At 40.6% G+C, this 288,358-nt stretch overlaps 9 protein-coding genes across 18 annotated transcripts in view; 5 read left to right on the top strand and 4 right to left on the bottom strand.

Moving 5' to 3' along the window:
• tcf4 (transcription factor 4) overlaps positions 1 to 37,105 on the top strand; it is a 234,850-nt gene extending 197,745 nt beyond the window's left edge. For 5 of the 7 annotated variants that reach the window (XM_084383942.1, XM_084383941.1, XM_084383944.1 and 2 more), the window contains 10 exons: positions 761 to 908; positions 5,413 to 5,483; positions 5,685 to 5,763; positions 8,325 to 8,404; positions 9,230 to 9,439; positions 21,885 to 22,023; positions 25,129 to 25,282; positions 27,977 to 28,206; positions 28,848 to 28,995; positions 32,537 to 37,105. In XM_084383942.1, the coding sequence (XP_084240068.1) occupies positions 761 to 908; positions 5,413 to 5,483; positions 5,685 to 5,763; positions 8,325 to 8,404; positions 9,230 to 9,439; positions 21,885 to 22,023; positions 25,129 to 25,282; positions 27,977 to 28,206; positions 28,848 to 28,995; positions 32,537 to 32,585 (1,308 nt within the window). In that variant the 3' untranslated portion in view covers positions 32,586 to 37,105. Of the gene's footprint in view, positions 1 to 760; positions 909 to 5,412; positions 5,484 to 5,684; positions 5,764 to 8,324; positions 8,405 to 9,229; positions 9,440 to 21,884; positions 22,024 to 25,128; positions 25,283 to 27,976; positions 28,207 to 28,847; positions 29,031 to 32,536 lie in introns of all 7 variants that reach the window. The other 2 variants (XM_084383943.1, XM_084383947.1) reach the window with 1 other exon arrangement.
• A 31,933-nt stretch (positions 37,106 to 69,038) lies between these two features.
• On the top strand, positions 69,039 to 107,084 carry LOC311274872 (uncharacterized protein; the record flags this gene model as incomplete). Its single annotated transcript, XM_084382870.1, has 23 exons — positions 69,039 to 69,068; positions 72,684 to 72,797; positions 75,645 to 75,775; positions 85,580 to 85,697; positions 85,979 to 86,169; positions 86,362 to 86,431; positions 94,548 to 95,012; positions 96,060 to 96,338; positions 97,500 to 97,598; positions 97,878 to 98,036; positions 98,139 to 98,240; positions 98,473 to 98,531; positions 99,264 to 99,411; positions 99,551 to 99,655; positions 99,839 to 99,991; positions 100,124 to 100,291; positions 100,528 to 100,701; positions 101,902 to 101,991; positions 102,368 to 102,451; positions 103,121 to 103,239; positions 103,664 to 103,772; positions 103,876 to 104,039; positions 104,485 to 107,084. The coding sequence occupies 23 exons, from the start codon at positions 69,039 to 69,041 to the stop codon at positions 104,603 to 104,605; spliced, it is 3,252 nt and encodes a 1,083-aa protein (XP_084238996.1). The 3' UTR covers positions 104,606 to 107,084.
• A 553-nt stretch (positions 107,085 to 107,637) lies between these two features.
• Positions 107,638 to 169,850, bottom strand: rab27b (RAB27B, member RAS oncogene family). Of its 2 annotated transcripts, none has more exons than XM_084339712.1 (6): positions 169,537 to 169,850; positions 121,605 to 121,776; positions 117,741 to 117,829; positions 115,250 to 115,353; positions 114,930 to 115,053; positions 107,638 to 113,667 (listed from the first exon to the last, which is right to left on the bottom strand). In XM_084339712.1, exons 2-6 carry the CDS (start codon positions 121,755 to 121,757, stop codon positions 113,481 to 113,483), a joined length of 657 nt encoding a protein of 218 aa, XP_084195838.1. In that variant the 5' UTR covers positions 121,758 to 121,776; positions 169,537 to 169,850; the 3' UTR covers positions 107,638 to 113,480. The 2 variants fall into 2 exon arrangements, with proteins under 2 accessions (XP_084195838.1, XP_084195839.1); XM_084339713.1 differs by lacking the exon at positions 169,537 to 169,850 and adding an exon at positions 139,160 to 139,317.
• Positions 169,851 to 175,597: 5,747 nt separating this feature from the next.
• On the top strand, positions 175,598 to 177,783 carry LOC311274996 (E3 ubiquitin/ISG15 ligase TRIM25-like; the record flags this gene model as incomplete). Its single annotated transcript, XM_084383131.1, has 1 exon — positions 175,598 to 177,783. One exon carries the CDS (start codon positions 175,598 to 175,600, stop codon positions 177,272 to 177,274), a length of 1,677 nt encoding a protein of 558 aa, XP_084239257.1. The 3' UTR covers positions 177,275 to 177,783.
• Positions 177,784 to 178,248: 465 nt separating this feature from the next.
• Positions 178,249 to 180,151, top strand: brcc3 (BRCA1/BRCA2-containing complex, subunit 3). Its single transcript, XM_084382689.1, has one exon. The coding sequence runs from the start codon at positions 178,550 to 178,552 to the stop codon at positions 179,330 to 179,332; it is 783 nt and encodes a 260-aa protein (XP_084238815.1). The 5' UTR covers positions 178,249 to 178,549; the 3' UTR covers positions 179,333 to 180,151.
• Positions 180,152 to 181,072: 921 nt separating this feature from the next.
• On the bottom strand, positions 181,073 to 200,107 carry cfap44 (cilia and flagella associated protein 44). The gene is made up of 35 exons (XM_084383880.1): positions 199,790 to 200,107; positions 199,513 to 199,628; positions 197,944 to 198,097; positions 197,497 to 197,659; positions 196,239 to 196,341; positions 195,927 to 196,143; positions 195,545 to 195,659; positions 194,372 to 194,536; positions 193,423 to 193,578; positions 193,269 to 193,316; positions 192,878 to 192,977; positions 192,693 to 192,787; positions 192,409 to 192,618; positions 191,948 to 192,058; positions 191,709 to 191,861; positions 191,268 to 191,480; positions 190,951 to 191,093; positions 190,221 to 190,500; positions 189,465 to 189,520; positions 189,061 to 189,223; positions 188,096 to 188,226; positions 187,575 to 187,774; positions 187,357 to 187,501; positions 187,034 to 187,211; positions 186,588 to 186,829; positions 186,179 to 186,425; positions 185,836 to 186,039; positions 184,433 to 184,628; positions 184,231 to 184,338; positions 183,928 to 184,058; positions 183,691 to 183,798; positions 183,127 to 183,328; positions 182,686 to 182,846; positions 182,304 to 182,438; positions 181,073 to 181,474 (listed from the first exon to the last, which is right to left on the bottom strand). Exons 2-35 carry the CDS (start codon positions 199,586 to 199,588, stop codon positions 181,190 to 181,192), a joined length of 5,394 nt encoding a protein of 1,797 aa, XP_084240006.1. The 5' UTR covers positions 199,589 to 199,628; positions 199,790 to 200,107; the 3' UTR covers positions 181,073 to 181,189.
• A 57-nt stretch (positions 200,108 to 200,164) lies between these two features.
• Positions 200,165 to 210,451, top strand: pum3 (pumilio RNA-binding family member 3). Of its 2 annotated transcripts, XM_084383882.1 has the most exons (18): positions 200,169 to 200,481; positions 201,120 to 201,187; positions 201,275 to 201,493; positions 202,625 to 202,811; positions 203,051 to 203,126; positions 203,438 to 203,531; positions 203,831 to 203,897; positions 204,488 to 204,662; positions 204,792 to 204,895; positions 205,398 to 205,476; positions 205,715 to 205,813; positions 206,128 to 206,181; positions 206,496 to 206,576; positions 206,752 to 206,894; positions 207,075 to 207,297; positions 208,088 to 208,175; positions 208,703 to 208,793; positions 209,187 to 210,451. In XM_084383882.1, exons 2-18 carry the CDS (start codon positions 201,121 to 201,123, stop codon positions 209,314 to 209,316), a joined length of 1,977 nt encoding a protein of 658 aa, XP_084240008.1. In that variant the 5' UTR covers positions 200,169 to 200,481; position 201,120; the 3' UTR covers positions 209,317 to 210,451. The 2 variants fall into 2 exon arrangements, with proteins under 2 accessions (XP_084240007.1, XP_084240008.1); XM_084383881.1 differs by having other exon boundaries at positions 200,165 to 200,481; positions 201,120 to 201,493.
• Positions 210,452 to 210,678: 227 nt separating this feature from the next.
• On the bottom strand, positions 210,679 to 219,478 carry kcnv2a (potassium channel, subfamily V, member 2a). The gene is made up of 9 exons (XM_084383482.1): positions 219,333 to 219,478; positions 218,154 to 218,285; positions 216,900 to 217,078; positions 216,664 to 216,835; positions 215,179 to 215,370; positions 214,511 to 214,765; positions 214,293 to 214,409; positions 213,995 to 214,120; positions 210,679 to 211,477 (listed from the first exon to the last, which is right to left on the bottom strand). Exons 1-9 carry the CDS (start codon positions 219,468 to 219,470, stop codon positions 211,199 to 211,201), a joined length of 1,590 nt encoding a protein of 529 aa, XP_084239608.1. The 5' UTR covers positions 219,471 to 219,478; the 3' UTR covers positions 210,679 to 211,198.
• A 4,202-nt stretch (positions 219,479 to 223,680) lies between these two features.
• Positions 223,681 to 284,055, bottom strand: vldlr (very low density lipoprotein receptor). 2 transcript variants are annotated; one of them, XM_084383222.1, is made up of 20 exons: positions 283,547 to 284,055; positions 272,163 to 272,282; positions 267,131 to 267,253; positions 258,781 to 258,903; positions 256,410 to 256,618; positions 252,113 to 252,275; positions 251,208 to 251,330; positions 250,332 to 250,454; positions 248,519 to 248,638; positions 246,688 to 246,813; positions 244,921 to 245,092; positions 244,204 to 244,428; positions 243,964 to 244,082; positions 242,223 to 242,362; positions 239,623 to 239,764; positions 238,770 to 238,919; positions 232,522 to 232,581; positions 227,374 to 227,451; positions 226,621 to 226,790; positions 223,681 to 224,908 (listed from the first exon to the last, which is right to left on the bottom strand). In XM_084383222.1, exons 1-20 carry the CDS (start codon positions 283,617 to 283,619, stop codon positions 224,873 to 224,875), a joined length of 2,595 nt encoding a protein of 864 aa, XP_084239348.1. In that variant the 5' UTR covers positions 283,620 to 284,055; the 3' UTR covers positions 223,681 to 224,872. The 2 variants fall into 2 exon arrangements, with proteins under 2 accessions (XP_084239348.1, XP_084239349.1); XM_084383223.1 differs by lacking the exon at positions 232,522 to 232,581 and having other exon boundaries at positions 283,547 to 284,054.
• Between the last annotated feature and the right edge of the window lie 4,303 nt (positions 284,056 to 288,358).

Below are 288,358 nucleotides of genomic sequence, written 5' to 3'. Positions count from 1 at the left end.
TCAGCCTGATCCACAATCCTCATTCACCAGAGCTCCCCTCATCTCAGGCTTAACAAACTCAGAGTTTTCATTAAACCCACACTCTGGGTTTATGTTCCATGACTTTGATAATCCGTACTGTCCTTTCACTAACAGCACAAAAGTTAATGAAAGTGTAAATAGATAAGATAGATTATCATATCCAGTGTGAATCATAAACACTCAAGGTGGACTGAGGCTTAGGGGCCATAGGAGCATTTTTCTAGATATTTTTGTAAGTATTATTCAAATGAATTCTCCTATTTCCATGCACTGTATTATGTTGGTGCTTTAAATTGTGCATATGCTGTCTCCTCCTAGAATCTATAATATTGTGCTGTTAACAAGGTGTTTCAGAACTGAGTGATGGTTTGACACCAGGAAATGTTTTTTTGGTTTTTCAGCCCAATGAGATTGGAAACCAAACTATTTAAATACCCAAGTAGCTGAAGCTTTGGTAATTAGTTAATGAAAAGTGTAGGATTTTAAATCACAACCCTGGTAAAGTCACAGATTTATAAGCAGCAAACGTGTTAAATCTGTCAGTGTTCAATCATACATGACACATGGCATTTATTAATTTGCCTCAGTCGTGAGGCTGTAAATCTGTCAAAGGTCATGAGATTGTAATTCTTTCACTAGTAAGAGCTCTGTGTAGAATTTTATTTCTCCCTGTTTTGCAGTAGTTTGTCCTCTTCTCGTTAAAGTTTCACTCTTTTTGGTTCTGTCCGTCTCTCTGCAGAGCTACCCCTCGCACTCGTCTGCAGATATCAGCTCCAGCCTTCCTCCCATGTCCAGCTTCCATCGAGGGGGAGGGAGCGGGAGTGGGGCCAATCACTACAGCACCGCCTCTTGCACAGCCTCCACCAACGGCACAGACAGCATCATGGGTAAGAAGACACCTGCATGTTCCTCGTGTTTCTTGAAGCAATGCATGTCAACAAACGTTGCTTTTTGAAGGCGCACAGCTCTACAGAGCCGATGATGACGTCCTTCATTGCAGAGTCATCTGCTGTCAATTAGTCGGTGGTGTAACGACATTAGCTGATGATGTTAATTAACTGGAGAAGAAGAGCATCCATTTCACTTGCAACACATCCAAAATTTACGATTTTCACACAGACTTAGACTGGAGGAGTCTCGTCTGTTTGAATCGGAATCGGACAGAAAATAAATAAAAGAATCTTCACTCAAGAATTGAATATTTTTTAACTCAGATGCTCAGTTTGTTTCTGTAATGAGCCTGAGATGCATCGGGGGGAAATTCTCATCCTGTAGAATGGCAAAGCAGAAGAGTTTGTTCAATCAAACTGTTTTGACGATCGGTTTATTGCGCTTCACAAAATGTGTTGGGTTTTTCTTTTCTTAAATTGTTAGCCATGCTAGCGGCAAAATGACAATGTCAGTCTGTCAGTTAGGCTGTCTACCAATGTGGTCCAAACTCAAACATCTCAACAACTAATGGTTGGATTGCCGTTAGGGCTGGACAGTATAGATATTATACAGTATAATTGTTGTGATATGGCAGAAGATGGATCCTACTCACTTTGGTGATCCTCTGATTTTTCTTCTAGCTTTCTTAGCATCTTAGCATGCTGACATTAGCATTGAGCTGAAAGCACGGCTGTGTCTGAGTACAGACTCAAAGATCTGCTACTATGTGATCGGTCACACGTTCATGTCAAGGTGTATTTTCCTTGTTTGAATGCCGATGAACATTTTTTTGTCTCAGAGCTGTAGACTTAAGACCTCAGACTGATACTTGAGTCAGACTTAAGTCACAACAATGAGGACTTGAGACTCGACTTGGACTTGACTGCTGACTTGGACTTGACTTTGAGACTGCATGTACTTGACCCTTGACTCTCTAAAGACTTGACTTTCAACTTGAAAGCAAAAACAGTCACGTCTCATATGCTGACCTGGTAGAATCAGAGACCTTAAAGACCTGCAGCTTGGGGATTTGCCCTCAGGGACTTGACTTTTGACTTGAGACTTTCCCAACAACTCCAATGAGCTCTGCTGTGTGCAAGTTTTAACAATAAAAAGTAACCATCTGCAGCGACTTCTACCCATTGCGCCATATTTTACAGTAAAAGTAAACGGATCATTTTGATGTTTTCCTTGTGGATTAACGACTTGGGTGTGCCAACAGTGTTTTGATTTTGGAAAAATCCACGGATGATTCTACTCAGTTACTACTTGAAAGACAACATTATTAGTCCTTTCCAGGCACAGGACGTTAGCTAAACCACCGTTTTATTTACCGCCTCATCACCAGTTCTAACTGTCACTGCTGTGATTGGACTCAGATGATTCAAACCACTTAAAAAGTAAACTTCAGTGTCAGGGGGGAAAGCAGGCAGTCAGAGCTTGACCTTGACATCATTGATGCACACACACACACACCCACACACACACACACACACACATACACAGCATGCCATATGGACCTCTTGCTTTGAGTCCCATAGAACAAATAGGAGAGCAATAAGAAACAGATTGAAAGTTTGTTTTCATGGGAAGACATCTCCAACATTCCACAAAGAACACACACACACACACACACACACACACACACAGACACACATGCACACACAAGCCAAAGCAGATGAGTGTAAACACAACATGAACCTAATAAAAAACATGATGCCTTTGTTTAAAGAAAAACATATGACACACGTGTGTGCGCACATGAACGCCAAAGCATGGACGCACAGTGTTTACAGCCGTTTCTCTGCCTCGGTCGGATTTTCTTCTAGTAATCAAGCGAGTGAGTTCTTTACAAAGAGCGGTGGCTGTGCTCACTTTGGACTCATGTCAGCTACAGTGGATTTTAATAACAAGCAGTGTTCACAAAAGAAGGAAACAACGTCTACAAAAACTTCGTCGAACCTCCCGAGGCAAGATAGTTCACTTCACCTCTGCCCGTCTGTGAGATCAGTATGTTCCACACTCACTAGTGTTTACTTATATCCTCTTTGACACGTCAACAAAACAGTCATTTTCTGGATCAAAAAAACAGCTGACTCACGCAGTCAGCAGGTGACACAGTGTTCATGTGATCAAACCTGCTAGCAAGCTCAACAGTTGGCCGTGTCCGTACTGTGATAAAAAAGTGACTGTTGACTGGAACATCCTGAAGTGGATTACTACCAGAGAATCAGTAGGCACCGCTGTAGTGTCGGGCTGAAATAATCAGTAAGTTGATCGATTAGTAGGTTTTGGTCATTGATAATTCAATTCTCAAGAAGAAATTCCAAACGTATAGTTTCTCAAATGTGAGGCTGTTTTTTCTTGTCTGTATAGTTGTGACATCACAACCTCACAGAAGTCCTGACGGCTCATTTAAAGGCACAGTTTGGGTAAAGGCGCTGTGTGCATGTTATGAAGACTAAATGATTATTTGTAATCAATAATCAGTAGATGAATGGACACTCCATTGTTATTAACATGAATCCAAACTGACCACAGCTGCTGCTCTCGGTGAAGGAACAAACTGCCTGTTTCATTCTCAGAAGAGGGTGCAGATCATTCGTTGCCCGGTAGAATAAGGATAATTGTTGGATTTAGAAATAAAATGACCCGGATATGGAGACCCCAGATTTAATCTACAGCGCTCCAATCAACAAAATTGGTGGGAGCCTTTTGAGGGATCATGTCCTTGTCACAGCGCCAGTGACTCCTGCTTTACTAGGTTTGAGGCTGTGGTGCGTTCACACTGGAGATATGACAGTTTAAGTACACTCAGAAACTCAACAAGCCGACTTAAGAAAATGCTTGATTCATTATTGTACCGTTGATTGTCCCACAATGCAATTCTCAGAGGAAATCAAGGAGCTACTCGCAGCTGCACAAAAAACTAATTGTTGATGATGATGAAATGGCTCCATGAAGAAGACAAAAAACATTCAATCTTTTGAAAATCATTTTGGTTTTTCTGTAGTTTTGCACAGTTTGGCTGCCAGCACACATATTCCATCATTTCATGTAAGAACAAAAGGTTTTAGTGCATTGACTCTTATTTACTAACTTCACTTAGTATGCTATGAAATCTAGTATGCTGTATACAGTGTATACAACTTACATGCAATATGGAATTAGCTCACAGCAAACAAACTGCTGGGCAGAGGTAAAGGGTTAGTCTGGAGAAAGTGAGGAGTGGTTGAAGAAATGAATATGGAAAAAAAGACTCATTTCACAATTATATGATTTATGTAAAAAACATAAATATATATATAGAGAGGTGATGGACGGACAGATAAACGTAACGATCACTCTCATCTTCTGAATGCTCTCCTCCTTTGCGGCTATAAGCTCTCATTTATGAAAAAGATTTTCTCCTGCACATGTTCTAAATTATGCATCAAGTCCAGGGTACCAGTGTGTGTGTGTGTGTGTGTGTGTGTGTGTGTGTGTGTGTGTGTGTGTAACAGTAATCCCTTGGATGGTTTACTAGGCCAGTGGTATGGCGTGAGTGAGACATGAGGCTTTAACCCCAAAACATATGCTGCTTCCTGTCTCCCTCTCTCTCCCTCTCTCTCGTTCTCCGTCTCTCTCTCAAACAGCTTAAAGAAGTCCAGTCCTGCCAATTTCTGTAATGGATTCATTTGCCATGAAAGGATGTGTTTTCGCTGCGCTGTGTCTGTTTGGCGTGCGCGTGTCTAACTTGTGTGTGCGAGCGTAAACTTTCCATCTGGGATCTGCTATCAGGAGAGATGAGCTGTGAGCATGTCAGAGTGTGTGTGTGTGTGTGTGTGTGTGTGTGTGTGTGTGGGCGCTCATCTGGTCCTGTGAGGTCACTTCCTTCCTCTCTGGACTCTGTGCTCTTCAAGTGTGTGAAACAGATTTAGTTGTATTGAAGTCCAGCATTTGCACACATACAGGCACTAACACACACACACACACACATGCGCGCTGACAGTCAGTTAAAATGTGAATAACTGTCGATTGCTGAACGTCGGCTGCTGTCGAATTGCGCTTCTTATTCTTGTCATCGCCGTTTACAACAGCGAAGATTTCAAGTAGCGTCAACTCATTTCAACGCAGTCGCTGCTATCTGTGGATTCATGTGTGCGGCTGAAGTAGAACTGCACGGAGTAACTTTGATATGAGAATTTTCTCCACTTGGAAGACAAGAGCTAAACCTTTGAGGGTCGTATTAGCTGCTGTGTCACACCGATAAATCATAAATAACCACGTTATGCCAAAGTAGAAATACTGCTCCACACAAGAGATCCACTGGACTCTCTGAGTGTGGACCGGATGGACTGATGTTGTTCTTATGGACAAAATAATGAAAATATGTAACGGCATACTCATTTACAAGAATGCATCCCTCTTTTCCCCCTGTGTGTGTGTGTGTGTGTGTGTGTGTGTGTGTGTGTGTCACAGCTAACCGAGCACAGAGCTCAGCAGCCAGCAGCTCTCAGACAGGAGACGCCTTAGGGAAAGCACTCGCATCCGTAAGTGCAGCACACGCAAACCCACCCATAAACATACACACACATACAGATGTGAGGGACCTGTTTAGTGTTTTGTCACTGCAAAAGGATTTTAGAATTGACGTTACTTCATTTGTTTTTCAAGTAATTAAGAACGTTCATGGCTTGATTGTTTTCGCAAACGCCACATGCTCCTGAGTTTTAATGTGTTTATGTTTTCAGATCTACTCTCCAGACCACACGAACAACAGCTTCTCATCCAACCCCTCCACTCCAGTCGGCTCTCCACCCTCCCTCACAGGTAGCACAACACACTCACACCAGCTGCATCATCGCAGAACCAACAACCGCAGGTGGTAAAAGCAGAGCTGACTGATGTTGAAATCATGCAAATCACAAATATGACCCGAGACGATGGTTTCAACTGACTTCTGACTTGACTTCAAACGACTTGAGACTTGACTTAAACTTGTTTCAAATGATTTGAGACCTGACTTGGACTTGTTTCAAATGACTTGAAATAAGACTTGGACATGTTGTCAATGACTTGAGAGACTTGTCTTGGACTTGTGTCAAATTACTTAAGATGACTTGATCCTATCTACAATTACTTTTGACTTGACTTTTGACTTGTTTGAAATGACTTACACCTTGACTTGGACTCGATGACTTATACTGTTTCTCAAAGGACTCGATACTTGGACTTGAAACTCAGCTTGAGCTTTTCAATAATGACTTACAGCTCTGGGACAGAGAGGAAGTCATGGGAGAAATGAATACCAAAGTTATTTTTCTAGACTAAAAACTACATGCTACACTAAAACAACATATTTGTATTATTAAAGGGAACTGTGTTTTGACGTGCAGTGTGTTGGAGTACAATAAGGCCAATAACGCACATTAATAATAGCTGTGTGTCCTCAGCATACCCCTCCTCCTTCTCCTCCTCATATTTCCACCAATTACTCCTCCTCGCGGCTGATGTTGTAAACTCTCCCTGCTCCTTAAAGTGAAAAATGACTTTTCCTAATAATAGTTGTGTCAAATTTGTCTCTAATTGTCGCAGCTACACACACCGTTTGATATTTCTGTGCCGCGCCTTGTGACTGATAGCTTTAATTACGAGCACCACTTCGACAAATCGTTCACAAACCTACCGGCTCTGCAAACACGAGCCCCCTCCCCTCTTCCTTCTCCTCCTTCTCGTCATTATAGCTGCCTGGGATATTGCCTGCTAAACCGTAATTGGTGTTTATCATTGTGTCAGAGTTACTCCACTTTTTACAAATTAGAAATGAAGCCTATTAGAGCAAACTACATGCAAATTGATATCCAGGGCTAATTCTGCGAGGGTGTTTTACAGTGTTGGACTCAGAATAATTTACCCTGCCGTTTAATACATATATTTGTATTTGCACATGAATGTACCCAGGTGATTATTCATTAATTAGCATATGGTAATGAGCATGTAATATGAATAAAGGAGAGGGGAGAGAAAAGACCGGGAGACAAAACGGGAAGACAATGAAAAAAAGAGAGAAACACGAGCTAATGAGATGAGATCAGGGTTACAAGAGAGAGATCAGTCGGGAGGGCAGGGGAGAGGTGCGAGGAGAAAGGAGGAGAGGAATGGAGGGGAAGTGATGAGAATAAAGGAGGCGAGGAGACGAGGTGGAGGAATGAGAAAGGAAGAGAATAAAGGAAAGGAGAGGAAGCAAAGGGAAGAGGAGGCGAAAATGTGAGAAATATAATGAATAAATGAGAATGTATAGTTGAAAAGCTAAGAAAAGAAGAGAAGAGAAGGAAGACGTGGAGAAAGAGAAAAAAATAAGGGCTCAAATGTTAAGATTAAAACTTAACTCTCAGAAATGAACATGAACACTGATTGGATGAAAGCATCACTCACTGGGCTTGTGACTTCCAAAAAAGGAAAAACATGGCAGGAAACTTCTGGCACATGATTGCTGTATATGATTCCTGCTCTTTTTGAAAAGTACTGGCACTGATTTTGTTCAATTTATACATTTGAACAAGATGTTGCCATGAATTAGTCTTTTTGAAATATGTGTCGAAAAAATGCAAAATGCAAAATCATCTGTGAGCTTGACTCGCTTCTGAAACCCAACCGCTTTGAACCAGCCCATCGTCGCTCCGGGCCTCGTATTAATGTAAATTCACACGAGTCGCCGTCTCTCCTCTGTCTACCTGCTAATGAGACCTGTCGATTCAGACGCGACCCTTCAGAGCGACAACGACAAACAAAAGCAGAAAGGAACAGACGCACAAAGCGTGTTTATTCTGCAAAGGGCCCATGCTAATCAACCACTTGTACCTTTTCAAAAACAAAAACGGAAAATTAGCATCTCTGCTATGAGTTATGAGTTGGTTTGTTGTTGTCTTTCTCGTCTCTGTGCTTATTATGTCCGAGCGCCACGAGTGGATGCGATGAGAGACTCCTTGTGTGTAAAGGCGTTTTTTTTGTCAGCCGCTTGGCGCTGTACGTGGAGTGGTTCCTTTCTTCCACGTATAAAAGGAGAGGAGGTTTTGGCTCTGATCCACACACAGACCTCCATCCATTATCTGTAAACACTTAACCTGTGCAGGGTCACAGGGGGCTGCATCCTTTTCCAGCCTGCATTGAGTGAAAGGCGGGTTAGACCCTGGACAGGTGTGCAGTCGATCACACAACAGTCGTACAGATGAAGGAGTGTCGGTGAATTGAATTCAACTTTCTGTCCAACTCCTAGATCTCCTACTCTCATCTCCATGTTCTGTGCGTCCTGTCTCCTTAAATGTCCCGCAGACATCCTCTTGTTCCCCGTCTCCTAATCAAATGATGTCTCCTTGTCTCCTCTCTCCTAGCTGCCAGTTCAGCTGTCTGGTCGAGGAATGGCGGACAGGGACCGTCATCGCCAAACTATGAGGCTCCACTGCACTCTCTGGTATGCACACACTCGCACGCACACACACATGCTCCCACATATGTTTAAAATATATATTGTTTTAAAGGGTCAACTCACTCAAAATCACATCTCCTGGTGTTGTTCTTATGACACATGGCAGATTACATTGTTGTTGTTTTGTTTGGTGAGGTTTTTGAAAATGGATTTGAACTCAAAGGCAACTTGTTACTTTCCTGATCATATCTTTCCTTCGGTGCAGTAAACCAGCTGGGCATTGTAGTTTTTAGCTAAGATTTCTCAAACAGGAACTATTTTACATTTGTTGCGGACTATATTCAGCAGCAGATGAACGCACATCTGGCACTCTAGTGAGTTTTTCCAGCAGCAGAGCAGTGTATGTGGGATTGAGTCAAAATAAACTACAGTGTGTGTGTTCATGGTCACCCGGTGCAACAGTGTGGCTCAGTGATGTGTTTTTAATAGTTTTTGGACAACAATGAGGCTCTTTGGCACAGAGGAAGAGGATAAGATCAGGCTCTGTCTACACTCACATTACTTGTTAGGATCACTTCATTGTTGCTTTTGGTCTTTTCTTGTGATTAATTGACAAAAGAAAAATATATTCATGTTCACATGAACGTTTAGTTACTCATTAGGGAGTCTCCTGTCCTCCGTATTTTGACTGACTTAGGCTATGTAATGCAGGCAAAGACTCAGTGATATCGATCATAATCTGTATAATCTTTGTGAAACTCTTGATAAATCGCAGAGAGCCCAGAATAAATATTGACAGTGAGTGGCTTCAGTTTACAGACGGCATTAAGAAAGGCTTCTCATCTCTCTATGTGTCCCGTCATTCTGCAGCAAAGTCGTATCGAGGACCGTCTGGAGCGTCTGGACGACGCCATCCACGTACTGCGGAGCCACGCGGTGGGACCGTCGACGGGTATGGCCAGCGGGCACGGGGAGATGCACAACCTCATCGGGGCCGCACATACGCACAACGGCGCTATGGGCGCTCTGAGCAGCGGGTACGGGTCGGGACTGCTGTCGGCCAACAGACACTCCCTCATGGTAGGACCTGAGCGCATGTTTATATACTGTAGGATGATGAAGTGTTGGAGGAGCAGCACAGTAGTAAATCCATGCACATTTTATGCTGATGGAGAACCAAATAGAATCTGAAACACTGAAAATGATCTTCACTAAATGTCTAGTATCACTTCATATTAGGTTATTTGTTAAAAACAACTTGAACCTTATCGCGGGCCAACTTTGGCCTGCTGGCCTCACTTGGGGCAAGCCTGTTGAGAGATAACAGAAACACAATTATTCTTATTTTCAGGTGATTATACAGTGTAAAAAAAAAATCTAATATGATATAATATAATATAATATTACAGTTATGCTAATATATCAGCCTAAATCTTAAACACTGGACCTAAGAAATGATTTGGTATAGAGCTCCACCAGAAAGGCTGTAGCTGGACAACAGATTGGATATCTTACAAAGGGAAATTAAGGCCAGTGACACTGACACAAACATAATAATCTTGAATGTGTTGTAAGAAAAGGATATTTATCTTGGGAACCAAAAAAGATAGAGTTTTCTTTGAATTAACAAATGAGACATGACTTCATGTGGCTGGAGAACATGAGGCCCACTAAAAATAACTGGTTATACTAGTTTACACATGTCTTATAATGATAGAGGTCAAATTAAATGATGTGAAAATGGAGGAGCAGAGGACATGAAAGAGGAGAAGAGAGGAAACACATTGAATTAAAAAAAATTGAAGTGACAGCCGTAATGTTTTCCATATTTAATTTAGGCTTTTTTCTGTGAACTTGAAACAATAAACATAAAGAACCAAACAGCTGGGTGACATAAGGAGATGTAGGAGGGCGAGAGACAGAGAGAGAGAGAGGCAGAGAGAGCGGGCATTATAAAACACAAGCCAGTATAAACACATTCAGATGCCTGGACATGTTCAGTCAGACTTACTTTGTTTATATGTGCTTAACATTTGTGCATATTCACACACGCCAGATGTTCATGCAAACCAACACATAAGACCCTCTGCACACTGTGACAGCCCCTTCAACACCTCGCTCTCTCTCTCTCTCTGCACTGAAACTTGGCCGCAGCCTCCGTGACGTCATCCGTCGGGCTCTCGGGGACATTAGACTTTTGTTAACAGTTTGGGGATTTTGGGCTGTAATGAACACAGCAGCCTGTCAGGGGCGCCAGCAGCAACTTTACACACTGTCCTCAGTACAGTAGTTCAGGAGCTTTGTCCATCCCTCTCTGGTCTTTGTTAAAGTATTTACTTTGAAGTGTTGCTTTCTAAATGGAGAGCACCTGTGGTAGAGGGGTGTGTGTGTGTGCATGTGTGTGTGTGTGTGTGTGTGTGTGTGTGTGTGTGTGTGTGTGTGTGTGTGTGTGTGTGTGTTTGTGTGCTGGCCGGCTCCCACAGAGATTATCTTCTTCTCACGCATATCTGTCCAGCTGTCTCTCTCTCTCTCTCTCTCTTTGTGTGTGTGTGTGTCTCCTGGAGGTATGTCACACATTTCCCTCCCACCATTGTCCATCTCCCCTCTTACTTGTGTGTTTTTGTTTTATTTTGCTGCTATATGTATATATGTATATATATATATAACATGAATGGTGTGACTAATACTTATCAACCCACTGAAAAAAATCCTTTACTCTGCAGCAAGTTATGAGGTGTCTCTGATATATATATATAAGTTATATACAATATAAGTATATAAAAAATAATAATAAAATAAATGTGTGGTTGTATATTTGCCCCAAATAGCCACATTACTTTACTGTACATTAACAGTACATTAGCCAGCAAACAACGGCACGTAACAAGGGTGAGTGTGTTGGCGTGTTTAAATTCAGTTGAGACTCTCAATGTAATGTTACTTTCCTGAAGTAAGGTACATTTTCCCATCCAGCTCCAGTGAGCATTCAACATGAGTGTACACAAACACCAAACAATGGAGGTCACCTCTGCGGATCACTGCTGCAGTCAGGTTGATAAACAGGAGTGAAGATCCCAAAAGTTAAAAAGTAATCTCCGAGCTCTAAATCAATCAACGGCTCCGGATCAGAGCAGAATCCGATGTGACTCTGGGTGTTTACTCCTCCAGAAGGTCTGGCTCTGCACCTGTCACTAATGCCACTAACTTTGAAGCTCAAGAAAACATCTCAGATTAATGGGAACTTTATTGCGCTTACTGTGTGTGATAAAAGATCCAAAGAACACACTTCTCAAACTGGGTACATTGGTTCTATCAATAAATGATGAGGTTAATGGATATCTTAAAGTTGTGAGAAGCAGAGAAGTGTTAAGATGATTCATGAAGTTCGACAGAGACTTGCCAAGTGCTTTTCAGTTTCATTTGGAGGTGCTTTTAAAACACTTTTTTTGCTCTTTGGACGTCCCAAGAGACAAATTTGGCATTTAGTTTTATGAAGTGACGTGCGGCTTAGCCCAAGAAAACATTAAAAATTCACTTCTTGTTAAGCGTAATATTTTTACAAACTACTTTTCAGTTTAATCTTGAAATTCTTCCAAATACGTATCTGACTTGTTTTTATATGCATGCGACCAGTGGAAAAAGATGATAAAGTAAAGTGAAGGGTATTTGATGGAAAACACTGTTTACTTCTGGACTGTAAAAACACACACACACACACACACGCACACACACACACACACACACACACACACAGAAGCTCATAAATTGCTCCTTGTGTTGTCATTAGGACCCGTGTGTGTGTTTATTCAGGCTCTGGATTATTGGCTGATAGAAAAACAGGCTCATTAAGACTGAAAACACAGCAGCTCTATAATAGGGTTTTTCATGGCCCTGGGTCGGTCCACTTAAACTGTGCCGTGCCAAGCCAAACCCTGATGACATGGATTTCTACTCCAGCTTCATAGCAGGCGATAGCTGTGCTGAGCTGTGCTGCTGCGGTCCTGAGACCAGTTTCACTCCTGTGTTATCCTGTTTGTACTTTTACATATAAGCCCTTTTTTTTTTTTTTTTACTGTTTACTGATTACTTTCAGCCATATTGGAACTTTGATCAGTCACTGCTGACGCAAAGCAAACCTTTCCTGCTGTTGCTGCTTCGTATTAAAACTTTCCACTTGTGAAATGGCGGGATGTGTTTTTATAGTGAAGAAGCTCTGGAAAATGTCATATGTTTGTAACTGAGTTAGCAGAGCTTCATTTGCAGTGCCATCATTTAATAAGAACGGGTCTAATTAACTGGATATGGACACATTTGGCATTTTTCGGAAAGTGGCTCAGTTTGAAATATTGCAGGGAGGAACAGTACAAGCTGAAACGGCCACAGTGAGCTGAAAAGGAGCTGCATGTGACAGGCTCTTACTGTGCTAACACGTCATCAGGGTAGGACAAAGCAACTTTACATTTCTGTGCTTTGCAGTAAAAAAACACTTACTGTTCACGGCATAGCTCGACACACCTACCTCAACCATGAAGAATCCCTGTAACTACACACACCGACACACACTGGCTTATGAATATGACATATGTAGACATATGTGCTGGTTAACATCACATTGGGTGGACCCAGACTTGACTTCTCACTTACACTGTGGGGACTCACCTCTAGAACAGAGAAACTGTAGGAGCTGCCGCCAGAAGTCTTTCTCCTCATACTAAATTCACCTTTCAAAGTTTTATTTTTATGGTCCTTTAATATTCCTGTTTTTTTTATCATCTTAATGTGGCTTATAGCTCTACTACTAAGATACCCACAACCCTTAGCTGATATGGAGAGGAGATCATAGTCAGGAGCATCTATCAGAGTTATCAGTTTTCCTGTACGACAGCAGCTCTGATATGATTCCTCATTTTCATTATCTGTATCAAAACTATACATTTCTCACGACCCCATCACCAGACAAAAATCCATATTGGACCGTTCTGCAAAACCCTGGATTATGTTGGATTATGTTTTCATGTCCTTTGTCACCGCTTAAGGATTTTTTTCTTTCTGTGATGTGCACATGGAAACTACAGTATGGTTGACTTTAGGGACAGATTGTGGTCATGGTAAAATGCATCCAAACCTAACAACAAATGAAAGAATCTCATATTCTAACATTCAGTGCCCATTTTTATATGTTACATTTCAATTGGTGTGTAGGACACAGTATGTGTGTGTGTGTGTGTGTGTGTGTGTGTGTGTGTGTGTGTGTGTGTGTGTGTGTACAGTGTAAACAGGAAGTTTGACCCAAATGAAAAGGATTCAACGGAAATACTGGAAAAAAAAACAGGAACGAGTGGAAAATTAAAAATAATGAAATAAGAGGAAGGAATGATGTCATCTCTAAAATGAAGACATTGTGTTTGAACTGAGACTTTTCTTTCTGTTTTCTCAGGCATACATTAACTCTCTCTCTCTCCTTTAAGTTTACTATGTCACTCTACCAGTGTCTCTCTTATTCCTGTCGTTCTTTCTTCCTCTTTCTTGTCATCATCCCCACCAACTCTTTCCCATCTTTCACAACTGTTTTCTTCTTCTTCCTCTCCTTTACCTTCCTTCATCTTCCTGTCTTCCTTTTCCGTCCATCTGCGTCTTTTCTTTCATTTCTTTTTCCAGTCTCGTCTTTCTCTAACTTTCCTGTACTTCATTTACTGATCGATTTTCTCTCTTTCTTTGTGTTCTCACCTCATTTCTATATATGTTTTCCATTTACACCCTTACAGATGTAGCTCTCTCTCTCTCCTCTGGTGTATTCGTATGCTCACACACCCACACACACATTTTCTCTGTTATTGACAGGAATTTGATTCAATATTTACTTTATTACATATTTTATGTCACTTTTGTTTTTGTCTTCCTTCCTTGATCTTCTTATGTTCCGTTTCTGTCTCTCTGTCGATCTCTTTCCCTCTCTCTCTCTCTCACACACAAACACACACACACACACACACACACACACACACACAGCTGTATGTAGTTTGGCAGTGTTAGGCAGAGACGCCTGCAGGCTGAGGTCATAACTCTGGGAAAACAGGTGGTAGACTGATGCAGGAGAGAGAGAGAGAGAGGGGGGGGGGGGTGAGAGACATACACAGACATGAATGCATCATACACATATTTATATTCATAAGTAGGGAAGTAGGTAAACCCCCCATGTTCCAACATCCAAACAACTAATTTGTTAGTCATTAATTAACTTCTCTTAGTAAAATTCAAACCATTTCACCAAAGGTATGCTCAAAGCATTCCCCCAAACGAAGCATACAAAGCTAAAATGAACTGTTCTCGATGGAAAGTTGTTGTCAGTGTGTACCTAGTGATTTGACTGCATCTCAGCTCAGCTTGCCGCGTGGCTCTAAAACAAGGGGAAAGGTTAAGGGAGGGAAGAGTCTCTATCTCTCTCCATTAGGGCAGCGTTACAGGAAGTGAAATGGATCATAATCTGCATCACTCTGCTGAAAAACACACTAATGTCTTTTAATACTCTACATCTCCTCTCTGTCACTAAATTTACTCCTATAAGCTGACGGAAATCTACCGTCACTCATTTACTTCCCATGCAACATTAAAAATAATAATAATAATGACAATAATAATAATAATAATGACAATAATAATAATAATAATAATAATAGTCAATAGTCAATAAAATCTTGTGGAAAACCCTCCCCAAAAGATTGAAAGCTGTTAAAGCAGCAGATAAATGCCTGTTGAGTTATCCCGTATGGCTGTAATGCTCAGGTGTCCAAATACTTCTGACCATGTAGCATCATACCGGGTGTAAACATGTGGTAAACAGAGAGCAGGCCAGAATGACCTGTTGCTTTGCATTTCTTAAATTGATTCCATGTAGTTTATTTGTCATACAGCATGAAGTGTGGCAGGATCAGTCCTTGTTTCCACGTTTTTGTCATAACTAGACTTTTGCTGTTAATTTCTTCGAGGATGTAACGCTAAACAAAAAGATGTGTAAACTCCGACCTTCAGCTGGTGATCATCGTAAAGTTAACAACCACAAATATCAAGAAAGCGCGTCCATGCATTCATCCCAGCTCTTTTTTACCTATAAAAACCTTCACATACACAGTAGTTACCACTCATTTGATAAATGTGGGCAGTTGTGTTTCTCATCAATGTATATACTCCTGAAGAGAGAATAAATTACAGCACTGTATGTTAATATACTGTAGTATAATATGGTAATGTAGTTTCAGTGCGGTCCACCTTCACTGCTGCATTCAAAAGTTATGGATATTTATGAGGAAGAGAGGTTATTAACATTGTTTGCATTCAGCCTTGTGGTCATTTACATAATCAGGTAAATGAGATTTAATGACTGGTTCATATAACATGGTTTATGTCCATATTTGTACTGTACCATGTTTGTCTGTCTATAGGTCTATGTGGTTTAAAAATGACCAATTTGTTATAATGTAAATTTCTCACCTTGGTTAAAGCACAGAGGCCACAGGACAACATATTAAAATGAATCTTCTTTCTTTTTCATTCAGTCCAACAGCTCACAAACGTTTTACCTCATAATGACATTTTTCCAAATTACATACTTCTCAGTGCGTCCTTCTTACACTCCCTTTCAGTTTTCTCTTTCATTTGTTAATGACATTTTACTACAGCAGAGTCTGTCGTCCTTCACTCTGTTCATTACTAAAAAAATACATACGTATCACGCCACTGGAAAATGTTGCTGTACTTTTCCTCCCATGGAAGTCCAACCTCAACACTGGGCTCTGTGTGTGTGTGTGTGTGTGTGTGTGTGTGTGTGTGTGTGTGTGTGTGTGTGTGTGTGTGTGTGTGTGCACTGACACTGCTACAGCAGGTGCTTTCTATCAAGTGCTCAGTTTGCACAGAGGCGAGACTGTACAGTTTTAAGAATGTTCCACCCTGTGTGTGTGTGTGTGTGTGTGTGTGTGTGTGTGTGTGTATACCAATGTAGACTCCATTCCAGTTTGTTTACAGTATCCAATGTACAGTAAAACTCTACTGTTAGACTGTTCTTGTATTTTTAATATTCTCTACTTGGTGATTTAGCGACCTGAATAAAAAATTGTTGACTCCTCCACTGTCAGGGAAGAGAAACATACAACTTTAACTACATTAATAAAATAAAAGTAAAAAAAAAAATTGGTGTTAAATACTGTAAAATTAATCTAAACCCCCTGTAGCTCCACCTTCAGGACAAACTCTTCATTGAAAGATCTTTCCTCATTTAGCACGCAGCATTGTGCTTAATCGCCGCTCTCGAGTTATAAAATCATGCTGTGTGGTGTCTTTGTGTCTGGTAAAATTTGGAGCTGGACTTCCTGCTTCACATCACATCGCCTCCTTTTGTCTCCTTCGCATCTGCAGAGGTATTTTTTCAGACTGCGACAATAATTGAAAACGACAAACGGAAAATGCACAAATCCTTCTAATATGGGCTGAGATATTACAATTTACAGAGTTAGTCAATTTACAGAGTTTATTCTTCTCTCAGACAGACCTGTCCTTACTGTTTATAACTGCATGACAAGTCTGTGTGTGTGTGTGTGTGTGTGTGTGTGTGACTGAAAGAAAGTGTGTGTCTGTGTGTCATCTCTTGACCCAGAAATTCCCTTCTTTCTCTTCTTCTCCTTCCTGTGTAATCAGTGCACTTTCTCTCTCTCTCTCTCACACACACACATGCACACACACACACACACACACACACACACACACACACACACACACACACACACACACACACACAAACATTTTAAATGAACACACTTCCCACTGATCAACAACATTGCAGATGACAGCTACTCAGCACCTCCTCCTCTATCTCCTGCTCTGGCTCTTTCTCTCTTATTTCAATCTGCTTTATTTGAATCTGAATCTGAATGAATGAATGTTTGAATGTTTTATTTGCTTTACTCCAAAAAAACACGGCATTTTCCAAATAATCCATCCGTTTTTGCCTCAATTTCCTTCCTTCAAGACAGCCACTGGTTTCAGTTCATTTATATTAAATGTGACACCCTTCACAGCCAAAAGAGCTTACTTTCGCTCTTTTTTGTTAACGTTACATCATAGTTGCACAGTGACACAAGAACCCAACACTCCTTGGTGGTGCATTCAAAGCTCAGACATTCAAAATGTATGTATTGGTTGCCAGAAAACAAACGAGATGTTGTGAAAATAATCATGAATTTGATCATTCTGGTGTTCAGCGACTAACTGTCTTTTGGAAAACTGATTTTTGAAGGTCCATGAACACACCAACAAGGAGACTTTCCAACACACTTGTTGTTTTGTTATCCTGTTGTGACGTTATAATAAAGTTGACAGAGGTGACTGTTTTGGAAAACTTTCCTTGTTGGTGCATTCAAGGACGCTCTGGCTCGGTTATTCTGAGTTGGTTGCTGAACAGCTGCTTTTTAAAAATAAAGCAAACAATATTCACTTCATACTTCCTACAGAAACTATTTGTGCATCTTATTTGTTGTCGTGGTTTGATTTTTAAGACACATGTCAAGAATGTTTTCCGTCTGTCAAAAATGAAATCACAGATGTCCAAGTGTCCTTGAATGTAACTCTGACAAAAATTTTAACCAACCAAAACAAATGAAAAAGTATTTTCAACTCAAGATCTACTCACTAGGTTTTACGCAGCTTTCAGTCACAGTCACAGCTGACCAAACAACACATTGTACTTGCGAAATATGTCACTGATGAATCCATATTGTTATTGGCTGCATGATTTGGTTTATCCATTACCCAATCAGTCTCGAACCTGAGGGACGGGGTGTAAGTGGGCGTGGCTGTGGTTCACGGTGACTATGTGAGCTAAACCAGCAGCAGATCAGTTTACGTGTAATTTATTTATATTTTTCTCCCCCGTCTGTCTCCTCGTCTTCCCTCCTCATTGAACTAAATTAAGCAAGAGAGAAGGAAGGCTCGTTAAAATATAAAAGCCCTCCATTAAAAATGTACGCCACCCTCTCTGTCTCCCTCTCTGCTGCCATTTTACATTTGGGAATCCAGGCGCTGATGAAAGGCAGAGAACGGAAAGAAAAGACAGAAAGAAAGACGAGAGGCAAATAATAAATAAGCGAGCGAACAGACGTATAGACGGGTAGACAGAGGTCGCTCAGTTTGAAACACACAAACACATTCACGCACACACACACAGAAACACACAAGCGTGCAGACAAGCCGGTCGACATTTTGTGATATTTGCATGGAGCGAGAGGGGAGTTTGGCATGTGGTGCACAAGGCCTCGCTGTCAGCCAGCTGGATTAACAGACAGACTAGAGGGATTTGATTTTCAAAACAACTTTATTTGCACTATGGTTATAATACAATACATCAAAAAAGTCAAGGCAAACAGTAGTGACCATGTATTTTAATGACATTGAAAAAACTAGAATGGCACTCGCCAAGGCGCAACAGTCCCCTTTTGTACAAACTAATAGATACCAACCATCAAGATCCACGCACTCTTCCCTGAGAAATGAATAAACATTTGGAAAGCCGCTCTATCTCACAGTGTTAGAGAAAGCCAGAAAAAAAGAGAGAAACAAGATTTTATCTGTATCTGCACCAAAAGTTTATGGGGTGTATTCTGGGCCCAGACCCATGCTCCATCCAAGTATCATGGAAATCCATTGAGTAGTTTTTGTATAATCCTGCTGACAAACCAACCAACCAATAAACAAATGGACACAGGTGAAAACAAAACACAACAGGAGGTTGTTATCTATACATCATACGTCACACATCATTTAAAACCAACACTGATCGATTATATCAGACTGACACCTCGGCCGGATCAATAAATCATAATGTAGGGTGTCATAATAATATAAGGTTCATAAACATCAGTTTCAACATCCAAATAATGTTTATGGATGAACTGTACAGTATTTATTAACCATTTACAAAATATTATTAACATCAGTTACAACTTTACAATAAACAGTTGCTTGATGAATGGTTTATAGAGCATTTCATTGTTTGTTAACAGTGAAATAACTATTCATTAAAATGTAATTAACTATAAACTTACCATTGATTAATTAAGGTATGAAGTGTTACCAAGCTATCAAACCAGTCAGAGCTCTGTGGGTGGGACTAAACAGTTTTACTCATCACAGTCTGTTAAAAGAGTTCTACTAGCCTACATGTATGAAAAAAGTTGTAGAAAGCCTTTTGCATCGCCTACATAAAGGCTCAAGTGATGTGATGCCACTTGAGTCAGCTTCAGTTAGGCCTCAGTTTGAAAATGAAAAAAAAAACCTGAGGGTGAGGAGTTAGAAAGAAGTGAGTCTACCGATCTCTGCGGCTCGCTCCTCATCTCTGCTTGAGGCTAGCAGCTCGGGGCTACGTGCACGCATGATACACCTGAATCTCTGACCAAACTGACAGCTGTCGAGTTGCGTTATGGGTAATGTGGGCGCCAGGTTTGGACAAGAAAGAAGAATACATGGTATAAAAAAAGGGGTTATCTCTGGTTGTGCTGCATCAATTGTGATAATTGTGGACTTATCAGTGGAGCAGTCTGAAAAATGACGACGTCATCTTACCCTGCCAGAGCAGAAATAATACACAGAATAATAAATCATTAATTCATATATTTATTTACTGTCAGGCTAAATAATGAACTGAAATGAAATGGCGATTCAGTCTGATTATCACACTAATGGAGACCCTCCACACACCATTCAATGCACTATAATTCACAAATTTTGCACAATATTTATATATATATATCATAGCATTTTACAGTACACTCATCTAAATATCATATTTCATATCGAGCCACTGTCCTGCGGATATGTTCAAAGTAAAAAGCTCCGGAAAAGGAGGGTGACAGAGAGACTATGCTGAACCGCAGGACGCCACGAGGAAGCTGGCATCACACACACATACAAGCACACACACACACACACTCACACTCACACACATAAAGAGAGCCCATCTCGTGCCAAAACAGTGAGTCCCTGCTGGAAGCTGCTCGGTGCTCTGGGAATTAGAAATCCCACAATTAAACATATGGGCATTAAGATAATTGTCAGTTGTTGTCATGTGCATATGTGTGTGTGTGTGTGTGTGTGTGTGTGTGTGTGCGCGCGCGTGTGTGTGCGCGCGTGTGTGTGTGTGTGGCAGACAGATGGATAGGATTCAGCCAAGCACACATACACATACACACACACTCACTCGTGCACCCACAGTATTTCCCTGAATACACATGAAAAACAAGAAGACACACTCAAGTAAAAAAAAAAACTAAAAAAAACTCTAAATATACATGTCAGACATGCAGATATGAACCTGGACGGAGACACACACACATACACACACAGAGATACACACAAGCACAGGCAGTTTGGAAGAGCGAAGCACAGTTTGCCTCGCAGAGTTGTACTGTACTGGAAAAATGGAGAAAAAAAACATCGGGCGGGATGGTGTGTGTGTGTGTGTGTGTGTGTGGGAGTGTGTGTGTGTGTGTGTGTGTGTGTGTGTGTGTGTGTGTGTGTGTGTGTGTGTCAGAGAGAGACAGATGGAGATCTTCAGTGTCTTAGAAAGGCAGAGGATGCCCTCAGCAGGCCAATTACAGAACTACAACATCTGGAAGAGAAAAGAAAGAAAGAAAGAAAGAAAGAAAGAAACCACTTTTTATTTGTAGAATATTTGTAAACCATCACAGACTTAAATATGCCTTCTGATGTTGATTTTTATGACCATCTCATGTGTTTGATTAATTTCTAATGTTGAAGAATGACATTTTTCTTACATTCTAATATACCAATATAATTAGTTATATATATACTTCCTCCTAGTCATGTAATGCTCTGTTCTGTTCTGTCAAAAAGTGCAATAAGCAACAACACAAAGTTGTCCAAGAGCGTCAGTTATTTTTCAGTGATTAATAAATATGAAATAATGTAAACAGTTAAGGGGCTTAATTTAATACAATAATTTATACTGCACAAAATCAACATTTTGTCCCATCAGCTGAACCTTTTTAATTATTTGCACAATAACACAAAATGTAATTCTAATAGGCGTCATGACACAGTAGTCAAAACGGCTTTGTTGATGAGCTTTGATTTAGCTCACAATATGGCACATTGGTGAGCCGTTTTCACTTTTGTGTTTAGAGAGTTCAGAAGTTGAACTGTAGTTCCAGGAAACAGGTTTAAACCACTGGGGAAACATTTAAAAGAATACTAATACTATACTAGAATAATAACTATTTTCAAAATGCTTACAATAATGCAATTAAACAGATCCAAATGTAGGTTTGGGGGAGCTCAGAGAGCTCAGAGAGCCCGAACCAGGCTGTTAGCATCAGTTCAGATCTGAAACAGGTTCAGACCACATCTGGACTTTAGAAGTTAGAATCTGAGCTGCTTTCGTGTTCATGTAACTGCAGACAGAATCAAAGCAGATGTTTGTTCAACTAAAAATCTTTTTCTCTGTGTCCTCTCTGTTTTCCAGGTGGGCTCTCACAGAGAAGACGGCAGCAGCGTGGGCGGTTTGCGTGCCGGACACTCGATGGCGGGTCAGGTGCCGGTGCCGCAGCTGCCTGTTCAGTCAGCCACCTCGCCGGACCTCAACCAGCCCGACCCATACCGCGGTAAGACCCCAGATATCAGTTACATAAATCCGACAGTGTCCCCTTATCCCAACATTTGTGGGACAAAATCAAGAGGAGTTTTCCACATGATATGTTCTCACAGGAGCACTGGTATCCACTGTGCAGCTGTGCACACACAGAATAACATTTAATGATGTTTTCCATTAAAAAATATGTAAACAATAATAATACTAATAATACTACTACTAATAATAATAATAATAATAATAATAATAATAAAAATATAGAAAAAAACAATGAAGATGTCAAGAACAAAAAAGGGAGTTGAAGATTAAGGGATGAACTCAAAGTCCTGAAAAAGAAAAAAAGGGATGAAAACAAAGAAGAAACATGAGGAGGAAAAAAGTAGATAAAGATAATGTAAAAGATGAAGAAAGCGATGACACGGAGGAAAACAAAGAGGAGGAAGAAAGAAACACTGGAAAGAAGAAAAAGATAAAGACGACAGTGAAAGCTCAAAAGGACGAGCAGAACGAGGAGGAAGGATGACAAAAGAGGAAGAAAAAGATGAACAACAAAAGAATTGCATGAGCAGAAAGAAATGAAAAAAGAAGAACAGAAAATCAAAGATGATAGAAAATTACAGGACGATAAAGAGGAACAAGAGAAAGATAAAGATGAAAAAGGAAGAGATGAAGTGGAAGATGAGAAGAGTTTCAGAGGAAAATCAAGATGAGAGGAGAAAAAAGTAGGAAATACAAAGGAGATGAAATTGAATTGGCAGGAAACAGAAAACAGCAAAACAGTAAAAAGGAGAATGAAAATTGTGAGAAGGTGAAGATGAGGAAAATGTCCCTGAATGAGGCTGCAGAAAGTTGAGGAAGAGTTCAGTGGAATTTGGAGCTTCTGCAGGCACACGCGTGGATCTCAGCTGGCAAGCCTCGACTTCACCGCCCGAGCGCTAAAAAGCCTAACGAGGGGGGTAAATAAATACAGTATGTGTGATATGAATATGGAGGAGCAAAAGTGTATATGAGCGCGTTGTGGAGCAAATTAGCCCTGAGCTCATTTTTAAAGGCTGAAAATGAGTCTGCTGGCAGCAGAGTTCAGCCAGCGGCAGCCAGAGCCAAGTGTGTAATGAGGTGAGAGAGAGAGAAACACGCACACACACACTCAGGCAGAAGAAGTTCCTCGCTCTCACACACACACACACACACGCACACACACACACACACACACACACACACACACACGGTTGAGGTTGTAGAGGCTGTAAATAATGGGTATTAAAATATTTTTGGCAGCAACACTTTGAATCCAGTAGCAGGGCTGTGGTTTCCTCTTCAATTTCAAAGTAATTATGAACAGTGAAGATTTATATTATATTATATATTAAATTATGTTACGTATAATACATGTATATAGAGTAGCTCATACTCTCTTTCTCTAAGTTTTATCTATTTACAGCAGGTTGGGTGGTTTCATTTTATTTTATTACGCACACTGATCAGTGAATTTATACATTACGGACGTAATTTAGAAGGAGGGTTCACCCAAATTATACAACGCACTAAACATTGGCAAATGAGCGTAAATCGTGAGGTGTAGAATCATCCAATAGGAATGTTGTTCCTTGGACACTGGGCTGACTTGTAATTAGATACTGTACTTCTTAGTTTAAGAACTAGAATCAGTGTACTTTAATGCTCGGCACCAAAAGAAGAAACCCGACAAAAAGACTTTACCAAGAGGAAGAATAATGTTATCACATTATGGTGTCGACAGAATCTTAAACCAGAAACTAGATCAGACGAGATCATTAAAACTCAGACTATGATTCAGACTTACCACCGTCAATAAGTCTTTATTTTTCCCCAAAAATGTTGTGTTCACTTTCCTCCAGTGCCAGTTTGTGTCTGTCTGGCTTCAGTCAGACATTCAGAAGCACAAAGTCACTTTTCACAGTTTTAAGCCTTTTTAAATGCAGCTATTTATGCACAAACACACAGCGATTGTGCGGAACGAGACGCACACACAAACCAAACACAGGCCGTCACTCAAAGCTGCACACAAAATGCCTCCAGTCAGGCAGACGGAGATTCAAAATGGCCGACAGTTGGTCGTGTGTGTGTGTGTGTGTGTGTGTGTGTGTGTGTGTGGGAACAGAGCGGAGTGTTTTGTGTTGACTGAGAAGTTGGCAGCGTCCCAGTGTCGGATCCATACAGACGTGGAATAAAGACTGCACTGTTCAGCTGAGGAGGGAGGCAGATAGAGGGTTCACAGGCTTTACGTCTGCATCACAACTCTCACAGGCCGCCATCTTGGAGGTCAACTGGAGCATTATCTGTGTTCAGACACGCCTGATGCTGCGTTCACACTGTGTTGGTGGAATGGGAAGAACGCCTCACATTTTCTGACTGAGGAACATTCACTCATTATTCCACGATGGCCATTGCTACGCTACATTAGCTGTTCCTATGATATTTGTTAGAGGTTAACTAACAAGTGACACAGATATTGTATCATTGTTGCTATTCAATTTTATTGGGATGTTTACTCAGTGTATTAATATGTAGCTGACAGTGCTTTGAAGCTTTTTTATTTACTATGGTTCTGAGGCTCAGTGGGAGATGCTGCTGTTAGAAATGATTGATAATCTCAATTTTGAATATCAACTAAGCTGATGTGGACTGCTTTTACCCCGCGAATGCTCATTATAACAGTTTAAAAGATATGCCATAACATTGATCATTTGTCGAAATAAAATGTTCTGCTGAGAAACCTTGGGTCCTGGCATTCATGTGAATGCCACTTGACATCACCACCCACCCAAAGACTGTTGCAGACTAAGTACACCCCCTCATGGCAACAGCACTCCCGATGGCACCGATGGCACCACCATCAGGACCATGTTCTCTGACACTCCACAAAAACTGTTCAAGAGCTGCCCCTTGAGAACATTACAAAGAGCACAAGGCATCAACTTGGCAAAACAATGCATTGTAACGAAATAACAAAATGAACAAAGTTACTCACTTCCCCTGTCATTGGTTTTATTGTTGTGGCTGATCGGCGTACACAGTATTGTTTTTATCTATACACGCCTTCTAACCCCTTCTCCCTTTCTGCCTCGTTCTCCTGCAGCCCTGTCTGGAGGCCTCCAGGGCCAGAGCGCCTCCTCCGTCAGCTCCGAGATCAAGTCTGAGGACGAGGGCGACGAGAACCTCCTGCAGGATTCGAAGAACCTAGACCCCAAGAAGGAGGACTTGGACAACAAGGATCTCAAATCTATTGATAGGTCAAGATCTAGGTAACCCACGCCTAAGACGTTCGCTTCAGTCAAAACTCTAAGCTGGGCTGGGACATGCGCTTTCACAAAACACCCACACGCTCAGAGAACTTCCTTGTTCAGAGTAGCATTGATAAACAAAACTCTCCAAGAGACAGAAAGTGTTCAAGATGTTACAGTTGGATTGGATATTGGGCAACATGAAGTGACAATCTGTGGCACTTCTTTTCTCAGTCAAAAGACAGACATGAACATTCAGCATTTTCATGCGATAAAGCAGAAACTGTAAACCAGGAAACGTAGCAGTTTTCTGGAGAAATCTAGAGAGATTTATCAGAAAAGAATCACTTGATCATGAGACAGGACTTACAAAAGAGTATTTTACAGTGTGGCATCATTACTTTGATGCAGCAGCCACAAAACAATAATCAGCATTCAGCTCGATTCAGTTGAGATCGATTGCTCTTCTCAGACAAAGAAAAGGTAAAACCAGAGTTTTCTGGTTTTTAGAGAGAAAGGACACAAGGAAGGACTTAAGCTGTGGGTGTTTTGGGAACCAGCCTCTGGACTTTGATGAAGTGACCAAGTGTGATGAGAAGCAGCTAAATGCATCAGTTAATACAGAGACTCCCTGTACACAGAAATGCTTGTATCCGCCAGGCATCTCTCTTTTTTAAACATGGCTGCTGTTGGACTCTGTGAGCCAAGAAAAGCAGTGTAAAGACAAAGAGAGGTTCCTGGTGGACATGCAGCTCACGATTTGTCCTCCATCAGTCTCTCCATGGTCTTGGGCCTGGTTTTAGCTGTTTCTCACACAACAGAGTAGAGCCAACGGTCAATATTCGCAAAGAAGTGCCACCTCACATTGAGGGCTGGGAAATCAACACCAACAGAAACATTGGATATGGATACTCTTGCTGTTGGCAAGAAGCTATACGCTTTCAAACTAATTTTTTAAAGGGCCAAAATGTTTGAAACCCACTCATTATATAATCACTTAAGCTGGCTAAATCTGAAGTAATAAAGATCAGAGTGTTGGTTTTGGTCAAGTGTTGACTTCCCATCCTGGATGCAGCCTTCAACCCTCCAACGAGATTTTCCACACGGAGGTCGACTGAAATCAGAAACATTTGGATCCCTAACCCAAAGATTTGTTCATGATGATGGCGGTCATGATGATAATGGTGATGATGATGATGATGATGATGATGATGGTAATGATGATGATGATGATCCAGAAAGAAACAGATGAAAAATGTTGCTGATGTTGTGTGACAGGGTTTGGGAATGTATCATCATGTGATCCGGCTGACTTGTTGGCAGCTGGTTATCTGCACTCTATCGTTCTTTTGGTCACCTTATTGACCTCGTGTAGCCGCCCAGCTTTGCACTCTAAACTTCAACTCGCCGGTGTCAGTAAATACCCCTTTACTGGACAAAGAACCTATAACACCCACCAACCTCTGGCTTTTGTCTTTATTAAGAAAGGGTACAATCACCATTCATTGCCAGGTCACAGGATTCTGGAGTAGTTACAGCTGATTGATCTGCTCCAGCTCTGATTGGCTGTGATGGGAGCATGACACCCGTAACATGACATCATTTTTACCCTTTATCCTGGCACAATCCTATGGTGCACATTAAAGTTACATTTCGTGGGGTGTAAATACTTTTAAATCTGTTTTCATTCAATCAGCACTTAACTTTGATAGTTAAATAAAAGTAACCACTGTTACAAAAATGTTGCATGTGAATTTAGCCTTTTCACATGTGAATTTAATGTTTTCACATGTTAACTAAAATGTGAACACGTGAAAAGAAAATAATGTCACGTGTGAACTGCACGTTTTCTTAAGCGATTTTTTCACATATGAATGAAAATTTCCACATGTGAAATTTACATTTTTACATGTGAATTACATACATAAACAAAACATTATACAGATAGTCAAATGAAATTCCACCCCACATCTTCACATATTCTTACATGAAATTATTTTACTTTCAGATGTCAAAATTTAAGTTTGCATGTTAAAATGTCGTGTGAACTGGACTGTTGTGATTGGCTTCTTTCAAATATGAGTGAAAATTTCCACATAAGAAATTTACATTTTCGTCAGGGAATTGCTTTGCCTCAAATGTGCATTTGAATTTCCACATGTGAAAGCCCGTAACATTGTTACTGTACAAGCTAATTTTGGTATAAAATGAGAACTCCTCCAATTGTACATATCAAGGTCTGTTGACAGGCCTTAACAAAGACGAGGAAGAAGAATGAATGATTTTAGTACTTATTTTAAAACTATAAGCCTTGAGTTTGACATCATATAGGAGTGAAATGGGTGGAGTTCTAGTGTGGATCCTTCTCTACTGGTATTCACTGAATGTTTTCAGGCAGAAATCTGTAGTGAAATAACCTCACCAATATTACAATGTAAACAAACAGAACTACCCAGAATGCAGCACAACATGATGTCTGCTCCCAAGCCCTGTCCTTTGTAATTTTCTCAGTTAATGAATCATCTCCTAAAGGTCAGCAACATCCAGCATTTACTGCAGGTTTGTATTCAAATGAGCCTCGACACACTGAAACATGAACTGAGCTTTCATCCTTAAATCCTCCCCTTCCTTCCTCCTCTCCTACCCTCATCCGCGGCTTCCTCTTCCCTTTCTCCTGCTTGTCCTCATCATTGGTCACCATAGCAACAACGATGACGAGGACCTGTCTCCAGAGCAGAAGATGGAGCGGGAGAGGGAACGGAGGATGGCCAACAACGCGCGGGAGCGTCTGCGCGTCCGCGACATCAACGAGGCATTCAAGGAGCTGGGCAGGATGGTCCAGCTGCACCTGAAGAGCGACAAACCTCAGACCAAGTTACTGATCCTGCACCAGGCCGTGGCCGTCATCCTCAGTCTGGAGCAACAAGTCCGAGGTCAGTTGTGTATGAGACACTGGACCTTATATACTAACAATATAAACCACGGATTCAGGCATGAAGAAGCTCGGATCCAAACCAATATTCTGGCTCTATGTTCAAACTCAGAGAACTTTATTCAAATTGTAGTGGGAGGATTTGATGTTTCCACAGATGCCAATATATCTGAGGCTGAGTTTGGGGGAAATATGTCTTATATGATGCAAATAATATGTATTTCCATTTGATTGAATGGAGTCTTGGGTGTGGTTCCTGCTGGTTTTGGGGTTCTGAGGGTTAAATCACTGAAATCTGCATACAGCTTTAATGATGAGCTGGGACAATAAAGTATCAAAGCATGAAAAATGTTCCTTTATTCTAACTTTAGCCACATAAGGGGGGAATGAAGGTGGAAGTCAGGGTTCAATAGGTTAAATTAGATTTTTCAGCACATGTAGTGCTCAAGCAGCTCCAGGAGAGGGCAGCAGTGACACCTGTTGATTCAACCAGGCGGGAGTTTTTGGCTTCTTGACTTCAGACTCACTGCTGGTTTAGTGATCCAGCACAAAGGAAGACACCAGGAAGATAAATAGAAAGACAGACACAAAAGACAAATCACATTAATAACAGTCTCTCCTCCTCTCTCTCCCTCTGTCCAGAGCGAAACCTGAACCCCAAGGCGGCCTGTCTGAAGCGCCGCGAGGAGGAGAAGGTCACCGTGGCATCGGACGGTGCTCCCCTGTCATTGGCCGCCGCGCACCATGCTGCCGCCGCCATGGGCGACGGGTCAAACCCCTTGGGACAAATGTAAAACGCAGCAACATCTCCTCCCCCCCTGAATGGTCAGATTTCACTTATAAACTAATCTGCTGTTGTACCTTTAATTCAAACCAAAGAATCAGAATTCAGAAACTGGTCCAGAAACTTCAAGCATTCATCTTATTAATTACATCACTTGCCATAAAATGTAAAATGTATGGCAAACTACACATGTCTCCAACTAAAATTAGTTGAGGTTAACAGTGTGTGTAACTTTTCACATTTTGGCTTCCAGTGAATAAATTGGAAAAGGACATTCCTGTTTTCAGGATCAAAAGTTATTTCAAAAGAACTTATCCTTCGTCCATCAGCTGTCTGTTAATGTGGCGTCTGTGTACTTTTAACCACTAGAGTCCTAGCGAATAGAATTACAGTAACCGAAACAGAAATATTATTTAATAGGTTTATAGGTATAGGATAGGTGCATTAAGCTGGCCTGGAAATTGTTTGTAAGAAAACAAGATTTCCTGTTTGGTGTCCAACCTTCAAAAGAAAAGCACAAAAGTTTAAAACGTACTTATTCATTCAAACAGATGTGGCTGTATATATCTGTTTCACTGTCAGGAAGGTGTTTCCTCCAGCAACACTTAATAAATAAAAGTTAATCAAAAACTAAAAAGCAGATATGTATGGAAGCCAAGAATGGCTGTGCTTAAAATTATTTTGTACTCACACTTCTTATCTTATCTAAATCTTATGATCACAAGTTATGATATTTCATTATCTCGAGATAAAAAAGGTAATCAGTTCTTTCAAAAAGTGAAAACAAAAGCTTGTTTTCTTTCATTACTTGTATCAGAAATCAGCAGTGCCGTGCTAGGATGCGTAGATAGCATCTCACTCTCACTCCAAAACTCTTACCGTACAGCTAGGAATACTTCAAGGCTGAAATCAGGTGTGATCAAATGGACTAGACAGTTCTCTGCAATTGTCCCGTCATCTTTAGAAAACAAAATATATTATTTTGTGATGAATTTTCTTGTTATCTCGAGAAAATCTGCCTTTTGTTTTCTTTAAAAACTAAATAGATTAACCTGTTATCAAGATAAAACTTGTTAGCTTGTTATCTCAAGCTAACAAAATTATTAACTCATGATCTCGAGATTACTGCATTAAACAAAAAAATCAAAAGCATGGCCGTTCTTGGCTTCCATAGATAGATCCGTAGATTTAACCATGCATCCAAATGGTAATATTTCTGTAGCCCTAATACTTGGTATTATATTGGCATTGACAGTTTGAGGCAGAGTCCTGACTGCCTGCACATATTGTTAGGTCTGTTCTGTCACTTTACACCAAGCAAACAGAAAAAAGGTTAAACTTACACAGACGACATGTTGAGAAAAAAATTCCATTTAGGCCAAATTTCTTCCATCATTTGCTAAATTTGGAGAAGCGCGTCCTTCAGCTTCTGACAGTCCAAAGCCTGTCAGAGCTGATGATATTCAAGCTGGCTAAAAACTGAGGCCAGAACTTGAGTTTCTGTCTGGTCTAGGTACATTTTAACAACAGATTGGCAGTAAGTGTGATTTTAATGTGTGAATGTGTGTGTTTGTCACTGCTTTCTACCGAATATGTATTATGTCTTTACTTTGCTTTACAACTTTGTTTTCTTCTTTTTTCAAACATTGAAATTGTATTCGTGCTTGCATGTTGAATCATGGAGCAGGTTAATTGTGTGTATTAGCTTATTTTCTGATGTTAGAAGTTACCAAAGGTTGGGGTGCACATTAGCTCAGCTGGTAGAGCAGATGTCCCATGTGCAGAGGCTTTGTCCTCGCTGCAGCTGCCCAGGGTTCAAGTCCGGCCTGGGCCTTTTGCTGTGTGTCACCCCCCTCTCTCTCACCCTGTTTCCTGTCACCTCTCTGAAGCTGTCCTATCAATAAAGCCATACAAAAGGCCAAAAAAAGTTAGCAAAGTTCCTTAATAAGGAGCAGGAGCTGCCTAAGACAAAACCACACAGAAGTCCTTATCTACAAAGCTTTTCAGTGAAATAAATTCAGTAATGCCTCTTCTTCTCTATTTATACACTTGGAGGGTAACTCCACCAATTTAACACATTAAAGTGTGTTGACAGGTCTTATGAAGTACTTCTGCATATGTGGAAGAAGCTGTATAAAGTTTGTCTCTGGACAAAGCTGCAAGTAATTTGATAAATTGCCTCATGTGATGTCACTCAGTAGCTAAGTTGCATTGTGGGTAATATAGGCTCCTGGTTTTGAAAAGCAGTGCACTAGTCCAGCATTGCATTGCTGTTACACTATTGGACTCATTATGGACAGTTTAAAAACAAATGATTAAAATCGATTCAGTAGAACCAGAGATAATACATTTTCTTATTCACACATTGTTCCACCTTCTTCTTACATTACCCACAATGCCATTGAGCGACTGAGTGGCAATTTATCAGATTACACACAGTTTGTGTGACACTGTTTTCACATGTCCAGTAGAACTCCCCAAGACCTGTAAACACAATTAAACGTGTACAATTTGGTGGAGTTACCCTTTAAGGTTTGTGCAGGTTTAAGGTCATGAAAGTTCCCAACACATGACCCAGTCAACTTTCAGTGCAAGGAGAAGGACCAGCAACACCCAAATATTATGAATTCACTCGTCCATATGCTCCAAGGAAGCACCCTTCATTTTATGAAAACATCAGGCTACATTGATCATAGTTAAATCTGTGTCAAAGTTTTTAAAGGTACAATATGTAAGAGGTTTGGCTTTAAATGATCAGAAAAATAACTCTACTTCTACAACTACAGAGCGTGAAGAAATAACAGTTTTGGTTTTACGTTATGGCGTCACTCCCTGCCCGCAGTCCCCGCTGGGTCCCCCGAGTCTTTGTCCTGAAATCTCCACCTCCCGAGGTCCAAAGCTGCTGTTCTGTTCTGCAACACCAATGTTCTCTTGCTAGCTAGCTTACAGCTACAGTTTGCAGAAGTTAGCGGTTCCGCTGTTGATATGCTGCCCCCCATTTGTTTGGAATATGTATCAGTTCTTACATATTGGACCTTTAAAGCCACTTTGTTTCCTAAGACTGTTGGGTATGGTCTGTTTTATTTGTGACCCCCCCCCCAACTGCAATGTAACGTTGCACTATGGTCCAATGACGTGCAGTAGCATCTAAATTGTGTATGTTATGCACTACTGACCAGACTGTCATGATGTTAGCTGTGAATATTCATGGTCACCAGAGGTTGAATGCTAATGGTTTGGTGGGCCCAGACCTTTCCTTTGGCATCACCATCAGGACAACATGTCCACTTGTACGAAAGATTACACTTAGCCTTGATTACCATGGATTCAATTTTAGAAACTCCTTGAGCTCTTCCATACAACAGGACAAACTTCATATTTGTTAGCCGTATTACTGTAGGACTTAGCCGTTAAAATAAACTCATTTATTTTGTTTGTCCGTGTGTGTGTGTGTGTGTGTGTGTGTGTCTTTGTGCGTGCACAGTGTGATGTGTAAATTTCCTTCTTCATCCTCCCTGCCTTTGTTTTTTTCCCTTCGTCTCTCCAGGTCCAAGGTGCCAGAGTTCATCAAGATGATGAGTGACCACTTCCTCTGACGGCGTTTCCATGACAACCCGGCAATCGATCAAACCCGTTGTTGCTTCAGCCTGACCAATCAGATTCTCTGGAACTTCGGCCTGACCAATCAGATCAGCCTCTCTCTCTCCTCTCGTCTGTCGTCTCTGATCCTCCTCATCACCTTCGTCTCCTTCTTCTGTCGAGAACACGAACTGCAGAGTCACATTAGTCGCTTTCCTCACTTTGGCGTCTCCAGCTGAAGTGAACTGGATGCTACTTTGTGGAGACATTCAAACGGCCGCTGTAACATTGCTGCTACAAAGTGGCAGTCTGTGGGAGCTGTTGACACAAAGTGACAGCAATGGACAAACGTCTTTGGAATCTCATCATCCAAGAAATTCTTCTTCTTGTACTACTTGTTTTATCAGCATTCCCGGTTTTAAAGAACAAAAGGGTTCTATATATAGTATATATATATGAGAAAAGGAAAACATGACAAAAAACTTTAAAAAGTGCAACTGGACACGGGCAGTGAGGAGGGTACAAGTTGGGGAGGGTTGTTCGGAATGGAGCAAAACATATCACAAAGTGTTAAAGAGATTTTTTTTTAAAAGCAACATTGCGCAGCTGTTGTTGAACGCAGCTTCAGCGCGTCTCTGACTGAATGGCAATCTAACGCCACACTGTGGATGAAGCTGTGCCTGATCTCCTCTTGGATGCAAACCAGTCAGATAGATACAAGTGGAGAAGCAAAGCAAACATTTTTTTTTTTTTTTTTCAAAAAAAAGAACAGGAAAGTTCCAGGAAGTATCACAGAAGCAAGCTGCCCACTCACACATCCCCTTACAAACCACATATTTCCACAGATTAAATTATAAATGAAAACGAAGACAATATTAGGAATCTGTTCCGACCCTTTTGCAGGAATGATCTGAACAAAAATTTAGTTTGCAAATGCTTTTTGACTATCATAGATGCCTAGAAAGACGTGGGTTAAAACAAAACAAACAAGGGCAACTCGTTCTTCCCCTTCTAATGCATTCCTTTGCATTTACAATAGATTGTTGGTGTAAAAAAAGAAATCCGAAACATGTTTATGTGTTTTTATTAGTGTTTTATGCTAATAGCTACAGTGACTTTGTTTAACAACGGGCAAAGTTGTACGAACTGCTAACAATTTAGTGTGAAAGCTTGGGACAGTTGTACCCAAATGACCCGTGTGTATCTACTGAGAGGAAGAGAATACCTAGAGAATCAATCATTGAATCAGTTAATCAATCAATCAGTAAGTGACTTCAGAGGGAACGGGGTGTTTAAATTACTGAAGGCAGAATCATGCTGTAATTAAAAAGTGTACTTCTAAATCTAACAGGAGGGAAGACTTTTCTTGACATCGTCATTTGTAGTGCAGATGCAAAAACGATTGAGAGAAAGGAGGAGCTCCAGCAAACATCCCAAATCAAAGTCCTTTGTTAAATATTTGTTAGGATGTGCATAGCAGGCAGAAGTTGAAATGATGTCCAGGCCTTTGCTGAAATCGACTGATTACTGGGCAGATGCTTGAGAGAATGGACAGACAGTCAAAAACGATGCATAGACGGATGGAGGGTGAGAGGGAAGAGGGCTGGACTGAGCACTGAAGTGAATTCTATTCCACGTTTAGCACATTCCCCTGCACCGCGATCACTCCACTTGAATCGAGTGCTCCCGATATCCTGAAGGCCTGAACTATGAGGGTTTTGTGAGTCATAGAAGGGTACGGAGAAAAGCGAGATTGAGCTGGAAATAAGACTAAAGTGATGACGACGCTGCAGGGGAAGCAAGGGAACAATCATCGGGGTGAGGGGTGTACCATTTTCTTCTAGGGGGCCAAGCAGCAGTAGTCAAAGCATTCCCGTGTTGGGTTCATTAGATTCCCTCACTTCCTATTTTAATATCTGGCTGATCATAACTCTACAACTCTAACCCCAACCTCAGGCTTCCCTGCCCAGAGTAACAACCCTGGGGGACTTTCTGATTGACATCTGCTGCCATCATTAACTGCTTCAAATTTCATCGGCCTTCCAATCCTTGACGTTAGGATCAGGGTTAGTGGCAGCACCTGTGCCAGAGGGTTTTACACTTCGACTGATTTGGCATTAGCATTAGCTACAGTTAGCAGCACTTAGATGTTTTGGTGGTAGTGAATAGAGTCTTTTTTAGTTTTTTGGACCGTTGGTTGGACAAAAGAAGCATTAGAAGACATCACTGTGGGCTCTGGGAAATTGTGATGAGCATTTTTCACAATCTTTTGGCCTTTTATAGACTAATCAATAATGAAGATATCGGTTAGTTGCAGCCCTAGTGTCCGGTATGAGTACAGCGATCAGGCATGACTGACGTGGTGACTTATATATATGTAAATTTAAAACATTTATGAAAAATAGGCAAGTCTTTATCGGTTGAATAGAACAAGGTGGGGCTGGCAGAGACAAAAGTCTAGGAGCAAATAATCAGAGCAAGATAGGTCTGGGTGAAAACTTATTATTGGGTTGCTATGCATTAAGGTTAAAGGTAACTGGAATATGTGTAAGAACGTCCATTGTGCTCTGGTGTCAATCTGAAAGTCCCCTTTCAGTCTCGCCCCAGTTCGAGCCCTCCTTGATTCAGGCCTATGTTTAATCCCCAGTCCTGGTGTTGTCTTCTCTGCTGACCCTAGCCTTATGAGCCCTAAACCAGAGCCCTAGCCCCTCTCCCCAGCCTCTTGCCCCAACTAAGCGTTCCCACAGATGCAATTTGAACATTCACAATTCTACCAATGTGCCTTTTTAGAGTTCATATCATTCGAGTTGCCAGAGGAGGACATTTACCTGGTCTTTTAATAGGATGCAAGCTTAGGGAAACCTGTTCTTAGTCGTTAGGTTCTATGCAGTCAGGTTTTTTACCAGACCTGGGAATTTAAAAAAAGCTAAAAAGGAAAAAAAAGTATTTTTTGGATAAAACAACTAAACTGTATTTAATGTACTGTACGCTTATATGTAAGTAGACAGCGTGTTCTGGCTTCGAGCCACTGAGACAGACGCTTGATTTAGCAAGACAAGCCCCCGTCCCAAGTCCTCTCCGTCCCCCGAAGCCCTCCATAACCCCCAACCCTTCTCTTCCAAGCCCCAGCCCTGTTTCCATGGTGAACAACGCGTCTCTTCTTGTATTATAGCTTATCAGCTTTTTATCAATATTTGATCGGCTTGTCCGTAAGCCAATGTAGTCTTCAGTACAAAGTGTGTGGTCGTATGTTGTAAAACAGATTTTCTTTTGTTTTTCTCTCTCTCTCTTTTTTAAGAAGAATCTTTTCTCTTATTACTTTTTCTTTGTCTGTTCTGGTTTACATGTCTATTATAGAAAATGTAAAAAAACAAAACAAAAACAAAGACAAAAAAACAACACAATTCGCTATCTGACAGCATTGTTCTCTGTCGGTGGTCATTTTGACGCGGTTAAAATCCTACCCAATCAACAGGAAGGCACGGAAACTGGAAAAGAATCTATTTGAATAAATCAATCTATATATAAATGTACAAAAAATATATACGATATATAAGGAGGGTGCCATTTTCTGTTATTATTTTTTATTTTCTGTCGCAAAGGAGTGTTTGCTTGGGGAGGAATTATTTTCTCAAAGACTGAACTGGCAGAAGTTGGCGAGGCCCCTCAGTGTTATAAATTTTCAACTGACTTTGTTGTGTTCTCTGTTGTTGCCATGACAACACCCTCTGACAAGTATGGCGCCCTGCGCAGGACAAAATGGGACCGGAGTTCCATCAGCTCCATTCACTGCTATCTATCCAAGGCAACAACACACAGACGTTTGTAAATTGTATGCAACAAAATGGCAAACTTTACCATTATTTTGAAATTGTGTATGTAAAAGTTATATTTTTACATGTAGACTGTTGTTATTTTGTGTTTTAGAAATATGTTGTATCGGTTTTTTTGTTAAAAGATGAAAAAGTAAAAATTCAGTGTGTGTTGAAAAAATGTGTCACATTGAAAATGTAGTGAGGTCAACAGTTCAGAATCATTTTTCTTTTTTTTTTTATTTGTTTTTTCAACATTATGTTTATTATCTGTGGGGAACATTTCCGAGGGTTCGTCAGAGGAATCAGAAATCCTAAAAGATATATGATATTTCTTTTATTCTCCATGCCTCATGACATTACCATTTTTAATTGTATTTTTTGCAGAGAAATGTGTAAATAGTCATAAAACATTTTCTGTGGGGTTTCTGTGGGGTGAGGACTTGCCAGTAAGAGGTGATGATGATGAACTTGTTTTGATTTATAGTGAGGTTGTATTTGTCCAGTTAGTAGCCAGGTGCCAACTTTGAGTTTCGGTCAGTGGTGCTCAGTACTGTATGTGGTTTTGGTTGCCGACCATCTGAAGTGTAAGTCAAACTACTGTCTTTGCTTGCACCGAGAATCACATGTGTCAGAGCCGGCATAAGCCTATTTTTAAAACCGCCATGTGAAGAATCCATTTTGATTTTTCATAGAAAGATAATAACGTGGTAAAACAGTTTTTTTTTTAAAAAACAAGAAAAAGCCCCAAATCCATGTTCTGTAAAATGCTATTCGGGAAGATGAAAAAGTTCAATAAAACACAAGAAATCTTAACACAAAAAATACACCTGGTTTTGTTATGTACCTGAAAAAATGTATTTAGGTAACCCCACATTTTTATATTAAAAACTTGTAACATAATATTTGTTAGAGGATAATTTGTTGCAATAGTACCATTTCAGAAACACTCTATATTAACCATCATAATACAACAAAAATATAAGGTAAAATTGTAGTTAATTAAACTTTAGTTAATAGTTTTCAATAGTCAATGCTTTATAAACTATCTAATATACAATTGTAAAGGTTTTTAGACATCAGATGCAACCCTCAATGACCATCCAAATAATATTTATAGATGAACTACATGGTATTTATAAAGTATTACAAACATCAGTTGCAACTTTACAATAAACAATTGCTTAATAAATGGTTTGCAAAGCAAGGCAGTTATTTCACTGTTAAAAAACAGTGAAATAACAGTTAATTAAGTTTAATTATCAATTTAGCTTTTATTATTGATGGTTATTATAAGGTGACAAGAAAATGTTATGGGTGGTATAACAAAATCAGTGATTTTATTTTTAAACACATGAATTATAATTAAAACTTAACTGAGGCACCCAAAGAGAGTTCACAAATTCACTTCGATGTGGTTCTACGTAGAGGCATTAGGCCGGCTCTGACTCCAGTGCATTTATTTCCTTCAAGATGGGTTATAAATGTTGATTCAGTGAAAGACCCTCAGCACCTGATTCAAGATTAATATATGAAAATTTTGTGAGATTGGAGTGTTGCTAATATAAAAAAAAGCAAGTGGTCAGCAAACAATCTTATCAGCTATTTCCCCAAAAAGATATCAGAACATGTGCGAGGCAGTTTCAGTTGTTTTTAGTGTTTGCCATTAAAATTGAGCTTTTTATCAAAAGGAAAAGCTGCTTTGAATCGGACCTAGGTTAAACACTAGGATTGAATCTGTCAGTGTAAGTGCTAAATGTGTTTTTTAAGTAATGTTATTTTTGTGATGCTTCATTTCATATTTTCTCTTTGTTGTATAATCAAGTCATCTCCCGAATTACAGTATCTTCATTTTTATGTTACCCCTGATGTTTCTATTAGCCAAAATGTTAACTTTTTCTTTCTTTTCCCTCCTTGTTGTACATACACACCTCATTTCTCTTTTTCAGTGACTGTGCCATGAGCTTTGTAATCTGTTACTCTGTACCAGTTTTACTGCAATAATGAGTTGAATTCAAAACGGCCACTCCTGTCCTTTGTTTTCCCAGCAGTGTTAGAAACAGGAAACATTTCTCTTTTTTCTCATTTTAGCTATTTAAATGAATGAATTACATTTGGGTATACTCCAGACATGAGCACTAACAAACATCAGTAGCACAGCAAACCTGAAATTTGGTACATTTCTATAATAAAAAGTTTAATTTGTATTTTTTCCACGCAAAAGAATAATAAAAAAAAAACATTTTAAACATTTTATACAAATGACCAGAATAGATGGCAACATGGCACTTCTTTTTGCATAAAGTACTATAACTCCTGTGACAGGAAATGAACAAAGGAGCCTGTTTTCATGTCTTTAACCTAGATATAACAGAACAAATTAAATTGTGTGAATGTCCACTGCCAGAAGAAAAAAATATTTAAAACTCCTGCCAACATTTTCTTTCTTCTTGCCAAGTATTTTACTTAAGGTATTGAATATTTTTTGCCATTTCCATATTCATCAATCAGGGGAGATTATTTATACGAAAGAATATTTTAGTTTTTATTATGTCATGCTGTCAAAGGTGAAGACAGGCGAAGTTGATGACCATGTAAAGAGCTAAAGTAAAACTCACAGCAAAAAAATTATCATTTTTGAGACAATCTCTCTATGAGGGTCCAAATTAAGTCTGCTTTATGAAGTCATATAAGAAGTTCAAATTAATTAAATAAATCAAAAGCAATCAGAATGTGGTAAAGCTGAAGGCAATCAGTTTTGACATTTTACATTTAAGTTCATTCTGGATTATGTTTATTGGTGAAATGTTATACCATAAAGCCGCTGCAAGGAACTTTTATCTTTTGTCGATTCTGACGGCCACTGTGGACAAAATATGACCATGGTGAAACACAGCAAACAGGTTCAGGGTCGTGCCGTACCACCAGATATAGTTTTATGGCGTATCTAACCGAGATAAGTCAAAAACCAAATGGTGACAATAACTACTTCAGCTAAACAGAAATAGCCAATCTCCTCAATGATGGTCTTGTTTTCTTATGCGGGTCATACAGAGGCATAAATATTAAATTAGGACTGTTTCTTGACCAATTAAAAGTTCCTTGGAGTCCATTTAAGTGCCATGGTTATGAGTTGGTTATTCCTACCATTCATTTGTGTCCACTCAGTTCAGAAGATGGATCCCAGTTTCCTTCCTGAGTGCCATTACAGAAATAGGATGTGCAGGATGTGTTTAACCTAGCTTAGCACGAAGACCGCAAGCGGGAGGAAACTGCTAGCCTATAAAAATACACCTTCAGCAACTTTGAATCCAAGAGTCAGTTGTTTTTTCACAATTTGGACAGAACTCAAATCTCCCAACAGCACACTGAGCACAGGACTTTTAAAGTGATGCATGCAGTCACTGCATAAAGTGTTTTTTTGATCAACAAATATCTTCAACACAAACTGCTGCTGAAACCACAACGTCTCCTTTTAATTATTACAGCTATTCAATATTTCATAAATTTAAACCAGACACACTAGCAGTAGATGCTGAACTGACCATTGGAGATGAGCTGAGGATAGACAGCTATTGTCCAGCTTTACAGTTATAATTTCTGTAGGTCAATCAACAGCAACATCCGTCTCATCCATGCTTGTTACCATTTGTGTGGCTATTTTTCTGTCGTCACAAGAAGATTACACAACACATTCTTATACCTAAACGACTGAATAGATCGGTTGCCAAAGCAAGTCCCAAAGCAACATGACCGTCGCAGCGGACCAACGAGAGGAGTACTGTGTCTTTGTCTTATGGTCACCGTTTGGTTAGGTTCAGACAACAAAATGACTTGGTTAGGTTTAGGAAACAATCTGGTGGGTGAAATAAGTATGTTACATATGTAACTTAGCTCAAGAAGGTGTGCGTTACATCACATAAGTTAACTATGTTGTTTAGTTAAAATAACTTAACGTTGACTTTTGGTTGCAGACAGGACACGAACAGCGGGCATTTGACCTCTTCTAAATGTGGACTTCCTCGTTTGCTGCTGTAAGAACTATCACAGCCACTAGAGAAAATGTTAATGTGGGTGGTAATAAGTTTCTTTATCACTCAACCTTTATGGTTGTTTTTCTGATGAGGACGGGCTGACATAACATTCACACTGAAAAACCCACCTATGAAGCTCTGTTTGGTCAATCGTTTGTCCAAGTAGCGATCAGTGAGAACAGCAGCAGATCTGTTTTAATCACCAACCAGATGTCGGCAGTGATTCAGAGGTCAGGAACTGGGATCTGATTTAGTCATTTGAGAGTCATGAATTCTAAAAATAAAAATAATTTGAACATTCATCAGTAATAACAGGCAACAATTAATTGAAACATTAAAGAAAATATGCCAATGGCAGACAGTAGACTGGATTCAAACAGTAGTTTCCATTAACAGTATGAACGACAAGCACAAATAAAGAGTTGACTGAGTTGATGTCGACTCATCTGCTTATTCAGTTTGTCATGCTCTCTCAACAAGTTTTAGGCTGTTAGTCATTTTCAGAGACTTGCTTCACTTATAATCATTATGTGAAGGCTTAGATATATGAACTGTAGCCTTTTTCTTTCTTCTTGTTCCTTGTCATGCAATTTAGTTGAAAAGATGGAAAAGAAAAACGATACATGAAGCAGAATTTCCCTGTGATCAGTGCCTGGGCTTTTTGTCAAAGCTTACTTTGTCTCTTCTGTTATGGAGTAGACTCAGTGCACCCGATTATTGGAGCCAAAATTTAAACTAAATCAATCGTGAATTAAAACATATTTGGCTTGTTTTTCTAGGGGCAACCGTTTTACACGAAACGAAAGACAAAAATAACAATTACATAGCTGCACAAAAACACAATATAAACAATAAAATATTAACTTGTCAAGTCTTTGGAAATGTTCAAACGTGAACGACAAAAATAATTTGTTACTTTATTTTATTATACTTTAAGATGTTTCATTTGAACCGTGTGTTACTGAAGATGGGCCTGTGGTTGTGTGTGTGTGTGATGGGTCACAGATAGAGGCCACAGTTGGGGACGTCCCATACCAAACATTTGACAATACAAAATATCAGAAAAATTGACAATTAAGAACAACGTACAAAAACACAGCAGCTACACTTTTTCCTCGTATGTGGCCGAGTGCCTCAAATCTTTTTTTTCATTGTCTTTTGGTGCATGTGTTCTTTTCAACACCTCCTCAATTAGTTCTGATAAACCTTCTTTTAGGTTATATAATCATTATTGTCCTTATGGTTGCTGTTATTGTTGATGTTGTTATTATTACACTTTGTTTTTATTCCAGATCAGTGGAGATGTTGGGGAACAGGTTCTTTTAGATTTTTCTGTGCTGAGGGTTTTATTCTTCCTCGTACCAGCCCAACAACCGGCCGTTCGTTGCCTGTTGGTTCTCATCTTGTAGTGATTCAATGAGGTTCATGTTCATGACCGTTCTGTAGCAATAAATGTGCCATTTTTATAATGCATTGCTTTGAACGGCTCTTTCTTCTTGTTCTTTACAGCTTGCAGGGAAAAATGACATCCAGTGCACATTGGTGGATGTTTGAGGTAAATCTTAAATTATGCTCAGATCAACAAACACATGATGTTTTCAGACACAGTAACAGGAATAGTTCAATTTTAGAAACACACACACTAATTTTTTTTTTTTTTCTCTTGCTCTCTCTTTTCCAAGAGTTAACTTATGTAACTTATGAAAGGAGGAGGAAGGAAGTCAGGTTAATTTTTGTCATGTGACCTTTGTATTCATGGTAACCATAATAAATCATGGTTTGGGTAAAAAGCAAAAGATTACTTACTTTACGCTATGTTATTATACATAACATTTGATTTACAGGTATGTGAGATGAATGAATGAATGAATGAATTTTATTTTATTTTTGTGTTTGCTCATTTACATGAACCATCCCTCATGGAATTATTCAGACACGATGACTTACCACAAATCAGACATTCCAGCATGTTGACCCACCATCATCTAGTAGCACAATACATCAACATCTGACCAGAGACATCATCCAACTCAACAGACCTCCCCCAAATAAAAACATTCCAGGGAATAAAAAGAACAGATACACAAACACAAAAACAGCCCCTAAGCACAGGACACAATATCCACATCAGATCCAAACGAAACAAACCAGGACAAACAAATCAAAAAGAACATCACTGCATCCATTAGTGCCAAACTCTCTATATTTGATTCAGCTCATAAGTCAAAGGTCTTTAGTCCAAAAGAGAGGAATTTATCTATTACATGTTATTGTCCTCCTCCTGTCCAATGCTTTGGAGACATATCAGCGGTAGTTGAGAAAACAATGCTCACTTATGAAACCCTGTGGTCACCTGTCTGCTGGTGTAGCGTTCCTCACTGTTGTGTTACTGTGGTAAGACTCAGGTTATTTATTCTTAAACACATTTTTAATGTGGTTTGGTGTGTTTGCTTCTTATTTGTGGTGGTGCATGTGCAAGGTTAGCTAGCTACTAGCGTTGTGTCTATAATCATCCATCTTGCAACCCTCCATAAAATGCACAGGTTATGGAACAACAGCAAGAGAAGGCACTTTTGTTCCCTGAGTTTATCCTGAAGACAGCATTCCTCCCCCACCCAGGGCGGTACGGGTTCTTACCTTAAATGCTCCTATTCACAGTTAAATGCCATGGATTACACAAAAGATTGCGGTACATATTTGAGGCTATTTTCAGCTGGTTGTACAGTGATTTCCCCATCACGGAGGTGGGTATTTGTTGTACACCTGTGTATACGCACCACTGCCCCTCTGGTAACTCTTTTTAAAACCACAAATTGTCTACAGGTTAAACAAACAGCATGCGCTGTATTCATAAGTGAGCTTTGGAAGTGTTAATAGGCATATTTTTCACTTTGGAGGGGGCCTGTTTGCTCCTCATTTCAGTCTCTATGCTAAACTAGGCTATATCCTGTGCACACAAGACAACGTTTTTTGATTTCAAAGTTAAAGAAAAACTTATTTTTAGAGCTAAAGAGCACAACAATGCATGTTGTCCCCATGTCTGTGTGATTTCTATGGATGCTCCAGTTCTCTCCCACAAAGACATGCAGGTGAGTTGAAGATTCAATTCAAGATTCAATTCAAGATGTCCCATTTTGTGTGAATGTGAGTTTGAGGTTGTGAAAAGAGTTTGTCTGAATATGCATCAGTCCCGTGATAGACTGGAAACCTGTCTAGGTTGTAGCACTGCAGGCCAAGCACATTAGCAAACTGACAAATTATTTCGGCTTTAATTAAAACCTTAAATCTCTGTTTAAATGAATTCATATTAGCTATTGTGTTTCAACTGCGATGGAAATCATCTTAAATCCCCTGTGATTTGCACAATAGACAACACAAACATTTTGTTTCTATGGCTCACAGAGTAAATGAAGCCCATACTTGACACTAATCCCATATGTTTACCTGCTTTATGTTACCAGCCTGCTGTAACAAGCCTGGACCGGTTTATACATCACGTCATGAGAATAGAGCTCCTGGTTCTTCAGTAGAAGGGATTGCCTCCTGAGCTGAGCCCAGGATGACTCTTCATTTTGACTCATCAAGGTGGGTTCATCTGTTTCTGGCTACAGGCTACAGGGATGACGTCTGCTTGTGAATATTTTCATAACATATTTTTATTAGCTGTGACTGTTCAGTCACTTACAAACTCCATGTTCCACTTGCTTGGTTGCCAAAACCTCCAGCTCTACAGAATTTTTTTTTTTTAATGCTGATGTCAGTTTACTTGATGCTGGAGAGAAAGTGGTTTAGACATCAGTCTAAAAGTCAGATGAAGGTTTTAATCAAAGCCGACAGAAGATGATCAGGGACACGTCCAGACACACCTTTTGTTTTCTATGTAAACCAATACACCTCCAGTGGTTTACTACTGTCCAGTTTTCAAATGTGCTGACACATGTCTACTCTGCTGATGACCTGATCTTTTAGCAGCCGATGGTGACTGACATCTGTTTTACTGCTGTAACATCATGTGGCTTTAAATACAATTTGTTGGTTGTTGGTTAAATTTCCACAGAACTTAGATGGAGGATGGGTCTCAGCCCAGATTGGACCCCATTAACTTTTGGTGCCAATCCAGATTAATACCGTTAATTCTAGGATTTTTTTCTAGCTCGCTTTAAAGCTGGAGTTTGTAAAATATGTGAAAAACACATGAGACTGGGATGGAAACAACTGCGCTCCCCCCTCCCCTCCCTGTTTCGACTCCGTAGCTCCACCCCGTCTTTTGCCTGAATTCCTGTGGACGTGCGCGACTGTGGCGCTTGAAATATTCACGTCGGGACTTTTCTGTCATACACTAGCCATGGCCGAATTACAGGTAAGGAAGTACTTTACCTTTCTCTCGTGACAGAGACCGACAACAATTATTTATTGCTAACGTCTATGCATGACATAGCCTACATGTCTGGCACTAATAAAGCTACGATATTTGTCATACTGACGTGATACTTATATAGCATAATCTAATGACAACAGCAACACTTATACTGTATATCACGGGAAAGAGGTGTGAATGCTAAGAATAATAAAACCACATATAACGCTAAAGTAAACAATTACCCCCACATGCACGGACAATCGGAGACAACCACTTTATTCAGACACTTCTTTCTTTTCACCGCAACCTGAAAATAAATAATAACTGTCACATCCATATTTACACGACACACGTCCTCTGTATGTCGTGTATATATAACGCTACTGACAATATATTTGATGTTGACTTTGGCTCTGACTTGCTTGTAGCTATCGTGAGCCTTTGGCTACGGTTAGCATAAAGCTAATCAACTCACAACATTACTCGTGAAGTGTGACCACAAACCGCCTGCTTTATTAGATTCACGGTCATTTCAACTACACAGCCAATTACTACCACACATTTAGATTATCAGCTACGTAAAACTTACATCGGAGGCTCACCTGTCCAGGAGAAGAACAGCAAGCTCAGTATCCAGCTTCAGCCCGATGCTATCGCTCAGCTCTCTCCACCTCGGATACGCTTGTCCAATGTTTACACACGATTTATCCCGTCTACTGTCACTCTCCCTCTTAGACTCTAGTTTCTCTACATTGGTCTTCCTTTTTTTGGCTTGCTTAGCCATGTATGCTTTTGTTAGTAATGCCGGGATAGCGGCTTTTCCTGCCTGGACGTCCACCGTTGCACCTTCACCACCGATGGAAGGTGAACGTGCATCGATTTTGGTCAAGCAAGCAATAGGAACTCCCAAAACAGCTTGCTCTGTAAAATGAACTGTGATTGGCCGTCCTGGCACTGATTTTTTAAAGCCTGAATACAGAGCCAAGAGGAGACACAGAAGTCCAGTGTTCTGTCATAACACTATGAAATACAATATGCTGAAAGGTTATTATTGATCTTTGACCAAATGATGCCAGAAATAACTTACACACTCCAGCTTTAACATTGCAAGATAGGGTGTTTTTCAACATTTGTGTTAATTTCTCAGGGAATAACAAATGGGTCTTGATGAAAAAAAATCTTGTGCATTAAGGTGACTGGTATCAGGTATCACAGGGATTAGGCCTGGTCAAATTAAAGGGGACTGTTGGGCCTTGGTGGAGGTATGTGCTCTACTGAGGGCCGCTGTGAATGTGAAAAATTATTATTACAATAGGCCATAGATAATATTGAACCACATCCTGATACAAAAAATGCATTATCCATAGAGGTTCTCAAAATGTTTTTGTTTTTTATCACTGTAGTCTTTAGGGCTGTCCATCAGCTGCTTATATCACCGTGCAGTCTCATGTCCTCACAGGCATAGTACTTACGACTGAGGTCCACAGGTTAGGCATTTGGAGTCAGCCCAAGTTTCAAGGGATTACAAGTCATGGTTAGTTGAGAGCTTGAAGTTTAGATTTGCACTGAGGCATGACACCCTGCTTCTATTTTTACAGAGGAAAAAAGACCCATATAAATAAGTGACAGGTGGAGGTCTGACCTTGTCTCCCTCATAAACACTGACCAGAGCTCTGCTGCTTTTCTTCCGACAGGTTTTTTTCCAGCGCTATTGGAACACTTTTAAAAACCTGCTTAGTCTGTGCTGAATTTTTTTCACCTGATCCTGGATGAGGTAGTTTGTCACACATCATCAGGTGTGGCTGGTGGATGTTTTCCAGCATGGGGAAACTGATGTCATTGTACATCTTTCAGCATGTTTCTACGGCTGTCTCGATACTGTCCGGGCTAAATAGATGCTATCAGCCATAAAAAATATGAATGTGACAACTGCTTTTTTGTCTCATAATGTAACAATACTAATGTATTTGCCTGTGACCTTTACAAGAACAATGTCAGTGTCTGTACTGTGATACTGAGAGTTTTCTGTGAACTCACCTGCAGATAAGAATAAAACCAGAACAAACCATCTCTATGTCCCTGCTGGTTTACAGTCACAGTTCCCTCATATTTGTTTCCTGATAGTATTTTTGTCCTGGTACATTGCTGAATGAAGTAGTTTGCAATGCTCATGTTAGTCTTAGGATTATGCTTTTGTGTCTGTCATCATTCCTGAAAAATGTGTTTTCATCAGAGACACCTGGTTAAATAAAGGCTGAAGAAAATCCCTCCAGGGAGGGGTCAGTCCAGTCTGAATGTGTTTATCTCTCCATGCTACTGTGGCTTTAGGGATGACAATGTCAGCATGTTGGTAGGTCCACCGCATCAGTCTGGAATATCTTGAAAACTTTTTGATGGATCGGTGTGAATATTTGTACAGCCATTCATGGTCCCCAGAGAATGAATCCTACTGGCTTTGGTGACCTCAATTTTCCCATAGCACCACAATGACACTGACATTTGTGGGTCAGTAAAAGATCCTGACAACGTTTTACCCTGAAATTACCACAGATATAAGTAACGTCCCCAGAGGAAACACTCTATTAACTCGGGTGATCCTCTGACTTTACCACTAGCGCCACCATGAAGGTGACTTTTTGGTACTTTATTGAACTAACTCAACAACTATTGAATGGTTTGCTGTGAACTTTAGTACAAGCATTCATTGACCCCAGAGGATGAATTATAATAATTCCCTGACTTTTTATATAGCACGATGTTTTGGTCAATATTTCATTTTGTCTCATACTTCGGTTTACCTGCAAAATGAAAGACATTTCTCATCATCCTCATCTGTACTTTGTGTTGAATGCTATCAAGCAAATATTCAGACCATGCTCACATGCTAACCAACACAGTCCATCCATCTTTCCTTTATCTGTAACCGCTTATGCTTTGTGGGGTTGTGGGGGACTGGAGCCAATCCCAGCTGACATTAGGCACGACATTGAATAGGAGACATTCACAGCCACAGGCAATTACCTGCATGCCTTTGGATTGTGGGAGGAAGCTGGAGAACCTGGAGGAAACCCACGCATGGAGAGAACATCCAAACTCCACACAGACAGGCATCAGCCAACTGACAGGCTCAGACCCAGTTGCGGTGAGGTAACAGTGCTAACCACAGCACCTCAGCCAACACGACAAACTAGAGGAAGAAGCTCCTCCACTTTGAAATACATCTTTCTGGACTTAATTTGGATTACAGGTGGACCAGCCAGCCAAGTGAGAAATTACCCACATAAGCACTCCAGACAGGACTAAAATCACTGATCAGGGCAGATGATCTTAAAATCACTCCAGAAAGAAACCCATTCAAATTGGGAGTAGATTTTTGAGTTGCAGAATCTGTCTCACTGTAGAAACTTAACATCTTCTGGCACTAAGTAAGTAAGTAAGAAAGAAAGAAAGAAAGAACGAAACTTACAAAGCAACTTGAACAAGAGAAACAACTGATGACAAAAACAAGTCCAAAATAATCAAGAAATACTTTTGAAAATAATGCTGACTTACAGTTTAGCTTGAATTACTGAGAAAGTACATCGTCTCTGATATCTTACGTAAGATACTGTAGCAGTGCGAGGTATCAGTGCGTGAGTCAAGGTTGTGTCACCGGGACGCTCCCATCTGCAGCATGTTTCTCTCTGAAATAGTCACACCCTGAGCGGCCAGTGACACAACACAACAAGTGCTGTGTGATTCACATCCACGGAGGAGAGAACAGATGTGTGAGATGATGAAACTAAGTCATTAACATAGAGCTTTCCCTTTTACACCCCCCCAACACACACACATACACACACACACACACACACACACAAACACACACACACACACACACACACACACACACACACACACACACACACACACACACACACACACACACACACAACTTCTCACTGAAGCTGTACTTTTACACTGAGTGAAATATTTCTACTGAAGACTCACTTAATGGCTACCACTCCTTCATTCAGCCTACATATTTGGAAAGCCAGGAAACTACAGGATCTGAACAAGACTTTAAACGAAAGTTTGGCTGCAGAGCATGACTTCCTAATGACGCACACATCAGCAAGTTTTACAGCGTGTTTTTATCATCATGATACAACGGACAAACATCTGTCTTTTAATTTGCCAGTATCAATATATCAATATTTAATTCGAAAGATGATTTGAATCAGAGAGTATGTTTTCATATCAGCTGAGTGTAGGAATGTAGTTGAAACAGCCCAACATTATTTACAGTGTCTCTTGGAGCTCATCAACCCTGGAACATTTAAAGTCGCTGTGAAAAAAATACATTAATTCATTTGTCGTATGCCGATGAAAGAAAATAAAAGAAGACATTTCAGAGAGTAGGTTAACCACTGATTTATTTAATCAACATGTTGTTGGTTGTGTTGGAAAGGCTCCTGTTGGCAGAAATCAGGCAGACCCGCCCGTCATTAACCTGTTCTACATTAAAGTATGCACTTGCATTTCCCGGAGGCATTCCTTCATCAGAAGTCATACGACAGAGATATGTTGGGTTTTAGTGTTCTCCATGCATCTCCCATTGACTCCAGTATAGCTGTTGCCACAGTCTGGCCCCAAAGCGAGATTCAGTGACATAATGACCCGTCCTTTTTTAGGTTCCTCGTCAAAAACAAGGAAGTGAGGCAGGGAGAGAGAAGGGGGGCTGAAGGAAGGCGAGGACAGATGGCTGAAGGACGAGATCAAGGAGAAGATTTAATGTGGCTATCAATCCTTTCTCTGTGTTCACCTGATACAATCTATTAATTGGTCCACATTTTCATATGAATTATGTATTTTTATTGATTAATTATGTATATTTATTGATTTAATTGTATTAATGTATACATTTACAAAGTCAGCATCCCGATACAAAACATAGACAACTATTAAGTACCTGTAGGAATAAAATCATTATGTGTGATAAAGCAACTCAAAACACTTAATGTCACTATAAATATCATATTTGTATATTGTATTTATATTTGTGGGCTTTAAATATAAATTGAGTTTGATAAAGCCAACTAGAACTGCAACGATAAGTTGATTAATCATTTAGACAATCAAAAGAATATGAATCAATTGATCTTTAAGTCTTTCTTTTCCTATGGAGGATGAAACCCTCATCCCATGTAGACTGAAAAAAACAAACTGTATACAGTTGCATTTCAGAGAGAAGTGTTGTGCTGAGATTGGATTGATGTGGATGAGGCTGGACTTTAAAAGTGGTCAGTTTGGAAAAACAACAATGTCCATAAACCCTTCAAACACCGACTGTTCATCAAATCATTGCTGTGCTGCTTCCGTCCACACCCATCAAGCTCACGAGCAGGCGTGTGCATCGGTTTGAACATGATAAAGTTCCACGTGCTGCGATTCTATCAGCTCAGACTGAGACGAAGACTTCCTAAAGCTTCCTCAGGTGAGTCTGACCTGCCTGTAAGCTGATACTGACACTTTCAGACAACTCATCTATATTCTAATGTATTCATTAAAGTCTTTTCACAGACAGGTGTGTCTCAACAAAGTTCTTTGTACAGAACAACAATAGACATGAATGTTATATTAATCAGTGCCATTATATCAGTATGTGTGCGTGTGTATGTGTGTGAGTCCATAGTATAAGCAGCTGAATGGGTGTGTTCTGAGCTGCTGCACAGAGGAATGTGAGGCGTGGTTGTCAGTGTTGCCCAACACAAAGCACTGCTGCCTTCAGTCTGACACCTATAGCAACCAGCGCTGTTTAACCAACAGTCAGTTCTCTCAACAGGAGACGCCAGCCTCATCTGTAAGCAGTCGGTTTATGTGCAGGTGTGTTCAGACTGCTGGAAGATCTATTGTCTGATCTCCTGGAATGACTTTCCTCACTGTGTTGTGATCTGAGGTGTAGATTTACAGTATGTGTTCAGATATGACCTCCAGCCTGACTTTAATAATGATGAATGAAAGCACTGGTCGTACAAAAATGACCCCACCACTCAAACATGTGTTTCACTTGTTAGTTGTAACTGTCTCTCCACTCGGATGTTGGAGCTTCACTGTGCAGAATGATGACTGTGTGGTTTGTTTTCATGTTCATGTCCTGAAGGAAGCAGCTTTCTCTGTGTTCTCATTGGATCTTTGTTTAAGAAGAGAAAGTACACATTCGTGTGACATGACAAGACGTTTGGAAGCCAACATGATCACATATACATCTTTCAAATTTACAAAGTGTGGCACGGAAATCTCCAGTGAACAGATGCTGAGAATGGACTTCAGTATGTGCATATTTGTAGAGTCTGGATTTTCAGTAAGAGGATAGACAAAGTAGATGTGCATTTACAAAACCTTTAACCTTTGCGAAAACAACATATCAAACACAGATTGTTTTTCAAAGCTGAGTATTTCCATATTTTTTTGTTTTTGGGAAGAAATTTGAATCAGAAGAGAAAGATCTTCACTGACTGATTTTTTTATTCCTAAACAAACTGAACACATCGATCTCTCTTCATTTCCGTGGCTGAATAAACTGAATAAACAAACTGACCTAAAGGACAACACAATTTCATAATGTTTTACTATGTATATGTGGTGGACCCTGCCACCTTTCCAGCTTTAAACTGTTCTGGGACCTTATTTTCCTCTGAGAACAGCTTGCTTATTCACTTATGGAAAAGATACATATTTTTGAGTTCATATTATCATCACATACGTTACATAAATTAACGTACGTACTTAAGTTAACATAAGTCACCGTGGACCTCTGGTTTCATATGGGACATGAACAGCCATCTCCTGGGTGAAAGTCCTGAGTTTGACCCATCCATCCTGCCCAAACTCCAACCCATGCGGACATCACCTGACTTCCTCCTTTGCTCCAGTCATATTTACTTACACTCACAACCTAACAATGATTGTAAATGTGGGTCATAGTATGCTGTGTGTGTTTGTGTGTGTTATAAAGTTATAAAAGTCATAAACCAAAATACTGTTTACAATAATACAAATTAGATTACGCTCAATGAAAAGTCAGTGGGTCACCACAGTTAATCCTGAGGGGGGGGGGGATAAGACAGACGGACAGACAGACAGACAGACAGACAGACAGATAGATAGATAGATAAATAGATAGATTCAGCATTTCCAGCTCCAGTTTCTCAATAAAGATAATCAGTGACATCAGACGTGAGAACGCAAAACGCCACGTGGGAGGCGAACATTCCTGAAATAGTTCCAATAGTTGCATTTTGGTGAGAGACTGGCACACTGCATCTCCAAACATGGTGATAGAGAGACACAGAGAGAGAGAGAGCCACAGTTTCAAACTTTCTTGGACTTCCGCACTCTGAGGTAAAGTTTCCTCTCCTCTCGTCTCCTCTCCTCTCCTCTCCTGTCCTCTGCCTGTTCTCCAGCCCAGACAGGAGGCGCAGGCGGACAGGTAAAGCGATAACTATTCAGCGTACGTCAGCGGCGTCGTGCGCGCGCGCCCATTAACGCACGCAGGTGTGCGGCAGGTGTAGCTGGACCCGCCCACGAGGCGTACTCTCCTGTCAGGCAGGCAGAGCAGCCTGTCAGTCCGCAGCAGAGCACCGCAGAGGCAGGGAGCGCTGACAGGTAAGAGGCTGATGATTTACCTGGACTCTTGTTGGAGTTTAACCCCGCTGCACTTGTTGTCTCTGACTCAGAGGCTGCCGGGGATTCTTGAGATTACTTTAGTGAGTTCACGGCACGTTTCTTGGAGCCGGAGTTAATCTGATCTAAGTCAGTCAAAAATTACTGTAGTGTGGCCGAAATGTTTTTAAGAGAGGCAGCAGCTGAGCGGACACCTGCAGGGTTAAATCACAGAAACTACTACACCACAACTGTCAGTAAGAACAAAGTGTGACAGCTCAGTTCAGTGTCGCATCACAGTGTGTAGGGTGCTGAGTTTATAGAATGACTAAGAAATGTACATGATTAATGTTCAGACAGCACTGAAAGTAACTAAGGACTGCCTAACTGTGATAAAGTCATTATAAATCTAATGACTAACTAATATTAATACACTTAATATTTTATCTTAACCAGTTGAACTAAACCAGTGTTCACATTACTAGTGAGTACAACCATATACTGTCCACAGGGAATATTAATATCAGTGTTACAGGACATAACAAAGTGATGTGGCCAAACTAACAACAAGCAAACCAAGTCTGTCCACTGATGGAGGGGAACAAGAAGTTCACTCAAGTACAAATGTATGCGTTACTTGGGTATTTTCATTTTCTGCCAATTGATACTCCCACTCAACCACATTTTCGAGGCAAATATTGTTCTTTTTACTCCACTACATTTCTCTGTAGTTACTAGTTACTTTGCAGACTGCATGCAGCATCAGAGCCAGAGTAGCACATTTTTAAATTAATTTATTTTATCTGCCGATAATCTCTATAATAGGCTTGTCAAGATATCAGGTTTTCACAACTCTATTATCGCATGGGATAATTTACAATAACGATATCAGTGTCTCACTCTGGTCTGTCTGCTCTATGTTAGTCGCTGACTGGCTTGGTACTGCACCCCTAGCGTATGTAAATACTGTGTATAAATTAGTTTTACTTGTACTGTTGATACTTTTAATATCAGATACTTTAAGACTTTCACTCAAGTTATATTTGTATGGCTAACTTTTTACTTTTACCAAAGTTATATTTCACCACAATGTCTTTACTTTTACATAAGTATGATTTTTGGGTGCTTTATACAACATCTGTGTATCTGTGCTGTGTTCCTGGTTTTGCTCCCTGGGTTCCCATGTAAGGAAATATTAATGCTTCAGCATTTTGTGATATTTTAGACAAGAGGGTGTTTCCAGCTTTTAAAAAAAGGGTTTTCCCAGTGTGGGGTGGAAGAACTGGACTGGCCTGCAGAGACCTCAGCCCCATCCAACAGCTTCGGGGTGAACTGGAGTAGAAAGCCTCCCTACAGGACTGGAGACTGCCAGCCTATGGCAGCCTATACAGTATATGTGAGGGATCTTGAAATCAGTTAGACCTTGGCTGAAATGAGTGTCCACATACTTTTGGCCATTTAGAGTAGTAGAACAGATTTACTCTAAGTTATTAAATGAACCTCACAGGAATATAATGGTCTACCTCTAGGAGGAAATAACCCATAAAAACTAAATAACTTGCCATAAAGCACTATAGAAATACGACTGTATTTAGTTGTCATTGTCACCCAGTTGTTCAGTTGATGCAGATGCTTCACTCAATATTACTTAAGCTTTAAACCTCCTGACAAATCTGTGCAGGACCAAACTTGTGGCAATTAAATAACCGCTGATAATTAAACTCCTACGATGACGAAACATCTTTTTTGTGTGTGTTTGCCACTCTGAGCTCAGTCAAAGGGCGAGTCCGACTGTACTCTGCACTGTGCTCCGATAAGAGAGTCGCAGAAAGGAGACGTTATCTTTATTCCAGCTGGGCGGAGGGCCGTAATGTCATTTACACCGGCTCCACATGGAGCCACAGTGTCAGTCATTAGTAAATTATAACAATAACACTACCTGACAAGACCATGTTTGTGTGCACCTCTAACCTCGACAGGGTTACAGCCCTAATGTGTTTGGACGAAACAGCAAGTGGGGTAACTGTTCACTGATGGTGACAGTTTGCATTAATTCTCTGGCAATGATGTTTTGTAATGCAGGAAAGGTTTTCACCCGGTCGCTGTATGTCGGCTGCCAAACAGTGTCACTATTTTGATTGTTTCCTGGGAAAATCCCAAAGACTGCAGACGTCTGAGTGCTGTTCTGGGAAATACTGTTTCGCTGTTCACAGTTGTTCTTTCGTTAAATAAAAACTGATGTGGTTTCCAGTCAGTCGTGATGTAACATCGAGGAAATCTTGGAACTGTTATTGCTCCATTAATCACATTTTTAAAATATTAACAATGAATCAAATTACTTATGAGAGAGGAGTCACTTAAAGATTGCCACTTGAGCCTGACCCATACTCAGCCATTGCTGATAATAGGGAGTTATATATACCGATATACACATTTTTTGCAATGATCTCTCAAAGATACTTGTATGCATGTTGAAGTGTTAGAAAGGAAACGAGTGCCCGCCCCGTGTTTCAAATACTGCACATGAAAACAGTTCTGTGGACTCGTTGAGATGTGTACGTTAGCTGACTGTCCCTATGCTGCCTTCCTGCATCCTGCATGTAAAACAGTGTTGTGACGCTGTTGTCTCACTGACTTCTAACGCAAACACAGGAGTCAGTCATGCATGCAAGTGTTTCGGCAAAGGAATGCCAAAACCCCCGACTTCAAATCAGCTGTTAGCATCTCGGACACTTCGCCTGCGGCTCTTCTCTTTCTTTGTTCCTCCTCTTTATCTCACTGTCCCTCTTTTTCTGCTCTAGTTGTCTGTTTCTCCCTCTCACTTTCTCACTCTCTCCTTCTCTTTGTCTTCTATCGTGTCTCTTGATTGTCACTTTTTTCTCCCTTCTGCTGTGCCCCCCTTTTGTTAACTTGTCTGTTTTTTCCCCGTTATTTCCCCTGCAACTGAATATTTTGCAATTTTTATTATTTATATTTTGAGTATATTTTGATATCTAGTATTTTTTAATATAATTGATTTACCTATCACATGATGCTGATCTTCTATATCTCTAAGTCTATGTACTGCCACACCTGCTTGAAACCTGCTGCATGACCTCTATCTCCTTGGCAGTGATTTATTAGTCCTAATCATTTACACCTGACACGGGCTGTAAAAGTCATCTGGTCTGCACAGAAAAGCGTCAAAATATTTATCTCCACGTGGCGTGAGTCTGGAAGGTATGTGTTTGTGTTTGTTTTTGTGTATGTACGTGTGATCTGTCTGTTCTTACACACAACTGGCCCAATCAGCCCCTGTGTTTGCGAACATTTATGATCATATGCGGGGACTTTTGGAGGTTGCAGTGATTCACAGTTTTTGAAAAATCTTTTTAACTGACTGCTGCCATCGACTGCTGACTCCTCACTCTTCTAAAACCGACTGGTAGGGGCCACAAGTGATCAATAACTTCTTCAGTTTACCCACAAACACACCTAGCGGCGAGGAGCACATTTCCCTGCCTCTCTTCCTCATTCTTTTTTCTCTCCTCTCATACATTCCCACATTTCCTCATACCTCTCTTTCACTTTAACCCTGACCACTCACATCTCTTTTCTCTGTATTTATTCACACCTCTTGCATTTCCTTTGGTCATTGCAGTCTTTCCTCCTGTCACTCTTTTAAATTCAAATAATCTTTATTTCCAGGACATGCAGACTTCCAACAGCACATTTTATAATCTGACAGTGGACAGTGTCCAACAATGTATCTGTTTATCGTCCTCCAGCTCTCTCTCCCACACTGACACACACCCTCTTTCTCTCTTTAATGTGTTTTAATGGGGCTGCATTCTTTGCCTTGACTCCGGCCCAGTTAACCAACCAGACCGACCAGAAAACACGACTGTTCTCTCTCACAGTTTTGCCCAGCACACACCCACCTCTCTCTCTCTCTCTCTCTCTCTGTTTGTGTGTGTGTGTGTGTGTGTGTGTGTGTGTGTCTCTCTCTCTTTCACCTTCCCACTGTCTCTCACACACACTTGCCAATAGAGACATGTAAAAGGTGTGAGTGATAATGTACGCCAATGGATAGGGTATTTTCTTCTTAGCCCTGAGTAGTAGAATTTTTGATGCACTGCCTATACAAAACCCAGGTTTCAGTATTATTACTGTGCAACAAGTCAACATTTTTATAAATACAAAACTTTTAGAAGCTATGTGGTTCTAGATGTTTACTGACACTGACTTTTTTGCAGAATTGCCAAACTCGCTAACTGAAGCTAGCGAGCTAACTGCTAACTTACAATCCAGCCAGGAACATGCTGTCACTGGTCAGTCACAATAGCGCTCGGAGTCTCTCTCTATTCTATCTTTTACATAGTTTCAAAAAATAAAGAGTTATTGAAGGGGTCAACATCTCTCTCAGCTAACAAGCTTGCTAGCTGATGGCGCAGCAAGGACTGGGTTGCACCAGTTAAACATGGATCATACAAAGTTTGTGTGTTAAGTCTTTCCTTAGTTCTTAGTAAATACTAGTTTCAAACTAGTAAAAAGCTGAATCAGATTGCTGTGGTACTTAAGAATGTCCCAGCTTGTAGGCCTAACAGTCTGCCCACACAGGATGCTTTTGTAGTGCGTGGCAGTTGCGTTGCTGAGCTGCTCACTCATGTGTTTGTGGTCACATTGGCAGCGTTGCTGCTGCAGCACAGCTCCTGTCTGCCCTCTCTGTTTGATGATGATGTGATTTTCCTTTACCCCTTGTGAAAGAGCGAGAAAGAGGGAGGGGGAAAGAGAGAAAAAAGGAGGAGAGAAGGAGTGCACAGGAAAAGTTGCTGCTGCTCTTTACCTGTAGTGTGTACTCGCTTCATGTCTATGATATATATATTATGCAGATGCAGACATTAAAACTGTAGTGAAATGCTGGTATGATGTCGATATTTTAGCCGAGAACCTCATGCGTGTCGCGGTAAAGATAGGCGAGTATCCAAATCTCTAGATGAAGCGCCACTGCAGCCTCGCTTAACACCGCCTGAGAAGCCTTACTCCTCAGTCTTAATGGGTCATATATTAGCACTAATGTTAGTTCTGTCAGTTAGCTAATTCAGTTAACAGTATGCAGTAACACTTTGAAGATAATATATGTGATGCAACCCGTTCTAACTTAATTTGTAAAGCTCCACTGACTAAAGACTTGCATCATAACTCGGTTAACTTTAAACTGTGGGACATATGGTGCAGCCTGTTTCAGGCCTTAAAGCATCATATTGTTGCCAGGGTTACATGCATTATCTGTGGCCAGTATTTTCCCTTGTAAAACCATAACATGGTGTTTTAAAAGCAGAGGTTCACCCATAGATATATTATGAGAAACTGGGTACAATGTATGAGGCAGGCCCCCAGTCATCGCTATAAAAGTTGCTCATTTGATAAGTAAAACTTACATTAATATAAAAAAAATACATTCAGATACAGTTCAAAGCCAGTCAACACTCAGGTAGAATGCTGATTAAAAATCAGCCTGAGGATGATGTTTTAAAGAACGAGAATTACACAACTCATATGAAGCAACACAAGAATACTGGAAATTGGCACAGTTACTGTATATCTGCTGCTATTCAGACGGAAAGTAAGGGGTTAATTATTCCAGTTTATTATGGCTCTATAATTGACACTTTCGATAAATGATGTCATTGTTTTCTGAAAGCTTCTCTGTGTGTGTGCGTGTGCGTGTGTGTGTGTGTGCGTGTGCGTGTGTGTGTGTGTGTGTGTGTGTGTGTGTGTGACCATGGGTGTGTGTGTGTTCCCATCGCATTTAGTTATGTCATAAAAGTAGAATGATGATCTCAGGCTTGGCTTTAACAAACACGCATACTGTACACGTCTGATGTCAAAAATGTGAACGGTTGTGACTTGTTGTGCCCCGTCACCTCGTTGATAGACTATATATTCAGACAGACATGCACATACTTCGACAAATAAACACTCCTACTTCTGTGGCTTCTTGGAAACGAAGCTGATCATGTTTTTTCGATGAACACTGACGATCCTGACAAACCTCAAACATCCCTTAAATATAGAATATATATATATATATATATAATGCAGCACGTTGGATCCATGCACACTAAAGTTTTTATATATTTAGTTTCATTCCTTTAATCTTGACAGTAAACATTTTTCACATATGTTCGATATGAATACTTAAACTAAACCGTGATCCAGAGACAGGAGTAGCTTTCACTTCAAGGGATCAAAATAGTGCACAGTCACTGACATTTTCTCACTATGACACAAAGACAAGTGTGTGTTATCACGTCGCAGTGTACTTCCATTGCCGTGTGATGCGTTTTTGTTCAGGGTGTTGTCTGTCTGTGTGTCTGTCAGCTGTCCGGATGGCTTGAAAGGAGAGAAATATGTCTGTGTCTGTTTGCCTTCATTCTCTTCTCTCCGTTCCTTTCATGTTTGCAGAAGAGATCACAGACAGACAGTAGATTCCAGTACTATGAAAACCATTAGACCTGCTCTCTGTGGAGCTCGGAGATGAACAATAATAATAATAATAATGATAATTGCATGTTCTAAGTCCCTAATGTGAAATCTTAAAAGTAATGAACAGCACATTTGTTATTTTCTTGAAGAAACTGAAGTCATACATTTTCAGTTAGGTTTTAAGCACTTGTTCAAAGGGGATTTTGCTCTTATGACAGTTTCTAATAACAATGCTTAATGGACATGTAAATTATATCACCTTATCTTAATCTAATTGTGTTCCAGTGGTGGATCCAGTGGTCACAAGTGTCTGAAATGACATGAAGTGTATCATGGTAATAAATAATTCCTGTTTTCTACAGGCCAAAACCAGTAGGGTTTCAGTGGTCACTGAGGATATGGCTGTGTTGACACTGTTCACTCCCTCTGCCCGTTTGTAGGTCTCAGTTTGAAGGAATTAAAGCAGAAACATGATCTTAGCTCTATAAAGTATTAAGCCTGTGTCGCCTCAAAGTTTTACTGAACAAGCCATCTATTGTACGCCACATTCATTTCTATTATGATACAAATGTCAAGTCGTCTGGTATGAGGAACACCCCGAGGTGGCATCTGGCACCCATCAATCATTAACGCAATGGAATTCATGTATAGCAGTAGAAAGTTCCCATAAACCTCTAAAAAAAAAAAACCCATCTCTGTGTGGTTCATTAGTCACTGCGCTCCATGGTACAACCCTGACGCCAAACTGCTGTTTCTATATTCTAAAGGGACAGTTGTCAAAATCAGTTTGAGATTTATTTTCTGTTGATTATCAGCAGTAATAAAATGTTTAGCTGAATACTTTAGTACTAATGGCTGCACACACACACACACCTACTACTAATGGTTTTCTAAAAATTAACCTAATTGATTAACTAACCAATTTTAGGATCAATTTATGTAGAAAAGGTAATGAATGAAAATGGTGTAATCAAAGAAAGAGAAAAATAAAAGGTTTTGCAACACATGTTGAGTAAATTTGAGTGTAAATCTAAAGCAACACAGTTAGATAAAGTGTTAGCATGGAGCTTGCTTTCACACTATATGACAGAAAGATAGCACTTGAAGCTTTTTATTAGCTTGGATGCTGAATTGTTAGCATGACGCTTGCTACTGTATAAATCAGCATAATGAAGACTAAAGGGTTAGCGAACTTGCTATCACAATATAATGAATGAAATTTTTAGTTGGGGCTTGGTATAACTCAACACAGCGAATGCTAAAGTGTTAGCACTGAGCTTGATGTAACTGAGGCCCAGGATGGTCGTGCTTTCAATTGTTTTTTTTTAATGTCGTGATCTCGAGGTCAGAACTTAAATATTTTGATCTTGAGATCCAAACCATATGGATACGATACCATATTCTATGAGGTTGTGCCATTTGTTGTAATGATGATTTGATTTGAGTTTCGGTCTAGTAGGCTACAGCCAAAAGTATTCTCATTGGCATAGGTAAATAAAAAAACTCACATTAGTGGGTGTTTAAAAGTGTGTCCATAAACAAGTAAATGGCTAAAGTGTGATGCATTGAGAAGTAATGGGCACTCCTGGATCTAACATTATAGCTTAAATTAGATGCCACAGTTGTCAGGAGCCATCATGCCAGCATACCATGGCCTTTTTCTGACACTTTCAGTAACAAGAGGAAATGACTTTTTGTTTTCTCACGATGACGGGTTGATTTACTCATAATTTCGAGATAACAAAGCTGGTTTTAACCACACGTGATCTCGAGATAGCGGCATTAAAATAATATTTGGAGGCATGGCTTTTGTTCTCAGCTTCCTTATGAGGTCCACACAACAAATGCTACAGTTTTAGCACGTGTGAATGCTAAATTGATATGCTGAAGTGCTTGAAATACTCAAAATTGTTATGGATCTTCTAAAACCTTAGATGCTGAGTGCTAAGTTGTTAGCATGAAGCTCTGGGCTCAGTGCCCTGATAGTGTTGGTATTTATTCTTTCACCTGAGAACAGCTATTTCATTTCACAGAGAAGATGTTACTGCACACACTGTGTCTGCTATCACTCAACATCCTGAACCGTATAGTGTTAACATGAAGACTTCGATCACTCATCACAGTAGACTATACTGGTACCATGAGGCCCACTGTGACTCATCAAAAGGGTCGTGTGGGTCACATGATGTGTGGATGGTTTTCTTTTCTCAGACTGTGGATAAACTTGGTAAAGAGCATCCTGAAAACACGGTCTGTCGCAGCCAGCATTGCACATGGCGATATCATTAGGACGTGTAGCAGAAGCACACACAATTCTGACTGAGTGTGCCGGAATGTTGCAGACAATGAATCACGGGTAGGAAGGTGGCAGGTATTTTAGCAATGAGGGTGTGAGGCTGGAATGGAAGGTAACACACACGCAAAACTGTTTGGAATGGTAACATCACACACTTGAACATTTCCATTTGTCTGTCAGTCTGTCAGTCTGTCTGTCTGTCTGCGTGATGACATGGTCGACTAACCCTTCTGTATAGGACTTCTTGTTAACTGTGATGTTTGTTGTGGCCATAACATTGTGCTGTTGTGTATTTCAGTTATCAGGTTTTAATACAGGCAGGGGAAGGGAGGATGTTGGTATGTCCTTATCTTATCTGATAAACAGCTCTGGCAGAAATATACCTTTCACTGATATTCCTCCTGCAGGGATCGCATTACAATGATGTACTGTGTGTAAAGTGTTTGGACTGCCTAGAAGTAGTAGTCCTTTGTTGAGACATATTCAGCCTTTAATGAAAACTCACATAAAGGCATAGACATGACTTTGTTGACAGTTGTCGATAACAGCAGTTCACTGAATGACACACTGTGTGAGATGAGCCGTGTGAGTACAATAAGACCACAGTCTGTGAAGAGGATATTAATGTTGAGGCCTATCAGATTGTGTGGTGAATACCTGGTTAACTGTAGCGTTGATAATATAAATAGGAGAAAATACAAGTAAAGACAGGTTGTCAACTTGCATCATCCGTTTGTTCTTCTCTCATGTTGAGAAAATACAATGTCTTACTTAATTCAGATTTCATCAGAGCTGTAAATAAGCAGGCTGTGCATGTGTCTCACAGTATGTTCCAGGACCACAGGTTTCAGCGCATTTTTCATAAGAGTGTCTGCTTTTATTGATTGTACAGTGCATTGTCTTTATACTTTCGTTAAGGTGTTGTAAGACAGAAAAGCCTGGGACCACTCACCTGTGGGTCTGTGCTGAGCTGTTCTGAAGCGAAGCAGGTACATTTTGTTTGGAAGCAACCAGAAGTGGGTATAGAGGACGACCGGTGATAGCCACTACAGCTGACCCATGTGATATCTGGGCAGTCTTGACAACAAAAGTGGAGAATAATACCAGATGACTACTTTAACAAATATTGGAGGTCATGAAGGGTCTTTATCGGTCTTTAGTTCGAGGTCTTCATGGATCTCTGGTGGCTCAGCTTTGATCATTTAGTCCGTCATAATCATCACAGGAGGAAAATGTGTTCTTGAGGGAGACGCTGAGTGTGAACAAAAATTAATTTCAGTTCGGCCTCTAATTCATCAGCAAGTGAGAAATGGGTGTCTAGGGGAAGTCCCACGAGGACCCTGCTGTTACTGACATGCAGCATTATCTGCACAAATCACAGAGGAGTCAAAGTTTAAAAAAAAAACCTTTTAGATAAGATCTTTAACGGCCTGAAAGAACACGTTTTAAAACGCTGATATGAAGCTGAAGGGGGAAAAAATCCATGAAAGAACACAACCCTCACAAAGAGCTATTGTTCATGTACAACATGGCCTTTTCTAAATCAGAAGCAGGAGCATGTGTACATGAAACAACTCCTGGAATGCATTGAACTCTACAGATTTATGGTATTTTATACAGTATTTAGACCATAAGGCCATACTTCCAAGAATACCCATACCCACCAGTCTTATCCAAAAGATTCAACAAACTCAGTTCTCTTCTGAATGGTCATGAGATTTAGGGAGGTTTCCTACAAGACCAAACCCAGCATAGTCTACTTGTTTGTGGGGTTGTCCTTGGTTTTAAATGGGCTGCTGTCAATACTAAATAAGTTATTATTCTTTGGAGGTTTCAATTATCGTAACATCTGTTCCAAGATTTACAGATTTACACACAAACACAAATGTGTTTTTGTTGTCAGCTCATTCTAACAAGATTGTGGTATGCATTTTTGAGTTATATAGAAAATAAATAAGCCTTATCACCAGACTAAATGTTGTCAAAGTAAATTTTTGCAAACCACGTTTCTCTATGTTGCAACGGTTCGGTTTTATATTGTTAAACTGCTGCGCTCATGCTCTGGTTAGGTTTGGCATAAAAAACACTGTTGGGGTTAGGAAAACATCATGTTTTGTTTTTCGAAATAACTGCTTTTGCCTCAATAAACAAAGCTGAGATGCCCTGTTTTCCTGTAAAAAATATTCTTTTTTTGGTGCCACAAACTCTGGAAATTGTTCCGAGGTCACCTTAATAAAAATAACCAGTGCGAATGTGACATGTGTTGTAGAAATTTCAATATGATGAGGATCCAATGACGTGCACAAATGTGAAGGTATCGGGGGTTAGCAGAAGGTTAACTTACAACATTTTATCCTGGCGACTGGGCTGATATAAAAGTACACACAGTACTCAGAACTATCATACATGCAGTCTGATGCAGGGGAGACTTGAACACACATATATATATTTTTTTTTTATTGTGTCTTATTTTGCCATGATAGGATCAATGTTTAGTCTTATTGTACAGCCCTTAAATTCCCTTTTCCAAAACACACACACTTATTCCTGTTTTCAACTGGAAACTGACGCATTATCTCTCTGAACCCATCAGGAGGCTTCTCAATATATTTCTGCACTGAAAGCCTCGTTTTTTTCCTTTCATCCCATTTCATCAGCCTTTCAGATGTTCACATTCCCCACCTTACCATAATGTTCAGGCCAAACGGTTTAGATTTTCGGGTCATGAGTGTGTTTTGGAGCCCATTTTCTGCATCTTGTAATTTCTCCTGCTAATGGACGCCTGAGAGTCCTAATTATTCATCTCAGTCATTTAAAAACTGCCACCGAGCTACTCCTGAAATGCATCTTAGTGCGTTTTTGCATTTTATAGCTCCTTGTTTTTTTCCTCCAAGTTTTAATGAGTGTTGTTTTGCATTATGCAGTACCTCCAGGCTTCAATTTGGCATCTGGGAAAGTTGGCTTGACTCCAAGACTGTGGTCACCCAGTGCTTATTACTCATTAAGCCTCGTCGGAGGGCCGAGTGGGTGAAGGCTGGGTGGGTGCTGGGTGGGAGCTGCAGTGCTTGGAGAGTGGGTGTTGTTGTTGTTTTTGTCGATGTTCTAGTTATGGAAGTAAATGAAGAGATGAGAAAGTGAAAGACTTTGAAAGTTTTCACGATCTACACGCTTTTCTACTCCACTGTCTGTCAGTCTGCATGCACACGTCATGTTTTTGTACACATTAGAGAGGTATTGACATTTTTATACAATTTGAACGTGTTTGTTGTTTTTAGTTTCTACCTCATTTCAGAGCAGATAGATTTATTGATTTGAAGTGTCATTGTAGTTTTGTCAAATTCATGTTTTAACAACATGCAAGCGTTCACACCATTGGACAACTCATGACTTGTTTGTGGGTCACATGAAGGTTGAAAGTACTGTTCATGGTGATTACAGCACTGCACCATTTACATTTTTATTTTTATTTAAATATTAGATCTAAACATTTAGAAAAATCTGTGTTCACCAGTGTCAATTGCAACTTGGATACATGAACACCATATACAATTTGGAAACTTGTAATTACGAACACATTAGCTGTCGTAGAATCCTCCACTATAGAGCGTCATAATGGATCCGCTGTCATTGCCTTCTAAAGTGACTCAATACACATAAACTTTATTATTTAAACTTTATTTACCTGCTCCTCTTATTACAAAGTTGCAAAGAGAAAAAATCCTATTTGCCTATTACAGACGCAATTCCTAAACTCGTGTCTTATCCTATCTCAGACCTTGTGTCTGAAGAAAGCAGAACTGTTAACTTTATTCTTCAAGCAGCACTCGTCCTGTCACGCCTGCATCTGTGTTTAGAATGTACACCAGACTGCCTGTATCCTTGACAACAGCCGTCTCACTCCACTTGTCACTGGCTTGAAGGCTTCCTGTAAGAGACGAAAAAAGTTTGGTTTTCAGTGTAAGCTTCGATGAGTCAGAGGAATTCATCTCGGCGGTGGAGGAGAGGATATGCAGCCTATACATTAATATATGGTCACGGTCATCTGTGAATGTTGAACAAAAGTATAGATAATTATACATTCAGAAGCTCGGCTATGTTTTTGCCGTAGTCATGCAAGTATGTGACCTTATACCTGTCTGCTTGAATGTGTGTCTTGCGTCTGCACAATATATCTACCTGCTCCGTCTGTGTGCTAATCTACCTGTCTCTCTGACAGCTCAGAGACATTCTGTCTTTTGTTGTCGGTGAGTGTTTGGAAGGAGCTTATTGTAAACAGGTTGTAAACTCAGCCCTGCACACCTGTGTGTGTGTGTGTACGTGTGTGTTGGGATGTGGCTGGGCGGTGTTGAGAGCCATGTTGTGCCAGCCTAAAATAACCTGTGGCAATTCCTGTATGCAGTGCGAACTTGCTATTAACCAGTCTAGTATACACGGTACATCAGGGACATGCAAGTTGTCAGTGACAAATTTAAATCTTGAGAATCAGATTCCCTGTACCTTCGGCTGGTATCTGTATCTAGTGACATTCTTTTTTTTCTTTTATTTCATCTTGCCGCTCAAATCGTCCCTTCAGAAAGTAACGGAGGATAAAAGGGCATGACACGGAGAATTCAACACATTTTCTGTGTGAGTGCCTTTCACAGAGGCTGCAGAAACTGGCTGCTTTGTTCTGTTTTACGCACATAATGATAGTGGAGTCAGATATGTGATCTTGAACTGGTTCAGCTCTGCTTCAATTAACAGGGGAGGAGTACAGAGCGAGAGAGCAAACACAGGAGAGGTGATATGTTGCTTATTCACTGCGTCATTAAGGACAGACAAACTGGTTCTGCCGTTTCCATATTGTCCCTGCCACTGTACAACCTGCTGCACAGTCCAGTTTGGATTAGGATTAACAAGAACAAACCTCCCATGTTCTTATAATGTAGTGAGGAACAGTAAATGTTTTGTTCATTTGTATGTACAGTATTTTGTTTCAAACCCAAAGCAATGATACATTGATATTTTAGACAATAGTGTGGCAACAATTTTTGAGTTTTTTTGAATTTTTGAAGTACATGTTACAATAATAAACGTAGTTATTTTTTAAAGTATGATGTCCTCCTGAACCTAGCTAAGTAGTTCTGGTGCCTAAACCTAACCAAGTAGTTATGTAACCTTAAAATAACCTAGTACTTTTGGTACCTAAATCTAACCAAGTTATTTTGGCACCTAACAAAACTCTGTTGGACAACGTTAATAATAGTCCATAAGTCATAATATGTTATAATATGTTAATTTTTTATCAGTAAGCTTTATTTTGAAAGTCCAACCAGACTTTGCATTATTATGTACTATTGCTTACCTTACCACGTAGTCAGCGTCATAGTTTGAAACTTAAGGCCACTGACAAGCTGCCGTATTCATCATGTTTTCCTCATGATGATGCCAACATGTGAAAAGCCAAGCCCTTAAATGAAATGCTTGATGTAGAAGATCTTGATTGGCCAGCACAGAGTCCTGACCTCCACCCTACTGAGCACCTGTGCCATCTACGAGCCAGGCCTCATCACCCAAACTCTGCCAGCCTCACAAATGCTCTTTTGAATGAATGGGAACATTGGAATGGGTGACGCTTGTATTTACAGTGTCAGTGAAGTCGGAGATGTAGTTAAAACGTGTTTCCATCATGATGAAACATTCCTGGTCAGCAAATGAGCCTGCAGGGCGTCTCCTGCTGTTCACTCCCAATTTAAAGCTCCTGCTGGTTCAAAGTGCACCAGCACAAGAGGTGACATAGCAGAGCTGTGAGTCATGGACAGGGTATGCTGGGTTGGAACATTCAGTGTTCTTCACCGCACATACTGTATATTTGTTTGCTGAGTAATAAAGTGTTGTTATCATGACAGTGCAGGTCCAAAGTATTGACCTTCTATCGTATAGAATAATATAGCGTATACATGTATAAATGCATGTCTATAAAAAAGTGAACTCTTCATTGCAGGGTGAGCAATAAAACATCCGATCATGTAGTACAGAGTGTAAAGACAGACTATGAATATGGCAAAAATGATGTGTGAAAGTGATTCATCACTTCCTGCGGGTGGGGAAGCAGCCTTACCTGACTGCATAATAGTATTTGTTCAAAAAAGGGAGAGTCGGCAGTGTCTCATCTGAAAAGAATGGGATGCTTCTCTGAGCTGCTGCCAAGTCTTTCAGGGAGGGACAGTAACTCTCTTATCAGCATGATCAAGTAGGTCTTTGATTAGATACTATAGGAGTTTACTCAAGCTCTTCACTCATTAAGACTTAAGAGTTGCATGGTAAAGGGAACTTTTGTGAGCAGCATTGTACTGCAGATTGGTTTCTTGTATTTTTCTGATAATATTTACAGTCAGGACTCCTGATAGGCGTCTCTTTCACTCTGATTATGTCGAAATAACTATAACTAGCGTTCTATATTAAAAAGAGCTGCCGGTGCTTTTACTTAAAGTGGCACTTATCTTTACTTTCACATTAAAACACATGTAAATCTCACATGTTTGGCTCCACATACGGTGAGGCTCTAAGAATAGCTTAATCAGCAGTATGATGTCTGTCCAACACTTTTCGCATTTTGAAGAGCAATGACTATTGGCAGCTCCTGGCATGGTTTTAATCTTGTTACATAAAATCTTTGTGTGTGTGTGTGTGTGTACATGTGTGCATGCGCGCGTGAAAAAGTCAACAAAAAGCTGGAGAGCACTGCAGACATGCAAGGAGGCTTCGCCCTCCTCATACCTGCCCGCTTATCAAGGTGTGTCTGACTTGGCGTCCTGCCACAGTCATCAGACCTCACCCAGACACACCCTGGATTGGGAATGAGGACTCATCAGACTTGGGTGGGGGGGTGAGGACTGTGAGCCAACGCAGGTTCATGGTTGGTTCACGGTTTATTTTTTTTATTTTGACACTGACTTGACTGGACTTGCTGACTGAGATCCGTTGCAGTTATATTGTTATATGTTAGTTTGTTTATATTGAGTATTGGGCTTGTAATAGATCTTTTTGAAGCACTAATATTGGATAATTAGTTGTTGATGGTTTCATAAATGTGCCGTATGTTGGCTAAATAAATGTAGTTTTAGTTTATCCAATGAATTTAGAGTTTGTGCCGTGTCCATACTTCTATACAAATACGTATTACAAATGGTTGCTCACACAAACAGTAGCAACATTGTTGTTTTCCATGATTTTGTGAGATGTCAGGGCTCACCACCGTCTACAGGTCAGTTACAGAGGTAGCTGTGATGCAATGGATTGTGTGGAAGTGAGTTGAATCTGTTAACTGTTAACTGTAAATTTACACTTCATGTTATCATTTTTCCAAATAATTCAGGCTCATGACCTGCCAAGATTGTGAGTGTAATTGAGATACATTCTTTATCTGCATATTTAGTTAGCATATATGTTTTCTTTAATTTGGTGGTTAGTTTGTTTCTCTCTCTCTCTCTCTCTCTCTCTCTCTGTGTGTGTGTGTGTGTGTGTGTGTGTGTGTGTGTGTGTGTGTGTGTGTGAGAGACAGAAATGGGTGGCTGAGTAAACTGATCAATCAAGCACAGAAACCCTGACAAACTCTGGCCGGATATTAACTAACAACCTCACATTCTCTCTCTCTCTCTCCCTCTGCTTGTCCATTCTGGTCAGTGGGGAGGTTGTAGTTAGGGTCATCTCCATGTACACAGAAGTGCAGCCCACCCACCAGCACACACACACACGCGCACACACACACACACACACACACACACACACACACACACACACACACACACACACACACACCAACCCCCTGTGGTCTGAGCTCAGTCAGGAAATTAGTTTTGAGTCTGTCTTTCATCATGAACACTTCTCTCTCTCCAAATCCAACAGTGAGTATTTTAGGAACATTTTGCAGCTCAGAAGCTGTTTTTCTACCGAAACTGGGAAAGTTAAAAGGTATTTGAACTCTTAGATGAAGTTAGTCTTTAAGCAGTTCCTTTTAAAGTGTTAGTATTGAAACAGTTTGCTCAACTCGGTCCATTCAAGACTTCAGTATTGAAGAGTCAGAGCAAATTTTTGTTGTTTGAAAACCTCAGTACCGAGAGAATTGACTGTGCTAACCTACAGTCGTCTCTTAAGCTATACCCTAATGATGAAATTTAGCCAGCCTAGTTATTTTTTTAAGGTCCTGGTGCCGGGATATTTTGGTAAATGTACTTGTCTTTAGGGGTAAGGGAAAATCTAGCTATTGTTGATCTTTCCAAAACCTTTGTTAGAGAACTGGCTAAAGTCAGCCTTTTCAAAGAGTCGGTATTGGAACATTTAGGTGTGTTGCTCTAGCTATTTAAAACCTTAGACACCTATCTACAATTGGCTTTTTGATAACAAAATATTTGGGATGTGTAGAAGCCAAGTTGGTCTTTTTACAGCCTCAGTAGCCAATTGACACCTAGCTAAATTTGGTATTTGCAAAGGCCTCAGTAGCCTACTGAGAGTGTTAGCTTAAGTTGAGCATTTTTACCTTAGCTTTCTAAGTAGCTAGCTGCATTTTATTATTTAATGTCAGTGGCTAATTATTTGGAGGATTGGCAAGTGTTGGTCTTTTCCACGACTCGTGTATCAACCCATCTCTCATTAAAGGCCTTAGACATGTAGCTGCAGTTGACCTTTTTAATACAAAAGTATAGGGCGCCAAAGTCAGGACGTCTTGTCCAGGCTAGCCTCTGCTCCAGCTTTTGTAACCCAATGTAGGCTAATCTCTCATTCAGTGTTTCTTTAATTGCTCTTTCTAAGATGGATAACATGTTCCTGGGGTGTAGGTCACTTTCCATATTATAAGACATATTGGCATCCACCACAACATTTTAACAAGGTTGAGCTACGATTGCTTTGTGAGTCCAACAACAACTACAGGTCTCATGATTTGATTTGATTAATTTAGCAGCCTAGCAGGGTTAGCTTTCCTCTATATAATATTCTTACCATGGTTACTGACATTTAGATAATTAGAAAATCAGTGATGCAATTAACAGCATTTATTGTGTATACGATTGTTTTAAATTTTAATGCCATTTCAAATCTTAGACATTGTCGTGTCATGTTAGGCCATGTTATTCTGACAGTACAAACCTGTCGCCTAGAAATTAAGTTTATATCAATTTGTTGCTGGGAAATGTAATTAGGAAGACAAATTAGCCGTATATGAACATGATTTAAAGTCGACAGGGTTGGACAGTAACTAGAAGAGAATTATAACATCCCACATATATCAGGCACCATTTTACTTTATAATGAGACTTTTTGAAAAGAACTGACTTTGTTGGGTCACACTCTACTTAAATAATGTACATTGAGACTTTTTTCTTTCTCCCATCATCACTTAACAACTAGAAGTTCCTCTCTGCTCCCTCAAGCTTCTGTCGATGCATGTAATCTTTCTCCGAGGGATTAAAACACAATGGACTTGTTTTGATTGCATTTAATCAGACAACACAGTCTCACTGTGTCATGAACACCCAGCCCACTCATGTTGTGAATGCATCAACACATATGGAAAGTAAGGGAATTAATTGCCTGCTGTCCATCTGTAGTTTTGTATGAGGATTGATTTGCTCCTTTAAGATAAAAACATACATTGGAGCCACCTGCGTTAGCTACTTCACACAATGGCTCTCTGTGGTGGGTTTCAAACAATGGTGGGTGGGAAGCTTCTACCATTTGAGAGTCTGTTCAGTAGTCGGACAATTTGTAATCCTTATTGTCAATACAGTATTGAACATTTCGAGGTTTTGTAGTGTTTTTTCGTGACGTCAGCCCAGTCATTGGTGTTGTCCGTTTGTCTTACTACCTCATTTTGCTGCCGCTCATTCTGCTTCATATTTGAACAATGACACAGAGTGAGGTGATGCATCATAGTAAACAGTAGCAAGCATGATCATTTTACATGACCGCTGTCACTCACCTTCCATAGTGACAAGGAGAAACAAAAGTATCTTTTAGGACAAAACCCTTCTAACATGTCAGCTGTCAAACTGCACAGCCTGCTAGTGCGGACAGTAGCTCATTTCATGTGAGGTGTAACTGTTAAGTTGTAACACAGAACAGTCACTGCTTTTCTAAATAAACAATGGCAAACAATTAAATATGTTATCTGGTAATTGTTTCCAACACGTGCTCACTTCCAACTCATCAAATGCTACAGCCTGGTCAGTGGCCTTAAGGTTCTAAATTTTACACTCAACCTACCCCTCTAGTACACAATGTCCAATAGACTGTAATAATAAAGCTGACTGCCAAACTGCACTGCTACTGCGTTGTCAAACGGTTGTGATATGGTTAGGTTTAGGCACAAAAAAATGACTTGATCATACTTTCAGTTAAAGTAACTATGTTCAGTCTTGTAAGTGACATAACTCATGTCTCATAATCTATTAACATGTTGTTATAATTAGTACTGAAATATTTATTTGAGTTAATTGAGTATTTAAATGGCTAAATCCCTGCAAAGGGAGATGTAAAAGCTGCTAGCTTGTTCCAGTTTGCATGTGTTAGCGCAGAGGTTTCTGTTCTTTGCCGTAGAGATAGAGATTTTGAAAACGCTAACACACATAGTGTATAGTGGTAGGGAGGAAAATGCCACCTGAAATAGTCAGCCAATGGAGTTTAGTGTAGAAGCCCTTTAATCAAACAACAAACACCCTCAGATTCCAGCTCCTCAAATGTGAGGATGTGATGCCTTTCTCTGTATTTTACAATCTTTAACATTTATTTTATATTTACACCAGTTGAATTTAAATTAAAAGTTGCTGCCCCCCATTTTTACATACCTTTTTTTTAAAGAAACTAGATATGTTGTGTGAAATTATTTGGTCAAATTAAGGCAATTAATCCCAACAGAAAGCAGGAAACCTATAATACAAGAGAGTTAAACACATAGCATATTATGACAACACTGCACTCAGCCATACAGATAAACCTTATTCTAGTGGTTTAAACTTTCTTGGGCTGTCTTCGGTCCAATCAGATTTCTCTGTCTGTGAAACTTCAGTCCACTGATGTGTTTTCTATCTCATACCTGGAAACAGCAGTGTGCCGGTATTTATAGGGCATCCTCCTCTAATTTTGTCAGGAGAGCAGGATTCAGTCCACTTCAGCTTCTCCCTCCCATCATTCCTGTTTCTCTCCATTCCACACCAATGAAAACTTTTGTTAAAGAGTCAGAGGAGGATGTTCTGCCAGTTGGGTGTTGCCTTAACTCCAGCTGACGTTGGCTTCCGGACACTCACGTAGAAACAATTGGCAGAATGCGAAAAAACATTCGACATCTGCATTAGAGCAGAGATCGAGTATATTTTTGAAAAGATGTTTTGCCTAATTCAGGATCAAACTCCCACTGGCTGCTGCCAAAGCTGCTGGTTGGGAAACACAAGGCAGATATCCTGTACGAGGGTTACTGTGGTGAAAGTTGATACAATTATGATAACAGTCTCTCTCTTTCTTTATAGTGTCCAGAGTTCCAGAGAAACAGAGAGGACTTCCCTGCTTCGCTGGACAAACTACGGCAGCTGATAGAAGCCAAAGTTCACAGCCTACAGTTCCCCATCACTGAGGAGCAACAGGTAAATGACATGAAAATTGACAATATACTGTGTGTAAACTCTTAAAACCTTACCTTGTACTCCTATTGCCAAACACAATAGGAAAAATCAAGTCACTAAAAAAAGGACAATAAACATTTCTTCTCATTTAATTGTGAATTTGACCTAAAAGTAACATTTTACAGTTGGGCGGACTTGAACACTGTAATCCAATCAATCAAGCAGCTTCCCTGGAATCTCAAACATGACGCCTCCAGTAAAAACTGTAGATGTTTATCACCAGCAGAGGCATCAACGTCTTTGTGTCTTTGCTGACACTGAAACTCGCCTGCGTTTTTTTTTTTTTTACCTAATGTTTTTAAACTGTCGATCTTTGCTAGAGGGTACAGGGCTAATTGCTCAACGTTGCTTAACTGCATTCCTCACAATCTATAGAGGGATTTATTTTTGTGGCGCTCTCTTTATGCAACTCACTTAATGTTTTCTCTCCACTTTTGCCCGTGGGAATCTGTCTCTGTCTGTCTTCTCCCTTCCCTTTCCCTCTTGTTGATCACTCCTGAAGCCCTGTTTATAAAGGTCCAGTATGTAAGATTTAGTGGGATCCATTGGCAGAAATAGAACATGATATTTAAAGTTGTGTTTTTATTTGTGTATAATCATCTGAAACTAAGAATTGTTGTGTTTACTGTAGGGTAAGGTGAGACGATGGTTATTCACGTGGGTGCAATCTGCAACCTCACAGCTAGTTGCCACCAAATCCTACATGATAAATGACAAGAAATTAAAGTATAGAGGTACGTTTTTCAACAGCGTGACCAATCTTATCCTTCAGGGAGAAAATTATTTAAAAAAAATCTCTATATCCAAGTACGTGTCTCTATCATCGCTGTGTTTCTTACAGTGAAAAATGATGTCTGTAAACACAAATATTATTCAGCCACTTGTAAGTTTCAGTGTCTAAAGATCATGTTTGAAAGGCAAATCAGAATTGGCTCCTCGGTGAACATAGTGCCAGTTTGTTTCTCAGACTGAGTCACATGGCCACAGACAGACAGACAGACAGACGCAGGGGAGGATGAGGGTGATCGTCATGTTGTGCCAGAATGACTCATTCGGTCTGTTGTCTTTCAGCCCACAGCCGCTCACTGAAGGACTCTGTCACCTTGACGAGTTCAGACTCACAAGCAAATTCAAAGTCACCTACTCCAACTTTATTTTCACTCGTCTTCAAGTGTCTCTTTTGGTTTCTCCTCTCAGCTTCACCTCCTCTGTCTGTCTGTTGATCTACCTCGGATAAGTCTGTCTCCCCCAACTCTGTCCTCCTCCCTGGTGATTCATCAGTCTTTACTCAACATGCTGCTATGTCTGACAAAACGGAGACGGCAGACTTCTTGGAGCTGAAGTGTGACACGGATACATTCTCGTATCAGATACCCTCCAGACTAAATATTATACGATGACTTATAGATCATTTGTCTGTTTTGTCTTTTTACTGTCAGTACAACGTTTTTTTTTCTCTATTTATCTTTGCGTGTGTCATTCAGAGACAGAGTTATGACTTTAAATCCAGCCTGAGGATATGGCACTGTCTTATTTTACAGCAATGAAAGTGGTCAGATCTCAGCAACTTTATTAGATTGTCTCCCTGAATTGAGCCAATGCCAGTTTCTTGACTTCTTCTCTGTGTACAGCCTGTCCAGTGTGTGCTTCCAGCATCCTGCCCTGTAGCTTAGTAAAGGTAATGAAATGGTAACTCAGTGTTCAGTATATCCTCGAGTAGGGATTAGACTAGACTAGAGACTATGAGTCTACAGCTTTGTTAGTGGCTCTGTAGGGCTATACTAAATCATTTGCTAGTAGCTTTATGTAGGGCTGGGCAATATATCGATATTATATTGTTATTATGACATGAGAATGTATAACGCATTTATAACATTTTGGATATTGTTATAGTGTGATGTTGCATAAGTGTTGTCTTATCCTGGATCTAAAGGGTGCGTTTTCTGAACTTAGCAGACTGTTCTACTTGTTTTTAGATTCGCCTTCATCCACTTAGTCATTCTATCCACATTACTGATGATTAAAAAAAAAAGATATCGTGAGATTTGATTTGGTTGCAGAGTCCAGAGTCCCTTTCGTTGGAGATTTCAAAATATCCAGATTTAGTATTACCTGTACGGCAACTTGTTCAGAATGACAATATGTACTGTATACATATACATACATATTATATAGCATGCTAATGTTAGTTTAAATTACAGCTGAGGGTGATGAGGATGTCATGATAAAGTCATAATCCAAATTTTGACACGATGGCGCTAGATAAAAAGTTAAGAAATCCCTGAAGTTATTACAATAGAGTCATAGAGTCATGCCACTTGCATTGCTGAAATACATTTCCACTTGCCAAAAGGCTAATTTAGCACATAAGCTACATGAGAGAAACACCGAGGCCTGCAGTCTATGCTACTCTTAAAAAATAAATACATTTCAATTTACACATTTACAAAGTGCCTGCTCACTAACAGCAGCAGAGGTGGATGGGACGAGTGTTTGTTGCATTTCTTGCCAAAAGTGTTTCATGTATAATTAAAACAGGGTAATGTGTGCGTAGTAAGTTTGAGACATAAACATCTGTTGCAGGCTCATTTAGCAAACACACTGACACTGTTATCAAGCTAACTTACTGTATGTTAGGGGGATAAACAGGTTAACAGCAGATGAAGTTACCATGGAAGCTATTAACACAATCATGTCTCGTTGATTAAATGTTTGCTTCTCAGTCAGCCTTTATTTTGTGCCTCCTGTATGGCTGCCCGAGGGTGTTACGAAGCCTCTATAAGTCCTCTGTATTTTCCTTGTGCTCAGGGTTTGGTGTGTGAGGAGAACACAGGGAGAGGAGGACTTTGGAGGTTTGCAGTGTTGAGTGAGGAGCTGACCTTTCACCTCCAGCAGCTGCAGAGACAGACAGAGCAGGAGCTCAGCAACATACACACACAGTGAGTCAATGGCCTGTTATGTGCTCGATACAAGGAAGCCACTGTGTATGCGAAGTAACAGAAAGCTTTAATATTCGTTCTGTAGTGCATCTCTTCCTCTGAGGACGTTTGCATGGCCTTGTTAAGGGGCACTTTAGGAGGGTGGGTGTTTGCTGAGGGCTGAACCTGAGTGGTTGTGTTTGAACGATAGTTTCCTTGTTTTTAACTCCACCCTGGTGCCCATAACAAACAATGCTATTATAATTTTAGAATAATGATAATAATACTTTCTTAAAACTCCCTAATGTAAAATGTAAAAAGCTAGTAAAGTCAGTCATCCTATTATAATTTCTCCCCAAAATGTGGTCGTAGTTTTGAAATAAACTCTCAAAAGGTTGTTCGTAAAATCTGACAGTCAGCATTTGGTTAATAAGAATTAGATTATGACTCTCTGTTGATTCTCTGTGTTGATTAATATGGATTCTTAAAGCGGGAAATCCAGGCAGGGTAATACTAACAGATAAAAATTAACACCATACAAGACTCGATACACAAAATGATCCTGGCTCTTATTTTCAAAAATAATCTCGATACTCCTGAAAGAAATAGATAGATGTTTCATGTTGCCAAAGTCCTTACCTCCTCTTTGTGAAACTGGGCCCTCCTCTTTCTGAATGAGGACCATGTTACATGGTGTTTGAACATGCGAGTAGGAGGCAGCTCCGTGTTGGTTTGTGGGGTTTTGTCACAGAGCTGAAACACGAATGTGGGAGTTCCACTGTATCTCATAACAGCAGCAGGTTCTGCTTGGTTGGACAAAACAACAGGATCTTGCCTGCCTGCCTCTTTGTGTGTGTGTGTGTGTGTGTGTGTGTGTGTGTGTGTGTGTGTGTGTGTGTGTGTGTGGTTTTGTATATGTGGCTGAGAAACAGTGAGATATGGGAAAAGACAGAAAACGAAAGTGAATTCTTCTTTCATGCATTAATTGCTCTGTGTGTGTGTGTGTGTGTGTGTGTGTGTGTGTGTGTGTGTGTGTGTGTGTGTGTGTGTATTACATGCAGCCACATGTCCATGCTCAAATCCATTATCTTGATTTAGTTTTCCCATTTCCTTATTTGGTTGCATTTAACAACTGAATTGAGCACTGATCTACGGCCATGCTTGCAATAGTTTTTTTAACTAGACTGTAAAAAATGTCCACACCGATGATGACATGTTCTCCTCTTCTTCACTTCACTGTTTATTGGCAAATTGCAAACCAACTTTCAAGGTGCAAACAGCCACATACCGTGTCAGAGTTTGTAAATGCTGCTCTTTCAGTTAAAGCAATTTGGAGAATTTCCCTGATAGCAATAAGTACCCAATATTATACATTTCCCAATATTGGGCCAATAATGTGACGGTCCAGTATATCGGCCATCATTCAGTCTGAAGCATGTGCAGGAAAATCATGCATTATGATCTGTTCACCACAGCAAAAGACTGGAGCAGAACAGAAAGTGGTATTTAATGCACGCTGATGAATTTAATCTGATCTGCTTCATTATGTCAGTATTGGCACTGATACCATTTCAATGGATCAGATGATTGCATCTGTATCGACCACCATCAGACCTGCGTGTGGCATCACAGACCATCTTTGTTTTCCTGTCTGCAGTTTTGTCGTGGACGTCGTTCTACAGTTTAAGTGTCTGAAAAGCTCAACTCTGTTTGAATTTTTATTCAAACTGTGCGAAAGTGCGAGTTCCTGGTGAATTTCAGATTTTGTAACCACTTGTGCTGTGTTGACAGTAAGTGTTCAGATGGTAGTAGGTGGCTGCCGCCTCACCCTGTTCGCCCGTGCTCTCTGTATTCCTGCCATGACGAGCCGTTTGGCAGAACAACACTTCAACTGGTCTCACTTCTGTCAGACAAGACAAGCTAAAACACATCTCAGGATTCAAGGTGTGCCAGCAGACACACACCCACCAGCACGCACACATTATTCTGATGATATTCCAGGAAATCTCCTAATTTCTCAGGAACACTGGCTCTCATCGCCAAGACTGATAGGCTTCTTTCACAACTCAGATCAAAGGCTTAATGAGAGGAGGTTTCATGCTTTCTTTACAGTTTCTTAATAAAAAAGTGTTACAGGTCCCCATCACGTTGCCCTGCCCACTGCTCCTATCCGCTTACTGGAAGAAGACGTCACCCTTTCATTTTACTGGGGTTTTCCTCGGCATTATGGGAGGCTTATGTGGTAATGTCAGTGCCAAGACAGGGTTGGGTTTTGTGCAGGAAAAAGAGGATATAGCTCCCACTCTGGAGCAGAGATAAGGCGATTCTGTTTTTTCTGAGAGGACCTTAACAAGCTGCAGGAATCAAGCTGCTTTCACGCCAAGAACTTCTTGAACACTTCTTTAAAACTCTGCCTGCATTCAGTTTCTTTGTCAGGGTGATAATGATGCCTTTTAAACTCTTCAAACACAAACTAGTCGCTTCCCTCTGAGAGCTGTGCTGCTGTTTGTCAGACGTGAGGACATAATCCCAACCAAGTAGTGAAGTGGTGAAGTCTTAATGGTCTTTGGTACCAAACTTTTGTCACAGCAAGCGAGGTAGAGTGTGGGATGAAGAGATTATGTAAGCATTACAAAAGAAGCTAACTTGGACACTACAGACTACCTTAGTCTAAAGTATAAATTCTTTCTTTATTTATACACTTTGATAGTCTCTCCGAAACCATTCAAATCTGGCAACTTGGTGAATGGCCCATCACTTCAAACTATTACGCTGTAGGTACCCCTTAGTGTCCTTTCTTGACCAAAGAGCCCTGCATATCCAAAAATGATGCAGGGCTGCAACTAATGATTATTTTCATTGTCGAGATTGACAGCTGTCTCAGCCTATCAGCCTGTGGTCTTTGTTATGTGCTCTTCCTATCTTAGCCTCACCCATGTTTCACCCTCACTCCACTAATGTTTGTTTCCTGCCCCCAGTAAGATGTAAATCAGTCACTTTCAGATAAAATTACAGAAACTGCACAGCTTTATTTCCTCTTTCAGTCAACAAGCTCCTTGTGAGTCTTAAGACGTGTTTCTTTCAGCTGTGTTTCATTTCTAACTGTCAATACACAGAAATGAAACACTAAACATTTAAACTCTCCCTGTCATTATGGCTGACATTCCGGTCATGCTTGTCTTCCTGCTTTCTCAGAAACCATGTTATAAATACACATTGTGTTTTTATTACTGGAAGCATCCAGAGCAGCAGGGTGGCCCAGTCTAAAGACCAGAAGGTCAGAGTCGTTGCATGCAGAGATCCATCAGGACAGTTTGGCTGATCTGACCTGTGCATGCAGGTGTGGGAACAGTCGCAGAATACAAAACCCTAAAGTAAACCCAATTTATTATATTTCAGTTTTGATCATTACTGACAGCGCCGCTGATAGTTTCTCTTAGCAGTTTAATGGAGTGTCTCAAAACAAGCCTGAAGTCCTGACCTGCTCCAGTTGAAAACAACAAGACATCCGTCATTATCTGCAGCAGAGCATGATGGACTGAAAGCTCACACACACACACACACAGCGGCACAAACCAACACAGACTGAGCAGCACACATTGGTGGCAGTCTGATTGTGAAGGATTAGATGTGTTGTTTGCTGGTATTTTCCCATAGATAGACGGAAACAGTTGGGTTATGCAAGGAGAACTCAGCTTGTTGCCAAGACTAACAGGCAGACTGGCAACTTGGAGAACACCCAGCTGAACTCTGTCAGCTCTCATCTTTATCTTCTTCTACTTCTCCAAAGGGATAATCTGCTCATTCCCCTTCAGAGCGTCAAAATCTTCTGATATCGACCATGAAATCGATCAACAAGGTGGAAAAGCTCAGACGCCTCAGGGATTCATCCTGTTTTTAGGACTCATTTTATCCGGAGAAAGAGCTTCATTTCCAACAACACGGGGGTCAGGGATCACAGCGGGCAGGGAACAGAGGATGATCGTTAATACATATCAAACTGACATGTAGTGTATGCAGGGGAATCAGTAAGATCGCCTGAAAAAACTGCTGCATCTGAGTAATGCACTGTAATTCTGAACTACTGCAGGAACAGATCCAACAGCAAACAAAGATTTGAGATTCACAAGTAAAGTCATTCGAGCATCAAAGTTACCATGGACGCAGTAGTTTGACAGAAAAATACATAAATCTTCAACAAAGAAAATTTCTCCATGCCTTTCAACCACGTCTCATTGACTTTATCAGATCACTCGGTTGTCATCACATGACCTCAACTAGAAATACACAAGTGTCTTTGCTTTAACTTATTGTTGTGAAGTAAATGTTGATTACACTTTGCAGTTGCTATAGAATATAAACCTATAAACCTTGTTTCACTATGTAACTTTGTCTGCCGCCTGGCACCAGTCTCCCAGTCTGGCAGCATTTCCACCTGCTCTCACGTCTCCATTAGAGACTAAATGGGCAAACAAACTCACGCTTTGTCCTGTGTGGTTGGTAGTTGCAACATTGACGAAAAAGAGTGCGATCCAGTTGTCTTTGCAACAGCCACGCCAACAACAATGATGGAGGGGAAAGTTGTCTGTTTCCACTTTAAGTATGTAACTTCAGGGACATTACAGCAGGTGGTATATGTAGCTGAGACATCTGAGCAAAGTCTATCTGCTAATGGAGACAGTAAAATGTGATGAAAGGTCCAGAAAGAAGCTGTTAACAGGACCTTGAGTTGTTTTGTTTTTTTCTTTTGTCAAAATGTATAAAAAAGAATCTTGGTTTTAAGTAAGCAGCTAAATCTGGATTGTCATCTCTCTCGACTGTTCTCTTCTTTATTTTGTCGTTTTTTGTGTTTTTCCTTTTTGTGTTGCCTTCACGCTTTCACTTTCTCTGGCTTGCTTAATTTTTAATCCGTTTTTATTGTTTCTCTTTCATTTTCTCCTGTCAGTTAAATTTTTACCTTTTGTTTTTCTTCTTTATTCCCTGTCTTTCACTTTCTCTTTCTTTTTTATTTGTTCATTTCTGTTTGTGTCTTACTTTCTGAGTTAAACACACACCAGCGTTATGCAATATAACACAACTAAAACCGGATTTTACCTCACCACCTTCATCAGTAGCTGTCTCTCCTCCTCCTCAACCTGTCAAAACATTTTAGCATTCCTCTCATCAATTTATTCATTTTCTTGTTTCAAGATGTTTGTCTTATTTTCCTCCCTTTTCACTCCTCCTCTTCTTTACATTAATCATTTCCACTCTTCTTTTTTCAAACAGCACAACTAACATCTTTTCATTCTTAAATCTGCAACCAACAAGTATTATTTTATTATCGATCATTTCAGGAAACTTTAACCCTTACTTCTCTTTGCGCTTTGAAACATTCTTTTTTTTATTGCAAATGTGAATGTAGAACATTTTAACACGAGCAATATAGAGTAGAAGAAGAGACATTGGTGTTCATTTACATACAGGTCCATAGCATAACCTCTGTCAGTGATAGGAACACTTTGTGGAGCGGATTCTATTCATCAAAAATGTTTTTGTGCTATAAATAAACGCACTGTATATACATCCTGTGTAACCTCAACAGTGAAAATTACATATGTGACAGGCTGCAAGTGGTGAGATACATGTACACGTAGAAAAATAAAAATAAATAAATAAATAACACCCACACATTTCACCTGCAATTATGGAGTGAAATGTGTTTGTCACATACATTCAGGCAATTATGGAGCCCTATTCACGCTTTTCTATACGTAAGCACCTAATCAGAACACACTGACAGCTGGCAGAGAGTGCGTGTGTGCGTGTGTATGTGTGTGTGTAATTTTCAAATTGTCAACAACACACACACACACACACACACACACACACACACACACACACACACACACATATACAGATACCCATTGGTAATTACTGTCTTTTCACACCGATGGATGATGTTCCTCATCGCTCATCACACGCACAGTGTTTTAATGAAGCCATTTCATTGGTTAAGATCATTTTGATTGACAGGTGACAAAGAAGCTAATTTGCATGAAGCTTCAAAGTCTTGAAATCTCCTCGAGATATCGCTCAAGATGTTCATTTCTTCTATACATTGAACTGAAGGATGGTTGCAGAAACATTGCCGGTAGATTTCTGAGTTGATTTCCAGGGTTAAGTTTTCTTCAGGCTAGCCAGGAGTAGAGCCAGGATACTGCAGATGTAGTCAGACGCCACTTGTGTTATGTGAGTAAGCCTCATAACACAAAATTCGCAAAAAATTATATTTTTCTGAGAATTCCCCCAAGGACATTGGATGAATATGCACAGGTCTTACTTGGTTTATTTGTTATAAAACTCCTGTAAAAAACATTTATTAAGATGCTCCAGGCATCTGGACACAAGACTTTCATTTTGAACAACAATAACAAACAAAGAAGATTCATAGTGCTTTCATTACAAGGCTGAGATCAAATGATATTATACCTGTAACGGAACACTCTGCTGTGTGTATTGTGATAGTTGTTTTGAATCTGACATCCTTGTCTCATTCTTTCAAACCTTGACTGACACCAGGACTGAGAGATGATTCAATACCGTTTGGATTTCAGCCAAACCACAACACGATGATATGAGTTTATGATAAAGATCTTCATATGTATGTTATAATTAAAGTTTTAATTAAAAACATGGTTACAAATTGCATATTGTGACATTTTGATTTTGGAAATCATCCTATTTAATTTCATGGTAAAGAAGAAGAATAAGAAGAAATGTTAACATGTCAACAAAAACAAACAATCAAAAAATATCCCACCTAAAAGGCAGAAAAATAAAATAGAATAACACTGTTCAGTGTGGAACAGTTTCACTGGTTGGTTCTTATAGTGAAATACATAAATCCAGTTAGTATTGAACCTACCTCAAAAACCAGAAGCAAACCAGGCACTCCAAAATGTGTGAAATGAGGGAGGAACTATTAAAAAGCCTTTATAACTATTAAAAACACAACCTCATACCTAAACAACTGAATAGGTTGATTGTCAGCATCTCCCAAAACAACAGGACCGCCGCAGCGCAACAGCCACACACATACTGAGCCTTTGCTGTGCACAGTGTGGTTTAGGCAAGAAAATGAGTTGGTTAGGTTTAGGAAAACATCACAGTTTGGGTTCAAATCACTACGTTACTTCTGTAACGTCCGTTACAAACACGCTGTTATCTCAGTCTCTTACATTATTAATGTAACGTGATGCAGCTTCATTGTGGTAGTGAGTAAAAAGAACTCACCATGGACTTCTGGTTTCACACTCGACATGAACAGCAGCCTCCTGAACGAAAGTCCCTTCCTTGTTTCCAAGCCAGCAGGTTCCAACTAGTGTTCAAAGTATGTTGGCTTTTCTAATGATTGTCTGATAATGATTTAGCCACTATGATAAAGGATTTTTAAAAGTTCCTCGCCCTGTTTGATAGAGTTTCTGTTTTGAGTGCCTGGTTCGCCTCTGGCTTTTGAAGTGCTCTTTTTAGGTGAAACATTAGTTAAAACTTAGATATTATTTTGGAACCGATATGAAACATTGTCAAATGATACTCAGCCTAAATCTTCAGACATCAGAAAAGACCATAGTCAGTCATGATCATCAAAATATTGATTTCATATTGGAACATGTATGGGTTTGAATAGACATTTAACATAAAAGACCGCCAACACTTAAAAGACCTGATATATTTTTTTTTTTTCAGACATTTTCTTCATCAGTGTTTCAAGTGTACTGTCTGTAGGACAAAGTGAATGTAAATCAGAAATCATGATCATCTTTTAGGTTTACTCCAGAACACTTCTTCTAACGCACACAGTGGAGTCTGTCGGGCTCCTTGAAAAACCTCATTAACAGAATGTTAATATATCTCCCAGAGGGCCTTTGTGTTTCTGTGTCGTTGTTTGTGTCGTTTCCACTAATTTGTCTTTCCTCTACATGTGGATGTCACTCGATCAGTTAGTTCATCAAAGGCTTTTCCTCAGATGAGCCTCCTCTTCTTCCTCACAAACAAAACACTTGTGTGCCTCTCATCACCTGCTGTTCTGACGCTGCGTTACAGAGGGTTAGTGCCTCCCAGTGGACACAGGGCCTCCTACACTCTGATGTCTGACTGCAGCACTTTACCTTGGTCTTATTTCTGCCTCTGTAGTAATAGTGTAGTGCTACTACAATGACTACTATTACCACTAGAACTCTTACTGCTTACTACTACACTATATTTTCTAAAAACTTGTACTATTGTTAGTACAAGTATCAGGTGTACTACTTCTATGCTGCTGTTTGAAGTAAGAGCAGCATACAGCTAAACAAATACTACCACAACTATTACTACTGCTAGTCTAGCTGCTGCTGGTTTGTACTGTTTCTACTACCACCGCTACTACTACGCACTCTAGTATTATTACGCCTAATACTCTGCAGTACTAATAGTACAGGTACACTAGCATACAGTGTTTAAACACCTCAGCTATTACAAATATAATTAGTACTAGAGCTTGTACTACAAGTACTGATACTGTAGTTTTAACTACTGCTACTCCTATTGTAGTAGTACCACTACTACACACTGCTACACTGAGTAATACCACGAGTTTAATAATACCTGCAATTATTGCTACTACTACTGCACTAATAGCACTTTTACAAGTACAGTAGTAGTAGTACTACCTCTACATGTAGTACTACTCATACAAGTACTAACACTATCATTGGCCATTAGTACTTCTATTTTACTACTACTGTTACGATACTGCACTATTCCTATATCCTATTACTGCTACTTCCCCTATTTGTTCTGTTGGTACTACTCTTGGTTAGTCTGCTACACAAATGAACATAGATAATATAATTATTGCTAGTACTGCAAGTACTACAACAGCTACAGTACTACTGCTGCTGCTGCTGTAGAAGTGCAGTAGCTATCACTGCTACTACTACAATTATTACTGCTACTACACTCAAACACTTATGTACAGTACTACTGCCACTACTCTATACTACGATACTATACTCTAATTTTCAGTAGTGATGGTAGAATGATGACTCGGCTGTTGACACTCACAGCAGTCACATGACTTTCTTGAGTATTTTGCTGCTGGTGATTTCAAACAGGAAGCATTAATCTCCAGCTCTGTAACAGCTGACCGGCTCTGTGTGTATCTATGAAAACATGACCATGTTTGTTCAAGGAAGGAACGGTTTCATGTTATAGAGTGTTACAGGAGCCCGCAGGTAAGTCAGGGATGTTTGATGTGGGAAAGTACCTGCTTTCCAGACCTGCAGAGAAAAGGGTAGTGCCTTGAGGGATAGTTCAAATCCAAAGGCCACAACTAACCATTCATCCCTGAACAACTTCTACAAAAAGTATCAAAGCATATTCAGTTGTTTATGCTGTATCTAATACATCTAATATATTAAATATATAAAAATGCAGCTCCTGAAGGGTAAAAGCTTCCACTGTCGTTCCTTCACAAAAACAATCCATAATCCCTGTAGTGATTATCACAAATATGGATGGCTGTTCTGCATATTTGCCTCATTTTTTAAGTGTTGTTCATCAACATTCAATTTCTTTTCAAGCAAATAGTCCAGTCAGTAATGCAACTTATTGTTAAACTGTCAGTAATAAGGATCAACTATCAACATGAGAAAGATGAATAGGAAAATCACACCCTGATATATTAAAATGAGATATTATGACTATGACTGAAATGCAATATAGATTTTAAACTATATGAGTTCAGGTGGGAGTTCAGGTGCATTTTCTTAATTAACAGTGTTTGTATCTGTGTGTTGTCAGACTCTTGCATATTGAAGGCCGTCACCAGCTGCTGACCACTGAGCTTTTTGATCTGCAGGAGAGGAAGAAACAGACTGATCAAGAACTGAAGACAAACTCCAGCCTTCAGGCGTCCACTGTAAGTGACCACAGCAGGAAACTCATATCGTGCACACAGGCACCACAGTGGCTCGAAAAAGTATATCATATACTTCACATCATATACTATCACATACATATCGCAGATGTTACAGAGATTCACTACAATATGATGATATTATCAATGTCAAGCATCTTTCTGGTGGCTGAGCTACTACTACAATTGATAATAATAATACCAAGAAAACAACGACAAACTACAGTACATACTTCTTCACTAAGCCTATTAATAAAACCATCGTCCTTTATTTTCCTCCCCAGTTTCAACTGTGTGCTTGTCGTGAGCTGCAGACCTCTATCACCGAGCGTTTGCTCCAATCAGAGAGGCTGGTGTTCCAAGAGGAGGCACTGAGCGCGCTCCATAACCTGCTGACCCAAGACCTGCAGAGGTACCAGGCAGAGACGCAGAGACTCACCTGTTTCACTCAGAAGATACTCAAACAATCCCACAGGTACCAATCTCAACAGAACTAAGTGTTTAGTTTAACTTCGATTAACTGTACACTATTTAAGTGTCTAGTTGAGTTGAGTTTTGTTTAATTAAGATGACTCAGTTGTTAAAGACAAAAACTGCTGTTGACTTTCCCATATAAAGCTATTGATTATTGAAACATTTCACTCTGTATTTCTGTATTTTCCTTCAGGTCAGACAGAGAGGAAACAAGCAACCAGGGCATGCAGGGAAAGAACGAGACCGAACAAGGAAACAACATGGTACGGCTCAACTCTAACCTCACAGCATCCATACCTCCTCCTTTATCTGTTATCTGTCCTGGCTTCAGGTTGTTTTCAGCTTTTATTAAGCTTTCTTCTTCTTGGCATGTTACTTTGACCATTTGGTAGGTCTAACAAACAAAACTTACACGCACCTAACACTTCCTGTCATTCTGTATGGTTGGGGTGTAGATAAAGCTCCAAACACAGAATGCAACTTGGGCAAAAATACGGTTTGTGCAAGAGGAGTTTCATAATCTAAAGGAGTGTTTTTCAACAAGCAGCAATGTCTTCTGAAAGTTTGTGAAAGAGAACTTTTGGGACAAAATTCTACAGAATCAGCCGGAAGAAGATCCAATGTTGGTTTGGACTCAGCTGAACCGAATCTAAACTGTTTTTGTTCAACGAGGTGAAGTTTAATACAGAGTAGATGAGAAGTAACCAACAAAGAAACCTCTCAGTGCAGTTGTGTTGAGGTAGAACAGTGTGACTGTGTCTTTGTCTGCATATGTGTATGCGTGCGTGCCTGTGTGTTTGTGCATGTGTGTGTGTGTGTGTGTGTGTGTGTGTGTGTGTGTGTGTGTGTGTGTGTGTGTGTGTGTGTGTGTGTGCGCGCGCGTGTGTGTGTGTTTGTCTGGCATTGGTCCAGCTGTTGTCAGTCTTTCTCAGACAGTCGGAGTGGAGACAGAGGAAACATCTGCCTGCTCATCTGGCTCTGTCTGTCACACACACAGATGCAGACCCACACACACACATACATACACACACACACACACACACACACTTAGCATCTTTTCCCTAAAAACAAACAAAAAAAACCCTGGTAATAGACTGACACGGTTGTGACAGGAAACGATGAGGGAAGAAACCTGGTTTGGAGTCTTATTATAACAGGAAACCTGTCAAAGTGTCACCACAGTTTAACTCATGAAGCTTAAACACAAACAGCAGACAGGCCGGCTGCCAGCATTCTGCATCTACAGCTCAGAAATACAACATGCATCCAGCTCGTCGGTTTCAGTTTGGATGTATTTGAATTGAAAAATACCAGATTTTTTTCTTTTCTTTTGTAGAAATGTCGGTGAAACTGCACCAAAAATGTATTACGTGAACGAGTTTTGAATATATTTTAATAGTAGCAGTTGTAATTTCTGAATTTTTACAGTATCAGTAAGATTAATTCCTCTGGATTACAATAAAAAATGAAGAATCAACGCATCTGTAGAAACTTCTGGAGCTGGTTCCCTTCTGTCATGTGACTGTGTCTTCAAATGGTCACTTTTTGGGGGGCACTTAAAGTACTTGGATTGTTAAAATAAATATGTTAATTATGTTATCATCTAAGTCATTTGGTGTACATTAGTATGTAAGCAGTAGTAAAGGGTTTCAGATCACGATACAAAGAATGAGAGAATTTCTTGATTTGAAACAGCTGTTAAAGAATGACATGGTCAATGCTGAAAGAAAACAGGAAGCTATATATATATATATATATATATATATATATATATAATGTAGTCAAGGCGTCAAGGTATAGCAGCCAAGATATATATATATATATATATATATATATATTAATATATATATATATGGTAGGCGTGTAGGTAGTCTGGCTTGGCCGTCAATTGATGCAAACATATTGTTGTCGATGGTTTTCATTATGTTACATTACATCACTTCAGTCTGTGGTCTCCCGCTTCGTCCTGCTAATCTAAACAAGCCACTCTGCACTAAGAGAGGTTCATAACCTTTTTATCAGATTATTTGTGGTTAATCTGTCAGAAAATGAGACAGGATTTGTATAATCACACATCATTTTGATTAGATATAAAATTAATAGTTTTGGATTATATTTAATTAAGAGGTTTTTGTACATTCAGTGATCTGCTGAATGTCAGCTCTGTATTTGTTGTTTTTTTTTCTCATATGTTAACGCCATCAACATATTTATATAACATTTCTTACTGCATTGATTAACACCATCAGAGTTCCCAAACTAGAGGTCAAGGCCTCAATCCAGAGCTCCACCTGGAAGATTTACATTTAAACTTAAAAAGTAAAAAAGTTGCTTTTGGATCTCCCCTAAAACCATAAAGAAAAAAAGGACATCTTGGAAAAAACAAGGGTCTTGTACCACTTTAACAACTGCTTTTAAAATAAATAAACAAAAAAACTTCAGTTTTGGACTTTTACTCTAATGCCCAAATATCGATCCTCTTTCGCTCAGCTCTACTGTTTAGACTGTTAAAACCTGTCTGTGGATTTTAGAGAGGAGCAGCCCGATGAATCAAACTGTCCCCACTTCTTCCAACACTCTCAGTAATAATCAAAAACATAAAAATGTCCCTAAAACCTCGGAAAAAATCTAAAGAAATAAAATATATTGTATAAAGGTAGGACACAGGTGCAGTTATTCATCAGATGAGGACATGTGAGGTGTAAAAAAGCCTCTGCAGCACTTCATGTTCACGGGGGAAAATGTGCTTTAGATAGATCAGTGTGGGGTGAGAGGTGCTGATAATTTTTGTTTTATAATAGTTCCATTGTGTAGAGTTTAAAAAGACAAATCTGCTTCAGTGTAGGACAGATGCTGGACTAAAGTCATGTAATGTGATATCAAATTATTTGCTGCACAAAGTGTTCTAGTTTGCTTTGTGCTGAAGAATCATTATTAATTCAGTTAATCTGATTTGTAAGATTAAAATGGTAGGAGGCCCTCATGTTTTGAATCAAACAAACATATTCTTGATTTGGATCGTCAACACCTGAGTGGTTGGGATGTTTCTGTTTCGTTCTCTCACAATGGGACCCTCTCATTTCTTTCAGATTTCCTTCAAAATTTGATCCAACACCAGGTTACAAGATATTCAGGCTGCATTCAATGATTATTTTCATGAGCGGTTGATGAAACAGAGAAAATAAGTGAATCCATACAATCCAAGTGTGCTCAGTGTGATCACACCATTTTGTATTTTTAAGTGACTTAAATGATTAATTGACAGAAAATTAATTGCCAAATATTTAGATTATCAGTTAAAGTTTCCACCATTGCTATGTGCTTTATCCCTCCACTGATGACATATGGTATGTGGGAACACTTACTAAGCTTTTCATTCTCAATATTTAACATATCACTAATAGATGTTTAATATTTGATAGGCTTAACCAAATAAAATGATCCCAGTGATGATTTTTTTTGATATTCCCACATCAAATAAAGAGACATTTAGGATTAGTCTGGACAGATTTCAGCCTGATTTGTAACAAATAGTCCTGTTGAAGGGATAATTGTGGACTAAGCAAAGTGTGAAAACGGGCCGGCCTTAAGGCGAGGACAGCGCCGGTTGGTTGATTAATCTCTGTTATTTACAGCTATAGAGAGGGGAGGAGAGAGAGAGGAGTGGGGGGGCAACAACAACAACAACAACAACACAGGAACATATTGCCAAGCAGATTGCTTCAGGCCAAACTTAGCTCAAGGTTCTGCTCTCTGTGAGAGACGAACGTGTCCAACATGAGACTGCTGCCACTAATTGGTTATTTATTTTATTTATTATTGTGCCATTGTTTCGCTCTCTCTGCTGCTGCGGTGACAGTCTTGCTTTGGTGTAGATATTCAGTGCATCTGCTGGTTTACATCTGTGTCACCGACAACCTGGACAATAGTGTCTGAAGTGTTTGATGTTGAGGTAGAAACGATCAGACAGAAGACAGAAAAACAATCTGAAGAAGTCAGACAACAACAACCAACAACTATGAACAGATAGAAGAAGTGTAATCCCACCTTGACCTCACCCATTGGCTTGTCAAATACTTTGGATGCTTTGAGTTTGGCATTACAGTGGTCGCCATCTTGGCTTTTTGGAGCCACAAGTGATGGAATTTGGACAAGAGGTTGGAGCTTTGGAGGATGTTCTCATTGGATCTGACTGAGAAGCTACGGACACGCCATGGTAGCCACAGACTAGCCATGCTCTGAAGCATACCCTGCTTTATTGTCTATTTTGCATATTAAGACAACAGTCACTCCAGCCACAGTCTGTTCACCCTGCTGCCATCTGGCAAAAGATGCAAAAGTATCCACTGCCGTACCACCAGACTACAGAGCAGCTTCTTTCCTCAAGCTGTGAGACTCCTGAACTCATCCTCAACACTCAACTCTATGAAATAATTTTCTTTTTCTTTTTCTCTTATGTAGTATAAAGGGACTTAAACTCAGTCTTGTTTTACAACCCCGGTGTTGTAAAAAGACAAATAAATGAACCTTTAACCTTTTAACCTGCTAAGAACCACCACGACAAGCTAGAAAACAAGCGAGAGAAGAAGCTGGAACACAGCTCATGGAAAACAGAAAACAACTAAGAGAAGCTAGAAAACAACCTAGAGACAAAAGGACAACACCAGGAGGATCTAGAAAATAAACAGCAGCTGAAACACAACCCAAGGAAAGAAGAAAACACTTCGAGGGAGCTAAAAAAAAAACACCATGGAAACTTTGAAGGCAAACAATGAAGTCTGGAAACAACCAGTAGAGGCACAGAAGCTAGAGAGCAACATTTTTCTCAGTTTATCCCTTAAGACTACTTCTTTTACATCATTGGAAAACACCCTTCCCCACCCAACCCTTTGGAGTTTCTGCTGCCACCATGAGATGTTGATTGTGCTAAAATTGGCCAAAAGAAGATTGTCCTCGTCATCATCCTCTAAGCTGTTACTGGAGAAGCCTACAAACACAGCAGTAATGAAATGTTTGAAATTCCCTCAGCTAAAAATGGAAGAGGCAGGTTTGGTGCTGACAGTTGATTAAATTTATTGTTTCCAACTTGAAAAGTTCTTGTAATATTTCCTATTGTTCGGTGTGCAGATGGTCAGGAGCTGAATCTATGTGTGATCTCTGAACAAACCAGCCTGTCGATCAAAGAAATCCATGTAAACTCCCACAAACATCTCCAACACCATCCACACCAAATTAGATTTTTGTCAGTACGATATATAGGACATGGAGTCACGACGGTGTACAGTTAAAGGGGAACTCCACAGATTTTACACATCAAGGTTAATGTAATAGTTAAGAAAAAGTACATGTCTGAAAAGGTGACCCTAATGATGTCATAATGATGTCATCATGGTTATTAGCTTGGACTTGAAAATGTAATGGAGAGGCTGTGTTTCAAACTGGAGGTGTGGAGGATTGGATTTTGGATGGATTTTGATATTAACCTGGCAGGTGTGATCTACTAAAAACAATGTTGAGTTGCATTGTGGGAAATGTAGGAAACAGGGTCTAGGGAGCTCAACATAACCTGACTAAAATCAAACCTCAGGCCATCACAGGGTTTAATTTATCATGACAGAAAATGTGTTTCAAAAACTAGAAATGACAGTGTTCTGTCCGAACCACCTCTGCTGAACTTTTGTTCAGGAGAAAAACCCTGAACCAAACATCAGCGAAGCATTCATTGTTTTTCCCAGGATGCATTGCAGTCATATATCTGGGTCAGATGGTGTACAACTCTACGCCATATGTCTGTACTGTAGTGAGGCCACAGGGACTGGAGGACCAATGTGAGTATGTGAGTGTGTGTGTGTGTGTGTGTGTGTGTGTGTGTGTGTGTGTGTGTGTGTGTGTGTGTGTGTGTGTGTGTGTGCGTGCAGGACTTTGGGGAATATGGACCTGGCTTTCCTGAATGAATCTCTGTCTGTGTGGTTACTATGAAAATGACTTTTCACTTTCTCTAAATTCCGATATCTTGTGCCTGTTATAAAAGTTAAGGGAACAAAGGAAAATTGATTTACTTGAGGCTGTGCCGTCCAGAAAAATAACAACAGCGATGGTTTGTTCAAACAGCTTTACAGAGTGTATCACAGTGACAAATTGTCTGAAGGACAAGTTCAGTGTAGATGGATGCGTGTACGAAATGTCTGACTTCACCGAAGGGGACTGGGTTTCACGTCCTGTCTCCCTCCAAAACTCAGCTTTGGTTTCTTTAAACCATGCACCCAATCTTTCTTAGACCTTAACCGAGTCGCTTCAGTTATTTGTGTCTTAAGTCTACCAGTGAAGTGCTTGATCATTTAAGTCTAGTGTCCATTTGAATGGAATTTTTGAGAAAAATGGGTTGAAAGACGCCATGTTCTCACTCCCAACTCATCAAATACAGAAGCCTGGTCAGTGGTTTTACGCGTCAAACTATGGTGCTCTATCTACCCCTCTAGTGTCAGTCAAATTAAAACAAATCAATCTTGTCTCTCGCTCACACAAGTCACAATGGTTGGATCGAATGTCCGATCCTACCATTCCAACCACCCCTCAATTCAGACTTTTCTTGCTCTTTATAGTACTGCACTAAAAGGGCACTTCAAGAGGTGATACCAGAGGGGCAAGTACAGCCTCAAACTTACAAGGGTCGGGCCACTGACCCGGCTGCTGTATTGGACCCGTTGTGAATTAAGACAGAAATTCAAGAACACACATTTCATCACAACTGTGTCACTGTCCCCTCATTCCATGACACTCAGAGTCCAAACTGAGTTCACAGGGCAAAAATAATAACATTAAAATCATCAGCTCAGAGCTAATCCCACCACGGCCTGTAAACATTTTAATACTGTGGTGATTAGCAGTGATCCTAAACCCCAGACACCCACCCTCCCTCTCAGTCCTCCCAGGCCATGGCTCCACTCCCACCCCGGCCTCGGCTCACTGTCCCAAGGGGAAGTGGCCAGGCGAGTTCCTGGATTAAGGCCACTCGGTGCTTTGGACCCTCGAGCCCCAAAAGTTAAACCCCTGGACGCTCGCCACTTCATTTCTCTAAGTGGCATCGGCCTCCTTGTTATGATTGTTAATTAAAGTTGGATTTAATCAAGTGGCTTTTTGGCAAAAAATGCTGCCATTTTCAGAGTGTGAGCTGAGTGGGGTTTTGAACACTGGAGTCTCTCTGCCTGCCTGTTTATACTTACAGTATCTGTCCTTTTATATCTGTGTGAGAAAGTGGGATGTTGTGTTTCAGGGGTGATTTTTCAGATGAGCGAGCAGATGTTGCACTTTCTCAAGAGGGATTTATGTCAGGATAGAAACACACGCACACACGCGCACACACACTGGGCTTGTCATTATGTATGCATTTCAACAATCAACATCATCTACACTGTAAAGACTGGAGAGACGAAGACAAACACGCTATTAATGTGCTGCTTTGAAGAAATCATTTAAATTCAAATTAAAGTGATGGAATGATGTCTTTAAATCTAACTGCTCACATGAGATTTGATGAGTGTTTGTGTAAACAAACTGCTTTCTTGCAATAGCTTCATTTGCCACTACAGCCGTACTAGTAGCTGATGGTGGCTAATGTTAGCTAAATATACCAAAATGTAGGTAGACATGGCGGTGACCCTACTGAGGCAGTTTGCTGACTTAGTGACTCTTCTGTACTTGTTCTAATCACACTGTATTTTAACATGTTACAGTAAGGGGTAATGCCCGGCGAGGTGTCCAGTATCAGGAATTAATGGATGACGTGGACTCCATTAATTCCTGATTATGGACCCCTCGAAGGCCATTATCTTGCTTGTACAATGGTCACTTGCTAAAGAAAAGATATACAGACCATTAATGGATATTTCATGCAATTTGCAATACCTCAGTTTCCTGGCAACACCTGAGGGTTTGACTAATAGCTGGAGCAATCCATGCAATCCCATAAGGTTCTTATGCAATGGAAATGTCTCTCACTACCCCAGTAAATAGGACAAACCTTGGATATGACTGAGCAATGGGAGATGAACTAGTCTGCCCAGCTCATAGAACCCTTCAGCATTGCTGTTAGCCAGAAAGCTAAGGTTATGCTAGCAAGATTCAAAGTCAACAACATCGCATACGGTTGACAAACAGTAAATTTACTGTGCAGCTAGCAGCCATATCACTGTCCCCAAATCAATATCAAGATTTTCAAGAACAAATGACAGGCCGTGTGTTCTGTAAAGTCTTAGTAGTAGTGGCCCATCAAAATTGAGTATTCACTCAGACCATGGTACCACTAACCTAGTGCATCTGCTGCTCAGACTCCTCACTAACAGTGTTTTGGGGACATGTTATTGTGTTCACCTCTTTCAGCACGCGCCACAGGTCAACACCAACAAAGAAGAGGCAGAGCAGGCCTGGAGAGCCAATCCAAAGAAACTATCAGGCCTATCCTGTGGTTCAAGCCTGCGCCGAGACGGCAGCATCAAAGACCTGATCACTAAATTCTCTGGTCCAGATCACGTCTCTTCTTCCAAATCCCCACAGAGCCCTTCTTCGGGAGCAGGACGAGTCACTCTCGAGTCTCCAAAGTCCAAGTCCAGTCCTTCCTCACCGAGCAGTGCAGGACAATATGAGAGTCCAGTTCCCAGTATCACTGTGACCCCATCGTTCATGGACACCAGTCAGAACGAGGCTGATTCAACACAGACAGACACCAAAACTAGTCAGATTACCGCAAGAATCGATTGTCCAGTAGGAGGCAGTGCGGAGAAGCCTGACCAAAAGCAAACCCCAGACTCCGGCAGAGACTCAGTGGCTGATTCCGGCATGGGATCGGTAAGCAAAAGGAAAAACTCCTGAACGAGCGTTTTGATGTCCCTGCATGACGGAAAAAGCTGTGCATCTTCTCCGCATGAAGACGGCCTGACAGCATGGCACTGCAGGGCTTTTGAATGCATGATGATCAAAGCGCCGTTCTCAATCCGCATGATGACTCAAAAGCATGAAACCACCGCACATGCTCTTCAATCGCACTAATCAAAATGGCCTCAAAGTCGCTGACAGATTTAACTCTTCTCTTTGATTCTTTTCCTGTAAATGAGCTTCACATGTTGCCATTTCTATCTTTGGTTTAAGAGCTATGACTAATGATTTGTACTGCATGAAAGTGATTGGGGCAAACGGAAAACTCTCTTCGCTTGAGTTTTTGCCTGATAATAAGCTTGGTGAGATTTCAACAACTTCTTATAAGACAGTACGTGCAAAGATGGGACAAAGTCATTGTTTTGAAGGCTCTGTGTGTCAGGTGTTAGATAAGTGTGTCTGTCTCTCTGCACTACACTTCACAGCTGTCTCTCCTTGCAGAACATGGTTGGCTGCTGTTTAAATGATTCAAATTGTATTATTTGGGAAAACCAGTTGATTCTCTGCGCACTTGTAATCTTTGAGCTTGAGTCATGTGATTTGAGTCTACACCTAAATTAACTCTTCTTCCATTTACTCTGTATTTATTCCCAGATGTTTTTAGCTAAGTTCCCTTCATTAAGGTTTATACCAAAGGTTATTAGATTTGCAGTTGATGGGACTATTTTGGGAGCGCCTGGTTTCTAGAAGTAGAAGTTCTGCTTATTTATCCTGTAGGCAATTTAAGGTGACTCATAGTGACTCACAAAAACATTTTATTTTTATATAACCCTCTATAACTTTCATTTTCTCTTTTCTTTTTGTACCGTATAATCATCGTCTGTCTGCTGTCAATCACAACGCCAGCATGTGCTCTGTAAATTCATCCTTATCCTGTTTTCACCCTCCAGCAGATGTATTTTATGTTTCATCCAGGTTAATTTCTCCCCTTCTCCCCCACCTTCTGCCCCTCTCCTTCAGGAGTCTGAGTTTGATTCAAACAAGCATTCAGAGGAAGAGCCCAACACACCCCGGGTCGTGCTGACCAGCCCGAACCCGAAATATCAGCTGCTCCTGAACCACGAGATGAAGACCAACGGGGTGAGCGGCAGGGATGCAGATGGTCCGGGAGGCGGCGGGTCGATGGGGGAGAACGGCCCAAGGCTGCCCCGATGGGAGACCAGCAAGCTGGGGATGAACAACTACCGAGGGTCCCTGGAGTCCCTGGCCTCGCGGGACTGGGACACTATGTCAGACAGGGTGAGTGAGGTGGACCATGGACTCTGTGTGTGACTCAGATCACCCACAGAGCCCACAGAGATTATACAGATTTTATATTAATCAGATGCCGTTGTACTGCTGGATATCTGTGAGTCCAGAAACACAGAACCAGTTATTAAACAGTGCCACCTCCTGGATAAAACACAGCTGTAAGGTCTCTAATTGTCCACACACTGCAAAAAAATCCCAACCATTTTCTTTTTTCTGGGATAGCAGTCTTAGTCTGACTTGTATCAAAATGCTGATACTTTTACTGAAACAAGTTTATTTGAATTGGAAACAGGTTTTCTGATTTTACACCATTTCTTTAGAGATCTCAAAAGACATAGTGCATCTAGTAAAATGTATTTGTACTACTGCAAGTCACTAAATTGACTCACTGTGCCATAATGTAGCACATACAAATCTTTATAACGTACAATGATCATAATAATAATGTCAGTGTTAAAGTGAGAAATGTCTCATGCAGCATTTGTTAAATCCAAGTTTTTCCTCTCCAGTTATTGGACAGCGCCATCTCCTGGAAAAAACACAGATTCAAGGTCTTTTTATTGGCCGCTCTGGTTACCTGACTGTCGCCACGAAATTAAAATTCATTAATTAAACCAGAGTTTCTCAACTTCTTCTGTCTGTTGACCCTCTTTTATCCTGCATCAAATCAAATCTAATCTAATCAATAGACACCTTTCAAGTCTGCTACAAATGAACACACTGCCATGACTCACTCAACAGCAATATACCACATGTAATCATTTATGATCAACAGCTAATTATATCACCAACCAAGGATTAATTGTCCTGTTAGTGTAATTATTTATTGAGCATTAGCAATAAAATTTTTCTTGTTCTTGTAATAATCAGAGATGTGGACTTAAATAATCATGTGAAAGAGCTTTTTGATGTTTATTCATAGATGTTAAGTTATTAAATTTGATTTGAAGTTACTTAAATCTAACTAAATCAGTATTAAATTGATCACAATAACAGTATGTTACCTACACCTAACAAGTGTAGCAGTTTACAGTATTGCCTTTGCTTTTGTTTATTTCTGTCTTATACTGAAGTAAAGTCCATGTCTCAGTACCTTTATCACTGATAGGAGGTTTAAACATCACTGTTGTGTTGTTTGTTTGTTTACAGCTGGGTGTTGTTGACAGTCCTCCCAGGGTGTTCAACAGTCCGTACGCCACCAACACCTCCTTGGAGTACAACCCCATGCTCCGAATGTCTGAGTACAAGGTTTGTAATTTGGTGGAAAAACTCTCTTTTTTCTACATCTTATGTAGATCGTTTTGTTTCTTTTACATTTTCACTTTCTTAGTTTTAGAAAAGCTCTTTTGTAACATTAACTTAAACAACAGTACGCACGTACAACTGCAGGACTGATGTTTTAGATGCAGGTTTAGCACCAGCAAGTCTTTTAGAATCAGTGAAAAATCAGAGGAGGATTTGCATCATCTGGCAGTCCTCAGAGGCTGCCAACACAATACTGACCCTCCTCCTCATCTCCCTGTTCAGGGTGGACTGTCTCCTGCCACCTCAGAGATGAACCTGTACACCTACAACAGTCGCAGCACCAGTCCAGTGGGCATTCCCACGCCCACCCTCACCGCCAACCGCCCCCGATTCTCCGCCTACGACTCTCTGCTGAAGAGGAGGACCGAGGTTAACAACCCTGTACGTACACAGACAGTAAAATCACATCCACACTATATTATAATGTATATATACATATATGTACAGCATATATATATATTCAAAAAATTCTTGTTTCTACAGGTGTTGCCCACCCACTACAGCATGCGCTCTAACACTATTGGGGCCCCCAATAAGAAAAACTACGTAGAGGAGTTGACCAAACAGCTGGATGAATTCAGGAAGGTAGGATTCACTTTGGGATTCAAACACATTTAGTTCTGCTGTAAGAACATTGGAAGTGGAGCTAATATATGAACTGTGTGGATGTCATCTTTTTTTATTAAACTACTGCAATATTAAAAGTATTTTGGCACACCTACTGTAGCAGAGGTCTTGAGACAGACAGACTGTCCTAAGAGATTTGGGGATTTGAATCCATGAAGTCAATATTTGTTGGCATGTGTGTTCTCTCCAGCGTAACCAGTTCCTGGAGGCAGAGAGCGTGGAGATGGAGAAGGAGAGGAACCAGATCAGGTCCGACACGATCTTATTTTTCTTCCCTCTCCTTTTTTCCCCTGTTTATTTGCCTGCATTCTTTTTAGTTGCCGTCCTTCCTGCTGTTCTTCCCCACTAGTCTTATCTTCTCTTTCTTATGAAACTGTTGTTAAAGGTCCAGTGTGTAGGGTTTAAGGGGATCTATTGGCAGAAGTGGGAACACTTATTCATAATAATGGTTTCATTAGCGTATAATCATAGATGCCACTTAGTCCTAGACACCGGTCCTTTAAAGATTCACTTCACACAAGCTGAGAATCATGTTTTTTGATGACTTGCACTGGTTGAATTTGTCACCAATCACTGCAGTGATGTAAAGTGGACTGGTCGGTGCACTGGGATGTCACTGGCGGGTGTAGTTGTGTGTGACAGATTGGGAACCTTTGACCCAAACAGAGGGGTGAAATAAGTTGTGCCTCTAAGCTAAGTTACTACTTGAAGAATTTGTATGAAGTTGGTGTGACTTTTCTTTCAAGGATTATTAACTCAACACTGAGATGGAAATGATTTCTCATTGTAATTTGAAGCTCTTTTGCACATGTAATCACACCCACAAGTGATGTCACAGTGCACTGACCACACCCTCAGTAAACTTCTATTTAACTCAGCTGGTTTTAAGTTACTCTTTAACCCCTCTTGTTCTTTGGCCTCATCCCTCTCAATGTACGCCTTGAGTTTGACACAGATTGATGACTCTATCTCCCTGTGAAGGTTCGAGATGCGCAGCCTACTGGTGAACAACGAGGACCTGCTGAGGACCAACACTCAGCTGACCAACGAGATGAAGAGGATGAGGGAGCAGATGATAGAGATGGAGAGAGAGATCCAATCCGCGGGCGAGAAATACAGAGCGATGGAGGTGTGTGTGGATGGATGGATGGATGGATGGATGGGTGGATGGATGGGTGGATGGATGGATGGATGGATGGATGAGTGGATGGGTGGTACTGTAGTTATCCATGTGTTTGCATGATTAACTTTTCCCTTGTTCTGTGCAGATCGAGGTGAAAGAGGCCCGGGCCGTCATGGTGGAGGCCAACACTCAGGAGTACGCCTTCAATTTCCTCGAGCAGTCCCTCAAAAACAAGATCCAGGATGCTGAGGTAGACTGAGTCACACAGCAGCAACTCAAGTCAAGAGCTAGGATGGATAGATGAATGTGAAGAAAGACTGACTTTGATTTTGTTTTAGAGGACAGTAAGACACACACGTGTAAGATACTGTATAGACCTCTGAACTGTGTGTGTGTGTGTGTGTGTGTGTGTGTGTGTGTGTGTTGTGTTCAGGAGAACCTGGAGAAGCAGACGCAGCACGCTCAGACTCTTTCTGAGAAGTTGTGGATGACAGAGAGACAGCTGGAGGAGCTGGAGGTGAAGAAAGAAACCAGAGACAAGAAGACATCGGAACTCAGCAGCACCATCCTCAGACTGGAGACAGAGGTACAGTACTGCAACACTTTCCTTTGACCTTTGAAGTGAAACTTCTTTTAGAGTTGCCCTCTTTAAAAAAGAAAAAAAAATACATTCAAGCACAGATGCGTATGTTTACAGTGAGGTTGTGTGTGTTTCCAGCTGGGTGAGGCCCTGCAGGTTTCCACGCAGGCTTCAGCCGCGCTGCACCTGCAGCAGAAGCTGCGTGAGGACAGTCAGCTGAGGGTGGAGGAGCTGGAGGAGTCTCTGCTGGAGAAGGAGCAGGAGCTGCTGACACTGCAGACCCTCGTCAACAAACTGCAGGGAGAGGTACGACCACCTGTCCAATATTTCAGTTCATCCCATCAGCCTCAGCTGGACTGAGTCATAGTAGACTATTATGATACATTTAACTATTTCACACTCACATACCTGTTAACACCTGGATTTGATGTTGTTGGATAAATGAAACTAAAACATTATGTTGATTTTAATAATAGCTAAGGACACCTTTGGTATGAATGCAGCCTTAAGATCTGTGTGTGTTTGCTGGTGTGTGTGTGCAGGTCTCTGGTAAGCTGAGTGATAAGGAGCAGACGCTGGAGGAGGAGATCCAGCTGAGAGAGAGAATACAGCTGCAGTGTAAGCAGGCGGAGAGGATGGTGGACGACCTGCACATGGAGCTGCAGAGCACCAACCAGGCCAAAGAAGATCTGGCTAAACAAGTCAAACAGGCTCAGGTACGGCTTTAAATCATGTGATAGGCCAAGTTTCCATGACGGTCATATGCACTTTCAAAGGGCTTTACACACAAGAATAAACAGCATTGTAAAATAATTAAAAACACAGGAACTGGGATGTTTTGGTGGCAGCGTGAGGCGAAAAAATGTACAGTCAAAGTGCTTCACATTAAAATAAATTGTTAGAAAACTTTAAAGAAAATTTGAAGTTTTTAAGGTTGGTATCAGATTTCAGGGATAAGACCAAAATCAACAGTTGTATTCATCCACTTCTCAATACTTTCTTATTTCTCGACCTCATCTGTGAATCTCAGCCCATTATTTCTTCCTGAACGATTTAAAGAGGGCTCAATAATTTTCTTAAACAGCTGGGCACTGTAGTTTTCATCAAATGCCACTCAACTAGGAGGAATTTGTGCATTTGTTGGGGACTATTTTCAGCTGTGGATGAATACACATTAAGTTTTCTAGTTAGATTTGTGACAGCAGAATGGTGTATGTGGAATGCAAACTAAAATACAGTGTGTGTGTGTGTGTGTTCATGTTAATGAAGGAAATGTCAGCCAGTACAACAGTGAGACTCACTGATGTGTTTTTAATTTAATTAATAATAAAATATATTTTTAGCAATGGAGTTCTAGGGATCTTATGTGATTGTTGACTATAAGAAAATATAGAAAATCAGCGGACTCATCCTTTAAAACATGAACTATCTCAGTGTCAGTGCATGTTAGTATTAACCTGTATGGGATGGAGCACAGCTTCCTTTTATATTTGGGAAGATTGATCGAAAATAGCAAATATTATTTCCTGAATGTTTCATCCTTGAAGTGAACTTCAGCCGTGGATCAGACAGTATCCACAGTGTGTTTGCTTACGTGACCCAGTGATTCAAACAGAGATGTCCGCTTGAATTAATCAGTCATGCAAACCATCAGAGTTCGGGGTTAATGAGGCATTAATTATGCAAATCCTGTTTAGCAATCAGCGTGCTAATTCCATAATCCCAAATATTCATCATGTCGCTATTTCTGAAGATCCTTAATCTGTCCCATTTCTAAATAACCTGAATGACAACAGACAGCGTCATCATGAGGACTGACCTCAGATCAGAAACTGTCTGAGAAAAGTTTAGTTTGGTTGTTTGTTTGTTTTTTTCCCGATGACTTATTCTCTCCTGAACTCCTTTTCTTCTCTCAGGAGAAGATGATCGACCTGGAGAGCGATCTGGAGGAGCTGCACGACAGCGAGCAGAGATGGGCCACCAAACACAAGAGGGCCATCGAACAGGTAAACACACAGGAGACACATAGGAGCTAACTCACACTGTTCTTTCAATAACAGCTGTGGTTCTCACTGGAGAAATCCGGCTGGTGTGTCTCGTGTGTGTGTCCAATCAGAACTCTCCCTAAAATCTCCCTAAGACAAATGATATCACTGGTACAGGCAATGTTATGTAAGAACTATTCCTCATTCCTAAATATGTTATTTCGTTTTTTCCCCACAATAATCTGGAAACCCCTGGAAATTAACTTATCACCAGCTTGGGGGTCCCATCCCCCGGGTTGAGACCCTTGATTCACAGGCTCTTAAAAACATTGACTTTCCAATATCCATTACATCAATTAGACTGATTTCATTTGGCTGTTTCTGTGTTTGCCGTCAGACTGAGCAGCTGCAGCTGAAGCTGATTCAGGAGAAAGATCTCAACGACATGCTGGAATCTGAAAAGGCCTCCATGGAGAGACAGGTACTGTGTGTGTGTGTGCGTGTGTGTGTGTGTGTGTGTGTGTGTGTGTGTGTGTGTGTGTGTGTGTGCGTGTGAATGTTCTCTTATTCTTTTAGTCTACACTTCACACGGTGAGACTGTCTCTCTCAATACCTCTCTCCATCTTTCTAATTCAACTTCAGTAGACCTGTAGTGGATTTGTGAGGCAGGTGCTGATATTTAAGTTTTTAAGTTTTCAAATAGAATTAAAATAGATGTGTGAACTCTGATTCATTTTTTAAGCATGATATTAAGAAATATTTTTGATTCGATCTCTTGATTCAAAATGTTATTATTTTTGAAGTGTGACCAAGACACTGAAGGTACTGAGCAGGACATTAAGTGTAAAAATCAACTTGTCAGTGCCCTCTGGTGGACAAACTGTGTACTAGAGGCACATGTACACTGATATGTCTGAGAAGCCAATGTATGTATGTAACGGCCATCCCAGTCAGGTTCTGATAGTCATGTGGAGATAACCGCCAGATAACTGTGTGAATATTGATAAGAACTTAAACTGAAAGACTAAAAAACATTTTAGTGTGTAAATAATAAAAACAAAAAATAGAGGAACAAATGGAAAATGAGCTAGTTAGACATAATCTCTAAATCTCTAACCTCATGTCTGTGTGTGTGTGTTTGTGTGTGCAGCTGCGTGAGCTGCGTCTGGAGGTGGAGGAGCTTCACAGCTCCAAAGTTCAGGAGGACGTCATCTCCAGGACGGAGAACAGAGTCAAAGAGCTGGAGAACGCTCTGAGGACCGAGGAGAGGTCAGTCACCTCCGTCAGCTGTGTCTTTCTGATCAACTAAAACATGTTCCTGAGGCATTCTGTCTGTATTATACATAATGTAACGTTCACTGCTCTAGTTCTGATCATTTGGTCTGGACCAAAGTACAAACTGATGCAGGTCTGGACTAATTTAGTTCTGTTCACAGTGATGAACCAAGATCTGTGAACATGACACAGCATTATTTGAACTTAGTGACAGCTTATTATTGACTGTTATCCTGCATCGTCAGCACTATAATAAGCTCATGAAGAAATACTTGATCATGAGCATTAATATGAGACACTGTAACTGGACCTCATGTGTCATAAATAGTCATTATTATTACAGAAAAAGGCACCTTGTAAAGTAGCTGTTGTCTAATGTGTGTGTGTGTGTGTGTGTGTGTGTGTGTGTTTTGTGCAGGAACAAATCTGTTCTGTCAAACAGCGTCAACAAACTGGAGAGGAGGATCAACGAGCTGACCGACCAGATGGAGGAGGAGCACAGGATAGCTAATGAGCAGAAAGACCTGGTACATTTGAGTTTGACTTTTCATGTCTCAGTTGTTGCTGTTAATATGTTCGTCCAGTCCCGTGTGTCCAAACTAACCCGCTGCGCTGTGATTGGTCCTCCAGATGACCCAGCGGATCCGCTCCCTGAAGCGCCAGGTGAACGAGGCGGAGGAGGAGGCGAGCAGGAAGGAGGCGCAGTACCGCAGCACCCAGAGAGAGCTGGCCGAGGAGAGGGAGACGAGCAGCCGGCTGCAGAGGCAGCTGCTCGACCAGCACCTGCAGACAAAGTACATGCTCACACACACACACACACACACACACACACACACACACACACACACACACACACACACACACACACACACACACACATAAACAGAAAGGGCCAGAAGTCACACATATCAAACACTCCTACAGATGTAAAATAAGCCATGAACATTTGCTTTTTGTGGATTTTTATAGATTGTCTTTTAAGCGATGTATCAATCGTTAACATGGTGTGAAGCATCAGTATGGTTGCTATGGTTACCAGACTTTAAACTGTTGTCCAAACCTGCCTTCCGATCTGAAATAAGTGTTTTTCATAGCCACCGCGTAAAGAAAGTTGTGGACCAGTTTCCTCTACACTGAAACACAATAAAGTTAGAATCTACTTTCGTGGCAGAAAATCAAACAGCGCCTCTCTCTCTCTCCCTCTCTCTCTCTCTCTCTCTCTCTCTGTCTCTCTAACAGACGTAAGGAGACTCTGACTATCCGTCAGACTCTGGACAACCTGAGGCTGGACCTGAGTGTTGACGACGAAGATGAGGATCAGCTGCCACAAGAACAAACAAACAACGTCACCAAAGTCTGAACCCCTTACACACTAACACTGACGGTGCAGTCAGGGACATGTGTTGTTGGCCTATTGGTCTCTTGACCAGAAGAGAAAAGAAATCGACGTCTCTGGAAAAAAGAAAAAGAAAAAAAAGCTACACGTCACCAAACCCAAAAGTCTACCAGGATCTTGTCCTGCATCACTGTTGGCTCCGATTTGTTTAAATGTTTATTATCAGTTTTTGTTACAGATGTTGTAATTTCCTAATAATCTCATAGAAAGTGTCCTGGGAAGAGCTGACCTGCTATACACATGACAAAAAAAAAAAACAACTAATGGGTTAAATTGCAATTAATTGAAATTGATTTGAGGAGCACCGATTGAATTATATGCCTGCAGTATTTTCTCTATAATTAGTAGACATTCCATAATTATGGCCCCCTCCTGGTGACCAGCAGGAATTACAACAGTAATCCATCGACATAAAACATCCCAAGGAGCACAGTCAGTGTGACAGACCCAGAAAGAACGATACACTTTTCAACAATGGAGTCGAACGCCTCTTTTGACACGTTGAACATCATCTTTTCTATCACATAGAATATCAAATAGAATCACGTTCTGCTTGTTTGCCAAAGATAACACATGTACAGACAGCTGTAGACGTACAGTACACAGAGGGGAAAACTTACACAAGTAATGACATTATGAGGATTTGTTAAATTTGTTTGTTTGTTTTTTTTAGTTTTGGATCTGTTCTTGTAGTTGCTATAACAGACATCAGGAGTCTGTTCAAATAAGCTTTAACCAGCCAGAAGTGCATCTTAGAGTTGAATTTTCTGCGTCATTCAGTGGCTATCCTTAGTCCTGGGCTAAGAGTCGACCCTGGAATCACTTAGCCCCTTTTCACACACTAAAAGGGCTCCACAATTCATACTGCAGTTCTGCTGGCACTGTGTTAAATGTCTGTTGGAACATGCAGCTAATGTTTACTCTCTAGAACATTGTGTGACTACTCTGTTTACCTTTTAGCCCCATGTTGATTTTCAGGGTCTAACTTGGGGCTAACCCTGCTCTGGAGCGGGGCCAGCAAGTCCACGGCTAATGTTGGGGCTAGGAAGGATCTAAGAATGCATTTAGCCCTGAATTAAGCGCAGCATGAGAGACCCTGAGGAATCAGTGGTTCCCTGTAACTTTGACAAACTTCTCTGGTTTGGCAGCGTTTGTTTCTCGCTGGTAGGTCTTTCATTAGGAGGGATTTTTAATGTTAAAAGCTGTTTAGTGTAACGTGTGTCTCACATTCATCTGCAGTATTTGAACATATTCCACGCTTGTTGCTGACATATTACAGTGTAATGACACACAACATGGTTTAACTGTGGAGGAGGGATCTTTGGCTCGTAGCTGTTTTTGATTCACACACAGACACACAATTACAATACTATTTATATTGAAAACTTTTAAGTGTTTATGTTGTTTTTATGATTTGAAGATTATTGAATTTTCTGTATTTCCCAAACAAATTTAGATGATGACATTTTGCATGATCTTAGAAATCAGTTTTTTAAAGGGTTTGCTGCTGTATTGATGTAACACAGTATGTGTTAATGATTTGAGGTTTATGGGATAAGATCAGCAACGAAGACACAAACAAAAATCTCAGAACACACCGCATCTCTTCTTTAGCTGTATTTTTGTTCACTCACAAGTGACAAAAATAACAAATGTCCTTCCAAAATACAGATTTTTAAATGTTTATAAGTTTACCAGCTGAGATGTTTTGCTCTCAGAAGTTAAATAAATGTCCAAAAACTGTTTGGATCCAAGATGTGGGTTAACGTAAATAAAAAACTTTAATGGACTGTTGTGTTAGAAACACGGATCATATTCTATGTGGTTTTCTGCATGCTTTTATTTTGAAGGGAATTACTTTTTCAACCAATTCAGCATGCAGACACAAACCAACAGGTGTGGGTAGTTGAATTTGATGAATCTGGAGAACAATCACTGCTTTAATTGTCAAATACCACCTGCAGCCAAAATATTAGTTAATACTTTAATTTGAAAGAAAACCCAACCATGATATAATGTATGTTCTGTACCTGCTCCCCGCTTGAAGGACGCCCGTCATAAACACATAGTCTAAGGCTGATTCTCAGATACATTTGCTTTATCTGTTATGTTTACATTTGTTGGTGTATTTTGCTCTTTTTGGAAGCAGGAGCATAAAACACAAATTGTGTCAATGAAAAACTTTCATATCACTGCTGTTGGGAATGTAACTGCTGCAGTATCACTATAGAGTTTTAGGTCTATCTTTTCTAATAGCAAAAGGAAGTGATGGTGTCTCCACACATGTAAAAAGAAATAGAATACACCGACTTATTTTTGTAATTACTCTTCACTTTCTCCTGGTTCTGCTGTTCTCGGGTATTTATTTTTTGTTTTTCACGTTCTCTCTTTTGGTGAGAAGTTTCTTAGTACAAAATGCAAATAAAGTCTTGTCCACTGTGAATTCTGGGCGCCGTTGTGTGTTTGTGAGAAAAGTCTGTTTTACAATCATCAATCGATCAATCAATCAATCAATTATTCAAACAGCATGCTGCTCTTTTTCAGATTTTTCTCCAAAATGTAGATGAAAAGCCCTCACGTACAGTAAAATGGGCTTTACTGTAACAGCAAATATTTGGTACCACAAGTAAGAATTTCCAAACTTACAACTGTCATGAGCAGATGTATTTGAATGTTTTTATTGAAATCGGGCACTTCTACATATGTTAAAAACAACAGAGGTGTTAAATTCACCCTTGTGTGCCAAAGGCTCTGACTCTGGTGTCATTCTTCAGTTTTATGTAATTGCAAATACTAAAACATACCAAAGTATTTCTGGTATGTTTGATCCCATATTGAGCAGGTGCCAGATAGGCAGGGATTTGCTGCCAGGAAATCTTATTAAGTACATTTTTTATATTTAATATTTCTGAGCTTTCACATGACGACACAGCAGAGATATCTGCATCGAAACCAGAGCCGAAGCAGACTCTTCTGGAAAAGGAAAAGCCACGGGATAAAACAAACACAGAGATTTATTTGCAGCTCTGACATCAGAAACATTAAACGCATCACAGGTCATTCCATTCTCATTGTGTCAAACATGCTGACGGTGCAACAAACCCAACAAACACACACAGGCATCGATACACGCAGTGAAAACTGAAGAAACGTGTACAAACCGCAGGCATCAGAGAAAATTCACACACAGAGGATTTCCAAAAATAAAAGCTCTTAGAGGTACTTGGATTGATTCGTTGTTTTGATATATCAGGCACAAAAAACAACATGATGACTTCTGGATCTTTTTTCCTCCGCTTGTAAATCTATAATCAATAATGCATTAAAATATTCAGTAGCTCACAAACGTTACAGAGGATCAGACAGAAGAGTTAATAACAGGCACAACATGACTCTTCAAACAGTGTAAACTTTCAAAGTGAATTCAAAAACTACCAAAAGGAAAACATGATTCAACACAGCCAGAAAATAAATGTCATGTCAATAAATGTGGCAGAACTGAATACTGAATTTAAGCAAAAAGGCATCAGGACAAATGTTTTGTTACAATTTAAATCAAATCTGAGGAAATGTAATGAGCAACATAAAAAGAAAAAGCTTTTGGATAAAAGCTGACAAGTTGGTTCAGAAGATTGTCACAATTAAAAGGCATTGGGTCATGATGTTAAGGAGAACGGTCTAGACGAGGCGCGCTGGAAATTTGGACTCTCAAACACGAAGAAAACCACCAGTAGCTCGACGCCGGTGCAGTTTTAGTTTGGTTAATTTTGCCCCGTTGCTTAATTTCATCTGAGCTGTGGGTTCGATTGTACTTCATGTTTCTTTTGTTGTAATTGTAAAATAAGTACATTAAAGAAACTAAAGGAACAAAATGACTTTTTTTAATTCTGCAACTTACTTGCCGGATCATCTTGATTATATTCTACTCATTTTTTTTCAAAGTCACAACTGAACTGTTTCACCAAACTTTTACCAAAAATACGGAAACTTTTCGAAAAACTGAGAAAAGTTATACTTTCAAAAAGTTGAGCTTTTTGAAACATGTATGTACGACATGTGTGAGACATTTTAAAGTTGCACTATTTAATATTCTTATGGTAACAATGGATTGTGTAATGTGAATGGTGACACTCATAATGAACCTACAGAGAGTTATGCAGCACAATTCAGAGCTTTTTAGCCGCTTGTAGCTCATTGTTTTGGTTTTACGGCACATTTAGTTTATAGTTCGGTCTCATCAACCCTATTTCCAGCAGCGGCAGGCAAACACCAGAAAACGTTAGCCGCTGGCCAGATATTCTGCTCAGGCGTTAGCCAAAGCAGAGCTTAAAGGAAAGTAAACACTGGAATTGGATTCATCAGATGGACACAAACTCGACTCTGATGGAATGAAAATATTACTGTGTCCGCAGCTGTTTGCTAACACGTTAGCCGTAACAACTTTGTAAGGTCCAAATATGTCAGCTCTGTGTTCTCAGCCTTTCACTGCTCCAAAGTGGTCAAAACTTTCAATTGCAGAACACAACGGCACCACTGCACTCTGTAACCATAATTTCCAATGGCCTGGCCAGTTTTTCGCTACTTTAAGCCAGTGCCACCATCGCACACTGCTTAGTGAGCTAGTGCCCTGATGTTCAAACAGGTTAAACTGTGAGAATATTGAACTTCAGCAAAAATTTGGCAGGTGTGGCAGCGCTCTGGGGTTGTGTGGGGCTGGCCGGATGGAGCGGAGGGGCAGAGCGGCTGCTCAGCTGCTCAGAGCTAGCCGGCTCTGGAGGAGAGAGTCATGTGCAGAGCCAGACCTTCTGAAGAAAGAAACTCCTGGAGTCACATCAGATTCTGCTCTGATCCGGAGCCGACCTCCACTGTTGGGTGATGCTCTGTAATGTTGACTACTGGCTGAAGCTGGAGGGTAAATGCACTTTTCTTCATAAACGCAACTTTACAGAGAGGAGAGGGGAAAAGAAGAGAGTGAACCGGAGTCTCTGGTGAGTGCTGAGTTCATTGTGACGTTGACCTGATTTCAAACACGCAGACACACACACCCTCAGTGTGTGACATCGCTCGCTATAGCTTCCAGCGTATGTACAGTAAAGGAATCTGCCTGTTTGGGGTCAATAAATGCTTGAGCGAGTGTGAACGCACCATCAAAGATCCAATATGACTGAAATACCACTCGCTTAACTGAAAGACCTGCTTTGTGAATGAAAACTGAAGAAAAATAAAACATTTTAAGAGGATTTGCTTCTGTAAATATTTATGAATACGTAACCTGTATCAGGCTGAAATAAAACATTAAATCTGCAGTTCTGAACGATAAAAAGTAAGATCAGCTGAAACAGTGCAACCAAACCTATAGAGATACAGCATTTTCTGGGAACATTATCACAATGACGCTGCTAAGTAACCGGGAGAGAATGTTACAACACGAGCCATCTCCTTATGTCTTAATAATCAGCGAATTAACAGCAATGAGTGTTTAATATGGCACTGAGATCAGCTGCTGGCAGACAACTCTGCTTGGCTTCAAAACAAACACAACAAAACAAAAAACACATTTTTCTTAGTGTGAAGGCAGTTTTTCTCTGAGTGTACAGCAGAATGAGGTTTGGATTTGTTGAAAACAAATACTTCTTTGTCGCTTCTGTTTTTTATATTTGGCACAGACTAAATAAAGGTGACGACGAGCTGAAGCCAAAGCTCTATGACACTGGAACTCGTTTATGGATCCAGAGAGCACAATACTAAAAATATTACTGAAATCATTTCAAAACGTTATCATCTTTTAACATGACCACAGCAGTGTTTTGCGATTATTAAGCCACACATACAGTATACTTAATATTACTGCTGACCTATTTGGCAGCCTGAAAACCAACCTGCAATAATCCTAATGTTATGCAGCTGTGAGTTGGGACTACTGTAAGTCCTTCCCTTTGCTCACTGAAGGACAAAATAAGGATCTAACTGCCAGCAGGCGGCAAGCAAAAAGATAATTTCCCTTGTTTTTGGTGCACCTAAACTGGGCTCAAGATTTTTCATGAAGTAAGGCAGATCAAGGTGGTACTTGACGTAAGGAAAACTGTTGAGTTGCACTGAAAACAAAAGATATCATCTTGGACTCGACGCCGATTTTGGACTTTTATATTAACATGATTTTTTTTTGTGAATGAACTTCTGAGAGGCATCTAACGAGTCATGTTGTTGCTGTGCTCGTGGTAGAAAAACATGCAGCCTTTTCAAACTGAACTCAGTTGAATTTACTTTAAATCTAACGTGATTTCATTACTTTTTTTTCGCACAGGAGCTGTTAAATGGTCTGCAATGAACAAAAAAACAATACAGTGTTAAGCAACATAACACAAGTTTTGATACATACAAAAGTTGGTCCACAGTAACTTCACATGTTGAACCAAAAAAAGTCCAGTTCAGAGCAAAGAAAAATAGTCTCAAACAACTTCTACTGTACTTCAGCAGTTTATAATAGTGTATTTTCTTCATGTTAGACACACATGTTTACTGATAAATCATAAGTTTTGGGTTAATTTGATAATTGAGATTAAGAGCAATAGCAAATAAAAAAATAACATGAGAGTTTTCTCTTAACGGACATGCAAATATAAAAAGAAAGAAAGAAAGGAAATGGGAGTATGAGATATGAAGAACATAAAAAAAAACATGACAACACAAATAATAATCTATTTTTTTTTTTTACATTTCTTTTCATATAAATAATTGGTCACTTTATATTCTAACAACATTGGTCATGTATGGGGCCTTAAAGCGATATTTCACTTTGTGTGATCATCTGTAACAAACACATGAGAGGTCGGCGTCTGAAACCAGCTGCTCTGAAAGCTCAGTCACCAGGAAACAGTCAATTTTCATGATAATGTTGCTGATTAGATATAATTATCTCCACTCACAAATTAGTTTCACGTTTTCGGGTGCCTTTATACTGACTTACAGTACATGCCATGTTTGTTCTATCCGTAAAATATCCATCATCTTCTGGATCACAGTTGTGTCATTTTATGCAAATGTTAGCGAGTTAGGGTGACGTTAAATCTTCTGAGCAGCTGATATTCTAGCCGACTTATCTCGACTTTCACATATATCAAAGTCTGTTCCTCCACAGTGGAATAACGCTTTAAATGCCAAGGCAGTAGATCGATTCTGAACAACGTGTCTATCCTGGTTTAGGACACTCCAGAAATAATGAAACACAATGCAAGCCTTGTTTTCTCCATTGCACATGTGCCACGCTGTACCCATGATCGTTAATGTAATCTACAATTTGATTCATGTTTCTATCAGCAGTCTGGCATCATAGGCATCATAGTGGAGGTCTAATGGGGAGTGATCTGCTAACAGAGAGCTAGCTGAAGCATTTTTGGGTTTTTTTAGCTTACTATCCTATTTCTTAACTTGTTTTAATGTTTTGTTTCTTGATGTCTTCCTACTTGTTTTTAATGTACTTGAAATGCATTTTTTAATGTCATTTTTATGCCCCTGTAAAGCACTTTGAGTTGCCTTGTGTCTGAATTGTGCTATACAAATAAACTTGCCTTGCCGAATGCTATTGTTCTAGTATCAGAAAGAGCGACTGTCGCATGAAGACTGATAAAAAAAAGTATCCTGGTCAGTTCTTTTTCTAATTGATATGTTTCTATATGAAAGTTACTGAAACTTTCCTTACTCCAAACTCTAATCAGCTGCTTTTGTTAATATTAGTGAGCCTCTGCAGACACTGCCAAGCAATGATACACTGTTAGCTAGTTGCTAGCTACAAAATCTGTATTTGAAGAGGTTTCATTGAAAATATGAATGCATAACAACCATGTTGATCATCAGCAGGATACTGTAGGCACAATAATCTACTCTGACCAGGAGGGTTTGGAAAAATAACTTTTACTTTCTGTCGGTAGTATCTCTGTTGTCTGTTTTAATTTATTTATACTAATATAAAATTTCATGTAGGCCTCATATTTACACAGCTTATTGTTGATTCAGATATTATTAAATATTCTAAAGTTGTCTAACAGGTGGCAACGACCTCCAACACAACACTGGACCCAACTGTACAAACATTTGGTGTATTTTTAAAAAAACAGCTCGAAACGCTTAAAAATAACCAAGTGTGGATGTATGGGTACAGCAGTGAAAAATGTGCAGTGTGAAAACAGGGAAAAAAAAAAAAACTATGGTCACACAGGTGCTCAGCCCGGTCCAGGAGGAAAGGTTTCAGGAGAGGACCATGACGTCATTCACACACTCATACATACACAGCCTGATGTTAAACTCTTAATGACCCAGATTTGGCTGTCACCGGATGACAGGACGCAAAATCTTTCCCCCTGTCACAAAGTGATGAACAGATCCGACTTTAAAGAGTTCAGATTAAAAATTTAAATCTCTTTTTGCCTCTTTTGGATCCGCTTAAATCATTCAAACCACTCTGCGAGCGGAGCTTAATTCCCAGGCTGCGTGTTTAAACCGAGGTACATTTTGTATCCGACAGTGATGAAACCGTCCCCTTCTGTTTGATTTCCTCCTAAACAGCATTCAAAGGCAGACAGGCTGAGACTGTATTACCTTGAGAATCCACTAGAGGGGGACAGGGTTGTTTCATTGCCAAACTGGCAGACAGTTGTAAAAGGATAAAGGGAGGAGAGGAAAGCAAAGAGGAGCAGAAGATGGTTAATTAGAGAGACAGAGAGTGAGCGGGAGAGGATGAACAAACATGCAATCAAAGATGACAGAGGAGGTAAAAGAAGGAGGGAATGTGGCGAGTGGAAGGGACGGACGACGGAGGAGCTCTGACTGGTCGTTTCCTGATCTAGCATGCACATTTCTTCTCGTTAGGCTGCACGTCGTCAAGCTTTGTGGCCCCGTTGCCATTAGCCGGCTCGGCGGGCGGTTTGTCGACGCACTGCTCCATCCTCTTCATGACCAGGTCCAGCAGCGTTATCACTGCCTTGTCCACCTCCGCTCCTGTCGCTGCACTCGTCTCAAAGTACGGGATTCTGCAACAAACAAGAAAAGAAATATGTCTTTGAAAGCACCATGATAGTAGAAGGTTTTAGCCCACAACACGACAACCACTTTCCAAATAATCCCACTGTTATTAGATTGATTGCAATTGGTTCATTTTTATTAAAATCATCTTATAGAAATTCATTTAATGCAGATTGTCCATTAATTTTTTATATACTGTGGAAATAAGACTGAAGATGTGAATGTAAATGTGAATGTATGCAATCTGTAGATACATTTTAAATTAAATCTTTTAACTTGCAGTGTCTCAAGTTGACACTGTACCTACATTCCTGAACAATTTTAAGTTCCTCAGAAAGACAGATATTATCACTTCCTGGAACCGGCTTTTGTTGCCAGGCAACATCAGACCCATGTCTTGGCTGGCTGGAATGACACCAGGAAACGATTTTTACCTCGTCTAACAGGAAGTCATTTGTAGATGCCAGTGCGTCACGCAAGTCTGCCTGTGATGTTGTGTTTTGTCGCGCTGCATGTCTTACAGGTAGCTCTTCAGTGAAGGCGTTTGAGATGAAGCTGCTGAGGTGCCAGCTGACGAGCACGCTCTGAAAGCAGCTGAAGTCTGAGTGATGAAAGCCGCTGAAAGGCCTACTACTAGGCCTACTTATGCTGCTGTTGGGTACAAACTTGTGGCTGTTGCGATGTTGTTTAGATGTGGTTTTGATCTGCTACATAATTAACAAGCTGCCTCCACACGCGGCTCACCTGCTGTCATGACAACGGAATAAAATAATCCTAAACGGGAGGTGTGGTTTTTGGTCACCCTACAAAATGTACTGTCAAGTCAGAGAGAGAAACAAAAAGAAGGGAGAAGCACAGTAAACAGCTATTATGTGGGGAGCACTGTGGAAACAGCAAATGTACAGTCTCCCTTTATTCTAAGCCGAGCTCAGGGGACATGAATTAGACACTGGCTAACTGACCTGATGGACTTTAAATTACTTTATGGATAAAATGAAGAAAGCACTCAGAGGCTACACCACATTGTGCCGGATAGGTTATAACTACATTATAATATTTAATTCTGAATATAGGCCAACGCTGAGGGAAAAAGAGTCTCCAGTGAAAGTGAAAAGATCTCTGATAAACTGGTTTTATCCTCCTGTGAACACATCAATGCAAAGCTGAAGTACATTGTGTTCAGCCCCTCCAATGTTCTTAATATTCCAGTAATCATTATTCCAAATAAAACACATGCACCAAACACAGAACATGAAAAAACAAAACCTACCCGTATTTATCAGCCAGCTCCTTGGCCTGTTTCTCCTGAACCTCCCGCTGGTCGGCCAGGTCCGCCTTGTTTCCTACCAACACGATATCTGGATTCTCACAGTAGGCATTGGCCTGTAGCTGGCCTGGAGGGGATTACAAATGAACAACAGCAGCAAACAAATGAGATGTGCTAGTGTAAATAAAAAAACTGTATTCATGCAGAGCTGAATGTGTGAGCGGTGTATCGGTAGAACTTCAATAAAGGAGAAAAAATCTGCAAATAGTTTTTACTTTATTTTATGCTTCCTTCATTAGGCAGAAAACTGTGAAAACACATACTCATCCAGTTTCTGACGTTGAGGAAGCTCTGCTGGCTGGTGAGATCAAACATCAGCAGGAACCCCATGGCGTCCCTGAAGAACGCCGTCGTCAGGCTGCGGAACCTGGAACACACAGGAAAACAATTTCTCTATGAAATATGAAAGTAATCCATTACTTCCACTACAGCCTCAGTACTTCATTTCACTCTTTTGACGTCTGTCTTGGTGGTGATTCGGAAAATTCCCCACAGAGAGATCCAGTGTGTGGGATTTATGCAGATTCTTGGCAGGGTCTATTGGCAGATATGGAATATAATATTGGCAGAAATTAAATTCAATATTCTTAATTATATATTCATTAGTGTGTAATCACATGAGCCTTTTATATCTGCAGAGGGAGCGTGTCCTCTTGTATGGAGTCTGCCATGTTTCTGCAGAACAGACAAACCAAGCCCCAGTGTTGATGCTACAGTGTGTTGTAACAGGGTGACTGGTGTCTCTGTCTCAGCCTCTCTGCCCCCCCACCACTTGTCTCTGCACTATGTGACTTCAGTGGGAGAGTAGGATCAGTGTTACATACTGTACAGGCAAGTTTTCAAGACATAACATTGGTATGATGTGCTGAACTGCACCTACATGACATCTGACAAATTGTTACAGACCTGGGATTTGTATTGCAGAAAATGCCAATTTCTACATAATGTTGCTTTAAAATACTTGATTATCAAGTTTCTCAGCCACTTTTTCTCTGATTTTTTTATTATGTGTTTAAAGATTCCCACCAGACATGTTTTTGTAACGTTTGCTTCAAATTAACTTTGACGCTGATGTTGTTGCTCCTCAAAAAAAAAACATAAAATCCTCATTAAATTACATTTATTCCTTCTCCCTCTTTGAAAAATGCTGAATCAATGAATGTGCAAAAAAAGTTTCATTTCAAAAGTTTTACTGCCAGACACGAGATGCCTCCTACTTCTCTGTATTGTGACTATCGTGGAGCATTTGGTAGCTAAAGGAGCTGGTAGAGACCAAAACTGAGCTAAAAGACAGTGTGTAATGAACTCACATTTAACTGCTGTGCAGAAGCTCAACTCTAAAAGTGTGAAAAGGGAACTGTTTGCTAACAAGCTCACTGTCTGTGCTGTTTACAGCTTGTTTCCAAGGCCATAACTGTTAAAGCAGATTTAAATGTTTAAGACTTATATAAAATAAATCTAAACACGGACTATGGGTTTATGCAAAACACTGTCAGCTTATGACCAGTGCTTTTTGCATGACGGATAAAATTCACTCCTTCAGCCACAGAGATTTAGCTGTAATACTTACCTGTGACTGACTTGAGCAAAATACACAAAGTGGTAGATGCATGCTGCTGTTTACATCCACAACAGATAGTAATGGTACTTTGTGTGACAGCAGCGAGGAACACAACTCCGTGTAAACATTACGTGTGAAGCTTTATAAGCAAATATGTAACATGCAAACAGTCGGGACAAAGCGACAGGTGAACTGCTCACACAGGTGGAGTAATGAGTAAACGATCATGAAGATCAGTTCATGAAAACAGGAGTTGTTTTCCGTTACGCCGAGCTGAAGACATAAAGTTAAATTATGTAACTAACACTGACTCATCCTGCAGTGAGTCATCAGACCTTCATAAAAAGATTCAATAGATCGAGGCTAGTTTCAATTACAGACCACACACACACAATCACACACACACACTCACACACAAGTGATTGACACTTACTATATATACAGACAAAGAGGCACACACACCAACAAACACAATCATAGGCGCTGATCTGCTGTTCCTCTAAACACCCAGTGTGATTATACATGCTCCATTTCTGCTACAAGTTTTCTAACTTTGTCACAACTAAGTTTGCTGTTACTGAAAACTTCAAGCAAAATCCACCAAGTCACCATGTGGAACAGTAAACAGTATGGCCACCGTGCAATATGTGAAGTTTTAAAGCTAGAATGGAGAAATGTTCTAACACACTTTTTTGCACTTTTTAACCTCTGATCCTTCGTCTCAAAGTCTGTGGGTTCTTTAAACAGGTTCTCTGTTAGATGCCTCACATGAAGTCCGTGGTTAACACAAGCTAAAGAGCTTAAGAGGCAGTATGTACCCTGATAGTGAACTTCAAAGCTTCTATGTGCCCTCAAATGGCGGTTGCTAAATTGGAGACATTGAACGCCATCACGGCAAACACACAGACTCATCTACTCACTAAGGTAAACGTGACGTTAGCTTTGTTACTTCTGGTGATCACATTTGTGCAGCACTCTGTTGAGGAAACTTATTGACTTTGCATTTCTGGAGAAAACCTCAGGCTTTTTCCATTTATGACATACGCCCTGTCAGAGATTTCTTCCTGCAGCTTGGCAATTGGAGGATCGGCAGCTGAGTAAATTTCAGCTTTGTGTGCAGGGTTTTTGTTAAAGAGGACTCAGTGCAGATAAATGTGTGCAACCAGTTGTAAAACCAGTTGTCCTCAGCCCACCTCTCCTGTCCAGCTGTGTCCCAGAGCTGAAGGTGAACCTTGAAGGTTTTCCCTGCGGTCGTCCCATTGGGGCTGGATGCTGTGTACACCTGAGGAGAAAAGAAACACTTGTTAAGGTTTTTGGATTGTAAAACCCTTCCTCATTGTGTTATAAACAGCTGTGCAGTATTTTAGCATCGACTAAGTCTTCAAACTTTAAGATTTGTTAATGACACAAAACTTCCAGGATCATAGTCCATCATCTCACTGGTACCTGAAGCAACATGCCACCAACGCAGCCTCTTGTGATTTTCGAACACAGTCCTGTTGTCTGACTGAACGCCCTCTCTTCGGCTTTATTGGTATGACTATCTCAGCAGGTCTGACTAACAGACTAACAGTGATCTGGCCTCTGTAATGATGAACTCTGGTGTACTGCAGCTGGTTGTTTGCGTCCCTGCAGGAAGCCTCGAGCATCTTTCACACCTCTGACTCTCCCAGATGAGTCACTCACACTTTCTCCGACTCTCTTTTAAAGCTGCGTTCACGCCGATCATGATCAGGGCACTTAGTTTGAACGTTAATGTGTTTTGCAGGTGATGACTGACATCGAATTAGGCGGCAAATTGAGAGGGGAAGGTTTTCAGGCCTGGGACAGGGTGTGAGTAACAGATTAAGGTGTTTAAAAGCAATTTAAATGCCAAAACACTATCCTGGTGAGTGCTGGAATATTTATCTTATTTTCATTTATTACTTTTGATCCACTGTGGTTTGCCCTGTACCGGCCGCGCCAGAAGAGATACGCTCTCGTGCGGGGGTATCTTCAGTTTTTTAGTATAAAGACTGCATTTACATTACAAAGCAAACAACCAGGACTGTACATGTTCATGTTTGTGATGCAAGATGATGTTAAGCTTTATGATGGACTGCATTGTTTGCCATACAGTAGTTTGCCTGAATTGGCTCCCCGGCTGCGTCACCAGACCGGCTCCGCTGAGATTAAATGAGAGAGTTGAGCCCATTTGCTGCTTGAATCATATTCAGTAACGTCTTAAAATCAACTACAAGATCATTAAATATTTGGCTCCAATAAATGACCTGATTTGAAGTCATGTGACTTTTCTCTACAAATCCTGTTGCCATGGCTCAGACTGTAAACTACATGTCCACATTAAGGCTTCAGCTGCAGGCTCCATGAAGACCCTGAGGAGGAGCCTCTGACATCACTGAGCTACAGCTGTGATCACACGCGTGTCGGCTTCTGTTTGACTCTTGACTCTTGAAAATAGGGTGTGATCTTAACACACACACACACGCACACACACACGCACACACACACACACACACACACACACACACACACACACAGGAGGTGAGGAACAATAATCAATCCTATGAGTCATCCGGAGCAGAGGGATTAAGGCAGTTTTGTCAGTACAGTATATCAGACGTGGGAAGGCAGAATAGCACCTAGGTGACCAAACCAAGCCTCAGTCAGATAACACTGATTCAGATAACTGCATCTAACACTCTGATGTCTGGATCCATATATCCTAATGAGATTCCAGCAGTGGATGTAAATGTTTTCAGCAGGTCTTACTGACAGTTTAAGGTGGCACCCACAATCAATCCTTTGAGTGTGAAACCCCAGGTAACGATGGGTTTCATTTGGTCCTCTGTCACTACAACTTCCAGGAGAGAGCCAGAGACTGAGGAGGAAAGTCAGCAAACCTGACTAAAAATGAACACTAACATGAATATCATTTTTAAATATTACCAAATCTGGGAATGTTTGTGCCTGAGTCAGGTAGATAGATAATCATTGACAATTGCAGTTGTTTAACAATAAAGACAACACCCATGATCCCAGGCTACATGTGGCAGAAATTACAGACTGTGGATTGAAAGAAATAATCTGACAATAATTTGACATTGAGATGACAAGATCAACATTAACTCATATCTCACTAAGGAAGCTCCGGTTATGGCTTTTATTCACCTGTCTCCCTTCATCCCTCTATTCACCTGACCATGGGCATTTCATTTCATTTCCATCACACCTGATTCAAATGATCAGCTCGTCATCAAGCTCTGCTGAAGCCTGATAACGAGCCATTCATTTGAATCAGGTGTGTTGGAGCAGGGCTCTAAAAGATGCTGGGCAGGCTGCCCCAGGTACACTATCAAAACCCACTGGTGTGCATTATCAAAAGCTGCATCTTTTCAATACATTCAGTGTTCTTTGTGGTTGAGGGTGTTAGCTTCAGGTGAAAACAGCTAACGTGATAAGTAATTGCTGTGAGGCAGATTTACACTCAGCATTCGTCTCATCCAGTTCGAGCTTTCCACCAAGTTCATAAAATCCAACATGTGCTCCGAGTCGTGCGCTTTCAAACTACTCAGTGTGTTTTTTATTACTCACTGCTGATCTCTGCCTCTCTGAGCAATATAAAGCAACGTTAGCCCAGTGTTCATCCACACTTCAATGCAAGAGAGTAATGTAACTTTATACTTAATTGTCCAGCCGGTGCCAGAAATCAACAATCAACACAGGTTGCAATCTGCCAAATAATTCTCCCAAGAACTTTCCACACCTCTAGTAACTGCTGCTGTTGCCAAGATCCCACTTTCACAGTTCAACGTCAATGCACGTTGCTATTCCGAAAAACAGCAATTTCATCACATTTACTCCCTTGATGCCAGCAAAATTATTGAGGAAGAAAAATGCAAGAATATATATATTTCTCACAATATTATTTTATCATATTATCTTTTTGGACAAATTCTCTCAAATCTTTGCTTTTTTTCGTGTGTAATAATAGATGCTTTCATTTGTTCGGTAACCAGGCCAGAAAGGTTGGGAATCGATTGCTCCAACCTACAATTGTCCATGAAAGCATCACTGGTAGAGACAAAGAACTACAGGTGTTTCATGCCAGTTAGCTGGAAAAGCAAAGTTGAAACTCTGGTCAAAATGTCTGTGATCCTAAAATAACATACTGGAATATTTTCAGGCTAAATTGTGAAACACTACATGAACCTCAATATTTTGAAATATCCTCAAAAGCCCTTCATAAATTCTAGGACTGGGTGACAAAATCAAATATCATGATATTTTTTTCATGAAATACCTCGATTTCCATATTGCGCCAATACTGTAGGAATGACAGTTGGTACTTATATTAAAATATTAAATATTAAAATGACAAGACTTTTTTTTTTATCAATGATCAACAGCAATGTGAATATAAAGACTAAGTGGGTAAAGGCAAGAACAAGTAGACCTGTCTGGAAAATTACATCACTTTTACTGTAATGTAGCCAAAGACCACTTATATCACGATGAAATGATATCCAAAATCTAATACATTATATAGTCTCATATCACAATATAATATCAATATATTGTCAGGTCCTCATATGCAATATTTTAATTTCTTTGTCCATTTATTAACATCACAGCAATCATGATGCTAGAAACTCACTAGTTGACCTCGGCCATCTATTCACCGATCATATACTGTATGGCGGTTTACTGCTGGATGTGACCCAGGTTTGATCTCCCTGCACCAGTTAAAATAATGACTGTGACTCAGCTCAGCAGCTGCTGTGGGAGAAAAGCAGCAGAACGCCCAGACCTGACCTGACCCACCGTTTACTCTTTGATAAGTACAGACCAAAGAAAATGCCTGGGCAACTGACACTGTAACTATGGTAACCAAGCCTGCATCACCTCTGTGTAGGGTGAGTGTGTGGAAGTTGGCGTATCAGAAAAACTGACGTCTAGCTGAGATGGAGCTTCAGATGGATGAGATTTTAAAAGTAGAAAGATTGCAAACCTAGCAGAAACATGTCGCCAGCTTATGTGAAGGAATCAGAACTCACCACTCTCTTTTCCCTGAAGTCGATGCCGACTGTGGTGATGAACTTGGGGTTGAACTTGTTGTCTGTGTATCGGTACAGGAAGGTGGTCTTCCCCACGCCGGAGTCCCCCAGGGCAAGGAGCTTTATAAGGTAGTCATAATCCCCATCAGTCATAGTGATGACTGCAATAAACCTGTGGAAAACACAGAGAGACACGTTAGCATTTTGATACAGGGAGAAACTCCTAGCTGAAGTTCCCATAGGCATCCTCTATGTGTGTGCTAATAATAGCATGTGATATGAATAAAACACAAGGAAAGACTAAAAAAGAAAGAAGAGAAGGGAGTGTACACGCACATCCAATCCAAAAAGGGCAGGTGTTGAGCTGAAAATGTCAAAACATGAAACAAAAAACGGCTCGCACACTGCAGGGCTCCAACATCCACTACTTAATGCACCAAAGTAGTGACGTTGCAGGCAACGCTGCTCCTCACCAGACTTCAGTGTTGTTATGCTACCCACTGTTGAGTTATTGGACTGAGGTCAGAGGGTCGTCCTGACCAGAACATGACTTTCTGGGAAAATGTGTGTGGGAGCATTTACACAGCAGCACATCACAGACAGTGAAAGAACATGTGAATATGTAAAGATTGTGACACCCATAATTTTATAAAAATGTGGCCTTGAGTTGTTGACAGAGCAACATCGTCGCAGTTTATCACACCACCGAGGCACAAACGGCAATTACACAAGTCAAAGACGCTGAACTTTAACTAAAGATCTTTCAGCAAAATCAGAGAAGGTTACTTAGCAGCAGCATGCTCTTATTTTGGTAACCAGAGCACTAGTTACTGTATGTGGTATCTCTTAAGGAAAGGAATGTAGTTTTCATGGGAAATTCTTGAATCCAGTGTTCAAGTATCTAATGAGTTGTAGTCTGGGGTCTGTTTGCCTCCTGGCTAAAAGCGGTATATTTAGAGAGCGGATCATAAGACTCTAATTCACTCAGCTGAGGGGAAGCACGTACAGTATAACACTGTGCTTTATTACAGTGAGGGCAGTGATTAACAGAGAGCTCTGATCTCCTCACAATATCCTCCCTGTACCTGGTGGTGAGAATCAGAGTGAAGCCAGACTGAAGCAAAGATGACAGAATATTTAAGGAGCTCATCATATCATAATTAGATTTCTATAAACTACAGCTATTTCCTGTCATCTAGAATACAGAGAGCAGCTGTGGATGTTAGTGCAGTTACTACACACAAATGTTACATTCATTTTTACACTTTTTATTTTGATTTCTTTCTCCTACATACACTCTGAAGCAATGCCATGTTTAACTCACTGACGCTATGACATGTGGAAAGGAGGAGCCAACTGATGTCCTTTACCACCTGAGCTACGTGCAGCCAATGAGAACTGAAGTCAAATCAAAACATTCAGAATCACATCGAGAAATGACTAGCCTCGGAACACAGCCTTTAGTCAATAGCAGCCTGTGTCGTGTGTAATCACATGTGTAGATAAGGATAGTACGTGTTTGAAAAATGATTAATATCAATGCTGTATTTAATCTTACTGTTTTTAGTGGCCTTTAACAAGCACCATTTCCCATGAGCCCTACCATCACAAGTTAAACTTCGGCAGGTTTGTCTGTGGACAAGTCGTCACACTTGACAGTGAGACGACTGACAGACAGAGATAACATCAAGAGACAGAGGACTGAGACCGGACCGTGCAGACATTTTATCAGCAGATATTACAGCTTAAACGTTGGGAGGATGACATTATAATAAAGCACTATTATGATTGTGGAAGAACCCGGGTTTCAATGACACTGGTACCATGGTAAAACCTCATGGGAGCTGTAGTTATTTTGTATGCTAAAAAACTGTTGTCTGATTTAGTTCAACTTCTAACAGGATGGCTGGAGGCATGGTAGGTGTTAGAAATGTAGTATCAGCAAGTTAACGTCTAATAATTAGTTAAGTAGACGCAGTTGTTGACATCTACATCATGTTAGCATGCTAACATGCTGATGTAAAACAAAATGGCCGTACAGAGAACAACCTCTTTGATTAAAACAAAAACGCAGCCTTCTCTCCGGCACCACTGTCGGACATTTTCCCGCTAGTGGTGAAGATATAGAAACAGCAAAGTCATCCCTTCTTATTTTTATATAATCTACATATGTTGTGTAATCAGCAATGGTGAGCAACACACTTTTAATCAGCAGCTCTTTGGCAATTTCTCTAGATTTTTGCAAAATAGTGGAATCATGAAAAATAACACATGCCAGTGAACACAGTTTGTCAGCTTCGTGTCTTATTAGAACGTTAAAATGCACAGTAACACAAGGCAAACCTTTCAAATCAATGATTCTTACAAACGCAGTGCCACACAATGATAACACAACTTTGGAAACTAAAGAAAACATCTTCTCTATGTTTATGATAGATTAATAAAGTGAAACCTGTGGCTTTCTGTGTAAGAAAACACATCTAAAACAGCATGACTGGCTTTAGAAATGGTCCAGAGTAATACTCAGTAAAACAATGGTCTTTTAATAAGACCTATAAAAGAGGCTTTATAACTCAGTTATGTTTCCTTTATTTATGGGGACACTTTGGTACCACATGACAGGAAACTGATAGTTGTTATTTTTTCTCTCTCCTATTGCTCTCACACGTTCACCATCCATCAGTCGTGGCACTGATGAAGCCCCCTGGGGGTGCGAGGTTGTGGGGTGAGACAAGGGAGAGGAGCTCATTGATCTGTCGTCATTGGTGTAAAACTAGGAATGTATGTAATGGGTCAGTCGGTCATGATTCCCTGAGGCCAAAACAGTTAACGGCAGCTCGGTCAGCTGACAACAGAGAACAGCACCACTCACAGTCACCATGACAACGAACAGAACAGGACAAAATACAATAAAGCAGGGATTTATTTCAACATGTGCGTTCATTTTCTTGGTAGTGGTGGAAATGGATTTACAAATAAATAAACTGATTTTTATATGTTATTAATTTCATAATTATTGAAAAATACCAATTCCTCTATATATGATGTCCCTAAGTGATCATCTGTACTCATCATACTGCATGCACTCCAGAATTATAGTAATCAGTTCACTAAAATCAGTGATATATTCATGTAGTATCGAACCTGCTCTGGCTTTACCCCTGAACAAACATGGAAAACCGCCTATTTCGGCTGTGTTTCTACTAAGAAGTGCAGCAAAACAGTGGGAATAATATTAGATCCGGTGTTTCGGTCGACATAATGGTCGGACCGCCTTTAGCTCTGATTACAGCATAAGCTTATGCAATGTCACAACATTTATTTACATCCAGAGTTGCATTCATTTTTGGCCAAGATCTTGTATCGATGATGGGAGAGTCGGGCCGCTGCCCTCCAGCACATCCCAAAGATTCTCAGTGGGGTTCAGATCTGGACTCTGTGGTGGCCAATCCATGTGTGAAAATGATGTCTCATGCTCCCTGAACCACTCTTTCACAGTTTGAGCCTGATGAATCGTGACATTGTCATCTTGGAATATGCCCGTGCCATCAGCGAGGAAAAAAAACATTGATGGAAAAACCTGGTCATTCAGTATATTTAGGTAGTCAGCTGACCTCATTTTTGGAGCACTTAACATTGCTGAACCTGGACCTGACCAACTGAAGCACCCCCAGATCATAACACTGCCCCCACAGGCTTGTACGGTATGTACTAGTCATGACGGGTGCATCACTTCATCCGCCTCTCTTCTTACCCTGATGCGTCCATCACTCTATAACAGGGTAAATCTGGACTCATCAGACTATTCACTATCAAACATAGCCATGAGTTCTACGTGTGTTGGACAGTTGGACCCAATTTTAGTAGCTTCAGCTATCTCCTTAGTTGTTTTCTTTGCTTGATGCAGGCCAATTATTTGACCCTTCTGAAACAGAGTAACATCTTTTCCACGACCACAGGAAACGTCTTCAGACATGGTTGATTAAGAAATGAGAAGGTAATGTATTAGGGACAACTAGCTAAAACTAATGCAATCTAATTCAACAGCCCAGCAATGAATCCTTCTTTCATAATATGATAATATATATTTAATATTTATGATTATTTTGGAGGCTGTAGTTTGTGTGTGTTTCTTTTATTCAGCTCCCTCATTGATACAAATGTTTAGGATATATTCCGCTGCTGTTCCATTAGACTGCATTATATCTGGCAAGGTGTACTTAATAAAATGGCAACTGAGTGCATACCTAATAAACCATCTCAGTGTGTTGTGGAGGAAAGGTTTTCCCTGTTGTCTACTAAACCTTGCATCTCAATAACAAGCAAGAACAAAACCATAAAACACATAGAGACATTAAAAATGTATGAGCCATCAACCACAATAGGAGAGAGGGGAAACAAATAAAAAGAGAGGACAGAGGAGAGGACGGAGTCTGTAACAATCCAGTCCTGTTTCACAGAGAGAAGAGACGACTTGAGAGTTGTACAAGGACACATCATCAGTGTCACTATCAGAATGTCAATCAGGAAGTTGTGTTTTGCTCTTCCCCCTCTGCTATCCTTCACGTCTGTGAGATAAAAACATGTCACTACTTTCAGTGAGACTGTCACAGTCCGTGGCTTCATTAACTAATAAGAGATGTCCAAGATGTGACCACACTGAGACATACAGTACTGCTGCACATTCACCGTGCAAAGCAGACCTTTTTCCTTCATTTCTCTTTTTTATTGTTCATAAAACATTACACATTACTTCTGTGCCACACTCTATCACTTAAGTAAGACCTTAAAGGTACCACATGTAATTGAGTATTTGCACAGGTGGTTTTGCAACTTTTAAGTAAAGAATCTGTCAATGTATTCTATTACAGATAGATACTGTAGATGGATACAGAAGGTATTAAACTCTACTTTCATACTAAAAGTATGTTCAGGATGTTCCTCCATATCTATATCTTTATGATGTCACCCACTGACCTCGGAGATTCAGAACAGTGACACGTCAAATTAAACTTCCTGTTCTGGTAAAGCTGCTCATCTCAGCTCTCACGTGTTTTCTGAAGCAAGTACAAGCATGAAGATCAAGTTGCTATAGCCAAGCAGCTCCAACACAGTTGACATGGACACAGCAGCACTTGAGCTACATGTTAACATGTTCAAAATGACAATGCTAACATGCTGAAGTTAAGTGGGTATATGGAACGGTAAATGGACTTGCATTTCTATAGCACTATTCCAGTCTACAGACCACTCAAAGCGCTTTACAACACTTGTCACATTCATACACTGATGGCAGAGGCTGCCAACAACCGGGTGTTCTCTGCCAGAGGAACCACCAGATCTGACAAAAAAAGAACTACACAAAAAAGCTATGGTGATGTAACATGGAGACTGCAGGAGCTGGAATGGGCCAGCTTTAAAATGTCCTCTTAAGAAAACAGTGACATTAGTCGTTTGATAAAATTCTACAATGTGTCTGACTTTGACACCTGAAGTTGCTCTTCAAGTCAACCAATAGTCAACATTTGTTTTTATTGGACCGTAACAACCATCTTTCTCTTACCTTACCAAATTAGTGGGGGGTTTTGGACCAAACCTTCAAGAGTAGGTCTACCATCACCTTCACCGAGACCCTTCCTTCCATAAAGAAGGCTGCTGTTAGTGTTTTTGGGTAAAGTTCCATTTTAACCATTGAGTCAAGTCAAATTCAGGTCAATGACTCTTTTTTTAACAGTCATTTGTAACAGTAAGGGGTCACTTTGAAAAGCACAGATCCACAACATACAATATTTGGTGGAGGACATGATGGTATTTGTTGAGTGATAGTCTGACTCACCAGATGTAGACAGTGGTGATACAGTAAGCTGGCCATTGGCCGACTACTTCAGCCGGCATTCTCCCTTCAACTATTTGCGTGGTACTCTGTTTTGAATCCCCTTTACTACAGGAAACACAGTGTTTCTACACTGTGGAAAATGGCGAGTTATCTTAACAGTAACCTGGTTGCTAACGGTATGAACCTAAACAAGGTAGCAGCTGATACCTTTTCTTTTGCTGGGATTCTGCTATTTCAGTTTCCGAGGTACTAAAAAGTCACCTTTGCTGCAAGGTGATTAGTTTCAAGACATACAAACAAGCTAGAGTATCTGTCCCGATACCTGAAAGGTGATGGGTGCAGCCAAACTGTCCTCCAGTGCTGACACAGCGCTATGCAAGACTAGTCAAGTGAAGACATAACACTGTTTATGAAAGGCTCCTTAGTCTTCTCTCGTACAGAAATATAATTGTATTTTCTTTGATCTTGTAAACCATTTTGTCACTCTCCATGACAGCACTTCAGGAACATAATGGATGCACAACACAGCCTGATAATGCAGAACACATCCATATTGTGTGCTTTGTGTTGTATTGTGCTCTTACAATCAACAGGTTAAATCCTGCACTGAACTACTGCATAAATCATTTCACACTAGAGAAATCTACACCCCCATAGAGAAGCATAAATCCTCCTGTCAGACCCTGAGTGTAATTTCCACCACTCATTGCTGCGCTGCTCTAAACACACATAGATTTATTACACACCGTGAATTCAATCTGAACTGAGAAAAAAGAAGTGCATATTGTGTGGAGTCCTACAGCATGTTGGTAGCAATGATGTACAAATATGAGTCCATTATGAGATGAGAATTCAAGCATACAGACCTCAGCAAGCTGGCTTCAATGCATAGAGGTCCTGATGATTGGTGGTAAACACCTTTCAAAATCAATACAGCCATTTCTTGGCCACCTCCCTCCATACATAAACTCAGCCTGGGTGTTATCTCTGACTGAGGCTTGATCCAACATGTAAAAACCGTCACGCTTTCATCAAATGAGGAATATCTCCAAATTAATTCATTTATATCATTCAGTGACACAGAGAGCTTTGCATGCTTTCATATCTTTGCACCCTGGTATTTGATTACTCATTTCAAAGGGGAGCTCCTTGGATTTTACAGATGAAGGTCAGTTTGCTCATCATGAGTAATAGCACTGACCAGAACAAACTGTTTTTCACATATCACACAAGTTTTGGCTTCATTGCAATGGCTGCCAATCTCTTTAAGAACTCAATATAGTAGTACAGAAAATGATTCTATTGTGAATTGCAATGCCAGGCCTTGTATTGAGTACTGGAGTATTTAATCAAACTTCTAATCATTTGTGAGATCATCAATTTGGATCTTTTAACTGTCATTGATCAACACTATTTTGGGTCTACCGCTATGCTAGAAGCTAGTCACATTTTTGTAATGTAATGGCTTAACAACTCGGGCAAAAGATCGGAACAAACGCACACAGGAGAAGTGATCATTTCTAACAGATTTGACGTAGCGAAAGGGTCTATTCTAACCCAAACCATCTTTTCCTAAACCTAACGGAGTATTTCCAGTGCCTAAAGGTTACCAACTGCCACAGAAAACTGAAAAAGCTAAAATAATAAGTACAAGACCCATTCAGCATCAACAGCTTACTCTGAGTCCAGACTTTGAATCTTTCGGCTCAGTTGCAATGATGGTCCTGGGGCAACATTAACTGAATCCAGGACCAGCACAGTGATATCAGATTAACCATACTTAGGCACAGCATTACTTTGAGTTAAACACTTTCATCACAATTGCAATGCTAACATGCTGATGCTAACAAGGTATGATGTTCACCATGTTCATCAGCTTAGTTTGGAGTGCTAACATTTGCTAATTGGCACTAAATACAAAGTAAAAATTAGATTAATTGATTTTATCAAATACCTGCAAAACTCACAACCAACCAACCGATCAACCATCATTACTATCAGCCCTGGAACAGCCCTCCATATAGCATCAGGTCATCTACCACTGACCTTTTAGATCTCATCTTACTTTTCTGACTTTGCTAATTTCTGTATTTATCTGTTTTATTTATTTCATTGTGAGTTGACATCTTTACTATACAATACAATCGTTTTCTGCTGCGTTCATATTGCTTGTCCTGTCAGTCATCTTACAGTGCTTCTTGCATAAAAAGTACTTAATGAATAAGCTATTATTATAATTATTATGAATTAAAAATAGTTTGATTTGATGAGAGGTTCTCACCTCTTAATAATTCAGGCTGGAATAAAGAGCGGAAGCAGGACAGAGGAGGAATAATGTGAATGTGTTTTTTAATATACAGTAATTTTAGATATTACTGTTCTAGGGGGAGAAAGACAGAAACAACAGTCTGTACCCTGCTAGCCTTTGTTCCTATTATCGAAAAATTAAGGCTTTTATATGATGAAAGAAGAGGGTGTTGTGTCTCTGGGGTTCATTAGATCGTTATACATAATGCAACTTTGATCCTTTAATTAAATCAATAAATAATTCATGGCAGTTTAATACATTTTCACCCAAATCTAAGTAAGATTTCCAAATTTGATTTATCCTGATAGGACCAGATGGCTCTAAGCAACAAAAAAAACATTTCTGTTAGAGTTTACAGCTGCACATGTTAGTTTCCACATCTTAAATGACAGGAGACAAACATGTTGGAGGATTTTAAGGCGATTCCATCAAAAAGACATCAGTAATCTGTCTATTGGCTGAGTTCTTGAATCTAAAATCACTATTTTGGACAGAGAAACATCCCAGAAACTGCTCAGGATGGATGGAAGATTTCCATTCCACTACTGAAAGCAGCAGGGAAGTAAGGGCAGCTTGGCCTTTGCTGTGTTAATTATTGATCAACAGCTACAGGATTCATCCGTCTCTTCCCACAGAAAATTAAAGTAGTAAAATATTTTACCACTCATATCACAAAGGCTATGCATTATGTCCTTTAAGTGTAATAAATAAGAAGAAAAAGAAAGAGAAAACTGTTTTAAAGGATTATATGATGCATGATGACTAATAGTGGGCATTTGAATGCAACTCTGATGACCCGGTTTCAATCCTCATGAAGTTTACATTTAGAGAATTTTCATTTGAGAAAGTTTTTTAAACTGTGACTGCAGCTGTGACTATCTAAACCTAAGCATTAATCTACATTTTTCAAGTTCTGAACAAGTTAAAAATTGATGTTTGTGTTAAGCACATAGAATTGTATAGTTTACGTAAGCACTGTGGACGACTTTGAGCAGACACACTATCAGGAATACAACACAAGAAGAGCTAAGAAGAAAAGCTCTTGAAAAATACCATCGCAATATGACGTATCTCCTCAGTCTGAGCGATGCAAGGAAGTGACGTGAGTGAAAGTACAGAGACACCTGCGCTTCCTCGCTCTAAGCTCCTGGTGGTGCATTTAAGGGATTAGATCCCCTCCACGATGGCGGAGGGGGTAGATTTCCAGGTCACAGGAGGACGCAAGGAAGCATAATTTAGCATAATGAAAGGCGCCCACTGCCTTCTTCTGTGGCTGCTTCACGCCCACTCTGAGGTTTGCCTGTTGCCTGTGTGAAAAAGTTTAATGTGAGGCAGCAGCAGTAGGAAGCAGCTCCGATATGGACAGCACATCACGAGGATGAAGGCTTCCATCAATGAGATAAAATGAGAAAACAGTAACAAGCACATGCATGAATCATTATCCTGAGTTCCTTGTGCATGTTAAGCCAATCTGAATCACAAACTGGAGTGATGGATTCCACCACTCACACTTAGAAATACTGTATGTAGAAGTGTTTGCAATCTGTAAATAAAATGAATGTCCATTGCAGAAAAAAATGAGGTTTAAAATAATGAACATCTGAAGGTTTACAAGGGACAGTGTGCACATAGCGTCAGTAGCAAAGCACTGGCAGTGCACTTGGGAGTGCAGGTTTGAAGCGCTTGTGTGGTGAGAGAAAAAATACGCAGCACGCTGGTTCTGATTGACATTAGCTAATGCTATGGTAACAGAGGGCTGAGTGCACAGCTGACAACAAGCTTACAACAAGGTGATAAAAGCACAACACTCACCAGCAACATTCTGTGTACGGACGATCTGCTTCAAAACAAGCTTCCCCTCTATTTTCTTGGTTACCAGGGTGACACATGACAGGCATTTGAACAAAATCTTGCCAGAATAAAAAAGTATGAAATTGAAAAAAATATATAATGGCGTAAAAAAGAAACTTTTGTTTGGTGTGTGTGTGTGTGTGTGTGTGTGTGTGTGTGTGTGTGTTTGTGTGTTGTTTAGGGAATTTCAACAGAAATGTCATTACACAATTTTGTGTAGCATAATGACAACTAAATTAATCTTGAATCTTGAAGCCAGATGTCAGCGCTTGACAGATGCACAGGGATCTACTGTAGACACATTACGTTCAGTAACAAATGACCATTATTCATATTTATTTCAGATAGATCCTCCTACCAAACTGTCGTTTCCCAATAATCTGTTATATATAAAAGGTCAGCAGACGTTTGTCACAGAAATTTGTTTGACTGCTGTGGCCTCTGAATCATCTTAAACAGATCAGACGTCTGATTTGTTTTCCATCCCTTCTGCGGACTTTGCTGAGGGCCTTTGTTGTTAAACCAATCTATTCTCCAGAGACAACGGTCAATAACCGCTAACATGGATGAAGATTGACCCTTGATTATCCAATTTGTCCAGCCTTCCTCCGGGTTTTCCCCTCAGATTGGCCAAAACCTTTTAGCATTTCAGACCCACTTAGCAAAACAGTGAGGCACATCTGAGACGACACAGCTGAGCGATCAATGGAGTGAATCTAAACAGCAGCTGGTTGGCCTGCAGTGTACAGCTGCTCTCCACAACAATTGCAATTACTACCATTACTTCCTTCTATTCTTATAGCTACATGACAGTAAAGCTTCATCCACACCACACTGCATTCTGTCCTGTGAGACCCACCAGGGCTTCCTCTATCCTTTCCTAATCCCACAGCATGAGCTGGGCTAACATCTTTACAGACAGCACACACAGCTGGATCTGAAAGGTCAGCATGGATATAGGAATACTGGGTGGCAGAGGAGGAGGGATGAGGAGATCAAGGCAAAGAACAGGTCAGTGCTGCAGGTTTAGAGAAAGCACAAACGGTGGCAGGATTGGTAGCTTGAGTCAGGAGTTCTGAAGTTCATTTGGACATTGTAAAAACCACACACCAGTCAGCCATCTAATGAGAAGTGTTGAATGACTGGCCCGTCTTTCAATCCAACCAACACCTGGGTCCAAAGCACTTTCCCAAAACTACCATCCAGATTGATTTTTGATCTCCAGAAGCTGAATCCTAATGACGTGATCAAATGATCTCTCAATCCATCTCACTAGGCTTCAAGCTATGCACTTGTGGTGAAACCACAGCGGTTTGTAACAATATGCATCCTTCCTGAGGAACCACTGGCAGTTATGGGAGTGGTTTAGATATGACAACCATCAAGAGAAGCCACTGTTCGTTTGAAGACAGCAATGGTGGCTCCTAAAGAGGTTAGTGTATATTTTGAAAGTGCCTGCCTTTATCCAAACAGTTTTCCATGGACGACTTCCAAGATGGTTCATGTGTGAAGGTGGTAGTGTTTGATGATTGGTCTGTCTTTTCATCCACCCAACACTTGAGTCCAAAGCATCCCATCTCAAACTGTCCAGATTGACTTGATTTCTCGTGACTATTCTTGGTCTCCAGAGAATCCATCCTAATGATTTAAAGACCCCCTGACCTTTCCTCTAGCACCATCATCAGTCCAAGACTGCAGCCATGCTAGCGACACACTGTACTAAGGCACAGCAGTGGTTTGAGCTAAATGCCAAATAATAAAGTGTCTTATTTTTTTATCTCATCTCTAAACAGCTACACATATCAGTGACTGAACAGATTGTGTTTATAGTACTGCAGTAAAAACCTGTGACATTTCCATCCAAACCAATATGTTCTGTGTTCTCTGTCTGTGCTACTTTAACACAGAAGTGATCCATCTCACAACATATGAAAATAAATTCAATTCATGAATCCATTGCCATTTTTTCACAGTCTGGTACTTACACTACAGGAAGTGATGGTTTTCAAATTCCAAATGCAAAGCTCTTCCTGTCTCAATAGAAATGAACAAACCCTTTCAAGTGTAGGGTGTAAATTCTACTAAATCCAGCCACATGAAGTCTGTTCAAAAAGTCAGAACAGAACAGACCAGCTAACACTAACACACTGCTGATGTGGTGAGACACCACTGAGCATTGTGCTGCAACCTGAAGGTCTCATGATTCCAATAAATGTTTTTTAGTTTAACCCACTTACATTTTAAAGCTGCACACAACAAACTGCTGAAAAACAACCAAGCAAGTGTGGGATAGCTGGAATGCGGAGGTTTAGGTGGAGAGCTTCTTCCCTCAGTTGATTCTATTAGTCTTCAGCAAACGTCAAGGCGCACTATAGGTACTATACCAGTATAATATACTATACTATACTACTTACTGAACAGAGAGAGAGAGAGAGAGAGAGAGAGAGAGAGAGAGAGAGAGAGAGAGACACCAATTATAAGAACCGATATTCAACATTTTTGAGTTTTACTCCCATCAGTTCCGGGTCAGAGTAGAATCTGAAGTGACCTGACATGAGCAGCTGACCAGAAAAAAAACCAACCACTCGGGTGTTCTTGGTGTAGTTGTTGTTGTAGAAATTGAAATCCTATGTATAACTAATAACATTTTAGCCTGTTAATGATAGCACAGGTGTAATTAATGACCCCAGTGAAAGTATATCCAATACCATTAATGACAGCAGATGGAATTACAGGTGTTATTGCTAACTTATATCACAGCAGAGGTGTAACTAATAACAACGGGCTGTGCCAGTAAGTTAACAGTGAGCCAGTATGGACAATCCAACGGGCCTGAACTGACACAGCGTAGCAGAGTGCAGTCCTCATTAACATTATTAGTTACACTGACGAATGTGACAACATATAAAGACTTCTGTGAGAAACGGTGGACATCTATTCTATTCTACTTTACTCAGCTCCTTTATGCCAACCTCCACTCTTCTCAGTTCTGCTCTACACAGCACATTTCTACCCTACTTTACTCCAATTAGACTTTTCTCTCCTGTATTCTCCTAAGCTCCTCTCTGTTTTTCCTTGAATCTACTTTGTTTCATTGCTTATTGAGATGAAGGACATGTGATCAGTCAGCTGACTGAGATTGTGGTCGCCTCAGGACAGTAAAACACACAGCATCATGAGCAGCTGGAGGGCCCGCCCTGGTCCCTGGTGTATCCTGCTTCTTAAAGCTAAATTATTTGGCAATTTGTTTATCATTAAACTGGATATATTCTTACAATACTTATGGGACTAGGTGTTCTTTGACTTTCTCATTTTATTACATTGTCTTTAATTGTTGTCATGTGTTAACACTGTTTTTTGTTTTGTTTTGTCACACAAGTTAACAACTGATGTCTGTATATAAAAAAAGCAATCAGTGTGCTAATAAAACTAATAATCACTATAATTCCAGTTTGATGCTTCTCAATCTAATTGAGTCTTTCCTTGTGTGACTTTTTCTGAACCCAATTTAGGTTCCAAGGTTCTCATGATCCCTGCTGTCAGAGTTTCCACGTCAACTTTTAGTAATGTCTTTTATGTTCAAGAGATCATGGTGCTCAATGAGGGCTGTTACATGGAAACTAATTATATAATTCAAAACAATTTATTCTGCTGGTTTTGATGGAGCGTAATTTTCCACATGCAGTCCCACATCGACTCCATGTCCAGGGAAACTGATCTAATTTCTCCACAGGAGCAATAATTCTTAATTCTGTTGACAGTTTCTATTTTAAATCTCCAAACAGATTAATTCTGTTAAAAAACAAAAAAAAGAAAGAAAGAAAAGAAAGAGCTTATTTCCTTCAGATGATTTAATTTGACAAAGCACAACATTATAAAGCTATATGATATTTACATTGAGTGGAATACTCAAATCCAAGACTATGGATCGAAAATTTAAAACAAAGCTGAGTGTTCAGCATGAAATCTGGCAGAGTTTATGAGGATTAAACTACTATTCTGTTTAGTAACAGTCACTTTCTTTACTTCCAGTTACTGCCTGGGGACCCCTGTGACACCTCTCAAAGTAACTGGTTCATCAAATCACCAATTTGGCCTTGGCCCTGAAGGCAAGTCTTACAACCCTGGTTGGTTCAGAAGTGCACGACTGAGTGAGTGAGTGAGTGAGTGAGTGAGTGAGTGAGTGAGTGAGTGAGTGAGTGAGTGTGTGTGTGTGTGTGTGTGTGTGTGTGTGTGTGTGTGTATGTGAGGGAGAAAGAGAAGTAGTAAGTGAAAGATGCATCAGACAAAGTATTTCTGTGTTTGTTTTCAGTGTCTTGAACCAAAGTAGAAAATATAATTGATTATATATATATATATATATATATATATATATATATATACAGTATATATATATATATATATACACACACATACATATATGTACTGGACACTTCCAGTAGAGTTGACTTACACATTCAGTAGTATTAAGCATTCAGTGGTGACTGTATTTCACAATAAGGTATTTGGTTGCTAATCTAAGATTCTAATTATTACTGATGTTATTTGCTTCCATAAAATATAATCAGTGATGCTGACTGTCCTGCTCTGTGGTCTCATCTTACTATACGGTACTTACTACCCACAGGAAATGGTTTACACACCACATCATCCACAACATCAGTGGAAACCCAGTGTCAGGCAAACAGAACCACAAACAGACATGGTCACAGTATTGAGACTGATATCTTATTAATTTAATTTACTTCTCATTTGATGCTTCCTTCTTTATCTGTTGCATGATAGTATATATGCTTTATATACAAAGGTGATGAAATGAAAGTAAGCAGTTACACAATGTCTTTATCATGCACAAACACACACACACCTCTCTGTCCTCCACTTTGAATATACAGAAGGCAGTTTTACACGTCCAACATGTCACATGCCTGACTCGTTAAACACAGTCACAGAGAGGAGGGTGTGTGTGTGTCTGTGTGTGTGTGTGTGTATTTTAGTTGTGAATCATGTTAAGTTCCAACATAAAAACTTTAATTATAAATAAAATAGGTTTACTGATAAAAATAAGCCAAATCTGGTCTTTTCTAAGTGGCAATTCTCAGAAAACTACTGAGGTTAGTGTTTTTGGTCAGTAGGTTAATCATTTCACAGCCTAGGTACTCAGAGGATAACTACGCATGGGCTTTATAAAGCCATAACATCAAGAAAATCATTTCTCTTTTCTTTTTGTGCTTCAATGTTTGAGCAAGACAGCAATACTTACATGGCTCATTCCCACAGGGGGTTTCACATACCAGAAACAAACACGCTCATATTATTTTGTTATTTTCAAAACGGCCCCTGTGTTTTCACCCATTGCATGCATAGAAAGTCAAATATTTACCTCGGAATGTCCTCTGTTATAAGTGTGCTGAAATGCTTCTGATATGCAATCAGGAGGAAGAGATATTAACCACCACACAGGAATGTATTTAACACTTTACATCACCACTTTCAGTCACATCCAGTAAACCCTGCAGCTAATTACACTTTCTAACATCTTGAAGAGTTTAAGTGACAATATTCCCCCCCACGGCAGTCAAACCAGTTTTAAAATAAAGACGTTTAAACAAAGGAAGTGGGCTTTGTTTTTCCTTCTACGCAACACAAGAGGCTCCTGACAGAGTATTTGTACAGCTTCAGTGAAATTAAAGCGGTTGCCTTGGATGATAATCAAATACACCAAACATCACAGAAACCTGACCTACCCTGACCTTTTCAATGTATTGGATTCATACATTAACCACAGCCTGATGAGGCATCTCGAAACTCATCGAGCGAGTTTGAAAGGCAAGTTGATGTGTTATATAATACGTCTGGCGGAATTAGCTTTCAGAAAGTTGAGTGAAAGGACTGAATAAAAAATATATCAAATTAGTTTCCCAAATGGTAGCTGATGTAATTCTATATTTTTCTTATTGTCAACAAATCGAATGAAAAGATCGAAGCCGACCATTCTTTAGTCTCTCAACACTCTCACTCCCAAGCCCATCAGTTACAACTCACAATGAAAATTATTTACAACATCTCTCAAACATTTTGTCTAGGCTTAGGCTTTGGCACTGCGACAACACGCTTTAGCAGAATACATTCATTCTTGGTTTGAGTCTTTCCATGAGATTTGTGGCTGCTGTCAAATTAAAATCACTGCATTTCGATGCCTTTTGGTGTAAAGTTAGATAGCAAATTCCTCAGCAGTTCAGTATTTGGTCTTAGAAGCTTGGAAACACCCATAATGACTACTCACAGGGCTAGTTCGTGAACTATTGTAGTTTGTCTGACATGCTATCCAGCCGGGAACATGCTGGAGCTAGTAAGTCACAATAGCTTCCTGAGCTACCTAGCTTAATGACTGTCACTTAACAAGGTAGCTAGCTCTGTAACTATAGCTCACGGAGCGATAACGCAACTTCCCACATGATTTTCAAGAGATACACCATTGACTCCTCTCCTCTCACTCCCGCAAGTTCTTGTAAATGATGTTTGGAGTGGACCTAAGAAAATATCACAGATGTTGTGATCCACAGCAGCAGGAATCAATCCGGTTTTGCTGTACCATCGATTAGTGTTTTTACAGAACACACAAGTTTATGCTTATCCATCATTTGCCGTCAAAGCCTCTCACCAAATCATTTTCATCAATGAAAGTTTTCTGAAATTTTAGGTTTAAAATGAGTTTGTGTCTTTCTTAATGTTTTTGCTTGAGTTTGTGTTCTTTTTTCTTTTGTCTCTTTCACTATAGAGCTTATGTTTCTAAAAGTGCTGGACTTTTTTAGCTAAATAAGCCTCTTTCTCTTCTTATAACGTGTGCTTTGTGATAAGAGGACCTCATGTGCTGTAACCATTTTTGTATGCAAAAGACTAAAGCTATTTTTTCTGTTATTCTAACAAAGCCTGACAAAAGATCTATATTTTCTTGTTATTTATAAATCAATTATTTTACTGATGTGACTTTTAACTTAATGGATACTTTGGTCAAACCACTCCTCATTTCCGACGATGAACATTTCAAAACATTATGAGTGACAGACATATATAGAAGTCAAACTGCTGCTTTCTCATCACAACACTAAGTCGACTGAATTAATTCCTTCATGAAACAAGTTTGAGCACAAAAACAACAGCCATGAGAATCCTGCTCTCCTCCCTCAGAGCATCACCACTATCATGAGACTGAGCATGAGAGGAAATTCATGACTAGCTTACATCCCCACTGCTCGGCTGCTCTGAGCCCAGATAACACAAAGATGATGCAGCTCAGCGCAACACCACACCAACAGTTATCAACTTGTAGAAAAGGGTGTGATCACATTCCACAGCAAGAGACTCAACAATCTCATTTCCCTTAAAAAAGAAAAACTATCTTTTCTATGTGTTTGCACTCTACATCTATCAACTGTCCCCATCTCTCCCAGTTCAGCCTGCAGCCTGTCACATGTCTGCAAAAGTCAGCAAACAGCTCTGGAATGATCTCGACAATCTACACAAACCAACATCCTGCTGAGCGTGTGAGCTCCTTACCTCTCAGTGGCTCCTCAGCTGATTCAACTGTGTGAGATCCTGAGGGAGATACGAGCCGTCCAGAGCAGCTTACCAGCAGCCCCGCATCTACACCCGCCGACTGACTGACGGACTGACCGACTGACTGAGTGGGAGGCTGGATGACTGGGAGACAGACTACCATTCAGCTGGAGGCAGCAGAACCGAAAGCCACTCCCCACACCAACCAGCTGACTTGCTGCCTGGCTGCAGGGATGGATGGATGACTGGTTTAACGGCTGTCTCCGCGCTTAACTTGCTGACTGAATACCAGCCTGAAAAAAGGATTGAAAGACTGACCAACTGAATAACTGCTAAATATAACTAACAAACTGACACAATAACTAACCAACTAACTGACTGACTGCCAGAACGACTGGCCATCTTACTACCTTACTCGAAGACTGACTGACTTAATGGATGACTGACTAAATCACCAAATGATGAACTGAACAACCAACTATAATGTAAGACCTGACCAACTTACAGAGTACACAGGCTTCACCGACTGACTAACTAACAAACTGACTAATAAAGTAATTGACTGACAAACTAAAAAAAACTGACTGGAACACTTTCAGACCAACAAACCAACTGACTATCCAAACTGATAATCAAATACTGACTAAAGAATTAAGTTATAAACATATTTCTTGGCTTCTGCCTTACTAGCTGAATGGTGGTCTGACTGGTTAACTGACTGACTGGTTAGTTACCTACTGAGGTCCAGATGTAGTTTAGAGGTTTCCCTTTGTCTGCTGTTACTTCTTCTACTCCTCTATATGCTGCTTCTCTGTCTCTCTCTTTCTGTCTCTCTGTGTAATGTGAGGGTGGGGCTGAGCTACAGTAAGCGAGCACACACACACACACACACACACACACACACACACACACACACACACACACACACACACACACACACACACACACACACACACACACACACACACACACACACACCGTTTCCTCAACCAGCATGACCTAAGGCTGCCCTGCTACGCACTTACTAACTGATAAGGCTATTTGCCTGTGTGTGTGTGTGTGTGTGTGTGTGTGTGTGTGTGTGTGTGTGTGTGTGTGTGTGTAGATAGCAGTAGCAAAACAGGAAGTAGGAAATAAATGATAGCGGACAGCTCCAGGTAATTTTTTTAATTGCAGAAATGCATTCTGCATTTTATCTTTGATCCAAAGCCCAAACAAACCAAAGTCTACGTAGGACGTGTCGCAAAATTGACAGCAGCTTTACTCTTCATGAGAGAATCATGAGAGACAGGGGTCTCCTGGATGATTGAACTGTTACATCTTTTTATAAAATCAGCAACAGAAACTAAAGAAAATAGTGCTTTGGCTCCACCCACTGGTATTTACCACAGCCAATGGTAATAATTATGCTTCCAGAGGAGTTCTGCCCAGCGACGAGCTGTATTATTTGTTTCACACAGAAACAACACTTCTGTCAGTCTGCTCTGAGCGACGTCGCAGCAGCTGTGGGTCTTCTGCTGGCCGGCAGCCATCACAGCCTCATTAGAAACGTCATTCATCCAATGTGACGATAACACGAGGAGACACCAGCTAAGCAGAGCCGAGGGAGGATAATAGGACTCTGCTCCTCACTCTTTCCTCCTTCACCTCTCCTCCTTTCAAACAATAACTGAACTTCAAATTGATACTTGAAAATCGGTCACAGTCACGCCTGTAAGTTTGGTTCATTTGGTTTGGACCGAGGACTAAAATGATGCATTGTTGCCTTTGAGTTCTGGCCTGTTTTTTGCTCAACAGTGAAGTTTCTGCAGTTTGAATCTCATTCATATTCTGAATGTCATAAATATCCAATATGAACTTACCACAAGCTATGAGATGGTGAAACAGTGGTATATGAGATGTCATGTGACCACACTACCCACAATGCTAAAGTGTAATGGAGATTTCTTGGATTGGCGGAGGTCGCTGTTACCATGGAAAAAGTTTACCATACCAGTGAAAGCCATGTCGGCTAGCGAGTTACTGCCTACCACAATCGTATCATTTACATTATGTTTATCACAGTGTAACCGTGATTTCTCTTTCTGACATGCTGCATGTTTTTAGAAATGAGATAAAGTGTCTAATAGAGCCCGACCGATATATCGGTCGATATTAGGCATTTTCCAAACTATCGGTATCGGCATTTATAATGGCCGATAAATTAATATTTAAAAAATAAAATAAGAACGGACGAAACACCCTTCAACCATGTTATGAGTGTTGGCGTTGCATATTTATTCCACCAGAGGACACTCTACAACGTCCCTGTTGGTGGCACTCGTGTTTAGAACGCCACAAACCCGACAACCAGCTGATCCAGCCAGAGTTGGGCAGAGCGAAACAGTTACCCACGACTGAGATCATCGGTGGAGTGTGTTCATGGCAACTGTCACGAGAAATACATTGCTTGAATGACAATTAAAAGAACATTCTCATCAGTTCTCTTAACTCAAATAAGCATGACAAAATTTGTGACTACCATGTCCAGTTTTGCTGCTGTTACATGTAAGCCGAGAGTGAAACTGAATTAGCAAGTCATTTTGATGTTCCTCTGTTCTGTTGTGACAATAAAACAAACAAGTTTATTTTTAAACTGCATTATCATATTATTTCAGTGAGGACTCATAAATAACTACAAATAACTAATGTTACGGAAATCTGTTGTATGTTTTGTTACACGTTTCTGGATTTTTTTTATATATATATATATATATATATATCGGCTGATATATCGGAATATCGGATTTTTAAATCACCAAATATTTGTATCGGTATCGGCCTTAAAAATCCTTTATCGGTCGGGCTCTAGTGTCTAAATGCCATATTCTGCTATTTGTGAGATGAAATCATTGAAATCGGTAAGATAGTTGATTTTTGAGTCTCATACAGTTGGGAAACCCAAAGTGTCTAAAGCATTTGACTAGGTAGACTCAAAAGTCAACTATCTTACTAACGTGAGCTTTAAATGATCATTTACACAGTCCATCCCTCTGTCCATCCATCCAATCAACCAACATGTTAAGGCCTACTAACAAAAAAGACAGCCTCAGATTTTGTGTCCATTTTTTTTTAAGTCTTACCATTGATACAACTGGGAAACAGTTGTAAAACAGAGTGTTTTTGTCCCCAAAGCAGATCTAGACAACCACTGCTTAAGAAAAACAGCAAAAAATGTGTTCTGGCAAATGTGTTATAATAAAATGAATGGGTTTCTTCTCAGACACCGCTGACCGAAACAAAATCATACACGTGTGTGACCGGAGAGATACGTTTGCAAAAGCTTGAATAAATAAGGAGAGAACATCTCCTGCCCTCTCTCAGCTGGTTCAGAGTCTACATGTGTCCAGGCGGTGAAGCATCATGCAGCTCATGTTGGTGACCTTTAGGCCATGGTAAAGGCCACCTCACCACAACACAGACAGTTACCATGACAAAACAAGATCCATCACTGGCTCTGCAAGGAAACACTGACAGCGAGAGAGAGAGAGAGAGAGAGGATATTCTGTTGCATCAGAATGTAGTCATCTCTCTTCTTTTATTTTCTTCAGGATAATACCCAGCTTGTCCTGGATGTCAGGAACAGAGAATTTCTCCCATTCCCTGTGATCTTACATCCACTTTGCACTGGTTTTTAACTCAGATGGCTTGTATACTGTCCAGTGGTGGCTGTTGATTATTTACCTGGGTGTGGCAACAGGCACTGAGAGCTTCTTTTTACACACTTTGTTGTTGACTTGCTCGGTGTACTAAGCTTTGACGTCAACTATAGAATTGAATCAGAAATGCAAACACACTCTAACAGCTCAGGTCTGCTTCTTGATTCATTTACTTAACTTACTTTCGCTGACGAAGCAGACTACAGTGCAGATTCTTTTCTGAGGCTGTGTGACTCCTAAATTCATCCTCCACACCCAACTGTATAAATACATTTTATTTAAATAAAAATATAAAGGGACTACAAATAAAATGTTGTTGTAAACCCTGTGTTGTATGATGACCAAAAAAGGGAATATTGGATCTTAAAGGAGACATATGATGCTAATTTTCAGGTTCGTAATTTTTAATGTGGGTTACTAATAGATTTATATGCTTTAATGCTCACAAACTCTTCAGTTTTCTCATACTGTCCAGTGGAGCAACACTGTAATTTGCCCTGTCTGAGACTGTTTTAGTTTCCTGTCACTTTGAGGCCTCCCCTTCTGAATACCCGTCTGCTTTGATTGGTTAGCTCGCACACGCCTGAGCGAGCAGTGCTCACTGCGTCTCCGGCCCTGTCATGTTTTCAGCTTTCAGTTGGTGTGATGTCAAGAAGTCACATAGCTATAGGTGGGCCTACTGACGAGGCATTTCAGGCCCTTAAGGAGCAGCAACTTTCAAGATCTTACAACACACTGAAGGAAAGGGGAAAAAAACTAATAAAGCATACTTGGTCCCCTTTAAAATCTACAGATTAATCAATTGTGAAAGTATTTATTAGTTGCAGACACTTTTAAATATATAAATGTTGCCTCTGACACGCAGGTAGGAATTATAACATTACCATTAATGACTAATAATAATTTATTTGCAGAACATTAGATTTGAAAGCAGAGGTTTTGTTGAGTAAAAAGCATAATTTTCTAAAACACCAGCCACCTGCAGCTCAGTCCGTCACTGAATTAATATTGTTTGGGCCAACATGGGGTCGTCAGCAGGCCAGTGACATCACTACATGTCATGGATAGTTCAGCCTTTCATTCTGTTCCATCTGATTTGTTTAATAGGGAAAATGCACTGAGAGCACCCGAAGACATGGCCACAGTGGATTTACGGAGACAACACATCAACCCACATCACTGAGCTTGACTATTGCCCCCTTTTCTTTTCCCTCTCCTTATAGAGACATTATAAATGCATGTGTCTGTTTTTTAGCACAGACAGCAGCACCACACTCTGCCCTGACAGCAGCAGACATGCTTGGAAACAATTACAATCCCTCAACCCGAATTGGCTAAATGTGAAAAGGGCAACAGGGTCCAAACCAATCTGCTGAGACTTTGACATGCTCCCAGTCAGGGACAGCAATTCCCACAATTCCCACTGAACCAGAGAGAAGCACTTATGAATTGTGCTAATATACTGGATGGGTCTCTCCGGTGCCGAACAAAGATGCCCAACTGACAAGAAGATGGAAATGAGTTCACAGTGAATGCCAACGCTCAAAACAGAGACACACATACAGCTAGCGTCACTTTAACAGGGTCCTCAGGTCACACAAAAGTAATTGCTGCTATCAATTTTGACAACAGAATGTCGGCTGTGTGTCTTTGTCTGTGTGAGTGTAAACATCTTCCATAACTGCCTGACACAGGACAGACACAAATCACTGGTGTCCATTATTAATACCTGCAGTCGAGACATTTCCTCTGGTCCTTATCTTCCTGAATTTACAACACCTCACACTTTTCTTTAGGACGTACTGCAGCAAAATACAAATATTTCTCAGATTTACCGGGAGAGAGACGGAACCAGGTTCCTTCCACAGAAATTTGATTTCGCCCCATTACTGTGTAAGAAAATATCAGCTGTAATAACACTACATTTTAAACAAAACTACATGGTTTGTTAAGAAAAAAAAATGTTTGAGTCCTTTGAGTCTTGCTACATCTGAGTTCAGGAGTCTCACAGCATGGGGAGTGAAGCTGCTCTGTAGTCTGATGGTATGGCAGCAGACACTTCTGTATCTTTTGTCAGATGGCGGCAGGCTGAACAGACAGTGGTTGGGACGGGTGTTGTGTTTAAGTATCCTCTGGGCTCTGTGCAGACATCTCACTTGACCAATGTCACAGACTCTTTCATTTACATTTAACCTCGATTGCAATACATTAACATCAGTGTGTTAATGTTTCCCATTAATTACCTAGACTGTGGTGGCCTGCACAGTGTAATTTGTCCTGCATGAGTTTACTAAAAATATTTTTCACTCATAATAGCATTAAAGATCTATAACGTTGTTCTGTGCCACTGCTTCAGCAAAGCATTTTTCAGTCCCAGTAATTCAGGTTTGTAAGTGTCACTTAGCAAATAACAAACTCACCTGACTACAACAGAGTATATCTTCTCATGCTGTTTCTACAGTTATTGTCTCGCTTGGCCTGATAATCTCCACAGCACTATGTCAGTGCTAGTTACTATAACTGGCTGGCTACTCAGAGCGACACCTGTGAAAAATATAAAGTGTTATCACCTGAAAGGACACAGTGAACTCATTATCGATGGGGGAAGCACCCTGTTTTTTTCCCTGGGTTACTCAAGCTACTTAGCTGTTAGCAGCCAGAGGGCAGATTACGGTGTGTTTGGCTAAGGGAGCCATTAGCTAAAGATCTGATAGCTTACAGCTAACAGAGCTAACAGTAAATAAATGTACTAAAGACTTCATTTTGATGTATAGTTTGAAGTTAAAAGTACTCTGAATGCTCATACTTTTGACTATCAACTATAGATGATGTTAAAATAAAGAACGATAATTTGCATTTTGGGACAGTTTACATTCACGATTACAGGACAGTGATGAAAAATGTTAGCCTGGAACCTGCACTACACTTTAAAAAAGCATCATGACTCAAGAAGTTGAAGCTATGAGCAAACGTCCTCTTACAAATTGCTGCAATATCAGTGAGTCAGATCTACACCTTCATAATAAATTTAAGTCCACTGGCACCAGAGCTCCACAATCAGTAATAAGGTTTAGAGTTTCTAAAATAGGCCTTTTCGCAAATTATGCTGAAACTTGTTTTCATGCAGCACACTTTAAAGCCAAGATTTTATTTGCAGAATCTACTTTTATTCTTACTGTAAATCACAGCTTAACCTTGAGCATGCAGATTCTTATTTGCCAATAGGTGGAAGATGTTGGACTCGACCCGGGGGCAGAAAAAAAAAGTCTATTCCAAACTGTGTCTCCAGTTAAAAAAAAAATTAAGAATCTATGTTTTAATTTACAGTTAATCAGTCAAGGATAAGACAGTAAAGCCCAGAGTTCTTTGTAGTTAAGATGAAAATACAACATTAGCTAAATAAATTGTATCAGGTCTCTATTGAGGAAACAGAAACTGATTTTAAAAATGTGACAATGTCTTCTTGATTCAACTGAACTCATCTGCTGTACCAACCGTAAGGTCTGTCTGAGCAGAGCTGGAGATGGAAAACAATCGCCAGTCATGCATTTTCTATTACAGCCTTGTTCAAAACATTGAAGGAATGTCCTCTGCTATTTAAAACTGTTTACCAAGGGACAGACACTCAGCACAACACAACAACTGAGAGAAGAGAAGTTGTCAGCTTGTAAGTGAAAGGTCAGCAGTTCAAATCCCAACATGGGGACAAAGCTGCTCCTCACCAACAGAAGAAAATGTATTTGTAATTAATTTTTCATCGTTGAACATAAACCCTTTAACATTACTGAAATGTATCTTTTCATAAATGCAACACTTAAGAGCAACACACACCAGGTAATCTCGTCAGCTGTTTCCACATCTGACTGAGATAGAACACATTGATATTTTATGATATTCCTGAGATGATGGATATTTCTCCATGGATTGATAGGCTGACTGGCTGACCAACATTCTTTGACCAATACTTTGATTTATGAACTATTTCTGTAAAACTAACAATTTTCTCTGAGACTGGCCTGAGCTGTACTTTGTGCTTTGACCTAATAAGCTACTAGCTGCATGTTAACATGATAAAACATGATGATGGACATGCTGAACATTACCTGCAAAAGCTCATGTTAACATTCTCAGCATATTAGCATACTGCCATTAGCCTTTAGCTCAAATCACGGCTGTGCCTTAGTGCAGCCTCACAGAGTTGCTGGCATAACTAGATTAGAATTGCTCCTAAACCTGGAACCAGCAATAGCATCTCAGGCAGACAAAGAAAAACACAACTCGGCTGTTACGAAACATTTAGAAGATATAAGAGCTCAAATCTGGATTTCAACAAAATAGAAAATAAGTTTAGACTTTTATCTTGTATGTGAAATGTGTAATGTATAAAAAAAACAGACAGAAATTCACATTTATGTTACAAAAGCTTGGTTACATCACCTCTGAAATGAGATATCCAGCATGAGACCACCAGGCTCAGTCTGAACACAACAGCGTCTCACAATATGAGAACAGGTATTAGTTGTTTAAATTCACTGTGGCAAAACGTTACTGAGCGAGCACTCACATTGTTGTTTCCTGTTAGCACAATAAAGACCATTGTAGCTCGACTGCTGATCGTCTGGTCACAATGTCATGCTCTTCACAGGCCGCAGTGATTTCAACTCGTCAGCAGAGACTGCTCCTGCTCATATGACGATCATGTCCTGTTTTAGATTAACACAGAATCTTCAGTCAACAGCAAATCGATTAATAGAGACGAATGAAAGAATTTGTATTCGCCAGCTATTAATTCCGAAGAAAGACAACAGCTATCTGAAGAAACTAAGAACATCTTGAATTAACAAAAGAGAAATATCCATTGTATACTGTGATATGAGCCCTTCGAGAGGTGAAAGTGAAAAACTGGTGGAAGTCATTTTACAGCAAAAACTTCAGCCACGTGTCACTTTGGCGGGAAATTTCTGAACAACTGTCGTATGAAATTTGGTACACAAACGATTGTTCCCCAGAGGATGAACTGTAATAACTTTAATGACCCTGTAACTACTCATCTAGAGCCATCATACGGTAAAAATGTCAACTGTCCAATAATTTGGTTTATGACTAAGAAGCAGCCTTAGCTGTACTTTGTGTTTATTGCTAATTAGTAAATGTTAGCATGCTATCACACTAAGCTAAGATGGTGAGGACGGTAAACCTGCTGAAACAGACTTTTAGTCTTTAATCATAGTCAGGGTTTGAAATTAACTTTTTGACCTACTAGCCAAGTGGCTAGTAGGTCACAGCAGAATTTGGGTCGCAAATGGCGAGTGGCGACTGCTAATTTCAAGCCCTGATCATAGTCCTGTCAACAGTTTTACAGACGTCTCTTGTATAATGGTGCTTTATAGGGGAAATGCTTATTGCCCGCAGGGGAATCTTTTGCTGCAATACTGTGAGTGGCCCCAGGGCAAATTGAACACAGGGCTTTGTGGCCCGGCCGTATCCACTTCTAAGTGATACATTTGTGCTTCAGCCACACTAGCAGCATGATTGCAGGGATGGCATTGACACCTATTGCAATGGAATGGATTGGCAATAAAACACACATGGTTCCCAGAGGATGAATTTCTTCTTTATTCCATCCTCCCATTATTCCAATAAGTCAAGAAGAATGTTTGGAAAATTACCCATTGCAAAATATACTAGAAAATCCATGAAGCTGCGTTCATCTCAGACCACATTACGTTGCAATGTGAAGAAGGGCTGGGCTCACAGATATCAGAAATTTCTTGACAGTTACCACGTGATCAGGTTCATTCCTCATCAAAATGAGGTATATTTAAAATGGAGATGTAATCCGGGTGGTCTCTGAGGACTCAAAGATAACCACTTACCAAGATGGCCTTCTCTACACTTGTTGCTTGACAATTGATTCTCCTCGAAAACAACTTCATCTAAAACAACACGGTGTGAAGGGTGCGATGGCACACCTCAAACTCAAACAGCTGAGGCATACCACTCTCTGCTCACCCAGAATACCTAGTAATGTGTATGATTTGATGATTTTACAATGTACTTTTTCTGTCATTTTCCCTTGATATTACATATTTATGCAAGGTACATATATGTAGTTGTAGTATGTTTATATGTATGATATGTGAATATTTGATGAAGTGAAAAAACACATCCCTCGCTATTGCCTTCTGAAGCAACCAAATGACCAATGACAGTGACTTTTTTTCCCCCAATCTGACACCACTTCTGTTGAGGTTTTGGTCCCAGCATTTGGTTGAAGTTAGGGAATGATTTTGGTCTTGGTGAAAAGAAACCAACACTGACTGTTTACAGGAAATGGGAAACAAAGAGCAGTCCCTTTGTCAAACCAATCCAGCCACGCTGACCACCTCCCTACATGAACTCTGAGGCTCTACAACAATTTCATGCCTTTTCTGCTCATCAGGTAAATGTAAACATAGTTAAGTTTTAGATATTTGGACAAATCATTGTCATTGTCATTGTCAGTTTTCTTGGAAAGGCAGTCTCTTTCATTCATTAGCATCGATTCATCGACACAAAAGTCTACATGCGACCTTTTACACTGGAAGGAAATACAGAAGGAAAATTACAGAAGGTAAGGGAGGAGAGGAGACAGAGGCTGACGACAAGACTGTAGTTTAAAAATGCATGAGTCTCCAGCCTCCAGCAGATTGCCTGTATACAGTATGTGTGTGTTGAGAACTGTGGTGTTAGGATTTACCAGTCAGGATGTAGAACAGATAAAGAAGGCAGTTTAAGATGAGTTACATATAAGTGATACAATGCTTGAGGACTGTGAGTCGTCTTGTATCATGTGCTGATCTGTGTGTGTGTGTGTGTGTGTGTGTGTGTGTGTGTGTGTGACTTTATTGTTTCTCACATTACACTCACTCCACGCCGATTAAGTCTATGTATGTGAGAGAGGAAGAGACGCCACTGTTTGGCTCATAATGAAGTCACGTCAGCTGAAGCTCAGCTCAATAGTCACGAGTCCCCAAAATGAGGAGGAGGAGGAAACGACCCAGCCAAGGAGGGGAAAAGAGATCAGTTAGAGGAGGAGACCAAGGAGTAATGGGGGGAGTTAGAGGAATGAAAGACCACGGGGCAAGAGGGGGTGTGAAGAAGAGACGAGGGAGCAGGAGGAAATGAATAAAAAGAAAAGTGAAGGGGAGGAAAACAACTAGGAGAATAAAGAGATGAGGAGAGGGGATACAGGGGAGGACGGAAAAAAGAGGAAAAAAGGCAAAAAAAATGACAAAACGACGAAGTGGAGTTCACATCGACCATGTCTGTGGGACTGTGTGCGTTTGTGTTCAGCTCAGCCTCTGACTCATGTCAGAACTCACCAGACACTTCAGTCACTACTTAGGCTCCAGTCTCTTTTTCCAGGTGAAAAAGGTTGACATTTTAGGAAATATAATTTTTGCCAAAATAGAAGAGAAGATTGATACCACTCTCATGTCTGTCCATTGAATAGACAGTAAAGCTATGGAACAATACAGTAACCATAGCACTAAGACTGAAAGCAGGGGGAGACAACTAGCCTAGCTCTGAAGGTAACAAAATCCACCGACCAGTACCAGTGTTGGAAATTAAAACAATATCTACAATATTCAATATAGTAAATATATATACAACAGCTCAAATACACAACAACTTCTCCAACTGGGGTAACTTGAAGCTGGTTAATGCCTTCAATGCAGCTGTATCCTCCAGGGCTGATTTAGTTGTGGCTAAACCTTGACTGAGAAGCAAGGTAATCAAGTTACTCATTATAATGAGTTGTGAGTCGCATTGATGGTGCATTACTATCTTTAGGCAGCAGAAAGCAATTGTGCCACTGACCAACGAAAAGCTGGTTCTAAAGTCAACAGCCCTGTATTTTCCCTGTTATTTAAAGGGCACATTATTCAGATAGTAAAATGTGCTTGTACATGGAGGAAACTCTCCAGAGGGAGCAGAATTAAAGTTTTAGCTTCTGAAGAATCTCAGGATTTATCAGGAGGACAGCAGCTTCTCGGAAAACTATTCTACTGTATGAATCTGGACTGTATGCGTGACCTTTCTATGTGTAGAAGAACACAGAACAGTAATTAACATGAAATACCAGCCGATCCTGTCTGGGGGTTTTATTAATCATTATTCAAAATAATCAATGTAGTTTATCCTGAAGCGCAACTGTGCATGTTAACGGAGAGAAACACATATTGTATCTGCTGCTGGAGGATCACTGCAGGTAATGAAATGAATATTGTCCTCATTAAATGTAGCAGCGCCACAGTTTTGAATGAGTGAGACCATTTCATAATCTGAGGGGGTAAAATTCAATAGCTTACAGAACAAATCACTAAATTAAGGTAATACAATATTATTAATCCAAGGGGGACAAATTACTCATTTGAGTGAATGGCTTATATTTCTGTGCATCTTCAAGACGTGAAAGTGATAGAAATTATTTGTTCAACTTTCAAACACATTTGGAAAATCTCTACACTTTCTGCACATTTTTAAAGGTATAAAATCAAATGCTTCTAGACTTGTTTCCAACTTAGATATGTATTAAAACATTGTCCTTCCATGCTCTGGAGGGAAGAGGTAAACAGCAACCATAGTGTGGATGTATAGCTGGAAACTGCAGTGACTCCCAGTGGATTCAGCTCTTAACAACCTCGGCCATAAATAGTGAATTCCTCCTCCAGACCATTCAGAGAGGGAAATGAGTCTGACTGCATTGCTGAGGCGGCAGCCTGTGGATCAACTTATCTAAAGGCTAAAGACCTTCTTGGCTTTAATGAATTGAAGGAAGGAAAGCAAAAGACAATAAGAGGAGGAAAAAAGGGACATAATCTGCATAACGAAAGAGCTATTAAAAAAGGGATGAACAGGAAAAAAAGAAGGACAAAATCAAATGACTGTTATATACCACAATCTCAAATTACAACACAATGTATTGGTGGATTTCAACATTTCAGTCTTTTGATCAGTTAAATTCAAGCAGCTTTAATTCTTGTAAACCCTCGTCAGATGTTGCATATGTCAGTGAATGGTGAGTTGAGTGATTTTACTTTCTTAAATTTCAAGGGTATGGACATTGTGGAAACCATCTGACGTTCCACAAGAAAAAAGCAAAGATTTGGGACGATTTACGAGACAGTGTAGTTAATATAATTATCTCACCTGAGTCTGTTGTGTGTTTGTTGGTTTGTTTGTCAGGCTTACACAAAAACTACTGCATCTCAGCCCAGAATAGACCCCATTAACTTTTGCTGCCGATCCGGATAAAGGGATGGACCCAGGAATATTTTCTGACTGTCTTTAACACTGTGCGATAGGTAGTTTTTCGACATTTTCGTTTATGAAAAAAAATCAGGCATATTGAGGTGGCTGGTATCTATGAGTAAGTACAAAAGGGGACTGTTGAGCCTTGACAGAGGTATGCACTGCTTAGTTGTATGTCTTTTACACAATATACATATTTCACAGTTGAATTAGTACAACTAAAGTACAGAGGTCAAACAGAAAGCCTCAAACGAAGCAAAAGAGGCTGCACCAGCAGGGGAGGAGAAATACGCGAATACGCTTGTTGCGAATGGAGAAAGCTGCTCTGGAAGAGTTGGAGCCACCAAGCCAGGAGTTGGAAACCAGGTGGAGTCCTTGTATGTATATCATCGTAAGTCCACTCTGATTTTAGCTTCTAAAAAAAGCCAATTAGCCATCCACCAAGCTAGTACTGTGACTTCAGAGCAGCCTGCTGCTGAGTTGATGAGAAGTAATTTGATTCATTCATAACGTAGAAAATGTCCATCAGTGGATCTTTCAATCGAACTGTTTGGATAATCGTTCTTCCTTGATGTGGTGTCTTTCTTGTTGAAACAGAACATTGGGGCCTCAGAGATAAAGAAGCATTTTGATTGGATGGTGACGTCTGTGATGCTTTAGTTAGATAAAGTTGGAATCCCATTCCTGAGCCAGCCTTTGCAAAAGCTATCAGACTGCAGTCGGAAAATGCCAAGAATCTGATTTGGGCAGCCAGTTTGAAAACACCCTTTTCACAGCAATTAAAACCATAAAACATTCACTAGGACACAACATGTAGAAACTGAGAGCCAACAGTCTTCTTCATCCTCCGAGAGAGCACAGTGGGAGGGATGGCAGTAGCATCGTGACCACTAACTCTTTGCACTTGGAAAACAACTCCACACCTCTCCTCCTCCTCCTCTTCATTTTCTCTCCTTTCTTCACCTTCTCTCTCCTTCCTCTCCTTCTGCCTCCGTCACCAAGCAACTAGCCTTTCCTCCGTCTCTCTGCTTTATTTCCCGTTCTCTTTTCTCTCTCTCATCTTTGTGACTCCCCTTTTCTCCTGCATTAAACCTCCCTCCTCCCTGGCTGTGCATCATATGTAGGGCTTAAACTCAGAGCAGCTTTTTGTTTCAGCTTATGCAGACACCAATAAAAGCAAGAAAACATTGCGGTTACACCTTATTGTTTTCTGAGTCATCAACACTTCTGGTCTCGAGTGTTTGCATCTTATGTTGAGATTTCAATATGTCTGGAAAACACCAGCAATTTCATCACTTACAGTCTTTTCAGACGTGACATGGGCTCTTTTCTTCGCTTAAAAAGAAAACCTGTCCCTGGAAAATACATTCACTTATAACTAATTTGCATGACCAAATACATTTCGTAATAAACTTAATCTGCAACCCAGATTGAGTTTCCTATCACCATGCTGAGAAAACCTTTATAGTTAACATATATGTAAACTGATCACTCCCTTTATTAGCTCATCCTCATCAAAAAACATAGGTCAACCGTGAAAATGGCTAATAATGACCGATATTGACATTTCTTGTTAGACGGTGACCTCTAGTGGCCATATGAATTATCATGGCAGTAAAGGAGGAAGTCAGATTAAGCTGTATAAAGAGTGAGAAGGTTCACATGGAGAAGAGGCCGGGAACAGATGGTTAGGTCAAACAAACACAGGACTTTCAGCAAGGAGACTGCTCTTCATATCCAGTTAGAGCTGTTCCGATTTTGACACCAGTATCGGAAATGCCGCTGCTGCAGACGGAGCTAGCAACATGTCAGCTATTTGGCAATATTTTACTCTGGATCACCCCACCAGTAAAACGGCGACATGTTCAGTATGCAAGGCTGTAATTTGGAGGGGTGGCACGCACGAGTGTTACCAGTTTCAACACCAGCAACCTTCTAGAGCATTTGAAGACGCATCACGCCAAAAGAGCATGACGAAACTGCTCTCCCTAAACTTTATGCGACAGTAGGGGAACACGTCATGTAGGCTGAAAGACGTGCAGGCAATCAGCTTTACTACTGACATCTGGACCGCCGACGTGTGTCCCATGTCTTTGCTGAGTGTGCTCACTGGGTGGACACAGTATCGGCGTCAACATTTGCTCTTCGAAGTGCGGTGCTGCAAGAAAACAAGTTCCGTGAGTAAGTTCTAAGGGAATTATTTATTCCTGGATTTATTTAAGTTTCTGTTGCACGACTGTTTTAAACTGCTCTGTTGAAAAAGTGGCTGCACTTAAACAGTTTTTAAAGGAATTGTTATTTATTCCTAGATTTCTTTATTTGTTCTTTAACAATAAAAGAATCTAATGGCAATATAGGATTTGGCTTAATGTGACTGGATGTGTAAAGTGGTTGTGTTTGTTCTTCGAGACTCTTCGACTTTTGGTTTGCAAAGTGTTTCAACATCAAACTTCACATATTCCTCTCATCCTGTCTTTTTACCTTATCTCTGTCCTCATTAATTTTTTCTCCTCTCGTTCTCTTTGAATCTCATTCATCCCTGCCTCTTGTCTCCTGCTGTGTCTCTTTCTACCCCTCTCTCGCTAAACTCTCTTTGGGTTTGCTCGTAGCAGTTTCCCTTGAAGCCGTCCCGACAATGAGCCGTGCAGAGACTTCTGACGCACATCAAGCAAACTCCTCACAGCGAAACAGAGGGAGTGAGGGATCAACACGAGTAGTATAAAAAGCTTGCAGGAAGAGAAGTCTGACAGGGTTGTGCTCAAATAAAAAGTATGAAACACTTTTGAGTGAGGTTCAGGTTTGGATCCAAATTTGAAAAAAAAATCTGATTAAATTACTGGGATAGTATATTAACTGTAAATATCTACTTAACTAATCATTCATCTTTACAGCTTGGCTGGATAATAAAAGTCATCTATTATCTCATTCAGGGTTCATTTTGAGGGATATTATTCTGATTACAGGCAATCTTTACTTCATTGGAAAGTAGGCCACATTCAAACTGTCTGACAGTACTGACCGAGTTCAGTTATATGACATATACTGTAAATATATAGCACAATATGACAAATATAGGCCAAATCACTTACTCATTTACAACAAATGTTGAAAGCAGAAAACCATGTTCCACATTTGATTACATTTTTTAAAAGAATACTGGCTGATGTATTATTATCTGAATATTACCATTCTAAAATATTGATATTCATATTTGCCCCAAAAACAGTCTTATACATGTATTCTCGATCACATACACCCAAACAGAGGGAGATCCAATATTTGAGACACACACACACACACACACGTGCACACGCGTGTGGCATTTCTGTGAATACAGTACATCCAGTCCTGGTTGTTACATTCATTATTAATAAGGTGCAATTAGTGTAAAATCTGCTGCTTACTTTTACAGCACAGACATAACAAGGCAAATAAATGCGTCCTAAAAACATCCAAGTATGAATAAAATATTGTCATTATGAGAGAGTAATGTGGACAATTTTGGTCAACGTAGCGATCTATTGGGGGACGAATAAGATGACTGTCAAAAGTGTTTTCTAAAAGTGTTTTTTTACCTAACCAACTACTGCAATACCTGAAGAAGAAAAGCAAATCCTCAAATTTTGCGTTTGGTACTTTAATTTGACACACTGATTTACCTTTTGTCAGTCCACTAGTTCATTAACCAACTTATCTTTTAAGCATTGGTGGTCACGTCCTACTTGTAAGAGGAGGATTGGTCGCTCTGGCGTGAAAAGGAACTGAACCACCAGCCCTGTGAACTGAACTGAACCTTAAATCTCGGTGGTGTTCGTGGCTCTCTTTAAGGAATATCTCTTCCAACACTAGTGGTGTTAGCGATTTATTTTAGGGAGCTCTGCTCTGCTTCTATCTATGACAATGTTAGCGCCTTGATCCAGAGAAGAGAAGTCCCAAAACTAGAACTGTTGATGCCTTGCTTTGGCGAACTGTATTTCCAAATCTGGGGTTTTTTGTGCCTTGTTTTGGAGCACAAAACAACCACTTGCTGCCTTTTTCTCAGGAACTGGACTTCAAAACCCTGGCACTATTGATGCCTTGCTGCAGATAACTTGCTTCCATTGCTTGTATTCCCTGACTCAGTGGAACTGAACTTACAACCCTGGCAATTCCAGTGCCTTGCTCTATGGATTTGAACTTCTAATACAGGCAATTTTGGTGCCTTGCTTTAGGTAAGGTAAGAACTTCCACACCTTGCAGCGTTAGTGCTTGCTGTGAACATTTGAACATTGAATCCTGTCTGTCTTTGCTTTAGAGAACTATACTTCCAAACCCCACCCACATTACTGCCCTGCGCCAGGCTTTTAAAACTTCAACCCTGGAAGTGATAATATCTTCTGGTGTTGTGCTGAATCTTATGTGTTCAAATCAACCTACACGCCATGAAATTAAAAACATATCACTCTCTTAATGTCTCTAAGTTTGAGTTGTTGACTGAGGAGAAAGTTCAGTTACAAATCCAATTCTTGGATAGTGGCCATAACGACTCTGAAACTCAGAGATCACACGCGACCATAACGACTCTGTAAGGACACTCCCACACAGAGTTTAAAAGCCTGCAACTGCCCTCCAGTTAGTTAGAACTGAAGAAGCCTCTTGGATGAGAGGTGAAACGTCTTCAATAAACTAAAACAAGTCCAGTTGCCTACGATACAGCACTTAGAATTACCATGACCTGGATGACGGAGAACCTTCATCAACAATTCTTGGATAAGTGACATTTTTACATTTTGTGTCAGTTTTCTTCAGCCAGGCTCATTTAGCTCCGTGGCAAAAGGAATATGAATCCAATTCTGAATAACTGTCTTTCAGAAATACTAGAATAAACACATTGTCCTCCCTCGGTGTAGCAAAGAGAAGACGGTACCACATCACAAAATGTCAAGGCAGTTTAATACAGGATCTCTCTGCCTTCGCCCAACTCCTGCCTGTCAAAGTGGAGAGAGCGGCAGGTAAATCTAAAGCGATATATTGTGCAGAAAATCGAAATGTCAAGGTTTCCCCCACAGCCAGAGGACATTACAATTGTTGCACCAATACTCTGCTTCCACATGCCCACATCCCACATCTATTTAAAAGAAATCTGTCAAAGCCAGCAACAGAAAGAAAGGAGAGAAATTGTTTTCATCTTGCAAATACAGAAAGACAAAGCCCACGTGTCAAAGACGGAGTTGTACAGGTAGAAATGAAGACAGAACGGAGGGAAAAGGGAAGGGGGGGATCATTCATCCTGTGATTTTCTGGCAGAAAATAAAAGAAGACACATGAAAGACAGAAAGAAGCAACGAGGGAGAATGAACGAAAGATTAGAGGAAGAGACAAACAAGTACAGATTGTGTTTAGTCCCCTGGTGCATACTTGGCAGTGACATATAGAGCTCATTACTGCAGTTTATTAATTCATGGTCACTTTAGCTACAAAAAATGATTCCAGCTCTCTGGTTCCCTGGTTGATCAGATGCTTACATCTTCTCTATCAAGACTTTAATCACATTGTTAGTTGCAAGGATCAGCAACATACAACTTGTTACATACAAACAGAAGAAGGACCAGTGTGATTGGAGTATTTACCACTCACTAACTTGCATTTCTTCGTTAGTTGTATCAAAAGATTATTACAACTAATCACTGCATTCGTACTATATTTCTAACAACCACAGATTGACAGTATAAGATTGCCACTTAAACTGGAGGCTAACTGATAAAATGACCAGGATCCTGTCGTTCATTACTACAGCACAACCTCGTCAGAAAAATGGCCATATGGGTTGACTGTGAAAGCAGCACATGAGACCACTGTTTGTATCCTGTGTGAAACCAAAAGACAACAGCGAGTTATTTGAACTTACTAATGTAGTGAAGAGGCAAAAGACACATAACTGCTGTTAGGTATGTTTGTAACTCAATGTTCCTAACCCTAATCTATTATTTTAACCCTAACAAAGATGTTTTCCTCAACCTAACTAAGTACCTTTCTGTCTGTGTGGTACACCTGTCACTGGTACACTGCAGCAGCCATGTTATTTTAGAAACTGAAATATGTTGTTTTAGGAGTAACTCAAAATCTATCTATTAAGTCTGGGAGTGAGTATTACCTCTGTCAGCAATTAACGATGAAGGTCAACTTCAGGGTTTCCATTGTCCCGTAATTACAATGCTTGAGTCCAACATATTTATATTCTTCCTGTCATGATGTCAGCAGAAAATAATTACCTCTAAGCACAATTTGAGTTGTATCAAAGTTGTAGGAAGCAATTCTGGAGAAAGATAGTTGGTTGTTAAATCTAATTCACTGGTCGTCAAATACCAACACTTAAGCTTGGTGTTCAGTGGTCTTAGTGAGCTGTTTTTAAGCTCAATAAATCTTCCCCTTCTTCTTCTGCACCAATTTTTTTTCAACAGAAACCCTGGGCAATGTTTGTTTGATTTCTGTGCATTCTTTGAATTCTATTTTATCAGTAAAAACATTTTTAAGTGGTTCCCTGATCAGTCTGGACTGAGACAAGTTTGCAAGCAGCAGGAGGGATTTGTCTGTCTTCGACAATTGCATTACTGTCTGTTTCTTATAAATAAAAAGTTCTTGTCAATAAGGAAGAGAGCAGGTATTAAATCCCTCTTGTGTAAAATATGTCTGACTTGAGCTGGAGTAACTGACAGTAAAAAGCCCCAGAGAATTAGATATTGAAACATTATTCCACTTGGCTCATGTGTGAAAAAGCAGTCATCACAAACCAATGAAACAATCAAACAAAGTGTTAATTATTCATTTAAGAAACCCTCAATTTGTTCACAATGAGACAGTTTCATGTTGTTCAGTTAACCAGGGTTCCTGCTGCCTGATCTGATATTTGAGACCACAGCATAAGGATGGAGAAACAGCATCCATCTATCTTACAGACCCTCAGAGAACAGTGTGCCTCTGCTGTTTATAAATCAACATAAGCCTCCATCATTAAAAACAGCACTACACAGCGAGAAGTTCTCTGTCATGAGAAGAAGTAAGAAGTAATCCGGGTATTTACGAGTGAGGATGAAAGTGGCAGCTGAGGGGCGAGAATGTACTGCCGAGCTGATTTACTGTCCAGAAGAACAGTCTTTATTATTGATCCCACAGTCCTACCCACATTTCTGTTCTCATTCTGACAAGCAGTCCACTTCCAGTCACAGGCTCTGTCTCTCTCTGTGGCGTAACAAACTTTCAGGAACATATTTTTATCAAATAGTCTGAGAAATCTAGACTGATAAATAAATTGGCCTGGCCAACATGAATTAATTCAGCTTCTTCTAAATCTGCATCAACAGCCAATAAGTACCAATTCCAATACAAAAATGTCAAAGATATGTTTGAATGAATCCATCCCTTTCATGCATGGTGTCCAATACAATGGATAGATAGTTGGAAGACATTTTATGCCATTTAAGTTACTAAGTGGTGCACCCCCAAAACCTTGTCAACCTAGGATAGGACAAGGAGACAGACTCAATCAAATTAAAACTTATTTGATGTAAAAATGGACCCAATTGGCAATATTGTTTGCCAATCAATCAGTTAAAATCAATTTGTCATCTTCTTGACTATTCAAATGGGTGTTTTCTGATCAGCCACCTCTAAACCAAGCCAAGCCTCTGGTTAAGGTTTGGTTAAAATGATAAATGTTCTTTAGTGAATGTAAAGAAAATGTATCACCATCTATTTTGATAGTAGATCATTTCAGTCATTTTTCAAGCAAAAATGTCGAACATGTTATGCCAATGTTTTTCAATCCTTGGGGCACCCTGCCTAGCGCCGCTGCCCCACAGCAAGAAGGACCTGGGTTCTGGACCGGGCAGGGCCCTTCTGTGCAGAGTTTGCATCTTCTCCCCGTGCCTGCGTGGGTTCTCTCCGGGTACTCCGGCTTCCTCCCACAATCCAAAGACATGCAAAAAGTTAGGTTAATTGGTTACTCTAAAATTGTCTGTAGGTGTGACTGTGAGCGAAAATGGTTGTTTGTCCTATATGTCAGCCCCATGATGAACTCGCGGCTTATCTAGGGTGTACCCCGTCGTCGCCCAATGTCAGCTTGGATCGGCTCCAGCCCCCCCATGACCCTGAAAAGGATAAGCGGTTTCAGATAATGGATGGATGAATGGATGGATGGATGGATGGGGCACCCTGCCCTGCATGTTTACCTGCTCCAAAACACTTGATTCAATCGAAAGAGTCGTTATCAGGCTTCAGCCGAGCTTGATGACGAGCTGATCATTTGAATCTGGTGTGTTGGAGCAGGGAAACATCTGAAACATGCAGGGTAGGGGCTCTGAGGACCAGGATTGAAATAACACTGGACTACACAATTAAACAACTGATCAATTAATTGTGAAAATAATCTGCAGAATAATCGACGCTTAAACTAGTCATTTGTTGCAGCCCCTCGGTCAAACCGGCACTGAGTGTTGTTTGAAGACAGGATGTGAACATAAGTCTGATGAGTCACACAGACTCGTCCTTGACCCAGCCATCCCCTGTGACCTCCTAACAAACAGGTTTTGAGTTTTCTCACAATGCCACTGGCTTTCCAGACAGAAAATGAGAAAATGTTCTTATTTCATTCACACGACTATGACCGCTGGACTAATTCTTTGACCCTTGCATTTATTTACCCAGAATATGCAGGACTTTTTCACTCAGGTTGAAAGATTTTTAAGTGGCTGTGTTTTTGCATTCGTTCAAGCTGCTCGAAGTGAATTTGGGTCTGCAATTGCGCTTGCATCCAAGTTAACACTGGAGAGGGTAAAAGTCATGAGCACTGTTGTGCAACTCTTTTTCTGCTACCATGAGCTATTTATTTCAGCTCACCATATAAATGCAATTTGGATTTGTTGGATTTTATCTCTTGCAGACATTTTGCAAAAACAGCTGAATACCTGTTTGCCTGTGAGTCTGTTAATCTGTGTCTACGTGGTTGTCAGTTGTTTTCATATTAAGTCTTTTACATCCTCTCGCTCCCTCAGTCCCTCCTCTGTTTATCGGGCTGTAAATTATACATACTGACTGGCTGGACTGAGCGACACACTTGGGATCAAATCGTTAACCTGAATGTGTCACAGCATCTCCATCCTCACACCAAAAGACACTGTAAACACTACAAAGAGCTTAAAATGATACACAGCACTGGACTGGTTACAAATATGGTTGCAACTCATTTTTATTATCAGTTAGATGTGTCAGCATTTATGTTTTCAAATGAATAAATGAATGTAAGCATTATTATTACAACCAGTCTATTCAGTACGTTGATAACTGTAAAAGCATGTCAAGGATTTTTCTTTTGTAGTAAAAAAAATATGTTGCTCACCTAAGGCTTTTATAAAATAGCTTGTGATTGCTTACAAAATGATTTTCCATGAGAAGCCACCAATACGGTAATTGTAATTACAACAAATACAATAGGAATTAGTAATTGACGCTCCTAATTGTATGATTATAATAGGACTGCAAATATAGATCATTTTCATTATCTATTAATCTGTTGATATTTCTTACAATTATGGCAACAAAATGTCAAAAAATAATGAAAACTGTCCATCACATGTTCAAAATGATGGCTTGTCCAACCAACAGTCCAAAACTAAAAGATAATTAATATAATTTTAGTCAAGTTCAAGCGGAATATCTTCACATTAGAGAAGCTTGAGCCACCTCTCTATCAAAACAACACAAAAGACGTTTGCAGAGTGTTGTGTGGGGAGGGCCGGGCAGAGCGAGGCAGAGCCACTGCTCAGCTGCTAACAGCTAGCCAGCTCTGGAGGACAGTGTGGGGTGCAGAGCCAGACCTTCTGGAGGAAGAAACACCAAGAGTCACATCAGATGTTGCTCTGATCCAGAGAAGTTTACTTATGGAAGGAGAGCTCAGAGATAACTTTGTCTGTTTGGGATTAAAAATGTGGATTTATCTTTGTTCTACCATTTCTACCATTTAAAGAAGAGACAGAACCAGAGTCTCTGGTGAGTGCTGATATCAGTGACAGGTTGTCCTGAATTCAAACACAGACACACACCCTAGTTCGTGCCTTCGCTCACTAGCTGGCTAATGGCTAATGTACAGTACAGTAATCTAGCATTTGGGGGGGAATAAACACTTGCACGAGTAATGCAAATAAACAAATTATTCCATGGCAAATTTGCTTTGCTTGGGGTGACCACATCAATAAATAACAACCATTTCTAATGATTTTCTAACTTCTCTGACATGCAGAGATGTTGACGGGAGAGAAAATGTTTCAAAGTTTTATTCACGTGATGCTGAGTCTCGTTCCTTCCTCCCTCTCTGACATAGGCGACCAACTACTGAGACAAATATCAGGCTCTTAAGCCCCGACATGTTCAACTACGTTTATCAGCTCATCTGTCAATGTGTCTCTGTCTCTTGGTGCTGTGCAGGTAACGTACACTAGGCTCATCAGAGCTCTTTCACTGAAAACAGAAACAATGCTGATGAGAGCGACGAGAGGGAACCAAAACAGATATGTTGCAGCCAGACAACCAAAACAGTGAGCTGAAAGACACTATGAAGCTCCATAGAGCGGAGGGGAACTGCAGGGCTGCAGAACTCTCGGTGGGTTCGACCTCTTTCACATACATGTGATCATTTGATCCATTATTAATAAGCTAGAACAGGGATTCCCAAAGTGTGGTGCGCGCACCCCTGGGGGTACGCGAGCTGCCGCTAGGTGGTGTGCGAGATGAAAAATGTAATGGCGGTCTGATAATTACACAATTACAGTTTCCCCAATTTATCTGCTTTCTGCCTTTGATCCTGAGCCTGTCATCAATCCTCTTTGCTCTTAAAGTGGAAGCTTGCGCATAACTTTGTTGCATTATATTGAAACTGTGTTACAGTGTTTCAGATTAATTCAAATGCCAGAGCGCATTGTTGTGATCGTGATTATTTTATTATATGTGTGTTCTGGTCATTTGAGCATGATTAAACATGCCGCCTTTAATATGGCTATAAAAAAGCTTGTTGCATTTTGTTTTTTTTGAAGGTGTGGGGGATTGGGGGTGCGTCAACCCGGTTGGGACATAGAAGGGGGTGCGCGGCTAAAAAAGTTTGGGAACCGCTGAGCTAGAAAAACATTGATCGTAGCTGATTTAGTATGAGTTGAAGTATAATTTGTTGCTCTTGAGAAAAACTGTCTCCAGTGAGGTTGTAGTCTGGCTGTCAGTGTGGTAAGCGCGCAGGATCCAGCTCAACTAATATTACTCTTAATTCTGTTACCATTTTTCAGATATGCATCTTCCCTGAGCATATCTGTAGCTGTGTAGTACTTAAGATTCTAATAACAGCTTGAGAAAATGAGCGTCCAACGTATTTTATTCACACAAGATGAAACATTTTAAAAAAACACCTTTTGAGATTATGGTGGCTCTATAGATTAAGGTATAGAAGGAGGTGACAGCCAAAGGAACACAAGCAACAAAGATGTTCGCAGTGAATCAAAATGAGTCTGTCTGCTGTGATAACGCTCAGCTCCGACAGGTCACTGAGTTTGTACTGACATACATTTATTCATAGCACCTCTGGTTTGTAATTTAGTTCATTAGTTCTGTGAAAAAAGAAAAAAAAAAAGAGGGGTTGGCTCCAATCTGTTACTGAGCTTTTAAATCAACCAGATAGTTGCTGCCAAGACAGGTCTGTATCAGTAAAACTTCAATTTGCTGACAGTTTATCGGGAAAGCCCGCTTGACTTGGAGAGGAGTGTTACTGCAGCCAGGCCCCTCGCTATCAGGTGGAAATCTTATTTATGCATTAATAATCTTAGGCTGGGTGAATCCTGCTGGTCCTGGTCAATACACTGCGGGTGGGAGGCAGGAGGAGGAGACAGAGGCAGTGACAGAGACAGAGACAGAGACAGACAGAGAGCGAGAAGAAAAGGGCATAGTGGTTAGGGAGAGCCGTCCCAGAGTTAAAAGGTCAAAGAAAATCATCACAGCAGAACATCAAAACTGTATTCTCACGGGCTGTAACTCTCTCTGGATTTTCAAACATTACCATGGAAACTGCTGATATGCCTCATAAAAACTCAACGACAATGGCATGAAAGGTCTACAGGCCTGAACATGTACAAATAGTTTGTCTGTGACTCCACGTTATTGTACTCTCAGTCAGACTGCTATCATTCAGGAGCCCTGTGGAGGAGGATGAGGTGGCAGACAGAGCAGGAGGGAGAGATGTACTGGACTAACATTATCCAGGTTTAAATAGCTGTGTCTTTGATGACATTATCATAGAATATTCTGTCTAGTGTCCAATAATAATACTTGAAAGAGAAAGTCAGTGTGAATCTCCTGCAGGAAGGTCTGTATGACTCTTCAACCTCAGCATTTGCAAACCATTCTGACAAAAACACCTTTAAAGTGAGCAAAATGTCACTGAAAGAGATGCAAAATGATACCAAAGTGCCGCTTTACGATTGGCCATCAGACGCAGCACCAACTATCAGTGATTTTGGTGAAACAGGATCATATTTTATGGGAAAAAATGTCTGTGGGTTTCCCTCTGATGTGCTGAGGATGTAACACCATAATTAGTATGTGTTTTCGAACACAGCCAATGTCTCTGGTCCAGGCTATGCTCGCTTGGCATGCCATTACTGTTCTGAGTTTTATGCAACGCTCGTGCAAACTTTTGAGTGCCAGATGCCTGAGCCTGCATGTTCACTTTAAGATGTACGTTTTTGAGCCATAACATTGTTCCGAGTTTTATTTGCAGCTTGTAGCACGTGATGTTCCATTACATCTGACAAACTGTTACAGATGACAACGGTGTTGCACTCGGCGTTAATCTACATTATGTGGGGTTTAAATATCGTGTCCATGTCTGCGAAGAGAGAAGCCAAAACTCTCCAAAGAGGTCGACCAGCTCTCGTAACATCATACGCAAGCAGTAAAGATGATAGCCAACAAAATCCTCAGTGACCCATCCCACGCCCTTCATAGCCCGTTCCGAGATGACGCTGTAGAGGCAGAGGTTCAGAGTCTCCTGTGCACTGAAGTGCCACTTTAAAATATGCTCCTCTCCACAGCTATTGCACAGCTCAACAGCAATTAAGACGGCACCTCCACACTGAGTGAGCTGAGCCAACATATATCCATCTATACTTAGTAGAACTCCCACTGGTCAACTTCTTAAATTAACCATCTTGTTAGACATTTTACTGCATGTAATTTGTCGTCTTATTGTCTGCATTTGATATTTTTATATGTACTGTGTAGTATCTCTATGTTAGCCATGCACCAGCTTAAGAGTAATTTGCATTATTGCCTGCATTAATGGACACTAACATTTTGAATGCTGAGTTTTGAATTAACTGAAACTGGCCTTTTTTTTTATATTGAGTCTCTGCGGGTGACTCGCGCTCACTTCACAGTGACAACAAAGCACAGTGGGGCAGTTCTGAGAGCTGTGACTCCAGGAGGAAACGTCTGGATTTTTGCCAGTACGTATTAACACGCATCGATCCATCTCCATGCTGTGGACATCAATTACTTTCATTCTAATGTTACACTGCAGTTCATTGTTCCATCGTATCTTTTGATTAACTTAATGACGACACACCGGCACTCATAGCAAGCCGTCTTACCTTGTGTGAGGAGTCTTATCAATGTGTGGTGTTTGTTTGGAACATAAGTAACCAGGATTTTTACGCAGCGGTGTGAGCAAATGAAAATGCAAATTAGGCAGCAGCCAGTAGTTTCAATTAATATGATGGGAAGTGTCAGCACCCAGAGCGTCTCCCTGCAGGGTCTGCCTGTAGGATCCTCTAAGCCTCAGCTGCTATGAGCAGTGCAGCTCTTCACAATGTAATGCGCAAACATCCGTGTGAAAGACTTTTACAAACTCAAATCTAAAGACTTCACAGACAACCTGTGACAAAAAGTCACCAGTACACATTGCTTGGCTTTGAAAGAGTGGTTTGGGGACCACCATGTAGCATCCCCTGCAGCTACAGCTTTCTCGTTTTTACTGATTAATTCATCTTTTTATGAAATTCCAACAAATGAATAGCGATTTTGAGAAAGCCGGGGCCTTCAGTGTATAATAATAATAATACCGGCAGTGATAACAAACCCACGAGCTAAATGTAATCTGTAATTTCCATTATGAGTCCATCAGCGAGGAATCAACTTGGATTGATACTGGAGACGTGAAACAATAAAGCTGCCAGCAGCTCAGGGGACGTCGAGTGCATTACCAAACCAATAAAGGCTGCTTCCACTAATTACCTCTGCTCCTTCCGTCTTTGTTTACAAACTGATTTATGAGTCAACAAATACCCGAGTCTGCCTATGGGACAGAGAGACACTCATTACTGTCACGGTGGCAGTCGAGCTGCTTGTGTGTGTGTGTGTGTGTGTGTGTGTGTGTGTGTGTGTCTGAAATATTATCTTTCATTCATGGGAACACCTGGTGAAACAGCAGAAGGCGGATTAAAAAAAAAATACAGTCGATTTGTGATATTTGATTTGTAAGCGACACTGAAAAATCTTATACAGATGCAAAGATTTCTGTCACAGTGCATGTACACTGTTGGGGCGTCACCAAATACAGATTATTCAGACATAGGCTGATAATGCGCTCTAAACAGATACGATAAACTAGATTTTCTTTCCATACATCAATCCCTACTGCGCCCCTTCGTTTCCAGATTGGCACAATTTAACAAAAAAGCATCATACCGCTTCTTCTCCGTCAAAACTCCAACTTCAAATCCAAAACACGCTGACATCACACATGGCTACAATTGGTGGAATTCAAGATCTCCTCCCTACTTCAGCAGATCTCATCTCATAATCATCAGATTCAGACTTTTCTTCAGTATCAGAGGAGGCCAGGTGACTGATGTCTGGACATTAAGAACAAGAACTGGGAGTATCCAAAGCAGCAGGACGTCAATACTCAGACATTTAGTGAGTATGTTCAATGTCTTTCAATGCATTAGTCCTGCTGTGTGACTGATGTTCCACAGGTGTTATATCTAACTCATCATACGGGATTGAAGCACGACACTGTGCTGACTTGACTTAGACAGGAAGTGATGGACTGAAGTTAGGGACCGTCTTATAAGTGCATGCCAGTAGGCGGAAGTCACCATGGTTACAACCACAAAGTAGCAGAAAGACTACTGAATGGCAATATTGTAGATATTTATCAAGTACTGAAATCTCAACGTTCAGCTTGAATGACGAGGCAGCATAAAAAAACACATCTAAAATGTTAAAGAGCTGAGTTAATGTGCCTCACTTGACATTGCACATCCTGCGATGTGACCAATGTGCAAGTGCACATTGCAAAGTCGATGCTGAAAAGATATATTGTGCAGCCCTCATATATACCATGCGACAGTAGAAACGTGACCACTGAATGTTATTGACATTGCACGGTAGCTGTTTCCTTCTCTATTCTGCTTTCTGGGCTTTCCTTGGTATTGCGAACACGTCCAAATACATGTGGTATTGATAGCAACGCAAAAACAACGCAAAAATGGTTCATAGTTCCACCAGGTGTACCACCGCATGTTCAAAAGTGTCCCAGAAGAGGCTCTCCGCTGGGCTCTGTGGGGAATATGCACCAAGTCTATTTTTGATAGGAGCAAACAGAAGCTGCCTCAAGACAGAGCAGATTGAGAAAGGCAGGAAATCAAACAGTTCCTACTCACCAATGATAGAAGCAGCACAAGAATCAAGGGAAAATTTACGAAACACAATCTGAGGAAGTCGACATATGAGGCAGGGCATGACGCTCCGCATTTGAAACGCTCCCGGTGGGGTATGAAGCTGCGTGTACGAGACAACAAGACTGTGTCACACACACACAAGGTACATGGAGACGTGTCCAATGGGATCAAGGGGTGCCAGCCCTCGACTGACAAAGACCATTTTTTATGTTACATGTGTGAAAGGACAACTCCAGGCAATGTTTGGACCTGGTTCTCTGGACAGTTTCTGGAGTCTGACTTCTTGCGTGGTCCCCCATTTTTCATCATAGATACTGCCACTGTAATTACTCAGCTTTATTAAGACTTATTTAGCGTAACATTCAAACACAAATCATCTTTAATCATTTGATGAATTCAGGAACATGTTTAAAATATGATGCTATTTTGTTGGCAGCTAAACATATTGATATGTAGGGTATGGAGAGTGAAAATGGAAGTATTGAAAACAATTCAATGCAGAAAGTTGTTACAGATAAAAATGCAGACTTTTGAAACTTTTATCCTTACTTGGATCACGCCGGACGTGCTTTTTACATTTTAAAACAAGTCCCTATCGCCTTTAGTTGTTTAGGAGAATGCTGCAACACTGTTTTACTGTGAAGCTCCAGAAATGTTTTGTAGAATACAAAACTTCACCCAACTTTCCATCAGCATGGGGACAAGCAGACAATGACTGAAATTTTCATTCTGGGTGAACTGATCCTTTAACGTGCTGCCGTAACATCCTCCGCTCCTCTGGTTTCAGGCTGTACACCAGGTTATAGAACCTGACTGTATGGATTTGCTCTCACTCCACCACAGGAGCATTACTGGGGTCTAACACTGATGCTGGGTGATCACAGAGTTCTGGGGTTGAGGTCGGGGCTCTGTGCAGAACAGTCGAGCTGTCCCACAACAACACATTTCTTTATGGAGCAAAGTGCATGGTTGCACTGACATGTCAAAACCAAACTGGGTGAAACACAAACCGCTGACACAAAGTCGGACACACACTGCTGTCTCACATATAACACACTAAAGGACCCACAGAGGCCATCAAAACAGCTCCAGACCAACAGGATGTCCACTAAGCAGGTGGATTTCATGCACTTCAACCAGATAAAGTATATTGCCACACACACATGTGCATGTACACCCACACAGACACACACACTCCAGCTACACAAACACACACACTGTATTCCAACTCTAGAAGGCAAAAAGCATGACAGATCACGTTCTTTCTCCCTCACACACACACACACACACACACACACACACACACACACACACACACACACACTGTATTTAGTCTAGTCATTTGCCTAAACATAAGAGAGGTGCAGCAGCGCTTTGCGTGTGCAGCGGCGGATCTGATAAGCACTGTGTGTTCGGAGGCTGCAGACACTTTGCTCCTCAGCAGCTCCTCCAGCAGCCCTGCGCCGGGCTATGACTCATACCGCCAGCCTTTCCTCTGATGCTGGAGACGACACGGAAACGCACCAGTAAACAACAACCAAACAACCGTCTGCAGCAGGCACGAGCCGAGCCGAGCCTGGAGCATGTCCCGGGAACATTTCCTTTCCTTTCTCTCTCTGGCACTTACCTTTCTTTGACGTTACAGAAACAAACTCAGATCCTCCTCTCAGGTGTCTGCTGCTGCTGCTGCTGCTGCTGCTGCCTGGCCAGTTCGTCTCCTCCTCCTCCTCCGAGACGTCGCATCTCTCCCACGGTCCTGATGGAGAGGAGAATCCGCGCAGAGATGCACCAAACCTGCCCGGAGCTTCGGTGTGGCGGCCCGGCGGAGTGTTTGGAGAGGGAAGCAGGCGGAGGAGTGAAGGAGTGGACCTCCGAGAGCGCAACGAGTCTGATGGATGTCGCTCGGCTTCCTCGAGGGGTGGAGGGTTGACGCTCCTGCCGCTTTCAGGGACTCCTCGGAAAGTAGGTTTTGTCAGCTGTTAGCAAACAGGTGCTACCATGTGCCTCTGTTGATTTAACACTGTTAGCAAAAATAGTTTTTGGGGTTTTTTTTAAATTATTTTATCCTGAGTGTAAAAGCTTATAAATGTATGGAACTATCCTTTAAGGCTATACTGTACAAAATTGAGTCCATGTTTTTCATTAGCATTAATATATTTGCCCGACCTGGTAGGCTACGTCTAAAGAACACTGTAGCCTAGCTAGTTTCCTGAGCTAGCTACATTTATTTTGACGTAGCTAAGTTAAACTAATAGTTTGACAGTTTTAGAAAAAATTTGCTTATTCGTTTATTTCTCAGTTAGATGAGAAGATCAACACCGTACCACCAAAGCCACAAGCAGGGGAGGGTTAGCTCAATAGCATAAAGACTGGAGGCAGGGGAAGAACAAAATCCCTTCGCCCAGGCCTGCCAAAGACAACAGGTCAGGAGGCTATTTCAAAATGAACCCAAACATAAACTATTTAGTATATTTGCTGGAAAAAAGTAGTCTACAGTACCCCACAAATTTAGATTTTTTTTCAGATTAATTAACAAATGTTAGGCTACCTCTTGTCAATAAATTTCAAAATTAGTTGAGGTTTTTTGTAAAGAGAATGTCACATTTTGTAACTGCCAATGCCATATACATGTTTTAATGATCTTTCCACAATTTGTTGAGTTTAATCATTTAAATGAATGTTATTCTATATCAGCCTTATAAATGTTAATACTAGTAATAAGTATTATTCCTGCTTTGGTTACTATAATTAAGGCTACAGTCATACCACTACAAATCTTCAGTTGAGTGAGAACAGTACATTGCAGCTTTCAACAGCAAAAAAACAAAAACATAAAAACATTACACTTGCATATGAACCTACTGTGACAGGTACATTTTTAGGCCTGTGGAAAGTGTTAATGGTTATTGTAGAAAAGGCCTAAACTAAATTATTGGTTAATTAGGCCTATTTAAAATTCCCACTCACCAAAATTAGAGGAAACAACACATATAAAACGGGAAGCTTATAATTCTTGCATCACGTGAAGGCAGCACCGTGTGTGTGTATTGAGGCTACGCATTTGGCATTTAACCTGAAATGATGTGAGCCTGCAGGGTCCTAGCGCCTACATTTTACTTCCTCATTCACTTTGGCCTAAATGTTCAACAGGTGGAAACAAACAATTCATGTGCTGATATTTTTACATGACTAAATAAAGAGAAAAGAATAGAAATTAAGATAAAATAAAGTGTTAGTGTTGTTAAAGTGTTATTGGACGCTGAAAGGATAGTACTTTTTTTTCAACTCCACAGAGAAGCTGTGCTGATGTTTGCAGTAAATTACAAATTTACTGCAGTTATTTTAACAGCACATATGATGGTGTTAATAAAACATAAACATTAAAATGTTTCAAACTTTAGGCTTTTGGTAGGTAAAAAAAATCATATTGTCATGAAATATGAAGTTATTCACCGAACAGAGGTTTAAATGCAACTCAGCTGTGACAGGGATGAAGCAAGTTTTCACAGGACACCAACAGAAAAAGAGATTAATTTAAATATATATATATATTTGTGAAACATGATCCAAAGATAATATAAATGATATCTCCTTCAGTCCCTGTAACTCCATATGGCAATATTAGCTAATACTATAAAATGAAATAACCACACCAAATTTTCACAGTCCATATTTTGTAAAGCACACTGGTGAGCAAACCAGTCATGTTTTGTGGCTGACTGACAGATGCAGTATACTTCATCCACATCCACTCCCATAAAGTCCTCAAGTTTATTTTGATAGCTTGGCAAGCAGCATACAGTATTTGCAGACCAGACACATAGTAACATTAGTAGAATGTTGGGAAACCAAATCACGATAAAGCTACAAATTAGAAACTCGCCAATGTAGGCTACATGGAATATGGAGTAACAGATGTAGAGTAAATAAGAACTGCAAAAGAAGAGCTAAAGAAAATCATAATTACAACGTACCACCAAAACATTTGTGTAAACTAAATGTAGCTTTTATACATTTTGGTAAAGTCGCTCTAAGTGTATAAAGGATATGGCAGGAGATATTCTGTGGTCCATGTTATCAGGAGTGAAAAGACCAAAACAAACATTGAATATGTATTGTCTGTGCACCCAAAGCTTGATATATCTTATTCCTTTGTATACCCACTAGATATATGTTGAAACCTTCCTTTTTTATTTTCTTTTTGTTGCAACTTTACATCTCTTTAGGTTCAATTTTCTGTTTAATGTTGAGACAATGTTGTGCTTATGGTCTGATTAGGTTTTAACACAAAAGCCACTTGGATATGGTTAGGAAAAGATCATGTTTAGCTGACCTGGTTCTCTCGCCACAAACATGACCATGTCCCCGACATCTCATTAACAATATCTGTTTGTTACCACAAGCGCGGCTTGAAAATATCCTGTCTACTTATAAATATCCAGTGGTTTCACCCTTACAAATGTTGAAATGCAGCCTCTGACAGTGGTTGGCACGGAAGCCGTTTCACCTGGCTGTAACACCATTCCCTCAGCTCATATACATGTTATGTGAATGTGATGTGACACTTATTGTTGACATGTTGATATGATATGTATGACAATTTTGTATCCATTGTTTGCAGAAAAAGTAAAATGTCAGCATTTTGTTCTGGCTGGACATAGAGCTCTATTGTTGTCCAAAAACTATTAAAAATTCACCACTGAGCCAAACTGTTGCACTGGGCGACATGTTTCTTCACTACCATGAACACGCACACAGTAGTTTATAATGGGGCCTGTGATCTGTTAGCCAAAAATTAACAAATTGTTAATTTTGTCTTTCAGGACATTTGTTGATGATAAAACATAGAATAACACCAGCCTTACCTCACAAAGCATTTTGTTGTTATTTATTTTGCATTGCATGTGTTATTGACACTAATTTAAAATGGGAGAAGAACTGTTGTGTCTGTGAACAGTCCTTCAAATAGGCTGTTTTCTTTCCAATACTTTTCATTTGAAACCATACTGGGCTCTAGTTAATCTTTCAATTAAATCTTACTGGCTGCATCTTAGTCGTCATGGATACCACGCGCCTCTGCAAACATGTGAGGTGCCAAAGCAAATGCTATCAACTCCTGAACACACGTGCACACACAGTTGTAGGAAGCTCCTGACTGTAGTTGACATAAAGTGTTGGTCTGTGGTCTCTGTGTGTGTTGTGTTTGTGTTCAATCGTGTGCATGAGTGTGTGTGTGTCTGATGTAGGCATATGCTTGAGTGATTTTTACATTTGATCACGCATGTACTGATGTCGAGCCACGTTCAGGATCAAAGTTTTACCACCACAACCCGTCACCATGGAGACATGAAAGTGGATTCACATGTCATGTTTCTCCGGTCTAATGAGGAAACACAGACGTCTGTCATATCAGTTCCTCGTGTTAAATCAGAGTAAAAAGAATACTGAACAATACCGAACAGTAGACGACCTGAAAAAAAATGAAACTAAGAATAGATAACAGGAGAACAGAAAAGTAGTGAAACATAACAACTTGTAACATGTCAAGAATGCTGAATGTAACACCAAGCTTCATCTCACAAAATATTCTCAATGCAATTACGTTTACTCCTCACATCCAGTAAAATCTGCCTTTTGTATTATATCCTACATGTATTTTATATGTAGTTGAGGCGGCCCTTTAAATTGTCCACACACACTGAAAAAGTGTCAAGGACAAGTTAGTAGGCAACAGAAGGCTGATGCATTTGGAGGTTTCTCCTGAAAGCATAACCATCTCGTGCGTGAGAGCGGATGTACAGTCAAAGTAAGCATTATGGGAAACTAGTCACCAACAGCTGCCTCAGCACAGCAGCAGGAGTGCATCATGTGGGGCCACGAAAGTCAGCAAGCTAATACACTCACAGCAACAACGCTAACATGCTGCTGTTTAGCAGGTGTGGAGATGTGGAGAGTTTCTGGTGGCTACAATATCTTCCACTTAGTAATAAGAACTACAAAAGTGTTAACAAATGAGTGCATAACTGGTTACAAAGCCATCATTGTGTGTAGTGCAAATTAAATTAAAACTAGTATTACCAAAAATGCAATTAAAAAAGAGCTATAAAGCCCATAGAGGTTGTTTTGATTTAACTAGTTTCAGTTTAATGCTAATTCCTCTATACGACCTACATAAGTAAACCAGACCGTCAGGAAGAGGATTGGCCAGTTCTATAGAATAATTAGTCAGTAGTGAGTAGTATGTTAGCCAGTTAAAAGGAGGCGGAGGAGAATTGTCTTTAGAGGATTTTATTTTGAGGTTGTGGCTGATAATGGCCGAGATCAGCAAATAGATCAGCAGACCATCCTGACTTACTGTATGTGGGAATACTACAAAATCATCCCATTCCAGCCTTTTCTCTCAGGCATGAATGCAGGAAAAGACACAAGCTCAGGCTCAGCTATTGTTAGTATTTTAACGTGATCTGATTTCAGCAGAGGCACCAGCCAAAAAGAAACTAAATGAATCACCTATGCTCCGTTTAGCCATTTCAACCATGGGAATAATATAGTCTGTCAAAGTAAATGAATAAACAAACAGGGCAACAAGACACAAAAAAGAAAGGTAGAAACTGAGCTGCAAAAAAAAAAAAGAATGAAAAGAAAAGAAAAACTAACCTTACAAACTAAGGAAATTAAATGTATGAGGACAGTAATAGGTACTCAATGAAAATTATTTTATTAATTTAAGCCAAGGGGGACACCTGGTGGTGAAGTACAGACATGGCAAGGCAGTCTAACCAAACTGAGGCTCCAGGAAGGCAGACAAATAAGTGCAATAGCCCTTACATTTCGTCTTTAGCTGACACTTTCATAAAACAGAAAGAAGCGGGGTGTGATGCTCTCTGATTGGTCATCAGATCATCTAGTGTAACAATCCTTCATTCAGGCACACAGAAACACAGAGCAGCTTTGTTTTGAAGATGAGTCTGGAAGGCTTAACTCGATTTTCACATTGCATTCTGCTAAAGAGCTACAGAAAGCACAATATCTGTTTCACCAACTCAAAACATATATGTAATACCATTACTAGAACCCATGCTTTATATCAGGAATCTTGTTTCTTAACGAGCATGTTAGCACACATGTTCATGATCAATAGAAATATGAGACGGTAGAACACATTTATTGAGACTGTGTCTGCACTAAAGGCTGACACGACAAGTTTCTGACCGGGGTTATCAGGCAGTTATATGGAACTTGAACCGAGCCGTGTAACATAACTGCTCCAAACAGTACAGTAAAGACTGAGACATATCGCCCTATGGAGATTAAATTGTGCACTAGAAGCAAAAGGTGTTATTATGTTGTACTCCAGCTTCATGTCCCACGCAATTCACTTCATGTTGTAAACAGAGGCTGGAAAAACATCCTGCCTCCCTGAAACGGCTCCTCTTCCTGGAATGATCCCATGCATAATAACCCCTCCCTCTGCTTCCTGCTGTCCAACACAGCCCGTCCTATTTAGTCCAGATATTTCCTGCTTCCTGACTCTTTCGCAGATCTCCCAGTGCACACCCACATGTTGTAGAGTGAAGCCCCATTCACAGCAGAGCAGCAAAGGGAACTAGGCTTTGGTATGGATCACTTCCTAGATTTTTTAGGTTGAGAAAGTGAAACTGCTCAGATCACTGTTTCTCTGGGGTGAAATGGCGCAGCGACAAAACCTAATGGATCAGAAAAAACTCTGCTGTTCGATCTGTCTGGATCTCCTGAAGGATCCGGTGACTATTCCCTGTGGACACAGCTACTGTATGAACTGTATTAGAAGTCACTGGGATGAAGAGGATCAGAAGAAAGTCTACAGCTGTCCTCAGTGCAGACAGACCTTCCAACCGAGGCCTGCCCTGGTGAAAAACACCATGTTAGCAGATTTAGCAGAGGAGCTGAAGAAGACTGGACTCCAAGCTGCTCCAGCTGATCACTGCTATGCCGGACCTGAAGATGTGGCCTGTGATTTCTGCACTGGAAGAAAGCTGAAAGCTTTCATGTCCTGTCTGCAGTGTCTGGTCTCTTACTGTGAGCAGCACCTCCAGCCTCACTATGAATCCCCTGCCTTTGAAAAGCACAAGCTGGTGGACCCCTCCAAGAAGCTTCAGGAAAACATCTGCCCTAATCATGGTAAAGTGATGAAGATTTTCTGCCGCACTGATCAGCAGTGTATCTGTTATCTCTGCTCCATGGATGAACACAAGGATCACCAAACAGTCTTAGCCTCAGCAGAACGGACTGAGAGGCAGGGAGAGCTCGGAACAAGTCGACAAAAGATCCAGCAGAGAATCCAGGAAAGAGAGGATGATGTGAAGCTGCTGCAGGAGAAGGTGGAGGCTGTCAACCACTCTGCTGATTTAGCAGTGAAGAACAGCGACAAGATCTTCACTCAGCTGGTTCGTCTTATCAAGAATAGAAGTTCCGATGTGAAGCAGCAGATCAGATCCAAGCAGAAAAATGAAGTCAGTCCAGCCAAAGAGCTTCAGCAGAAGCTGCAGCAGGAGATCACTGAACTGAGGAGGAAAGACGCTGAGTTGGAGCAGCTTTCACACATCGAGGACCACATCCAGTTTCTAAACAACTACCCATCACTGTCACAAATCAGTAAATCTACAGACTCACCCAGCATCAATATCCACCCTCTGCAGTACTTTGAGGATGCGACAGCAGCTGTGTCAGAGGTCAGAGATAAACTACAGGACATTCTGAGTGACGTATGGACCAAGATCTCACTGACAGAGACTGGAGTTGATGTTTTCCTGCCACAAGCAGAGCCAAAGACAAGAGCTGAATTCTTACAGTATTCATGTCAAATCACACTGGACCCAAACACAGCACACACACAGCTGTTATTATCTGAAGGGAACAGAAAAGCAACAGTGGCGAGTGAAAAGCAGTCGTATTCAAGTCATCCTGACAGATTTACTGACATGTTTCAGGTCCTGAACAGAGAGAGTCTGAGTGGACGTCAGTACTGGGAGGTGGAGAGGAGCACAAATGAGGTTTCAGTAGCCGTCACGTACAAGGATGTCAGCAGAACAGGATATGAAAGTGGATTTGGAAATGATGACAAGTCTTGGACATTAGAGTGTTTCAGCAACAGTTATGCATTCAGACATAACAGTATCAGCACTTTTATCTCAGGTCCTCCGTCCTCCAAAATAGGAGTGTACCTGGATCACAGGGCAGGTATTGTGTCCTTCTACAGCGTCTCTGACACCATGACTCTCCTCCACAGAGTCCAGACCGCCTTCACTCAGCCGCTCTATCATGGACTGGGTGTTTTTGGTTCATATGGTAGTGGATCTACGGCTGAGTTCTGTATGCTTAGGTAGATCGTAGAGGCTGTGAGTCGATGGCTCCACAGAGATTTGACTTTGCCTTTTAATTCAGTGATTGGCAATTTGACTGAAGAACAAGTACAGACTTTTCCTTTTCATTTGATCTCATCCTGTAACTTGTTATTTGATCAGGAACTGTACGCCAGCATTGTATTACCATTATCTAAACAAAGCTACTGTGGTTTTGGCTCATGAGGTACTTCAGGGGAGTTTTGCGATAATTACTGCAGCTGTATGTCTTCCTTTGGAAAGACAAACAACTGCCTAGAGTGTTGTTGCTGCCATGTTTTCTTATGAAACATCGTGTTAGTGATGTTTAGTTCCACCACATCTTGATTATGAGGACGAAAACCACCAGTTAATTTGTGGTTGTATTTACACAAATGTGATTTATGCCAAGATTTGCACTATACTGCATCAATGAAGGCTCAGAGTTGTCTTTGTTCACACTAATGATTTATCTTGTTCTACATTGTAAAATTGTAAAAAAAAAAAAAAAACAATGTAAACCCCATTTAAAGTGCAATTATTCCACTATTTTTTGTATGTGTAACTTTGTTTACAATTGAACAGTGATTAATTAATAACACAACGTGTTCAACTATCCACCCTATAGTGTTCCTTTATTTTATGTGCACATTAGCACTTTCATTTCTGATCAAATTAACACGTTTGTGATTTCGTTTTTTATAATCCTGTTTCATGATCAATATGTACAATTATAATGGAAAAGACTGCAAATAAACTTGATATTGTCAATTTGGCTCTCTTGAATATGATGCTCACCTGGGGTTACACCATAAACACTGTTAACAACTGGAATTAACTGGAAATGTATACTTTATTAAAAAAAATTTTTTTAAAAATCTGTCATAGGTTATACAAAACCATGTAACAATGATGTTATAAATCCGACCTGCCCTCACACACACAACACCTATACTTTAACACACTACCACTCATGAATCATTAGTGGAGTCCTTTTTTGTCCTTGTATGATGCATTTATCTTGATTGATTGAATAATGGTGATAAATGCACATGACATGGAAGTGTAGACAGACAAACATCCGGTCACATTGATTGAAAATATGAGTATAAGTTTTTTTTACAACACCCGGGAAAAAAAGCGGAACCTTTGTTCAGAGTCCCACCACCAACACGGAATGTGTTGGCGACGTACGTCGGAACACGGAAGTGTAGCGCCGCTCCTGCTTCTGTTTATGTTTTCGTCCTCTCACCGAACAGAAAACCTGATTTCACCGAAAATATGGCCGTGAGCGCGGTGCACCTGGAGTCAGACGCCTTCCTGGTGTGTATGAATCACGCGTTGAGCACAGAGAAAGAGGAGGTGATGGGTTTGTGTATCGGAGAGGTGGAAACAACCCGAATCGTCCACATCCACTCCGTCATCATCCTCCGCCGCTCGGACAAGAGGAAGGACCGGGTGGAGATCTCCCCGGAGCAGCTGTCGGCGGCCTCCACGGAGGCGGAGAGGCTGGCCGACATCACCGGCAGACCCATGCGGGTGGTCGGCTGGTACCACTCCCACCCGCACATCACCGTGTGGCCCTCTCACGTCGACGTGAGGACCCAGGCCATGTACCAGATGCTGGACCAGTGCTTCGTGGGCCTCATTTTCTCCTGCTTCATCGAGGACAAGAACACGAAGACGGGCCGGGTGCTGTACACCTGTTTTCAGTCCGTGCAGGCGCAGAAGGGCTCCGAGTACGAGCGGGTGGAGATCCCCATCCACGTTGTGCCCCGCGAAGCCATCGGTAAGGTGTGCCTGGAGTCTGCCGTGGAGCTGCCGCGGATCCTGTGCCAGGAGGAGCAGGACACCTACCGCAAGATCCACAGCCTGGCGCACCTGGACCCCGTCACCAAGATCCACAACGGCTCGGTGTTCACCAAGAACCTGTGCAGCCAGATGTCGGCGGTGAGCGGGCCGCTGCTGCAGTGGCTGGAGGACCGGCTGGAGCAGAACAAGCAGAGCGTCGTGGAGCTGCAGCGGGAGAAGGAGAGGCTGCAGCAGGAGCTGGCTGCTCTGTGAGCCGGGGGGACACGGAGGGTGGAGGAGGACACGGAGGGTGGAGGAGGACAGTTCGGAGACCAGCTTTTTTTCTGTTGAAAAGGCTGAAGGGACCTTTTGTTTTGCTTGTTTCAGCTTCTTTACTTTTCTCTCAGCTTCCAGGAAGTTCTTGGTATCGACCCTCAACATTTTTCTGTACCTTTCTTGTTCATAATATGGAGGATCAAGAACTGTGTGTAATAACAAAGCTGGCATTAAATGTGACCATGTGACATTTCCTGTTAAATAATATTTTTTCTAAATGTGTTATTTTTAGGAAAAGTTCTCTCCAGCTGCAAACTAACATATAGCTGTCATTAACACATAGTTGGCCCATTATTAACTGTATTAGACAATCATTTGGTCTCTTAAATGTTGGACTGAAATACTAAAACAAAATACTATCACTGGTGGTTTTGCATGATGTGATGGAAGACTGTTGCAGCCACCCATGATGGAAATGAGTGGTGATCTAGCAGGAAAGCTGATGTGTTTGAAGCAGTTTATGGAAAATGGGCTGAAACAAGCAAAAACTACAGCTGGATCAATGAAGAGCCTCCCTCCTGTTATAATCACTCTGAATCAGAGCCAGCTGAGGTGTGAGTGACAAAGAGAATGTGCCTTTGGACTTATACTACTGTATATTGGGGTTATTGAATGTAAAGAATGTGTGGGCGCCTGCTGTTTAACACGTAATGTAACATTTAACGCCACTGATTGACTATGGTTCAACCTGTTTAACTGTTGTGGGTCAAAGACAAGGTTTGGAAAATGTACAATACAATAAAAATGTAAAAAATATTTAATAAAAGGTTATTATTAATTGTTTGGAGTGTTGCCTTTGCACATTTAAGGGTGGTCTTAGAGAATGTAGATCACGTTCTGACTCGTTTGTTTCAGAGAATGTTACTAAAATTGATTGATGCTAAATTTCAATAATCAAAACTAGTCAGAAATCAAACTTTGGCAGAAATACACAAGATTGAAAAATGTCTATTTACGTGTCCTTTAGTCCACCTCTGGCCTCTGACGCAGCCTTTACCACAGGAGGGACATTGGTCCTGGTTAAGAGAGCAGGTTTACTGAGACATGACATTGAGAAGTAAATCTTCAGAAACTGGGTTTGATCCTGTGTGAGGGCTGACCCTAACATCATACGGCTGTTGAATCTCTCGTTTCAGTCTCTCATAGCAGGCCGGTTGTATAATGTTCACAGTGGGAACATTATAGTATATTCGATCAACTGCATTCATATTTTCTTTAGTGATTCAACATGTTAGATTGCTTTTTTGTTGCTGTCATTTTTTGTAGAGTTAACTACTCAAAACCTGGGCTGGAAACATTGTGTCCTTGCTTAATAAATTAAAAGGGAGCATTCTACAGTGTTTCAAGTCTTTATGAAACAGTTCAACTTTATCCACCAGATGGACTGTTAAAATTCTAAGATGGTGAAGTTATAGTATTTAGGATCCTCGGTCTACAGAGAGCCGACACCAAGAATTGATCACAACACTCTACTTTTAGTATCCCTTTATTTGTTGCCTGTTTCTTTTCAAGATTGATTTTAAAAAGTTATTAATTACTTGAGGGTGACGTGAAAAGAAAGGTCATAGGGGTCAAAAATATCAAATGCTCACATTGTAAAGACCAGTAGAAAGCTTTCAGTTAAAACAAATACCCTGTCATTTGAGACCTTGAATGAATAAACAGTAGTCAAAAAACTGAAGTAAATTCAATCAATTTAATTTAATAATGAATATAACAATAATTCACAAGGAAGTGCTGTCACTGAGCAGAGTTCTCTCACAAACTGTATGTGTTTTTCTGGTGTGTCTTCAGTTAATTAGCTCCTTGTTTGCTGGGTGACTGTTGTGCTTTAAGCTGCTGGGAAGGACGACCTGGTCCTTGTCTGCCCGTGTGGGTGCGGTGTGCCGAGGTGAGCAACGGGGCGAGCCTGTGCTTCGGGGCCTGGTCGGGGGGCAGGACGTGGACCCCTTTAAGGGAGAGGTGGTAGATCTCTCTCCTGAAGTCCTCGGCCTCCTGCGATTGTGTTTTCACCAGCTCCTGAAGCCTCTGAATCGCCTCCTGGTCCACACGTCTCCTGTAATCCTGGAACTGTTGGCCCTGGATACACACAAACAGACAGCTGTGAAGGCATGCAGTGAACAGTCTGTTGCATGTACGATGGGTACGGTGCTGTGAAAAAAAATTCACCCCCGTAAATAATAAAGTCTAAGTCTAAGAACAGGAGGACAGACAGACTGACAATCACAAGCAACACACACACGTTCATACACCTCATCAGTAGAGGTGTAACCGTACATGTATTCTCGGTTCAGTATGCACCTTCCTTGTTCGGTACACCTGTGACCAGCAGCATTTCTAACATTTGTGTTATTCATGTTTTGTTTTAATCCTCTTTACTTATTGGCAATGTGAGTATTTGAGTGTTAAAGGGGCAATACGTAGGATATGACCAGAAATTCTAAAAAATGAATAACATTGTTCACAGAGTTTGAAGAAACAACAGTGCTGACTTTACGTCAAAGACGTCTATGTACTGTGTTGTAGAGACGTCTACTGAAGCAGGCTCACAAGCTGCTAAATCTCTCTACAGACGGATGAAGTTAGCCATTAGCTGGTGAGGAAAATGGATAATGGATGTTAGCAATAACCACTTAATTAGGTGATATATCAGAGCACTGTGTCATCTGTTACAGTAGCTTGTTCTTCTACCCCCTCATGTTAAAAAAAAAAATCACCTGTCGCCCCCTGCAGCTTCAGGAGGTACCTGAAATTCTGTTTTAACAGAGGCTGTGACTGGCTGCTTATATGAATCAGACCTTAAAAAGCTGATATAACCAGCGTTATATTATATAAATGACATCATGTCTTAATAACATTGTGGATCCAAGCTTTGATTAATGTTTTGTATAAAATTAAGAGAAAAAACCTTTTTCTTTTGCCTCGCGTTGAGCTTATTCTCCAGTTCTCTCTTTTGGTCGAGGAGCCTCGTCATGCTGAGGAGGCACTCTGTGTTACACCTGGTCACCTCCATCAGAGCCTGACGCGCCTCGTCTACCTTTGCCTGAATGTCACACACAAGCAGACACACACACACACACACACACATTCAGAAAAAACATCAACAAACTTAAACTTATTCCAAAATCTGAGTTGTTAAAAAAAAGAGTCTTAAAACGATCAGAGCAAAACAAGGCAGATGTACAGATGACTCACACTCGCCAAAGTGTGCGCACACTCACACACACAGAAACACACAGAAACACACACACACACACACACAGTCACACACACACACAGGGTCAGCATACATCCCACTGTTTGATTTCCTTGGCGTATGCAGCTTCGGTGAGGAGTTTCTCCTGCTTGAGCTCCTCCAGCGTCCTGCTCCCCGACAGCGTCATCAGAGCCTCCAGATCCACCAGCCTCCCAAACTTCATCATCATCTGCTGGTCGCACTGCTTCTCCAGCACTACAGCAGCACACATACAGACACACACCAACACACAGATCAATATCTAAGAATGTCACATATTGGCACTGTCAATGATCCCACAACCAATAGAAGTTTGCTTTGCAACCTTTTGGTAGAAAGACTTTCTCTAACGAAAATCTGGATTTGTTTTTTTATCTGTTGTATCTCATGAAACATCTGACTTTCACACATTGTATCTCACACATGTTTAGAGGTTTCAGGTTAAGCTGGTGCTGAGCTCGAGCTCTTCTAGGATGTTGGCTTGTACAGAGCTTACCCTGGATCTTGGCGTCCATGTCCTTGCGGTCATGAAGGAGCCTGACGTGCTGCTGGCGGGCCTGACAGTACAGATCTCTCTGGTCGCTCTTCTCCAGGCTCAACTGCTCGGTGCGCTCCTGTAGCCGGCTCAGTTCCGTCTTGTCCAGCAACAACGCTGGGCTCAGGTCAGATGGCACCGAGCCATTACTGACAAACTCAATCTGGCAGACAAGTGGAGATGTGGAAGGAGCAGAAAGGGACAGAGAGTAATTGCATGAGATTATAAAATGAGGGAATTAGACTGGCACCAATTACAGGATACCATTCCTCTGCTCTGGTTTCTGGCTAATCTGGGCTTGTTTTTTCTTGAGATCTGCTCAAAAATAAAGATAGGGTTGGCTCTTTTTCACCTGTCTATGCTTTCTTTGTTCTTGGAACACCTGAAACAGCTTGGAACACCTCCAGTGAAATATAACAGCAGAAAGGTAGTCAGCGGGAACAAATGCACAGCACTACAAAAGAGCTTTTAAACGTTCCTAATGACATCAAGAATTATCCTCAATCATCAAAATATTTGATTTACCTGGTTCAGTCTGAGAGGAACCACCACGTCCAGTTCATTCATTTTTTGCTGTTTGTCTCTGTCCATGTCGTCCTCGGCTTCCTTCCACCTGCTCTTCAAAGATTTCTCCTGCAGAGCCGAGAAAAAAAAAAAAACCCCACACACAAACATCAGGATGTGAGACAAAACGAGCACATGGTCACATAAACGTGAGTGTTAAAAAAGGGGCAGCCAGAAAGACGAAGAGCCGAGTACAACCTTCTTGACGAGGGTGTCGCACTCCGTCTTCAGAGCTTCAGCACTCTTCTTCTTCTCTGCCAGCAGGTCCTCCAGGTCCAGCCGACGCTCACGCAGCTGCAGTGTTTCCTTAAACAGGTCGGGATCACAACCTGAGACACACACACACACACACACACGTTCATACTTACAGTTGAGCGAATATAATAGTAATATAATGTGACACAATAAACACAGTAGCTACAGGCGGGGGCACATCTATCGAGTTTCCACTTCACTGTGAAAAGTGAAAGATCTGAATACTTTCTCTCCCACGATACTGACCTTGAGGGCAAACACTGTCGTCCAGAGCAGCTTCTTCCTCATCTGTATCGCTGTCATGATAGTCACCAACATCCCAGTCATCGTCTTCATCACTGTCCTCCTCTTTTTCTGCAAACACACATTTGGATCATGAAGGACAGAGGGACAAACTGACACACACAGACAGCATTGCACATTGTACAGTTATGTTCCTTCACCTCACCTGTATTTGCCGTTTGCTCCTTCTTCTTCACACGTTTGATCTTCTTCTTGAAGACTTTGGTCAGATCCTCTTCAAACTTGTTCTCCTCACCCAGCAAAGCCTGGAAGGCAGCAGTCACGGCCTTCTTTCTCTCCTCCAGCTTGGCTATCTCTCCCTGCGTCAGCTCCAGCCCTTCATTACACTCCTCCAGCTTACTCTGTCAGGAGAGAGAGGGGAGCATTGAACATAGTACATGAGGATCTATTAACAGCCATCCGAGGAAGGAAATCACCTGCATTAACATAACACACACATTGTTATCGTGCCTACACAGCAGCAGCTTCAGTTGCCCTGTCTGTCTCTATATACGGGATGTTTTCAGGCACAATATTAAGTGTAGGTCACCTGTGTTCTGGCAGCATTCAGAGCCCAGCACACAGATTTTCAGTATCGTGATATAGCCTAAAGAAATAGCAATATTTATATGCATCGGCTAGCATTTACAGATGTATTGTGTGATGGGAACGTGAGCTGATACGCAGCCGGGGCTGACACCTGAATTGATTAAAATGTCAATTACAAACACACACAACAAATAACTTGACAAAGACTGAACTAAAGATTGGACTTAAATACAAACTAAACTAACGAGGGGATGAGCTGCAGGTAGAGTGAGGTGGAGAAACACAGGCGAGGGTAATGAATGGAAAAACACTAGGAACAGGGGAGGAGCTTATAGGCTGGAAAAACAGGAATCAGGGATCATTCTGAATTGATTCTGAAGACAAGAATCCTTTGTGTTCCTCTGATGGGTTCGGTAATCCTATTTTCATGGCTTTGTTTCTGTTTGGTTTAGGTTTAGTTCCCTTATATTCGGTTAGGGTAGAGGGTTAGTCCCCAGTCCGACGGCCCCTGGTGGGTTGGTCTGGAAGGCTGCCCTTCTTTTGTTTATTTTGGCTGACAAGACGTCAGTGTGTGTCACTTGAAAACTCTTTCGCTAATAGAAACAGATTTTAATGAAAAAATGATGTTATATAGTCAGTAAACAACACAAAATGTTGAATTAAGTGGAAGTCCTGCATGCAAAATCCTTCTAAAACTATCAACAGTACAAGTATAGAGACTGATATATTATCACATAATATGGGATTGTTAAAAAACTGATGTATCAATGTAAAAGCTCATCACATGTTTTTATGCATGATCTTAATCTGAAATGCAACTAGCAACTACAGCTGTCAGACAAATGCAGTGGAATTAAAAGCTTTGCATTTAAGTACAGTATCTGATCAGATGTACTCAGTTACTTACCGCCACTAAAATTCTCACATCATGTCGAAAAGGTGATCTTCATTCTGCACAGAATTGAACTGAAACCTTTTGAAACCTATTGTAAACATCACAGGTAGATATCTGTCTCCCACCTTTATGCTGCTCTCCTCCTTAAGTTGTTCGTTGAGCTTCTCCTGCAGGCTCTCCTCCTTTCTCTCGAACTCCTTGAGGAGCACCAGCTCCTGGTAGAGTGTCAGCTGACAGAGGTCGGCCTGCTTCAGCTGCCAGTCCAGACGCAGCTTCTCATGATGCAGCAGCCGGAGCTTTGCATCAAACTCACACACCGAGGTCTCCATCTGATCATTTAAAAAAACACTACACATTAAACATCATAACTTTGAGATGTCCAGTAGATTCCAGGAGATATGTTTTAACTATTGCACATTCAAAATGTTCTGATCAAAGATTCATCATTTCATGACCAAAATAACAGACCTGCTCCAGCAGACAGTCCTGCTCGTGCAGCAGTCTGATCTCCTCCTCCATCTGGAGCTCCTCCTCCAGGTCGCTCAGCTCTGCTCCTTCCTCCACAGCCGTCTCTTCTTCTTCTCTGGTTACAGATGAAGCTGACAGGCTGGGAGTCCCTTCCTCTCCTCTCTCCTCCTCTCCTTCCATTTCTTTCTCCAGCTGCTCCAATAGAGTTGTAACTCCCTCCTGCTCGTCCTGTTCCATGGTCTGGAGGCTGTTTGAGAATAAAAAAAAAACACTGAGAACAATCTGGGGCTCTTGCTCTGTCATTAGCTTAGCTGTGTAAGATGGGTTTAAGTCACATGATCACTTAAACTCCAACTTTAGTCTGCGTCTGGACTTGGTCTTGTATCAAACTAAAACCAGGTTCCTGTACCTCTTTTCCCTCAGAACCTGGTATCGCTCCAGGGTGGCTTTGCTGTAGCGCAGCCTCTTCTCTGGGGTTTCCTCTGGTAGTATATTGGGCAGGTCGGGTGGAGGGCGGCGGAGATGGGCTGCAAGACGCTGTTGGACCCTCTGAACCTGCTGAGCCTGATCGCGCAACTGAGACACCAGGCGAACCTTGGAGTCCCGCAGCGCCATGATCCGTCCATTCATCTCCGTCTGCTTCCCACGGATCTGAAGGGGTAGATGGAGTTATTAAATGAATCTGCTATGCATGCAACTAATGTTCTTTTCATCTTCAAAGTAGTTTATATATATTTTTATTTATATGGTGACGTTATCAAATTGTCACCTAAGATAAAAATATGAACATGAGACTGAGCACAATAAGGGACCTTTAAGATCCGTATGTGTGTGTTTCTGTGTGTTTGCACGTACATTTTCCTCCAGGCCTATCAGCTGTGCTCTCTTCCTCTCAGTGTTCATCCTCAGGTGTTTGGGCACCATGAAGTCTTTGGCAGACTTCAGCTTCAAGTCCCCGATGTTCTCCTGGGCTTCACGTATGGCCTGCACGTCCTGTGGATCCTCACAGTTCTCACTTGGCTTGTCTGCGTAACTGAGACACCAACAATCCATCACAGTTTTACACCAGCATCACAATAGTTACAGAAGAACACAGGAAACACGATGAGCATGAAAGACAACAGAGAATGCCACTTAAATCTAATTTGAGCCCAGTGGACTGAGGTGATTATTCTCACAGTTGGGCCCATTCCTGCTTCCTCTTCTCTATCTTGGCTCGAGCTTGTTCAGCTTTCTCTGCAACCTTTCGGAGCCTCTCAACCTGCCGATATCCGAGCTTTATGCCTGCTGGTCGAGCCTTCGGCTGGCGCAGCACCTCCTCCTCTGGAGTATACACACAGGTGACAGGTCACACATGTCTTTGACAGATGAAACGAACATACAGACACTTTCCTACCTTCTAATTTGCTGCTGTCATTTGCAGGTTCAGCTCTGGATCTTCTGCGTTCTGGTGCAGCAGCTGCATCTCTGTCAGGTCTGCTCTGATGTCTAGGCTGGGTTGAAAGCTCGGTGAGCACCGGCAGATGGTAGGTGGAGACTCTGTGGTCGGTCCTGATTGCGACCACAGTGACCACAGCTTCCAGAGAGTCCCTGAACCTGAAAAAATGCAGGCGAGTGTTTCATTCTGGAGGCTGGCTTGCTTCATCTCTGAACCTCTACCAACTCCAGACTTCAGTCAGGTAGAGCATTTAAACTCATATATACATATTCAGTGACTTTAAAGAAGGGGTGATGGTTTATAAACATTCTTTTATATCCACTTAAGTATATAATTACCCACACAAAACCATGCAAGAACACGTGGAAATACCCAACCTGTCTGATGTCAAAAACCTTTCTGTTCCACTATAAACTCATAATTATTGTGTGTGTGTGTGTGTGTGTGTGTGTGTGTGTGTGTGTGTGTTTCATCAGTACCAGTCCTGTATTTTGCTGAGTGCTATGTTGCAGCGCTCCTCCTCCCAGCCCATGTGCTTCCTGACCTCCCTCACTCGCTGGGCCTTCACCCTCTCTACCTGCTCACTGAAACGATGGTCCAGCTGCAGCTCCTACACACACAAACACACGTACACACACACACACACACACACGCACATACACACAACTGAAGACATTGCATTGACATACATTCATTCCCTGGAGACTTAATCCCTAATCTCCCTATTGATAGTATGTCTGACAGTAAGGACAGAAACCTGGTCCATGCAAGTAGCTGAGTTAGCTGCAGTCTGAGCGTTGCAGTCTGCGGGCACTATAACAAGTAACAACAAGAGAAAGCTGAGCCCTTCTGTTTGGGTTCACTTCTGCTCAAAATGACCACTGCTAACCAGTTTGATGACGCTTTAGCTGAACATGTCCATATATATGGCCATATATGTGATATACAGTATATTTATTTTTGTTTTCCTCCTGTGCAATAGGTACAGCAGTACACATCCCTCCACAGCCAACCTGTTTGTAACTACTGGGACATGGAAAATGAATGCAGTTTTGAGGACTGACATTTGTTACCTCCACCTGTGCATAAGAGCGTATGTTTACCTAAACCTTAGCTTAAGTTAAACGTGTCCCCAGTCACTGTGTTTACAGGGACAGACACACACTTGCAAAAAAAGGTAGGATCTTCCACTTCAAATAAGTAAGCCATGCTTCCAAATAATAATATTTGTGCCAACTGAACAGAGCAATAATGGGATTTGTGATACCAGTCAGCCTGTGGTGACCGAGCTAGTTCTGTGGGCAGTGAGATCTGTAGTGGTAGTAGTTCCTGGTTTTTTAGTTTTATTCTTAAACTTCACTAGATACAGCAGCTACAATGGCAAAAAAATACATTAACACTCATACCGGAGGACGGAGAGTGGCCCAGCTTTGTGTGTCTGTACCTGAGGTTTCAGACGAACGTGCTCCGGCAGACTCTGGTTCTTGTTCAGCAGCTGTTTGAACTTCTTCTGGAGCTCAGCCAGCATCTTCTGCTTCGCCGCAATCTTCAGCTCGGCCTCCCGACGCAGACGGTCCTTCTCCAGCTTCTGCTTAGCTGTCTCTATACTGGAGGGAGTTAGGAGTGAGAAAGTTAGATTACATAAAACTTTGATGATTTTCTTGACTTACAGTGACACAATGTAGCTAAATGTCAGAAATCCCAATAAAAAATACAGAATAAAATACTGTTCTCTACTGTACAAATCATTTTCATAAATGCAAACAAAGAGACAACAGAGGACAAGAATAGACTGACAGAGACAAAGAGGAGGACCAAATGATTCCTAAACAAATTATTCACAGTCACCTGTAGGCTGCTGGGTCCTCAATGTCCTGGGCTAACGCCTCATTCTCAAGACCCACCTGTTATCAGAACAACATGTAAACAAGATATTTCTATTTCATCGTCATTCAGCTAAAACCACCCCTTTGAACAACCTGCACTATACTGTCCACAAACTGTCGTGATGACAAACATGTGACAATTGTGACAGTTTAGACCTCATTCATATGCCTGAGACCTGTAAACGGCCGCATGAGCTGTAAGATTCCTTTTAAATTCAGTTTTAATCGGGATGAAAACCTAAAAATCGGGAAAATATTCATAAAAAACAACAAATAGTCCATGAAATCAGTCAGTACAAGCTTTTAAACAACAATCACCATCTGCTCCTCTGTCTATGGCAAATGAAGTAGTTGTAAACCCACTGGCTTACAAAATGTGCAAACTGTAGTGTTGTTGTTTGTTCCTGAATGAAATACATAATTGCAGAAATATGCTGAAAAATGTTTTTCACGTTGATCAGACTTCACTTGCACTCTGCCTCGACTGGTTCATATTGGAAGAGCTCATTGGTTGCCCCAAGCAAGGAACCAGGTTTCGAAAAGGGAAGAAGAATGTGTGGAATAAACAGGTAATCAGGTTCTGCTGTATCGATTTTGATCATTAGCTTTTAAACTGTCCACAATGAGTCAGTATTACAGTATTATAGGAGTGCGATGATAAACCAGTGGACTGACCAAACACTAGGAAAAATAAAATGTTGTTAACATGTGGACTGACCCGGGGTGAAGGAACCTTGGCCCTTTTCCTCTGCAGGCCTTTCTGTAGCTCCTCTGGAGGGAGCAGGCTGAAGGAGAAGATGTTCCCGTCATCTCCCGCCGTCAGCACAAAGTGGTCGTCATGGCCACAGCAAATGTGCCACAGGTGCCCATATTGGTTGTCGTGGACGCTGAGAGCCCAGTAGGCCTGCATAGAGGTGAGGCTGTGGTCGCCAGGCTGCAGGGGGTAAACCCTGATGCAACCTGAGTGCATGCCACAGAGCAGCAGCTGTCTGTTGGAGCTACGAAACGCCAACACAACAGAACAGCAGGACAGGTAAAGTTTACACAGATAAAGTTTCAATTCTAAAGTTTACCTCTTAAAAAGTTAACAGTCTCCATGTGATGACTCTTTATAGTTTTAAAGCTGCATTAAATGATTTGTGGCCACTAGGTGGCAGAAAAAACGTGTTAATTCCCTCTCCTGTTTGCTCTGGTCGACACCAACTAAGATGAAAAATAACTGGGTTTTTAGCTGCTAAATGTTCCACTTTCTTCACCAGCTATTGGCCATCTTTGTCTGTCTGCCTGCTGTTTGGTGGTGTACGGTGGGTTATCAGAGCTTATATGCTGAAAATAGCTGCCTGCTACTGTTGAAAACAGGGTTGAAACCAAAACTATGGGCTAAAAAGAGGCAAAATTCAGTCATTTGATCCATTGCTGATATAAAGAAAACTAATTTGGTAGTTTACCTGAAGGTGATGGAGCAAATTGGGTCCTCGTCCGCGTTCTGGATAGGCAGGAAGTCAAAGGGCTCATCCTGTCTTTGTTTTGGGTTCTGGTCCTGCTCCTCAGAGAACTTACAGTGATACAAGTAACCTGAGTCGAAGCCTCCCTGCAAGGGAGAGACAATGAAGAAATACACCTTACCTAATATAGCTTCACCATCTCATGTTCTGTATCTCCCAGAATGCCTTTTGACACCGTGAGGAGGAACATCATTAAGTTATTCTTCTAAACTCTGGGGCTGGGTATCATTTGAAAATGTTGTTTCTGTGTGTGTGTGTACCATGGAGAGCCAGAACTGTCCAGGCTGGGAGTAGAAGCCACAGTAGAGAGGACTCGGAGGGTTGGGGATGTAGATAGTGGGCAACTCTTCCTCTTCCTCCTCCTCTTCTTCCTCTTCCTCTGCGTCCAGCTGCTTTGAGTCTTTCATCCTCTCTTCTTTCCTTTTCTTCTTCTTCTCCTTTACAGCTCGACGTCTTGCGATTTCCTCCTCTCTCTGAATTACACAAAAACACACAAATGGTGTGAAACTGAAATGGAGTTAGTTATCATACAGCAATCCTCCCAACACCAGGAAATGAAGGAGAGACAAATATTTGAATCACAGACGAGTGTAGAGAGGAGACCAGGAGCCATTATGATGCAAATTACAAACAAAGCCATTAAAAGGTGTGTGTGCTATTAAAACCCGACAAACTAAAGCGAAGGCAGACCAGGCTCAGACCTTAATTTGAGATTTGATGCTCCTGAACCTGAAATATCTGCCGGGCATTTCAGGCAGCTGGAAGGTTTTGGCCGGCTTCTGGGCCTCTGGATCAGGACTCTGCACCTCGACCACGTGACCATTCTGACACAGGATGAGCAGCCGGTTTTCACTCTGGGTAAAATATAGAAGGAATCAGTTGAATCAAAAATGTTTTGTCAGAGACATTTAAGTGGAAGTGGGTCAGCGACCAGACTTACATGGGAATGAGGTGACCACTCCAGTGCCTGCACCGGCCCGGGAACCTGGACGAAGCCGATGGGGTTGTATTTTTCTCCGACAGTGAAGAAAAACACAGTGCTGTCTGAGCTCTGGGCAGGAAGATGATGGTGAGAGGTCAGAAAGGTCAAATGAATGAATTTAGATATCATCAAAAGCAGGTTGTGAAATCCTGTTTTTTTTCCTGTTTTTATTACTCCTTGCAAAGTGCTGTGTGATGGAAAAAAAAGCTTTTTGAGTGCATATTTGTCAGAAATGACAGAGTTTAACCAATGAAATCAATGTGTGTTTAATGATGTTATGAGATTGAGGGCAAGGCAATAGCAAGAAAAGGCAACAGTCACAACACTGCGTCTCATGAAAGTAAAGAAGCATTTTGACAAACAGCTGTTTCCTTTGGCTTTCATAGACAAAATCACAGTTTTCCCAGAGACGGTCTTACCCCCGTGGCTAAGATCTCTCCATTTCGCTCATATGCAACAGCAGTGACTGGGGCATTATGGGGTTTGAAGGCCTGTTTGAGGCGCAGCCTGGCATCTCCTTTGGGGTTGTGCCCGGTGACCACATGCAGCCTCTGAGGGTTGTACAGCTCCAGTAACCGGACCACACCGTCCTCAAAGCCTGTCACCAGTAAACCTCCACTCTGGTCGACCTAAAGACGAACATCAGGTCAGTTTTCTGTCAGTATACATCATCTGTGGTAGCATGATACATTTTCACACTCACCAAAGGTGGAGCCCAGCGGACAGCAGTTCCACCCTGATTGAAGCGACTGGTGGTCAGTTCTCTTTTTGCCAGGTAGTCAAAAACTTTGACTGAACCTGGAGAGCAGGGGCAGACACAGACAGATAGTCTGTTATAGTGTGTTTGCTTGCAGTATGTGTGCAGCCGTGGAAATGTGTGTGACTCACGGTCGACAGCGGTGGTGGCCATCAGGTGGGATTTCCTCGACACGTCCAGGCCCTGGATCGGCCCGGCGTGGAAGGAAAACAGGCACTCCGGATCAGGAGTCTGCACAAACAGGACACACATCAATGTTGTTACACACTCATCATTTATTACAACATGTGGTGATACAATATGGTTTGCAGTATAGCTTTTTATGAGAAAATCCACGATTGTGTAAGGAACCCCTATGGATGTCTGCCAGCCTGTCTGTGTCGAAGAATCAGTTCAGTCTAATCATAAGGACTAAACCTTGACTTCTGTTGATACAACTGGAGTACTTTGCATCATTAAAACTTAGGTAAACAGAGAATAACTTACTCGCTTAATAAAATCTAAGGTGTCGGGGAAACTCACCGTGTAAGTGAATGAAAGGTCCAGTTTCCAGATGGCGCCGCTGGAATCCTACAAGAAGAAAAAGTTTAGAGATCAGGTTGGAAGGTTTGTTCAAGGTGAGATTATGTATCACAAATGGTTTGAATGGCTAATCTTTGAACTTTTGCCCTCTGACCTGAGCAAACCAAATGTAGGAGTCGGGCACGGAGCTCTTCACCACAGAGGAGAGGCACACGTTGTGTCCCACCACCATTTCATTCAGCGGCTCCATCTCAAACCTGCTGCTGTCGCTGCTACTGTCAGCAATGTCAATGCTCTCAAAGTCCCAGCCCTGCAGTGGGCAGAGGAGCGGTTACAAAGTCATACTGATTGTATTGAAACTTATTAAAGACAATATCCATCCAGATCATTACTCCTGCTCAATTAGGGTTATTAGGATACCAAGCAGGGTCAAAATCTATCTATATATTCTAGACACAACCTCTTCAGATTGCAACCTGTCAATCACATCAAATACATTACTCATAGAAAGAGGTTGATATGGCAAGTAACATATCTAAGGGATAAAAAGAGTGCTGAAGCATCTGTTCAATAAATGTGCTACAGTCCCTTTTTTCCCCTGGAAGTGTTCTGTCCTCAAACTAAGCAGCACCTGATTCAGCTGCCCTGAAGAACCCTGTTTCAACTAGACATCTTCAAGGCCTGTGAGGAAATATTGTCTAATTCGATATACAGTATATCCCACTTTGTAATCACTTTTTTAAACTAACCTAATTTTTGTCTTTTCTTTGTATTTCTGCTGTATTTTACATTCTTCGTGTTCTAAATGTTCAAATAACTGTCAAATTATTTGGGTGTTATTTATGGACCACAGACAACAATAAAGACAAAAAAAAACACAAACAATAATCCTGCCGCTGTCTTCAATCTCTGGTTGCTTTAGGTCTTGAAATTTTCAGTATTGACGCAACAAATATCTAAGAGAGTACTGTGAGACAGTTAACAATGTTGGTTTTGGTGTTTTCATGTGATTTACAACACTAAAAGTACACAATAATGCCAGACTTATTCTTTAATCCTTTAAATTTGACAGGCACAAAGTTATGTTATTGGCAGCATCTTACCCGGACCACTCCATCAGAGCCAATCGTCATAAGCTGTCCATCTTCTAGGGTAAAAGGCTGGACAATCCCAGCGTGACAGTTCCGTCCCTCCTTGCGGCAAATCTCCACCTTGATGCCGTTCGCCTCCCACAGCAGCAAGTTGCCCCAGGCTGAGCCAGACACCACCTGACAGGAGGAGACGGAGTGTGAAAAAATATTTTTGAGCTTGAAAGTCCTCCCAGTATATATATCTTACATATATTTTTTATCAATGAGTGCTCACAAAATTTGAACATCTCTGGCAACTGGACATCTCCATCTGCTGATCATGTAATGCAACTGAAAGCTCCAGAACAGCTACAGTGTGAAACTTATATATTAAATAAAAAAGTAAATAATTTGACCACAATGCTACTATTTTCCAACCCTTCAGGTCTAGATCTGACTTCGGTCTATAATTTTTTTGTCATTGTTGCCATTAACGCCGTCACCATTGCTTAGGCATATAAATTATTATTTACTGCAACATTTTAGATCTGTAAATTACCAATCTATGTTGTACCCACGGTAGTGGAATAGGGCCCAGACACAGTAGTCTGTATTTGTCATTTTAAAATAGAAACCAGAGCAGTGTTTGGTTTTTTTTACACCACTCTCGCTTATTTTGCCACTTCTGATCAAGAACATGGTAAAAAGTTGCAAATAGTACTGGTAAAGATGCAGATACTACTACAAACAGCGCTAAATTTTCCTTCTAGTGCACTGATTCGCTCAGCTTAACAGCCAATAATAGTTATTTCTCTCACTGACAGGCTCTGCTGCCAAATAAGCCACACGTCCTCCACAGGATGAATCATGATAACTTTGATGATCACATGACTTTGCAGCACTGTTATCGGGTAAAAATGTAATATAATTTGCACTCTGGTTTATGACCAAGTACCTGCAAATGTAATGACATTCCCATCAAAAGATGCTGAACATGGTACACATGATACCATCTAAAAATCAGCATGGTAACATTGTCATTGCAAATACATTAGCATGCAGACGTTAGCACAGTTGTGCCAGTGTATGGCCTCACAGAGCCACTACCGTGGCTGTACACTCAGTCTTGTCTGATACATTTCTAGACCTTCCTGATATGCGTACAAAAAAAATAGTCTAAGTGTGTAAGAATAGCAGGGCACAGACCTTTCCATCAGGAAGTCCCACGTAGCCCTCAATATCAGTCGCTGTAGTGTTCCCAAAATGTCCTATAAGACCTTGCAGTTTAATACCTGTGAACGTGCCTTCCATTTTCCAGAACCTGACAGAGAAGCGGAGAAGCAGAGAAGGTCTTTTTCACCATATTTGAAAAGGTAAACATATTGTATTTAATATCAGTGTATTCATTCATCTTCTGATATCTGAAGCCATTTCTGTGACCACTGTGGTTTTACATACAGACTATCTCTTGGCTGGGAGCAGTGATTTCCTGGAATCCCCACTAGTTGCCGGGCAATCCCACAGTGACAAGACTCCAGGAAGTCACTGCTGCCAGCGAGGTTTTAGGAGGATTCAGTGTGTCCTTTACTTGATGTGTCCAGATCCTGATGATGTGAGCAGACCCGGGTTGTATGGGGAGAAGCTGAGTCGGTAGATGTCCTGAGAAATGGCCTTGCAGCTCAGTATCACCTCCTCCTGCCTCCAATCCCACAGCGTCAGCATGTAGTCGGGTGTGCTCCCCACGCTGGCCAGCAGCCTCCCATCATGGTTAAAGTCCACACAGCTATACGCCTTCTCCGTACCGCCTACAGACACGAAGGTTAAAACATGATCGTCAGTAAAACAAAGACTTCACATTTGAAAAAAAGGGCTCAACTCAATGCGTCCTTGTCAAATTTACCTCTGAGGATGCGGTACGGCCGTAACGAGGGATATTCATAGACTACGATGTCGGGGTAGTTTCCCTTTTCGGCTACAGCAAAGTACTCCTTGCAAGGGTGTGCCTTCACACACACACACACACACACACATACACACACGGAAATAAAGTCAAAATATTTAAACAATATCATTAATGTATTTTTGCTCCAAATCATTGTGGAAAATATTCATTTATAATAAAAAAAGCATACATAGAACTCTCTACTTCAATCTTGAATATTACATTGCATAAAACGTACACTGTACAAGGGATACAATAAAGCAAAATCTCCTTCTCTCCTCTCATCTCTATACTGCCAGCTAAAAATAATAAAGGTCTAAAAGATGATACAAAAAAGAGTCACACCAGTGATTTTTCATATTTCAGCTCCTGAATCTGAAATCATATAAACAGTTCTGCTTTCAAGTGCAGGCTTGCATTCTCTGTTTTTTTCCAATAGTTACAGTAAGCAATTGATTTCCATTAATTTCCATACGGTATAAAAATCTATCATCATTCTCTTGCAACTTGTTTGAGTCATCTATAAGCAATCTATCACAGTGAAGCCTGTGCACATTTCTGTCATAGTTACATATCATTTTGTGGTAGTGCATATTGTTCAGGTCAATCTGCCTTTACAGAAGTTCTTAAGAAGAACTGCTGATGCGTGACGTACTGTGAGATATTTGATCGGCACGCCTCGTTTCAAGGTTTGACTAGAGTTTTTTCAGGCTCCGTTTTCTTTTTATGTAAACAATATAACCACTTCTGGTTCGTGATCTTTCTATATTCCAGTTAAACACTACACTAAAATATGTGTCTGAAAACATTTCAGAATTTCTTGATCCAAAAGAGAGAGAGGTAGGGGTGATAATACTCTTTGTGTCTGTAGATGCAAGCATACAAAACGTGGAATAACAATCTGTAGTTGAAACAACTGCCCTAAAATCTGACACGACACACAACACGTCATCAAACATGTCATCTGGAGACCTGCTGGCAAAGGAGTGGGGGACTCTGGGTGCAGGCAAAATGTAGAGAAGTTTAACATTGTTTGTTTGCATATACTACCAAAGTTAGATACAAAGCTGGTTGAAAATTGGCGAAGTTCCTGTTTAAACCGATAGCTGCCTAAAACAGTGAGGAAAAATAGTCCAAAAAGCTGCATACACTACAGCATGGTCGGCAATGTAGTGTATGTCTATGCTATGGTCATTAATAAAAAAAAACATCTTACCGTGATGGAGCCGATTCCTCCTCCACTGCAGGAGCGGAGGTATCTCTGCTCCTTGGTGAAAACGTCCAGCAGGATGAGCAGGTTTCCTGCTATAAAGATCAGAGTTCTGTCATCCAGCAGCTGCAGGTTCCCCCTGCGGCCACTGTCATAACCAAAGGAGTGACTGAGTGCAGGATGAGTTAAGGGTCAAGATCAGACTCACTGAGGCACAAGATATATTTAATTTTTTTTAAATGTTACAAAAGCTCTTTTTATAATCATTATTACAATTGCTTGTTGACAACAATACATCTGTTTATTTATGTTACTAACAACACTATATAATAATATTGTATTAATACTGTATTGTTATTATTATGTCTTATATCATGTATTCAGTTTCCTGGGGAGGTCATTATTATAGTCAGTCCAAATGCTGATCATAAAACACATTTTTAAGAAGGATACGAGAGGTGCAGGAGGTTCTCTGGGATTTCAGAGTCAGGTGTGATGAACGGTCTGGAGTGAAGCTCCTCATACTTGTAGTTCTTCTCTGAACAGAGCTGCTTGTCAGATTCCTCCTCAGCCTCCTGCTCCATCACTGGGTTTTCACTGTCATATCCTGTGAGAGAGAAAACATTTGACCGCAGCTTTCAGTCATCAAATATTGAGCGTTTCTAAAACTTTTTAATATTGCATCTAAAAGACAGTAAAAAAACGTTATTCTTATTCTTGTGTATGATAGATCAGGGGTGAGGTTACAAATGTCAATTTTTTTTTTTTATTTCAGATCTTTTATTTTCAGATCTGCTGGTTTAAATGTGTCATTGCCAACACATCAACTGACATTTCAACTTTTTTCATGTCTGCTTTTACTGCTACACGTCAACTCAGTTTCATTGCTTTTAATTCTTATTTGACTGAGAATTCATCTGCTTTCAGTGGATGTAATCCATCTGACATGTCTTTAAATGCTTACACTGAAACTTCATTCACTACTTCAATTTAACTGCTTTAATTGGTTGTGAATGCTGGAGGCACATTTTTCAACGTAATCACTCCATTCAAACACCAAAATGTTCGTCTCAATTAGTAATCGACCACTGAATGCTACAGTGGTTCTCTGGAGGCAATCGGACAAAACTTTAAGCTTGGTGGGCTTTTAAATGACAGGAACACCGACCAACTGCCGCATTAAGTCACATTAAACTGAGAGGAAAAATATCTGGAGGCAGGCAAACACATCCACTTTTCTGAACTACTCCACAAGACACATTTTTGACCATACACACACAATAATTTCACAAAGTGCTCGCAAGACTCTCACAGTTTCTACCATTTCATTATTTGAGTGATAGCAGTTACTGTTTTTGAGGGAGAAGCATGATAATGTGAGGCGAGCCTCGGCTAAAAGTACTAGTCCTACCAGCCTCTTCTGATGCTGGTAGGACTACAATACTGAGAAGACTTAAACTGCAAATTGTTAATGCTGATTTTATCCTCTAAATAAGACAAAACTGCACTTCATATCTGCTTTCTTGTTGCAGGTGTGGGCAGTGAATGTCTGCAACAAAATGAGGGGAGGCCGTACCTCCTTATTTCAAGTCAGTCACATTTGACACAAATTTTTTTAAGGTCCAATTTGTACATTGTCTGATTTCTGAGTCTCATTCCCAACTTTGCAAACACTTCCGCTTTGGGATTGTAGGTCGGGTTGGCCGCCATCCCAAAGTGTCAGTATTTGACCAGTTGGGAATGAAACTCAAAAATTAACTTTCTTTCAAGTGGACCTTTAAATAACAGTGGTTTTACATGTCTGTGATATTCTGATGGGTTTCTAAAATTAATATTAACATTATTCAAAGTTTTCACAGTCAGCAATGTGTATTTGGCGTCAGATTCTCAACAGGCAGCATTCACAACCACAAGTTCTTCACAACTTGCCTTCTCTGGTTTCTGTTTCAACTTCCTCAACTAGCTGGGTTAGTATTAATGAAGAACGTTATAAGTGGTGTTACATGTGCTCTGTCGTGTTACCTTCAGTGTTCTCCTGTGAGGCTGTCTGTGTGCTCTCAGCCTCTTCACCAACAGGGGCTGTGAGTTCCTCCGACATTTCGCTGTAAGCTAAATCATCTGCTGCTCAGGTTTTAAATCTGTAAAATAAACATGGGGATGTATTATTCTCAGGTATTTACAACTTCACCTAACTGACGTTGAGCTTTAATGGCAGTGAATGTACTAACAAAGCAAACTAAAGCATTAGCAATTAAATATTCAGTTATTCCGTTTCAAACTAATACTAAAGCGTATTTACCTTAACTTTGGCTCGTATTTAAAAAATAAATGGCTCTGCAATTTTCCTTCTCCCCTAGACCGTGTCAGTTTGGAGGCGTTGCCAGGCAACAGGGAACGTCTCTCCGCTGCAAAGCCTGCTGGTTAATGTGGTTTTGAAGCCTTTTTGGCTTTTATGCCATGGTGTCGTTCTTCACCATGGCATAAAAAAGACAGTCCATTTCACGTAAATTGGAGAAATGTATGATACAATAACTATAATAACACAATTAACTTATGCCTTCTTATGATCCTTCAGCAGAATAAAATAAGAAATTAACAAATCGGGCCGAAATTATCTTCTTTTTTGAAGTTTTAGGTTCTGAACTCTTATCGCTGTAACCATAGTAACGACGTCTATCCCTTTAAATGACACATGTAAACAAACATGGCCGCCCGCGACACACTCGCGCGGGGAAAGCCAGAGACTACTGACAGAATTACGTTGTTGTCAGTGCACTGTAAGACTGCTGAGCCGGATAAACATTTCAAAGCAGTGATATATAAACGGTAAACGTAATTATTCTACTACATTTCGGCGAAAAAGAGTTGTCGCAAAAAGGTACGTTTTACGGCAGCGACGGTTCCGTTTGATTGGACGCTTGGTACCGTAAACCGTGTCGGTTACAGAACGCATGGGAAGGAGCAGGGACAGCGTGTGTGAACATCTGAAATGTAAGTAACACCAGCAGAAATGTCATATATCTTGTTATTGTTCGCGTCAGCAGTACAGATAAAGCACAGAAGCGCGTGGCGTTATCGATATTATTGTAATATGAAATATATGAATGCTTTTTAACGCTATGAGCGACCGCTAACTAGCTTCTGATAAAATGTCCAATCGCTCTAATCAAGTAAAAGTAACGACAACACGATCTGAAACTATTCCAGTTGAAGTAACTGTGCTGCAGTCAAATGTGGAATTAAGTAGCTTACTACCGGTAAATGTGCTCAAGTATAAAAAGAGTAAGTAGTAATGGGAAAAAAATGGTTTATTCAGAGGGTCCTAACTTGTTTTTTCTTCCCCGTTAGCTAGTAGACGGTAGCCTTAGCTCCCTTCATACCAACCTTTCAGAATAACATGAAAGTTTCCTCCAAGTGTTACGATACTTACAGCAGTTTAATACTGGGATTCCTGTGTTTGTAAAATGTCATTCCTACAGACACTTTCAACTTAGGTAGACTTACTGCTCAGCCACTGATTCACCAGTCATAATGTATGTTTGTAAACATTTTTGAAGCCCAATTTCCTGATTATTATCTGTGTCTCTTTTTGTGTCCCTGTCTCTACCTCTCTCCGGGAACCACCTCAGAATGGAGGCTAGATCCAAAAAACCTTTTTCTCCTAAAGGTGGAAAGAAGTTTACACAGAAGGGAAAAGGTGAGCTATGGTTAACATTAACCAGCTACACTGTACAACATCACTTTCAACCAGGTTTTTCATTGGCTTGTCTCTCTCTCTGTCCAGATTCCATAGGGACCAAATTTGGAGGAAAACCAGGGGGTAAGCCGGGTGGTAAAAAGCCCTTCAAACCGTACAACAGCACAGAGAGGAAGAGCAAACCGGGGAAGGGTGGAGATGCCGGCAAGAAACCAAACAAATTTGCTTTATCCAAAGCCGGCAACGGGCAGCAGAAGAGGAAACTGCCACCTTTTAAAGGGAAAAAGGAGGGAGGAGAGGGAGAAGGTGAGTAAACATCTGCCGGATTACAATGCAATTCGTCATGTTTTAGTCTTTACGTCCCATCACTGCTGAACATTTTGACCAGTCAGTGTCTTCACTTACGCCGTCTTTAGCTACCGGATTACCAATTATTCACAAAAAGTGCTAAATGTCACATGTCATTAACCTCCAAATAACAGTACTGCATGGCTAGTAAATTCAAGTTGTCAAGAACAGTAATGATATATAAAATATAATGAATATACAGTATATAAATGTAATGCAGATGCACTGTAAAACACATTCGAACAAAAGGGATATTTTCCAGGTTGCAAACATGCACTGAATTCACACTACACAGGTATGATCTGATATCGCCGTGTTGGTGTTGTTCCTACATCACAGGTAATGTTGCTCCAGGACCATCATTGCAACTGACCAATCATGTTTTTTTGAATATCATAGCTTTGTGCCTCGGGAAAAAGACTTGACAAATAGGCATGTGGGAGAAGTTTTCCTTTGAAAACACGTGTTAATCATTGTGAAAGAGTCAATTATGACCCACACCATGTTTTCCTAAATCAAACCAAGTATTTTTGTTGCCTAAACCTAACCAAACTGCGACAGAAAATAAAAAATGAAAATTAAAGGTCAAGTGAGACTTAAAATAATAAGACAACAACATAACAGTAAGTTCCACGCTGGACACGAACCCAGGAAAGTCCTGTGTTTCACCCATTCAACCACCACGACTCGCTGTCTGTGTGGAACCTTTGACTTTTTGATGAGATGAAATGATGGCCACATACCTGTAGTATCATATTATATATATATTGATGAAGGACTCTAGATTACATAAATGAGTCTTTCTGATTGTTGTTTTTTAAATAAAATATACAAAAACACATTCTCTCAACAGCATTATGTACATTGTCCCTACTCTAAAAGCATCTTGGTTGGAATAATGCATTTTAAACAAATGAGATGGACTCACCATTCACATTAGTGTGAAAGTTACTGTCATTGTCACATTTGGGGGGACTTTTCATCTGTCTGTATAGCTGTGACCTTTTTACCATGGTCCATTCTGGCCATCGTACACAGTCTAAATCACCCTTAATCTTTTCTTGATAATTATTCTGTGTGTGTGAACAGGTCCCGCGGCTAAGAAGATGAAGAAAGGTGAGTTTAAGCCGAAGAAGAAGGAACAGACAAAGGAGGAGCTGACACAGAACAGGCAGCAGAAGAAGAAGGAGCTGAAGAACAGCAGGCAGCTGGCGGAGAGGAAGGACATGTTCCAGATCATCTGTCAGGCAAAACAAGTGTGGGGAGACCTCCGGAGGTACGCGCGCACACGCACACACACACACACACACACACACACACACACACACACAGTCAGAGAGTGAGGGATGAACACATCACCCCAGCCTTCTCTATGCCTTTTTTTTTAAGTAAAAGTTAAACTTTGTGGGACTACAGATCCAATATGTGACACAGAATAAGCCCCACATACTAAAAGCTGTGAGTGCTGCTGCCTGCTCATTGACAGATGATGGTTGTGTGTGTGTGTGTCAACAGGAAGAAGTGCGACAATGACGTGAAGAAGAAACTGATGAAGGATCTTCATGATCTGATCCGCGGGAAGGTCAAACAGGTGGGTCTCTCCTGCCTGTGAATTGCAAACATAACTCAGAATCCCAGTCCCATCTCAATGTCCACAGATCACCTGTCAATCAAACAGCTGTCTTTCATCAGTAATTATAACGTTGGTAAACTTAAGTTAATAGCTGAGATTCGGGAACACAAAATCATGGAATAAAAAGAAAGCTGATGATTCACACATTGTTGTAATGTTGGACTGAGGTGAAAGATTTCTAAGAAAAATGGAGATCCATATATATTGCCTTCTTAAAAATAAAATACAAACTCACGGACTGTCATTTTTGACTGCTCTCCTGCCTCCAGATGGCGTTTGCTCACGACTCAGTTCGAGTGCTGCAGTGTTTCATCCAGTTCGGCAGCCACGAGCAGAGACAGGAAGTGTTTGAGGAGCTCAAAGGTGAGCAGACATGTTTGGCTTCTTCATCTGCTGCCTTGTAAATGTCTGTTACCGTATCTGTCTGTGACTCCATAAATGTTCATTATCCTGAGAAGGAAACTTGCCTGTTAGGTGACGCTGCTGAATTATCTTTAAGCATCCAGAAATCCTGTTAGAGTCCAGGGTTTATATAAGGTTTTTGCTTTTAACAAGTGCTGCCTGTTGATGGTCTGTGACCAAAGTGTGTGGTAAAAATGTTGTGTTAAGTAGAGCAGCTAATTAACAGGCATTAACTGTCGGTGCTTTGCTGTCTCCCACAGATGACGTCATCGGTTTGTGTAAGTCGCAGTACGGCAAACACATCGTGAAAAAACTGCTGATGTACGGGTGAGTCAGCTGAGATCGGTTTCTTCTTAATATTTAAATGAGACTACATGTTCGACACAAGTTTATTCATATAGCATTTTAATACAAGTGAACTCAGCGTGCTTTACATTAAAATATACATGCAAACACCAACAGACATAAACCACAGACATACACAAGTACAGTAACTGACCAAAAGCCAGAGAAAATAGAAAGGTTGCTCTGTGTTTAACACAAACAAACAGTGTTTGTGTTTACAGACACATTTACACAAGTTATCGAATCGATTGCTTAAAGGAAAAAATAACACATTTTTACTCACCAGCTCTGGGTTCAATTTCTGCTAATGTTCTTAGAATTGTCACTAATTTGCAAAAAATTTAGATTTAGAAAAAATCCTGTCTTTCCATTCCTGGCTTGTTGAGCGTTATGTATTAACCAAAACCAGGAGGGAAAAGAAATCCAAATATTGCACCTAAAAAAATTTAAAAAAAAAAAATCCAGCTCTAGGTTCTTGTCGTTCTATCGTTTTGTCCAGTTAGAATATATAGATATTGGAACATTAGTGTTTGTGTACATGTGTGCATGAGTCCTGTGTTTTTCCTCCACAGGAACAAGGAGCTGTTGGCGGCTGTGATGCAAACATTTAAAGGTCATGTGCGGCCGATGCTTCGCCACGCCGCCGCCTCCTCCATCATCGAGTACGCCTACAACGACAAAGCCGTGCTCGCACAGAGACTCATGCTCACTGAGGGGCTGTACGGGAACACATTCACAGTGTGCAAGGTACACACACACACACCTGCTTGCACTTATTATACGCCTTTACTGTATTATTTCCCTTCTGGTGTTAAAATTATGGTTGTGTGTGTGAAATATTATTGGTTCTGAACACTTGTGTGCCTGTGTGTCCAGTCGACAGTGTGTAACACTATCGAGAAGGTGATCGAGGGGAACCCGGACAAGCTCGACAACATCATCGATGAGATGAAGCAGATACTCACACCCATGGCCCAGAAGTAAGAGGAGAAAACTAAAAAAAAAATTCACACGCAGATGAGAAGTGAAGTCTGAGCAGCTGAACATACAAACATAAAACACTCGACACTACGTTATTCAAACGTTATTGATCAGTGCAGAAAAATAGATGTAAACATTTTCTAGTAGACACAAAAACTGAGTGTCAGCCTGAGCTTGTGACCCTTTAATGTGATTCAGTATATTTTAGTGATGGAGAAGTCAACATTTGCTTAGAGGTCAGTACATTTTTGAAAGTTCCTTGGAGGCTTCCGTTGAATCTGGTCAGATTTTAATTAGTTGAGTTACATGGATTTTTCCAACAGCAAACCTTGGTTAAAGGAAATTGGAATCTTAAGAAACACAAATATGAAAATATATAATCAGCTTTGTTTTCTCTGTTAGTCACTTCTCCAGTTATTCCACCTTTTCCTTTTCTAATTTAATGTAATTTGAATTCATATCAGATTTCTTTTTCCACTCACTGGTGTTGTTGTGTTTCAGAGAACAAGTAATCAAACACTCTCTGGTCCACAAAGTCTTTCTGGACTTCTTCCTGCACGCACCTGACAAACCGAGAACGGTAAGCAGCTCTTTGACTCCTCACACAGAGTTGTATAAGGGCTATGTAGCAGTGCATTCCTCTAGTCGTGCTCGTAACAATGGTGCAGTGTGATGTGAAATAAAAACTAACCCTACTACAAGAAAATAATTTGACACTTTAATATTAGAGCTTCATAAGAGCAAAAAAGAACAGTTCATTTAGTGCTGACTGTAACATGTTTCTTCTCTTTGGTTTGTGTTTGTGCTGATGTGAGCAGGAGATGATCGAGTCCATCAGAGAGTCGGTCGTCTACATGGCTCACACACACGACGGCGCACGAGTGGCGATGCGCTGTCTGTGGCACGGGACGGCCAAGGTGAGTACACAAACACACACACAAAGCAAGTTGTGTTTGCTGTTGCTGTCAGCGAAATGAATGTAAACGAAAAGGGTCAATCCTAAAATTCAGCGACCACTGCCCAGAATGCAAAAAAGGCTCCTTGATGTGACTGCCTGTTCTCTCTTTGGCTCCTCTTTATCCTTCTGCTGGTAAACCTTTCCACGCCTCATGTAGACGTCTCTGTATTAAGTTCAGACATTTAGCCTTTCAATGGCAGCATGTAAAGTGTTAATGTGAAATAAATGTCAGGTGCACACTGTCTCTGTTGTGACCTTTTTTTCATGTTTCAGGACAGAAAAGTCATTATCAAAACTATGAAGACGTACATGGTGAAGTTTGCCACGGTGAGTTCTCAGTGCTGCTTCATTCATTCACTATCACAAGCCGTCCATTCTTAATTAGCTCTTTGATTTTAGAAAAGATCAGAATATGAATGGTACGAGGTGGAAAGGACTGACCCCAGGGTGAATGTTTACCAGAGATTGTTTTGAAAGAGTCAAAGTAAGACTACGTCCACACTGAGGCAGCCTGAATGGGGACTTTTTGGACTTCTTGGTGTTTAGATCAGCTCGCTCATCAGTACAGACTCAACCTGAACTCCTAATTTTATATCAAGTATTTTCTACTTTCTACTTAACTTTGTGACTGTTGTGTACAGGGGGAGTTTGGTCACCTGGTTCTTCTGGCCATATTCGACTGTGTGGACGACACCAAGCTGGTCAAACAGGCCGTGCTCTCAGTGAGTCTGATGTCATGTGGTTCGAAAATATTCATTGAGACTTAAATAGTAAAAAATGAGTATGATGTGGAATAAAAATTTAAAGATGTCAGGTGACAATCATCATTTTGAAGATGTGTGAAAAGTTGAAGTCACTGTGTAAAACTCTGGCCTGGCCTGTTTCTCACCTGTTCAGGAGATCCTGTTGTCTCTGGAGGAGGTCATCAATAATAAATATGGCAAGAAGGTTTTGCTGTACCTGCTGAGCCCCAGAGACCCTGCTCACCTGCTGCCGGAGATCATCAAGGTGCTGGAGCAAGGAGACAACAACGTACACAGGTAACATCGATATGTGTTGATAGACCTATTTCCCACTGCAATGTTTGACAAAAGGACTGTAGTCACAGTTTATGGCAGGAAAATTAAGTTCATTTTAAGTTGATTTTGTGAAAAAGTAGGTGAAAAACAAACCATCAGAAATTAACCACGGTGACATCACTTCCTTCTTCCTCTCCTCAGTAAAAAGGACATGAAGCTTCGGAGGAAGGAGTTGCTGGAAGTCGTCTCCCCCCCACTGCTGGAACATCTGCGTGACCATGCTGACACCATGGTGACAGACAAGGCGACCAGCGTCACCGTCAGTGACATCCTGGCGTCAGCCTGCGGGGACCTGCGGCCCGCCATGACGGCCGTGGCTCAGCTAGCCAATCAGGAGTTGGTGCCAGGAGGGACCAGCGGACAGGTAGGGTGAATTGTTTCATGTGTTTGTTGTGTGTGATTTGTTTCATTGCTGATTAATGCAAAGTTGCAGTAAAAATAGAACTACACAGCAGAAGTAATTGTATCAAGAGGTTTCCAACCCTGCACGGAAACAATATGTGTTTAGTGCTAATTAGCAGATTTTTAACATGCTAATAAGCTAAACTAACATGGAGAACATTACCTGCTAAACTTGTGAGCATGTTAGATTTGTCATTGTGAACATGTTAGTATGATAATGTTAGCATTGATCTTAAATTCACTGCTACCATGGCTGTAGATTTCTGTCAGTCATTTATCAAGTAAAACAATTTGCAAGTTAGAAAATATTTCTTTATTTTGTCACTGTGAAAAAGTTATTGACTGTGACTCGGTTTTTCTACCCGAGGTACTCAAAATGCTGTTTTCAAAGTCTAAAGTTCTCGAATGTTAGAGTAAAGTAAAAGTAGCATTATCAATCTGATCAGATATTCAAAACCTGGAGCCTCATTTCAAAATAAATGAGACCTTAATTTTCAACTACTGAATGCTGATCTGCAGCACTTTAGCTTTAACAAACAGTAGTAACTTATAATTATTGTTGTCTTATTGAAGAATCATTATACAGAAAACAATAAGTTTATTCCATTTAGTATTGGTGGGGGTGGTTACCAAAAGAAGCTCCAAGGACAGGTCTCAAAAACTACTGAAAAATCCAACTAAAGAGGTTTTTTCCTGAGATGGTTTGTCGTCTCTTCTGCTGTTCTTCACTCTTTACTGTACTTGTGCTGCAGCTTCACATGGCCGAGCATCCTGCAGGACACCTGGTGCTGAAATGGCTCATAGAGCAGGACATGACGCTGGCAGAGGCTGGCAAGGAAGGTAAAGAGACACACACATACAGGAGTTTGTGGAGTTCAGTTCATGGAGTTCAGTTCATGCCATGAACTTGAAGTGCCTTGCAGCCACTGAATAACTTGCCAGCTTTGTTTTTTGGAAGTTAATTTCATTTCTCTTTGCACTGAGAGTCTATTTATTCTTATCTGATGAATCTTAATGGAGTTTAACATTTCTGGAAATAAGTCACTTCATGTCCTTATGTAATATGCTAATGAGTCCCAGTTTGTGCCTCTCATCATCACTTAATTTGAGCAGCAGAGCTCAGTATGTCTTCATGAACAAACTCAGAGGATTGTTTGACAACACTAACTGATGTTTTTGATGAACCACATCCCGTCTGATCCACTATAAAGATTTTAACATGTTTCCCAAGTTGGGACTGTTTCCAAACAAAGATGGTGTCAGGAAGCTTTTCAGATGACAGAAACTTAACTTCAGCCTTTTCTCTGTAACCCTCCCTCTCTCTCCTTCCCTCTCCCTGTTGATGTCTGCCTCACTCGCCCCCTCAGAGCGCTTCAGCAGGATACTGGTGGACACAGTGGGGACGGACAATCTGAAGAGCTGGATCAGAGTCAACAGAGGAGCTATGGTGCTTTGCTGGTCAGTGTACACACACACACACACACGAGAATCTGATTTGAAGAGACGATGCAATACATTTTCTTTCTTCCCTCTAGTTTCTTTATCTGTCCAGGTTTTGTATCTGTATGAGATTTCTGCTTCCACTCCAGTGCTGTGGAGGTGAATGGAGTGATGCTCACATTATATAAAAAAAGTTATTTTAACAAACACTGTCCTGACTTTCTCTTGATAATAGTTCAATTTCAACATAAAAATGGTCCAGTAAGAGGGTGAATTGACCCTTCAGCTAGGAAAATGAAACTCCTAATCTACGGCATAAATGTTTTTCCATTAGTTGAAGACTGTAGGTAATAAACATGTTGTACATGATGTCACAGCCTCCTAAATCCGTGCCTGTGTTTGTGTGTGCAGCCTCCTGAACAGCTGTGACAAGTCCGTGGCTGCGGAGGTGAAGGCAGCGCTCGAGTCCATCAAATCAGAGCTCAGCAGCATCAGCAACAACAAAGGAGCTGAAATCCTGCTGGAGAATCTGAACAAGTAGAGACTGTTTTATTTTAAATGAACTGGTGATGTTGAACGCATCACTTCCTGTGCTGCAGACTGTGAGTTGTTTCTAGCTGCAAATGGGAACGTTTCAGGAAGCGGATACAACCTGGAACACTGACGTTTCAGTCCCTGATGGAAAATGGAAGCGTTTGGAGGACAAAGTGATGCTGCGAGCAAACTGGTTCAACACAAACAGGCCACTTGTGTGTGTTTAGACGTTCATTTGCCCGTTTGTACAACACATGAACAGAACACATAATGTAAATCTGTGTCTGTCATACCAATTGCATCAGTAAAAGAGTTTTTTTTATTTAAACACAAATTCTCTGTTCTTTCCAGTCACTTCTACTTTCATTTTTTACAGTCACTGTTGAGATTCTGTCAGTGACCCTCAGCATCTCTTTCACATTTAAAGCCTACTTGGTAAAATAAGACCGACACCCTGCGAGTTTCTGAAGGCTTTTACAGTGAAACATCTGCAGAAGTGTTTAGTTTTAATGACCATGGCTTAATGCAGAATGAAAAGTGCAAAGTAGATTTACAATTTATTATTGAGTGAACAGAGAAACTCAGAGCAGCCAACTGGTCTTACTAAAATATTAAACAAGAACGTTTGAGAAGTTCTGCTTCCTTTTGCATTTGAGGTAAATACAGTGTTTAAAACTATGAGCATTTACAGATTGAAGAGCTGTACTGGGTCTCTTGCCGTCCTCTTGTGGATCCATCCATGCAGATGGTTTTGGTTTGATTTGTCAGGTGAGATATGGGTCTTTGTGGTTTCTGTCAGAGCACTGTTACAAGTAAAATTTGTAAGTTCATCGCCCATATATATTTTACAGGAACAGTGTCCCTGTTTCTTAATACAAAACAGAAATGGACAATTTACAACCTGGACAAAACCATCTGCATGGACACACAACAAAGGTTTTTGTAATTTGAGTGAACTGGTCCACGAGGGCTGGTGAACACAAGTACAGTCCAGTTCTCCTGTTTGTTTGTATCGTCCTCCATTTTGGATTGTTTTCATCAGATTTTGTAACATGTGAGTTGTAATTGTATCAGCTAAACAGAAAATGTGTTTTCAAAATAAAGATTATAATGAGTACTTCATTGTACCTCAAACCTTTTAACCAGATAGTCTTTCAAAGTCTTTAAATAAGCTTTTAATGATTAACAAAATGCTGTATCTTAAGCGAGCTCCACTGCTAAAAGCTACTGATTCAGTCAGTTCAGCCTGAGGATTCGGTGTTAAACATGTCCTGTACTTTATATAATGATGACTCCATGTCACACACACACTTATGATGGCAAGACATAGGTTTATTATTAGAGACAGAGACACGTGTGCAGACAACTTCTCATTATTGCTGTCCTGTTGTCGTTCACTCCTGAATCCTGGATTACTTGTGAGCTTCACAGACTAATGGACAGAGTGTGGATGGAGGAAGAGTAGAGGTCAGTGCTGATGGTGGTATGGACAGCTTTAGCAGAGATGTATGTAGATTCAAAATTGAACAGATTTTGGCAAATAAATTTAAAAAATTGCATTATGTTTTAATCTACTCCGAACTTGCATCATCTATTCAGAGGGTGTTTCCCGTCCTTTGTCCAATGCGTGCTGGAATAGGCTTTAAAGGAATGAACATGAATAGAAGACTGATGGATGAAAGGAGGGGTCTCTTGTCCTGACCTTGGACTGGAACAGTGTCTGTGTGGGCGGTTCAAACCCCCATGACTCCTGCAGTCACAGGGTCTTAATGGTACAGTGGCCTGAATGTCACTGGTTCATTTCCAGTTCAGGTACTCCATAAACTGTCAGTCTGCTGTCCTTGACTGCCGTTCCAGACAAATCTTACTGTAGAAACCTACAACTTTGCTCACTGCAGGCGGGCCATCCTGTCCTGAATGGCGTCCTCGCAGCACTCGGCCAACTTCTTTGCCGCCCTCCTGGCAAATTGCACCTTCCCACGGGCCCTGGTGACGGCGGTGTACTCGTGGGTCTTGAGCTTGGTGTAATAGTCGGAGAACTTGTTGTAGAGGATGGAGATGGGCATGCCGTTGAGGATGACGCCGAAGGAGATGCAGGCGAAGGCGAAGATCCGGCCCAGGTTGGTCTCAGGGAGCATGTCGCCGTAGCCCACTGTCGATATGCTCACCTGACGGATGAAGAGGAACCAGAATATGAAAATGAGATGTTGAGAACATGATCGGTTCTGACTTTCAAACAAAAGACTAGTTCATGTTGGCCTCTGTCAAACATGGCTTATGTTAAAGACATCTACTGACATTAGCACGCTAACAAGCTAGCTAAAGCCTGTTCCGGTACAACATTCCTGTGCTGCTGGTGGTGTAAAGCTCCCAGTCTGACCACTAGATGCACAGCTAATCGAGCTAACTAGCCAACAGCAGCTACAGTTAGCGGTTACTATGGTGATATGCTGCCCCCTGTTTGAGTTTTAATTGGACAGGACCTGATTTTTACATACTGCACCTTTAACTGTATCATTGATACAATTATGCTCATTCACTAGCTTCCTAACCAGTCTCTCTTTTTGTCAGTAAATAATTCATATATACAACCATACACAGCCTGTATACACATTATTAGGGTTTTCACACACATTCACATAAACTCATAAATAACTCGCTTTTATTATCAATATATTTTCTTCTGTCTCCCCTCCTCTCTTCAGTTAACCTCTCTCACATCTTCCTTCTTTTTCTGCATGTATTATTAATACTTCCCCCCTCCCCCTGACCTTGATCTTTCCGTTATCTTTATTTATTTACCGTCCTCTCCGCCTCACTCTTTTCAATCATACATCCTGGGGTAGGGATAAGACTGCACCTCTGGCTCAGCAGCTGGCCAAAGGACACAGGACTAGGTCACCCTGATTGGGACAAATTTAATACACATAGCTTTCCCACAGAACGAGCCCCACAAGGACCAGGGGGGCAGTTTTCAAAGGGTCTGGACCTGCAACGAGTTGACACCACGGGTGGCCCGAGGCAGACTATATAATTGTAACATCATGGAACTGCACAGGGTGACCTCGGCCCAGTCCTCCGTCAGCTGCAGCGGTCGCTGTTAAGGGTGGCCATCATCAGCGCTGTCCTCAACAGCAAACCCACCCCCAACCCCTATTGTTCTCTTTCATCTGTTCTTGTATCCATTTATTTATTTAAATGTCTTTCTCATTTTATACACGTGCACTGAAACATGTGGATTGTAAAACCATATTGTTATTACCTCGGCCGAGGAGATTATGTATGAGTTTATTCCCACTTTCTATAACATTGCGAGATAAGGCTTTTTTTTTTTTTTACATTTTTGTTAATGTCTCAGGGAATAATTAAGGCGCACGTCGGCGGCCTGTATCTATGAGTGATTAGAATTTGATGCGGATCCACATAGAAATGTGGATTTAAACATTTTATTTGATATTGGATTTAGCTCGATTGAAGTAAGTAGTTGTTTTTTGTCATATAACTAAAGTCTTGGTTCAAATTGGCTCTGTTTGATAATATTAATTAGATAATAATCACAGCTGTTGCAGTGTTTCTACTGTGAAGAAAGGTTTGTGTAGAACAGGTTGATGCATTAGAGAATTAAACACTATGACATTATACAGTGATGTTGAGATGCTGCAGCCCTGTCTGGGTCTCTCTCCGGGTGGAAGAGGGACAGTCCCGGATGCATCCTGCTGAAATGTTTAAGGAAGCAGCTGTGCACTAATCAGCTTTTTATAAGCTTCTCTGTGGGAAGCATCCAGACGGTCTTCCTTACAGTGGAGGGCTCCGTCCCAAATGCAGCTACACAAGTTGTTACATAAACATGCTTTTAAAGGTGCACTATGTAGTTTGGGGGAATACATTTTAATCAGAAGAGAAACATTTTCATTGACTGATCTTTTCTGCCTAAACAAACTCTCTTTGTTTTCATGACTGAATAAACTGAATAAACTCTCTGACCTCAAAGGACAACACAATTTAAATTGTTTTACATTGTTTATATGTGGCGGACCCTGCCACCTTTCTAGCTTCAAACAGTGTTCTGGGACCTTGTTTTCCTCTGAGAACAGCACATTTCTTCTCCAAAACTACATAGTATCCCTTTAAAAGGGCTCTGTGGAACATCTGCATTGTGCTGGCTATTAGTTAGCGGACTCTATTTCTAAACTAACGTTAGCTACTGTTGCTCTCTGTTAGCGGAGTGGAGAGAGGCACTGAGACGAGGCACTCGAGAACATGTACACGTACTGATTCTGCTGTGATCTCAACACTACCTGCAGAGTGACCTCCGTGAGTGTTGCTATGTTTAGTTATTTTAATGCTGCACAAAATCCTAAATCTTGGCCCTGATCTGCCTCCTAGTGGATTCACTTTTTAACCCTCCAGGAAAACACAAGTGACAAGTACGTGACCGCTGCTGCTCACAGCAGATCGACTGGCTGCTGTATTTTGGAAAAACTCCCTGACTCAGGGGCAATACAAAGTTTTGTGCCAAAGTTTTCAGCTTGCTGTCATCGAAAGTACAACTACTCCTTATAAACACTGCCAGAAGCTGCATCAGAGGGATTTTCATACAGTATGTAGGAGAGCAGGGGGAGGACATAGATAGAAGGCAGAATGACTGAGTGTTTGTTTGAGTGTTTGTGTGTTTGTCGACTCACAGCGGCCCACCACCACGCGTGCGGCATGGAGGTGAAGTTGGTGTTGTAAACGTCGTGCTCCACAGTGTACACCATGGCTGAAAACATGAAGATGCCCATACCGATGAAGAGCAGCAGACAGCCCACCTGCACACACAAACACATTTTAGTTGGGATTTTCCATGAGGGTCATGTCCTCATCACTCCTCCTACGATCTCACCCAATTCTCACTAGATTTGAATGAACTCAAGTGTGAAAGTACAAGAAAACAAGTAGAAAGTTATTCCTCTGCTTTTTTAGAGTCAGGTACAGTCAGACCTGCTGGTAACACTGCCTCAGCGTGAAGCCAAAGGCTCTGAGGCCTGTCGAGTGACGCGCCAGCTTCAAGATCCTGAAGATTCTCATCAGACGCATGATCCTCAGAACCTGACCCACCTACAGGCAAGAAAAACCACAGAAGAAGAACCAATAAGTGAGTGCGACCAATAGATGGAATGATGTCATCATCATCATCTCTCCCATCAGCCCCCTCTCACCTTTCCCACACGTCCCACCGCCTCGATGTCCCCCGAGTGCGACTGCACGTCCTCGGCCGAGAAGCACTCCAGGAGCATCTGCAGGTAGTGCGGCAGGATGGCCACCAGGTCGACGGTGTTCAGCACGCTGCGTCCAAAACGCTTGATGTCAGGGGTGGACATCAGGCGCAGCAGGTACTCCAGGGTGAAGAAGCTGATGCAGAAAGACTCCACGGACTCGCCGTAGAATCTGCCGCTGAGCTGGCCCGACGGCGTCTGGGAGAGGAAATAATGCCGATGCCAAACCTACTGTTAGGTCTTTTTGACACACGCACACGCACACGCACACACACACACACACACACACACACACCGCTAGGGAAATTTCTTAATGGTTCTTGCAAGCAACTGCACTACCCTGCAATCAATGATGACTAAAAAGAACTGAATGTGACTGGATGTTTGTTTCCTGTACGTGATCATCTCCTACATGGTTTGAAGTCATTTTCACACGTGCAGAAGAACAAACAATAAAGTTACATTTCACGTCCTCTGCACCCGCTGTGCAGCTGCTCATCTTCATGCTGAGGAAAAGTTATATTGGTCATATTGACCAACACACCAGTGCAACAGATAGAAGAATGTCAATAATCTGCTCAGGTCACATTCGCCTTTCAGGTCACACACACCAGGTACTGCATCTCCTCCACAGTGTTGAGCGTCATGGCGACCAGCGAGATCAGCACAAACATGGAGGAGGCGATCCCCATCAGCTTCGCAGGGACGGACGAGAACGGCTTCTCCATCAGGTTCCAAATCATCCTCCGGGCCGGCCCAAAGGACATGTCGTCGAATAACTCCTCGTTCTCCTCCATCTCCACCTGGAGGGCACAGAAATACATGAAACAACAAACAAATAAAAACAGAGTGGAAGCAGGAGGAACATTATTTTCATGGTTAGAAATGAAAAAAAGATCAAATAAAGCCAAATGAGAAGTAAAGTGTAGCTTTTATCAGCATAACACATTTAGCAGAAACAGAAACAAAACAAAACATTCATTACATCTAAAAAATACAGTGCACGAGAGTATGTATACAAGTAATAAGCGAGAGTTTAAGGTTTATAAAAGCATTTTAAATAAGGACGGAGCAAAACAACCATAAAAAGAAAATGTCCACATCACAAGCTGGAATAAAACTGAATTAAAGAGTGAAAAATTAAAGGTCAAGAAAACACGTCAGGAAGAAGCTGGCACAACAGACTGTGATGGAAACATCTGTCTACATCTGTGCCAAGGAAAAGCTTATTCTGCGCTCTCCATCTGTCAAGACGGCAGAGCGCAGCAGAGATTTATAATGTAGGTCAGACAGACCCGGAGCCAGCCAGCAGATTACTGTGAGACAAAAATCTCACAGGTGAAAATATGAAAAACATAAACTGCTGAACCAATGAAGCTAGGAGGCGATGATGCACTTCTATAAACTTTTGGAGCTGAGAGGGTGAAAAACTTCTGGATTTAATGATATAAATGTTATTTTTCAGTGAGCACCACAAATTAATTTACATTCACCTCCATTTTGTTGGTGTGGATGCAAAGTTTGGTAAAATAGAATCAAAACTACACGTATATGCATGATAAATACAGGCAGAGGGAGGTGAGAAAAGGTTTTTTCTTTTTTTTATCCTTATTAACAAAACAGACTGCAACACAAACTGACTTCCTGACATCCTGGTCCAGTGTTTTCTAATGACGATGCCTCAGAGCAACAGGCCGGTTGAGAACTAAAACCTAACAGAGTCACTGTCATGGCATCGAAACAACAAGAACATTTCTGTATCACATGACATAATGAGATTACCATCCATAGTTTAATCTGTCTTTATGATGCCGGAGGGGAGGCTGACCAGTCTGCAGGTTTTCATTTCAACCAAAGAATCCCCCCGATTAATCATTTTACTATTAAACTGAGCGGAGGATGGAGGATTAACTTGTTTTTTTCAGTGATGATACGGCCATCCAGCAGAACACCACTAGAGGTTCTCCTGACAGATCTGGACGTATCAAAAGTGATTCACAGATCTGAAACCAGTCGTCAGCAAGTCTCCAGATCTAAGCTACAGTAGATGCTTCTCTACACCCATTACAAATACAAAATGCACAGCGCCAGCCTACCTCTGCTATCAGCTGTTTCTGGATTTTCAGTTGCTCATTCAGCTCATCCTGCCGCTCTTCGAAGGAGATGCGGCAGCAGCGTTGGCTGTTTTTGATCCTGACACCCCAGTAGTTTATCTCCTCCAGGAAGTTGTGGGGACACAGCTCGTGTTTAATGCACAACACTCCAGTTCTGAAGGAGAGGACAGGGTTAATGTGTGTTTACTCAATCCATGTTGATGTAAACACCATTTTACCTGTAGAAGTGGAAGATGTTGTGGAAGATTTCAGGGTCCCGGTCGAAGAAGAACTCGTTGCTGTGGACGACATAGTCGTCACACAGATCCAACCTCCTGCTGTGGTCTGAGCACGTGGCCAACCGGCCGAGCCTTGTCTTTGGATACCTGGCAGCTAACGTGTAGGGCAAGTTGTACACCTGCAGGAGAGGCAGCAGAAGAAAGTGCAACAGGTAAAATGATTTTAATGAAGCTGGGTTAGGGTTACACACTAGCAGACTTTGAAAGGTCCAGTGTGTAGGATTAAGGGAGACCTATTAGCAGAAATGGAATATGATATTCATAGTTATGTTTTCATCCATTCATCGTGTATAATCACCTGAAACTATCTTTGTGTTTGGGTAACTTAGAATGAGGGAGCGGGTCCTCTTCCACAGAGTCTGCCATGTTTCTATAGTTGCCCAGAGCGGACAAACCAAACAAACACTGGCTGTAGAGAGGGCCTCGCAAGTGTTTTCACATTTCACACAGCGACTATCATAAGGGGGGGTGAGACGAGGGGCGTTCATGCCACTAAGTCCTACACACCGGACCTTTAAAGTACTTATCAAGGGTGAAAAAATACACAACCTATGCAGATCACCACTGCCTGATCAGATACCTGTCATTAACTAGCTCAAAGGTTACAAAATGTTGACACAGAGTGAAAAAGCCTGTCACAATTTCTCAGAGCTCACGTTTCTGTCTTCACATTGCTTGTTTTGTCCAATTCAGAAAAAAAAGTTCAGTTTACAATGATATAAATTAATCTCCACATTTGAAGGCTGGATGAAGACAATGTTTAGTATATTTTATAAAGGCACCACATTATGCTCATTTCCAGGTTCGTTCCATAGCTGCGGCACCTCCTGAAAAGCACAGTTGGCTCTGATTGGTCAGCTCTCACAGGCCTGTGGAGGCCTAGCTAGTCAGCTTTATTTGTGGCACACACACAACTCCAGCTGTAACAAGCATTGCCAGCAGATGGCACAAGAGTTAAAAGCACAGTAGTTGTTTCTTTCTGTGGCTGTAAGCAACATCTGCAGGCCTAAAGTTACTTTTCTTACGACTTTGCTTTCTACGGGTGGTGCTTTTTGGCAGGTGCATGACTGATATGACAATGATTTAACAGCGCCCCCTGGTGGAGAATCTCTCATAATAAAAAGGCGATATCAGTCTGGTTTCCAGAATATCTAGCTTAGCCGCATGTTGACGGTAGGAGTTAAGCAGAGTTACCGTTCCTCCGACGTTGATGTTGAGAATGAGGTGTTTGGTTGGAGAGAGCAGCAGCTGGGATTGACACACCAGGAGTTGATCCTCCTCATCCTCATACTCAGCATAAAGATCGTAGATGTCTCTGCACAGATCCTTCACAAATAAAGCAAAATCTTTACAATGCTGAATTCAGCATGTTATGCATACGTTCAAGATGACTGAGGAAAAAGACATACATGCAAATACTGGGTATGATATGGAAAAATGATGAGAAATTGAAGGGCAGGTTTTCTTTTATGGCAGCTGATTTCTTTGTGTGTGACACTTAGATTGCAACTCTGCCAGTTTTACACATTAAAGTGTGTTTACAGGTCTTGAGGAGTACTACTGTATATGTGAAAAAAGTAGTAGACAGCCTTTTGCGGCTCCAGAAGAAGCTGCATGTAATCTGATGAACTGCCTCCAGTGAGGAGGCAGTAAACTCCTGTAGGACAATTGAACTCATTATGGACACATAAAAAAAAAAACGTAATTCTATTCCACACATTCGTCTTCCTTTTCAAAACCTGGTGCCTGCATTACCCACAATGCAACAATCAGTGGAGGAACATGCAGCTTCCTCTGAAGCCACAAAAGGCTTTGTACTACTTTTTCACATATGCAGTCGTCCTCCCCAACACCTGTAAACACTCTTTAATCTGTAAAATAGTTACCCTTTAAAACTAAATCAGATAGTTGATTAACTGATTAGTTTTGTTGCCAATTAATCTACAACATCTTTTACATGAATTAGTAGTTAATTTATGAAGCAAAATGTCAAACGTTCTCTGGTCCCGGCCTCTCACATGTGAATCTGCTGCTGCCGTCTTCATTTTATATCACTGTGACTAAAATATCTTTAAGTTCTGAGTGTTGATCCTGCAAAACTTGACATGTGAGGAACGTCAACTTGGGCTCTGGAACAATGATCAATAATGAAAATAATCGTAAGAAGCAGGTGAACAGTTAGAGTTTTGTGAAAAGCCTTCTCTGTTATTACTGATGAGTGAACGGATGAAACAGTGTTGTGTTTTGAACAATTTTATACTTATTAAAGTACACATTTATTCATTTTTTTCAGATTTGAAAACAAAATCCTGCCAAGCGAAGAGTGAAAAAAAACCAAAACCATATGAAACATGAATAAATAAAGTGTCTGACCTGCATGGAGCTCCATGGCCTGATAAAGATCTTGGTGAGGTCCAGATAGTCGGCCGGTTCTCTGACAGCTTGAGTCCGGCTGCCGGGCTTGTAGCTGTGGAACAAACTCCTGCTGCGGGCTCTGAGGTGGGTCAACATGTCGCCGCTCAATCTGTTTATAACCTAAGATTCAATCAACTTGTATGGAGAGACATCCTGACAGCTCCAACACCATCAGCCTCTCAAACTTACTGTACACACACACACACACACACACACAGCTGGCATCTTGCACATGTGCACAAACCTTGATCACACACACACATATAAAAGATGACAATACAAATGAGTAAACAAAAGGATGGCAAATGATTTCACTCAAATTCAGTAAGAAATCAGGTCATCATACACGCAGCTCACACACACAAACACACACACAGAGGATGAGGTAGGAAGTGACTCTCGTTGTCTGATGCAGCTGACTGAGATGATCTGGGTGCTTAAAGTTTTAAACTCTATTATCCTCTTTTATCCATCTCTTGATCTCTCGCTCTCCTCCCACTAACTGTATCTGATCCTGCTGGACGTTGATATTTATCTGCGTGCGGTCAGCTGACAGAGTAAAGGAGCAGGTCGAAGAGTCTAGTGACTCTGTGAGGGTGTGCTTGGGCAGAGTGCTGCTCTGCTTTTTAAAATAAAGTTGTAGCTTGTAATTTCAGTTTGTGCCAGTGGTAATGCTGGTAAATAATACTCAAGTAAAAGTACAAAGTATTCTTCAAATACTACTCAGAGCATTAGTTATTTTTAACCCATGATGTATCATGCATTTTCATTAGCAGGCATTCAATCAAAGAGGTTTCTGTTTCTCAGAATGACTCCATACTGCTCTGCTCTGCTCAGTGGCCATGGTCACCTCTCCAAACCTGAGCCTGCTGCAGGGTTTTACGTCTGTGTGTCAGTTTCCATTGGCCTGTTTGTGATTGGATAGCCTTATTGGCTAAAAAATACTAAAGAAAATATTTAGAGGGTTATCTTCGTTTGAGGTTGAAGTCAATTATTAGTGTTAGTTTCAAATTAAAAACCTTGTTGTGGTTGTATTGATGTAAAAACTGTCTTTGAGTCCACAGGTTTGTGGCTTTTTAACATTAAGAAGTAATGTAATATTCATAAATTACAAATTCTCAGATTGTGTTGAAAACATTAATATTTTCCCTATTGTGATTAAATCTGATACTGCATATTGTTTATGTAAAGCAATACTGGAAAGTCAGCATAGCACCTGCTGTGAACCGTTTGTATTTTCCATGTAACATAATTATCATTGACAGACTGTATTTGGGTTTTAGGAGAGGGGAAGTTGGGTTGATTTCATCTGGTTAAATTTCATGTAGTCAATGTGAAACCATGTTGAATCTTTTGTTGGCACTTCTGTTGTTCAATGTACCCCACAGTTATTTAAAGATGCAGATATGCAGCAGGCTGCCTCTGAGTCATTACTTCTTACAGAACGTAGCCCTTCACATCTGACATGTCTGGCTCCAAGTGTGTGTATGTGACGAGTTTGTCCCATCAAGCGTGGGTCATCATAGGTGGAGATTAATCCTTGCTGTAGTTAAACAGGGATAATGAACGGATGGAGCCGGACCCGTTCCAAAAAAACCCCAAACGACTTAGTGGCTCTCCCACCATCTCAATCCACTTCCTTCACTTCGCAAACACCTGTTCACACTCCTGTTTATCCCTCAGCTGACGTGATCCGGACATGATGAGTCGGGAGCAGTGACTTTTGGAGAGATTGAACTGTGAGCTGGAAGCACAGAGGTGGTTTCATGTTCACATCTGTCTGCCTCTTCCTTCTTTTTGGAACAGATTCTTGATGATCCAGTGCATCTTGTGACCTTTGACTTGTCCTCCTCTGATCCTCACTTCAAGATCTAAATGAAAAGATTATTATAAAAGTCGACCTTGAACTTAGCAGTAGTTTGATTAATTATTTCTGAATCAATCAAACTTCTTTGTCACACGTTATTTCAGTCTCTGGGCTTGGGAAGCACGTCGAGTCATTCCAAGTCAACAGGCTTTCCGGCTGCTGTCCCTTTTACATTTCAGTAAAATGTATTCACTAGTTACTTTACAGCTTAAGATTTTACATACCAACAGATAAGCTCATACAACACATTTTAAATGTTTAACCCTTGGTTCTCAAAGCGTTTTTTACTTTTGACCCCTCACAATGAGCAGTGTCTTGTCATGTTTCAGATGTATATGAGTTAAGAGACGTTTCCCCACTAAATTTCTATTCACATTCTCCAATATTTTACTACTGACACAATGGCTTCACTTTCAAGAAGTGTTGGCTATGGTGTAGCAGCAGACCCGGCTGCAGAAAACAATTTAAGGGGGGGGCATTACATTTTTTCAGGGGGGCAAACTTTTTCAACCTACATTTTATTTGCTTCAGGCTGAACAATGGCTCTGTGACCATTCCTACAGTGCGGAGAAATAATTTTCCTCTTACTAAAAAGGGGCAGTTCATCCCAAAATCTAAAAAACAAACAAACAAAATAGTGTAGTGCTGTGTCCATTTATTCAACTCAAGCATTTATTCAAATTCTATCAAGTTTTACTCTTTCAAATAATCAACCATCTACAGAACTTTTCAGTGCGCTATTTTTCTACTTCTTCTCATCATCATTATCATTAATTATTATTATTAATAATATTGTTTAAAGTGAGCCTCTTATCGTTTAACAGAAAAATACATCATACAAGCAGCAACTCTTGCAGCCTTGTCAGTCTGATGGCGAGTTATCACTTTCTGTCATCACTAACATGCTGTTAATAATCAAAGAAGCTCTGAGGCTTTGTTCTATATGTTATAATACAAGATTTCAGCATTGAGCTACAATCAGGCTACATTCATGACTCTGTACAGTCAAACTAACCAAAAGCTTATTATTGATCATCAGTATAAAGTTTCAGGGCTGTAACCATGGTAACTCACGGTGCCAGAGGGGAGGGAGAGACGCTGAATGAAGCCGTTTACACAGATACACTGCAGACAAAGTCCAGACTATAGTTGTTGTTTCACACATGTAGCACACAACAGGAGACTGTCCGTGTCAGACGAGTTCTCACGTGCTGACTAAACTCAGCTGATAACGTAGCAGCGCGACGAGTCCTTGCTAGCTAAGCAGCTAAACTTTAGTGCCGCTCCTGTTGAGATCCCGCCCCGTGTGGGTCTCTGCACTGTCATTGGTCAGGCGAGCACACTGTTAACGATACCATTGGCTGTAGAGTGTGACAATCTGTCAACAAACATCAGCCAACAGTTCTCCTCCGATCTACATTGATCTCACAAGTCGCCTCTGATAAGTTTGAATGACGGAAGTCCGTCGTAGCGACGGAGAACTTTAATCCATGCGAACGCCACAGCTAACTAGCGAGTCTATGAGCAACTGCGACCATGAACGTCAAGTACTAACAGCGTTACCCTCTCATGAGGATGACTCAGTGACCCGCCCCCCCAGCACCTGTAATTGGCCAGCACGTTTCCTTCGTTCGTTGGTTGAATTGTATGATCGACAAATCGAGATAGGAATAATAGAGCGTTGGCCACTCCGAGGTAATAAACAAAACCCAAATAAAATAAACAGCTTCCAGCCCAGGGCGGGCACGGCTGACTCTGTGGGCGGGCACGGCCCGCCAATGGCCGCCCATGCCGCCGGGACTCTGTAGCAGTAATAATAGTGTTCAATAAAGTTGCTAACATCTTTATTTTTTTATTTCTATCATTTCTTAATAATGATACAGCAGCTGCTCCACAAACAAGGAGTGACTGGACACACCCCTCATAATATATGCAAGGTATCATGGAGCCTCAGAAGAAGGTGGATGTAAAGTAGATCAAACAAGCTATACCAGTGAAGTACTCCACTATAATGATGCAGTATTAACGATTGGATAATGTTACATTTTTAAACACTTTTAGTACATTTTGCTGACGATATATCTGCACTTTTACAAGACTCACTTGTAACGTAAGTATTTTTAGATTGTTGCGTTAGTACTTTTACTTGAGTAAAGGATCTGATGCTTCTTCCAGCCCTGGGGGGGACTGTCATGTAAAAGTTGGAAGCACACAATAGTTCAAAATATCACTGTATCCTGTAGCATTAAGATTCCCCTTCAGTAAACTCAAAGCATTAAAAGAAACAGACTATAACTACAATGTATGTGGACTCCTCATGCTGCAAAGCCCTTTGCCTAGTTTAACCCTGGTTTAACAATTTGTGTGTGAAAAGGGGCTTAATTATCCCAGGGTCAGTGGATCCTCTCACACATACAATAGAAAAGACAGGACACCATGTTTTGACCAACGTTGTGGATTAGATTTTAATTCTCAAGTGATTTGCAAATCGGTTCCTTCACAGATACAGAGCTTTAAGTTTTAATAGTGTCCCCCCTCACTGTACAAGGCTAGAAAAAGTTCACAGCAACAGCACACAAACATACAAAATAGTTTTACCAAATTCAGTTGTGTTTTTTTTTTCAGATTTTTCTTTCTTGTTAAATACATCTGAACTCTAACCCTGGTACGATGCCCAACCATAGCAAAAAATTGATTTCAAGTCAAATGTATACAATCTTATTTACACAAGGAACATTTGATCAAAGTGCATTGAAGAGAGTCCTGATTGACCGTCATGTCTCTGAGGGATGATGGGTAAATATATACAATGTTTACAAACGCTGTAACCATGGTGATCCTTACACAGCTTTGATAATAATAATAATAATAATAATAATAATAATAATAATAGTAATAATAGTGATAATAACTGACTGAATAAACTGTTGTAATCCAGGAAGTAACGCTGGAGAGAAAACCTAAAAATAAAAATCAACAAATAAAGGAAAACTTACACCTTAGTTATAATTGCTCAAACCATGATGGCATATAAATATTCACACATCCCAGCCTGTTGGATCCAAGCAAGTAAGAAATAGTTCAGACCGAGTTGGATGCCTCACTCCTGAAAGACCCTTGACCCCTCTCCACGCTGACACTATCGTTAAAATGGAGTCTCTCGCTGTCTTCAACACGTGTGGCGTCTCATACTGACAAGCTCAGATCCAGTTTTACATCCTGTCCCACAGAGTCCATCTGCCTGGCGAGAAAACACTGTCCTTTGTCAGTTTTCAGGTTCCTTAAAACTGAGATTCACTGTGTTTCTCTCATCTGTTGTGAAAAGATGGCATCAGGAGGGACAGGAAGCCGTTTGCGGCCGAAAATAATGACAACCAAAAGGAAAAAAATATCCTGAACACTTGACTGAGTGAAAACAGTTATGACACATAATTCATTGTAATATTCACATAATAAATAACATTTGTTGCGGTCATCCTCTCCACAGATAATGACATAATGCACTTCAGAAGGCATGTGGTCGTACTGTAAGGGCTGCTGCTGTTGCTACGGACAACCTTTGGCGTAGGAACGAGGAGTCTCCGTAGAAACACTATGGGTTGCCGTAAAAAAGCAAAAAAAACCAAGACGATCATGATAAATCGTCATCTGTGCTCACTATCGAAATCTGGAGACAGAGAGGGAGGGAGGGAGGGGATGAGAGAGAGAGAGAGAGAGAGAGAAATGGCTTCATTAGACATTTGAATAGTGTATTTGTTTGACCCAACAAGTTTGCACAACGTGGTTTAGCAAAGTTGGACGTATTTCTGGATCAACATCCCACAATGCTTTCCTAAACCAATCACCCAAGCAACCAACCAATCACAGCCCTATGACATCATTAGTGTGCTGCTCCTGAGCTTCTTCTGAAGTAAGCCAACTTTTCCAAATTGAAGTACTTGCATTAAAAATAAATTAAAAAAAAAGGTTTGAAGTGGCTACACAAAATGTCAGGGTTAAAGATTATTAATGCTGACTAAAGAACATGTAGTGCTCTTATATCATGTTAGTTAACAATATGCTGTCTTAGTGGCAAGCTTGTTAGCATAGCCTAGATAGCTTGCAAGTACAGTACAGTACAGCTCGCAGTAGGTACTACAGTATAATGACTAAATATTAATAACTTCATGACATGCAGTTATTTTATCAGAGGATTGTGTTCAATTGTATGTACTTCAATTTGGAAAAGCACAAGCTAATTTTAAAAGAAGCACATGAGCAGCACACTGATGAGGGCTCAGAGGGATGTCAATCCAGGAACACGCCTGGCTTAATCATGTTGTGCGCCGACGTTCAGTGACAGAGTCAGATGTTTAAGACCATATTTAACATTTGAGTATACATATCTAGATGTTGATTTTGTCAGGAAATTGTTTAAAAATCCAACTAATAACATGTTACTTGCTGACTATATGCCATTATGTTGACAAATGATTGCCAGAAGGTTGTGGCTAGGTATTGTAGCTTGTACAAATCAATTAATACCAAACCCAGACGAGTTCAATGCTCAGCATTTGATTCACACTGGAATACTGAAACAGTGCAATATTACCAACTGTATACCTTCAACCCCTAAAGTAACAGAAGGGATGTTCATGTACAACTCACCACGAAACTAGAAAAAAGAGACCGTAGACTTTGTTTGAGTTTGCATGAAGCTTTCAGTGCGTTCAGTCACGTCATACTCCTTTGCCTTGCTTTCGATAACATCAAGATTGCCCTGGCCTGTGCTCTCTCACAGAGTGGTCTACATTATGGCTTCCTGCTCCAAACACCATGAAACACTCTTGCTCGAATCAATTTATTTTTTTAAATTCTGGATTTTATATTTTAGAAAACAGACGGTAGGAGCAACAGTTTGGATTCAAATATTTTTCCATACTTTAAAGACCAGGACATCACTAGTGTCAGATCACATACTTTTCCATGGGTAGGAATCTTTTATTTTGCTCTTTTTGCGTTCTGCCCATCTAAACGAAGAGAGAGATGTCTGCTGCAGCTGTGAGGGTGATGGCAGAAGTCCATCTTGTGACTCTGGTCGGGTTTAGGTTAATCTGTTTAATCTGTGTACAGAGTTGTGCTCTGTGGACAGCCAATAATGCACTAAGGATTACTAAAGGCCACAGGGTCAGAGTGAAAGCAGAGGTTATTAACACATAGAATCCATCCTCTGTGTCAGGAGGAAATTATTTTAAGTGCTTGGCTCCTCAGAAACTCTCCAGCAGATTATTAATTTTTTTAATCATTATTTTTCTTTTTTCTGGGATCAGTACATTAAGCCTTTGAGGTTTTCTTACCCACAATGCCATCTGCTCAGAGGTGGTTTGGCTGTTTACTTACTGCAGGGTAGGTGTGTCCCACGTTGGCGCTGTGCCGGGTGATATCGATGTTGAGGTCTTCTTCTGTGGTCTTCAGGTAGACGGGGTTGTCAAAGTTCATGCTCTTCTGGTTCTTCAGTTGCCAGTTTCTCCACATCAGGTAGCCGCCCGCTGCCGCCATCGCCAGCAGCACTGAGGAGACGGACAACAGGACACAAATACAGTCAGATAATAGTCCAGTATGAGGGCTGATGGGTCAGGGAATAAGCCACGTGTCTGTTTGCGTGTAGTTCAGTTTCCTCATATTCATGATTTGTACCCTCAAATTCCTCTGATAAATCTTATTCCTTCCTTCAATTCAAAAAATGTCTACCCTTGAGCCATCTGTTGTCGTTTATATTTGGCTCCATCTTCTAAAATATTTTGTCACATCTCGACTAATCTGCTGTTTTAGCAGGGTAATTAACTGGAGGAAACAGCTGCAGCTGAAAAGTGGATCCAGTTATATTACCATGACCACAAGTATCTGTGTTTGTAAGACACACATACTAAAAACCATAGAAAATATCTTGAGGAGCCTGAGTGAAAAGGAAGATTTTGGCAAGAATACCCGCTCCAACTTAATACAAAGGCACAAATTAGTATTTAGTGTGATAAAGACATAATCGACTAATATATTATAAGAGATCATCAAGCCATGTCTATACATCCATTAGACTCCTTATGTGTGTGTGACTAAGACTTGAGTGTGTGCATATGAATGATTTGCACTCACAGACTGGCAGTATGGCCCAGGCAGCAGCAGACCCTCTGGCTGTGGAGTTCACCTGGATCGACGTGCTCACGTTGGCTTCTGAAAGAAAACAGACCAGCACGTCAACACTCTGAACCCACACGCTTAAAACAACAAAGAACCGATGTCTTTCTCAAGACACGTCCTTGTTCAGTTTGAGAGAGGACACTTACTTCAACATGCTAAAGAGGAAGAAAGTTTGACCAGATATTAAACTAACATTTTGTGCTGTTACAGGCCTTTCAATGCACCGAAAAGGCATGAAAGCCTGGGAATGGAGCAGAGTTGTGTCGTGATCTTCTACAAGCAAACTTCTATGTAATCTGATGGGTTGAACATGAGTCACAGTGCACGTCGGCACAATGGAAACCAGATGCAGACAGCTCCCGACATTGCCACCTGTTCATGATGATGTAAAAGTTGCCACTAAACATGGGAGATGGCTTGACACTTTCTAAATGCTTCTGTGTTATGGAGTCTCCAGCAGTCAAAGAACCAGTCTGTCACCCTTAAAGCTGAAATGGATGGCTAATGTTTTATTGGAAATCAAATTGTCAAAATCTGCTGTACTGACCCTTTCTGCTATTATGCATTTGCAGAGCATCAATGCTCAGAAATGTTTTGCTACAAAAAAGACAAATTTATTGGTGAAAAGATTTGAAAAAAAAAGGAAAAGGTTGTCGGTACAAACACTGAATTGTTTCCTTCTAGGAAAAAATTTTGGTATGAAAAAGGTCACACTCAAATATAAAAGCAATTAGCACAGTGAGATTATTCTTTGTCAAATACAAATTAAATGAAATACAACATGGTGAAACATTTTCTTTGCATGTAGTGGGTAGTAACTACAGCTCCAGGCCAGTGCCGTGATCAAGGACACTGGCAGGAAACCTGCACAAATACAGGGAAGGAGACGCAAACACCACACAAAGTGGACCTTCTTGTTGTGAGGCAACATTGCTAACTGCCAAAATTATCAGCCAGCAAAGAGTCAGTCAAACTTCAGCTGCTTTCTTTAGAAGTCTTTCTAAAGATAAATGTTAACCTTTGTTTTCAGCACTTTGTAAAGAAGTGGATTTTTTCCCCTTAACATAATCCAGTCTCAGGGTGTTAATGCAGCAGGCCGTTTGTGTCAGCGGCGAGTGAGTGACATGACTGGCAAACAGCTTGGCTGAAAGCAGCGTCAGAGGCTTCAGGACAAAAAGACAAAAAAAAAAAAAAAAACAGACAGGGTTTGTTTACTCAAGCCCCGTCAGTCTGCTGTGCTGCTAAGTAATTTGGTGATGTCATCAACATGCATAAGAAAATGAAGACAAAAAGCAGTTTACCAGCCAAACTCCAACAACGTAAACAATAAAACTTATTAAAACTAAAATAGACCATGAATTCTCCTTCCACAATAATGTAGTCATCTGTCTGGTTCAATACATTTCCGTCTGAATCGGAATTGGATGGTGCCTAGAGAAACTCACCCCTAGAACTGACTGGACAAAGTGGATGCATTAAAAGTATTTGGAGTAAAGGCGCCTGCTGTGAAATGTTTGTATTTTCCATATAACATATTTATCATTGAAAGACTGTTGGGATTTGGGGGCAGTGGGAGTTGGGTTAATTTCATTTAGTTAAATTTTTTGTTGTCAGTGTGAAAACAAGCAGAATCTGTTCTTTTATTTCTGTTGTTCAATGTACCCCACAAAGTTATTTTTAAAATGCAGATATGCAGCAGGCTGCCTGCGAGTCTTTCCTTTATATAGAACTTAGCCCTTCACATCCGACAAGTCTGCCTTAATCCAAGTGTGTGTATGTGATGAGTTTGTCCCATCAAGCGTGGGTCATCATAGGTGGAGATTAATTCTTGCTGTGGTTAAACAGGGATAATGAACGGATGGAACCGGACCCGTTCCAAAAAAACGACTTAAGGGCTCTTCCACCGTCTCAATCCACTTCCTTCACTTCCAAAAAACCTGCTCACACTCCTGTTTATCCCTCAGCTGACGTGATCTGGACATGACGAGGAGCAGTGAGTTTTGGAGAGATTGAACCATGTGCTAGATGAACAGAGGGGGTAGAGGTTTCATGTTTCACATCTTTTTGCTTCCATCTGCTTCTTGGAACAGATCCTTGAGAATTGGCTTCAACTTCTCTGATATCTGACTTGTCCTACAAACATTTGAAATGTAACTCTTAACTACACGTGGGACCAATTCTGAATGGTTTTGGTGACTTGGTTGTTTTGGAACACTTCCTTGTTTCTGCCACAAGGTGCTGCTCCTGGGCTGTGCTGCAGACAAACATCTGCCAGTGCAGAGTTAGAATCCATATAATATTGGTCATCAGCTGATCTACAGTAACAGAGGAGCTGAACGTATCAAATGTTCACACTGTGTAGATGCATCCAAATAACGGCATCACATGTCTACCAGGGGAAGTGAGGGGACTGAGTGGACTGTCTTTATTACCAACATTATGGCTTCAATAAAAAAATCAAGGGTCAAACTAACTGAATAAAAGTCATGAGAAGAAGTGCTACAATTAGAGACAGACAGCAACTCATCAGCAAACTGTCAGTGCTCCTGGTGGTGTTCATTAGGTTCCCCGTTTTCTTCGTCAAACTCATTCACCAGCTGCATTTTTCAGAGGATTAGGACGTTAGTGAGCAACACTTTATTCTAGCGCAGGTTTGCAAATCTCATTTTAAACCTTGTGAGTGTGAGATGTTTACAAGACTGAGCAATGCAGCCAAAACTGAAGTCAAGCTGAAGTCGAGCCAGAAATCTGACCCAAGACGGACACAAAGTACACACACACACATAGGTTACGCCCAAACTAAAGCAAATATCAGGAACAAAATCAAGAAGAATAAAGCTTGTAAAGCTTGAAGAGTAAGCACAGACGTGATCATCCTGGGACTTGACCCTGATGGCAACGTGTACTCAACTCACCTGAAGACAACCTTCTAGGGTTCATGTTTTGTTATGCGCCTTTGCACATTATAAGGGAACAAAATGACACGTTCCCAGCAGGAGCATTTCGGCTATTTACACTTGCTGTTGATAATGTGACAGCACCACCTACACCTACTGGACCTAATGGCACCAAATAAGTTCTGGTCACTCTACACATGTCCGCCAAATGTGGTTGCAATAGCAAAAAAGTAAGTAAGTAAAGTAAGTTTTGACTGTTAATGAAAGGTTTGAGGTGACTCTGTTTTGCAGCCTAGATCAGCACAGAGAGCACTGGGGGTTTGCATCTTTATCACCTTCAGCTCTACTGAGTGCTCCCGTACGCAGGGTTGAAACACACATTCTCTGAAAAGGGCTTAGCATCCTCAGACAAGGTGACTTCCTGGCAGTCTCATTTGGTGAGAAATGGCCTTTCACATACCTTACAACACGCCATCTTATTTTGCAGTAGGCCGATGCCAGTCAACAAGGTGCATACCAGCCAATACCGATGTAAGGCTGATAACTCCTCAACCATTGTAGTGTATTAAGCTCTTCTACAGCAGTGCCCTAAATTAACATTCATACAGGCTAGATGAAACAAACAGTAATCTAGTATTAACAATAAAGAAACCATCAAGCCCCAAAAAGAGGAAATAGATCAATAAATACAATAAAACGACAAAAAAGAAGAGTAAAACCACAACAACAAAAACAATGAAATATAGTTGGTGTATCCCTACTATTGACCCGCAACAAGAAAACTTGTGGCAGACTCCCTGATTAGATTCTGGTCTGACATCGGTGGCACAACAGGTGTGAAATAGCTACAGAGAACCTAAAGCTGAAGTACCCTGGATTCATGACTCTGGATAAAGAATTTCTCAGCTATGAGAAATTCTTCAGAGCTACACTGATGATCACAGCACAAGGCCTATGTTCATTTGATCTATGAGTAGATTAGGAATTAACTGATATTAATGAGAAACGTGTAGAAAGCATAATCCGTGAATGGAAATCAAAACGGCGCACCAGTAGCAGGACACAGGTTTTCAAATGTTGAACCAAAGTCAAAATTGATGCTGAAGATATTATGTGCAGAAACATTGATTTAATCTGAGGTAATAAGAGGCAGAATGAGCAGAAGATCTGCAGGTGGGCTGCACACCTCCAACAGTGAGGTAACAAACTCCTTTACCCTAAAAACTTATAACTTATCATTAGTTTTAAATCTGAAATACTGCTAAATTATTGCTTTTGCTTTCACAACAAATCATCTGCCATCGTCTTGTTGGTCTCCTTACTCTAATCACGGTATAAATGATGTGATTCCTGCTACAGTGTGCTGAGACTCTGCAGCTGGTGCTGCTGCTGCACAGAGCAGATGAGTATGTAATTGTATCATCCGTCATCTGACGGAGTATTGATTTTTTTTTTTTTTTAAAGACAGAGGGACTGTTCTGGGGGCGTACACTCACTACCCAGAGGTAGAAGCCCAGCAACATCCAGAACACAGCAAAATAAGAAAATACAGGCAGTGCACAGGGTCTCAAAGATAGAGACACTGCCACACCTTCTTGTGGGTCATAAGTGCCAATTGAGAGGGATTACTTTTGTCTATATATTGTTTAGAAAAATCCAACTCATTCTGTCTTGAAGTTGGTGTGCAGATCAGATGACAGCTGGGATGGAGATGAGTTACCGCTTGGATACCTCAGGCTACTTGACCATGTGTTAAAAATTAGGTATAAACAGAATTAAATCAGTCACCTGAAACACATCTGAATATGTTTCTTATCTCAACAAGAAACACCAAAGCACAGACAGAAGCCAAGATTACATATACAGCTAGAAAGGAAGAGACATTCTACATAGGATGGTTAAAATGTCCATACAGCACCTAGTACGCCAGATGAGATTTCAACATTTCTTTTTTGGCAGGAGATTAACACATAGGCAGATTCAAGGGCCAAAGAAACAGTCAACTAAACTGCAAATGTGATCACAGCCAAAAACAAGAGACAAGCATTCCCCAGTTTTACAATTAAAGTGGAAACACCTCCTGAATCCATGGTATGGGAGGAGAACAATCACTGCTCTTCAATTTTTGAACAAAGCCCAGCATGCTTTAAAGCGAGCCACCATCCCAGAGACAGGCAGTAGAGCAGGCGACAGCTGATGGCTTTACCTGAGGGTGGATGTATAAGAGCTTTCCCATCATCCTTTGAGGGACCTTTGGCAGTAGGGTCTGTCACAGAGAGAGCTGAGAGTCATGTAATTGGCAACAGAAACTGAAAATAAAGAATCAGGCTGCAGAAGTTGTCCTATTTTTAAACGGCACACATGCATGTAGGCCTTTTTTGAAAATAGACCAGACCTCAGGAGACTAAACTAGTAAATAAACGCACGATAGATGAAAGCGGGATCTACTTTTTCAATGATAAAGAAGCCACGACATCAGCAAACAATCAATCATGACACCATCTACAGTGTATGGAAACTGCAGCAGCATTACATCTTTGCATGAAGACAATTGTTACAGTCTTCCTGCTTTGATAGGACAGTTTACATTCAAGCAAGATGCACACAGAAGCAGGGAAAGTGAGGGGACGACATTCAAGGAGAAATTTAATGGGTTTTAAGATACATTCTGCACAGTAGACTGCATTGATCTGGAAGTCCCTTTCAGCATCTGTGTAGTCAGGACAGACAGCTGCAGTGACAAAATCCTTACAGGCTCATCAATACAGCCTTGATTAGCAGTCAGGGGGCTGTTAGGTCGGCTGTGTAGGAGTTAGAAATGAATGCATATCATGCTGACTGAAAAACATTAAGCAGCGTCAAACAGATAATAAAGCAGTTTATCTACAGCAGACAACACGTGACTGTCCTGATTGATGAATTTGTTGGTGATTGACAGAAAATTAAGACAATTTTACTCATCAATTAATCATTTTAGTCATTTATCAAACAAAACGGCAAAAATTAACAGAACTCCACGGATCTGGCACTGCTATGGTACTGTTGGACTGATAATGGACAACAAAACCAGAGAGATCACTGCTATTCCACACATTTTTTATTCATGTCAAAACCTGGTGCCTACATTAGAGATTCAGGTGTTTGAAGATAGAAGCAGCTAATGTAGCCTCAAGCAGAGATAAGGAGCGAGCTACAGAGGTCTGGTTAGCTCAAGTGACAAGCGTTTCATCACACAGCTCGGCTCTGGAGACACTAAACTAAAGACTTCAGTCATCTTTTTTCACATATGTAGTAGTACTCTAACACATGTAAATACACTTTGATGTGTAAATCAATGGAGCTCCCCTTTAACTGAAACTGGAACATTTCCTGCTTTTTTTTTTACTGTAAACTGAATACCTTAGGGTTTGAGGGTGCATGTCTTCCAAATAAAAAAAAAAAAAATCAAATCAAATAAAAATCCTACATTTATTCAAGAGTGCTCAATGTGCTTGTCATTGTCTAGCAGCGCCTGTAACTGCCTTCGTAACAGCAGATCATTGGCTGATCTGAAAACAGATAACATATTAATCGTGCTCATTGCACATATTGTTTAGCCAGGTGTGCCCTGAGAAGGTGGGCATGGTTTGAACTTTTGAAGATCTGTTTTTTCTGTCTTCCCGCAACCTACTTCTGTCAATTCATATGTATGAGGCGTAACATCATGCATGCATGCCCATGAGGAGACGCTGTCCGATGGTGTGCGCTGTTACCAGAATTTATAACACAATTTATTGAGATTCATTGAGATTACAAAGACATTGGTGTATGAATTTCGTCCTCAAGTCTGGATTTAAAGCAATTCCCTAAAGGCGTTCCTGAGTTTTCGCAATAACAAGAATGGAGAAGTCGAAAACATAATGTGTGAGGCCACGACTATCACCTGCACGGAAACATACAAACTTCACAGGGCACATTTAAGACTGCTGAAAGTTAAATCTGAAGAAATACAAACAGGGATGGGAAAGGATTTGCATTTGATTAGCATTTACCTCAAAACTGACCTTTGAGAAAATATTGACAAAGCCCAACCCTAACTGTAAAACATAGACTCTAAAACTGACTGTTTTCTAGACAGGTCGGACTAATGATGACAGATATCTTAGGAAACAAACTGCGAAACTGTGGAGTCCCAACAGTGTCAGAAAATCCCTGAAACATCCTGTATTTCAGCCTGAGATTGTTCAGCCTGAAGGAAAACACTCCCCAGTCGCCTCTAACGGCTGTTATATGAATCCCACAGTGGTAGTTTGCAGGTTCAACCCTGAAGTACAGAGCATTGCTTATTACTTTCTTTCGCTAACAAGATTAGAGCCGGTCAAAGCTGGAACCACACAATGCTCTACAGTTCCTATTCGTTTCAGCTGCTATGGCTCTAAAATGGGATAAATATGTTAGCTGGAGGTTTAGTAAAGAGCAAGCAGGCCTTTGGCTGCAGCCCAACTAGAGGAAGGTGGAGGAGCATTCAGCAAGTGACAGCCACCTCTCTTTAACCCCTCCCACACTATTCGCACTTTTAAATAGTACCAGACACACAGACAGCCGTGTAAACACAGTTGTAGGAACACGCACACATACTCTCTCAGATACACACAGAGGACACACTTGGAGGGGGGGGGGACAGTTTGTAGGACCAGGGTGTTTTTGAGCAGAATCTATGCAAACACACACACACACACTGCAGGAATACAGACAATCACAAGCAGCATAAAATTGTGCAGAGAAGGGAAAAAAAATAAGACACCTCACACACACACACACACGCACACTTCTTGGCAGTCTGGGTGGTACATTCAGTCATCACAGCAGCTGTAAAGAGCCTGGAGGCAGCTCCCGGTTCACAAACAGCCCATGAGGTGGTGAGTCAGGCTGCAGGGACGTTCACTATATGAAGGCCATTACGCATTCTGTAGACCGGGCAGGCTGTAAAACCTGCTACTGAGCTGGCACATTTTTACTGGTGCAGAGACTGAATTTTTCCATACAGAAAATAGGTCTGGTGTGATACCGAAATCAATGCAGTTATAAGTTAAAAGGCTTCAGAATGCTTCAGTCGAGGTGCTTGTTGAACAGTGTGCCACCTCTTGTGATAATTTGATTTGGATAAATCAGGTCAAACTAGTGCAGCTTTACTTATTCAGGTCAACAAGGTGTTCTTTTTTTTTCCCAGTAAAACATTGGTTACTACAGCTTCTGCATCACAAAACTTGTCTAAAATCACATTAGGATTTAATATTTGGGAAAATGTATTTGAGTGCAGAACTGACAGTGTGACAAGATTAACTTTTTTTATACCAAATTTCTATGCTTTTCACTTTGATACCGATGCCTGGGTTTTGGGCATTTCCTGATACCAAGTAATGATCCAATGGCAGTTTTTGACAATCTGTGGCATCATTGTGTGGAAGTAGAGTAGCAGCAGAGAGACAGACAAAAATTCAACTAATGTACTATACACGGAGTCTTACTGCATAAGATGATATCACAAAAGAGTAGGCTGCAAAAACTGTCAAAAAACTCAACAGCCTCCTAGTTCTCACTTATAAACAGTGGATTGTAAGGAAGTAAAGCCCTTAAGAAAACTGAACAGGCCAACGAAGCAGACTTTCATTGAGGAGGGCAGGAGGACGGTGGTGCAGAGAGTTGTCAGGGAGATGTACCAGTACTTTGTGTACACCAGTGTCTCGGTCTACAGTTTGAGTCCAATTAGGAGTGTATGTGCACTGAATTCAGCTGTCAGGTTCCTATCTGCACTGCTTCAGTATGAAAAGGCTAATGTGTGGGAGCGCAGAAAGGAGCTGGACAGTCCGAGACAAAAACAACTGGAGCAGAGTAGTTCAGAGAGAGAGAGGAAAGCATTTACAGCAACATTCACAGCAAAGGAAAGACACTGATTGGTCAGGGGGCAGGTTTGAGTCTCATTATTAAAAAGCCTTAAATGCAAGCCTTTGAACATTTGAAGTAATATGATCAAACCAAGACTTTGTCACTTTTGACCAAAACACTACAGTCCTGTCCTTGTTTTCAACTACATACGATAAGCAAGTGGAATAAAAAACATTTCAGCAGATACAAATGAATCTTATGAATTATAACTGGCAAGCTTGAGTTCCTTTTAGGTTATAGAACAAATATGACGAGGAGTTCCCCAAGGGTCCATTCTTAAGTCTCTTCTGTTTAATGTCAACATGCTCCCACTACAGTACCTTTATTATTATTATTATTATTATTATGTAGACTTAATATATTTGACCATAATTATGCGGACGGCAAAGATTTATATAATATCAAGTGACTATGGTCCCATAGAATCACTAACCAAGTGGAAACTAACTAATTTAGCTAACTAGTTAATTAAGGATGAAATTAAAATACTTTCTTTGGCTGCCAAAGATGTCAAATTAAGTCAATGCACACTTTGTTTACCTCGGTCCTCACAGTTTGTTGTAGTTTTGGTCTTGGGCTGTTTTTCATGGTTTGGCCTCAGCCCTTTCTTTTCACTGACAGGAAATCTTGATTCCAGCATTTAATTCAATTTTAATGTGCTTCAAACTTTGTGATAATCTTGGGGAGGGCCCTTTCCTATTTCAACACAGCAATGTCACTGTAAACAAAACCAGGTGCATAAAGAAATAGTTTTCTAATTTGGTGTCGAAGCATAACCTGCACAGTCCTAACCTCAACCTCATCCAACAACATTGGGGTGAACTGGAACACGGACAGCGAGCCAAACTGCTACAGAGAGCAAATCCCTGCAGTTAGGATCCAAATTCTTGTGGAAAGCATAATTCCCAGAATAGAGGAAGCTGCAGCAGATTATTTCCTGTGATTTTTGGAAGGATATATTCAATCACATGCATTTGTTCTGCCTCATAAATTCAGCTGCCATGCCACTAATGAAGTCACATCCGACTCCAGAGGATTGAAGACTGCTCAGACCAGGACTGAACCCAAAAGGCAAAAACGAACCAGTGCTGAACAAAGCAGCAATGACAGGAAGAAGAATCAATCTCTGGAACAATTCAGCTGTCAGGATGAGATGACAAGACACTTTCAAACAGTAGAGGGAGGAGACAGAACTGCAGCTGAGATGTGAAGCAGGACGATGTTGAGACTTGCCATAGAGACACTGAAAAACTGGATCACAACACCAACTGACTCAGCTACTGTTCAGCTGTCAGACTACTAACACAAACAGACAGCCGGGTTTGTGGCTGGCATGGATACAGATAGAAGATAAGATTCGCAGGGGAACACACACCAAGGAAACATGCTTGACTGGCTGAGAAGGGAGGGAGTGACACAAATCAAAGCCAGTTAAATCCAAAGAATTAAACTGAATTAATTCTGTTTCTTACAATTGATTCTGTGTTTTGGGGGATCCATGGTGAAAGCTCAGCTCCCTTTAGCCTTTCCTTTTTAATCATTTCTTTAAAAAGAGGCACATTTGAGACAAGCAGCACAGTAAAGGGAAGATGAAGCAGAGAGGAATGCATAGTATAGCCTTTGTGTGTACAGTAATTGAAATGCACATTAGCACAATGAGCGGCTGCAGGTTTAAAATTCGTTCGGTGGTTTAACCCACCCCATTTTGTGCACCAGTGTGGTTTGAACTCTCCCAGCCATACAATTACCAACGTTTTCCCATGACGCCATCCACAGTGGCCTGAAGGCATCAGTAGGCAAATTAGCATCATTCAGTTGGATAAGTGTTAATGTTTACCCCAGGGATCCTTTAAGTTTCAACTTCAAAACTTCTCTTTTCTCTGAATATTTCCAGTTTTGCTCCTATAAACTCATAATTCTCTATAAGTTATTAATATTCGCCTGGCAATGTTTGATCAATTCTAAATATACTTTTGTCCCCGTTTCTGTAAATCTGCTGTTACTTTGCCAACTATCTTTACACATTTAATCATGCATTTAGATTCAGTCTTGTCGTTTGGTGATGTAACTTGAGAAATTAGTGCAGCTTGCTATGACGGATCTTCATACTAATGCAGCAGAATCAACATGAGACTGTATACAAAAAGGATCAATACTAAAACGATTGGCCGTACAGTCATGCAGGATTCCATTCTGTGTGACATCTCCACAAGCCCTGGGCCCATTACAATCATCACAAAAGCAATTTGCAAGCCATGCCTGCACGCAGATCAAATGGCAGCTTCCTGCTTCACAAATGATTGTACATAGCAAATTGCAGATATATTTGAGATGGAGGGTGGGGGGGGTTCTCATGCTCAAGCAGAGGTTGAAAGCATGGCATTCATATGATAATAGAAATGTGTCAAAGTTGATGCCAATTAATATCTTGTGTTCATTATTGTGCTTTAGGCTCAGTAAACATGGTCAATGAAATTCCAAAAATGAAACTAACAAAATCTGTTTCACCACTGTAGTGCTTTGACTCACCAGGTCTGCAGCGTAGGCCGTCAGCAGCCAGCTCCTGTCCCTCTGGACACACACAGGTGTACTTGGGGGAGTGTTTATTGATTTGAGGTGCAGCCAGACACATGTAGCTACAGCCTCCGTTTTCACCTTTCTCTGCGCACCAGTTAGTACCTGCACACAAGAGTAAACAGTCCTGGTTAATTTGTCAAACTTATATGGAAAATCTGCACATTGAAACAAGATCAACCAATTATTCTCATTAATGTTGGATCAACTGTGAAATTGGTGTTAGAGCTGCTGACCCCCCTATAAATTCATCAAGTCATGTGATTAAAATCAGTGCAGGAAGGGGCCAACCATGAGCTTCACCAACCTCTTCTCGTTGTTGGTTGACCCAAAAAAGAAAATCTGATCTGCGATGCTCAAACTGAGAAACTCCAAACATGGATGACTTTGGTTTGACTGGTTTGTCAGAGTAAAAAGATGGTGTAGAGGGATCGCTTATTGGCTTCTTCCATAATTCTCAACGTATTTATGTCAGAGGCTGGTAGACCTGTGTAAATCATGACTGCATGATTACAGCTAAAATTATAATTATCATTAGTACTCCTTGTACCTGAATCATGTGTAATTACAGTACTTTCTGATTAACTCTCTTCATTAACCTTTATAAACTCAACGAAGCAGCGACTTAAAAAAAGAGAAAAAAGTCTTCAACATCAGCCCAGAACTTGAGGTTGCTCTGATGTCGCTGAGCCTGCAGGACTCTGATGAATATGATTTTCCAGCTCAACAACCAATAATGTCCGTCCGGTTCCTCCTGACTCTCTGTGCTCATTCCCCCTCCTTCCATCCCCTCCCAGCTGGTACTTACCCGACAGCTGGATCAGCTCATGGTACACTATGATGTCTTGGGGGTCATTTAGATTGCTGGCCAGCGTCACCACGTCAGAGCCAGTGAACTTGTTTGCACCGTAGATCGCTTCATTTTCACCGTCTGTCCAAAAGACTCGATCCTAGAGAGATGACAGAAACATACAGCTAATTTTTCTTTCAATACTAAAAGATTTAATAACTAGAATGCTGACGCTGTCACAAGAGAGGAAAGTAACAGACGAGACAACACACTGCTGTATCAGGATAGTCAAGGTGCTTTATCATGCTTTAACCAAAGGCCACTCAACAAAGAACGGAAAACAGTAAAAAAAAAAAAAAAGAAAACTCAACGGTTGTTGACACTTTCGGCTTAAATGAGTGTCGCAGTTTGAAATCCTGATACGCAGTTTTGATAATCAACTGCCAGCTTTCAGTGGCCATGGCTTTAATATTTATATAAAATAATACAATTATTCTGCATCACTATAATCAATTGTTTTTCATCAGTTAATACATAAATGGAAATGCATCTTCTTCACTAACTTAAACAGCCTGGTCATTGCAGTTTGTTTTTCTATCTGAAAAAAGTGATTTCTACAAACAATATCTCAAGGAGATTGAGCAGACGTTCAGCACTATGCTCTTTATCTAAAAATTACACAAAGTACGAAACCCTTTCAAACATAAGAGATATTTAATTCTTTTCTACAGAGTCGGATGATTTTCCCTCACAGCCTTGTGAATATAAATGCTGTGCAAAATGAGGATGGAGAGATTCTACATCACAAATTCAACCATCTGTGTTCTAAGACCATCTGTGTAGTGGTCTTGCGCTGCACTTTGCAGGGAGCGCCTGTCAATCGAATTCATGCCGTCCTTGAATCTGGGATTTTCTGGTAGCGCTTTGTTTTGGTCTCTCCAGCACTGATGGTTTAACTGCTCATGTTAACATGTTCACCCCCCCCAAAAAACAGAACTTCCTGTACAGTAGATGATTTTCCAATGGAGGATCTACTAAGAATGTAAGTGATGAGAGCAGTGAAAAGGAAAGACTTTGTGGGCTGGCTATAAGGTGGATTACACTTCTGACAGCCTGAAAAAGGAAGAAGCAAAAAGTAAAATCATTACCAACTCTTCCTGTTACTACAAAAACAAGTGTTAGTGTATGTGTTAAAGCATGCCGTTTAGTTAACATTGTGCACCAGTGTTCAGACATGTGTTGTACCTCTAGCACAGTGCCTACATGTGAATAAATGTATCATCTGTCTGGGTGCGAGCGAGTTAGCAGTTGTATGAGTGGGTGTAGGTGAGAGAGACAGCCAGAGAGCCACATGTCCAAGATGCTATGATTCTCAAAGATGTCGAAGACACAATACTGATATACAAAGATTTCAGGTTTAGAATGGTTAGATTTTTTGGTACTTGATTTTAGGACAGACTATACACATCGTAGTTCTGTGATCCACCTGCTTTGTGAGTTAATGGCCTCACTAGAACAGTGCTGATTTAAGCTAATCATGTCAGCAGTGTGCTCACTAGAATGAATTCTGAGCTACTCTGAATGTTGTTTAACAGATGAAGGTCTGTCAAAGTCTCTTCTTGCATCCTTAATTTGCTTTCACTTTAACACAGTGCAGCCATTTGGCTCATTTTCTGGTTCAATGTGTCTACTTGAACAGGCATCACACTTTAAAAAAGGTTACTCAAACATATTTTCACCAACATACATGGATGATCTCGACAGCCAGAGAGGAGCACACATTAGACAACTGATTAGATGCTGCTGACAACAAGATGAATGACAAGTAGACTATCGTGGCTATTCCATACACATACTGGCTCAGTTTGAATTTGAGTATGAGCACAAGGTGGCAGGGATATGCAACCCCATTACAACAGAGCAAGTATCATTGAAAGCTCTGCTAATTTGGTGATAAACACATTTAATTTGTTTTACTGTGAACTACTATGAATAATATCCCATAAAAGTCCCCTGTTATTTAGTTATTTAAAAGCTTTTATTACTAAGCATCAAAATCAGGGAATGTTGTTTTTTTTTAATTTATTTTTTTATACCAGCAGCAACATGACTCCCGATACAGCTGAAAGTGAACATGAACAAAAAGTAAACTTCAAACCAAAGAGATTCAGTTAGAAGCTGCTCAGTCTCCTGCACAGACAGGAGTTTAGTCTCACAACACGCTTGTTTCAGGGGTCACATTGGTCACAAGATGTCACCGCAGCCCGCTTGGGGCCGGGCCTGGATAGGCAAGGTATGACTACACTGTTAGCTCAACCTTGATCAAGGACCGTCAAACAGGCACAACAAGATTGACTGATTTCAGTCGTTGATAATATGATTTTTTAATGACCACAACTGACTGGAGCAGAAAACCAACAATTCGACTATCCCTAAACACCACACATGTATGATCTGTCAACTGTGAGTAACCCAGACCGAAAATAATTCTGTCCAACTTGTTCCAATCAGTCAAGACCAAATCAGTCAAATGATCAACTGAACAATCATTATGCGTCTACCCACTTTATTGTCGGAGAGGAAGAGTGTGTGTGAAAGAAAAGATATGACAGCAGTACCTCAAAAACCGTGAGAGCGAAGGGATGAGCCAGGTAGTCTGAGGACTGGAGGACTTTCTTCCTGTTGTCTCCATTCAGGTCGACACTACAAAGCATGTGCAGCTTCGAGTCGACCCAGTACAACCTGCCTTTGATCAGATCTGGGGGAAGGACAAAGTGTATGAAGAAACAGAGGAGAGGTCGAGAAAATGACAGGGAGGGAGATGGAAGAAGTAACAGAAGAAGTATCACAACAAAGGGCAGTAAATGGGGAGAGGGAGAGTAGAAAAATGACAGAGCAGAAAAGAATAATTACACAAAGTGAGCAAGAAAAGAAAGGAGTGATACAAAATGATTGTTAAGCATTGAATAAAAATGTGTTGAAAGAGGAAATGAAACCAGTGAGTTTGAAAAGAGGGATGAAAGAATAAAAAAAAAAAAAAGAAGTGCAGACAGGAGATGAGGCATAGCGGGCAAAGATACGGAGAAAAGAAGAGGGAGAAAGAAAATAAAATCAATACAACATTTCATTAACCAGAACAAATCGATAGCTTTTTTATAGTGTTGAGGGTAGACACAGGAAGAGAGAGACTGGACAAAGAGAACCGAGACGAACACGATATGATGTGGTCTGTTAGAAGCTATCAATGTTTAATGTATTCAGAGAGTGGAGTTATTCTAATAACATAAGGTTTTACTGATCACCCAGGGGGATGAAGCCAAGGCTGCATTGTTTATTCCAACATCGTCATTTTAAAATGCATCTCATGACATTGACAGATAAAAATGCTACAAGATGCAAATAAAACTAGAAATGGCTACATTTTCTTATTGTTTTAACTTGAACTGAACAGGAGTAATGAAGCTGAGCACTGAAAGAAGTTGAGAAGGCAATTAAAAACCACAAGAGTGAACAGAATATGCGTGGTAGATTAAAAATAAGCACCAGGGAGTTGAAGATTGAGTTGAGGGTATAGCACTGCAAGTATAAGCACTAAAAGAGGTTAAAGTGACAGTTGAAATAGAGGCAGGAAACAACATTTAAGTGGCAGATGAAAATCAAACACTGTGTGGAGTTGAAATGTCAGTACCAGTCTAACGTTTGTGTGTAAACTGAAGGAAATGCTGAAAGTGGAGAAGGGAGATAGAACTGAACTCCACTGGAGGAAATCACATACATGCAGTAATAAACATGTCCAGGGTGCGAACAAAATGTTAGAGAATTATTCACTTCCCCAATTCTGGGTACATAATTTTCCAGAAAACGCTTGTCTGCTCCCACTCACCATAAAATTACATTTCTAAGTAAAAAACCTGCTTCATTGATTACCTCCATTTTACAGAATGCCTTCTGAATCACCCCACAGAGAACCAACAGACATGCAGAATAAATGTGGCCAATTCATTTACAGTTATTGGATGAGTCTGGCCACAAATCATTGTAGCTTCATTACATTCTGCTCATGTTTCCTCATCTGTGGGCACTTAAATGTATATATGTATGAGTAGTGAGATATTGGTTCTTCCTCTTCAGAAGGAGGGAGATTCAGAGAGACTGACACCAAAACCTGAAATATTTCATTTGGCTGATGTTCACTCTTATTTGAGAAGAATGAGAATACACCAAAGAGCTTAAAACAACACAGAAGCAGAGGACCTCAACAGCAGCTCTTCAACAGGAGATGAGGCATTTTTGGGTGGATTTCCCTTTTAATTTGATGGATCATCTGTGAAGAAAAGTGTAAATGTAAAATGTTCCTACCTAGGGTGATTCCATTAGGCCACTGGATGTCCGACGCCACCAAAACCTGTCTGTCCACTCCATTCATACCAGATTTCTCAATCTTGGCCGGCTCGCCCCAGTCAGACCAGTACAGAAACCTAAGAACACACACACACACACACACACACACACACCTCTATAAAACAGACCTCTAAATGAACATTTCAACTGGAGATAAAATGCCTTCACCTGGCATGAAAAGACAAGCTTTGCACCCACCCAGACAGTGGATCCACAGCGATGGAGGCTGGTTCTTTGAGTCCTCTGTTGAACAGAACCTTCTGCTTGGTTCCATTGAAGTTGGCTACAGAAATTGTTTTGGTGCCGAGATCAGACCAGTACAAGTTCTTATAGATCCAGTCCACAGCAATTCCCACAGGAGTCTGGACATTGTCTATCACTTTGTTGTGTGCGCCGACTTCTCCCCGTTTGTCCAGCACAGTGCTGTGAGGAACAAAACAGACAATGTCACCAGTATTTGACGATTCAAATTATCTAATAAAAGTAAACATAAGTAAAACATTAAGTAATGTAATTCTCACATAGCCTTGTTAGTTTAAATGTATACTGGTTGACCAACACTGCCATTCCTAGAGCCACTAACTGACTAAAATGAAATCATTAGGATTCATGCTGTGGGGACAATGAATGTCTTTACCACCCAACAGCTGTCAAGATATTTCACTCGCCATCTGTAGAGCCGCTGACCACAGACCATTTTAAAAAATAACACTAATCATTTTTTCAAAGTAAACAACAAGTGTCTACACTGACAATTATGTACAGTACGTTTCAGTACTTTCATGAAGCCACCATGTTTCTGTGATGTCAAAAAATAAGGAAATCTAGCTTGACTGTAAAATCAGACATATCTTTGAAAATCTGTTTTGTTGCATCTCTTTTCGTGCTTCCATGTGTCTGGTGTTTGTAAAGTACCTATAAATGGCCTTTTGGCCCAGGTCAGCCCAGAAGATCATCTGCTGGTTAAAGTCTGCATCCAGAGCCACTGTGTTCCTCTGCTGCTCCACAATCTGAGTGTACTCCTTCCTCTCTAGACCCAGACGACGGATGTCACGGCGGTTGGTGAAGATCAGGCAGGGCTCCTTACCTAAGGACAGAAAAGACTTGGTTAAATAAGAGACAGGGACACAATCTAATGAACCTCTGACTGACGCTGTTTTTGAAACACCTGAAGTGTGTGAGCTTTTTCTTTTCTATACCATCACATCAGCCAGAATGTCTGAACAGAGGAACCTAATGACCATTTTGTTGCTAATAATCACAAATTTGTGTTTCTAAGGAAAAGATCCAAATTAGTGACAATTAAGATTGTGAAGACTATCTTGATATATAAGATAACTAAAGGTTAATAGGATCTGATGATAAATCGTTTTGAGAAAAAAAAAAAAACACCATTCGGCTGAAGGACACAGTGATGGTCTTTGTCAAAAAGTAACAATAAAGTCTTTATACTGCAGAAACCCTCAAAGCATGTGATCACCAGATGAGGATGACATTTGCATCTCCAGCTGAAAGACAACTCCAGAGCCTTTCTGATGAGATTTAATGAAATGTACTTTATTTAATATTTGAGGTTTATTTTTACCACTTATTAACATGTCCACATATAGATGTTCAAAGCTTTTAAGATTAAACTCTTCAGGTTAAACACTGATTTCAGTGTGCACAAGCGCAGTGTTTCTCCAGACTGAAGAAAAAAAGGATATTTCTACCATACAAATGATTTGTACTTTTCCGCATTGCTCAATATTTTCCTCATTCTTTTACGAAATTAATTAAAAAGGATAAAACAATTTTGCCTATGCCTCCTTTAAAGAATAGTTCTTCACATTTTCTACAGGCTGAAAACACATTTTTGTGTGTTACTTGAGTGTTATTTAAAGAGTCATAAATTGGGTCACTCTGCTCACAATGAGACCAGTGGGATATCCAAGAAAAAGTGGCTCAAGAAATCCTCCACTGAATCCTGAATTTTGGCAGAAGAGCAGCATTTTTTAAAAAGCTGAGTAGTGAGCTGAAAATATGATCCACCGCAATTTAAACTTTCTTTAAACTTTGCAAAAACAGACTTTGCTAGCTTATGATCTCTATAACCGTGCACTGCCAGGCAGTACATTGAATACTACTCTATGACAGCCTATCGTTTGCATGACATTTTGGGTGATTTAGTCCTTTCCAGGACTAGAAAGCTGCATTATACTTTCAGGTGTCGTTGTACTAAGTTCACCAAACTGAAACTAAAGCGGTCTAATACACCAGGCCAGTGATACATGCTGCCATTATGAAGGTCTAAATATTCAGTTTTTTGTTGGAAAATGTTTTGTTTCTCCCTGCATTAATAAATGGGTTAACAAAAAAATGTGTCACAGTTTGCAGGGCTGCAGCGTTGTATTGCGTTATACTATGGCCTCCAAAATGACCACAAAATAAAAATCATCACCTCTTTACGTCATTCGGTCTGATGTGTTGTGATTCACTGCAAAAATGTGTGTTTTTGTACTATAATTCTATTCCATTATTAGTTTTGAGCTGAAATCAAGTGGAAAAACCCTGAGACAAAAAGACCAGAAATAACAGAAACAAAACTGGTGTCATACTTCTCCCACTGTACAAATGAAGGTTGAGAGCTGCTGCTGTTTTTTCAGGGGGTTCTACTATATTCTCACCCAGATGTCGACTCACCAACAGCCTTGCAGACTCCAGTGGTTGGATCCATCTGGTAGCCGTTGTGGCATTCGCACTTGTACCCTCCCTTCAGGTTGATGCAGATCTGACTGCAGATGCCGGGGTTCAGACACTCATTGATGTCTGCACACAGACAGCGAGAGGAGAGGAGAGGAGGGGGGTGAGGAAGAGAAAACAGAGGGGATACAGCTGGTATGTGACATGTTTAATTAATCAAGCCTGCTGAATGCTTCAATTGGGGTAATCAGACGTTGCACACGGCTTGGCTAAAAAATCTACGGATATCTAGGCTAGACCGAAGGTCTTCTGAATGAAATTATACTTAGCTCTTTTGAAAACAATCACTTTTCTGAAACATTCCCTTGATTCCGATTGTACAATGATGTGAGCTTTGGATGCACAAAATGAAAATTAAACCTGACTATAATTGCTGTTGATGTTTTGCCAGAACGCTCTTCAGCAACAAGCTGCTCATCAGAATTAAATGTAAATATACAAATGTTTTCAGGAGTTTAGTGGTTATTTTACACTCGGGAGCAGATTAAGCGCCTCTGTGCAACCAGTGGGGTTCATTCCAGATTGGATTATACACATTTCCCAATATCCATAGCGCTGTTTGAGGCCAAGATTGGCTCAATAACAAGACTGTGTCGAATCAGTGCCTCCTGAATGCAGACAAAAAATTACAACACATCCAATCACATTACACAGTGAGCCCTTCAGAGGCCAGAAGTATACAATGAGAACATGTATAAGCTGTAAGTGAAATGGCTCCAAGTCACGCCAGCATACAGGTCTGACCCAGTCTGTTGCATTAGAGATTTCCAAGGAAGACAAATATAGTAAAACATCTTTAGCCTGACAGTCTCTCCAGCCTGGATGCTTTCTTTTCAAACCATGAACATTCCAAGGACGTTCTTGATTTTGGATTAATTTGACTGCTGTGATGTGTGACAGTTCTGTCTCATCCATTGAGAACTACTAAAATTGAGATTTGTTGCTGCCAAGAAAAAAAAGCATGTCAGTGAACAAAACTTATGTCTCTGGACTCATTTTTACTTGCACTAAACTGGGTTCACTAAATCACATGGTTATAGTCAAACTGACAACCAGCAGGAAACATCACAAAAAAATACAAGCAAAGACACAACCGAGCTGAACATGAGCCTTGTTTCAACAATGCAGTCTTTCAATCAATTACCAGTTACCAGAGTCAGAGATGTGTCATATGTATCCAAGTAAACTGGGATGTATGACTGACACAAAAGACATTTTTCACTGTCTGTTGCCAAGTGAGGATTGTGGGCTCCAGTTTTCCTTCCTCACAAACTAAGTTTTTGTCAACAATAAAATAATAAACAACAAACGATAATGAGAAACTAAGTTTAATACTTCCTGAGGTTTTCATGGGTCCATTTAGTCCCTACTAACTGAGACACGACCAGACTTCCAACTACATCTCAATTACAACACATCACGCATCATTATCAGAGGAGAAAAATGATTTTTTTTGAGCAAATGGAAAGAAGCAAAGGAAAAATGACATGGTAGAGCGTCATCATTGTAGGGCATCTTATTTTCAGATATCCTTTTCAGGTCAGGTTCAAAATTTTGAGCTCCCAATATGATGTCTGAGAAAAGGCTTCATCCATTGATGCAAGTTATGAAGTAATGTTGACATGTATTTAAGATCGCTACCTTTAACAACAATGCTAACTAGAAAAATTATGCAGTGTTCTGAAAAAAACAATTACAAAATCAGTGCTAGTGCAAACATTTACAGCTGTCAACCGTCATCTAGTGTGGCTCTAATGTAAAGGTCACCTACCTCCACAGGTCTTGTGGTCGATGAGCTGAAGTCCAGGTGTGCAGTCACACTCAAAGCCAATCACCATGTCTTTGCAGATGTGAGAGCAGCCGCCGTTGTTCAGGAGACACTCGTTTAGATCTGAAGCACATAAAGAAAACAGGGCTGTGATGTAGATATAATATCTAAGAGGACAGTTATAATGTGAGCAGGACACAAAAACTTCAGGTATTATTTTAAATATTTCTGTTGTACTCATGATAAGTAAAACTGCAGCATCTGGTCAGTCAGTTAAAAGGCTGTTGGAAGGTGAAACCAATCCTGATCATAGGATTTCAAAGCCACACAGCAAAGAATGAAGCACATTGTTGCATTTGTGAGTTAAGGTGGCACAAGTAACCAAGATGGATCCAACCTGATTATCTTTATTGACATTTCACTTGATTAACTTTCACAAGGTCACAGGAGGGCTTCTTCCATTTACTGGAAAAAGTTGCATAGACACACTGTTCTTTGTACTGGACGCTAAAAACTTCAACTCACCATGTTATTTGATAAAAACAGCAAAAAGGAAGTTCCATTCTCTTAATTCGACAGCAGGCAGAGCACTAATACATGAAACAGGATTATTTAGCTCATCGCCCACTGTGCACACTCAACAATAAATAGAATAATGATCAGGTTCTTTGATCCATTAAATTGATCATATACATTTCATACCAGCTGTAGAACAATTCAGACTCAGATGTTTAGTATTCCGATTGTGAAAAGCATAATAACTTTTGGCAGAGTTCTTTGGTCCATGAAAGAGAATTATTAAGAAGCACAAGTCGTTCTCTCACTGAACTGCAGACACATTAAAGCTGCATGCGGTGTGATTTATGTAAAAATCCACATATTATCAGCCTAAATCAATGTGCAACAAAGAGGAGAGTCATTTTACCTGCTCACAGGAAAAGACATCTAAAACTTACTGAAAAGCAATTTGTCTACTGAACAGTGACAGTGACCTTTCCAGAGAATCTAAATGTTGGAGCTTCTTCTTTTTCCTTCTTCGCTTTGGTTTAGTTTGGAGTAAAGCATCACTGTACAGCATCAGCATTCTGGGAACTCAAGTTCAAGTATCTCTAATTCAAACTGTTTCATGTTGCTGCTGGGGAATGATACATGACTTTAAACAGGTGACATTTGCAGATTACAATAGACAAACAAAATGTGGGTCGATCACAGCTCAACTACAAGATCATTCATATTTGCACAGATTATAGTGCAAATACTCATACAAAATGAATATACAAAAGATAGACATGATTAATCCTCATGTTTTGCCACTCATGAGGAGTGTGTCAATATTCTATTAATCATCTGTTTAAGAAACTGATGCCGATGACATTTAAAAGTTTTCCTATGAAGGCGCACAGCTCTCCATCTCTTCAGTTATTTCCTCATTTACATCTTTATGTACGCGACAGTAAAATATCCTAATTAATTAACTGTAGTCAGAAAATCATTATCAATAGGCCTGTCAGGCGTAATGAGACCAAACCTGGTAACCTCACTGTCACTGCAAGACTCCAGGCAGCTGCACACAAACACACTGCTTCAGACTGCTATTTGCCACAAAATAGTTCCAGCATGTTTACTGTAGCATGGGAATGTCTAATATAGTACATACCCAACTCATGGCCACAGAGTTTTAATTTAAAACAATGTTGCACTTGAACTGCTGCTGCAGCTCAATGATATCGGTGAAAAGTTTAAAGGGATGAACTCCTCACTGACATACAAGTTAAGTAAAGATGAATAGAGAATCAGATGCTTTTCTTTCACTCACTGCATTCCTTGATGGGTTCGTCGCTCCAGTCAGGACAGTCTCGGGCCTTGTTGCACACTTTGCTCATCTCGATACACTCCCCGCTGCGACACTTGAACTTCTCTGGCCCATTACACTGAGTCACTGTGGAAAGATTTAAAGAATTCTACACGTCAAGAGCAGTCAATGCTACCACACAACATTCTTTAATACTGACTTGCCTTTTTTTTTTTTTTTTTTTTAAATCGAATTAAAGCTACCAATGCATCGTTTCATAGGAGAAAGGCACTTTTCTTTTACAGAGCCGGGCTCGCCGTTTCCCTCTGAAGTCACTCAAAAGAGTAGCTGAATCTTCATACCAAACATCTTTTTTCATAGTCTGAGTGAGAATCTGCCAAATTTATTACTCTTTAAAGTCTGTTTTCAAAGCCATGATTTATGCTACTGAAGCAGAAGCACATGGAAACAAGATAACTGGAGATTTCTTTTGGTTGTCTTTGGTACCTTCATCTTCTAGATGTGCACACTAAAAAAAAATGGAAATCCTAAAGTGGATTGTGACAGTATTAGATTGTTGTTTAAAAAAAAAGAAGTCCTCAAACACTCTGCTTTGGTACCTAAACACAAGCTGAACTTGATTCTGATGTTTTGTTTTTCTTTGTGAAAATGCATTAAGACCATTTACATGCCCACAGCATCTACACTGACAACACACACGCGCACTCTTGCAGCTCCTAAACCTCAGGACAGCCTGAGGTAAAGTGTAAAAATAGAAGATGCACAAAAGACAAAAAAATAAGAAAAATAATGATTCTTCATCTGATGATGCCCTCAGGATAATTGAAGAAAGTCATTTGTAAAGCTGTACACACACGCACAAACACAAAGAGCACATACTGTTTTTACAGTTGACTTCGTCTGATCCGTCCGTGCAGTCTCTGAGGCCATTACACTGTCGGCTGCCCAGGATACAGTTTCCATCATCACATTTGAACTGATCCGGTCCACAGGTGCGTACAGCTGCCGTGAACAAACACACACAAGTTAGTCATGCTGAAAGGTCATTAAACAACTTGATCATTGAAGTCATTTATCAATTTAAAAAGCCAAGTCTTCTGGAAATGTAAATGTAATCTGTTTGGGTTTCGGACCGTTGGTCGGATGTAAACAAATTGAAGTCATAACCCTTATCACCGCATAGATTAGTTGAGAAATAACTGGACAAGTGGATAGACCAAGATAGTTTGTCAAGTAACTGATGTCAAATTATGGAATGATTACAACACATAATGGATCACTGCTCAAGCTGTGTTTTTTTTATTTTATTTTTTTATATTAACTGCAGAATTTCTTCAGCTGAAATTATTCCAAAGTTAACATACAGTATCTGACAAACCCTTCAATGCAAACCCAAAACACTGATCTTTTCCTTGAGGACAAATCTGGATTTTTCCATGTTTCATCCCATTTATGACAAATTATCTACACATTATGATACTGGAAGCTCATGTGGATGATACAGAAGGTAAACTGCGTGTATTTATGTCAATTCTACATATCTTTGATTTCAGGCCCACATCACATCCCAAAACTCCTGAACTCATATCCCTCACTCACTCATTCATCCATCTATCTTGGTAATCTCATTTATTACCGCAAAATGGGATAATACACATGCTAACATAATCCTATAGAAAATGGTTTAAACTCCAAACGGTCTGCTGTGGTAACAGATAAATTGTATTTGGTAATGATTATAAAATACTTGATTTTTAATGTTTCTGACAGCTGGTTGTACATACGACAGTTGGCTTCATCGCTGCCATCCTTGCAGTCAGGGTCTCCATCACACCTCCACTTTTTGTGAATACACTCTCCTGAGCGGCACTGCATCTCACTGGATGAACACTTGGCTGGTGGCGTGGGGTGACGGCCACAACGAGTTGGAGACTCATCTGATTGGTCCTGCAGGGGACAGAGATCAGACGTGTCAGAGAGAGGGGAATCAATCACACCTCGCCAGAAAAACTACAATAAGATTTCCTGTTTTTAAAATGGAGAAATTATGCTGCTTGTAAAGATCATGTAAATAAAAATGCCGGTTTTGTTCCACTGTGTTTGAGCAAACATTCAGTTCGTGAAAGCTTTTCCATTTGCTGTTCCCTTGCTGGCATAAACACTTGCTCTCTTGAAGCCATCTCCTGGCAGGGAGCCTTCAATTTAACTTAAGACCTAAAAAGACCAGTTAGAATGAAAAACAACAATTTTAAACTCGGAAAGCGAGTCATGTTTTGATCTGGTTTAAAGTCACATTTATAAAACAAATACATAGTAATAGTAGGGCTCATTATTTTATTTATTTATATAGTTTTTCACTTTTTTCATACAAGTCTGATTAACATATCCCCTGTAAATCCACACTTCTCGTTTTTACTCTTGAGTCATTCCATGCAAACTAACCCAAAATCTTTTTCCCGCTCACATCATGGATTTTCTCAAAAAAAAAAAAAAAAATTCATGTTGAAACTTCTATCAAATTCATGGGACCTTGTAAAAATCCTACAGCCGTACTCCAAATACTTTTGAAAAGTCAGGAATTTTTTTGAGTTTGGCCCTCAGAGCTAAATTTCAGAATTGTATGATTCTTTGTATGTGTTCTAAACTTCACGATTAGTACAGCTGTAGGATTTTACATGGTGCATATGAATGTAGCAAGTTTTAACATGAATTTCAAGAAAATCCATAATGTGAACTGGGGAAAGTTACCAGCAGTATGCATCTTGTATTTTGGAAATGTATTTTGAAATGAATTCAGGGTTTCTCCCAGAAAGGTTGTCAGGCCTGGTGGCATATCGCAGGCTTGCAGCAGTCTCTTTTTTCATGGGGGCTCCTTTATACCCATGATTTGTGTGTATTCCAGCTGAGTGTGCTGACTGTAGCTGTAGTTAATTTTTTTTTACTTATCTCACAATTTAACCATCAGGACACTTGAATCTCAATTCAAAACTGATCCTGAATTGAATGAATAAAAAAGGGGTCACTATATTCAGTCTTTTGCTCCAGTACACTTTGCCAAACTGGGCCCTTAGTCCACTTAAAAACAATATGAAACATCACTGACAGATGAGATAAAAATTGTCTGCAACCTTTTTTACCATAAAACTTTGAGAGCAAAGTTAGTACTCTCTTGCCTGTTTGCCTCCGCTTATTTCTCAGAGTGCTCTGATGGGTTTTAAACTCATGTCTCCAGCAGTGAAGAGCAGCCTCTCTGCTGCACCATCAGCTCCAGGAACAGGAGCAGTGTTTTTGACATGAAAGACTAAGCACTGACTTATGTTCGCCACTTTAATATTGGTTTAAGTTGTTTAAGTTCTGCAGTATGCGTTGGTCAGCCATTCTCATCTGCTACTGCTGGAGTCCACTGCTCTACTATGTGTGATAAACACAACAAACCTCATGTTTATCTTGCAATGGTAAATGCTAATTATCGAGTCATTAAACAAGAATAAGCTTGCAACCGCAGCATTTGCAAGTGCAATTTTTTCCTGAAATGTCTGATACAAAGGCCTGGCATGTGGTCAGTTTAGGCCTGGCAGGCCACCTGACCACTTAACTGGTATAAACCCTGTTAAGTTGCAGATGCATACCACCTCCTAGCATTTGCCATCACTTCTTTAGCATACAGACAAGCTAACAAACCGGCATGTGTGCAAGGATACAACAGGTAAGTCTGCCAACAAGTTGACAAGGAAGTGGACTAAAGTATGAGAAACATCCAAGGTGACAAATATCTAAATTTCCTTCAAGAAAAAGGACTTAACTATTGAAATATCTGATATTGTGTTACAAAGGCTTTACACAGATATCAGCCATCAATAGAGGATCCAAACAAAGAAGCACCATCACCCACCCGTGTTGTTTGATTGACATGTGATCTTGGGGACGACTGGGCAGAAATGATATGGCAGAGAGCTTTAAGGACTCAGATCTCACAGATGATTAACACTTTAATTACAATTTAAACTGGGCAATCAGACAGAATGGGATCAAGAGGAGCAGCAGGAAGTGTTTCTCACACTTTCATCATTTCAGAAAGTCACTGACTCATGTGGGAGCAGATTAATGGAGTGTGAGAATGTGTGTGTGAAGCTCCATAACTGTTAACACTGACGCAGGACTAGCTGGGTGTGAGAGCGGGAATAACAATGACCTTCCCATTAAACGGAGCACTTTAAATATTTGTGGGTGTGAGTGTTTGCATCAGTTTTTTTTCCATTTTCCTGTGAGGCCGTCACAGTGATAACCACACAGCCAATTAACAGGTACGTAGCAAATCGCCGACTCAGTGGAACTTGTGCTGTCGTGTGTGAAAAACGTGTTAGGAGTGTCAAAGTCAGTGTGTGTGTGTGTGTGTGTGTGTGTGTGTGTGTGTTTGTGTGTACGTGAGATTGTGTGTATGTGTACAAGGCAGGTCAATAACCACAGGGTGTTGTGAAAATTGAACTTGCAGAACCAGTGTGTGTGCCTGTGTGTGTATGCCCTGGGGAGATCACACTCTGCAGTTTATTATAGTGAGGCGACATCTACTTAGAAATGAGAGGGAGTGTGCTTGTGGGGTTGTGTGTGCTGCCGAGTGGGAAAAATCCCAACCACAAAGGGATCATGAAACTTCCTTAGTCCTACAGAACATGTTTATAAAGACTTTAACCTCCGTTTTATCATTTGGTATTTTATGTCATAATCTATAGCTTTGACATTGTAAATCATTGCAGTAGAAGGAATATGTGTAATGTATAAGTTGCGACAAAAACTTAAGCCCTGACCTTAAACCGAACTTTCGGCAAAACTATCCATAGCCCTTTTTTCTTGGGTTCAGCTGGTTTTGGTGGGTTATTTACATCTACTTCATAAAAGTATTAGCAATGTTACAAATTTACAAATCACATAGACAAGACAAAGACACAATTATGCTGGGTAATTTCATCATATTAAGGGCACCACATAGCTAGGACTGGATCTGGTTTGAATGTGCTCTCCAAGGCTCTAATGTGGATTGAAAGATTTTATTTCAGTAATTCCCTGTTTGGGCAATTTCAAGACATGCACTTGGAAATGTGGACTAATAAGAATGTTGCCAGTCTGCACTGATCACGGGCCAGGTTTCCTGATGAGAACATCCCGACAAGTTTTTATTTATTTTTTTTTTTTAAGAGAGCAGCAATACTTTGGATTGCAGCGTTCCACATCTAATATACAGTACACCAGGGGCCTTCAAAATTTTTCCGGCTGAGGACCCATTATTAGAGAGACCCAGCAAAGACGCCCTAACAACATTCTGTTGGATATTAAAGGAGGCCTACACTAACATGTTGGGGGGTTTATAGCGCCACATATAAAAAAAAAAAGTCAGAAGCAATTGCAGCATGGCTAATGTTAGGTGTGTTAGCCTCACACTCTGACGTACCCCGCAACTCAAACACCTCCAAGGAAATTGAGTCTCTTGCTCGATACGTTTCAAAACAATCCACTGTGGCTCATAAGAATGTTATACATAATACAGATAACTGGCCAATATCTTTCAATAACCTGTAGTTAGCAGACTAGTTTGTCATTATGCATAGGTACAGTTAGATTAGCTGGCTCACATAATTGCACAAGGAATCATGGGTAGTATTGTGTAAATGAAATGTTCTGTTTTTTCATTAAATGTATGTTTTCTAATGATATGTTGGATCCATGTTAATCCACGTCAAAAACGTTGAAAATATTACCAAACGGCCCACCTGCAGCAACTCTGAGGACCACCTGGGGGCCACGGACCGCTGGTTGAAGACCCAGGTAATACACTAGATCAGTCAACACTCACAACCAACATCCACATCCTCTTGCCATTTTAGTGTAATCAGGACTTACTCTCAATCATCCAATCAAACCTTGCCAAATTCTTGCTTCTGCTGCTCTTAGATGGTGGAACAATGTAATTATCCTTTAGTTTTGTCTACAAGTTTTAATCCTGCTTTTTAGAGTGTGTATATTTCATACAGTGTGATAGTGTGTGTGTGTGTAGTTTTTTATTTTGTAATTGCGCTTCTCTCTTACCTGGCAGTCGACATCATCGTCGCATACCCAGCTGGCTGGGATGCATGAGGTGTTCCCACACAGGAACTCACTGGGACCACAGGAGGACGGAGCGCACTCCACTTCATCAGAGCCGTCGCCACAGTCATCCTCGCCATTGCACACAAAGTTCCGGGAGATGCATCGGCCACTGGCGCATGTGAACTCGTTTGGAGCACAGGTGATGTTACCTGGACGCAGTTTGGAGGAGAGGGCGAGATGATGCAAAGCACACCGTCCACATATTTTGGCAGCATGAACATAGCCTTATTGCTACACGGCACGGGTTATTGTAATTTTCTTAATAAAACATGGCTCCTGTGCCGGCAGGAGGCAGTGGGAGTAGTACATGACAGAGGGATGACAGAATGTATGAGGCTGGTCGTAACATTTGATTTACATGTTCCGTGGCAAGGTTATAGTCTCTGCCTGAAAACGTGCATCACTACACTGCAGTATAACATCCTGCGACAGAGTTCAAGGACAACAGGTGCGCAGATTTAATGTAAGCAAACAAGACAATCACCAAATGTCTCCTCCTATTAAGCAGCTCGTTTCTCTGATTAGCATTATCATCTTCAGCCAGAGAGGATGGTACTAATATAATCTGCTGCTGTAGTATCGGTTCAAAAATACATAGTGATGCACATATACCACCTACAGCACTGGTATCAGCTGAATCACTTGAACCAAATTGTTTCTTCATTTCAACCCTGGAATACATTGCTGGGGACAGGGACACCTGGACTACCTTGCTTAGCCTGCTGCCAATATGACTCAGCCCCACATAAGTGTCAGAAAATGGACGGATGGATGGATAAAATTTACCAGCATGCTTCAGGCTGTGTGGGCGTGTTCTGTCAGATCCAATTATTTTAGTTTATAGTTTGTCCAGGCAGAGCTTCATGCTCTTTGCAAAAGGCTGTTAGTTTGTTTTTGCTGCACAGCTCCACAGGATAAACAGCTGCAGGATGAGAAGTAATTGATGCACAGCAACTGTCTCATGGATGTGTGTAAGACATCAGCTGTTACACATAATTAGTAGTTCTTGGATCACATCAGAAGAACAATCAGTGCACTTCTTAAGGCTGTAACAGTCTTGTGTATTCCACAAAAAAGTCTGCCCCTGCACAATATGAATCAGGCAGAAAGTTATGAGAGCACAGCTGCAAAGATTCATTTGAAGAATCAGGTGCAACAGTCAAGTTAGGTTGCTACAACAACTTTGTTCCTACATTCCGATTCATCCTATGAAGTCTGCATTTTAGGAGCAAAGACATCATCACAGGGTAAAAGTTTTCTCCGAATGTTGCCAAGACATGTTGTCTTGTCTGTCAGACCGGATGTTTGCAGCTCTCTCCATGTTGCTAACAGGCAAGTCAGTGGTTTAAAGCTGCTTTCAATCAATTTTTGTAAACACAAGGCCACAAATTATCTTGTGACACATAATTTTCTGTTTTCAAGTGCTAATCAATCACTGACAAATAAATGACATGATTTGGACAAAAGAAAAAGCCGGATGTGAATTATGGGAGGCGGGGTTAACCTCTCTTGACAGCAACTTTGACATGTTTATCACAGGGCATCCCAGGCAAATCAAAGTTAGATGGATATAAATTGTAAGTGACACAACCTTTAATGTTAATATGACTAATTATGAGCTTTCACACTGCATTTGCCCTTTTGTCACTTGACCAAAACTGCCTGGTAATAAACTAAAAGAGCATTAAAGCAGAGCCCAACCGACAGGTTTAGAGATTAGCTATAGTTTAGAATTATAATGCGGGAAAGAAAGCTTGACATAATTAAGAATTACCGAGTTCACTGGGGTCATTTTAGACATGAATTTTAAAATATCCTGCCTATCAAAATGTTTAATGTTAAATGATCCTTGGAAAATATAAATTTTATTTTCTTTCATTTTATATGTATATAATCATCCGATATATTGATATCTGAATTTTTTACTTTCCAATACCAGGATCAGCATTGATCCCGAAAATCAAGTATCGGTCCAGCATTTAGGTTCTCATCGACTTGTGAAGTTGGACCATTAGAGGCAATGGCAAAGGTTCAGCCTGGTCTCTGAAAAACACACCTACAGTGTATGGACGATTAAGAAAGTAAGAAAGAGTTGCTGCCTGCAATTCAAATATTCTTTTCAGCCAAAAGATAACTGAATATTCCCTACTCACTTCCTTTGCTATATGACTACAAAAACTAACAAATGTTTAAGTATAAATCCAGGAATTAACTATAGAGATTTAAAAGTAAATTCTACCATACTGTGCACTGTAACTGAAAATCATGTGGGCAAACATCTCTGCATGTTAAAGTGAGTTTTTCCACCTACCACAGTTGACCTCGTCTTCTCCGTTGTCACAGTCCTTCTCTCCGTCACATTTCCAGAAGATGGGGATGCACTGAGTGGAGCCCGCTCCGCAGCTAAACTCGTTCATACGACACGTCCGCATGTCTGCGTGGACAACAACACAAAACTACACCGTCACATCACTGTTTAATTTGTCTTTTGTTTTCTATTATTTATACCATTTTTTAAAATATATTTGTGTAGCCTTGCACTTTGAGAAAAACAAACCTGTCACTGTTTCTTTGAGCAAAAGAAAATACATTGAAGTGACATAGAATTATCGAATGACCCATTAGAGAAGAGTGGAGTAGAGTGGACTTTGTGTTGAAGCCAAAGAACAGGCAAAAAAATAAAATAAAATAATTGCCCACAACAGTCTTTGGTCCATGCTGGTTCTTTTCCTTTCACATCTTAAATCACTCAGATACACATCTTTACAAACTTCACGGTCCTCTCCAAACAGTTTTGTGCAAGAAGTCTGCTGCTGAGAGACCACTTTATTTAAAATACAAGCTTCACTATGACAATCAGACAATAACAAATAATGCACAATAACTTAACTGACCACATCTGTATCAGACAAGGTGCTTACAGTCACATCTCTGATCATTTGAGTTTATTTCAAAAGGACAGCTCATCTGCATATTTGGAACATCAAGGTCACATTCAATCCTTTACTTCTCATTACCAATTCTGATTTACTGCCAAGATCAAGCCTGGGAATTTCAGTTCACATGGGCTTAAAAAGCATACATAAAGGGTTAAAAGTGTGACGCTAATGCAGAAGGCTACAAAAAAAAGCAGCAACACGTTCAAGTCTTATCATTGTGTCATCACACAGCTGCAGTGGCTCTACTTGTTGCCCATTGAGGGCATAATGCTGTTATGACAGCAGAGTCCAAATAAAACAAAAACGGGACATAACAAGGTCACAGCACAAACTTACTTCTTTGTTGGAGATAGTGAACAGCTTTTGGCAGATTAATGGTGACGCTGAGCTACAAGATACATGTCAGAGGAAAGACATTTTACTAAAGTGTGTTGGGTAACACAGAGTCCTCACTTCTGTTAACTCAATGCCCCGACAGCCAGACAGCCGTGAGCGGTTACGTAATCCAGTTTGCTGGAACATCAACAGCTGAGGTCTGGAAAATTGTATTTGTACAACAATGTCGAGGTTTCTTTTAAATAAATAATGTAAATATTTTTTTCCAAGATATTGGAGCACTGTAAATTTAACTGAATATTTAAATATTTTTTAATGTGATTTTGCATCTGGCATATTGTAACATAGATCATTATAAATAAGTTTCAGTCAAAAGATGTCAGTTTGAGTCCAAGAAGCACTTTTACCCTCAGTATGTTTGAGGTGCTCTGTGGATAGGGATACATGTAGACTCCAAGCTTCTTTCTTTTAAACTATTAAAATGCCTTCATCAGGGAATTTGACTTTTTTGACTTCATGACGAAGACTTGAAACATGTCAGTTTGGTTTTTAAGGTCTAACAATTAGGCAATTCAAAAGTTTAAAAAGGACAATGCAAAATTTTTCTTTTGATAAAACAAAGATCAGTTAAAGTATTATATCATGCGTTTTCTTTGCTTCATACATTTGTTTTAAATATCAGTCACTTGGATATTAAACTCCAGGTGAAGGACTAACAGCTCAAGATCCTCTTGCGTCATTAGGAACCACTTCATCACAGTACATATTCACTCCACAGTACAGGTTTCCAATAAACCCGTTTGCCTCTTATCCCTGCGATCTTCCATTGTGGAGGCTGATAACAAGTACTGTTGCACATAAAAACGGACTGTACTGCGATAAGGGCTGCTCAGTGAAACAGGAGATGAAGGTGAATTGAAAAGGGACTCCTACAGATGTAGAAATTATTAACAAGGATTATGTAGTTTTTGTTGACAGGCCAGGTGACGATATGCCATGAATTTAAGGTTACATATCATCGAAAATAGTTATATATATATATATATATATATATATATATATATATATATATATATATATATATATAAAAACATGTCTTAACCTTTTATTTCAACTTAACATAACTAAATCATAGGTCATCAACAGCATCAACAGTGGGTGGTGGTAAAGCCCCAAGAAAAATAATAAAGCACTAGAGCTGCAACCTTTAATCGATTAGATGATCACTACATTAATCACCAACTATTTTGATAGCTGATCTGTGTCCCTCTCTGTGACAGTAAACTCAATATCTTTTGGTTGTGGACAAAAAACATTTGAGGATGCTATGTTGGGCTTTGGGAAACACTGATCAATATTTTCTGACATTTTTTAGCCCAAACAACTAATCAATTAAATCAAGAAAACAATCAACAGATTAACTGACAATGAAAAAAATTGTTAGTTGCAGTTCTATAATGCACCAGCATGGGGCAGGGAATTTTAATGTTGGCCAATGTTAACGTGGATGTACTGTAAATCATCCAGGTTTCAAAATAGAAAAACAGAAATCCAATCTCAAAATGTTTCACATAAGGACAGATGCATTCAACACATCTGTAAGGCTTAAAAAGAAACCAATGTCTTATGACCCTTCCTAAAATCTATTTGATTAACTTTACACTGAGGTCTATTTGAAACCACAGCTAGTTTTCTTAGTCAAATAAAAGTTGACCCTGAAGACAAAGATGTTTACCTGACAGAAACAGTGTGAACTTGTGTAAACAAAACGCAGAGGGCCAACTAAAGCCCAGGTTGTAACCAGAGTATTAATGGAGGACTGACATCCTGGCTGTCTTTTTAAATTGACTTCGTAACCAGAAACTGCAGCTCACTTCCTTAATTCAACACTGACGCAAGAAAAAACTGACATTAACACAACTACTGCACCTTCACACAGAAAGAGCTGAGACACTCACACACACACGCGTGCGCACACACACTGTAGATTCCATTCCCTGTTGCCAAGTCATGTGCAACAGCTGCTCAAACAGTACACTGATATAACAGCTATAGTAGCTGGGTTGACCTGCACGTACACCACTGTAGCTATGAATGGAACTTTAACACAAACTCTTAACATGCATGCACACACAAACTCTTAAAACACACACACACACACACACAAACAAAACACACACGCAACTACCAACTTGAATGCTGTTCAGGACCTTCAGTTGACCGACAGACTTTTCCAAGTGCAAGAGGAAACGGGTCATAGCATTTAATCAACAAGGAACAGCCTGATGTCACAAAGGCTAAAGAGGATAAGATCAAATGGCACAGCAGGGCACTTAGTCATTTAAGTTCTCAGCAGGACACTAGAATTTCAAAAATGTGGATTACAAAGGTATTGTTGGTTCTAAGAAAATGGTCTCAGGATAGGCCATAATTCACTGTAAAATAATTGCATCGTTCTGTCTTTTTTTGATACGGTCACTGGAGGTTGGCATAGTCAGAAATATTCAAATCGTTCACATATTTGCTGTAATCAACTAATCATTCATCTTTTTAGCTATAACCACAAAATTAACTCAAACTTTTGAATAAATGATCAAAATGGCAGACCAGTTATCCAAATAATAATAGTTGAAACAAATGATTCCTCTCAAATAGTCCATTTATGTCTTCAAACTTGCAGAGCACTACCAGGAAAGTTTTGGCAGTACACCAGTTGCCGTCTATCTATTGTAGCATTGTAGTTGGTTAAGCCTGGTAGGCCAGTTAGTCAAGTTCATGTAGTGTCGCTGCCATCTAAATAGCAAACACAAATCAGAGACCAGAGCTGAAGGACATTTTGAACTACAGTATGGGAGCTTTACAGTTTACCTGTTAGATTCAGCAAAATGAAAAAGATTAATTTCAAACTCTGTGCCTTCATTGTTGAACTGAAGTTGGGTTTGTCTGTAGAAACACCTCAAACATGTCATTTACGACTGTACCACTCAAATGTGTTGATTAGCGTAACAAGACAAAAACTGGGTGGAAGGTGAGTCCTTCTCCCTACAGCATTCAGACAGCTTCTCACTGCAGATTCAGACCAAAGCAAACACCGATGCTATGGGAGTGTTTTTGTCTGCAGATGCGTGACATTATTCAGTCTAAAGAATACAAGATTTAATCATCTGGTCACATTCATTCACGTGTGCATTTTAGTCCATTGTGTTGCTCTGTATAAGCTAGCACAAGCTGTAGTTTTTTAGCAGCTATTAACAAGTCGGAGCATTGTGGATATTTTTATGATTTATTTTTTCTTATTGACAATGTCAATATTTGAGTGCCTTTACTGTAGAAGAGTTATGACCAGCTAGCCACTGCAGAATGGTGATATTTCGTATTTTTTTTAATTTTATTATTGTATTTTATGTATGGTTTTGGTGATTTACTGGTAAAACGTCAACTTAGTTTTGTTGTAAAGATAACATTTTTTTAGATTATGACCTTAAAAGCATGACTGTTTCAATAGGATCTTATGACCGCACTGCATCGCAAATGCAGTTAATAAGTAAAACCCTTATGGTGCCACCACACTAAGCAGCTTGTTTACTTCAGTCTACAACCAATTACTTTGTTATGAGAAATTCTAACTCGGTCATGTTGTAGGTTCTAGTGAATTGACTTTATAAGCCTTGCTTTCTGTAGTATTGGAAAAAACGACCTGGCTTCCTTCATCCTGTTGGTCAATCCACATAAATCATGTACTTACACAGCTAATAAAGATTAAGTAAAAGTAACAAAGTTTAACTACGAGGTCATCCTCTGCCCCTGCAGGACTTTTATGACCCAAATGGTTTAAAGCAGGTGGTCAGCTCAGTCTTGTGTGACAAATGGTGAGCGGATAGGATGATCAATTCAAACATTAACAGGCTGAAAAGGTGAAAAAAAACATTAAAATCAAGATGACAGAAACAGGACAGACGCAGAACAGAGGTTTTAACCATAATACCTAGGTCCTCCACAATTTTTTGAAGCATAAATACTCTATCCATTGTCTGGGATATTTATGTCACGTTAGAATACTTTACATCTGTATTTTCCACTCCATTGTCTAGGCTTATCTAGCAGCTACGTTTTGTGGGCACCGTACATATTTTGTCTTTCTAAACACTGCAGAAACTTGGGAAGGTCTTGGCAACACCTAACAGCCAACAGCTTTGAATAACTCTAGTGCTTTAACAACTCCCCAAACTGAACCGCTCCCATTTTGGCAGCACTGCACCACAGATCCCCATCCAAGAGTCCAAGAGGGATTTGCCCCGACTAAGATGTAGAGTTGTTTTCTTTTCTGCCAGGGGTAAAGAATTTATTCTTGTATTGTTTTCAGGTTTGTGCATTCAAGCTGCAGCACTGACACACTGCAGCAAAAACTAGAGAAGACTGCTCTGTGAAAACTCAGAGCTGGAGTCAATCCTGTCACGCACACCTGAAACCCTCTGCTGCCCCAGCAAATATCACTTCACAAACACTGATATGAAGCCTGGATCACTTGCAGGTTTGACTTTATATTCTGTGTCTGCCTCAAGAATTGGTTGCATTAGTTCTGTATTTGTTCACAACACAACTCCTGCTAGAGTGCCCCCCAAGAATAAACCCAAGACCTCAATATTAGGAAATATTCCTCACCATCATGTTTGGAAGCAGTTCTCTCTCAGTGTGCATCATTTGGTACTTCTGTTAACAAAGTAGATCCAGTCTGAATTCAAACTGTCAGCTAAGAGTTTAGTAAAACATGTTTTATCATTTGTGACAATAAATAAAATTGAAATCCCAAAAGTTTAAATTGAGACCATAAATGACATGTTATGCTCCAAATAGATGTACTGTGTCTCTACTGCTTCATTAATTTACTCCGTTATGAAAGTCAGGCCTTCTGCTTATCCTTTGTCAGTGCCTGGAGGAATTTCTATTTTTGTATTTTGTATTATCAAGGCTTTTACTTTGTTGCTGACCCATTGGATACATTTCTGGAAATACTGTTTATACTAAGCCAACTTAATTCACTATATTTAGCTCTAATACACAAATCACTTCTGAACTTACACCCTTATTTCAGGTATAATAAATCCCATTAAAATGTGTTACTAAATATTTGTTGACATGAGTATTGATCATATTTTGTTCTGGGTATGATGACCATAGTTCACCAGCTGATCTCCTTTAGAAGTTTCTGTATCTTTATTTGTTCAACTTCACTTGTTAAATGATTGAATAAACACAAGATGAAGGTGATTGTCTCTCTTGTGATTGAAGCCATTTAATACATTTACTACGAGTGCTTTATTCCTGTTTAAACTCCCTCACCTTTATGTAAACAGGTGTGAATAAATTACTTTTCTTTGATCAAACAGCAGGTATTAATTGTTTTATGTCAAACTGGATTTATAGATAACACAGTTAAGCATTAGCATCAAAGAAATAACATTTTTAGTAATGAAATGGCTTTGATAAAGAGCTGCTGAAAGTTTATAGTCTCTTCTATTGCTAAGATATGAAAGAAAGAAAGCTGCCTCATCAACCCCTCCAGCAAGTCTTTCTTCCGAGTCCTCCACTGATACTGGTTTCAGCTGGGAACAGACCTGAGGTTCAGTATTTACTTCCCGTACCATGGATAAAAGAGACACTTTCCATCTTTCTTTGGATGACTTACAAAAATGCTTTAAGCATTCAGGAAGATTTCAGGAAGCACTGTAAATATCCATTGAGCAAGTGTTTGATGAAGTACTTTCATCTCCCGTCTGATGTTTATCTCTGTACCTGAGGAGATGCCAAAGTCCATTTGTCTTTACAACAGCACAGTGAAGGCAGCACACACCAGAGATTCTCATTAAAAGGCGACTTCAGTGTAAATACTTTCTGTCATCACTTATCAACGAGCACCTCAGCAAAAGCTAACAGCAAATTTATTCAGTTTGAAGCTCAGCAGCTCTCCTTAGTTCCATTTAAACAACTTATTTATTTGACAGGGCTGCTCACTGGGGACCCCCCTCACTGCTTTTAAGTGCCTCACTGCATTTCTGCAACAGTGAGAGGTTGTTAGACACAGCAGGAAATCTACTACGCTCTCTGAAAAAATGTTTTTAAAAAAAGTTTGCAGTTGGATGATAATCCAACTCCACAACTAATTAGCTGTATGTCTGACACGGTTTATGGACCTCAAGGAAAAGTTTTCACATTGTATTATCTCAGCGGTGGAAATGGTATTCAGAACACTGCAACCCGAAATTACTACATTACTTCAGGGTATCAGAACTTTAACAATATACTGTATATACAAATCTAAACCTAAAGAGATACCTGACAGTATGTAGTAATATAATACCCACAACTACAGTAGCTTGAGTGTGGTGGCCTCTGTATCAAGGCTCCTTGTGTCCGTTTCATATTTGTCATCCAATAAGCACAGCAGGCAAACACCTTCTAATTGGTTGGATAAACTGTTTTTAGGTCAGTTTGTCCTCCGTGTCTATTGCTTTAACCTGAACCTGTCACAGACACTGCAGTAATTAAGGCTGATCAGACCATCTGACCCTCTGGAGGACACAAGCCATGGTTTCACAGTTTGTTCTTTATGGTCTGTCTCGTTGTAAATCTGCATTTAAATGCTTTGTTGCTCTGCAAACCGCTGAGTGGTGCGTTCATAGTAATATAAAAATAACAGGATTAGCTGACCTGTGTACAGCAGAAGGCAGATGAAGCAGGATTAATAATCATCATGCAGCATATTTACTGAAGACTTTAAAGACTTAAGTTCTGGGTCTCGCTATCACCTGAGCCCCAACTGTATACTGCATTGACAAATGTGGGTTACAGAACCTCTTAACAGATGACCACAGTGTCCGTTTTATAGGTTAATTACTTAGACCATGTTTGATGCCTTGGATAGATGCACTTGTTTTAATGATTTGTAGGATAATTTTGATGATATTCTGTATGTCCCAATTCCATGAAAATGCAATTAATTGATCTGACTAACAAGTACTGTGCTCATATCCAAAGTCTGTTATATCTCAGCCCTTGATAATGACAGCATAATCCTTTAAAAAATATGCTGGTGATGATAGATTCGTCCCATCTCCAAACCCAAAAGCACACCTTAAATTTTTATATTCCAGGAAGTCATTGCTTTCAGTCCATATTAGAGGTATGGGATTTGAAAATCAGATGTGAACACACTTGTGGTTCAACCAAGATCAAGTATGAAGACTTAATAATGTCCTGGAATAACTTCTCTGGTAAATTTAAAAAACTCCCATGAGTGCCTTCTGAAATGTGTTGTAGTAAATGCTTCTGTCGTCGCTCAACTCGGCACAAACGCGTGGTTCATCAGAGAGAAAAGCATCTACTCACGGCAGATTTCTAAGCTCTCGTCTGTCCCATCCTCGCAGTCCGGCTCCCCGTCACAGTGCCATCGCTTCGGGACACATTGGCCGTTTTGACACACGAAGTCCGCCTCCGCACATGTTTTTCTAACTGCAGCGGGAGAGAAAAGAGAGATGGATTCATTAAAACAGAAGAGGAGAGAGAGAGGTGCATTTCTGTTTTGAGATCTTTTCATGAAGCCTAAATAAGGACAGAAAGGGGGTAAGAACAATGGAATGCCTTCACTCCTCGTGAATAGTAATTGCATTAAACCCAACATCACCACCTCATTATTTATCACGTGAAAAGGTCAGAAGTTTACAATTTGTTGCCCTCCATCTAAGCAAAGCCCAAAGTCTACATTTGCATGGAGAATGCACTTGAGATTTGACTGCTGCATTTGTTTTCCATCAAAGGATGAAGATAGGAAACACGTTTCAAAATATGTCATCAGTCTTGAACACGCGGCAGATGTTTACTGAGAATTCTTGATTTACATGATGGACTAGTCACTAGGCAGATGAACACAGGGTTAAGAAAAACACTCACAAGCCACTAATGGTCTCAATCAATCATATAAAATGGGCAGTTTGATTATGAACTTCTTCCACTCTTCTTCAATTTCAAAATAAAGACAAATTTACCAATTTAGCCATTACTGTATAATGATGGTATACTTATTACTCAGTAATATTGTAGTACCAACACTGTAATCATGGCATTACATGTATTGCAAACAGCTAACATTAAAGTTAGCTTCACAGACTGACAGGACAAGCTGCTACAGAGCTATGACTCCAAGAGGTTAAGATTCAAAGCTTTTAAAAGATCAACTTAAAAGTTTAATGGGAGATTCCAACAACTGTTCTCTAGCTGGCTGTCATTTTGACTCAAATGGCTTCCTGTCTGAAACTGACATGAGAAGACCCAACATCCACTTCCCTTGGTGCTTTAAAAAGACATAGCCCTGTCCATTTTTTAAGACATCAAAGTTACACAGCGGGAGTGGTGGCTCTTCTTTGAGCAGAGTTTCTTTGTTGTTGCTCTGCCAACTCGCAAAATTAACTACAGTGGAGCAAAGGCATCTGCGACAGAAAAAAGCTGAAAAATTGATGGTCTGCAACTGAAACCTTTCATCTCCTACTGCTTATTAAGACACCGTCAATTATGAAAGCTCTGATTAGGATCGAGGATCTTGCAATATGAATTTTGACTTGCAACCGTGACTTTGACAGAAAATGATTAATCATTCAGCCCCATCTCCAGGTTATGTTGATCTGGTGCAAACCGAGGGAATTAGAAAAAACAAACAAACGAGAAGACAGGGAGAGACAAAGCTGACAATTACAATTATTAAATGGTTTAATGGAAACTTGAGTATTCTATAGTATTCCTGATGGTCTGCTAGGAAATGAGACAGAGTGTTTCAAGAGGTTTAAGGGATTTCAAAACTGTCAATAACACAACCCATTCCCTACTACTTCAGCACCTCCATGTCCACTCAGGGCTTAAGACTCTCTGTGAGGCCTTTCCTCAGACTCTGACCAGAATACAAATATGTGCCTCAGAAACAACCAACTCCAATTTGAGCCACAACAGCAGCAAGTCGCAGCGGGCCTCATTAACAATCTTGTGTTTTATGAATTCATTTTGGATTCTAATCTTTCACATGTCAGTGTGCCTCAGTTCTGCCTGGGTTGAGAGTTTAAAGCCGCTCTGAACTCTGAACAACAGACAGATGCACAACTGCAAAAAAATGTCAGCGAATGAGAGAGGATGAAGGAGTGAAACTGATTGTAGACAGAAGGCCACAATCTGTTTTAGTCCATCACTTCACTGTCACTATGAGCCAAAGTCACAGATATACTCATGTTTTGTTTGACTGTTGATGCAAACCCATGTTTACCTCTTTAATGCAATTGTGTCAGTTAAACACGAGGTCATACTGTACTCACCACTCTTTTATTCTGAGTTTCTCTAACCACCAATCATTTTCAGTGGTCATCCAATTTGCAATTTTGGATGCTAGGGCAAGAAAAGTGATAAATCATCAATGAAGCAACACTTCCTGCAGCTGTTTCACATTAAAAGTCTTCCAGCAGCTCAAAGTACAAGAGTACAATCACTCCTGTTGCTGGTGGGCTTTTATTTTAAAACATGTGCAAGTAGTCTTGTACATTTCCAGAGCAGTTAGTGAAATGAAATGCATCCAATTTAGTACGCAAGCCATTAAAATAAAAGTAATTAATCTCTTACTAGCTTGGCTAATTCATTTTCCTGCGGGAAATCCTTTATATTTTTATCTGAAGGGGGTCTTATCGTAATGATTTTTCCCTTCATAATCACCTTGCAGTACAATCATCTGTTCGTTCCTCCCTCCCTTCCAGTCTCATGACCCAGATAGATGAGGGAGAAAAAGGAAAATGGAAAGATCTGAAATGTATTGGACACACACACACACACACACCTCTGTCGTATCCATATTTAGCTCTGCTCTATCTGCTACCTTCCCATCACCAGGTCATTCTGTCCCAAGGGATGCTGGGAAGGCTCCTGGTGGGGCCAAGCTAGCATGGAGGGTTTTGAATGTCATATGACATCTGTGTGTGTAAATGTGAAGTAGCGAGAACATGTGCCATCTATTCTGTACTGTCTCAGGGCACTTTATACTGAATTAATCAAAAGAAAACCTTACAGTCAAGCAACATACTGTATCTGATAGTGTGTATAACAACTTAATGGAAACATGTGACAAGAAGCAAGGTTCTTTTAAAGTTTTCAGAAGGTTTGTTAATAATGTAATACACTGAAAGCCATAGTGAAAGTGTTCAAGATCATATTCAGAGCTGCTGAGATGTAGCCAAGCTGAGTCGTTTAGGGGTCGCCCGATATGTTTTTTTCAGGGCTGATACCGATAGTGATCATTAGTAATCCAGGTGATTGATAACTCGAACAGATTTACATTTACATCTCCAGGAAAAATAAAATCTTAGTCTCAAAGTAGAGAATAACCAGTGATGGAATGTAACCAACTACAATTTACTTAAGTACTGTACTTATATACAACTTGGATGTACTTTGCTTCAGTATTTCCATTTTCTGCTACTTAAGACTTTCACTCCACTTCATGCCTTTCATAACTTTAGCTAGCCAATTCAGATTATACAGTGTTTATCAGCCATTACTCGTGACATCAGATAGTGTTGTGGACACTGAGCCCACAGAGTGGTGACCACTAACAGAAAGGTTGCATCAGAGCCAAATCATTATCGGCAACCAGACACAAAAAACAATGATACAGATCATCGGAAAAATGCTGAATATCAGGCCAAATAATACCCCTAAAATAGTTAAATTGTTACTATTTGCATTAGCAAATAACTCAGCGTGCACAATGTATGCAATGTTGGTTGGACACAAGCATCACTTTGTTGTTGTAACTTGAGATAGTCATTTGTGTTAACAAATGTTACTCAAATCAAAATCAGTAAGCTATCATAAAATCATTTGCAGTCCTACATCAATGGAAGAAAATGATTCCAGGCCAAAATGTATAAAGAGCAGTCACAGCCAACACAAGTCTCACTGAAGGAGAAGTCTCCCTCTGCAATCTGACATCAGGTAGAATTTGGGAGAAGGTAAGAAGCGGATTACCTCATGAAATGCCTTGAATTGTTCATTCAAATTCTTTGCCACCTACTTTCCATCCAATTTGGGTAAAAGCAAAGCTGATGGTAAGGAAAGGCGTTTTTCAGAGTTAAACAACCTATTCTGTGGCGCTCCATTAAGCGTTGGGGTGCAACCAAATGTAGCGCCAGAGCTGGTAACTGGAATGAAAAACAACTACTGGCACCAGCCAATGTGAAAAGTTAATCTGGCACCCTGTGAGGTGACCTTTCAAGATACGACTCAGACTCCATTTCCAGCTTAATTTACATATTGTTCACTTTGGCAGGAAAACATGCTTAATTGTATCCAAGATGGATTGTCATCCATTCGCCCACACTCCATCAAAGGCCAAATTAACAGTGTAAATAGAACACAATTCCAGCCCACACACAGTACAGGAGCAATAGAAATGGCAACTGATCCACACAGAAAGATTAGCACAGACAGTAACATCCTAACACATGTGGACTGTCTGAAATTTTTGGAGTGAGATTTATAATGAGTGTTAAAGGATGAGGCTGGTATTATATTCTTTTATGTCAAAAAATCCCATGAAACGAAAAAAAAAAACTGTCTCTCTACATCTTAATACTTTGACTGGCCCCTGTCTGTGGCTCTCAGCCCATTGGTTCCTACTGAAGGAGTAAATTAAAAAAACAACAACAACAACAGGTACACAGGCATTTTGTTTTTCAGTTTCAGTATCTTCTGTTGTGGATTAATCTAAATGTGATGTTTTTGCAAGCATATACAGGAGCTGGGCAGTGTATGTGGGAGTAACTCAGAATAAACTAAAGTTTGTGTGTCAATTAACGAACATGTCTCCCATTGCAAATGGATACTGAATGATGTGTTTTTGATGTGAATGAGAATGAATGTTTTTTTTGGACAATAATGGAGCTCTATAGCACAAAGGAAGAAGATATATCAGACGTTGGCTACACAGACACTGTTGGGATTAATCTATTGTTGATTTGTTGGAGTCTTTTCATGAGATTTGTTGACATCAAGAAAAAATATCACTAGCCTTATCCATAAAAGGATAAAATTACAACCGAAGTGGTGTGCGTTACTGTCTGGTGAGTGAACAGAGACATTTCAATGGATATCAAACGTGACGTCTGAGTGTTTTACAGTAGACACTCAGTCTAAAGTTCAGACTGTAATTACAGTGTTACAGTAAGCTGCCTATGACTACAGTCAGTGATTGCTTAACTGAACACAAACACTCCCTCGCAGTAATCTCTTGTTATGTTTTAGTTTTATTATTCATGTATGAGTGTTCCCTATACGGACATTCATGTGTGCAGCATGTGTGCTGTGTGACAGCAGTGCGTGTTTAGTGTCTCACCACAGGAGCTCTCGTCGCTGCCATCGGTGCAGTCCTCGTCTCCGTCACACTGCCAGACGGAGGGGATGCAGCGACCGTTTCCACACTGGAACTGGCTGGCCTCACATTCTGTCTTCGTACCTACAGAGAAAGACAAACAGAGGAGGTATGAGGAAAACTGAACTGATTATAGTTTCAAATGTTTTCATAATTATCATTTACTGTTTGTTTAGATGTAATTTGCTTTTTGTCTGGTCCTTGCAGGGCTCCCTGCAGTGCTATAATTTCAAAACAAGTGGTTTGAAACAGAGCTCTGGCATTCAGAGCAGATCGGAGCTACTGTGAAGAGACGCCAGCTCCACATGTTAGATTTCATTTCTTCCTGCCCGACTTGTTTCACATTTTCCAAACTTAATCTCTGCTAACAACATCCCAACAACCAACCCCTCACACTACTTTGCGGTGAGAGTATGGTGTACTCTTGTTATCTATACAGCTCTATACACACACACCACGAACAGGAGAGAAAAACCTCTCTCAAAAATATGGTGTTCGAGCAAATACACTCGCATTCCTGTGTTTGTGTTTGTAACTGAAGAGGACGTGACATCAATATTTTAGTAGAGAACCAAACCTCAGTGTCCTGAAAATGTCTACTTGGTACCACCGGTTTAACTGTCGTCTGAAGGACATCAGATGTACAAGAACTGATGCAAAGGAAAAAGGAGGAACCGAGAAGGGATTTTTCCCCTTTTAACCAAAACCATGCAGAAACGCATTTCTGACTGTGGATTTGATTAAATGATTAGGCTGATAGCTTTCTGACTTTGGAAAGTTGAATAAAATTAGTGACAAAAGGAAAAATATTAAACTGACAGATTTATTCAGCACTGTAGATGAACATATGTAGGTCAAGAGAGGGAAGATAAAATAAAAATGTGATTCTGCTGAGAAAAAACACTCATCCACACACTGATAAAACCCATTAGTCCATTCATGAATTAGTCAATCGACAGAATCTTAACTTGGGGTTTGAAAACTGCTTCATAATCTTACTTTATTTCTTAACAAAAAATACCCATAATACACTTAAGCCTCTCGAGTGAGAATATTTCTTGTTTTCTATATTTGGCTAAGGTGACAAGAAACAGAATCCTTCTTGGTTCTGAACTCTTTCACCATTTTCTGCTGTTTAATGGGCCGAACAATTTAATTGATTGATGGATTAAGTATTTGGCAGACTAATCAAGCAATAGCAATTTAATATCAATCCTTTATAGCTTTCCTTACAGCACAAAGGGGGGAACTGCCATTAACAAAATTCCTCTACCAAGAATTAAAAAAAAAATACAGTAAACAACACTTTCAAGTCAAGGCACCTTATTTATATAGTCCAATATTGCGAATCATCAGAAGAGGCTTTCCAATCTGTACCCTCCATCACTGGACCTTTTATTCAGATAAGGAAAAAGTGGTTTTCAGAAAGATTATAGTAATCTTATCGGCAGGACAAACATGGAAAACAAGTATGAGGCTGCCAGAAGGATAACAGTGACAGGTGTTAGGCCTCAAGTAATCAAGGGATAAGCAGATAAATGAAAGTACAAGTCTCAACAGAGACTGAGGTAAGCAGAAAGGTTACTCCGTAAGAAGGGGGTACGATAGGAAAAGGTCCTGCAGTCTGCCGACTTCTTTTTAATTCTGGGAACAGACAAGAGGCCTGTATTCTGAGAGTGGAGGAGATATGAAGAGATGTGTGCACATTTACAATTCATCAGAAGGACCTTAAAATCTCATTTGACATGGATAGAGAGACAGGATGTAGACTTCTTTGGCCGTCTTGTTTTGGTATGAAGAGGTGCAACTGAATCCAGGAGACTAGAAAGGTGTGTGCTTAAGTCACATTGCAATTTTTAGCAGGGCTTGTGGCAGCACTTGATTAGGCACAGATTTTTGCTTCAAGTAATCATTAACCTATCTGCATGGGCTGCAGTGGGAACAATGTGGGCGTCAGTCACTACAGACACTGGTGACACAGCTTTCCAACATGGAAGCGTGAGAAAATCTGGCTATCCAAACAATCACACTGTTAAGTTGCGAAGCAGACAATTTATTTCAGTTTGAGATCAGATTTGAATCACATTTCAAACCACTTGGGGTTGGATCCAATCAGCAAACAGAGGTTGACTGTATGGATTATATTATATTATAAACTGGATTTCTAGACTCTGTACTCGAAAGAAGTCTTTGCAGTACAGTTTGCAGTCTGCCGTACTGGAGGGAGTGACAACTCCAGGTCTTAAAATAACACTGTCTGACCTTGACGCTCTCTTCAGTCTGGACTGTGTCTCTGTCCAGGTGGACAAATGGAGCACAGAGTCGTAGTAGAAGCCCAGGAGAGGCTGCACGTCCAGTTGGATCACTATGCCACTGAAAGGTCAACTTCTTTTAATAAAAGTCTCCCAGTTAAAACTTTTAGGGTGTCTGCCAGAATAAGACGTCAATTTAAAAAAACATTTTCAGGCCAAAAGGATTTTTGGAATTTATACTAGAATTGTATTCTTGTCAGGATGGAAAAGTCTCTTAAAAACAGCTAGTGACAAACACTAATATAAAGGAAAGTGTTTTAAGTGGGTCAGCAGCTACTTTAGGGAGAGAAACACCCCTGGGCTTATCTGATTTGAACCTGATGCGCTGCAGGCCTTTAAATGAAGCAGCAACACATGACTAAAGAGTCAAAAGTGTCAACAGTGTCCACTCAAATGTAGGGATTTACTGCTGAGTGGAGGTTAGGGCTCAGCAATATATCGATATTATATCACTATCAAAATATCACGTTATAGCCTGAAAAATATCACTATTATTTTAAGGCCATATCCCTGAGGTTGTAAGCCACTCTGATCTAGACCAAGATCAATTTAGTTTGTAGGGAATGGTCTAAACAATAGTCACACCCACTACATATACATAATTTACTGCATGGAACAGAACCTGAAATATGTTTTATTTCTTATAAGTTTGCTAATTTTTCTGTATGTTAGCAGAGGTGATGTTAGCTTCAGTTGAGGTGGCTCACATTCACTATTAAAGAAGCGCTGCGTGAAAAGCTCTGCAGTATTTGAAAACTATCATTAAACGTGCAGCAGCATTCACATAAGAAAATGTCTCATCATTCAGATTTACTGCCACTTCATTTTGTTGAATGACCAATCAATTCCTCAATGTTCACCCATGTTTGCAAACACCTTAAAAAGTGTTGAAAAATCAAAATCTGAACAGGAGAGGTTCTTGAAAGTATTTCCATTTGTGGCTACGCCCAGTACGGGACCACTCACTTCACAGTGCAGTAGGAGGTAAATACACAGCCAACCGTGCCAACAGCCTGCAGACTTCCATTGACCCAAGACCACACCAGCTGTACCTCCACCACAGTCATGTAACAGAAGTGTGCTGACCTTTCATCCACATTACCATTTCAAATCGCCTCAATCAAAGCATAATGGATCACCACATACCTACGTGCATTTTAATCAAAACAAATGGAGCACATCAACCCATCTAACAACCACTGCCATTCAGACATATTAGGGAGAAAACCAAAACATTTCATCAAGCACCTCCACAGCTCAGGAAAACCTTCCTCCTCGGTAAAGTTAGCCATGTTACCTTCTGACCAGTGAGATCCAGCCAACCGTTGGCTTGCATCAATAGATCATGATGTATCATTAGATGACTGTCTTGCAATGTATCGATTATCACAGAAATGCAACTTATATCATGAGTTAGTCTAACATTCTACGCAAAATAAATATTTCAAATGGGTAACACATTTCGATGTAGCCGTTGCTATAAGCTACAAGAGAGTTTGGAAATTATTGCAACTACAATGAACCAAACAATGAATGGAACAGTCAGTGATTACCACTGTTGGGTCAAACAGGGCTACACAGGGAATTACAGGACAAACCAGCATTCACAACCAACAAGTTTAAATATAGCCAAAGAGCGCAGAGTATAATGCAATGTTTTGTAGTCTGGCTTAGTTTCCTTATAATCTGAGGGGGAAAAAAGCAGGAACAGTTCTTTATCACGTTCTAGCAAGGTACAGTGTAACATAATTTCTGGACAATACTACTGAAGTCTGTTGTCCACACAGCACACTTCTTTCTAGATTCTAGACCCCATGTTAAGATATGAACATAGGCGAGGATGGATAGATAGATAGATAGATAGATAGATAGATAGATAGATAGATAGATAGATAGATAGATCGATCAACTGACCCTGGACATGTCACTCCGAGTTATACAGTGCAATATTCTGCTGAGATTATGCTGTTAACAAAATAAGCCAAAAACACAGAACCCTCCAACTATAAGATGTCAAGAGCTGAGGGAGATAAAACTAACCATGACCAAGACATTTCCTGGAAAAAGAGGAAACACACAAATGAGTCAAGGAATGGCATAAAACTTCCCTTTTTTTGTAAGATGACTCCAAATTTTAGGAACACTTTTCACTGAAGCAACATACAGACACTTTGTCCTTGCTGCAATGGCCCAAGGTTCGAACTCGATCAGTGGCCCTTTGCTGCATGTCATCTTCCCGCTCTCTCATCCAATTTCCTGTCAATCTCGAGCTGTCTTGTCAAATAAAGCCATGAAAAACCAAATCATACAGAAAAAAAAGGCTAAATTAATTAGAGAAAGAACTTTGAGGGGGCTCAGAGGCGCTGTGGTATTTCACTGAAATGTTTAAAAATCATTGCCAAGCAAAAATGTTTCATAAATTGGATTGAAGTACAGTTTTGCAAGCTTTTGATCAGAGTATCCCGCTGTTAATGTAAGTTGGGCCTTGTCCAGCACTTTGTTATGCTTGCACGGCAATCTAGATTTTCCAAACACTTGGACAATTTAAAGATTTGGTCAGCCAGCTGATCTACACAAGCAGTCTGTATTTCACCCATTTACCACAACTCATCCAATAAAACCTGGGGAAATGAACTCTATTGTACAATAACCTTGAGAACTTAAGATCCTGACACACTTGGGCTGGTACTTTCAGGTGTGTTTACTCTTCTAGTAATGTTGGCGTGTGGCCAACTATACCTTAAGCCCTTTCCACATTTATGTAGAGCTTCACCCAAGGATCATTTCCACTAGTGATTGGTCCGTTTAAATTTTTTGCTGAACAAATTGATCATATATGCCATTGGATAGCAAAAATAATCCTCTCTCAGAGCATGAGGTGATGAAACCTTCATGGTCTGGTCACTCTGTGGGCTTCTTGAGTTGTAGAAAACAACAGCGAAAGAGATGCCGCATCGGTCAACTTTGATTTTGCACCAGCCCACATCCTAAAACAATTGTCGCTCATCTGTTCAGTTGCAGATATAACATCCAATTTCCAAACGGCACAGGTCTATCAGGGATAACATACAGGTAAATCACACAAAGCACAGCAATATAAAGGCCCTGGTAATGGTTATGTTGGAAGAACATAACTCAAAATTTTGTGACTCAAATTGAAATTCTACAATGCGGTTCTTCTCAAGGACAAAATGCTAGAGACAGTGTACTGAAAAGGCAGTCTGGCTTTTCCTCTAATTTCAATAAAACAGGAAAGAGATAACCAAGGAGATAAAGAAAATGTTTGGAATAGAGGTCGATTGCAGTGTCATATCTGGGCATAAACTTATGGCACACATATTTCTTTAAAATCTTTTAGGAAGGCTGTTAATGGTGGCTCTCTCTTAAGAAGTACAATGGTATAATGCAGTGAAGACTCCAGTACAACATCTTGAACAACAAGGTTGAAGTAACACCTTTCAACAGTAATGGAAATTAGCAAATGTAGGATTTATGGAAAGACTTTTGTATTAGATTGCATTTCACTGTACGGGTGTACTTATTGAAGTGACCAGTGAATCAAAGCTCCTATAAAATGGAACCCATTACATGTACAATGAGAGAGGTTGCCCATGTCAAACCCACCCACCCACTTTGCTTGAAAACACTAATAAATAAGCTCTGAAAAAAAACAAACACCTGGAAAACAAGCATGCCAAGCCGAATTATCTTTTTGGCCCCAACTCTTACTTACATCCAGTAGAGAATTAGATTTTCCATGCTCTACATGTTTAATCCCTACATTATTAAATTAAAAACTAATGCTACTACTGGAATTAAAAGAATCATCTCATATTAAGCCTGTATTCTACAAGTTCATACCATTTCATAACAAATAGTCTTATTTCAGTGGTGTGACCTTTCACAGCATTTATCTTTTACTTTTAAACTACACACTTCAGTTGTGCTGCAAAAGCACAAAATCTACAATATAATAGAAAAGCCAGACGTACACACACACACACTAGTCATCATGAGTTGTTTCATGAAGAAAATGGTCACATCAACAGTTAAACTGACTCATCACAGCAGTCTGACCTACTGCTCACTGCTGACGTACATTTAATGTTGAGGGAGAGAGACCCAGACAGAGAGGGAGACAGTGTGGCTGTTTAGTTGTGTGTTGATAAAAAACAAATCACGAAGTGAACCACAGACGCATCATGTGGGTACAGCAGGGTTTTCAGTTGAAAAAAATATCAGTCAGCTTTTCTTGTACTTCATTATGCCGAGTTTGCAATCCATCAATCTCCACCAGTGTTTGCTTTAGTAACTTACAAGAACAGCTATAGCGTTGTGCTGGGTTTTGGTAACAATATTTTGACAACTTTCACAAAACCCTTTTTTCCATTTAACTATTCATTAACTTAGTGTCTTTGCTGTATATGGGGCAGGCTATGAAGCACATCGGGGCTGGATTCTTGTGTTATCTCTCAAATCCAGCTAATGTGGCAGCGCAACAATTTACCATGTTTTTCATATAATGTGAGAGCAGAGGTTGTTGCTGTTAATGTGGACAGAAAATTAGGGATTCTGAAATATTAAATGACAAAACACTAAAAACTGATTGCATTATAAAACACTATTGGAATAAACACCTGCTGTAGCGCACCGATATACAGCCAATTACTGAACATTTGTGTGCTGTAGAGCTTTAGATTATTGGATGTATTTTTCCAGACATATCCCTGCAGCCATGGGTTTCCATTTAATAGAAAAAAAATCATTGAACAGGCTCTTGAACGTTGATAATGTAGTATAATCCATTAAATTTAACATAAATTCTGCATTCATTTTTGCCAAAATTACACTATTGTTGGATAAAATGCAGATTAAGTGCAAAATGAATTTAAAAGTCTGTTCAGCATTACCTAATAATGTTAATGTAACTTTGGCACTTTGAGAGCAATTGCCTCCTCCGCTAACCAATTTCCTGGGGGACACCCTGTACTGAACTGAGGAGAAACTAACAGATGCCTCGAACATTATAACAGCATGGTTTTCAAAAATGGTTTGCTGTAAAGTAAATGTGAGATGGCGTAAATGGGATGCAACATACATTCATTCATCATTGTAACCAACAACACAAGTAGCAGAGAAATTATGTATCTATTCCAGTGCTTTGTTTCTTTAAGGATGCATTCTCTTGGGTTACTATACCCGTGTCTGTACAGAAACCCATTGACTTGCTGTCTGGAAAACTGCACACCCTGCACTTTGATCCAATCAGCACAATAACTGACTTCAATAGCAACCTGAAGTAGGCTTACACAGACCTATGAGAGTATTCTCCTTTTCCCTGCAGTGTCAGAAAATTTAGCTGACATTTTAAAGTCTGAACTCTCCAAACTGTACACTGCTGCCACATTATTAGACGAAGGGAGCTTTCACCACTTCGTCTTGTCAAAGTTATGAAAATTGTCACTGCTGCTACCCCATCAAAATCCTTCTGTGTGCATTTTCTGCCATTGCTTTGCATACATCATCGTAGTTCATGATGACTAAATCTGACACATTAGTGAGGATATTGGAGAGCCATGGGCAGCAACATATCTCCTGTGGCTGCAGGCTACTACTTGGAAAGCCCTAAAAAATGAGCAATAATTTGATGAATTCAGTACCACATAACAAAAAGGTTTGTATTAATACTGAAAAATGTTTGGGTCTGTTTCTGCTCTTATTTTTATTGCCCTTTTTGTGCAGTTTGTCAAACAGCAAGCGTGATTCCCTGAAAAATGTTGGAACATTGTTGATTAAAGTTGTTCGAAATATTATCCTTGTTATGTTATTTCTTTTTGAAACCTACATTTCTCATGATTCAAAATGTTCTCAACTTTGTCATGAAACCTCTTATTTTCCAGTCAGTGGCTCTGGTGCACCCTCTAACATTTTTAAGTCGCTTTTATGCATGCAAATGTGTCGACTAAAAAGGTCTATTGTAACTTGAAGAGCCAATTGTCTTGATACAGCTATTAACCAAAGGCAGGAGCTTGAAATTACAGATTATATCACATGATCATCATTCATTCAACTGCTACAACTCCCTGTGGGTTTGAAGCTGCAGATTCAACAGGCATGGAGCTGCACTGAACCGTCTACCTCACAAAATACTAGATCATTGTGAGCTATATAAAATGCTGTCACACTGGAGGTCATGGTAATGCAATTTTCCCCAGTAACAGAAATGGTTGCAGTGTACTCCTCTTCCTCCCTCTGTCCACCACCCCGCCCACTTCAAGAACCAAGCGCACCCCCACACAGCCCCCCCTCATATAGCTGAGGATCTAGGTCTAGCGCATGGTATCACAGTAACCGTGGAGGAAAAATACATCCATTTTAATCAGGCCAGCGTAGCTCGCTGCTGCGGCTGCTCTTGTCGCTATCTAATTTGCGTGACGTCTTGTTCAAATAGGCTCACACAATCTCGATCTGTGTCCGCGTGCATGTCTGTTTGGGTTTGGTTTGGAGCTGAGAATGAGAAGGAGGTGGTGGTAGCGGTGGGTGTATGCTATATGGAGTGTGTGCACATTACAAGCACTAGTTTTGATCTACTGTTTTCCCCAAAGGCCATTTTCCACGGTAGGTAGGAATTCAAGAGACTGAAATCTGTGCTAGACACAAGCAGCCAAACACAGCTCAGCCTGCCTCTCTGAGCTCTTTTATAATTTAGCCTGCATGCAAACTAGTGCTGCTGAATTGATTAGTAACTGTATTAATGAAATTATGCTAAAAGTTATGTAAATATTCTATGTACCTAGGGCCAGAAAGGAACCTCCACAATGTCATCAACAAGGCTTGAATCAGGAATGTCATGATATATATAATCACAGTCACAGCTCAAAAATTAATACCAGTGACCAGACAAATGCTGGTAAACTAAGTGGCTGGTAGCTTTGATGCAATCCCCAGCCAAAAATAAACAATGTGGTAATCTATTGAATGGCTGGTAGATGTTTCAAAAATGATTAGATATTTGGAAGGTAGTAATAAAAAGGTTATTTTGCACTCTGATCAACATGTCATTCACTGAACAGCCCATAATATTAGTTATGTAATTAACCCAAATAGCTTGTTGCCAATCTTGTTTGCAACCTATAAAAAAAGCTGGGGGAAAAAAACAATTGTGTGAGTTTAAAGCAACTAAAAATCCTGACTCATGACATGTCCAAGAAAGGAAGGACTCTTTAATTTACAGTCAATACAAACCATTTTTCCCCCTTTCACTTCATGAGACAGTCCTGGATCAGGGCCTGTTGCTAACAAGTTAATAATATGCAATTATTATAGTTATTATTAGGTTAACATTAGGTAGGTGTGACTATTCACTTGCCTCGTGTATCCATTACAAGTCACCTGTCAACAATATGAATGCATGATTTCTCAATGCATTTTTATTGCATCTCAATAAATCTCATCACTTTCTATATTGCACATGGCTGTTTTTCATCAATCAATACCAGCAGAAACTCTGAACTCCTTGTATTTTATTTACATAGTCATACGACACAAGTCTCGTCTTTTCCTGCTTTTAAAGGCTGCATTATGGGAAAGTGATGGGATTTTCTGAATTCATCCAATTGTTCTACTTTTATCAAATAAAGACGAAAATCGTATTGGGATATTACGGCCATAAAAGTGCAAGGATGTGAACTACCACGGAAACAATTAGACGATCAATTGTTTAATATTTCATACTTGATCCACTGATTTTAATAAATGACTTTAAGCATCAAGCTGCCAAGCTTAAACACTAAACATTTGCTGGGTCCAACACTGGCTCAGAACCAACAGACATTAAAATAAGCAGTGATGTAGAACGGAAGAAGAAAATCTGCACATTTCGAGAAGCTGGAAATTATGTCGGTAAATGAATCCATTATCACACTGGCTGGTGATTAAATCTTAGTCATTCAGCACTTATTTTGTGGTTCTTTCCGTTTTGTATCATTAACTCAAAAGCTATGAGTTTAAGATTGTTGATCAGACAAAATAAGAATGTGAAGGGGACACTCTTGGGCCCATTTCCTGACATTTAATAGACCACAGCAATTAAATAAAAACAGAATATGATTTAAAAAATAAAAAAAAGGAATGGGAATTAGTGCAAACTACTCTACAGGTAACACCAGTTGGTAATAGTAACTTAACCTTGGCCACCCCACTCCTAATTATCCTCCTCATTGGGATCACCTGCGGTCGGTAATTGGCCGGGTCACCTCTCTCCCTTCATGCCCTCCGCTGCTGCTGCCCTGCAGGGACTGCGGTGCTGCTTACAACCCCCCTGTTGTCAGTGTTATCGCTCTGCATCAATCCACTGTAACCCCCTTTTCTTCTCCCTGCCATCACTCTCCCTCTGTCGGCTTCCACTTCAGGAATAAATAAATAAATTACCAACCTCGCTGGGGGTGGTGATGGCAGAGGAGAATCCCACAGTGGAAGTGAATGAGAAATCAGGACATGAATAGACGTCAGCACGGTATAAGAAGCAGGGGTTGTATTTGGAAAAGGGTTGCCTGTTTTCAGGGTGAAATTAATTGACCGCAGGGCTAATTGGCCATGAATGAGCAGCGACACGCAAACGCTGTACAGCAGGCAACACAAACTAAACGGGCCTCTCCATCCCCCCCTTTTCTCTTTCATTTCAAAGAAACGGGGATATTGAGCTAAAAACACCCCCAGCTGAATCAATGACCAATTTAAAAAGACGAACCCGCTGCTTGGATATATTTAAAAACACACACAAAGCAGCCGCTGTCTCGTTTTCAGCCATTAAAAGACGTTTTCTCTGGGGTTTCTTTTATTTGAGTAGGAGCGCAAGGTTGACTAGCCCAAGGTGTAGCCGAGCACGGTCACTCCTTCAAGGAGCAGCCAAGACAGGTGTAGCGCTCGGGTAATGTTAGCTAACCCTCACCGTACACGGTGCGTGTTTCCCAGCGCCGTGACTCCCAACACGCACCGGAACACAGAGACACACACGGACACGGACTCGACACTTACCGTGGACGTGAATGCAGTGCTGGAGACATATTAGAATCGGCAGCAGAAGGATCCCCGGTGTGGACGTGACCATCTCTCGCAGCGTACAGTGCGGTTGCTAGCTGAGCGCTCGCGGGCTGCCTCTCTGTGCCCCTGCCTGCGTGCGTGCGTTTCTCGCTGGCTCGCGCTGGCCTGCTTGCCTCTTTGATTTTTGCCGGTTCACGCGCAAACCATACACACACACAGAGAGAGAGAGAGAGCAGAGCAGTAGAGAACAGATCGGCCGCTCCTGCCGACGCCACCGACCCGACCAGCAGCAGCAGCAGCACGATCTGCAGAGAGGAGCAGTGAGAATGAACGGAGGTGGCCGCCGCGCAGACCACGCGCCTTTTTGATCTCGTCCTACAACCACGCGCCGCGGGGGCCGTTCGGGCTCCCGTCCCCTCCTCTCGAGCTGAAATCCATTTTCCCCAAACAGAAAGGTGACGGGCGGCCCCGGTGACCGGTTCGTTGGTGGTGCTACTAGAGAGAGACCGTCACAGCTGAGCCGAGGAGGATTTTTTTTTTCCTCCTTCAGTACGTCTTTAGCTGATTGTTAACCCTTCACTCTCCACATGAAATAATAAAATAATAAAGCAGCCTAGATTTTCTTTTGATAGTCACTGGACAGGAGAGATCTCACAGGAAAAAGCAGCAATTATGTATGATAGATAGATAGATAGATAGATAGATAGATAGATAGATAGATAGATAGATTATTCTTTAGACTGTATTGGACAACAATTAATCAATGTTCAAAGCTGTCTTTGATCAACTTTCCTGTTAACTTATCAATTAGCTACTTGTCAATTACAATGTCCACCCCAAACATACAGGCCTCGATGAACCTGTGTTGACCTATTTTCACCCTGATTTTACCAAAACGGTCCACAAACAGGGAGTTGATCAGTGCAATAGTGTGGTGCTTCAAATGGAAGTCTTGAACAGCAGCGTAATACTTAACACTAATTGCAGACTACAGCCCCACCAGGGCTGAAGTAGTATTCTAGGCTACCATAGCCTGTACTTTTTAATGACCTCAGTTGTATTCTGAACTGAAAAGCCCACAATTTAAATCTGAACACAACACTTTAAAAGCAAGCCTATGTTTTTTGCTAAACAGTGGCCACTGTGACTCCAAGTGGTAATTACAGGATAAATGGCAAATTCAATTTCCATAATAGTACCAAGATGCTATGGAAGCCCATTTCTGCCAGGTAAAGAAAAGAAAAATATGAAAACTTTGCCTTGATTAAAGAAAAAACACAAATATTCCCCAAATTATGAGATAAAATGTCATGATTTCAAGTTAAAAAGTCAAAAATATGAGATAAATGTTGACTTTGTATCTCAGTATCTCTCAATTATGACTTTTTAATCACATAATTTAGATTTCCTTTTTGATAATTTTGACTTTTTTTTAAATGTTGTAATTAGGACTTTGCTTAAGATTAGTTTGCTTTTTTTTCTTTAACGGGCAGAAATAGGCTTCCATAAGATTCTCTGACGTTACTGCCAAACAGAACCTTGTTTGTTTGCAAAGGGAAATCCAGGCTTTATCTTCCCTTTTTAAGAGGTATTTTAAGAGGCTGTTATCTGAACAGGAAAAGTCACATTACGTGAAGCTCATGATTCAGTATATAGAAGATCAAATGTGCTGTAATTGGCAATGAAAGCACCTACTGCTTCAAAAGCACCATATGTTTAGTTCTAGTTTAATTTCCGATCATTTTGTAAGAGCAGATGTCTCGTGTTTCAAAGAGTGAATACCAAATCTCAAAACCAAACTCAGCTCTTACATTTTCTTCCCTCTGTCTGATGCTATTTCTCCCCATTTTGATCACCAGGCCTTCCAGAGAGCAGCGTGCTGCCAGGTTTCATAGGCTCTTGGAGTTCTTATCAGAGGATTGAACCTCATCCTCAGTGATGGCTGATGGCTGCTGATACACCCCAAGGCTCGTTATGTCCCAGATTTTTTACATTCCCTAAAAAAACACACACACACACACACTCACACACACACAAACCACTGTACAATTCTGCATGAGGGAGTGTCTTTGTGTCTTTTTGACAGTCAGTATCTCTTTCTTCCAGTCACCTCTGAACACACACTCACACACACACCGATTGCAGATCTAACAGTACAAAATCCATTCTCTTGTGAAATACAACTGTGGAAAATCATTATTTGCAGGCTCACAAGCAGGGATAATCAGCTCTATAACTGGTGCAGCTTTAACAATCAGGTTTTTTCCTTTTTAAAAATTGCTCACAGTATATTTGCAGAGGCGATGGGGTTGTTAATCAGTACCGCACAGTAAACCCTGAACCCAAGAAAATCTGGGACGCTGTGTAAAATGTTAACGAAAAGACAATGACAATGATTTGTAGTTTTGGACCTATTTATAGTTTATAGTTTAGTTTTTTTGCACAAAGACAAGTTATTTAATGTTTAAACAGATTCACTTAATAGGTTTTTTTTGCAAGAAATACACTAATTTGGATTTTGATGCTGCAACATGTTCCAAAAACATTGGGACAGCGGCATGTTTGCCACTGTGATACTGTGTGACACTTTTTCTTTTAATAAGTCAGAAAGTATTTGGGAACGGAGGATACTATTTGTTTAGTTTGTTAAGTTTTTGAAAGTGAAATTCTCTCCCATTTTTGCTTGATGCACAACTTAGGCTGCACAGCAGTCCGAGGGTTTCCTTGTCATATTTTACACTTCAGAATGCACATCACATTTTCAATGGGAAACAGGTGTGTATGAGCCAAAGCCATTCTGTTGTGCCAAATGTGGCTTGGTATTGTCTTGCAGCAATAAGCAGGGATGTCCCTAAAACATATGTCATCTGTATGGAAGCATCTGTTGCTCCAAAACCTGAATGTAACCTTCAGTGTTAATGGTGCCTTTACTGTTGTGCAAGTAAGTCATTCCATGGGCACTAGCACACCCCATACCATCACAGATACGTCCATGATTTCCAAAAACAATTTTGAAATGTGGACGCATTTCAGCACAGAACACTTTTCCACTGCGCGTCAGTCCATCTCAGAGAAGTCGGCGGCATTTCTGAATGTTGATGATATATGGTTTTTGCTTTGCAGTGTTACAATAACAAGTCTTTTTCACATTTGAGCTTCTGTCACCTGAACCCTGACCTATTACCCTGCATGTGTTCCTGGCAGTCTCCCTATCTATATCTATAAGTCACTGCTGCCTATTTTGTCTGCATTTGGGTCTCCTGAGCTTGAAAGTACAAACTGACCAGTCATGGAGCCAGCAGACGCTCAATTTCATGAAGCACATGACCTTTCAACCTTTTATTTTTGAGGGAGGCCTCGTGTAATGAACACAGAGAGGCAGCTCTGTCTGTGGAACGCAGGGTGGTGTCTTCTATAAGCCCTGGGTGAGGAATTTGTTAACTGTGTGGACCACAGCCTTCCTCACCTCCTCTGCACCACAGTCTGCTTCCCAGCTAGCTAGCTTCCAGCATGTTAGCACCCAGCTGGCTTGTTCCCAGCATGCTGGCCTCCAGCATTCACTTTGGCCTGCTAGCATCTATCCGATCTGATTCCTTATTCCCAGTTGGTGGCCTGACCGACAGCCCAAGCTGACTTCTGCTCCTGGTTCCCCGTTGCCAATCTGGTTAACTCTTGTTCCTGGTCCCCAGTCTGCAGTCTGGGCAACACGTGTTGCTGGTCCATAGTTAGCAATAATTTGCTGTGTTTCAGCGGTCCTCAGTTCCTGTGCCGTATCATTATTCAGAGGCAGCCTCCTGTTTCCCTGACTCCACAGACTTCCCTGCTGGCTCCAGTTTTCCAGCCCTGTCGCCAGTGTAGGGACACATGCCTCTCGTCTGAACTATTAATTGAGGCCTTGTTTCTCTGGGAGGTAAACATCTTTTATAGCATAACTTACCCTGTGACCCCTTGTACCAGGCTCCCTCCAGTCTCCGATTTCCTCTAGCTGGGCCAAGGAACTTAATTAATAAAGATATCACTTTAGATGCTTGACTGACATGCTAGTTCCTCTATCGCAAACTGAATTTACCACTCAACCAGAGACACTCACACTCCCTCCTTAAAGGGTCAAGCTAGGTTCCGTTGATCACAATTGAAACCACACTTGCGAAGCATCAGAGGACTCGAGGACTTCCTTGTGACAAGCCTCCAGAGTGGTCCAGCCCACATCACTGGCCACCAGATCATCCTCAGGAGGGACTCCCTACGTCCAGTCATCCTCATGCCCATCCTCCATCTGCTCCACCCTACTTGTCATCCTTCTGCCTTCCAACCAGGAAGCAGGGCTCAAGGATACTGCAGGATGACTAAACCGGTGGCGCTGCACTGGAGGACGTCCTGGAGGCCGACAATGTCGGCTGGACCACTCAGGAGGCCGGCTAGAAAGCTTTCAAACCTCTCTGTTCCCACGCAAGTAAGATTTGAAGCAACACCACTATTACAAACAGTTTCAAGAGTATGTTTCGGTTTCAGACACCTGGGCTAAAAAGAGAAGAGAAAAAACTGCGACTGCAAGCTGATTGGTTGCTTTTTAATAGCTAATGATTTTGTATGCTGTCGAAAATCTGTAATCAAACATGGCAGATAGATGTCACTGCATAGTGTCGACCAGCACAAGCCCAAGGTGAACATTCACACTGCCAGATGGCCCCAGTTATGCCACTTTCCCCTCATGCATGTTAATGTTATGGCAGTTTTCCAGTGTCGGTGTCATATGGGAACGATGGAGAAGAAGTCGGTGCTCCATAAGACTCGCCCGCAGCTTAC

Source organism: Pagrus pagrus, assembly GCF_965226575.1.
Source record: "Pagrus pagrus genome assembly, chromosome: 19".
Lineage (NCBI taxonomy): Eukaryota > Metazoa > Chordata > Actinopteri > Spariformes > Sparidae > Pagrus > Pagrus pagrus.
This window is presented reverse-complemented; position numbering and strand designations above follow the sequence as displayed.

Bases quoted from the DNA above. Each gene is read 5' to 3' on its own strand.
- rab27b (XM_084339712.1), bottom strand. From the start codon at position 121,757: ATGACTGATGGGGATTATGACTACCTTATAAAGCTCCTTGCCCTGGGG. The intron at 115,354-117,740 runs GTGGGCTGAGGA...TGTGTGTTCCAG, and splicing joins GACACAGCTGGACAGGAGAG to GTTCCGCAGCCTGACGACGG. The intron at 113,668-114,929 runs GTAGGTTTTGTT...TGTTTGTTGCAG, and splicing joins GAGCTGGCTGATAAATACGG to AATCCCGTACTTTGAGACGA.
- kcnv2a (XM_084383482.1), bottom strand. From the start codon at position 219,470: ATGTTGACCCACCTCAGAGCCCGCAGCAGGAGTTTGTTCCACAGCTAC. The intron at 215,371-216,663 runs GTAGGCTGGCGC...TGTGCCCTCCAG, and splicing joins AGAAACAGCTGATAGCAGAG to GTGGAGATGGAGGAGAACGA. The intron at 211,478-213,994 runs GTGAGTCGACAA...TTCATCCGTCAG, and splicing joins ACGCGTGGTGGTGGGCCGCT to GTGAGCATATCGACAGTGGG.
- vldlr (XM_084383222.1), bottom strand. From the start codon at position 283,619: ATGGTCACGTCCACACCGGGGATCCTTCTGCTGCCGATTCTAATATGT. The intron at 258,904-267,130 runs GTGAGTAGATGC...TTGTCCACGCAG, and splicing joins CGAGAGCTTAGAAATCTGCC to ACATGCGGACGTGTCGTATG. The intron at 245,093-246,687 runs GTGAGTCGACAT...TTCTGTCCTTAG, and splicing joins TGGAGTCTGCAAGGCTGTTG to GTAAGGAGCCCTGCCTGATC.
- cfap44 (XM_084383880.1), bottom strand. From the start codon at position 199,588: ATGTCGGAGGAACTCACAGCCCCTGTTGGTGAAGAGGCTGAGAGCACA. The intron at 197,660-197,943 runs GTATCCTTCTTA...TCCTGCACTCAG, and splicing joins GAGAACCTCCTGCACCTCTC to TCACTCCTTTGGTTATGACA. The intron at 186,830-187,033 runs GTACGTGCAAAC...CTACCCCTTCAG, and splicing joins TGATAGGCCTGGAGGAAAAT to ATCCGTGGGAAGCAGACGGA.
- brcc3 (XM_084382689.1), top strand. From the start codon at position 178,550: ATGGCCGTGAGCGCGGTGCACCTGGAGTCAGACGCCTTCCTGGTGTGT.
- pum3 (XM_084383881.1), top strand. From the start codon at position 201,121: ATGGAGGCTAGATCCAAAAAACCTTTTTCTCCTAAAGGTGGAAAGAAG. The intron at 206,182-206,495 runs GTGAGTTCTCAG...TGTTGTGTACAG, and splicing joins ACATGGTGAAGTTTGCCACG to GGGGAGTTTGGTCACCTGGT. The intron at 207,298-208,087 runs GTAGGGTGAATT...CTTGTGCTGCAG, and splicing joins CAGGAGGGACCAGCGGACAG to CTTCACATGGCCGAGCATCC.